This window comes from Cryptomeria japonica, chromosome 6 (assembly GCF_030272615.1).
Source record: "Cryptomeria japonica chromosome 6, Sugi_1.0, whole genome shotgun sequence".
NCBI lineage: Eukaryota > Viridiplantae > Streptophyta > Pinopsida > Cupressales > Cupressaceae > Cryptomeria > Cryptomeria japonica.
In genome coordinates, this window is record NC_081410.1 from 336,924,546 (window position 1) to 337,212,903 (window position 288,358).

Here is a 288,358-nt window from a genome sequence, read left to right on the forward strand (position 1 = left end):
GTGGATACATTACCATGATGTGGTTTTTAGACTTATATGACATTATTTCATGCTTTATCTGGATATGAGATGCATAACTTATTTGCAGTATTTCTGTACTTGTAATGTATGGCATTTTTATGGATTATTGCTATGTACTGACACTTTACTTTATCTATGCAATGTGTAATTATATGTTGTGTGTCTGCGAGTGTATTGAATGCAAGGGGACGATTTTCCTTCACTCATTTCGATGAGACAGGGAACATCATGACTCTCCTTCATCGGTGTGTATACCATGTTTTCTATATTGTATATATGCATGTGTGGTTCAGTGATGCAGGATATTGCAGGTACAAGTACCGGGTAGGTACAGGGTATCATCTCCACCTAGCTTCATAGGTCTGAGCGTGCTTTATATTTTTCGATGGAAGTGGAGGAGATAGTAGTTGACCCTATTTTTACTCAGTTACACTCGTGTGAGTGTCGTCAGTTGGTCGTCCAGTCAGTTTGTTCGACTTTCGTATTTTGTCGTTTGATATTTTTATGAGTATTTGCTTAAGATTTGTTCTGTTGTGTGTGTTTTAGTGGATCTAATTAATTAATTAATTAAGTTTATGGAATTATCTCATTGTTGAATTGATTATGCATTGAGATTATAAATTTAGTTAATTAAAAGAAATTATTAAATTAAGTTTCAAGCTACATGATATTAGAAATATATTTTTATTTAAATTTTTGTGGAAAAATAAATTAAATTAATTGTATTTATTATTTCCTAGAATTTTAAATAAATAAAAGAATAAATATAATAAATAAATAAATGAATAAAATAATTAATTAGAATTATAGTATTGCTTTAATTTTTTTATTTAGAAAATTAATTGAATGAGAAAATAAAAGAAAGAAAAATGATTTTTAATTATTGCATGTTAACTTATCCTTTGTTAGGAAATTAGAAAAGAAAAGAAAATTGCTTTTATTTCTAAATTTAGGTTTTTGACAAAAAGCTATTGAACCTAGAATTTTAGTTTAAATAGGGGAATAGGTCTTTATTTTAGATACATGAAAATAGGTATGGGATTTAGGTGAAGAGAAATTTATTTGGAAGCTTGTTGAAGGATTGGTTCTCTTCTACAAATTTTCTTCCAGGAAAGCTATACCAGGTTGGGTGGCTTCTTTTGATTGTTTGTTTTAAAGAAAATATTTTATTTCTTTTATCTTTCTGAATGATGTGTGTGTTAAGATGCTTGACAAATTTAAAATCCTGTCTGATTATTTCTTGTTCTTGGCTAAAGTCCATTCCTGAAGTTAATTTCTAGTTTATGGAAATAAGTTATTTCCTGGGTGTTTGTAGATTAAATTTTAAGAAAATTGGAAAAAGTTATAACAACAAATTTTGCCAAGATTTTTATTGTGCATGGAAATTGCAAGATTTGGGAGGAATGGAATTTACCAGAGAAACCATTCCCTCTTGTTTGATTTTTGTTTCGATATTTGGCTATGGCAGTCCTTTTTAATATTTGTGTATCTCTGTGATATAATTAGTTATTATAGAAATAAATTTAATCATTAATTAAATTTATTGTAAGTTAAGGGAAATTATTTTATTATATTATTTTGGAGAAATTGTGTAATAAATAATTTCCTTGGAAATAAATTGGTTTGGAAATTAACTATGTTTATAAAAAATTAAATTAAATTAAATTAAATAAAAAAAATTAATTAAAAATAAAAAATTAATTAATTAAAAAAAAAATTATAAATATGTATATATTATTTTAGGTGGTTTTAATTATGTTATTTTGGAAATGAGAGATATTTCAAATTAAATCATCTTTTTATCATATAATTTAATGTGATATAATTATATAATATTATATTCGTAGAATATATATATTTATGTAATTATATTATATTATTATATATAATTTTTAATTTGGATTTTAATTTAGATTATTGATACAATCTAATCGGGTTTATTTGTAAAGTAATCATGAACATATAATTAGGGGGTTAATTTTTATGTGATTGATTTAACCTTATTGGACAAATGACAAAATTGATTTCTTTGTATTAATATAGTTGTATTTTCTTATTGTTTGGAAAATCTTTAATTGCAAGTTATTTGTGCTTTTGGTTGTTTTAAGAAAAGATTGCCTGTGTTAGGATCTTGTGTAAATGGTGTTTGCAGTCAAGCTTAATTTCATTGCAATTTTGGTTAAGTTGTCATTGTGTCCTATGTTATTATATCTCCTTGGTCAGGTGTTGTTGTATAACCTTATTGATGTGAGTCATTGTGTGTTTTGTCCAAATGGTCAATCTTGGGTTAGTGATTGTGTATCCTTCACTTGTGGTTTGTCAGGATTAGTTATGGTTGTTTGTTTCGCCATAGAGTTCTCGTAGAGAGCTCTTTCCTGTTAGTGTCCTATGAAAGAGAGTGGCTTTCGAGCGGGGGTCATGCCCGAAGTGGATGACAGATAACTCGTCGAAAGTCAGTTAAAAAGTGATAACCTAATAACTGATTAGGGGGTGGGTAGAATAAATATTAATTAAGATAATGTACCTCGTGCATAGGTGTAGTGCTTGTACAGGGCTCATAATGTTACGAGAAGGCCTGGAATGGCAAACTTACCACCTTGTCTTCACGAAAGGATTGGTAGGGTCCGCATGAGACTTAGTTGGAACCGGAGGCTCGGGAGAGGTTACTAGGAGAAACCCAAGATGGGGGCCGGGACCTATGGAGGCTGTACCATGGTAACCATCAAGCTATGCGATGACACTCTCTCCTTAGAGTCACTAGTGTTTTGTGAGTTGAGTTACATGGATGTTTGTGGAGTCTTGTAGTCCTTTCATACTTGTCTTACTTTGCTTGCTTGAGGGTTTTCTACTATCTCCTAGCACGGTTGGGTGGTTCCGTTTCGGGATCACATGGTCGGGTGGTAGTGCCACTTCCCATCGGATGTTCTGGATTGTATCTTCAGGCGAGGAAAGGCTTCACTGGTGTTTCTTGGTTCATGGTTCATGTACTAGCTCTTGTTCAAGATCATTGTTCAGTTGAAACCCTGTGGTTATTGTATCAGACTTTTATGTAACCTTGATAGTGTAACTTTGTAATCTGTGGCATCATTGGAAGCCATGTAGTTATGGATATTGTAATATTATGTCAGTGGAATGTATGTTGATTCAGTTGCTTTGATCTTATGTATAAATGAAATATGGATAAATAAATGCATTGTAATACTTTGATTTCTTTCATTATGAAGATTTAGATGTATGTGTAGTTTTGAACTTAAGCATTTAATTTATCTAAGTAAATGGACAATTGGATTAACTGTGGTGTTAATGTAATCTACGAATTAATCTTTGTTGGTAAACCTTAGGAAATCATGTGTTAGTCTTCCGTTGTGTTATTAGACGTGTAATGGTTATAATTAATGCACTTAATCTTTAAAAAAAAATTATTTCACCCTTTAGTTGCCTAGTTGTGTTGTTTTCCTTTAGGGTTCTTGGTGGGGCATTACAAGAACAAATATGACGAAAAATATCATAGTGCATGGAAAATTCAATATGCATCCTACAACAACATGTGGTGCATACATGATTAATCTTAATATAAAAAGGTTTTGCCATTTCAAAAAATCTTTGACAAATTCTTATTTGAGGAATTTTTCATAAAATTTTGTTTGAGTCATATCCAAATAGTGTTTGGCATGTGGCTCATGATTTGTAGACCCGATTCACCTTCTAACAACATCTCTTTGGTTGGGTGAAACTCTTGTGTTATCATGCCAAAATTTTTCACTTAATGTTCTTAATGCATCAACAACAACCTTGTCTTTGCGTGGCAGTCTACCCGAGAATGCCCAAAGAGAATTATTGTTATGTTCCTCTATTTTTTCTCGCCTCTGTAATGCTTTACTTAATGTTGTTCTACTAACATTTAATGACTTACCTATTTTGCTTATCAAACGATCTTTTTTTTTGGTTGCTCATTATGGTTGATGTAATGACACATCAAGTAACATTAGAATCTTTAGTATGTGATTTTGAACCAATAGCTTGATATGCATCAAATAGATTTCTCACAATAGTTATTTTGTTGTTACTTTCAGATGATCTTAGGCCTAGAATTTTCATTGTCTCTCTAAAATTCAAATTTTTAATCATTTGAATAATTAATTGACATCTTGCGGTTTGATTTAAGTTTTCAAAATAGTTTTGCCATATTCGTTTAACAATTCTCCTACAAGTTCATTCATTCATTCTATCGGGCATTGGCTTCAATATATTCTCATCAATGTCAATTAGATACTTTGGTTTCCTATGAATGATTCTAGGAGGTGTTAACATCGATGCATTACGTGCATTGGGTACATTCAATTCGTCAAATAGAGCAGGTGTGTGTTCATCATTTAATTGATTATTCAATGTGGTCTCTTCTTCAATTGCATTAGGTTCATACAGTAAATCAAATGTCTCTTCTTCAATTGCATTAGGTGCATTATGTTCGTTTGGTAAATCAAATTGAGATGTTGAGGATGACATACCTTCTTGTCTCATTGTTCTTATGTCATGTAATTTCTTCATACGTTGCATTTGTCTTTCCTTTTCAACCTCTCATTGTTCCATCGTTCCTCGCTTGTTCTTTCCCATGGTTGATATCGATTGTCCTAAATAGAATCATATTTCATATATATGTAAACAAAAGTTCATAAACAATCAAATAACCATAAATTTGAGAATTATCATTGCTTTTTTGAATCAAAACTATTAAACAATCACAATAACATTGACAAAACTAATAAGAACAACAATTCAATCATTTGAAATCATGCAAAAACAAAAAAATCACTTACTTCTATGTATAAAACAGTCATAAAAGTGCAGACACAGTTGCAATGGGGCCTTCAACGACCTCAAAAACTTCTTTTGAGGCCATTGAGGCGGTTGGGCAACTAAAAGTATATGTCCCTGCATCACATACGCGGTCTTTTTAGTAACCCCTGCACGCATTGTTAGGGCCTAAAAATGTTTGCAGACCAACGTTAATATTCCTAGTACCCCGTACATGCTGTTAGGCCTAAAATATGTTTAGTAGTCCCAGTACCCTGTATGTGCTTTTTGTAGTAAAGAAAATGTGAAGAAAAGGGAGGGAGGGAGAGGGAGAGGGAGAGGGGCAGGGAGAGGGAGAGGGGGAGGGAGCGGGAGGGAGAAGGGCAGAGGGAGAGAAAGGGAGAGGGAGGGAGAGAGAGAATGGAAAAGGGAGAGAGAGGGTGGAAAAGGGGGGGAGGGAGAGGGGGATAAAGGGAGAGGGAGAGAGAGAGAGAGAGAGAGAGAGAGAGAGAGAGAGAGAGAGAGGGAGAGGGCAAGAGGGAGAGAGAATGGAAAAGGGAGAGAGAGAGAGAGAGAGAGAGAGAGAGAGAGAGAGAGAGAGAGAGAGAGAGAGAGGATGGAAAAAATGTGCATTACCAAAGATTGCCCAAATCCCAACAACAGGAGTGTGGTTGAGGGATGATGCACAATGGGTTTTTTACACTGATTCAAATGCTAAGAATATCAAGGAAATCATAGCCTCTATTGCTCAAACTATGGACCTTGGGATTAGTAGGTCTACTGTTCATCCAAATGGTGACCACTACATGGCAGACCTAATTGCAATACAACAATATAAAGTAAGGGAGATAAAGGGGGTAGGGAGAGATAAAGAGTGGGGAGGGACGAAGAGAGAGAGGGATGGGGTATGGAGAAAGGGAGAGAAGTGGAGTATGTCGGTTTGTTATTCTTTTAAGCAGTATTGGTACTGCTTTTTATATTGTAATAATGGTTCATCTTGCCACCTTAAGATACCATATGACCCCTTAGGATGTCATATGCTCCTAAAGGGTCATGTGGTGTTATGTGGGGTCATACAATGTCCTATGATCCCTTAGGACACCATATGACCCCTTATGTGTCGTTATGGGTCATGTAATGTGCCCTTAGGGGTCATATTGTGTGCTACCACCCTTTAAGACACCATATGACCCCTTAAGACACCATATGGTGTCGTTATGGGTCGTATGGTGTTCTAAGGGGTCATATGGTGTCCTATGACCCCTTAAGACACTGTATGACCCCTTAGTTGTCGAATTTTGTAAGCAGTATTGACACTGCTTTTTTATATTGTAATAATGGTTCATCTTGCCATCTCGGGACACCATATGACCCCTTAGGACATCATATGCTCCTAAAGGATCATGTTGTGTTATGTGGGGTCTGGAGAGAGAGAGAGAGAGAGAGAGAGAGAGAGAGAGAGAGAGAGAGAGAGAGAGAGAGAGAGAGAGAGAGAGAGAGAGAGAGAGGGAGGGAGGGAGAGAGAGGGAAAGAAAAGGGAGGGAGGGAGATGGGGGGAGAGGAAGACATGTCACATGATGTCATTAGGGGTCACGTGGGGTCCTAATTGAGCCACACATGTGTTACACCACTAAATGACCCCTTAAGACACCATTTGACCCCTTGAGATATCATACATGGTCCGAAGAGGTCATTATGTGTTATGTGGGGTCTTGAGAGAGAGAGAGAGAGAGGAATACAATACAATACAATAAGATATCAAAAAATAATATATATCAATATACGTACATATACATATACATATAATACACAAAATATAAAAAGACAATACACATACATAATATATTATATATATTATATACATATATATAATATATATTATATATATATACACATTATATATATATATACATGAAATATCATATTATACATATACATATATGTATGCACACACCCACATTTTTAACACAGGTAGAAGCGCGTACGCGTTGTTTTAGCTTTAACACCGCGTACATGCTGCTTATTGTAAAGACACCCCTGTACGCAGTTTTGTTTTAAAAATACCTCGTACGTGCTGTTTATAGTACAGGGAGCCCATACACGCTTTTGACTGTTTAGGCTTGTGAATAGGTTTGGATGACAAAGCTGTGGGTTGGAAGTTTGATTTCCCTCCATTTCCCTCTTTTTTGACGCGTTTTGTTTTATCAACTTGGTTTCTCGACTTTGTCATCATCAGGTTTACACTTTATCAAGTGGGTATTTCTAAAATTGTCGCCATATTTTCACACATCTTCTGAGTTTTCTAGCCATATAATTTTTTAAAAATTTGAATAACAATAACATATTATTATTGAATTTCTTTTACCAGTGTCTCCATAGTTCTCAGAGACATACGTGTACCATTTTTTTAATAACTTTTGATCTACTAATCCAAATTTAAAAAACTTTATATATTATTATAGTGCACTTGATTCTTTACAATTTAAAAAAAATAATTATATTTTTCGATTGTTTTGGTGCAAGTTATGCTTCGTGCATGAACAAGTACCTGATTTTCAGAATGTGCTCGATTGGAAAAATCATAAAAAAAAAATACTCAACAAAAAATTACAAAAAAAATACACAAATTCTAGTGCTCACTCTTAATTATCTTTCAGCGAAAGGATTTATCAAAATACTAAATCTTACTATGACTTTTTTGATGCGCATGTCAGACATTGTTATATTTTTCAAAAAAAATCAAGGTCTGTTTTTCGTGCGTGAAGGATTTGACCCTCTTAATCTTATCCAATTTTGAAAAAGTTTAGTAGTTTGGAAACAAGATTCAAAGTACTATAATATTTGTTCTTTGATTATCTTCATATCTTGAGTGGATGACTTTCAACTTTCGCCTCCAAGTTCAGGTTCACTTGATTTTAGAAAAAAGATATCCACTTATACCCCCTTTTTGCACACCATCTTTGTGCACTTACCCATACCTCAACTAGATACACAACTCCCTCGCTCTGTGATTCAACCAGGGACATTCAACCAAAACTATCTAGATTTTATCGAATTATTTCGACTCTCTCTTGCCCATGCAACTCTCGTACGAAATTTTTTGAAAAAAAATATCAAGCTACTAAGTTATTTGTTTTGCCTGAAATTTCAAAATTTTTTGGGGCTTTTTTAAACACGTGTAGCCGTGCCCGTGATTGTGAGAGCGACTGACAAAATGTTAACTACATGCAAGATTTCTGTCAACCACAAACGACAACATGCCTCCACGTCATCAAACGACAACATGCCTCCACATCATCGATGGGTCCTAGAATGTGGCTCCCATTGCAACATGACATCACATATGATATCATGGAGAGGCATACAGATTTGGAGTCAGAATAACTACAACCCTTTATCTCCCTCCCTCTCCCTATTTGTCTATGTCTCTCTATCTTTTCCTCTCTATTTACCTATCTCTCTCTATCTTCCTCTCTCCCCTTTGTCTCTAAACATGTCTGCGCCTTCTCTCTCTATCTTCCTCTCTCCCCTTTGTCTCTAAACATGTCTGCGCCTTCTCTCTCTTGCTCTTCCTTCCTAGACCTCTATATCTATAATTATTTGCCTCTCTATCTCTATATTTCCATATTTCTTCTTCCTCCTTTTTTACTTTCTACTCTAAACTAACTACACTATTGATAGGAACTTGACACATTGTGTCTCTTGTTGAATATAGAATTATTTTTAATTTTTTTTTGGAATTTAAAAAAACTTAGACATCCAAATTCATATTAATTTAATTGAAATTCTCTATCTTTATATATTTATTGAATTAAAAAAATAAAATAATAATAGAACTAAAATTAATAATAATAATAATAATAATAAGACCACCAACTTTATAAATTTTAGAAATTAAACTATACTACCAAATTCTGCAACAAAATACTCGTGAAAAATCTCAACATCACCTGCTGAAATTAATGTATCTAATTATAGCCGACAATGGTGAATGGTGGACAAGTTCGACGTCCTTAACTTCAGCGAGGAGAAAAGGTTAAGAGGCTTTGTTGTGGTAGCTTATACGGTGGCATATGTTGCTTATGACAGGGAAATGGCAGGAGCTCAGTGCTATGAGAATCCTCCCGTATTGGATGTGCCACTCACAGGCTTGAGTGGGTACGTAGAGACCTTAGCAGACCTCAAAGTTTATGTTTCCGGATCTCCCCACACCCACACCGCTATCATCTTAGCCTCTGATGTTTATGGTATTTCTACTCTCCTTTCTTCCATTCATCTAAATTAGTGAATTTGTTTTTCTAACAGTTTCATTTATAACATAAGTATTCTTCAAACACAAAATGACCAATTGAAGTATAGTCCAATAAATTAGGCCTAGCCAACTCCCACTATTCAAACTGAACTCATTCTCGCAAGACCAATTTTTAAATTCTAATGGGGCATGCAAAACAAATGCAAGAAGAGCTGGATAAGGAGAAACGCTGAATCATGACGAGGATGCTTTTCCATATGAAGTAGGCTAAGGAAAGCTGCCAACAGTACCCCAGGGAATTCAAGGCCATCATCAAAGATCTGAAGTTTACCCATAACTATAAATAAGGTGATTCTTACTATCTTATAGATTCAGAAGGTAGTGAAGTGATTCCCACCTAAAAGTTGGGGATATCTCTAATCAGACCATTCCCAGGGAACTAAACAAAATTCGAGTCAAGTTACCGAATGTGGGGGTATCCATCCAATGAAATAAAGGGACAGATGAAGAAGAACGAAATAATATAGAGGTGGGGGATGGTGTCCACTCTCCACATTAGGGCAAAATTTCACTTCTCTAATGGTTAGGCCCACTTTCTACATTCGGGGCAAATTTTCACTTTTCTGTGGTTAGGTCCACTTTCCACATTAGGGCAAAGTTTCACTTTTCTATGGTAAGCTTGTTCTAAATGGTAAGAATACTCACTCCTATCATTTTAGTGTCTTCAGAAGCAAATGAGAGCATGCTCAACGTTACATGGTAATCGCCTTATTACATGTTGCTTGGTTGCCTACGCCAGGGAAAATTCGTAAAATCCAGTTGTTAAAGAAACAAGAGAGTAATTGTAAGAAGAGTTTGGCTTATAAGGTGTTACACACACCGAATGCTTTGCGAATCCAGAAGCATGACGGTGTGTTGCAAGCCAAGGATTGATGTATTGACATCCTTTCCTTTTCAATACTTACATAATTTAGTCGCACGATTATTACCGATGTACAAATTTCATAAAAAAAACTTCTTCTCATGGATTAAATGCATTAGCGAAAGGTCATAGGAGAAATGCCTACCAAATGGAAAATATTCATTGAAGGATGAATTTGACTACTAGATACTCTATATAATGAAAGTTTTTATTAAAAATAAAATGGCCAGCACCCCTAATTCCTTAAAGCTGGCAGAAGCATTCCTCAAATCCTCCTTAGCTTAGCCACACGATTATTACCAATGTACACGAGTGAAATGCCAGAGAGAAAATAACTGCTCATGGAACATAGTTAGTAGCAATATGCGTTAGCGGAAGATCATTGAAGAAAGGCTTACTCAGGGAAAATATTCATTGAGTTATGGATTGACTACTAAATTCTCTATATAATGCAAAATCTCATTAAAAATAAAATGGCCAGAAATTATAATTGCTTAAAACTGGAATTGGACTTCTTCAAATCCTCCATCCTTGCATGCTAGGAGCCTTTGCTAGCTATAGAAGAGAGGAATAGATTAGACGAGTGTTGTTCTCTGAGAAGGAAGCCAATGGTGATTTTCGAATTTGAAATATTAACTACCATTTGGAAGACATGCCTAGACTTGCAAACATCAACCCAGGTCAAGCTTCTCACGAAGGCTCGAGAAGAAGTTGGACAACTGTCAATATTCGAGCAAGTCAAGGAAGAAATCAAAGTTCAAGCTTATGGTGTCATTGGCAATGTAGCTCAACAAAGGGTCACATATGAGATATTCTTCAAGATTTTATTCAAGCCTAGGTAGAAATCAAAGCTCTCAAAGTGTTGGATACTAACTATTTTGATGTGGTTACTAGTGATGCAATAAAATTATGTCAAGTTGCATTTGTGAACATGGGCATTCTTAGGAATGCATGTAAAATTGTGAATACTTGGAAACAGCTTGGAGAAGGCGAAGGATGACTAAAAGAAGTTGGAAAAGGATATGGATAAGATTATAGAAATCAAATTGTGGGATAGTAATAAAATGGGAGGTTACATTGTTTAGAACTATTAAAAACCCTTGCCTCAATTTTTAATTAATGCGAATTTTGTTTCTTAGTTAAAACATATTGGCTTCAATGTTTTACATCAAGTTCAAGTTGTAAGTATTCTTAAATCTGTTCTTACTTGGTATGTTATTTTTGTATTCATTAAGTAGGATAGCCAAGTCAACTAACCTTGTGTAATTAAGATAGTTTTGGTGAATGACTTTTAGTTGAATCATGTTGGCAAGAGACATGCGTAAGGACGATTCTTGTAGAGGGCTTGTGATGAGTAGATATAGTCCTTACTTACATTGCAAAGGATTTGTGGTACCATACAAGAAGAGTTCCACATCCTTCAAAGACATAGAAGAAGATGGCGTAATACCACACACTATATTAGAGGCCTTGTGGTACCACATACAAGCATTAGAGGTTTTATGGTACTACATATGAGCAATAGACATTTAGCAGATGATACAGGTTGTTGTGCAACATTGCACAACATACATGTTAGGTGAAAATTTTGTAAACCGGGGAAGTTCACAAAATTGTGGTTTCAGTCACACTCTGTGAGATTGAATCTCTCCTAATCACAAGGGAATGTTCCCCCTTTGACTTACTACTCTCTCTACTTGAAACACAAATTTAACCATGAATCCTATTTTGAATTTGGGCTGTACATCATCTTATTCTCTCTTTAGAATAGATGTTATTCTTTTCTGTTTTTTCAGAAAATAATTTACAATCTGGAGCAGTAATGAATAATATTACTTCAAAGTTACAAAGAAATAACTTAGAGCATGCGAATGAAAAATACAAATAAAGAAGCAAAGTTTCCGTAAATGCACAAAGTCCTCCGTTGCTTTTTCAGGACGAGAAAAAAGTGTTCAAGCTCAAAGTCTTGTAACCACTATAATCCTATCAACCTTTTACAAATAACTTCTGTAACCCACTGTATCTACTAAGATAACAAAGTAAAGCACCAAGTCTTTATCTTGATATCCTATTACAATTTTGATAATCTTTTCACAAAATAACGAAAAGAAACTCAAAATTTTCAAATCGTTACCTCTTGTACTAATTACTAATTCCATTTAACAAGAGCTGAAATGTAACACAGTTTACAAACCAAAACTTGTTCTACTCTTTAATACTATTTCAACACAAAGCTTTTATTTGATCAAAACATGATTTTATCACAAGAATGACGTAAGAACATTCTCACCATAAACCACAACGTATTCAACACAAAGTCCGAATGCCAAAGATGTCTTCTTATTTGATCAAATTTGCAAAACGACAATATGAACTCAAAGTTTCACTTTGCTCTTCACTTCGGCAGAGTTTCGTTGTATAAGATTAAAGATGAAAATTACAATGAGCAACCTCATATATATAGGGGAGGTGCAATGAGCTAATATATGAAAGCTACAACAAACTATGACTAAGTAAAAAATGAGTCCTAATTGACTTAGAACTTGTGCATATTCTAGATGCTAAACTGTATATACAAAAAAACACTTAAAGTGTCAATTGGAATTACAAAATGACACTAAACTAGAAATGCATAAAAATGACTAAGTGTCTGGATCTCCATCTTGAACATCATCATCTCCATTTTTCTTGAAGAAATCCTCATATTGTTGCAAGGTAGCTTGTATTTCAGAGTTATCTGGTCCCAATGTGCGGAATCTAGGATTTGGAGTGGAGTGCAGTATGGATCTGAAGAATTCCTAGAGTTAGACAAAAAAGACCAAACATCGCAAGTAGAGGTGACTTTGGTGCATTTTGGGTTTATAAACCCGATTTAAACCAAAAAGCGTGACTTTGGTGCATTTCGGGTTTATAAACTCGATTTGCACCAAAAAGGGTGACTTTGATGCAATTCGGGTTTATAAACCTAATTTGCACCAAAAAAAGGTGACTTTGGTGCATTTTGGGTTTATAAACCTGATTTGCACCAAAAAAGGTGACTTTGGTGCATTTTGGGTTTAGATTTGCACCAAAAAATATAAACTAACTCCTAAAAAGACAATTTATCAATCTTTTAGATTGACAAATTGAGACTCAAATTAAGACGATTTCTTGAGAGACTAACTACACAGGAGGGGGTTTGACAAGCACCTCGACATGTGTGCTTAGAGGGTGTGGGCTATGAAACAGACAAATTTCGTAGGGGTTATCCCACAATTTGAGCGAACCAAAATTGAGGATAATAGTTGGTGAATTTGTGGTGCATTTCGGGTTTATAAACCTGATTTGCACAAAAAAAGGTGACTTTGGTGCATTTCGGGTTTATAAACTCGATTTGCACCAAAAAGGGTGACTTTGGTGCATTTTGGGTTTATAAACGTGATTTGCACCAAAAAGGGTGACTTTGGTGCATTTCAGGTTTATAAACCTAATTTGCACCAAAAAAGGTGACTTTGGTGCAATTCGGGTTTATAAACGCGATTTGCACCAAAAAAAGGTGACTTTGGTGCATTTCGGGTTTATAAACCCGATTTACACCAAAAAGGGTGACTTTGGTGCAATTTGGGTTTATAAACCCGATTTGCAACAAAAAAGGTGACTTTGGTGCATTTCGGATAAATCCGATTTGCATCGAAAAATTAAAAACTAACTCCTAAAAAGACATTTTTTCAATCTTTTAGATTGACAAATTGAGACTCAAATTTAGACAATTTCTTGAGAGCCTGCCTAACTACACAGGAGGGGTTTTAACAAGCACCTCGACATGCGTTCTTAGAGGGTGTGGGCTAGGAAACTGAGTATGAATTCATATAAAAAGTCATGGTGGAAGGGATTGCTGCAAGTTGTTCGCACAAGGCATCGCTGATGACTTTTCCCCATGATATATGATGGGACTGCCTTATGAACATGACGAACTGGTACATCCAGCACTCAAAAACATTAGAATGCTCAAGACCCATTACCCTGCTGAGGAGAGTTATGATGTCTCCAATCTCCCATTTGAAGTCACAGCGGTACAACTTAGCCCACCTTGAGAAGGCGGTTCGTGGCTCATGAATCCACCTGTTAATATGACGTTTTCAATCCTTCTCCCTTTTCACATAGTACTCAACTGCACTATCTTTGGAGATTTCCATATAAACAGGTGCAGGAGGTATTCTGAAGACTTTCTCAATCGTGTCTGCATTAAGGCGGATTATTGCTTCGCCATCATTATTTTTAATGGTTCTTGTCTCCTTGTCAAAGTGATGGGCGCAAGCGAGAACAAATTCAGGTTCTAGGGCAGCCACTGGAAAAGAAGATGCGTGATGGATATGGCTGTCCAAGAGCCGTTGCATATTGCTATCTTGCGGATCCTCTACCCTCTTGACAAATTCCGACATGTCCACATGCCCTATCTCTGTATCTTTTATGCGATCCAAAGGAGAAGAGACTTGAGAAGGTGAAACCTCATTGTGGTACTTGTCATATTTATTATTCATCTTTTTTGGAATTGGAGATGATGGCAAATCTGACATTGAAAGATAACTTGGTATACTGCGATGAAGACTTAAAAGTGTTAAGGCAACATCATAATCAGCTGCAACTAACATTTTTCCTTCTTCAAATGGGAAGAATTCCAATCCTTGCACTTCACGATTTTGTGAGAGAAAGAGGGGAAATAAATGGGAAATGCCAGGAATCTTGACTTTGACCAATTTCGGATCTTGGGGAAAATTTTACAAGTATACAAGTTTGGGAAGAATGCACATGCAATCGGATTTTTAAAACTTGAATGCAAGTATACCTGTAAAATGGTAAATGGAGAAATGGGTGAAAAATGGGAAATAGACTTGCGGGAAATGACGTGAACGGAAAGTACAGATATAGGCGTTATGGATGGATAAAAATGGAAAGATTTTGGGGATGACTTTTTCATGAAAATGGGAAGAAATTTGAACATGCAATCCGGTTCTAAAAACCCGATTTTGGAAGGATGGGCATTTTTCATTTTTTGCAACTTGGAATTTCAACAAAAGATGGTTAAAATTTTAACCGTAAGGGAAGAACAATGATTTTCATCCAACTTGTAATTGAGATTTAAAATCTCAAATACAAGTAAAGAGGGAAAATGGGGAAGATCAATGCAATTCAAAAATTGCTTATCAAGGGGGAGAATCTCTCTCACAAAACCGACAAGAACAACATATTTACAAATTACAACTAGAAAGAAAAATAAGAAAACAAGAAAATAAGAAAATGAAACAAGAAAAGAAAAGAAATTATACCTTGTTTCAATCTGAAAATGCCTCTCCAAAAGATGATCGATCTTTGGAAGAAAGAAGAAAAGCTCTTAAATAGAGATAAACCACAATCAAAAACCCTAGCCACGTTTTTACCAAAACGCCATAAGCTGAAAAACGTGGCAGTAAATGCAAGTTTGAAGAGCCAAAATGCCAAAGAGGAATCACGCCTAAGAGTCCCAAAGCAAAACGCCTAAGGGAGAGATGAACACATGACATCAAAACCCTCCAAAACGCAGCCTTTGAAGGATCACGTGGGAAAAACGTGGCATCAAATGCATCTAAAATGGCACAAGAAGTGACTGAAACTTCTCCCAACTTCAACGCCTAGGTATGAAAGGCAAAAACGCCTTAGGAGTTTGCAGATTTGTGGAGTAAAAATTGCCCAAAATGTGGATTCAAGGAACCACGTGTTTGCTGATTTAGCTCAAAAAACCAGTATCAATAAACCCCAAATGGCATGAAATGTGTTTGTAAATGCATGAGAATAGGATGGAATCCTAAACGCCTTGCATCTCCAACAAATCTCCACAAAAATTGCTTTGAAATCTTCAACAATTTTTCTTGGCTGGTCGGATTTTTGAAAAAGATGAACAAGTTCGATTTTGCATGTATTGGAGAAAATCGGGTTTTTTAGATGAAATAGCAAGTTTAAAATTGCACTTTTCCATCAACAAGGCAAAATCGGGTATTTAAAATGCAATTACAAGTTTAAAATCCTCCAAAATGCACTTTATAGAGAAAATCGGGTTTTTTAGGCAAAATAGCAAGTTTTAAATGTCACTTTATTTCATTTCTAGGCAAAATCGGGTTTTGGAGAGAGATGTGCAAGTTACATTTTACTTGTAAAGGGAAAATAAAATCCCTACAACAAGTTTTAATAACTTGCACATATGTAGTAGAGGTTAAAAATCCCTATTACAAGCAAAAGACATTAAAGTAGGGGTTTTTCAAAAGAGTTACAAGTAAACTTGTAACTTATCCAAAAAAATCCCTATTTTAACTTAACTAACCAAAAAGCAACAAGGGGGAAATAAAAAACAAATTACAAGTTTTTATTTTTCAATAAAGTGCACTTGTAATTAGCCTAAAATTTCCCTACAAAGACCAAAACAAAGGAAATCATTAAAACTTGCAATTCAAAGAAAATTTCCCACCTGCAGTCAGGGAGAAAAAACCCGAAATTGAAGGAAAGACATAGCAAACGAACCCAAAATGCGACGAAATTCGAAACGCAGTTCGAGGATGGACTGAGGATTAAGCCAATCCAAGGATTGGGTGAAATTATGCCTCAAGAAGCGTGCCTTAGAGTAAAATTTTCATTTTTTGACAAAAATTCCATGTAATGGTCCCTCACAACACAAAGGATGACAGGTTGATCTTGCCAACCTTCCGCTTGATGTCATTGTTAGTGTCCATAATGGCCCCGACTTCTGCTGCTCGAGTATTTCATCCGGAGCTCCACATAATCCTTGAAGGATATGTCCCCCTCGAGATTTGGATCCCTCCAATCTTGGTTCAACTGTGCTTCCATCTCCTGAAAGGTGGGCTCTTGCTCCCTGCGTGGCGCTTTTGATGTCTGAGGAAAAGTCAGCATCAGCAGACGTGAATGTGAGCGTTGGACGTTTGACCTTCCTGTGACCGAATCATCGCCCTGCTCATTCTGTTCTCCATTTGTTTTTCCCAAGGCCAATTGTTGTAAGGTTTCCTCCATGATTTTTTTTGCGTTTCTCTCCTCTGGTTAGGGTGTCGTTGAGTTGAGCTTGGCTTTTGGTTAGCTCCCTTAATAGTGCCATGACTTCTCTTGCAGGATCTTGTGGTTCCCCCATTCGATCGGCCGAACGGTACCTCCTTCTGGTGTACACTTGCATCCACTACACGACAGGCTGGCAAGATCACAAGCTCTGATACCACTATAATGTTCCCTGACTGTACTGGCGAAGGGGGCAAAGGCGTACGGTGGTGTTGGAGCAGGGCCGTACAGTGTTTGAGCAAGGACCGTACGGTGGATGTGAGACTGGGCGTACGGTTGTCAAGAGGGCGGCCGTACGGTAGTGTCGAGAAGGCCGTACGGTGGTGCCGAGATAGGCCGTACGGTGATGCCAAGATAGACCGTACGGTGAAGGGGGGTACGATGGACTTCAAGCTGTGAAGGGGGGTAGTCTCCCGCGAGCTTATCGAGTGATAAATTTTGAATATTAGGAATCCTTTATGTATGTAAATCAGATTAACAAATATGCAACTGGAGAAGTAACAATGATGAGATTCTAGATTTGCCAGATCCGGAACAAGAACACATGACATAATAGGGTGAGGGGTGAATCTCACCGAAACTGCAAATACCAAATAGGGAGGGTCTTTCACCTTCGAAATGGTGGATACCAGAACTCCAACAGGAATTCGCACAAGAGAGAAAAATATCAAAATTCGCATACCTAAGACAAGGACTAACTCGGCCATATATATGGGCTCCGGGAACTTCCCGAAGGGTTACAAACGGGCCGACACGACCAACGGAGACATGTCTAAACTAATTAAATAAAAGGGCCCGAAAGATTGTTATTAAATTTGGGGCCTTACAATAAAGTAATTAAATTTATTATTTAATTACATCGGGGACATCACATGCAGATGTTGCTGTGGCATGAAATTTCTGAGTATTCCGTGGTAGTATCATTGTGTTGGAACACTGCCGAGTCTCCTTGTTCTGCTCTGTTACTTCAATCACTTCGATTGATGAGACACTGAGAGGGGGTGAAGGAATGATAGGTGGAGGAATGATAGTCTTCTGTTTCTTCTTCACCTCAATCTTTTTCCCTTTGGCCTTGACTTCTCTTGGCGTATTCTTCCTTCTCTTGGGAGCTTGACTCTCTTCGTCTGCATGAATCCTGACATCACTGATGGTCCTCTGATTGTCCTCGAAAGTAGACTCTTCCGGCTTCATCCTTTCATAAGTGAAGGGAACACCCATATCAACTAACTTATTCATCTGTATATCTACCCATTCACGGGAGAAACTCAAGACCTCTCTCATCAATATATTCAGGTCAATCTCTTCTGACTCTGACCAATTAGGCAATAGGATTGCCTTCTTCATTTCACTCTCATACTGTGGGTGCGTATGATCTTTGTTATCTAACACTTGATCAGGAATGAGGAAAAGTCCACACTTCCTTGTGAAATCCACTGACATTCTGGACCACATTCTTCTCTTCACTGCTTGCTCGTCCATTAGGTTGGCCCAATAATCTTCTATGTCAACTTTGTGAATGAACTTCTCTCCCCTGATCCTTCCAACTTTCTTGTCTGGATAGAATCTTTCTCTTTTCTTGTATGTAGCAAATCGATAGAATGCAAGCTCCTCACTCGCAGTATGCAAGCTCCTCACTCGCAGTGCTGGCGACTATGGCAGACTGGCAAACCTCTGATGTCTTCCCAACAGAAATAGGGAATGTCATGCCTGTCCTGTGCTTCTCTCTCTGAATGACATCGAACTCTAGAAGCTGTCTCACCACTTCCAACAAGATCATTCTGTCAGTCGGATACCTAGGAAGTCTGTAGGGTTTAGATTGAAACCCATGAATCCTAAGGTACGTGAAAGTGGGAAACTGAATATACCACAATCCATATTTTTCTATTAACTCTGTTGCCTCCTTGGACAATCTTCTATAGATTCCGCCTTGCAGCATCCGTGTGATGTACATAGTGAATGCATCATTCACTCTCTTATAGTCTTCAATTCTATACATGCTCAACTGGGGGTAGCATTCATGACTCTTGAATTGTCCTTGCCCATTCCCGACTTCACCTTTGCATATTAATCCTCTGTATGAAACAAACCGTGCAAGTAGGTATACCAGGTAAGAAGTCATGGTGAATGACTTGGACCGCTCTACATTCCTCAGCTGAAAGTCAAGATTGTCACTTATAATCTTAGACCAATTTACTAATGTTCCTCTAAGGCAATCCTGGATGAAGTAGAACATCCATCTATCGAATATTGTTCCCTGCGGGATCCCCATCACTTTGTTGAGTAGGAATATTATATCGCTATACTCCTCCTTGAAGTCTACGCACACGAGTGTCTTGGGAGCCTTGGAATGATGAGACCTAGGCTCAATCATCCACCCTTTGTTTATCAAATTCTTGCATACACCGATCTTCTTCGTGTATATTTCTTCATATTCATCCTTGGTCACATTCTTCATTTTCGTTCCGCATGGAATTCCGAACACCTCTGCAATAGCATCCTCAACAAGGTAGGCAATGACAACGCTCTTAGGAGTCTTGATCATTCGCGTGAGCAGATCATAACACCGTGCACACTCCAGGATAAGCTCATTGCACTGTATGGACTGTGGAAATCCAGCAGCATGAAAAATATCACTCTTCATAATGTTCGCATATGCTGGGGAAGGAACTTGATCTCCGACTCCGAACATCTGCTGTTGCATCTAGTCGAAGTCTAGGAAATGCATGTTTGTATCTGTGATCTCCTTCCATCGGGACAAAATCTTGAGCTCTGGATAGAATCCAGTCTCCAACATCTTCAATAGTTCTTTCCTTTCCTTATATCCTGACTTCGACATCGCACCTATACGAAGCTTGAAGTTAGACTTAGGAAAATAAATAATGCTCTTGATAAAATTCCTGACTTTCTAAAGATTTTAGCTAATTAGAGCATAAAGTCAGGAGAATAATCCATACACTTGGTAAATTTTAACAATTAGATTCAAAGTGTGACAACGCTAGGGCATGGAAACCCTCTATAAAAGTCATTAATACTTCCTTATGCTTAGAAAATATGCAAGCTAAAATGCAAAGGAGTATACCGGATCAACGATGACTAAGGAAAGGTGTGAAAGGTTGTGTTTTCACACAAAGTATGTCTGAAGACACCTTCCCCAGTCAACAATTCTAAAGATAACCTGAAAATCAGACTTTTAAAACATGTTGTAATCTTTAAAAAATGTGCATAAACTCGATAAAAATTAGTTTTAATGATGAAAACAATCATATTTAGGAATGTAAGTGTGGCTGGTAAAAAAATAAATTTCTGAGGACAAGTCTGAAAATTGATTACTTCAGACTTACCAGCACCTTGCAAAGTAGTTAAAAATCCCTGAAAATAATAGAAAATAGCTAAGGAATCAGCTCCAAGCAAAATCACCAAAGTGGTTAGGTGGCTGGAAATGAATTTTTTTGAGGACAGCTGCCTAACAATGGAGTTTTCAGACCTGCAACAGCGATAAAATGGTCTGAAAATGCACTAAAAAACTCCATAAAAGACCTCCAAATGCAAATCGCCTAAGTTGGAATTGGCTGGGCAAAGAAGATTGAAGTCTGAAAATTAATGTGCAGCAAACAATGGAGGTCAAATCTGAAGCAAACCTCAGATCTGAAGCGAATCAGCAAGCTGGGAATGATGGCAGCCACCAAGCATGCATGGAAAATCACCAAAATGTGGCACCAAACCTCTTCAAAACCAAAATCAAAACTTCTCCAACTATAGTGCCATTTTCAAAATTCTGAAAATGTCATCAATGGCAGCTCGGATCTGCAACAATGGAGGTTGGAATAGCAAGCAAAAAATGGAGGAGAAAATCGCCAACTTTCCTAACACAAAAATCGCCACCTTTCACCAAAATCGCCAAATTTGGAAAAAATCGCCAAACTTGGAAAATCACTAAAATCTAGAAATGGCCTTCAATGGCAGCAAGGGAATGGAACAACAAGCTGGAAAAAATGGAGGAGAAAAGAATCCTCAACCCAACACTTCACTTCAGCACTTTGCCAAAATTCGCGAATAAGGGAGAAAAATCGCCTTTCATGGAGACACCTGGCAGATTTAATAATAAAATGATGCTGGAAAACTCCTCTCTTATACTTGCTTTTACCTCACACTTTCACCACATAAGCAATGTGGGATAAAACACTTGCTTAAATACTTGTTTGGTAAAAAACTAACTTGCTTCTAGAAGGTTAAAGTATTAAATGCTTATTGCAAGTTAGTTACTTTTTGCTTTTAAAATTTTAAATAATCATTAATCATCATTTAAAAAACAATTAAAAATGGGGCTCACTTATTAAATATTTCGATTTAAGTCCAAATTGAGCCTCCAGGGGAAAATCGACTTAAGTTGGGATTAAAAAATCCCTTTAGAAAATCAATAAAGTGTCAAAAATTTCCCCATAAGGGAAAATCGATCCTAGCTTGGATAAAAATCCACGCTCAAATTTCATCAAAATGCACATAAAACACTCCAGGGGAAAATCGATGGCAGTCTGGACACAAAATCCACACTCCAAAGTCACTTTACTTGTAAAAAATACTCTGTGGTGGAAAATCGACCTCATTCTGGATGAAAATCCGAACTTAAAACTCATCAAAATGCTCTCAGTGGAAAATCGACTTGGGTATGGACTGAGAGTCTGCACAAAAATCCGCACTAACTTGTCATAAAACATCCTGGTGGAAAATCGACCCAGGCATGGAATCATTCTTAACGTTGTCCGCACTCCTGGTGGAAAATCGATGGCAGTCTGAAAAAATCCTGACACTTAGCCAAATTTTAGCACTCCTAGGGGAAAATCGACCCAGGTATGGATAAACAGTGGTGGAAAATCATAGCCAGTATGGATTTCAAGGGAAACCCATGTGTAGTGTGGATTTTGAGTGGGGGAAAATGGTGGGTAATCTAGAATATGAGGGGAAAAGCACCTCTAGCATGGAATTTGACCTTCTAAACCTTGGAATATGGATTTCCCTTAGGAATTTGACATTTTAACCACTCAAAATCACTAAGAAACTTCAAATTTAGATTGGACTTGGGTAAATTTTCCCAAAAGATGAGCAAAATGCTAGGAAAATATTGGGATAAAGTGCGAAATCAATTTAAATAATACCTTAGGAGCGAGAAAACAACTCCAAAAGGTCTGGGAATACCCTGACACTTTAAAATCACCGATGCGTTTGTTTAAAAACACGTTAACGCTCAAAAGGTCAACACTTAGACAAAACTTAGGATCATTAAAATATCAACGTTTGCAACTTGATCCTATAACCTCAAAAACCCTAAACGACACTAGGCATGATCAAAACTCTGAGACTCGGGCACGGGAAACGCAAAATTGCCCACTAAGTAGCTAAAACCCTAACCTAACAACGCAACAAGCTGGAAAAGAGGGGGTCCTCGTTAGCAATGGGGCGATGTGTGAAAAAGTCACAACAGGTTCTCCGTACACATGGGGTTTCTAGAACTGTCCTATTTTTAAGGGTTTTAAGGCTATCCGAGTGACTTGCAAACTTGGCCTTAGAAAGCTTCACCAATCAAAACCTCTGCACAAACTAGTCAGGGATTTTTAAAGGGCATTCAATGGGGTCTCCAAACATGTATCAACTTTTGCTCTACCAATCCATGTGTGCTCTAAAAACGCACATCTTCTGCTGTCCTAGTCTCACCAACTCCTAGCTGTGAGCCTAGGGTATCATTGTAAAACCACCAAAAAGGTCTGCAAAGCCAAAAAAATCTACACTAAATATATTTACAGACCCTAACCTAGCATTCCACTGGATTTCAACCGGTGCCATCAGTGGGTGCTTAGGTTAGAGCCATTTATTGCTTAAACCTTAGCCTACAAGGGTTTTGTACTTAGTTCACAGAGAATGGTTTGAATCTCTGCAACCAGACACAATCAAACCTTGAAATCTACCTTGATGGAAAGTAGATTCACCAGTCCTTCATGCCCTGCAGGTAGGTTCCCCTGACAAGTCCGTACTGGACCGTACAACACAACAAAAACAAGGAAAAACAGTGAAAGCGGTGTAAAAACAAGGTTTTCCTTACAAACAAAACTTGCTCTGCATTCCAAACTCTTCCAACCTGTACAATGATGTTGTCTTTTGGTTTTTAACATGTTTCAGTTGGTTAGAACCAACTTCTTCACTGCCAACAACATAAAGTGCAACTTTTTGCAATGTTGCAAATGTTGCTTAACATTTTACATCTTTTTGATCCTTAGGATGCAACCTTGCACTCAAGTGTACTCCAAGGCTCCAAAGGCCCTCTATGCATTCTAGGAGACCTAAAACAATGCATTACACCCTTATTACATGATGACTCTGTTTTTAGAGTAGTGCACCTGTGAACAACATCAACATTACATCTTTCTAGGATATCAACATCCTGAACACAACAAAAGCTTGGACAACTCAACCATGACTTCATTGAGTCCCAAATGGTTGGTCCACTTATTACAACTTGAAAGACAACATAAAAGACTTAAGAACAAACCAAAATTTGCATGGAGTGATAGGTGCCCTTCACCACCCCCACAATTAATGCCCCCTACGTCCCAACAAGGATCGACGACGTATTGGTGTCAATGGAGAAGCAGGTGAGGGGTCCAAACGGAGATCCCTACAGATCAAAGAACAAAACGAAGAGAGACGTCGGCTGCGAGAGATCGCCGAAGGGCGGGAGAGTTCGGAAAGGCGAAGCAAGAGTCAGAGTGTGAGTCGGAGCCGTAGTCGGGAGAGACAAAAACCGTGTACGTGGAATGTGTTGGTAGGGGTGTCTAGGACCCTGCCACTACCGGATGTAGCGGAGGACGATCTCGCCGACCAGGCCACTCACTCGACATCGAGTGAAGAATTCAGAACTCAGTCCGAGAGCAATTCGTTAGAGAACTCCGACCGCGACGAAAGGGTTGCATGGGCCCTGCAGGGTGACGTCGCTGAACTCTTTGTGAATAACCTGTACCGAAGGTTTGGTAGATGATAAAAGTTTAAAACAGATACCAACAGGACCCCAGGCACGCAACAAATTCAGACAGTTATAATAACGCCCAGGGAACAAAAAGTGACTAAGGGAAAAATCAGCGTGGAGGGCGAGGCAACCATAGCACCACCATGACAGCTACGAAGCCTGGCAGCAACAGCAAGAAGGTGAAGATCAAGCCAAAAATACAGAAGGACCCAGAAGAAATCACTGCAGAAAGTGTGGCTTTTGAAAGTGTGACCGACAGTGAATGCCGTACTTGGTGGGAGGAAAACCCTTCAGACCATGTGATAAAAGATTCTCTCCGGAAAGCACAGGTGGACCACGCCATCCAGATGCCGACGTTTAACATTAAGGATTTTGAACCTGTGCTTCATACTATGGTGTTCGGATACAACCGCCACGAGAGAGCCTCCATTATTCAGTTCCAGGCTGCACAATAAGGATTTCTTTCAAAGTTGAGGACTTCAAGAGGGTATTTGGTATACCCGATAAGGGAGCATCTGCAGCGAAACCGGCCAAGAAGCTCACAAGGGAGAAAAAGAAATGGTTGCTGGAGTTGGTGTGATGGGACAATTTGACGGAAGAACAGTGGAAGAGTGTTTGGTCTGCAAATAATAGTAGAGGACTGAAGCGTGCTTTCATTGCACCTGGGGAGTGGAGGATGTTGATGGATTTGGTGAAAAATAGACTCACATGGGCCAGCCGAGCATCTGACATAGCCATTTGGATGATAGGACTGATGAACGACATCAAGTGTGGTAAGGTCTATAATTGGGCGCAGCTCTTATCGGAGAGGATTCATGATTTCCTCAACCTAGAGCATAAAAAATTCTATATGTGCCACCATGCTATTAGTTTGTTTCTGGATGCAGTATGTACACAAGTACCCTCAGAAATGTGGGGTACTTTTGAGCCACGCAATAGGGTGGAACCCAACAAACCCTCCATGTACTATTATGTTCACCTGGACACCCTTGGAGATGCCATGCAACCAGCGAAGAGGAGGAGGAAGTCGGACGTAGTAGTAGAGGTGGAAGAAGATAGCGGCATGGAAGACTCAGATGAGGAAGCAGAGGACACAGAGGAACAGGAGAGTGGGGATGAGGGATTCCGCATGGCACCGCACAATGCCGGAGGAGAGGAAGAAGAAGAAGAAGAAGCGGAGTCACAACAACAAGAAGGGGAGGAGGAAGGAGAGCAGCCGGAGCATGGAGGGTTGCGAGTACGGTGGAGAAGCACTCGGGTGAAATTTACACCCCCCAAATTGTCTCCTTCCATGCACCTGGTACCCAAGGAAGCACTCACAATGGCTAGCTCGGTAGGCAACGTTAGACCAGTTTGAGTGCTGTTAAGGAAAGTTGATGAAGGGGCGCCTCTAGTACAAAGGTGGGTGTCCCTGCCTTAGATAGACCTGGTCGTACTAGAACCACAAGCCGTACCAGCAGCAGACCGTACTAGTGGACTAACAGACCGTACAAGTGGAGACTTAGGCGACATAGTAGTGGTGGACCGTACGGTGGCAGGGATGGAGGTGCAGCATGCCAGGGAAGCTGACACCGTGTAGAATGATGAGAGCCAGGAGGCAGGTACTAGTACGACATGTACTAGTACGGAGGAGGTGACTGTAGTAGTTGAGGGCAATACGACACCCCCCAGAGGGAATGAGTCAGTGGACGTATTGATGGTAGACACGGAAGGAGGGGATGGCCAAGAGGAGTTGGCGGTGTTGGGTGCACTAGTTGACGATGATATAGATGCATCCTTGGACGGGTGGCTCGAGTAGTTTGCACTTGCACCTCACCTTCCCACTTCGCCTTGACCACACGACATGGCAGTTGGCCAAGGCGAGACACAACACAGGGCTGCTCCTATCATAGATCAGGTTCAGGATGAGATGATGTCCGCAGAGGAGCAGGACATGGAGACTGGGGGAAGTAGACATTACCAGAAAATCATTGATGTAGAGGATAGCGGGTCTGGAGGACCACTTGCAGGTCTACACATCACACTGCTAGACCCTAGAGATCCAGTAGGCTCCCTCCAGCGGTTCCTTGGGGAGTTACAGGGGATATTGGACATAGCCCGAGGTATGGCACAGTTGGCTGGACAGATGGATGCCGGCAACTCAGCTGACGCTGAGAAGCTCTCGCACTTCATGGCTTCGGGGTGTGAGGAGGAGTTTGCATGCCACTTCGAGCAGCAGGGGTGGCCCGACAGTGGTACGCTGAAGATAGCGTAGGAGTGGAAGCACATGCGACTGGTGGAGGGAGTTGGCACCTTGGGAGCTACCTTGCGCAATATGGAGGGGTTGTTCCGAGATGTCTACTTGCAGATGAGACGAAGTAAGATGGAGCAACAGGAACAACAATTGTACGTCGAGAGATTGGAGAAGGAGGTGGAATAGCGTGAGCAGTTGGCCACGGTGAAGAAGAACTTGAGGGTTGAGTTGGAGGAGAAGGTGGCCACTTATGACGCCCGTTGCAGCAGGCAGGAGGTGGAGTCGAAGGCACTTGCAGCAAAGGTGGCTGACTTGACTCTGCAAGTGGAGTAGAAGGACAAGAAATTATTGGAGGCTGCACACATGGTTAAGAAGGCACGCGAGCGACAGCTGACTGCTGAGAAGAACCTCTGGCTCCACACGAGACGACAACCTTCTTCTTCGGCCATGACAGGGACGCCTCCTCCCTCTCATAAGTCTTAGTGTCTTTTGTTTTGTAGTTCCAGCTCCTGTTTGTTCTAGTCATCTGGAAGACGACTACTTTTTGGGGGGGCTGATGGTAGGGGCTAATAACACTTGTTAGTTTATAGTTGCTTGGGGTGTTTATGTTTTGTTATGTATGGGTTGCCGAGAGGTTCCCGTGGGGTAGTTGGTAGTTGATAGGTAGTTGACGGTTGGCAGCCTGGCCAACCGTCGGGTCTATATAGTGTATGGATGGAACCTCGGCAAGATAGCATTGTATTGGCATATTTGGAATGAAATAAAGCCATAATTCTGCCATATTTGTGTTTCCTGTAATTGTTATTTATGCTTTAATATACATGAATGTTCCTGTTACATATGTTGTTGGTACGTGTTGAATACTTCTGTTTATCCGTGAGTTTACCAACCTCACTGTAGGGACTAAACACAAATCGCAAAACAAGACACAAAATCCTCAACATGATCACTGTCCAAGAAAGAGGATTAGGATTCACCTTGGTAAGTAAACTAATGACAAAACGAATCATAACGAAGGGGCACGAATGAGTTACTAATTGCAAAGGGTGCAATGGTGAGATACGACTTCTCATGCCAAGCCTTATCAAGAGATATTTAAAGACCATTGTCAGATCTTCCAAAGGCATCGATTAAGAATTACCATTTTATTTATTTATTCCTAGCAGATTGCTCAGGCAGTCAAAGTGGGTGATTCCACCAATCAACAAGATCTTTCGTGCATGTTAAGAAGGAATCAATAGGCAGAGACAACATCCACACTAGTTGCAAGAACCAATCAAGTAAGATCTGAAACAGCGATAGCCTATTATGGGCAATCATTAGATTATCGCCATTACAAGTCTTGTATCAAACAAGCGATCAGATCAGGTTGGTCAACAATAGTAAAACTTGCATATGCTTTAAAGAATATATTGGGAACATTATATGCTATCAGACAGTAGCAAATACCATGTGCATATACATAAAGTAATATCAGGAACAACAGTTGATATATATATACTTCAGATTAGAATAGTTAAGATTGCGTTCATAATAAGAAGATATCAGAGATAGCAAATTGTGTATATACTTGATCAATATACTTATATCGAATAATCCATTCCCCTGTTCTTACATATTGAAAGACATCTAGATCAATTGAATAAGGTCTCTTATCAGATATTCATATCGATCTTATTGTCCAAGGCATTTGGATATAAGTATAATCATTGCAGACCAAAGATAATTTCCGTCATTTGTTACAATTGCATTAGTAACAAGGAAGTAGATAATTGCAATAAGTGTATTATTATTATCCAAATTCATTTAGAATATAAGTTTTAATAGAAGAAGTGTCTTGCAATTGAAATCATAAGAAATCAATCTTAGATCCTAAAAGATTACATAAGGGGACATTACATTGTTCAATGCCAAAATGGGCTAATGAAATACACTGAGTCTAATAGTCAACCAACCATGACCTATCAGCAGGATATGCATATGAATTGGTGGCAAACCATCCAGCTTTACACAATAAAATGCATACAAATATATTACTCTGGCAGTACTACCATGCAGGGCTTACAAAATGGGCATGGAATGTATTATAATAGGGCTTAAAAATGGAGTATACTGCTGAAACTAAGCTGATTTATTATTCTGATTGGAAGTATGAACTGCTACAAGTACAAGGATCAACTTAGTATACTTAGTTAGCATAGACGACAAGTTGTTCACAAATCATAGACAGAAAACACATTGACATACACATGGCCAAGCTATGTAGGTTGCCCAAGCTTAGATACAGTATGGTAAACTGCCTCTATGATTGATAAACGCTTTAAATCAGGTCCAAGCAGCATATAAACACTCAGAAAACTAGCACAAAGATGCTCAACACTGTTGGTGTTGGAAATAAGCCACATCCGGACTGACGATGGATTGGTCCAAGAGGGGCCAGTAGCTCAGTGGTAGAGCACTCCAGCAGTGTATGGAAGGTCATGTCTCAACATGGTATCAGAGCCAGGTCCAGGCTAGGAGCCCCAAGCACACGAGAGGTGTGGCTTAAGGGGGGGTGTTGGTGTTGGAAATAAGCCACACCCAGACCGATGATGGACTGGTCCAAGAGGGGCCAGTAGCTCAGTGGTAGAGCACTCCAGCAGCGTATGGAAGGTCCTAGGTTCGAGTCCTAGCTGGTCCATGTCTCAACAAACACACACGCCGACAAGTATGAACTGATGTACTTCCCAAAATCATGAATAAACCGGAACCCAACACATGAAACAAATTGATATTAGAATGAAATAGAAATCAGACTGATTGCAGGTCTGAAACAGAGATTAATGTTGCTGGTACAACAGGTACAAATTCCATATAAACTCATCAAAATCACCAATGTTCACCTTTTTATGGATTGGCATCATAAAATAACCCTTAGGCACCACCAAACAAAATAGAACGAGCTCCTAAAATGGAGCACTTCACACCCCATGTTCCCATGCCCTCATCTTCATCGTATGATCCACAAATCTCAAAGATCCTCCAAACATACGGAAAAAACTTAGCTTGCATCACAGATGTGATCTTAGGGTGAAATCACCATTAGCCCTCTTTGAGGATTTTTGTCTTAAAAACTGGTATTCCAAGATGGTTTCCATCCCCAAGAAATATGAAGAACTCATTTTCTTGCTCAGAGCAAATGAAAATGGAAAATAACTGGTAACCCTTCTTCTAAAGACCAAACCTCCTTTTATAATATTTTCCTTGGTTTTTTTGAAAAAGTGTGTTTTTTGCTTTTTTATTGTTTTTTTTGAAAAAGTGCCTTTTTGCTTTTTCCTTAATAAAATAATATAAAGTGTTCTTACGACTACTTTATATCACCTTGAGCCTAGTGACACTTCATCTGCACACTTTCGACACCTTTTTAAATAATTAAATTTAAGTTGTCAATTAAAATATCGAAAAGTAACTTTTTGACTACTTAATTATTTAAATTATTTTCCTTTTCTGAATGCCAATGAGCTTATGTGTAATGTCCCACCTACTTTGCCACTTGAATTTTTTTTAACTTTGTTTCACCCACTCAGCTATATTTGTATTTTGTCAAACAGTTGTCATGCATTCACTGGTGAAGACATTAACCTTGATGCTCCTAAAAACTCTGTTGCCGTTGGTTTAAACGTTTGTTTTTGGACTTGCAATAGTGTTCAGATTTGCAATTTTTTTTGGAATTTAAACTGTGGATAATACATTTAAAGATTCAACAATATTTTAAGCGATCACATTTCAACATAATGCAGATTCAGAATAGAACTTAAACAAATGATCTCTGACCTTGTATTTGTCAAATACAGTCTTAAGATACAAGAAAATTTGATAATGATTTGCAGCAACAGCAATCTTCTATTATTTCAACAGCCTTCGATACACTGCAGATTAGTGCCAAGGGTAGATTTCAAAGCATCCACCAAAGCCAAGAACATAATGCAGCTGCCAAATAAGAAAACTCCAGCCCCTAGTTGGAAGACCTGTGGGACTTGCCACGGACTTGCCAAGACTCGCGAGTCTATTGGTGGGCCGAGTCGACTCGCCAAGGACTTTGAGCCGAGTCCAGATGAGTCCTGGCACAAGACTCACGAGTCTGTGCCAAGCACTCACACGAGTCCTAAGTCGGACTAAGTCAGGACTCGCGAGTTCCGACTTAAAGACTCACAACCCACATAAAGATGCCCAGCCACGTTAAAAAGTGGTTTTTATTTTTATTTTTCACTACTAGCTTAAGGCATAAAAGATTCAGCTATATGAGGAGAGAAAAGAGGAAGATGTAGTCTTCTCTTTAGTTTGTTCATTGTTGTTTTTCACATTTTGACATATCATTATATGTAATTTTGTAAACATTTATAAACTTATGCTGCTATTATACATTTTAAAGTTTGAAACTATGAGTATGAATGATGAAATTTCAAGTATTGAGTGTTTGGAGATCATATGACGTGTAATGTTTCAATTATGGCTCTTATGTTCTCTAAATACATTATTTTCTTTTTGTTTTTTGGTGTAAAACTAAGGTTTTGTTTTGCCGAGTCCTTTCCCGAGTTTTTTCCGTGTCCGAGTCCAAGTCCAATTTTTTGGGCTGCCGAGTCTGACTCTTCCAACTTTGCTCCAGCCAATAAGAGTCCATGTCTAACACAACAACTAGTGCCAAGGATGCTAGTTTTTCATGGCTGGCAAGAGAATGCTTGACACCAAAAACCAAGGATAATGCAGCCTCACACCAAATAAGGAGTTAAACTATGCCATGGGTAAGGGATGATATTCACGCCAAGGGTCTAATTATAGACAACCCTGCCAAGTACCATGCTCCAATAATGAGGAAAGTTCCTTAAATGCTAGGTAAGCGTTAAGTAGCCTCACGCCAGGAATACCAATGGCTTAAGATGGAATAATAACCAACCCCTACAATTCTTGCAACCCCACGCCAAGGCAAGAGAAAATCCCACATCCATAGATAGGAATAATTTCATGCCAAAAACTGATTGTAATCCCACACGAAGCAATGAATAAACCATGCCAAGATGAAAGCGCCAAACCTCCAAGAAAAAACTATGCCAAGTAGATGAAGCATGACTGCACACCAAAGTGAAAGATATTAATTGAAGCTGCTCCAAATACTCTTTGAAAACCCATGCCTAGAAGGATAGTGATTTTCCATGCCAAGAAACATCTCCAAGCCTCATGCCATTAATAAATTCCAAACAAACACCATATCTCATGCATGGGAATAGAGATTAATCCATGCCAACCAATTAAATAAAACCCTTGCCAGGAAATGATATTAAACCCACTCCAAAAAATGGATATCAGTGATGCCTCAGGAAACCTCCAAAAACTCCACACTAGAATCTCTCTTGCAATCTTGACAATGAAAGAAACCACACAAGAAATCTCAAATCTTAATTGTATTGTGAAATGCTTGCAAGATATCTCCAAGACACCAGCCATAGTAGATCTCTCACTACTGTAGCCAGTCTTCTTCAAGAGGGATTTTGTTCTTAGGAAGGCTAAGTTGAATCAACTCCAGAAACTATGCAAGGCTTTCTTCTTATAAAAAAAATATCAGAAATAATTATCTTCACCGTAACCAAAATAATTCTATAAGGTTGAGTTATGTTCTTCAGTTAAGTTTTTTATTCTATGATGCTTGCTGTAGCTTTCCAGTTGAATGGTACAGCTGATTTGAGTTGTTTCTCATTGTAACACTGTCATCTAGCTGTTTTTTTGTTGCCAGCTGTTCTTCAGTTAAGTTTTTTATTCTATGATGCTTGCTGTAGCTTTCCAGTTGAATGGTACAGCTGATTTGAGTTGTTTCTCATTGTAACACTGTCATCCAGCTGTTTTTTTGTTGCCAGCTGAAGTCCTTCAGCTGGTTATTGTTTTGCTAGATACACTGAAATGTTCTGCTAGTTGTAATATTCTAGAGGAAAGCTACAGCTGATTGTAGCTGGTCTTGTTTCTAACTATGAACTCTCATGTATTTTTATCTCTTCTTCTTCCAATAAAAAAAGAAAATCTTTGCACTTTTTAAAATTTCACTTATCAAATAATAATAAAACGTTATTTTCCCTCCACTTTATTTCACTTAAATGTTGAAGTCACTTTATAAAGTCTTTAAGTGAAATAATAGAATAATATTTCCCAGCCTTAGGAAGTTCACCCAGTCCTAAAACTGAAGACTCTGAACTATGAAGCTGAGGAAAGGTTGAGATTGAGACCAGTTACCTAAAATAACATTTACTAAAAATAGTAGTATGCTAATTATAGCCAAAACTATCCAAACCTTGAAACTGAAGATATTGCATGTTGAAGCTTAGAAGAAATCGAATCTATGACCAGCTGCCAAAAATACCAGCTACTATAAATAGTAACTGCTAAAAATAGTAAGTTAGTGCAAACTCCCAACTAACCAATCAACATCTAAATTGACACTTACTAAAAATAGTAAGTCCCAGACAAGTTATCTAAAATCACTCCAGGAAGTGTTGTTCATCTACATTAATCTGTTTGAACACACTGACAACATTAAACTACTCTTCTGATCTTGTTGACACCAACCCAAAAAGCCAACACCGGTTGCACTATAAGAGAACTTGAAAATGGGGACATTAGAGTCTGCCCTTTCCAAAGATTCCTTGTCCTCAAGCAATGCCAAAGCAACCCTGCGATCATCAGACTGATCCAAACTATAACCAAGAATGATCCTAGGGTCCCAAGTCATCCTAGGAGATTTGTAATACCATCTATTGAAAACACTATCTTGCAAGGCACCAAAACGAGTGACCTCCTGAAAACCTCTTGTAAGAAGAGCAATCGCATATTGCACCAACTCTGTCAACTCCTTAGGAAACTACTCTCTGAAAGAACTAAATTGGAACACTATACGAGTAAACTCTAGTAAGCCAACATTGGCTTCTTCATCCTCAACTGCTGAACTGGAAACCCAAGTGATCCGATGGCTCCAAATCATTCTCAGAAAGGAACCAACATGAAACATCTCCTATTGTGGCATCCTAGTAAAATTCATAACTGCAATCCCAATAACTAAGATGATCTTGGGCAACTGAAAGAAATATCCACTTAACCCAAAACCATATTCTGGAGTATATCTCCTGATGAGGTCCCAAACAAGAAACGGATCTATCACTATCAAGGGATTAGTAAGGAAGATGTTAGCATAACCAACCCTAAAATCAGCTAACCAAGTAGTGCCTCTGTGGTGAACAACTGGAATCATATCAACGACACTTAATCTCCAAGTGTCAAGGGAAGAAAATCGAGTATGCCAAGAAACCCAACTCGTTGCAATCAACCAATCATCATCTAGAAGCATGCATACTAACACTATGAAGTGACTGCAGTGACCCAAACTCTCCCAAGTGGAAGTGGAGAATAAGTAAACTATACCTAGAGGATCTCCCACAACTGGCTGCTTGAAGTATGCAAGTGCTCAAAATCAAATTGCCCCCAAAGATTGAGGTCAACAAAAACAATGTGAATAAGCTAGGACAGTAGTAAACAATTTGAAATCTCATTGGATACATAAGAGTCATGAATAAGGAAGTAGCTGAAAAGTCATCCCCTATGATCAAATTATCTCTACCAATCAGCTTCGACCATAAAGTACTCAGCTACTGGTTTGAAGAATACATCCAACACATCTGTCTGCCAAGAACTGAATGATGAACCAAAGCATGTGGAAGCTCTTTGTCCTGAGCCAACACTAAAAGTAGAACCAAAACTCAAGACGAAAACGCATGCAAGAATGAAGCAACTCAAAGTGAATACCAACAAGGAAATATTTCTCAGTCGAAATCATTATTTTGCATACCCAAGTTACCTTTCAATTCCTTTTGTAATTAGGAATGATGATGCCTCCTAGTGTCATCTCACTCCAAATACAATCTGCATCCATCTCTTCCTTTTCACATTTCATTTCCGGTGGTCTCCCAGGAGGGTAACTAATCACCCTATAAGGTGAACATAGATCAACAATAGTTTCAAAATTATACTCCAACGTAAATCTTGAATCTTCTCCTGGATCCCACACCTTGCTATTTTCACCAAGTGCAGTGCTAGAACTAAGTGATGTTCTATCATCCAACTCAAAAAGTGGATTGTCATATGTCTCCTCAACACCCATCTCAAACAATGGGTTATCAACGTAGACCACAAATTGATTATGCAAAGAAAGTGAACTGTTGCTATGAAAATACCAAAATCAGAACTATCATACCTATCATCAATGACTCCATAGCTGTCACAAATCTCCTATGCATCTCCAGTATCATTTCTAGTAGTAAACTATGGATCCAAATCATCAAAGTCACTAAACTTCTGCTCAAAGTCAGCCCCATGCAAAGATAAATCAGATTTTGTTTCAAAATCTTCATCAGAAGGAAATTCATCCCATGAAGAATCCTTATCATACTTGGATCCAAGTGTCAAAGAGCCGATCACTCTATTCAGAAGAAATGTACTCCCCAAGTTCCTCATGAGTCAAGACAGTATCTCCATCCAAATGATTTGTTATGAACTTCTCTTCATTCTCCTGCTCCATGATTTGTTTGGACTCCTCTTTTTTCTTCAACAATGACTTCATTTTTTTTTGTCCACAAATAGGAATAATTTCACGCCAAGAATTTAGTATAATCCCACACCAAGTAGTGAATAAACTATGCTAAGATGAAAGCGCCAAACCTCCAAGAAACAAACTACGCCAAGCAAATGACGTATGACTCCATGCCAAAGCTAAAGATATTGATTGAAGCTGCTCCAAATACTCTCTGAAACTCATGCCTAGAAGGATAATGATTTTTCATGCCAAGAAACATCTCCAAGCCTCACACCATTAATAAAATCAGAACAAACACCACATCTCACATCTGGGAATAGAGATTAATCCATGCCAAACAATTTAATAAAACCCTTGCTAAGAAATGATATTAAACCCATGCTAGAAAATGAGTATCAATGATGCCTCAAGAAACCTCCAAAAACTACACACCAAAATCTCTCTTGTAATCTTGACACTGAAAGGAATCACACAAGAAATCTCAAATCTTAATTGCACTGTGAAATACTCATAAGATATCTCCATGGCACTAGCCAAAGTAGATTGTTGGTGGCAGTTTTGTTGATAAGAATAAATAATGTTTTGTTTAATAAATGGCAATGTAATGGTTTGTAGAAGGTCGAATACCTGTACAAACATCTGTTTCATGACAGTTTTCTTTGATTCCGACCATAGTGGAGTATTGGTGGCCTTATTCAAAACCCTTCTCTCCTTTGCTATCGCTTGTTCAACATCAGCCTTAGCTTCCCGAAGTCTTTCCTTCTCCATATGAGGGTCGAGATTACTGTCTTCTTAGTTTGGAGTCTGGCAATCGCCAGTACTTCCTCGTCTAGCTCCTTTACGTCCAGCCTATTCACCCCTTTCTGTTTCAGGTAATTGGCGTCTTCATGGAATTTGTGTCCACACCATTTACATAGCAACCCCACATTTTTACCTTGGCCACTCTGGCAATACCGCATGAAGTGACCCCATTCATTGCAACTCCGACACTGGATCATGGGTCTACCTAATCCTTGAGAGTTGGTCTGCTGTGATGTGGCTCTTTCTAGGCGGTACCATGATGGTGAAGGTGAACTCCTATAGCAGGAGTAAATAGCTACTCACCCTCCTTTGGATGATTGGTTTGTTCACTAGGCACATTAGCGCCTTGTGGTCTACGTAGAAGGTGAACGGTGTCGCCAGTAGGTAGTGCTGAAACTTCTGCTCAGAGTAAACCGTGTCCAATGCCTCCCTCTCCGTTGTGCTATAGTTTCGTTTGGCCTTAGGGAGTAGGCGGCTGGCAAAAAATATGGGGTGATCTAGCCCTTTCGCGCTTGCTTGTGCCAGTGTGGCATTGATGGTGTAGTTAGAAGCATCTACATGTATGTGAAACTCCTTGTCCTAGTCGAGGTACGCCAAGATAGGTGCACTTACCAACCTGGACTTAAGTTCCCTGAATGCCTCCTCTTGCTCTTCTCCCCACATGAACAGTTCACCCTTCCTTGTCAATGTGTCCAATGGATATGAAATCTGGGCGAAGCTCTTAATGAACCTTTGGTAATAGCCCATGTGTTCGAGGAAGGATTTCACTCCTGTCACATCCTCTGAACTCTCCATCTTAATGATGACCCTTACCTTGTTAGGGTCTTTTTGATGTGTTTTTTATGACATCATACAACACAGAATAAAATACTAAGTATTCAATCCTCTTTTGAACAAAGACCTCTTAGATGTTAAACAATGTGATCAAATGAGACGACTCCAAGGTTTCGATAGTCAAGTCTTGACCTTGTACATGGATAGACTCAGGGATTGTGATGTGATTTGCTGGAATCACAAGGGGGACTTATGTTGAACTTGAATGTTTGAATGCTACTAGAATATGGAAATTTACTTGACTTTAAAACAGAAGGCAAAAGAGATAGGGTGTAGGGAGTCTAATCTAATTCCTAGAATGTAAGAGACTATGAATGTGTTGGTAAACAGATTTGCCCCTTTTTGAAATCTTAACAATTATCTTCCTTAAGCAAAATATGACTCTGTTTCACCCTTTTAAAAGGAAACAAACTACCAAGAGTTGGATGAATTAATAAAAATTCAACCTCTGCATTAGAGGGCAGCTCCTCGTATGATTTGCAATGAATTTATTATACAAATGATATGCTAATACTTTTTACCAGAAAGCATTGAAAGGCTTCAACATTCATTCATCAACACAAATAAACGCCTTCAAAACTGTAAACATACGAAATTTTCTGAAAGAATATTCAAAGGGAGTTCACAGACTCTGATTTACAAACATACTCGCTGAATAAATTCAAAACAAAACAGAGGCTCAACAAATACTGATGGCTGACCGATACTCTCTCATGCCTCACAGGGCAAGGGGGATCAAGCAAATCAATACAATGCGAGTCTTCCAATAACTAATAATAACCATGAACTGAGGAAAAATACGGAGATAATTGATCACAAAATTACAATCATGACCATAACAACTTTCTCAAGAAAGAGTACGAATCTCTAAACACACAGATTCAAAGATTGCGTAATACAATATTTCATTGATAATTAGTCATTGTATTTTCCAAACAATTCATATGAGAAATCAAAATATTATCCGCTGCTCCCAAAAATCACAGTTTTCGGAACCCCTACAAAGACAATCTTTTCAGCTTAAATAGCCACCAGGCCCATGGTTTTTACATAATCAAATTACATTTACTTTCATCCAAGTGAAAGAAACCGTTTGAAAAAAAATAAAAGAAAACTAAATTAACAGCCACTAGGAGGCTGACATTTCATCTTCGGATCAGCTAGGCTTCCATCGTGGCAGAGGAGGTTACAGATTTGTCCTGCTTTGCTGCAGAACCACGCCACTCCAGGTGTACTGTCGAGAAGTTCAGGATAACTTGGAAATAAGGCAGACCAATGTGTAGGATTCTTTGCTTCCACACTTCTTTTTCCATGTTTACCTGTGCAACTTTCGCCTTATGAACCTCTAAATGGTCTGAGTAGACAATGAGCATCGATTCAATCCTTGCCACCTTTGAAAAGTCATCCGTGGTCAAGGATTTTGTCGTCTGAATGAACTGGATCCTCTCTTGAAAAATCTTGGTCATGTCTGCAGCCTCTTCAATTGTCTTGGCACCCTCCTTCATGAGCTGAATATCGATACACTTGAGGTCTTTCTGCATCGTATCGATCAAGTCGATCAATCCTTTGAGCAACTTAGTGGATTCTTCATGACCTTGCTTGATGATCGAATTGCGCCATTCCACATTTTTCTTTGACACGTATAACACATTATCATCCAAGTTCTCCATTGGTTTTTCAGCCAGGAATTTCATCGCTCCATATTTCTGAACATCGTTCATCTGTGCAAGGAATGCTACCCACTTAATCCTTTCTTTCTCCCAGGCGACCGTTTCCAATTCTAGCTCCTTGCTCACGGTTTCAGCATCTTTATAAACTTTTACCAGATTAATAATATAATTTGATCCCTGTTGTATAATAAGGTCCAACCATTTATTGAACATCTCTGTCACTACCCTGTTCCTTTGAACCGAACCTAGCATTTTTTGGTTGGCTAGAGATTTAGGGTCGAATGACACCAGTATTTGTGACAATGGTTGGGGGTCTGGATTGTGGATGGCATTGATGTATTTAGCCATTTGGGTAACAACTTGCTTCAGTTCTCTTTTGTCCTTCTCATCTTTCCACGTTCTTGAATTATCCTCTTCGTGGAGGATTATAAATGCCTAACATCTACAGCCCTTGAAGCAACCCCCAAATCTATCTTTTCCATAGTAAAATCCTCCTCCGTAGCCTTGTCTGCATCTCTTCCTGGAATTGGTTTGGCCACTTCGGCCGTCCAGTGACCTGTTGTTTCATCTACATCAAGCATTGCTTGTGTTTTGAGTTTCTTTGGCTTCGACGCCTTCCCCAAACATCTGCTAACCATGTCCTCCATTGGGATTGTAACTGGCACTACACTCCGTTTTTTCCCAATAGCAGCTTCCAACCATCTTGGTGTGTTTGCAAGTTCCTTAGGTGGTGGAGTTGTCTGTGCGTCTGGTGAAGTGACAATTACCAAGGTGTTCATGGGATCTTGTCGAATTTCCTCTTCCTTATTTGTGTCCATTTCCTGCATCTGGGGCTCATCTTGATCCTGTGAATCCATTGTTTGTTCAAGCTCTTCACTGGGTCCAAGTCTACGACAACTCGTTTTAGGATGGGCTTCCTACTCTTCTTTTTACTCTTGGACCGAGTTACTCGAGCAACTGTGAGACCAGCTGGCGACCTCTTTGACCTCCTAGGTTGAATTTTCTCTACAACGGGCCTTGAAACACCTGCAACATCAGCAATTTCGTTAGTGGAAGAAATAGGAGATTGAATCACAATGTGTGAATCAATTCTTGGTTCATGTGAGGACATGTGAAGTCCCTCCTTAAACTTCTGGTTCCTCAACCATCTCTCTGTTCTCCTCACAACATTGAATGTTCTAGTTTGGATACTATCATCTTCCTTTTTGTTCCAGTCAATTTCTGGAATCGGTTTTCCTTTAACCTCGGTATCAAACTCAGGATCCAAAACATCCCCCTCTATATCTTCTGATACGCCGGATATATTAATTGGAAGCCTCATGGTAGTTATCTGCTGGAAAGTGAATTTGGACCACAGTCTCTTTCTTACTTCATACTCATCACTGCAGTTCTCCCAATAATCCTCTATCTGAGTTTCATGACAAAAATGACTATCTACATTTAGGTTCTCCATTGCATAACCCTTGCTATCAAACTTTCGCCTTGCCACATATGGCTGTAGGTTCATCTTTTTGAACTCTAGTTCCAGGTTCAAAGCGTCCGATACAGACTTACAACTATAATATTCGAGTTCAACTGGGAATACAACTCCAGACTCGCCCTTCGCTCCTAATCTTTTATCAATGTGGGCCAACTGCCTGCTCACCTCTATAAGCACGTAGCTGTCAAAAGCGTACCTGAGCAGCTTGAATGGTTGGCCCTCAAAGCCACCTACCCGTATGTAAGTAAACCGGGAAAATTGAATAAAGAAACTTCCATATATACTCACAAATTCCATAGCTTCAACAGACATCCTCCTGTTTGCATCACCCTGGAGCTCAAAGGCAAGTCTTCCTGCGAAGACTCCATTCCACCTGTCAATCTGCTCGACATGTCTCTGTTGTTGTAACAGGGGGTAATAATTGTATACCCTCATTCCATCAATCCAAGGTTCATTAGGCAGTCCAGGCCAATCCCTTGTGCAAGCTAAAATGTAGAAAAGATAGGAATACATAAAACCCTAACATCTCCACAAAATTGCTCAATCCTTCGTGAAGTCTCTCTGCGATTACTTGAGACCAATCTAGATATCTGTCATCGGATAGAACCACTTGGATGAAAAAGTACATCCAATCCTCCCAGTAGAAGGAATGTGAGTTCCCCTTTACTCTGTTCAAAAGAATAACAATATCCCGCACCTCTGTGATGAAGTGCTCTCTGGTCAAGGGCTTGGGTAACCGTGATCCTCCTTTATGAATCCTCAAGAGCCAATTCCTAGCAATTACGCTCCTGTACTTGCTCTTCTTTTTTGAGAAATAGGCATATGAATTCCCAATACTCCAGTCCTCATATTCATCTTTGTGCGGAATACCCATTGCCGCCATTACCGTTTCTCTATTCATACTGACTAGCACCTCACCATCGCTAGTTCTGATACATCTGTTCTCAGAGTCATATCTATTCATGCAAGCCATCACTAAATCCGAACACGGTGCAACAAGCGGGAACGCAGCAGCTTCCACAAGACCACTTTTAACTATTTTCTCCATTAATGAACCGGTCTGAGGGTTCTTAGTTCTTTCTAGGAAATCCCCTAAATCTACATGAACCAAGGAGGTGTCTTCTACTTCTGGCAAAATACTCACTAGACACGAGGTCCGGCCAAGCTTTGGGAGCATTGGTCTCATACTGCCTATCTATACTTTTAACCAAGAAATTCTAAAAACAAGGCAGTATCCTACCCCAACAATTTAGAGATTTTCCCTTTTCTATACTGATAAATCGTCAGAACTTAAGGAAACACAACTTAGGAGGAATCAACTGAACTTACCCGTTACCATCATGAAAATTGGAAATTCCTCAGGAGAACAGAGCTGGTTTTACCTTCGGCGCCTCCAATTTGCTCAAGTATGGCAGCTGCAACCTTCTCAAATATGGAAATAAATTCCACACATTTCCTTCAATCAGACGGGAAAATATCTATAAAGCCACACACACGTTTCATCATGATTTACCCAAGCGTGCGAAGCAACGGTGAAATGACAAATCTGACACCTTCTTAATTATCTTTCACTTCCGCACAAGTAGCTTGATGCACTCATGATTACTTTCCATATCTAGAATTTTAAACTGCTGAAAAGGGAATATTCCTTCTTGTCGCGCCGCTTTCATTTTCATCCAAAAAGCCTTATTAGTTTTGAAATGAACCCATGAACCTTGAACCAGCTGAACCTTTTGACAAAAAGTTCAACGGTTCAATTTCATTTAAGAGATATAACAGTGAGCGAGTGGCACACAACAACACCGGGAACGAGCAACAATAAGGACTATTAAACATGAACCTTGAACCTTTTGAACTGCTTGAGATTTGGTTCAAGGTTCAAGGCCGCATATCAACTTAAAACATATGGACCCACGCTCGTTAAATAACGATACATTGTCGCGACTCACAAAAGGCATTTTGAACCTTGAACCTTATGAACCACTTGAAATTTGGTTCAACGGGTTCAAAACTTCAAAGACCACAAACAAAAGCGCACTTGTTCACATGACAACAAAGACCACAAATGACTTTTTTTTTATTTTAAAATCGTGCTTTGAACCTTGAACCATTTGAACTTTTTAGAAAGAGTTCAACGGTTCAAGTACGAGGGAAAACAAATGACCCGACGAAAGTAAAGGCACAAAAGGCAAACCGCGAGTATGAATACTTAAAAGAGAAAAATTGCGGGGGGACTAACAGAATGATTTAGTGAAACTCTACTAGACTTTGCTTTGCCATGCAAAGAACAACTTCACAAAGCTAGTGCGATCGTCTAAGGTAATCTTATGATGTTCAAATCACCACCAACAACAAAGACACCATCAAGAGCATGCATATCAGTGGGTAAGTAGCAATTGAAGTTGAGTTTGTATAAAGAGTTCATTTGACCATGCAAAGTATTTAACAATCAGCAAAATACAAATAGTATGAACATGCAAATTTCACCAATAATCATCCACAATAGCTTCCATCCATCTAATCAACATCATCTAACATCATGATACAACGAGAAACCATGCAATATGTAGAAGAAACAACACATTCCACCATAAATTCAATGAAAGGATGTTTATTTACAAGCTTGGCAACAATTTTTGCCTTCTCCTACTCTACTCCTAACTGCTAACTGCTTGCTACTTACTATTCTCTACTAACTATTAACCTTTACAAATGAGGAGAGCAAGTCTTAGATAGTGCTCTCAATACAATTGAATGGCCAGGATCAAATCCACATCAATGGCCAAGATTGAAAGATAGAAGCCCTAATTAGGGTTTTTTACACCCATTACATAGCATTTAATGCTTGACCAATGATAAAATTATAATTTATAGGACATGTCCTTCTTTGAATGCTGACTGATGCATGATGAGGTTAGGTACATCGAACTTTGTGCCTCCGCATGTGGTAGTTATCTTCCTTGTTGGATGAGTCAAGTGCATTGAACTTGGACGCCTTGACTTGGAATGATGTGATTGGGCTGGAGATGACTAGGCACCACCTCAGCTAGATCTTCTTGTAACTCATCACAAGTTGGAGGTGATTGAGGCATATCACTTGATGCTCAACATTTCCAAGCTCAATGATAAATGAGTTAAAGGTAGGAGATATTCCCAAATTGCCTCATCTTCTAGCTTTGATTAACTATTTTGGAACTAACTTTTGCCTTGATTGCATTTGCATTCTCTTTCTCGTGTGTGGAAACTCCTTCCCTATGATGTCTAGAACTTTTTCTTGCTAATATTGCTCTCTATTTTGAATTTTCTATCTTAGTCATGATTGCTTATCGTGACAAGTATTCTTGTATTTCCAAAGGAAATTCAAGAGAGTCATTAGTTCCTTCCTTGATGTTGATCTCCATGCTTACCCTATTGGAGCGTTTCTTGTCTCCTCTCATGTCATGAAGTTCCTTGCTTGAAGTGCTGCAGAGCTTGTCATTCTTAATGCTGATCCTTCCGTTGCATTGATAAGCTCTATGTGTTTGATTCCTTGAGCCTTGAATGTCTTGATCCCTCCTTGTTGTAATGTTTTCTCTCCATCATTCCACGTGCTTGCTTCTTGCATCATACCTTGATGTGCTCACAGCCAGCTCCTTCTCTTGATCACCTGCAACAACAAACAAGATAGCATCAAACACAACAACTTTCACACATTTTCCTAGCTTTCTAATCGGATATGCCTTCTTAATGGAGTGAAATGATTTTCTGATTCCCGATCTTATCTCTGATTTGGTAATGCCTAAAGGTCTGATCTGATTTGTGTTTCTGATTGTTTACAGGTTTGAGAGGGTTTGTGAGATACTTCAGGACTGACTTTCCTTATGTTTTAGGTCTGATCTCTGATTTGCCAGGGAAGTCCTCTTCATGATGGCCGGGCTTTTTGGGAGGTCAGGCATGTGGTCAGGAATTTAGGATGATGAGGAATGTGCCGAGCTTTTAAGGCGTGACGAATGTTGTCAAGGAATGGTCAGAGATCTTAGGGAGCAAGGAAAGTGCTGTGAATTAGAAAGGGTAAGGAATGTGGCAGGTCAATTCATTAAGGCAAATTCATCCTTGTTGGGGCATTAAGATAGCATCATTTTCATTCATAGTGCACCTGCTAAGCCAGGGATTTTAGGGAGCAAGGAATGTCTTGAAGATATGGTCGTGGATTTTGAGAGATGAGGAACATGCCTAAGGAATGATCAGGGATTTGAGCATGCCAAGAAGGTTGGACCTTTTGGTGGATGAGTAAGGTGATTGGGTATTTAGAGGTGTAAGGCATGCACATCTTTCATTGTAAGGCATGTGCATCTTTCATTGTTTCTCTCCTTCAACATGGGGAGGTCCTCACCCAGCTTTCCTCAAAAACATTTCATTTTGATTCACCAAGGCAATCACATCTTAGTTTTAAAAAATTTCAGGTCACCTAAACCCTAATTAGGGTTTGACACAAATGAAACCCTATCTAGATAGACATCATCATGGAAACAACCAATGAGAAAATAGCATGTGTCGATACGAAAATCGAGGAAGCATCGTCCAATGAGAAACTGAACTGCCGAGCAGGATCATAACAAACTGCCTTCTAGAATCTTGTTTCCTTTCTCACGTTCCCTTCTGGCATATTCAATGAATCTGGTCACTATACCATCTATCTTTGTCATCAGGATCTCAAGCAGAGACTTCAGCTGTTCCTCCATGTGCATGACCTATTCGAAAGCTTTGACGATGGCATTATCCCATTCAAGTTTGAGTTCTTGAGTTTTGCTTGCTAAAACCACGAACTCAAGCATATCATTCAATTGTTCCCTGGTGATCATTCCACCAGTCCCATGGAAGATGACTCTTATTCTTTCTTTCAACTCTCTAGCTTCTATGATCATTCTTGGATCAATCTTTCTCTCTAAAAAAATCTGTGCTACTTCCACTATCTTATCATGAATTCGATGCATATCATCTTGAACTTGACTACATCCATTTCCAATCTCCTCAAAAATGTTTCTCTTTGTTCGAAGTAGACTGTTCCATTGTAGAAAGCTAGGTGTAGATCCCTCTCTTGCTATCTTCTCTCTTGACAAAACTTCTCGGGATGTTTTCCTTATTACTTGAAGCACTGGAATGATGACATCTCTAGCATGAGCAAATGCTTCAAAGGCTTCTATGAGGACATGAGTTCTCACAAGGACCCTTATGATTGTATCGAGTGTTTTCATTATGCCCTTCGTGAACTTGGTAACTCTAGTATATGAATCCTCTATCCATGTGTCCATCAACTGTGCCGAATTCCTCATCTTCTCCATGTGATCAACTGACTCCGTTGGAAGCAAGGGTGGCGGTGTAGGTGCTGGGCTTTGATGTCTCAATGGTTGCTGAAATTGCTGGACATAATTTCTCCATGCACTTATCTCCTTTTCTAATTTTCTATTCTTTTCTATTTTGGCTCTCAACATATCATTAATTGCCTTCAATGAATCAGTTGCATCACCTATAGCTTGCTTGGAGGTGAGTGGACCCAAATCAATAGTCTCCATATCATACTCATTTGCTGTGATCTCTCCTTCATACTTCTCAACCCTTGGTGTGGCTATTTGCAACTTCTTTGATCCCGAATCATCTCTAATCAGCTTGGACATTTTCGTAGCTTTCCTCTTCTCGGTGACCTCTTGAGTTTGTCTTAGAAGATTTGCTATATCATATGTTTGCTCTTCCTCAACTACTATCACTTCTTGAGCTAGTCTTTCTTTTAGCCATTCCGGAATAGAAGATCTTCCTTCTTGAATTTGTGCTTCTTCATGCATTTGTTGATCTCTAGGTGGTGAGGTAGTCTCATCATTAGCCTCTTCTTCGCCTCCTTCGATTTCTTGAATGAGATGGGTGAGATCTTCTTGTCCTTGAGACGATTTCTCCTTGCCTTTATCGCTGTGAACTGTAGATTTTGCTGATTCATTAGCTCCTTGACTCAACTCTCTATCTATCCTTTGTTCATTGTGCCTTTCATCCAGGTTTGGTTCTTCTTCAGGCTTGGAGGAAGGATGACTTGTATTTGATTTATGCTTCTTCCTTGAGGGCTCCTTTTCTCCACGATCTTCCTTTCTCTTAGATCATCTTGAGTGAGATGGTTGAGGAGCACTCCCACTTGCGCTTGCTTCATTTTCTTCATCCACTCTTTCTTCTGAGTGGAATGTCAGTGCTATATTCTATTCTTTCAACTTCTGGTTCTGTATGTCTATCCATATGCGGGTGTATTTTAAAACTGGCTTCATCAATTCTTTCAAGTCATCAACCTCTATATCGACCCACTTGATTTTAATCTCTGTCTTCTTTGGCGTAGGCTGCTTGGAGATATTTGCCACTATCTTGAACTTTGTAATAACCCACCATAATTGATTCAACAAAAATTGAGTATTCTTTTTTTTTTTGTGTTTAATTCAATCATTATGTTTTATTCAATTGCATACTTTGGGCATCCATCCATTAGGATTAGGCATTCATCCATCCGGGATGAGCATCTAACCATACGGGTTAGGCAATTGTTCATACGGGACATAAGGTTCCATCTATCCAATACGGGATAGGCATCTACCCATACGGGGTAGGCATCTATCCAAATGGGATAGGCATCTACCCATACGGGGTAGGCATCTATCCAAACGGGATAGGAGATGCTCTGGCCAGAGACTTAGACTCATCGGGACCATTCGGGTTCTGAGCCACTCACTAAGTACTACACTCTTCTAACAGAAGTGCACCGAGATCGCCGTCCTTAGGAGTAATTAAATAATACAAGCTTGATTTCTGCCTCAGAATTTGGCTTAAAGCCTCGGGAAGTCAAGCGAATCCATACGGGATTCCTTCCGAGTATGCATTGAATTTCTTTTCCAATTTAATTATCTTATCTTTCAAATAGGATTCTTACTCAACCAAGCCTAGACCCCACCCACGAACGCTTGAGTACGAGGGACAACTCCGTCCCAAGACTGCCTACATACCCGCTTCGGCATGGGATCAAGGCGTAAAGTATGTAGTTCTATTTTCTATTCTATGGTTTGATGTAAATTGATTTGTGGGTATGCAACCTTTTATAGGGTCAATGTCCCAGACAGTTTCTTTGCGGTTGCTACCCACGATGGTAGCGCTTAAGCGAAGGCTCAAGATGGCCTATTGCTTGTGGCCTAAAATAACTAGATCCTAATTCTTATCATGAGCGTCACCCTTGACCAAATTGCAAATCACCAATATCTCTCCAAAGGAATCAATTTCATAAAATCATTTAACTTAACCATCCCTAAAAGGGGTTTACTATGGTTTATCTCAACGGATGTGAAAATCATTTAAAAGTTATCTTATTAGATTATCGATCCAAGGGGGATTACCCGCCCCTTGGATTTTAACTTCCAAGTGTCCCTTATTACTCCCCGACGATTTATAGGGACGATGCCACAGACGTCGTTGATGTAGCTTTATTAGGCGTTAAGTGCAGTAGTTCAACACGACGGCATTACCCGTAAGCGTGACCCAGAGGCACTGTATATACCGAACGCTACTTGGTTTTGGTTTTCCAACTTCCTTTATTTAGTTTTCTAACTATGAAACATCATGCTTGAAAATAATCATGAAATGAAAGCGTAAAATTTAATTAATTGAAATAACTACTTGGAGTATAAATTGCATAATAATGACCATCATGAAACTTGCATAATAGTAATTACATGTGTACTTGCATGAAAGACGCTTTTAAATGTAATTAATCCATAAGTAATTTGCATGCTATGAACCGTCAATAAATGTAATTAATCCATGAGTAATTTGCATGCTATAAGAATAGTGCATCTTGTATGATTTAGCAAATCCAGAAATAGCGATTAAATTTAAGCATTTGATTCAATCATATTAATGTAAATTAATCGCTAAAGGCCAGTTAAATGCTCCAATGGGTCTTTGAATGAATTGAATAACTCCTATTAAGAGAATATAATCTACAATTATAAAATTTACTAAGGATAAATTAATTATGAACTTGCTACACATTAATCCCCAAATTTTTCCTAAGTCGAAATTCAATATCTTAAAATTTACACTAAGGGAAAAATCAATATTTCCTAAATGTCATTATTAACAAAACTTAATTTTAAACTAAGTAATTAATAGTAATTAACTTAGATCTTTAACCCAAATTAAAAACTTCAAATTGCTTAATAAATAAAACTAACTATAACTAAATGGGCGATTTTTTTTTGAAAAAGTTAATAGGGCGTGGCGTGGGGACCACGGGTCCCATCACCCCTGCGGTCCTGCATGCGCAGGCCCGCAGGGTTGAGGGGACACCGCGGGCCCCTCCATTCCCCCTGCGGTTACAATAACGGTTGCCTTGCGTGCCATTTACCAGCCGTCCGAAATAATTTTTGGATGCCGCGCATTGCAATGTTTAGTAAATTTTGAAGTTTGAAATAAATTTTATGTTTTATATATATATATATATATGTGCATTTTTATATGCAAGAGGATTGCATTTTCCAGATTATTAAAATTACATAGAGAAGAGTAGATAACAGGTATGTGGAAAAAAAAGAATATTAATGTTAGAAAGAATACAAATTAAGTTCCAGGGACGAAAATACAATAGAGAAATAACCAGAGAAGGATTATTTATTCCTTTTGTTCTCTACACAGGGAGATTTATTCACAGAGAAGGGAGATTAATTTATCCATACACACAGAGAGATTTATTCACAGATAAGAAATATTAAATTTTTTTTTTTACAGAGAATTTAGATAACCAGAAAATGAGAAAATCACAGAGGAAATAATCACAGCGAAATCTCTTTAAAGGATGAGTTTCAGATTTCTAATCGATAACCAGAGAGATGAATCTAGAGAAAGGAAATAAAGATGGTTCTAATCTAGTTCTTCAGCAAGAATCGATCTAAATCTTAATAAGAAATTTTAACAATTTGATCTAATTCCTATCAAGAATTTGAAATATATGGATCTAACTTCTTAAACAAATGAATCTAATTCTTATAAAAAATTTGAAACTAATGGAGATCTAATTCTTATCAAGAATTTGAAACAAATGAATCTAATTCTTATCAAAAATTTGAAACTAATGGATCTAATTTCTTAAACCAATTAATCTACTTCTTATCAAAAATTTGAAACTAATGGATCTAATTTCTTAAACAAATTAATCTAATCTAATTTGCAGCAAGGATAAGATGCATGAAAAGCTAAATTGAAAGAACCTGGATGCTTGAAAATGGTGTAGAATCCCCTATGAATCTCCCTTGATCCTTCAACTTGAAAGAAGTCCTCCAAAGCAAAAATCTTAGCTATTCTCCAAAAATGAAATATGACTACAAAAGAAAAATTTACTTGAAGAATTTCTTTATGGAATAACCAACTCCCTTTTTTGAAAACTTGTATATCTTTTATAAGAAAAATCCCCAAATTCCACTACTTAAATTTTTAATTTAAAAAAAAAGAGATTCTCTCCCAATTTGGCCTTCATGCAAATTGATTAGACTTAGTGGGAGGAGTTACATGCAAGGTGGTGGAGAAGCCTCTAGAAGCTTCTTATTCTTCCTACAACATGTGCCATAATTTGGGTGAGGAAAATTAAATAAACAATTAAGAAAAAAAAGTATATTTTCCATGTGTGTGTGTGTTTTATTTATTTTTTATCCCTTTATAATATTCATTCAATAGTTTATCCAAAAGAAACATAATAGAGTTTGTATTTTAAATCCAAAGGTGATAAAGGAGGGTTGTGACAAACTTGATTGGCATCATGAAATAACTTGCATTTCTTGATGAAATCGAGAGATAGCCTAGAATACATCTTCTTCTTCACTTCCACATCATTTTGAACGTTCATCCAATAGTCTTCTAACTGCCACTGGTGTCCATATATCTTTCCCAGAACTGCCTTTACATTATCATATGGGTTGAAACAATCTCTAGGCGTGAATCACTTGAGTGAATGGAATGTTTCCATTTGTGCACCATGAGTAGGCATAGCAAACACAAAAGTTTGAGTTTGAGGATCTCTTTGAGGTGAGGTGTTAAGCAACACAAAGTAGAGATTGTGTATCACTTAACAAACTAAAAGATATTTATAGGAGCGTTTTAACCCCTATATATACAAGAAAGTGAGGCCTTAGGATCACGCTACCTACAATGATCTAGACTGTAGAAGAAATGCAACATATGAAACAAGAGAGAGAGAGAAATGTTGAATTGCGAGAAGCATCTGTTTGATGATTAGATGGAGATGCCTAGAGGAGCATTGAGGTACTTGATAGGGATGGTCAAGCACCTTCCACCTTCGCTAGTAAGGAAAATCAATGAGTTGGAGGTTATTTGTTAACTGCTGTGATGCACCTAAAAAATCGAGGAAATGATGGCCTTTAAATAATTGAATCGAGGGCCATACTAGGTGATAATTCTTGTGAGGTGAGACTCTTGTTGACTTCACTTGTCAAGCCATTGAGATCTTCAATGGGTGGCAGAAAATGACATTTGTTTAGAAGAGAATAAATCTCACACACATAGATGGTGGGAAAGAATAGAGTGGAAATATGGAGGCTATAGACCTAGGGTTCCTTTATGAGTTTTTGTGATGTCCCCTCCTTGATCATTATATATATATCCTAAATGAAGTAATTATTATTATTAATTAATATAATAATAACAACAAATTACTATTTGAATTTTATTTATTTATTGAATGTATTATTTAATTAATATCTATTAATATTTATTACTAATAATATTTCGGAAATATTCAAATAAAAATAAATTAATATTATATTATAAACATAATTTATATATTATAAATTATAATCATAATTTATTCTTAACCACAAACAAGTGCGACGTCCCTATCTAGATGCTAGAACTCTAGAGCCGAACAACTAAAGGAAAACTCCTTTATATATAATGTAAGGCATCAAGGAACTCATACAAAGACATATGAAGAACGAAACAATTACGATAGTCTAATTAAAGATGACTCTGTGGTTAATAAAGATTATAGATAGGAAGACACAAGTAAATATGGACAACAATACATGTTTATAGCCAATCCATGAGAATAGACGTACAAGTTTAATATTGACCAAATAGGCAAATAAGATATCACAATCATTCTCTTATATGCATCCTTCCAAAGGCTATCTATATCAATTTAATAGTCAACCAATTATTACGATACTAATATGTAGCATTGCTGAGACATGGAGCCTTGTATTATCAAGGAGGATGGAAGATACACCGTAAAGAATAAATAAACCAATTGAAGAACATTAATCGAGGAATGATAGTACGGAAGAAAGACCAAGGTCAATATCTTCAAAAGAAATAGAGAAAATAGAATCACATACGATGACATAGTTCCACGTAATCCCATCAGCAGGGTTGGACCAAAGACTATCGTGAATCGTGGTCATTAATAAGAATTTCTACTGGCAGATTAAAATATTAATTTAATAATTAATTACAGACTATGAATCGTGGGCATACAAACATGATTTGTCAAACCAATAAAAAAAGGCAAATACGACTTTTTGAAAAGTCATGATCCTTCACAAAAGATGCGATATATATATTTAAGTGGGTGGAGTATGAGGAAAGAAAGGGGGAAAGAGGTGCTTAATACGTATGCTTGATATATGATATTATGCAGAATTTAATAATAATATTTATGGGGGAAAGAGGTGCTTAATACGTATGCTTGATATATGATATTATGCAGAATTTAATAATAATATTTATGTAGACTGCAATACGTATGACAGTCATTTAATTTCCTTATTGTGGCAGACCAGATCTGACACATGTCAGGTCTGTCTGCTCTTACAGCCAGAATTATAATAACTAATGTTTTTAGGCAGTGGTGGTGTTAATAATTTATATAATAATTTATATATATATATATTCAAATCAGAATAAGGAGTAATATAAGTATTGTAAATATGGATATTGATAATAATAAATATTAATATCATAATTACTATTAATACAATACTTTTAGAGATTAGTAATAATTCATATAACTAGTAATTAATAAATACGTAAATGATGTATAAATGAATCAAAACAAGATTAATTGTTTAGTATGGTAGGTAATGTCACAGAGTGTATATATGTGTGTGGACATGTGTGCCACACACACATATATAAGTAATGAATATTTTAATATATATGTTAATGAATGGTTTTTATATGTTAATGAATACGTGTAAATATGTTAATAAATATGTGTGAATATATTAATGAATGTGTAAACATATGTTGATAAATATGTGTAAATATATGTTAATGAATACATATTAATGAATAGTTCGGAATATATGTTAATGAATAACTGTGAATATATGATAATGGATATTTTCGAATATATGTTGATGAATATTCCTGAAAACATGTTAATGAATAGTTTTCTGAATATATGTTATGGAATACATGTTAAGTTAGGAATGGAATGGAAAATGATAATGAATTGTAAAATGTAATGCAAAAGTGTGATTATATGATGGAGGCTTTAGGGAGGAAATTCCCTTAGCCTAATGGAGAGATTATGATAATCCCTGGTAGGCAGTATATACTGAATATCTATATGCATATATATGGCTTGGTTGACTAAGTTCATCCAAGAAGAGACGGATCTGGCCGGTCCCCTCTAATGGACTTGGATGATGAGATACATCATCCAAGGCAAGGAATTGACATATGGTCTTCCTTGGATGGCTTGGGTGTAAGAAATTACACCCAAGACAGGAATCAAATTAACCCTCGATTTCCTGGATGCCTTGGGTGTAAGAAGTTACATCCAAGACAGGAATCGAATTCACCTTCGATTTCCTGGATGGTTTGGGTGTAAGAAATTACATCCAAGACAGGAATCGAATTCACCTTCGATTTCCTGTATGGCTTGGAACCAAGATGGGTTCCAAGAAGGCGAGCTTCACAGCTGCCTAAGGACATATCTCCGTATGGCATTCGTATCCTTTTTATTAGATAAGAATTGTGATTAGTGTTAATTAAGCCTTTTAATGTTAAATTGCAAGTTAGATTAGTTATATATATATTTGTTGTATTCTAACAATCTGTTTTGCAGGACAGTGATCTCTAACTAGTAGGGACATTACAGTTTTCTGCTCATGTGTGCAAATTGGAGGAATGCTATGTCAGATGTACTCTAGTAGTGGGTCTATGAGATGGTAGGCCTACTAATGTGGCTAATTTGTGTCATCCAATATGAGATCAACAATAGGTGGGCTTTTGGTTTCAATGAGGCGCAAAATTTGTAAAAAGTTTGCACTTTTCGAGCCTTGTCGTTAGGGTCATACACTTTTGTGGATTGACAAAAGGCTAGATAGATTCTTAGATCTACTACTTTTGTAGTTGACCATGCAAAACTTGGAGTTTAAAGAGGGGAGATTTGCTGTGGATTTTTGTGGCAAATTTTGTGTGTTGAAAGCATAATAGCAATCCATTGCCAAAATGAAACTAAACTTTCATGAGTCCATACAAACTACAAACAATATTCACACTTTTAGACTTATGCAAACTATTTGATGAATTACTCATTAAGGAGAGTTGCAAATTATTAGTGGGAAAGGTTGCAAAACTTTTTCTCTCAACTAGGGTGGCCTCATACAAATGAAGTACAATAGGCTAAAGAAAACTTCAATCCCTTTATTTGGAGATTTTGGTGACTCTTTTGACTCCTTGAAAGCTGTGTAGAATTTTCCAAAGGCTTTGAGCCTTCTAACACAAATTTCACCCTTCCAATGATAATTAGTTGTAGTACAACTTTTTTAGATCGTGTACCTGGGATAGGATATTAGCATGAATTAACATTTGATCTTTGAACCAATTTATTTTTGTAATTCTTGAATCTTTCACCTCTTATATATCAAAATGATAAATTTATTATTTGCCTACAAATATTCATAAAATTGTACCTAGAATTTTGAAGCCGACAATGGTAAAAAATCCTTGTCTCAATCAGCACTCTGTGAACCCTGTATGAATTTGCCAAGGATTGATTAAGTGGGTTTTCATCCACAAAACCATTGTTCGCCTTAGGATTTTCGTCCTAGGTAGAATGGTTGAATAATAGCTCAGACTCCCACACAAGGCTTCTCCAAAATGAACAATCTAGAAGATGAAATGAGTTTGTACAATCCTCCTTTTAAAGATCTATTGGAACTGTACAAAAATTTAATTATTAAATCACTTTTAAAATAATAATTTCTTTTTTGTTCATAAAGTGACTTTATAATTTTTTATTTTATTTTATTTTTGGCCCCAAGTAAGTCATTTTATTAAAATAAAATATTCAACTTATAAATATAATTAATCAAATACAAGTTGCTTGAAAACATTAATTTAGACAACTTAATTTAATTAATCAAATTATTCTCTTTGAATGCCTAGACCAAAAATGGGGACATTACAGAATACTATGTCACTTTCTTTGATGGTTTTTCTTGAATTCTATGAGATTTTTGCATCAAGCAAAAGGATGAAGTCTTTTCCCCAAGTTTAAGGAACTCAAAGGAGACATTAAGAACCAATTTGATTGATGAATGTTTTTGTTCAAATTAAGTAGGCAAATATTTTAGCAAGAATTTGAAAAGTTTCTAATAGATTGTGTCATGTTCAAGTGAGTCTCCTTTAACAAGGGATGTTCAACAAGAGTCGTGATCTAGCTCCCTAGTCAAGCTAAAGGGGCAATGTTGGAGTTTGTAAACCTGTCTAAGGATGTTCTAATGAATTTTAGGTGAAATGCCTTATTTGGATTTGGCCTTGTTAGATATGTGCTAGGTTGACCTTTTTTGATATGTATATTGGATATGTATATGTACCATAGCTACAAGACTCATACTCTTCTTAGATTTGGTTAGTTGACTTTTGAATTTGTTAAAGACCATTTTACATGTTTTAGGTTTTAGTGTTTTGATTTCTTTCAATTTTTTTCTCATTTTCCACTTTATTGATTGTCATGGTTGAGTTTTGCATATGAGACTGCATGAGTTTGCCAGACTTGATGGGTTTGACTAGATTCGTTGAGTCCCCAGTTCTTGAGTCTCTGGGCCTTATTTCCACTAGTTCACCTTGGGATTATTGAGTTTGGGTGAGTCTTATAACTATGACTATATACACATCCGAACACATTGTTTTTGCACCAGGTTTTAATGAGTATTTGGTCTCATCGTTCCTAAGGGTGCATACTTAGTAATTTCTACCTACCATTCTCCAAGGATAAATAGGCAAGAAGAGGAGGTTCGAGAAGTGAAATAACTATTGCATACATTGCCACAAGATTGGGCATTGGCATGCTAATTGCTGGACATTTTATTCAGAACTTCACCCAAGGGATAAGAGCAAGTGACTATTGCATTCATTGCCACAAGAGTGGCCATTGGCATGGTAAGTGCTAGAGACTTCATCCACAACGTAAACTTCTGAAATAAAAATGATAGCTCAAGTTTGATTTCAAGTTACTTGTTTTAATGCAAAATCCCAAAGGATAAATTGTATAGTGTGCATACGTAGCAAGTTTGTTTGTTGTTTTAGCTTCCTTTGCAAATATGAAGAAAGGATTTCCTCATGCAGTGTTCCAGTTTGAGTTGTCTTGAAAAAGACAAATTAAAACGCTAATAAGAGATAATGTGAGAATGGTTTATGTATCTAAAGCCTTAAGGTCCTCTTAACTCCACTTATGTCTTTGAAATCCTTTAACACATTATGATTTCCTCTCTTTCATTGACAGGACATGCCTTACCAATCAGCACTTTCTTTGGTTCTCCAGGGTCACCAAGGTTATGCAGGTCAAATAGATGCCCATGGGACTTAGTTAAATCTGGCTTAGCTCCATGAACATCTATATCAAATATATGCAATAGAGAAATCATTCCTTTTGGAATGCTGTTAGTATGCAAATTAATTACATTGTCATCATCCAATTTATCTTCTTGTCTTCCTCAATTCTTTGCAACTCAAACACACAATAGTATAAAGAAGTTTGCATTTTCTTCTTTTTTGACCATACCTCAATGTCTAACAATGTAGGTTTTTGTTTTGAACCTTGTTTGATGTCCATGAAGTTTATATTTAATGAACTGTAATATTATTATGTCCATGGATTTTTATATTGAATTAACCGTAATGTAATTACAAACCTACTAACACCTCCATATTGCATATTTATAATAGTGGTCTAATAATTGATCACTGCAGTCTGTTTCATACTTGTATCATCTTTTTCTTGAAACTAAATAGTGGAAGGCTTGTTTGAAATTTGTGGCATAATTGTACTACTAAAACATATTTTTACTGAGGAAAAATATAGAGAACTGAAAAAGAAATGTCTATCCAATTTCTTATTAAACACCTACATTGACTATTATACTTTGTGTTTTGTTGTTTTCTGTTGCGACAGGTTTTGAGGCTCCAAATCTGAGGTAACAGCATGACCCTTGCTAGCTTTGAAATTACATTTGCCTGAAATTTTTAGTTGTCCGACTCTAGAATGGGATTCTATGCTTGACTAGCTTAGTGAAATCTCTGCTCTTTGACTTAGCTTGACCTCGGGACCTGAGAGGTTGTGTAAAAAAATGTAAGCACACATGGCTTGTTTAGATACTGCATTAAGGTTTATCATTCCAAGACAATACAGTGATGTCTCATTCAAGGCCTAATGAACTATTATTTTGTATTCACTTCTCTAAAACAGCTTCATTATAGACTACATCACTGTCTAGAGGGTTGCATTTACCATATTACCACAGCAACTTAAGTGCTTACCTTTTAATAAAGGAAATGGTCTAACAGATTAAACATTCGTAGATAGTTTATCTCAAGATTTTAAAATGCCATTGACATCATGAGATTGAGAATCAAACTACACACAATGATCTTTCTTTATTGGACTTTCACTTAATGCCTAAAATATGGACTCAAATGATATATTAAGATATTTTTATTCATAATTCAACCAATTGCCAAGATAATATATGAAGCATATTGCTTTTGGAGAGGAAGCATGTCATCCTTTCCTTAATATATTCATGCTTTTCGTGTAGCCCCTTTTGCCAATGTTAGAAGTCATCAAACACCTTTCCTCCAAGTCCACTATTTGCACCAATTGCAACCTTGGTGCATTTCTTTGTATATCAATATTTGAATAGGTGGCTTGGAAAACAATATTATTGTATAATCATAATTGGTGTGCACTTTTAACGAACAATTTTAGTGAAATTTATGTATCTTGTATGGCATCAAATACCTCAATGAACTCGTTTGTATTAATCAACTTTCTAAAATAATTCATTGATAAATTAAATCACTGTCAAGAGGCTTGCATTTACCATAACACCATGGCAATCTTAGCTACGTTACCGATAAATGAAATGATCTAAAAGATCAAACAATCCTAAAATAGCTTAATCCGAGATTTTAAAAGGCTACCAATCTTACGAGAATCGATGTACATATAGATGAATGCTCTCTGTGATATATATTACTTCATGTTTGTAATTAAGGCAAGTGATCTATTGAGATTTTATTCTTGATTGAAAGAGCATACATGAAACACATTGCTTTTGAAGAGGACTCACCTCATGCTTTCCTTTATATTCCCATTCTTTTTCTGTGGTTTCTTGTGCTCAAATCAGCAGTTAGTAAACTTTGTCTTCTTCCTAGATGATTTCTGCTTGAGAAATGCACTTGTTCCACTATTTCAAACCTTGGCACTTCTTTTTCTATAAGAAATTAGCATTATTGTGTAATTATTATCAAGCATGCACTTTCAATGAACTAGTCAAGACATGCATTTATCTTCGATAGGGTAAAAATTCATGGAGAACATTCGTGTGTGTGCTTTTAGAATAAATCCCAAAATACTAATTTATTCAACAATTCTATACCTTGCATTCTTATGCATTCATAGGGAGATTGAGCTATCACAAGTAGATGGATTTGTATCCTTCCTATGGCCAATGCAAAAAGCATATGGTGGAATTTAAGTCCATCTTGATAATTTTGAAATAGCTAGTTAAATAAACAAATCAAGATGAAGTTGTAAATAGACTTGCATATGATATTTCCTAAAAAATAGTCAAGAGGAAGTTAAAGATGGTGAATGGTAGCTCATGGAATTGAAAATAATAAGATAGTCTTCCTTGATTACTTGGAGTGGTTGTTAGTTTCACTAAAATTTAAATTAGTGTCTATGGATTGGATATTGTAGCTAAAGCCTTAGATAGTATTTCGCATCTTTTCTAGATAAATGAGTATGTTGTATAGGAGGCCTTGTTGGACATCTATATTGTTATTATCACTTTCTTCCCTTTTCTAGTTCACTTGTGTAGACTTAAGGATTTCCCTCATTTAAATTTTGAATTCCAATCGAGTCCCTTATCCAACATATGAACAATGTGCAAGTCATATCAGGTTCTTGCCATCAAACCATCATTTTTTATTCAAATTGAGAAGGAATAAGCAATCTATTATGAGTGGAGGCAAAAATATATTAATGAGAATGGTTGGTAAATAACCAACTAGGCTAGGGATACACAACCAACTAATTGTAAGATTCTATGATTGTTATTATTTATGTTAATACTTTTTGAAATATTTTTAACATATTACAATAATTTATTAGTATTATAGTAGATTTATGATGTAATATTATATGATTATAATATTTCAACAATCCCCACTCATTACATCATATGTTCTAGAGAACAAATCTAGAAAGTTTGAAAAGCACAAAACTTCATTTAGATATTTGTTAAAGATGTTAGCATATTGCTCTTGAGGGGAACAAAGGTGGAGTTAAATATTATATTGTTGGACATGTTCATCGATATAATGGCACTAGACCTCAATGCATTTTGTTTGCTCATGGAAATAGGATTGTGAACAAGTTTCAACACACTCTGATCATCGCAAAACAAAGTTATAGGACATGTCTTAGGAACAATTGCCTATCAAATTGCGATATAACTATATCGCCTCATAAATAGTTCCAACTAAGATGCAATATTATGACTTTCTGGAAGAGTGAGCAATATTGGTTTTCTTTTTGGTCCCCCATGATATTAGAACGAATCCTAAAAAGTAGCCAAAGCTTGAAATAGGCTTCTATGATGTCCCCTTATGTATATTCTAAGGAATAATGTAATGTCCCTAGTGGGAAGTTGTCTATTCGAAGCTTAAGACCTGCAAACAAACGTTAGTGCTCCAACAAATATGAAAGATAAGTAAACATGTGTATTTAAATATGCTATTTATACTAGTAGTAAAGACATGTTATTCTATATGTTCAATAATTAAATGCTCATTGATTGAATGCTAACTACGAAAAATGGAAACATTCCTTAGGTTGATTTTTCCTTGATTGACCCAACCCTCTATTGAGAACTCTTTCTCAGTTAGGACAATCCAGGTAATATCCGCCTAAGGTCTCTATGGGATCTCTATTAATGAGTGAACTCATTAATGCTCTCAAAACTTGGCAGAGATCCCACCCCTGTCCAAGCTTCCCTATCTCTGACATATGCACAGGGTTAACCTCTACAATATAAATATTGCCTCTAAGAGATTCATTACGAATCTCTCTCTGGATCCCTGAATTGGAACCATGACATTCAAGGAATGCCCTTTAGCCTCTTTGAATTCTCTTAAGAGAACTCGATATTCCCGTTATATGTCTCTGCCGAGATCCTCCTTGGTCTCTCGGTACTCTATGGTATACTATTTCTGTAATAATTCCTTATTCTAAACTACCCCCCTGAAATTATCCTTTATTATTCTTAGAATGATTATATCTGCTTAATGCTATATGCAACTATAAGAACGTATGAGTAACAGTGATTCTGGAGATTGCGTACCCCTTGTTATACTCTGGCGTTTACACCCGGCGTGTCTTCTTCTGCAGTTTATGGGAGACGCAAGGCATAGGCGTGACCACACACTCCTTGCTTGTCCACTTGTATGCAGGCTGCGCGGTTTACATGGAGTTTCTTCTCCCGATACCCCTGGCTAACGGTGATGACCTCCTCTGCTATGTGCGCTTCTCCACATTCCTTTCTCCTGCATGCAGCAACGACGACGTTACTGGTCTGCCTGTGTGCGAAGATACACGCAAACTCTGAGCTGTGCGTGATTGCGTCGCCGGTGGTATTCCCTGGTTTCTCCAACTCGCTTTCCCGCACTTCCCTCCTTCTCCCCCTCGTCCGTGTTTGCTCGACGCTTATATGTTTGCATTATTGGTCGTGACTTTTGAAAGTCACGTTTGGGATTTTTTAATTGTTATATTAAGCCATATTTACTTAAATCATACATTTGGATCATTTAATGTCTTTGCTATTTTATTAGTTAATCTTTTTCATTTTATTATTGGGTATGCTTAATTAAGAGAATCATGATTTTTAATAATAATTATTATTTACCCATATTTTATGATTAATGATCTATTATTTATTATCCACTTGATGTATAAGAATGATTATTATTTATCAAGCAATTTATGATTAATATATAATATTCATTATTTACTAGATTGTATAAAAATGATTTTATTATTTATCATTTATTATTTTACACATATTAATTAATATATAACATTTATTACTTGATTTATAATAATAATACTTTATTATCTATCATTTATTAATATTTAATAATAATTCATGATTAATGATTTATTATTTTATTTGTCAATGAACAATGTGTCTTTGATAATTTAAGTTCCCGGGTATATTTATTAATCGGGGGTTATTGCAAATAAGGGAACAATTAACTAAAAAATCAATTGCAAGAGACTTTTTCCTTATCAAAACACAAAATCCTTATGAATCTTATAATGTTGACAATAAATATCACTTAATAGAATGACAATTTATAATATGCTATAAATATATATCGCTTCTGAAACATACAATCAATATATGATAATTCAAGTATTATAAAATCTGCAAATTGTAACTCTAACTGATTGGATGAAGTATTTGTGCTGTCTCTAATATAGCTTTGGAAATTATGCAATGGCAAACTGATCCAATCGGCAAATATGGAGTGATCTTTGTGCTTCCTAATATTTCGATATAAGATATGCTATGAACCTCCTTATTGATGATAGCAATGATGCAAAATTGTTGTGTTTGATTTGGTCTTTTAGAAATATGCAAGATACTGGTGTTGTTCTTGATTTCTCCCTTGAATATATGCAACTTGGTTTGATGCCAAAAGGTTGATGCTCAATTGAGCAGATCCAATAATGGATATAAATAGAAATAAAAGACAAAATTCGATGATCATTGGAATGGTATTGTTATTTCTTTAATATGCATCAAGGGAATGTGAAGGCGAATGGTTGCAACTTTTTGTCATCCTTAACAAATCACACCCATTGACAAATGATTATTTAGCCTTTGCTGATCACACCTTTCCTTCTTAACTAATCGCTCCATTAGTTAAGCTTTATTTATAATTTAGTCATCATTTCCTTGAGTGGCGATACGTTGAGTTTGCTTGTCGAGTGTTATTTTATGCTTCTTGACCAACTTCCATGGACATACTACTAATGACATGCGTTGGTCTCAACCTTCGATATAAAGGGCTTGTTGATAAACCCACAAGATGGAAGCACCGATATAATATTTGATCCTTCTTATCAGCGATATGAATCCTCGATTTTATATATTACTCTTTGGAAGCATTGATAAGGATCTATGCTTGCTCGATCGAATCTGGAATTACGTAACATGATATTTGATGTTGTTACTTGATACATCGTTTTATAGAACTTAATAGATGAGGATTTTTGCTTGTTAATATCAATAAGGATTTGTCTTCATAAATAGTCAATGGATATATGCTATGATATAAGTTCCCATGTGACAATCATGTCTTCCTTATGCATCATACTTCATATTATCTGGATGATAAAGGATGTCACTTTATGGACATGCTTGATATCATGTGAGCTCAATGTCTATATCATCATTTGGTGTTATGTTGATGAAGATAATCGATAGCTGTCACCCTTGGTCATGTCACTTGATCTTGATCCATCTTGACCCATCTTAATATTGCTTCCTTTGGTGTGCTACCTGATGCTAGATAGGAAAATTGTGAAGTCTTATTAATAAGACAATTTTTCTCCATAAGGTCTTCCTGCTTCAGTCTTTATTGGTGTAATATGCAAAGCTACCTACTTGAACTTCTTAAATACTATGTAGAAATTGTTATTTTCTAACAACTAACTAGTTGAAGGTGCTTCAAGGCTTATTATTATTAGGTTAGAGATGGGGATATCAGAGTCTCCCCTTCTTGGAGATGCTTGCTCACAAGCATTTTAAAATCGTGATTCCTAGATCCCAAACTTGGTAGCACCATCTATGCAAAACATAGTCTTGATGAATAGTCTTCTGAAAATTGTAAAGGGGTGGAATATTCCCATGCTGCACACGCTCTTTAGAAGTTTGTCTTCCCAAAGCCTCAAGTCTTAACACTATAAGAGCAATTTTACTATACTTTTCATAGGTCATCTTGATTCCAGGATTCCTAGTTTTGTGTTCATCGTTAATTTTATATGAATCAAACATAGCTTCTTCATTCCATTCAGAAAGTGGGTTATCATAAGTTTTATCCATTTCAACTTTAAACAAGGGATTATTAGCATGCCAAAACTTATCCTTGTTCACTATCTTTGGTATCTCATCTCTCAAAACCTTCAATGTCACATTTCTTTGCTCATCTTCCTCAAGGTGATTAGATTGGACACACAATGTAACTTCTGATTCAGTGTTATTAGAAATGTTATCCTTCTCATCCTCGATCATTGGTTTGTTAGGGACTTCCATGTGCTCTTCAAGAGGTGAAAGGGAATCTTGGGTGACATCCTCATTGCTAAGTAGTCCCACAAAGTCTGAATTATGATCCTTAGATTCTATTACTTCCATGTCATCCTCAATGCATGATCCTTGAGATGGTGTAAGACTAATCTCACAATCCTTATGAATGCATGTGCTTCCTTTAGTTGTGATAGAAGAGAAACATGAAGAATCAATTGCAAACTATTTCTTCCTTTTGTATGCTTGCTTCTTGTACTGTTTGATGAGTTTTTATTGCATTCATCTTTTTTAATGCTTCATAGTTGGTAGTTGTCAAACCCTTTACACTTTCTTCCTTAGGTGCAACAACCTTCAAGGCTTCTAATGACATTTGTTGTGAGGAGTGTATGTGTGAAACTCTTGATGCAATGTTTGAATCACAAACATTCATCCTTTGCTCATTTAAGTGTTCATGCTTTCCACTTCTTCTCCTTGGGTCAAGGTGATGAGCTCTATCTCTTTTAGGCAATTACTTCATGCTTAGATCTATGTAGTCGCTTAGAGGCATATCATTTTGTAATCCTTTATTAATCTAATCTTGTCAAAATTGATCTTGTAGATCAATCGTGGGTTTATGACATTCTCAATGTTCTTCTTTAGATGGGGATGTTGGTATTATTGACCTCGGACTTGTTGTAGACATATGTCTAGTTGGATTTCGATTGTTGATGTATTGATCTCCATTTCCTATATTGCCTCCTTTCTTGCCATTACGGTTGTTATTATTGTTTACTTGTGTTAGCATGTCCAACAATTTAGCCAGTCTCTCTTGAGTGTTTCCTTGTTCTGCCATGAGTTGATTTATTTTATCTTTGAGTTTGTACCAAATTTTAAATTGTCCTCATTTTCTTCTCATCTAAAATGTTTACCCACAATCTAGCAGGTTCATTAACTTTGATACCACTTGTAATGCCCCTTATGTATATTCTAAGGATTAAGGGAACAGTTAACTTAAAATCAATTGTAAGAGATTTCTTCCTTATCAAAACACAAAATCCTTATGAATCTTATAATGCTGATAAGAAATATCACTTAATAGAATGACAATTTATGATCTGCTATAAAAATATATCAATTCTGAAACATACAATCAATATATGATAATTCAAGTATTATAAAATTTGCAAATTTTGACTCTAACTGATTGGATGAAGTATTTGTGTTGTCTCTGATATAGCTTTGGAAATTATGCAATGGCAAACTGACCCAATCTGCAATTATGGAGTGATCTCTGCTCTTCTTGATATATCGATATAAGATATGCTATAAACCTCCTCCTTATCGATGATAGCAATGATGCTATATTGTTGTGTCTGATTTGGTCTTTAGAGATATGCAAGATAGTGGTGTTGTTCCTGATTTCTCTATTGAATATATGCAACCTGGTTTGATGCCAAAAGGCTAATGCTCAATCGAGCAGATCGATGATCATTGGAATGGTATTGTTGTTTCTTTAATATGCTTCAAGGGGATATGAAGGCGAATGCTTGCAACTTTTCATCATCCTTAGCAAATCGCACCCATTTACAAATGATTATTTATCCTTTGTTGATCGCACATTTCCTTCTTAACTAATCGCTGCATTAATTAATCTTTATTTATAATTTAATCATCATTTCCTTGCGTGGCAATACTTTGACTTTGCTTGCTGAGTGTTATTACATGTTTGTTGGCCGACATCCATAAACAGACTACTGATGACGTGTTGGGTGATCCTACAATACAAGGTTACACTTTTTGGTACATCCTGATTTTGACTGAAATCATACATTTTTTAGAAAATATAATGATTTAAGCCTTGAGAGGTCCCATTTGAAGTAACTAATTTAAGAGAGTTAGATCAAAGCCTCTTAGATCAAAAACCCTTGGATAGAACCTCTCTACTCTTAAATCATACCTGCAGTGTAGTTTCCTTCGTACCTATCAAAATGCTAATAAAAAACCACTTTTACAATAGCTTTTTAAGGTTCAAATGAATTCATTTAAAAGTTTTTCTTTTTGAAGTATGTAAGTCCTTATTATAAGCTTGCCAAATAGTATAACTTTTAATATATTTAATTTCATTAATATATTTATGTTTTATTTCTTATGAATATAGGTTTTTCATCAAACATTAAGGATTGTGTTTCACACATGGTAAATTTAAAAAATAGAGAATACGAATTGTAAAAAATATCTTTTCCCTAGGTATTGATATCTTCATTTCAACACAAAGAAGTTAATTCAAATGCCTACAAAAAAAGTTATGCATTACAGAATACACCTCTGTCCAAATTATAATATGAATATTAACATGGCATATATCTAACTCTAACATCATAACAGAGTCCCATAAAGATAATCCATCATAAAATGTAGCATCATCAAAACCACATAAAACCAAGAAGTCACCATTAGTCCATCCGAACATAATAACTGTCTAGACATGGAAAGGGTACCACTTATAAACCTAACTTCAACAATTGTTCCAAAACATAGAATCGGCATCATCAAAGTAATCATAATGAATCTACCAATATCAAAGAGAATATCAATATAAAGAATAAAACAGGATGCAAGAAATATCAAGAGCACAAACAAACCCATAAATATCTAACACATTCCATCACAAAGGATGGATTAGGGAGGGGCACTACGCAGTGTAGCGAAGCAAGTCCATAATGGGCTTGGTGAAGCGAAGGAGATACTCCACATTTTCCCACCATGACTCATTCAATATCCTTACCCTAATTCTTGCTGCCCTCTCATTGTTTTGATTAAGTAAAAGCAGGTATTTGAAAGGTACTCGAACCTTGTACAAGCCAGGAGAACAGAACTGCTAGAAAAAAGTGCTTGATCACTTCAAAAAGACAAAATGATCCCACCGAAAGGGATCAACTAACATAACATATCATTAAAAACCCGGAATAGACACCGAAAGGAAAGCACAGAGACAACAAAAAGATAGAACCTAGGACACCAACAAAGACCTAAATACTATTCATAATTTCCTCAGCATGAACAACCATTTGTTTCATGTTGTTTGCTGAGGTCTTCAGTTCCTCCAGCTCACGACCTTTGATGTCGCCCTTGATCTTTGTGTTAGCTCTGGTCCTCCTTTCATGACCCTTCTTGTCCAGCTGCTCTTTATCACCATCCTTCTCAACATTGTTCTCAAACCTGTTGATAAGGATGTTCATGTTGTTCACCGACGATTTGAGGATTTGGCAATTTTGGTCTGCAATCTTCTTGATGTTGAGTTCCAACCTGTCAATTTTGCTGCCGAAGTCATTCATTTTATTTTCCATTTCCTTTCTATCTCTCATCTCATTGACCTTTTTTTCCGTAGCTATGATTTTTCCAACCATACACTCAATAGCTTCCGCATTATGCAGAACAGCAACCAATTCTTTGACATGTTCAGCCAGGGGCTTATCACCAACCGTAACTCTTGCGATAGCCTGCGTATCTGTTTTCAAACTGTTGATATCCTTCACCATGGTAGCGATGGTCTCACAGAAGGCTTTAACAGTATCATTGTCACCACTGCCACTTTTATCCCCTTTATCCTCCTTTTGTAGACTTGTGGTATTCACGACCTCAATATTGCCTATCACCGGGTTACCCTCCCCTTTTTTATCCTGACCCTCAACCAAAGTTCCCAGACTCGGACTCGGCTCTGACTCGGCAAGGCTGACTCGACTCGTGACTCGGCTCGGACTCGGCAATGACTCGGCAACGACTCGGCAAAATAAGAAAACCCTTGAAATTTAGAGATTTTTAACGATTTAAAACTTGTTTCATACACCCATTATTGAATTAAGCTTAAAGACACTATAACATCATCAAATAGAAGCTAATTTGATCACATACATAAACATACATCCATCACATGCGTAGAAATGTAAATTGTAGCTGAAGGAATTAGAAAACATAGATATATAGAGTTATAAATGTTGTCCAATGTATATAAAATCCATGACTTCAAATGTTCCCAAACATATATGTAACTGTAAAGTGTAAACAAAAACAAGTCTATGGCTCAGGCTCAGGCTCAGCCTCGTCTATCTGCCTCCTAGAAAGGCGTCTAAGGTAGGTCCCGGATGACTGAGTAGCCATAGTCTCTGCCTGTGATGTGCCAGTCTAAGTAGCCATAGGTGTTGGGGACGAGGGGACGTGTTTCCGGGACGGGGGGACCAAGGGCCTAAGTTTGGGGACAGCAGGGGGACGGCGATAGGGGGGTGGCGGGGTGGTGGTGCTGATATAGCTATACATATACATATAGTACTTGAAAAACTAGTTTTGAAAAGATGTATGACAGTATTACAGTATAAGAATTACATTTTCAACTGAGACTATAGGAAATTTGAAATACTAAATCTAAATACCAATTACCAAGATTTCTAAGTTGTGTTGTTATATGCAGCCTAATCAGAGTCAGAGATTAGATTTTCCCTACTTCTATCGGTGCGGTTTCCCCCTATATTTTTCAACGGGGGTTTGGGGGCAGCACCCCCAATTTGGGGTCAAGGGGCATCGCCCCTTGCGGGGTCAAAGGGGCAGCGCCCCTTGCGCGTTCCCTGTCGCGATACAGGGCGGGGTCGAGGGGCAGCGCCCCGCGAGGCCAAAAATACTTTTATTATTTTCTAAAGGCGTCAGGTGTTATAAGAAAGGGAAATGGCAAAAAAAGTCATTAAAAAATGTTATGTTTGTTTGTTTTTTTTTTACTGCACTTTATTAAGTGACTCCAGCCGGGTCATGACCCTCGGACTCGGCGAGTCAGGGAATGACTCGCATGACTCGGCGAGTCAGGCGAGTCACGCCCTCTGACCCGTCCAAGCCCGGGTCAGGGTCACCGTGACCCGGCAGGGGTCACCCGGCCCGCTGACTCGCGTGACTCGCGTGACTCGCCGCGAGTCACGGAACTCTGCCCTCAACCTTCTTGTTTTCTTCAGCCTCCTCCTCAGAATCAACCAGAATGTGGTTGGTGTCTGAATTGTTACCCTTTTTAGTATTCTTCCTTTGAGTCTGCTTTCCAGTAGCTTTCCCTTTCTTTTTTTTAACAAATTTTTTCTCAAAGGATTCGGTTTCAGAATCCGACATTTCTGATTCCACAATAATCCTTCTCTTCTTGGCCCTATTCTTCCCTTTTTTGCTAGTTTCTTCCAATTCTCCCTCGGTCTCCGATTCAAAGTTAAATCCGCTAGCTTCACTCTCCGTTGTCTCATCTCTTGCATTTTTGCTTTTAATAGGCTTTTCAATGCACTTCCCCTTAAGCATTTTATAAACCAGGACCATAAGCCCCTGGTGGAGGGCATGGTCGCCTTTAGGGTCCTTCTGAACCTCCTTTATAGTATGATCCATTGAGCATGCTAGGTAATAGGGTAGGCTCACCTTTTCCCCATGACGGAAATGGTTGAGCAAAACAAAGCGATGCCCGTAGGCTCTGGTAAACCTACCATCTAAGGTAATGTAAGCAATAGAAGTGAATAAAACAAACCTCCATGGCCTGCAAATTCTCTTCAGAGCATGGTAGGAGTTGTCGATTTTAATCATCTTTCTCCTCTCTTCGTTCATGGTAGGAAACTTATCTGCTGCTTTATCTGATATGCCTCGGTCCCTATAAAATTTCATTCCCTCAGTAGTCGTCCCCGTGGCCTTGGCAATGACCTCTTCATCAACATTCATCATCTGGGATTCGATAAGGATTTTGCCATTTTTCCAGTTCTTGATGAAATAGCTAGTGATTGTGGGGTCTTTCCCACTTAGTTGCTCCATGAAAACATTCAGACCCCCCTATTGAATGATATCCTTGACTTCTTTGTTCTTTCTCCAGTCAGAGCAGGAAGTAGGTTCGAATCTTTTCTTGTTACCTCCCATTTTTCCAGCACCTTCCTTGCAATTCCTTCTCTCAGCTTGATAACCTCTCCTCTGGTTTTTGTGGGTACTCTGTAAGAACGCCTAGAATCCGTGCCGGATAATAATGATAAGACACCTATATAAATGCTCATTATCTTCGATAAAACCTTGCATCGAAAAAGGCGGAAGGGGCATTAGAAACAATGATTAAAAGTACCACGTTGCCTTGTTTGGCTCCGATCTTGATTAAGCAGGGATTTCATATCACTTGCAATCTCCATTTCACCATAATTAGTAATGATGTCTCCCGATTGGCAAGCCAGGTTGGCTGCCCAATCAGCGCAGGAGTTGGCCTCCCTATACACGTGTAAAAACACACATTTCAAATTCTTCGCTGATTTTCCTAGTTGCTTTAATAGCATTACTAATTGACCAAGAAGGCGGGAATTTCATATTTAAACAATTGATTATGTTTAAAGAGTCTCCTTCACACCAAACTTTAGTGCATTTAGCTTCCTTGGCAAGGATCATCCCATGGTAAGCCGCCATGGCTTCGGCAACATGATTAGTTTGATTTCCTATGGGAATACATTTTATGATTTTGCATATTCCCCATTCATCCCTTAGGACCACTCCACATCTTGCAACACCCGAGTTACCCTTTGAGGCCCCATCAAAATTGATTTTCATCCATCCCTTGGGCAGACTGATCCATATCACACCCTCTCTAGGGTTGATCTGAAAGCACTCTTGACCCTTTAATCTCCACTTATTGTGGTGCTGCCCTCTCATTGTTGCTTTGCTTCCATATAGTCAAATTATTGTTGATCACCATATTGCAAAGTGACCCTTTCACTTTTACAAGTCATCTCAAGACGATTAAATTAGATGCAAAACGGGTTTCAGCAACCTGTAAATAGAAATTAAAGCAAAAAAATACAATTAAATAGAGACAAACATGTAAAAAGAATACACGTTACACAATCAAGTTATGAAAATCATAAAATTTAAAATACTAATTTTAATTTTTTTTAATTAAATTACCACTTCAAGTTCAAGTTCATTTACCTTCAATAGCTCCAAATTTGAGAATAATTTGAAAATTCCTTGAGACATGGTGGCTCGTGATGAACATCTGGATGTCCTCAGCCTTTGCATAAACATATTTGATCCAATCAATTTTATTCCCAACATTTTGTAGCATAAGATTGAGCGAGTGGACCGCACAAGGTGTCCAAAAGATATGCTGATATCGCTCTTCAACCAACAAACCAGCAGCTCTACAATTTTTTGTGTTGTCCGTTATGACTTGAACAACGTTTCTAGGTCCCACTGATTCAATGGCAGCGATGAGAATATCAACAATAAATTGCCCATCTTTTACTTGCCCTTCACAATCAACGGATTTCAAAAACATTGTCCCTTTAGGGGAACCGCAATGACATTGATCAAGGGACAGTTTCTTGAATCTTTCCACCCATCTCAAGCAATGGATACTCTTGTCTCAATCCATGAATCCCTTATGGGCTTCAATACATCCTCAACCCCTTTGACCTCTCTTCCAACAAGGTGTTGCGTATCTTCTCATAATCAGGGCCCTTATACCCTTTTGGAGCTTCATTGACACTTTTCAGCATCTTCTTCCAGTATGGGGAGCAAACAACACAGAAAGGCAACCTATTTGCATATATACATCTTGCTACATCTTGGTCAGCAATGTCTGGACTCTCATTTTGAAATGAAGTTTTCAAAGGTCCCTTTGTTTTGCATGGAATGGGTGCTTGAGTTTCAGTGTCAGGCTCAACTGCGGTAGTAAAATAGGGGCGGTCTTCTATCACAATATTTGAAGATGGGGGCAGCATTCCCTTTGATTTTTTTTAATGGGCATGTTTTGTCTACGTGCTTCTCTCTCTTTTGCCTCTTCATGCTCCGTGATATATTTTAATATTGTCTCATTTGGTATAGGAGCATTTTTTTTCCAGGGCATTTCTCAACTCCTTGACCAGGTATTCCACATAAATGGCCTACCACCCCAAAATATGAACTATTCCTTTCTTTATCACAACCCCGACATTTCCAACGGAATCCCCCACCTCTTGGAAGGGGTCTTATGATATCAACATACTTCCACAAAGGATAATTAGAATCGGTTGTTGTTCATTATTGGCATTGCCTATGGAGGAAGAGGTAGATGCCATTGTATTCCTATGGGAAGAAATTTTATGCACATTCAATATAAAAACAAGAGAATGGAAAGAAAAATAGGTAGATCTTTTAGTTTTGGACAATTATGAATCAAAGAGAAATGAAAAAAATTAAAGAAATTAAGCAAAAACAAAATAAAATGAAAAAATGTCATGTCCCCTTTCTAGAGTGGACATCAGAGACGGAGGAGTTGGCCTATCATTGGAGTCTCGTAGGCTAGCAGAGGTTGATTGGGACTCATTCAGTGCATATAGTGACTGGATTTTGGCTTTACAGGCAGTTTGGAGCCAGTTTGGAGCAGTTCCTAGATTTTAGGGGATATCCCTAAATTTTAGGAGGTCGTGATAGTTGCCAGTCATGAGGTTATTCATGACCTTTCAGATGGTTTCAGTTTTAGGAGATTTGGGTGTGTTTCCTAGTTTCTAGGAGCATCCCTAGATTTTAGGGATGAGACTGCCAGTTGATCCATGATTTCCGACATCAGTCACAGACAGGTGACAGGTTCAGTTTCAGGCTTTTGGTGTGTTTCGAGCTTTCTGTAGCTATTTGGGTTATATTTTTAATATATTTAAATATTTTCTAAGTTAGCGTTTTAATATTTTAAATAAGGCTGTCTATAGCCATTTCGGAGTAATAAGGGGTTTTTGGCTTCATCTGGATTCATATGCCCATGTGTTATAGCTCGTTGGAAAGGTCTTGAACTTTTCTAAATGATTTTCACTTGCCAGGGTCCTTTTGGCGCTTGGAGTTATTTATATTGAAAAAGTGGTGTTTTTTCTATACTTGGGCACCCAATATTGGGAAATATGACTTTATATTAAAGTGCACTTTTCATATATCTTTAGGGTTCGATTTGGAAGGAAAGAGATATAAGGAGAAGGAAACCTAATTTCTCATTATCTTTTACATATTGAAAACTTGTTTGGTGCGATATTGCTCTGGTAGAGTAATTCTTCAATCTGGGATGCAAACCCCATGATTGGTACTGGTTGGGACGTAGCCCTCAGCTATTGATTGGCAGTGGATTCTTTTGGCATTGGGATTATTGGTTAGAGTGTATGCGCTATTCCTTGTGGAGATTCAGATTGCTTGGTGAGGGTTTCAGCAGGGTGGTTGAATTTCCCAGCTGGGGCGTGATTGTTTCAGCTTGATGCCACCATTACAGCAGGTACACTTTACGTTGGAAGTGGTGAAGACTTTCATTCAGCCATAGCTGGTGTTCTTGGTTTGTGTTCATCATCTACCCTTCAGTTGGTGCCATTATTGGATGTAAGCACATCCCCAGTGCGTAGGGAATAATCTGGATATTGTAAATCAGAAATCTGCCTGGTACGATTTGGATCAATTCTAATTTAATTGAACGTTCTTACTTGTTTCAGCTTCCTTCCTTATTTGCTGTTCTTTATTCATTACTTGCTTATATATTCAAAAAAATACAAAAAGAAACCAAACATTCTGCAACTTCTCTCTATTCTGTAAGACCATCAGCAAAATCATAGGAAAATATAGTTTATTATTTTAAAAATTACAGCAGATCAGCACGGGGATCCATTAGGGATCTTTCAAAAAACACTTACCTCTTTCGCCCAATAGAAGCTTGCAAAGGTGTAGGAATGAAGCACAAATACTTGATCAAGCTTCACAATCGATCTTCCAACTTTCTCTTGCTGAACCAAACTTTTGTTCAATCACCTATTTGTTCCAGCTCAAGAGAAACCAATCTATTTGCACACCAAATGAGACATAAAACCCAACACAAGTTATTGTAAAAGCACTTTCTAGGGTTGTAGATGTCAAAAAACTATTAAATTTGCCAAAAAAATGCTTTTTTGGCGTACTTTTCTGCTTGGTTAGCCCATGGTCCGCCGAAATTCGTCTTGGTCTGCCCGGGTTTGAACCTGGGCCGACCAGTTCGAACCAGGCCTTGTGGTCACGGACCCTATCCGGACCCATAGGCGAACCAACCTTGGACTAGGACCGAGGTCGAACTGGACCGGAACTAGGGGCTAGAGGCAGCGAACCAGAAAAGATTTGATGGGTTTTTACTGTATTTAGATTGAGCAACAACAAATGTAAAATTTTCTTAGAAATTGCTATTTTGCAAGGTAGGAAATTCATTAGTTCTAATGTTGTCATTTTAGAAGAAGTTAATGATACATTTAGATTCTATAGCATGGGTCAAATAGTTCAACTGAAATGAGAATGGCAAACTAATGTTTATTAATAATTGATTATGCTCTCCTTAATTTATGACCTGAATTTCTTATACATGTTTTGACCATTGTTTTGAAAGGTTTTTTTGTACAGCATTTTATTCCTTTTGTATGCTGTAATATTTATATGCTATAGAATTCTCTATGTATAATGGTCATATATTGAAAAAGATATTGTTGACATTTGTCTCTGTTATGGTAAGGGTTGCAAGGTTATGATCATCTTTTCATTGTAACTTATCTAATATGCTTTTAATTCTGGATATATAGAAAGCTTGCTGACAAGGTAGCAGCTTGTGGATATTATGTTGTGGTCCCTGACTATTTTCGTGGAGATCCATATGTACGAGCCACTACTGGAGATCCTGTTGCTAATCAGCCAGAGTGGCTTAGTAGGCATCGGCCGGTGATGCTTTGTGACATTCATTTTTATCAGAATTATTTTATTTTATTTTCCTAGAAAAAAATAACATTCTTGCATACTTTGTACTCTGTCATTCTCCACTACCTTTATTTTAGGAATCTAATCTTATGCTAGATGTGATGACTGCTGCGCCAAGGTCTAATTCTAGCAGTACTACTTGGTTCTGCTTCTAGTTGTTTTTCTTAAAATTTTCCAGTTACATTCACTATTTTGTGAATCACATACCATATTCTTTCTTCTATGAGCTTCTGTATCATTTCTATGCCAAGGAAGTAGATTTGAAACATTAACTGTTATTCTGCATCTCCATAGGCACAAGGCTTTGAGGACTCTAAAAAACTTATTGGTGTTCTGTATTCTAGAGGTATAGCAGCAATTGGTGCAAGTGGATTTTGCTGGGGAGGTTAGAATTTTTTTCTACTCCCTTCTTTTCTTAGTGGAGATAACTTGGAGATCAAGTTAGAATATTTGAAAGATAGCACATTTCATGTCAAATCATGGTTGAATATAGATCATAGATTCATATGTAAAAATTTCAAATTATGCTTCAGAAACATATATGAACTTTATAAAACTATTTAAACCTTTTAGGGTCATTCAACTACATCTCAATATGGTCTATACATAATACACTATAATCTTGGAATTTCTTCGCAGCAAAGGTGGTCGTGGAGCTGGCTAAAGGGGATTATATAAAAGCAGGGGTTTTATTGCATCCTTCTCTTATTCCTGTGGATGATTTTAAAGGTGAAAACATGTTATTTTCAAATATTTTGTGGATATCAACGCTGGCTTAAAATATTTACTAAATATACTGTGATTTTGTCTGACTCTATCATGAGATTTTAATCTTTCCTATGTAGAGGTGTCATATTTCTGGTTTATTTTAAAATAATTTGAACTAAATTCATAAATGGAATATGCCATTGATCAGTTACTAAAGCACCTATAGCAATATTGGGAGCTGAGTTCGATCATATTACCCCCCCAGAAATTATAGAGCAGTATGAAGCAATTTTGTCAGCAAGACCTGAGGTACATATGTTGCTCACTAGTCCATGCAATGTTTGAGGAATCACTTAAATTTATCTGTCTGGCATAGCAAATGAAAGGCTTTGCTTGAATTTAGGTGTCTTACACAGCAAGATGATACTGACAAACAGGTTCTTTAAAAAACATACAAAATTTGCTCGTAGACTGATACTACATTAAAAAATGTCATATCAGATTTTCCACCCAAAATATACTTTTATTTTGAAGGATCAACTGATTTAAACAAGTAAATATCGATAATTATTTTCTTGCTTGTTTCAATCAATATTGATGTGCTAGCTTTCCTTCTATGCATACCACACATCAGTTTTCTTTCAACGTAAAAATCAGTAATATAGGCAATAACAGGTATCCCTAGAATGAGATTTGGTGAGTCTTGGGAAAGAAGGTGATTGTCATTATGATTTGTGTATTTGAACCAGTTTTGCTGGGCACCATTATTGTAATGGGGGTACTGGGAGTTGAGTCCAAACAGTTTGATGGTTCTCTTGTTATTTTTTTATTGCATTTTCATTTTTGAGAGTAATTTTTAACTATTGCAATGTAGTTATTGCCTTTGATAAGAGGTTGAGGTATTAGTTTTGCTGTTTGAATTTTTCCTGCAATACCTATCTTTTATAGGCTACCATTTGTCTCGCTGTGTTGCTGAAGCTCCTAGTTTATGGTCATTATGAACTCTTTTTATTCTCTTAAAATGTTAGAGGATTTGATGTTTGTTAGTTTAGCTGAGTGTGATAACCCCTACTGTATCACCTGATGTAAATTTATTAAATAATGTTAATATACTAAAAGAGGAAATAAATCATTAAATATTGTTAATTTATTAAATAAAGGTTAATATAAATAAATGATTAAAATGTCAATGTATTTAATATATAAAATAATAAAGAAAAGTATTATTAAATAAAAATGTTAATAGAAATAAAACGTTATATAAACTAAAAGTTAATTATGAACTGCGACATAATATAAGGGAAGCACATCACGGTTAGCCCCCCCCGCCGCGCGCGAAGTGGTGGGATGGTAGTCGCAGCCTGGGCTGTGACCACCGTCACACCCCTTACCGCGGAAGGGACCCGTGGAGGGACACAACCCTTCCCCTCCACGGGGTATACGGAAGGAACCACAGCGCAAAGGGAGACACAGGACGGAGAGGAAGGAAAGGGAACTGCAGCTGCGTCAGCAGAGCCGGTAGTAAGAGGTTGGCATTAATGCTACAGGTACGTATATGCGTGTGGACGTGCGTGCGACACACACACATGTATATACTCGTATTCTTTTGGTAGATCTGTCATACAGATTATGTCTCCAATCTCGTTTTACAAAATATTATTATTATAATGTTGTATATTACAGAATTATAGCATGATTATAATGTTGTATGTATGTAGAATATTTATATGTATGTAGGATTAATAATGGGAATTAAGGAATATTTAAATGTAGGCTTAATTTATGGATTAAAAAATGATAATGAATTGTAGAATGTTATATGAATAATGTGGCTATATGATGGAGGCTATTGGGAGGAAATTCCCTTAGCCTAATTCAGGGATTATGATAATCCCTGGTAGGCAGTATATATTGAGTATCTATATGCATATATGTTATGGCTTGGGTGACAAAGGCTCATCCAAGAAGAGACGGATCTGGCCGGTCCTCTCTGGTAGACTTGTATGATGAGATGCATCATCCAAGGCAAGGAATTGATCATATATGATGGTCTTCCTTGGTAGGCTTGGATGTAAGATGTTACATCCAAGATAGGAATCAAATTATCCATCGATTTCCTGGTATGGCTTGGAACCAAGATGGGTTCCAAGAAGGCGAGCATTACAACCTCCTAAGGACATGTCCCAGTGCTGCACTCGTATCCTTTTATTAAATAAGAATTGAGATTAGTGTTAATTAAGTAATTGAAGTTTAATTGCAAATTAGATTAGTTTGCAGGACAGTGATCTCTAACTAGTAGGGACATTACATTGAGTGTTAATAGTCTTTCTTAGTATTTCTTTCAATCTTGAGGCTATAATGATCCAGTTCTAATTTCTTCCAAGCTATTTGGCATATGTTAGTATCAAACTATTCAAGCTTTGATTGAAATTTTATACTATTCATTCTAGGTAATTTATTTCTGAAAATTGTAAACTTGGAAGGCACTCTTTGTTGGCTTGGGATGTTGAAATTGAAAAGCACACAGAAAATATTGAGAGGGGGGCGGGGGGTGAATCAATATTTTAACAATTTAGAACTTGATAAACATTGGAGAATAAGCATGAACATATGAGCACAGGATTTCACGTGGAAAACCCTTTCGGGTAAAAAACCACGGTTGAACTATAGCTTTCAAAAATCAAAATGGGCACCAAACTAGCTTACAAAAGTGAGCTCCAACTCACAGAGAGCACGAACCCTCTTAAAGCACCAACATCGAACATCTGAGGCACCAACCTCAATTTGAGCACCAACTTAGAAGTACACCTTTTCTCAGAGTGACATATACAACATAACAAACACAATCAAATCTGCTCCATCTGAAAAAAAGCTTTGAAGATTACCCAACAAAAATATATAAAAAATTTCCCTTGCAAAAAACTGTCTACTGATTCTCAAAGTCTTCTTTTGTACCACTCAGAAAACATTTTTCTCATACATCCTTATACAAGACTGTTGGCCTTAAATATTGTACCTCTCACAAACAAAGAATAAATCTACATAAAAACAGCTGTGAACATCATTCAAAATAATAGCATCGAAAAATAAGTAGCACTGAATTCAGTTTTTTTCAGCATCCACACTATCTTTGACGCACCAAAATCTTTTTCCACTCCAACAACCTCCAGCAGCTCAAGATGTACGTAACAGTCTCTTCCTTCTATATGGTCAAAACAGTTTTTCAAAAAGAACCAAATCGTATTTTAAATACGATGTTCAGCATGTAATCCACACTCACAAAAGAAAACTATGCACCCCCTTCCATTTTCATTGTTCTCTACAATATAGATAATATACAACTACATTCATACACAAATCATTTTCTGCCATTTCTTAGTTTATTCCTACAACCTGGAGTACTTCAGATACATCCACCATTCACAGAGATGTGTACATCTCTTACTTCCATCACTTTTTTTCAGCAAAAAAGTATGCTTTTTTAACCATTCGATCCTCCTAGAAACAACAGACTTGGTGATAAAATAAGTTCTAAAAAAATGCACACATCTGACTTCGAACCAAGCCACAGGTCCTTTCCGTATATCACTTAAACATATTACCAGTGATAAAAATATAACTTCCATCGAACATACCTTAAAAAAAAATGGCTTCTCAGCAAGAAATTCGAACTGTAAAAAACCACCTGGCACGTATACAGAAGACAGTTATTGTTTTTGGCCATGATTCACTACGTAATACAAATGGCATCCTCTTTTCTGAATATTCTTCACCGCATAACAGATGTGTTACACAAAACCTGCCAAACAAAGAGCAATACGCGGAGTAAATGTAGAAACTAATTCTTATAAAAACATCGACTTATAAGAGCCGATATTTGTATGTCGGGCACTGAATATTGGTGTTTGTCTTTATGCGTTATGTCGGATTATAGACAATTTGACTCCATGATAGTAAGACATAAATGCCTAAGCACAAATTCTGACTTGGCAAAAGTAAACATGATGTGGACTCAAAGGTAGCTTAAGCTGACAGCAAAATAGCTCAAACCAACATTTAGGCAGCTTAACCAAACACTCAAGCAGCTGAAGTAGACCAACAACTAGTTGGAGTAGACAACCAAGTATGTCAAGTAGACAAGCAACCAATAGAACCAAGCAAGTATGAAGCTTAAGCTAGCAGACAACTAGCTCAACCAAAATGCCAAATCAAACTCTTCTGTAAAACTCATCTACTGACATTTGACATCAATGACAAAATTTTCAACAATCTCCCCCTTTGTCATTGATGGCATCCCAACTTGAAACAAAAAAAAATCTGAAATAATCTGAACAAATGATGCTCCCCCTGTCTTACTACTCCCCCTTTGACATCAACGACAAAAATATATCTGCAAAACTGAAATGGAGCTCATAGAATATAACAATGAAAAGCTCCTCCTGAGTCCAATCTACAAATCAGTGATTGAGTGAAAACACTCCCAACTTTTCCCTCAAGAATATAAACTTATCCTTTGGTAGAGGCTTTGTAAACAAATAAGCAATCTGTTCTTTAGTAGAAACATATTCCAGCTTAATTTGATGATTAGTAACTTGTTCTCTCAAAAAATGATACTTAATAGGAATATGCTTGGTTCTAGAATGCATCACAGGATTTTTAGAAATATTAATGGTACTTGTGTTATCACATAAGATAGAAATAGGATGATTGAATTCTACCTTAATGTCTTTCAATGTCTACTTCATCCAAAGAACTTGTGTACAACATGACACTGTTGCAATAAACTTCTCTTCAGCTGTAGATAATGAAATAGAAGGCTGTTTTTTACTTAACCATGAAAAAATACAGCCACCTAGAAAGAAAGCACCACCACTTGTGCTCTTTCTATCATCAACTGAACCAACCCAATCTGCATCAGTATAAGCTGTAAGTGTGAAATCATTACCTTTAAGATACCATAAACCATAATCCATAGTACCCTTAAGTTTCTTGAAGATCCTCTTAACTGCCTGAATATGAGTATCCTTAGGAGTGGCTTGAAATCTAGCAACATAACTGACAACTTGCATAATGTCAGGTCTAGTAACTGTAACGTATAACAAACTTCCTACCATAAACGTGTAATAATAGAGATTTTAGACAGAATAGAAGCAAAAATCAAACATATGAGAATACTGTGCTTCAATCTCCCATTCGTTCGATGTATTACATACTTATAGGAGTTTGGGTCCCCATATTATAGGAACAACTCACTAATTATTAGAGTTGTTTTAAAACAAACATACACTCGTACAACAAATAATTCTACATATGATTAACAAGTCTAACAGGTAATTTAATATTACTAACAAACATAACTACTACGTGAGTTATTACTTTATCTCACACACTATCCCATGTGAACACTAACTTGAACTCCTAACATCCCCCCTTAGTGTGAACATGGGGAGAAAGAACATCACACAAGTTGGAAACAGAATCGTATGCCCATGCATACTTTTAGGTCTGCATACTGTTATCTAGGACTTGCTGCACATGATCACCTACATATGAGAACTTATCCCGCTTTCACTTCTAATGAACTTATCACCAACCAACCATACTTCCAAGAAGTCCGACAGTCAAAGGATCTTTATAGTCAGTTGCTCTCCTATTTAATCGTTTACAATATCGATGATGTCCATATTCTCCACCTTAGCACTTCCAACTACAGTAAGCCAACTCGTTTGGATAATGATCTTGATTTGAACGAAAGGCACATTTCATCAACCTTTCATGGTTTTCACACAGGTTTATCACAAACCTAGCCATGAACAAGAACACACTCATCTGTTCACCTCATATGGTTTTGTGGATCAGCACTAACCTTTTCAAGATCCATGAACTGCATTACTCTAGTGCTTTTGTTCATTACAATGTTTTACTTTAGGAGAGTACATAAAGAAATCACACACAAGAATATAAATACCCATTGTTGTTGATCGTGCTGTTGGATCTCAAATAACATAGAAAACTTATCACTGCCACACACTAGAAAATAAAATGCTACCAAAGTTGATGAGTGACGCTGTTGTTGATGATTGACAAGAGGATGCTGAGTGTCCTCCTTTCTCCATTGCCTCCTACCTCCAATGATTTGCTACTTAGCAAATTTGACTTTGAAGCTCAAATTTATAAAGCCCCCCCTCAAGTTGGATGTCGCGTACAAGCAATAATGCAACCAGTTACAACTGAGGCACTTATTATTTTTCATAATTTTTGACACTTTTACATTGAGACATACTACAATCAAAACTAATGAAAATAGACCCTACTCGGACTAATACCCCATGAATAAACTATAATTTGGGACACCAAATAGATAACAAATTAACTTCAATCTTAAAGCTATCATTAAACACTCAATCTATAGACATAGACTATACCAACCATGAAATTACTATTTTAAATGACTCCACTCACATTAGATTGTGTAGGTGACTATAACATGTCCTCACTTCTCCCAAAGTGAACGGCGAGACTTCTATGATGGTATAGCCAAAATTAGCTACAATAAAGTGCCATTATCTGTTTACAACTTCCACAAATTTTTCCATAAATGGGATTAGTCTTCACAAGAGCTCTGTGACATTTAAGTTTCGCAAGGATTACTCTTCTCTTTATTGTTGGCACCAAAATTGCTTCCCTTCTCTGTGCCATCGGTTTTGATTTTTGATCATGCACTGCTAGTGCTAAGAACATAACCTTTTCATATTGCATACACGTCCCAAATTTTGGCCACCAATTTTTGAGCCCGTGTCATGTCCCCAATTTTTGCCCTTCCTTAGTGACAACATTTTTAGCAGGGTTGGTCTATTATTTGGTTCCCGTAGGCCAACAGAGCGTGGAGGAAACCAACTCAGGGGCTCAGAGAGTCATGCATGAGCTTTCAGACAGTTTGGAGCAGTTGACAGTAATTTCCTAAAATTTACAAGGGATCCCTATTTTTTAGGGATTGATTGAGAGTGGTCTTGGGGGCATCCAGAGACCTCTGGGAATGTTTTGGAGACTTTGAGTGCATCTCCTATTTTTTTAGTAGGAACTCCCAGTTCATTGACAGACCTTCCAGAGGTACATACAACAGAGGAGGACCATTGGGGTTCAGTTTTAGGTTGACAGGGTCAATCTCCTACTTTTTAGGAGCATCCATAGATTTTAGGGGAGAACTACCTTTTGGCCTATGAGGTTCAGGCATCCTTCACAGTCAGGTGGCTACAAACAGTTTTCAGTTTTGAGCTCATTCGAGCATTTTATGTATAAATTGGGAAATATTTAAATATTTCCTAAGTTGGGTTAAATAAATAATTATAAAGTGAATTATTATAATCACTTTATATTACAATAAAGTATAATAAAGTACCCATGGGGCACATTTACCTAGAAGTTATAACTTAAAATGGGGCCATTTTATATTATGATAAAATAGACCCTTGGTTTAATTGGAACCAAGAGAAGGCATTATAATATGAAATAAAACATTGTTAATACATGAAATGAGAACCCTAATTTGAAATTAGGGTTAGGGCTGGGAAAAAAGTGAATAAAAGAAGGAAAATATAGCCATTTGAGATATATTCAGGTGTATTTTTGACATCAGCAACAGGTGGGAGCTCTGGAAAGGAGTATTTTACAGTAGATTGGCTTCCAAGAACAAAAACTCTTGGCAGATAAGGTAGCTGGACAAAAACCCAACTTACTAGGTTATAATTGTGATTCACAATTCAGAAAAATCATTTCAAAAGAGGGTTGAATTCTGTGCTCATTGACTTGTTTCAGTTTGGAAAGGAGTATATTCATTGTGCAGATTACAAATCCAGACCTTGGGCGGCAGATAACACTCAATTCAGACCTCCAGCTTCAGCTGTACAGCCTATAGCAGGAAATACACCCTCCTACGGTCAGGCACTAGGATTTGGAGCCAAATCAGACCTTAGATCAGAGAAATTAAGTCTGATATCTCAAATCAGACCCAAGGAGAGCCCTTACTTGTTAGTGGAATTTGCCCAGGTGGCTGGAAATTGCGGATCAGACCTATTACAGTCATTTGATGCTGACCCAGAACTCAGATCTGACCTGGAAATTCATATCAGACTGATATCAGACCTGTCTACCTCAGTCTGGAAGCTCATACCATCTCCAAATAAGGCTCAACATCATTTACAATGAAGAGGAATCATTCCGGGTATGTGTGCATGGTCTGTGAACCCAAATCTTTAATTTGGATTAAGTTTGTAACTGCTGTAACAGTCTGAAACTTTCATATCAGATCTGTTATAAGTTGTAATCAGACCTGATTTATATCAATTAAAGGCAAATTTGGCTGTGGTATACTTGATATGTGCTTATGCAATCACTTGTTTATCATTTTTTTGCATTAGTTTACATATTGGCATTGAGGAACTTTCAAACAAACATCAGATAATATTCATACACACAAAAATCAAAACTGAAACACTCTTCATGCCAAATGTTTGACAAAATGTCAAGCAATCAAATCTGAAAATTTTGGGTCAAATTAGATTGGGGATCTTTCAGCCTGGGTCACGGGCTTGCAATACAAAATTGGAGCTTACAAAACTGTTCAATTGGCCTCCAATGGTGTTAGCATTCAAGGAATAATTCTGTGAAGAACGTGGTATATATTTGTGAAGGAATGTGATGCTGTTCATAACTCCTTTGTTGGGGCTGCTGGAGACTATACCATATTTGGCACTTCAATGCCAATTCAACTGCCACGATTAGTAGTGCATGCAATAATGCAATGCAAAATCCAATCGACTTCAACAACTGAGGCCTTTGATGTTCAGAACTCCTATGTCATTGACAAATCGCTTGGTGATATCTCAAGTTTCTCGCTAATATTGATCTATTAAGATCTCTGAATTTCCTTCAGATCGTTAATAATCGCTGAAGATTATGAGATCATTGGGATCACGTGCAACCTTATGAATAGCAGAATTTTATGTCATTATTTCCTAGCTCTGATACCATAATAGAGATTTTAGATAGAATAGAAGCAAAAATTAAACATATGAGAATACTGTGCTTCAATCTCCCATTCGTTCAATGGATTGCATACTTATAGGAGTTTGGGTTCCTACATTATAGGAACAACTCACTAATTATTAGAGTTGTTTTTAACAACTCAAACAAACATAAACCCGTACAACGATAAAATTCTACATATGATTAACAAGCCTAACATATAATTTAATATTACTAATAAACATAATTACTACATGAGTTATTACTTTACCTCAAACACTCTATCCCATGTGAACACTAGTGTGAATTCCTAACATGTAAAACGTTTGATTAACATTTACAGACTCATCATCTTTACTAAGTTTGCATCCTGTTATCATAGGAGTACTTATAGGATAACAATCCCCCATTCTAAACCTTTTCAACATCTCTCTAATGTACTTTGTTTGAGAGATAAAAATACCTTTATCAGATTGATGAATTTGTAATCCAAGGAAGAAGGACAACTCACCCAACTTGGACATTTCAAATTCCTTCTTTATATTGGTAGCAAAAAGTTTACACATTTCTACACAATCACTACCAAAAATCAGATCATCAACATAAACTACTACAATCAACATGCAATTACCTTATTCTTTGACATATAGATTGTTGTCTGCTATCCCTCTTCTGATTCCTTGTTGCTGTAGGTAACTATCAAATCTATCATACCAAGCACGTGGGGCTTTCTTAAGGCCATAAAGAGCCTTTTTCAGCCTACAAACATAGTTTAATTTTCTGATAACACAAATCCATTAGGTTGTTCTATATACACTTCTTCATTCAAGCTACCATTGAGAAAAACAATTTTACATCCATTTGAAAAATCTTAAAGCCTTTAAAAGAAGCAAAAGCTAAGAACATTCTAATTGCTTCTAAACGTGCAACAAGAGCAAAGGTTTCATCAAAGTCAATACCTTCTACCTGAGTATAACCCTTGCATACAAGTCTTGCCTTGTTTCTCACAACTTAACCATTTTCATTCAATTTGTTTCTATAGACCCATTTTGTGCCTATTACATTTTTGTCTTTAAGTCTATGAACAAGTTCCCATGTTCCACTTTTCTGAATTTGATCAAGCTCTTATTTCATAGGTGCCACCTGTTGACGTGTCTAAAATCGCGGAACTACGACTTCATCTGGCCAACGTAGAATAGAATACTAAGAATCCTATCCTCTCTTGAGATAAGAAAATCCCTAATGCTGTGTGAATTTGATCAATGGGGATGACCTCAATGTTTCGGTTGATAGGTCTTGATTGCAGGATAGCTTAGTAGTTGATGTGTTTTGCTGGAAACACAAAGGGGACTTACGGTTAGACGGAATAGGTTTCGTATAGGTTCCCTAAAGTTTTACAGTCCTATATCAGCTGATTTGCTTCTAATTGATGTTATTTCAACTTGACTGGAGGGTTTCTTTAATAAAAAAAGGAAAAAGGGGGGATAGGGATAAAGAGTGAATGAGAGCAGCTAACTAGTTTAACTAAGACATCATATTTTAACACAGACGAAAGTCTCAAAATAACTAGGGATTACTTTGCCAGCTAATTAGCACAACTAGGTAAAAACCAGCGCAATCATCTAAGGATTTTGAATTTTCAAGCTATTAGATATGAATGATAGACTCTTACACCCATTAATCCAAATCTAATAACCGAACTTAGCACAAAAGGGGCTCAAACTAACCATGCAGAGGAAACAATAATCAACTATTTCCTAATGGTATGAACCAAAATTTTCCATCAAATACATGCATAAATAACTGTCTGAAAGTAAATACAGTTGCAAAAATATGAAATAAATGGAGAAGAGGACCATGCACTCATAGTAAAACAAACACAACTTTAACATCCATTAAATCTTGTATATATTTCGCCAGAGTTTTTGCAACAATCTTTGTTTTTCTGCCTACAAAAAAGGAGGAACTAACTCCTTTATATAGAATTCCCCAAAAATGGATGAATGGCCACGATTTAAACTTAAACAAGTGGGCCAGATTCATCCTTTATCAAAACTGCCCATACCCATAAATGGGAGGCAAAATATCAGCAACAACAAAAGGAGAAACAATAACTACCAAAAAGGTAATCAATAACTACCCAAAAAGCTGCTCCAAAAAGTGCACATGCACGGAGCTCAAGATTTATAACTGTTTTGGTAGTTAGGAATAAACTTTATGTCTGGAAAGTGCTTTTTAAGATTTAAAAAAAAACTCGCACTTTTAGGAAAGCACTTTCTCCTTTCCTGCTGTGGACTCCTTTTCAATAAATTCGACCTTGTCGCGCAAGTACTCTCCCTAGATATCCCGATCGGCCGCATGCTCTACCCGAACGTAGTCCTAGAATCTTAGGCACAACTTGAACAGTTCGGTTGTAGGAGGCATAGGAGGATTAAATATTTTATAATGAATACCCTCTAGGAGGCTATCTACATTCTCCAGCTCTTCTCTTCAGTATGATCTATGATTTTCAAAGCACAATATATCTTCCTGTAGCCCACTAGCAAAATCTAGGTCCTCCATGAAGTAGGTGACCCTGGTTTTAAGCCTGTCCTCCCATTGTGGTTGTGCCTCATTATCTATCATACTACTTTTCCAACCAGGAACCATTGATCTAAGGATCTTTTCACCAAGATCCTTCACATTTGACAAAGCGTCATCACACTTATCTTGCATTTTATTGATATTATCCTTCATGTCGTTCTTCATGTTGAGAATCCAATACCATTCCTTGAAGGTATTGACATTATAAGGATCCAGGATAATATCAATTGTGGGGATTTGAGAGCAGGTCCAAAATAGAGCCCTTATGAGAGGTAATGCCTTGGCAATCACCTCATGAGTGTTATAACATTCTTTCCTTAGCTTACACATTTTGATAAGAGTGGATTCCCTATGGAGAGCCATTTTTCGCAGATCTTTGAAGATTTGCTCTCCCTTTTCCTTAATGCCTTGAATCCATTCCCTGACGGCTTTGGCGGTATCACGCACTTCGTCAAATTCAGCTGTGGTTCTTTGTGTTAATGCTAATGGGGGATCATGGGACTCAGTGGCATGTTGCAGCGGCCTCAACAGGCGATCAATATACCCCTTAGCCTGCTCAGCACGAGCTCGGTACATGTCTCTCTCAGTGGTCATTTCGTCGAGCTGTCTGAGCATATTCTGCACAGAATCCTTGAATTCTTCCCTTTCTTGCTCTTTGGTGGCTCGCCCGATTGGGATGGTTGTAATATTATAATCGGTCAATGCAATCTGATCGGCTAGCTTATCTGTAGGCGGGGTAGCGATATGAATGGTGCGGTTCCTCAACTCATCTTTAGTGATCCGGGAGTAGGTCTTGGGCTTTTTCTTACCTTTGGATTTTATCTCTCCTATGTGAGAGAAGATATCCTCCAAGTTGATAGGTGGCTTGACAGTTGCTTTCCGCTGTGCACGAGCAATTAACCAGTCTTGAGGGATGGTTTGTCCGGATGTTATTGCCAAATTCCCACTCTGTTCTTTGGAGGTTTCAGCTGGCTTGCTATCTACCTACAATTGATCTATCATAGAAGGAACGGATGCAGTATCCAATCCCTTACTCATAGCTGAGTTCTCCCCTACCTCGCTGAACAACTGCTGGGTATCCTCTTGCGATGGTTGCTCTGCAGTTTTGTTGGGCTCCTGGGCTTCATCCTCTTTTTGTTCTCCCTCAACGGTGGTGTCATCTTTGCCGGCACTATTCAATTGTAATTCATGCCGACTCCTCTGTGTGAGGTCATGCTTACCAGCCTCTTGATTAGGTGGAATTTCTCCCTCAACTTGATTTTCAGGTTCATCGGGGCCAACGATCTCTACCTCTGCATCTGGCTCACCTTGTGCCGGAGGATTATTAGCTTCGAACGCACCAACATCACTCTGGGAAGGCGAAGCAGGTATATAGTCAAGTTCAACTACATCATCCTCTGAACTGGGGTCCCTGGATGACGAACTAACTTTCGGCCTCCTGATAGGGATCTTTTCTCTTCTGATTCTTTTTGATGTCCGAGTCCCTCTATTGGCTCTCGCTTTCTTCCTCTTCTTTTCAAGTTTCTCAACCTCTTCTTTTGGTGCGCTTGAGGTTCCTTCATCCTCCGAAGACTGGGAATCGAGACTGCCCATCAGATTGTATGTAAATTGAATCCCTTCATGGGTCAGTTTCTCAATTTGCTGGGATAACCAGTGATCGGTATACCTTCTTGGAGCCTCCATGACTGCCTCAAAATCAGTAATTGGATCCTGAGACCAATCAATGCCTGGCAAGAGGTATTTAACTGCCTCAAATTCTTGGACTTGCAAGCAATTGCCATAATCTGTTACCTTATCTGGGACTTGACGGTACTCATAAAGCCGCATTTGCTGCACACTTAGCCTAGAATACTCACACCGTCGGACCTCATAGTCATCGGAACAGTTGTTCCAATAATCCTCAATTGATGCCTTCACTCTGTAGCGCCTGCCACAAGCTCTCTTTGCCAAATTGTCATGATCGAAACGCTTCCTTGGGAAATGTTCCTGTAGGCCATCAGATGCTAATTCAGCAAATGACTCATCAGCTTGCATGGAATTCTTGAAATGCACATCGAGGTCACCCAAGATCATGGGGAAGGTGAATCCGGACTATTTCTTATCTCTGAGTAGGTTGCCTGCTGGGTGTGCCTGTCTTGCGACTTCCATAAGGACTATTTTGTCTGTCGGATAACGTGGAAGTCGGAATGGTGCTCCCTCAAAGCCTGCTATCCTGAGGTAAGTGAACCTAGGGAATTGGATACACCACGTGCCATACTTCTGTATCAAAATGGTAGCCTGCTTTGAAAGCCTTATGTGCAATCCTCCTTGCATCGGCTTGACTAGGCGCATTGTAAAGGCGTCATTGACACGCTCATACTGATCAATTGCGTAAGCAATGTTGTTCTTTTCTCTTTGAGCTATGCCATTGTAATGCAGTTGAGCGTAGCATTCATACACCTTTACCTGATTCGGTCCGTTCCCGATCTCACCTTTCTTGATTAACCTTGTCAGTGGCTGGTGTCGGGCAAACATGTAAATCGGGTAGGAAGTCATGGCGAAGTACTTCTTTTCTTCAAGCTCGACCAGCTGTGTATGAATATTATCGCTGATGATCTGAGCCCAGTCGAACTTGGACTTCTCGGCAAAGACCTGTTCAGTAAAATAGAACATCCATTCCTCAAAACAATTGGATTGAGGGAGTCCCATAACCCGGCTGAGTAAGGTGACCATGTCGCCATACTCATTATAAAAATCACTTTTGGGGGTCTTTTTATTGATCCTAATGCTTGGGGGCCTCCTTTCCTTGTACCATTCTTCGTTTATCAACGTCTTGCATTTAGCAGGATTCATGTTGTAAGCAACCTGCACCTCATCAATAGTTGTAGCAACAGGATTATTGGGAAACGGGATATCAAATGCTTCCCCAATGGCCTCAAGTGTTAAATAAGCTAGCACCATATTTTCTAAGACCACTAATCTGGTCTCTGGCTGATAATGTCTGGCAGCTTCAACTACTAGTTCATAATTTTGCACGGATGGAGGGAAACCTGTTGCCTAAGCAATACCACTCTCCATCATTCGCCTGGGCTTACCATATGTGTTTGGAGAGTATACCCTGTTCCTGAAATCCTGAATGTCTAGGTGGCCCAAATCAGTATCACCTATCTTCTCCCATATGCTCTGGACTTTCGACTCCCTAACTCCTCCTTTTTGGTATTGGTACTTCATTTTCTCGCCTCTGCGGGGAATGTCAGACTTGGAAACCCAAGATGTTCCGGTTGCACCATATGTCTTCGAGGATTCTACTGCCGATTTAGGCATTTATCCTGCACAACCGGACATGGATTACGAGACGAGATGAAGGAAGCGAACGGGTTAGTCAAAACAGAGGATGATGTTAGCACATTGTAAAACCAATGATCAAATCGAATTCGAAAAAGCGTGACGCTTCAATTAAAGAGCTTGATTAACTGAAAATGAAACGCTACTTGAAACAGGAAATTAAGCTGGTTCCGTTTAAAATTTGCCACTTGGAGCGGGCTCCAAAAAGTGCCACTTCCGACTAATTACGACGGTACGGGCAAACGTTCAATTTTGCAGCTGAGGGCTTGGGTGTTTAATGATTGCCAATTTTCGCACTTGGAGAAGAGTTTTGCCTAAGTTTAGTTTTTTGAGATATTCAAAATTTCCCCAAGTCTGAATTTTAGTTCAACGGTCAATTTTTTTGGCAGAATTTGCCCTTGCGCTATGTTTAAGGCTTTGTAAAATCACAACCTACGAAACTTCATTCTCCAATCCACTGTTTAAACATTACAACCAATTTTGCACAAATTAAAGACTTAAAGGAGAGAATCGAATCATACCTGGCGAATTGCCCAGTCGATGAACGAACTTCGGCTGAAAATGACCCTCTACAAATTGCAATTCTTGAAATTTCGGAGACTTGGGCAATTTTGCAAAGTGTTGCGCCTTTCTACTTTTCTCTCCTGCGCAATATTGGACTGCCAAGTTTTGCAAGCTGTTGAGGTAAGATGCCGCCTCCCTATTCTTCCTAACTCGCGTTTTCAGCTTGAGAGGGGTTTGTGCAAACCTTAAATTAACGCCTTACCTCTTCCACGATTTTCAGGTTGAAGCCATTCTGAAAAAATTACCAAGTTAAAACGCTTTCCCCCCCTTAACTCACACTCTTTCCGGCCAGGAAGGGAGTTTTCGCCAACTATTGGAAAGTTAAAACGCCTTACCTCTTCGATGTATTGGCATTTTTGGGCTGGACAACATTTTGAAAATGCTTTAAACTTAAACTTTCACATTATTCTAGCGATTTTCGGGTAAAGGGACCACTTTGCAAAGTCAAAACGCCTTTTACTTATTCGCGATTTTTGGCCAAAATGGGTGTTCTGAAAAGTTTTTTAAAGTTCCGCGATTTAACCCTTCCTGGCGATTTTCGGGATGAAAGGGTAAAATTCAAACTTTACAAACGCCTTTTATTATTTTCGTGATCTAACCCTTCTTGGGGGATTTTCGGGATGAAAGGGTAAAATGCAAACTTTTAAGTTATCTCTTAACGCCTCTCTAATGACTTTCGGGGTAGAGGAGTGTTTTGCAAAAGTGTTTTAAAATTTCGCGATAATGCTTGCCCAATTTCGGGCTAAAACGACCTTTTGCAAGCATTGTGAGTTAAACACTTTACCTTTTTCGAGGTAAAAACCCCCTTTGCAAACTTCGCACCTTACTTTACTTTTGGTAGGGGAGGCATTTTGCAGAATGTTTAAGTTATCTGGTTTCACTTAACTCGCGATTTTCGGCTAGAATCACCTTTTGAAAATTTGCTTTATATAAAAAAACGGCTTCCTCAATTTCGGGCTGATAATGCCTTTTGAAAAGTTTTGTAACTTAACGTTTTTCATGATGCATTTGCATTTTTGGGGTAAAAGGCATTTTTGAAAAGTTTTGAAGTTCAATGCTTTACCCCATTTGTAATTTCGGGCTAAAGGGCCCTTTTGAAAAGCTTTCAAACTATGCGCTTTACTCCTCATTTTCACCTAACTTGCCCAATTTCAGGCTGGGAGGATAAAATGAAAAGTTTGACGTTAAAAGCCAATTTCGGCCCTGAAAGCGATTTTGCAAATCCAGGGACAACTGACACTCTTGCCTATTTAGCCGATTTTCAGGCTTATGCTAAAACTTAGTCTCCCTTGGAAGAAATCTTGAATATTTCAGGTGGCGAGACGCTTTGCAAATTGACCCCCTTGCCATGCGACTTAAAACTAACAGATGTCCCATCTCCCAATGGCTACATAGCTCATTGCTTCACTACTACTTGCTGAATCTCAAATGGTGGACAAAAATCAAAATCCTACACCAAGCGAGACGAAGACTGGAAAAGAAACGAGGGGGACCCTGTGGGTGACAGGGAGTGTGTGCAACGCACAACACCACCGAGTGTTTGTTTTTAGCTGCCTCTTCAAAATTCTTAGGCTCAATCATGGACAACAAAGTGATGTCTTCCTCATAATAATTTACATTTCTTCTTGTCGCTCTAGGTTTGTCCTCTTGCAAAATCTGATCAATAGGATGATTCTTTTGAACAAATTTGGAAGGTGTCTTCAAAGATGTTCTGATTGTGGTTTTGTTTTGATCATGAGAAGGTGCGTATCCAGTTGATATATCTGCTGTACCAAACTGATTATTTGCTGCTTTACTATTAGGATGTGTATCAACTGCTTCATTTTGACCATTTTTTGTAGTATTTCTATTATTATTACTTGCTGTCCCAGCTTGTATATCAGCAGAAGGTTGCTGATCAGCTCTTCTAGCTTCATCGTTCTGTAAACTATCATGACAAACTTGCAACTTTTCACAAGTGTTAGAAATCTCATGAACTTTAACATTAGTTCTTTCAACAATCTTATGCAATCTTTTGTTAAAACATTTATGAGCTTTGCTTTTGGAAAAATATCCTAAAAAGATACCTTCATCAACTCTAGGGTCAAACTTACCAAGATTGTTTTCATCCCTCTTAATGTAACAAGGGCTGCCAAAAACTTTGAAATACTTAACCGAAGCTGCCTTACCATTCCATAGTTCATACGGTGTCTTGCTATGTTTAACTCTAATCAGCCCTCTCTTTTGAATGTAGACAGCAGTATGGACTACCTCTTTCGAAAAGGGATCACTCACGTTGGACTCATAGATCATGCTACGATCCATTTTTTGGACTGATCTATTCTTCCTCTCAACAACACCATTTTGTTGAGGTGTTCTAGAAGTTGAATATTGTCTCCTTATTCCATGTTTTTCACAAAAGCTTATGAAATCATTGGATGTAAACTCTTTTCCATTGTCTGAATGTAGACATTTGATTTTCAAATCCTTCTCATTTTCAACTAAGGCTTTGAAAGCCTTGAACCTTTCAAGAACCTCTGACTTCTCCTTTAAAAATGTAGCCCAAGTCATACGTGAATAATCATCAATCAAGAGCATAATTTCCTTGCATACTAGTAGCTCTTGTAGGACCACACAAATCAGTGTGTATCAACTCAAGAGGCATAGTGCTGGAATACTCCTTTGATTTGAAGCACCTTCTTGTTTGTTTGCCAAGTTGACACTCTTTACAAATAGTGTGTAAAGGCAGAATAAGCTATGGCATATCTCTAACAATATATAACCTAAATGAGACTGTCAAAAATTCATGTGTCCCTGTCATGTCCCCTCCTTGATCGTTATATATAACCTAAACAAAGCAATTATTGTTATTAATTAATATAATAATTACCAACGAATGATTATTTGAAACTTATCTATTTATTAAGTATTATTATTTAATTAATATTTATTACTAATAATATTCTGGAAATATTCAAATAAAAATAAATTAATAAATTATAAACATAATTTACATCTTCATCGTCCTCATCCACGTTGCAGACTTGATCGTTGCTACCATGGACTAATACAATTAAAAAGATTACAGACCTGATGTTACTGTTATAGATCTAAGAGCATCAATGGCATCGAATATGCTTTTGGTTAGCGTCAAAATTGTTAGTATTATCTAAATAAGTCTAACAGCATATCAAAGACTCTAAATAATGAAACGGTTGAAGACTCTAATAGTGAAACGGTTTAAATAGAATGGTAACAAAGCATTAGTTAATATGCAGCGATAACATTATTTAAGTGTTCAATAACTATCTTGAAGATCGATTCTTATTACTAATTGATGGCCGATCGATTTATCCAAGCAAGGTGTCTTTTATGTTTCATTTGGGTGTGTATCTTCATGAAGAGACAAGTATATATATATATATATATATATATAATTATATATATAGACTTATTTAAGGAAGGAACGGGGAGAAGAAGACTAATTAAGAACTGTCATAAAGATTACAGACAACAACATCCTTGTTATTGGTGGTAGGCATGGGATGTTTTTAATAAGTATGTTTAATAGATGAAGCCCGATAACGTGTTTATGCAGAATTTAATAGTAATATTAATAAAGTCTGCAATAGGTATGATGGTCATGTTTAATATCTAGTGGCAGACCAGATCTGACACATGTCAGATCTGTCTGCCTTTTCAGCCACCATTATACTAACAGTTTATGTTTTTAGGCAGTAGTACTATTAGTGATTTATACAAAAGGTAATTAGCAAATGTATTAATAATTGGTAAATTAATAAATAGGTAACTAATAAAACAAAAATATATATTTATATATAATTTATAATATAATATAATGTATTTATTTGTATATAATAATATATGTTCAAATCAGACTAAGGAATAATATTAGGGTTATAAATATAGGTATTGATATAATAATAGATATTAATATAATAATTATAATTAATATAATATCTTTAGAAACTGTTCTGCAGTAATGCATAATAACTCATACAACTAGTAATTAATAAATAAATAAATGATCTATAAATGAATCAGAATACGATTAATTATTAGTATAGTAAATTGACAATTACTTGATAGACTAAAGAAAGATAGAATATCACAGATTTGATTCACGTTAAGATAGACTTGACTCTTAATCAAGTTAGTTTAAGTCATGAGTACTTTGAAATAGATTAATTATGGTTAAAATAGATCAAACCCTAGTAGGGGACATTACAGTGTCCCAATCTCCTGTGTGATAACCAAGTTTCATCAAACTTACTTAAACAACATGTTTCACATTTAACATTGTTAAAAATATACAAATTGGTAGCTACCTTTTGTGACCATTTCACACATCGCCCCATTAAAATGGGGACCCCCTCTTTTTGCTCGGTTTTGCCTGTTTCTCTCTCTGCTTTAGGGTTTTGAGTAGGTGAGTCAGTCGTCTGGACTAGGGTTAAGTCTTAGGGTTTCCGTTTCAATGATTTTAAGCCGGAGTCCAGCCCATTTTTGAAGATTGTTGAGCTTCCTCTCGTAAGATGCAATTTTGAAGTAAGGTAAGTTGTCAAGGGGTCAAGTAAGTCTGTCTAGGTTCAGTCGGAATTTTGAATGCAAGTCTGATTTTTTTTTGCCTAAGTGTTGATGATGGAATTTTGAAATTTTGTTTGAGTGATTTTGGCCAAATTTTGGAAATTTTGATAATTGATCCCAGGCATTGGAAATAACCTAATTTTGCCTTGTGAAGTGACTGGGGTCCTAAAAACTTGATATTTTGGCCTGAGGAAGAAAGTTCGCTCCTGTCCCTCAGTCAGGGACCAGGGCGAAAATGATATTTTATGCATCCTGGTTATTAATTTGTTTCATTTGTCTTGTGCAGGGTCGCCAGGGGATGCAGTCGAACGTAAATGGAAAGCTTTGAGGATTTTGAGATTCGAAAATGGCAAATTTTTGGAGTTTTAGGCCAAATCGCTCCTATCCTTCAGTCAAGGACCAGGGCGAAATGACTCACTTGGACCATTTTGACCTCATTTTAATCAAATTGAAACGTCAAGGACGCAATGGAAGGTGAAATCAACACGATAGAGCGCCAGGATTTAGCCGTTTGCAATGAAAAGTTGAACTTTTGCCCTCAAGGACAAAAATCGCTCCTGTCCCTCACTGAAGGACCGGAGCTTGTTTCTCAAAATTCAACTGTCCTTGCAGGATCAAGACGATTTTTGGATTGGAAGATATAAAGAAGGGCATGTTCTGTCCATTGAATATAATTTGAAGAAATTTGCAAACAAGGAAATGTGCCAGGGACAAAAATCGCTCCTGTCCCTCACTGAAGGATCGGAGCTTGAAATCCAAAATTGCCTTGTTCTTGAAAGATTTGAATGATTTCGCAATTTGAGAAGAACAAAGGAAGTACATCTTATCAGTTGAATATAACTTGAAAGCACCATAATGAGGAAAATTGGCCCTAGAAGCAAAATCGCTCCTGTCCCTCTGCCAGGGACCAGGGCGAATTTTAGTGATAGCTCCTGTCCCTCTCCCAGGGACTAGAGCGATTTTTCTTATAAAACAAGTTTTGGGCAAAGATCAAGTAAGTGTTAAGTTTGAGGCAAGCAAAGGAGGCGTAACGAACTCGTTGAAGATAATTTGAAGATTGTAAAACGCCAAGCGAAGCCCATATTGTCCTAGGCGCTCCTGTCCCTCTCCAAGGGACCGGAGCGATTTCTTCCTTAGACAAATTTCTTGCCAAGTTGAAACGAATTCCATGTCAAAGGTGAACGAAGGGGAGCATGGCGGATCCGTTGAAGATAGTTTTAAGTATTGGCAAAGAATGATTGAGCCTACAAATGCAAGTTCGCTCCTGTCCTTCAGTCAAGGACCAGGGCGAAATCTTAGTTATCTTGCCTTCCCTTCCGATTTTTGATGAATCCAGACCAAGGTACAAGGGAGCAATGATGTTTGGAACGCCTTGAGGAGAAAGTAAAGTGTCAAAGACCGCAAAAGTGATAGAAACGCCCAAGTTCGCTCCTGTCCCTCTCCAAGGGACTAGAGCGATTTCTTCCTTATGCAAATTTCCCACGAAGTTAAAGTGAGTTTCATGTCGAAGATGAATGGAGGGGAGCATAATGAGTCCGTTGAAAACAAGTTTGAAGGTTGGCAAAGCACGAACAAGCCTACAAGTGAAAGTTCGCTCCTGTCCCTCACTAAGGGACCAGAGCGAAATAGTCAAATGTGCTCAAATGTTGAATGTCACTCCCATTTCATACGTTCAAGAAGGAATAAAGGACATCATTTTACGCCTTGAAGACAATTTGATATCAATATGATGAAGGATTTGCACCCTAGAGGCAAGTTCGCTCCTGTCCTTCAGTCAAGGACCAGGGCGATATTCATAAAACCAATCATTTTCTTCCAAAGACCACGTCAAAGCAAGGTTACACAAGATCCGAAATGTCATTTGAAAGGTGATGAACAAAGAGTTAAGGTTAAAAGATGACAAATTTGAGCTAGAATTCAAAGATCGCTCCTGTCCCTCACCAAGGGACCAGGGCGATATTCACTTGAATATCAAATTTACCTTGTAAAAGACAAGTAAAGTACGCGTGGAATGAAAGGATAAAATAGTTACTTGCCTTGTGATGCAAAGTGGTGATTAAAGAAGCGAAGACCAAGGAGTAAATGCAAGATTGCTTCTGTCCCTCAGTCAGGGACCAGGGCGATAATGATCTTAAGAGGCATTCATCTACAACATCGAATCGATCAAGCTCGAGATTCCCAGTATAAATGCTAGTTTCAACGTGGAGGAAGTGATTTTTGAACGTAAAAGGCGAGAAATTCAAGAGCAAAATGCTAGATCGCTCCTGTCCCTCTCCCAAGGACCAGAGCGATATAGTTTGTACCCCTTACATCTCCCATGTTTTGGCGCTAACATCATTTTCAAATTATTTCAAATGCTAAATTTCGATAAAATGGGCATTTAATATATGCGCACAAGACATTTAATTAATTAATTTTGCCTTTAAAAATCGAAACTATTAAATACGAAGGCATTAAATTAATTAATTATTATTTTAAATAAATAAATTGAGGCGCTTGGGTTCTATTTTCCATATTCCAAAAAGGTCGGCCTTGATTTTTATTTAAAATTTGTTTTTATTTTGCCTTATTTCCAAAAGTCGGCCTAGGGGTAATTGAGGAGGTAAGCGCTTATATAAAGGGGGTGTGATATGGCATTTTAAAACATCATTCAATCATCCTTTGCATGCGATTTGGAGAAGACAATTACAGGGTGCGAATTTCATCAAGGAGAGGTGCGAAATTTCCATTCAAAGGGGAGTGCGAACTTGGTTTGTGTTCAAGTGGAGCGAATTTGCCATCAAGACGTTGAAGACCCCACAAGTTGGCAAAGTTAACAAGGAAGGCGCCTTTGCTAGAGGAGGATTGCATTGATACTTCAAATTTCGATTTTTGCCTAGGCGATTTCCTTATTTTGCATTTTTTAGAGTTAGCTCTCGAGTGAGGTATGGCGAAGTCTTCCCTTGTCTTGAATTTTGAATATTGATCTTAAATTTTGAATTTTGAAATTTTGAAATTTCCAGTAGCTCAATCGTATTTAGGAAATGATAACTCAAAGACTTATCATGAAGTTTCCTAAATTCAATCTTTAATCTAATCTATATTTTTACATTGCAAAATCTATTTCTCATTATGAAATGTTGTGTAGGTGTTACGATGGCGACCCTGAAGGCGGGAGCATCCACCAGTCGTCCAGCTCTCATGAAGGAAGATCAGAAGAACGAAGAGTTGGAGACCAAGATCGTGTCGAAGTGGAGCAACATTGGAGATACCAACCTGGGAAACTTCAGTACGAAGAAGTTTCGAGAGGTCCCGTACATTGGCAAGCCGTCACCTGTCGCAAGGAGAATAATTGAAAGTGGTATCATTAAGGCGGCCGGCTTCCCTCCAGCAATCCAGTGCCATGAGTTGATGATCGAGTGTGCTCACCATTATGATCCACAGTCCAGATCGATAGTGTCCAAGGAAGGCGACACTTTTGCTTATCTTTCAGAGGAAGCTATCAGTGAAGCTCTTCACTTGCCAGAACATAAAGATATGATTTATAAAAGCTTAGAAGGAGCCAGGTCCATGTACGAAGATGATCCAGACACTTGCCTAAGCATCATCAATAAGAACTGGTTACTCAAGAGTCGTCCTTGCTTGAGCAAGATCCCGAACACACCACATAGGATCGACTTCCAGGAGGAGTACAAAGATTTGATAACATTACTCAACCGAGTTACAGGGGCTCCTCAAGCCTTCTATTTTGAGAAGTGGATGTTCTACTTCATCCAAGTGATAGTTCAGGGAAAAGGAACAATCCATTGGGCTAGAATGATTAGCCATTGCTTGGACGTACAGTTAAGGAGATTGAAGGCTACCAAGTCTTTCCACATGAGTTCATACATCATATATGCCTTGATCAGGAGCTTTGAGTATGTAGGACTGCCTCACAGGGGAGTGATTGGAAGAGGGCCCGGGGAAGTCAGAGTTTGTGATTCCTATGTTCACTTGCATCATCCGCCAGGAAGTAACTACAAGTTAGTCAATGATACATTCACGATGAACATCACCAGGATATTGCAAGGCGGGATTCACAATCGGCTATCTCAGGATGCACAAGAGCTTGTAAAGAGGTACGGTGCTTGGTTCATCCAATTTCAGAAGTTTACATATATTAGAGTTCATGGATGTCCTTCACCTCCCTATATGTTGCTGAGATATCCGACAGACAGAATTGTGTTACTTGAGGTAACAAGACAGTTGGGCGCTTATGTGAAAGCATTCAGACACAGACATGGAAATGGAGTTCCTGTGCCTATCATATTGGGGAATTCAGTTGAGGTATGTCCTAATGCTCTAGCCATGGATGATGCAGAGAAAGAGTTAGCTTTATATTCATTTTCATTCTTTGCCTTGAGGGAGAACTTTGATCCATATGGGTATATAGAGGAGACAGTCGGAAGAAAATATAAGCATGAGTTTCAGATAGAGGACTTTGTGATGAATCTCTTGGATGACCTTGAAGTGAAAAGAAAGATGCATTCTAGATTGCCTTTAGACTTTATCAGAAAATGCAAAATTTACAGAGTGGCCGACCAAGCTCAGGACAGTGGCAGACATCTCCAATCATCTTATGATCGAGAAAGCAAATCAGTAAGGCTAGATTGGAATGAACCCGAGGTTGTGGATCTAGATGCTTTGATGGCTCCAGTCTTGTCTTGTACTCGCAAATGGGTTGATGTGCAGCATCAGAAGTTGAGAGAGCAAGGCATATCTATGACTTTCACTTTGGAAGAGAGACTAGTTGAAGGAGGAGCAAGTGTAAGTGAGGGTAACCCTAATCCCAGAAATGCAAGCGAAGGCAACCTTCGGAGTGTAAGTGAGGGCAATCCCCATTCAAGAGGCTCGAAGAGGAAGGAGAGACCTGAGAAAAGAGAATCTTCCAAGAAGAAGCTAGAGGCCAATCGAGATCGTTCATCCGGCACATCTTCTCGGCCTGAGAAGAGGACACTTGAGATAGAGGAGTCTATGGAATCAATGGTACAGAATGATAAAGAAGGACAGGCACCTCGAAGGTCACCAAGTGGGTCTCTCCAAGCTAATGAGCTACATGAAGATAAGGAAGAAAACGAAGTAACATCTCCTCTCAGAGAAGAAGAAACATTGCCTAATGAGATACAGGTTAGAGAAACAAGATCTGCCATTCCAGATTGGTTAAAGGAGAGACTAACAAGGGTGATTGTGATCGAGGACGAAGATAATGTGATTGATTTAGAGAGCCTTGTTGGAAATTCTCAGGGAGTGACAGAAAAGAAGAAAGCCACTAAGATGTCCAAGATGATCAGAGATGAGACAGGATCCAGGAAATTACAGATAGCTACACCCGCAGTGGACAAGTATGAAGGTGAGATCCTCGCAGAGGAATTTGATGTAGAGACATTTGAGCTTGGTCCACTCACAGCCGAGCAGACGTTGGATGATGCCACTGATTCATTTGAGGCACTTAAGGACAAGCTTAGAGAAGAAATGGAAAAGAATAGGAAGCTTGAGCGAGAGGTCAGTGCTTGGAGAGGCTACTTTAGCCATCTCAATCAGCCTTTGAGGCGTCAGGATCCAGCAGTATCTCCTGCGCAGGCACTTCCCCTCGAATCAGTTGGCGAGGCAGAGAGAGTCAGGAGTTTGGTTCAGCTTATGAGCTCATGGATTGACAAATCCCATGTAGTTGCTATTGAATTTGCAACAAGGATGATGCAGACCATTCATCGAGCTATTCAAGTTCTTGAGGTCATCCACAACTTGATGATAACGGTAGCTGCCTTTGCTCATACTAAAGATGTTATCATTCCTGTTCTGCAAGTAATCAGACAAACATCAAGGAAGGTCCTAGTGCAAGAAAAGATAATGGATGGAGGACCTCATGGTTTACTTCAGTGGTCGACTTTACTCCAGATGAAGGAAGTTCTCTTCGAGGACATCAGTACTAGATGCAATCATGTTGATGAGGTTATCCACTCGATCTAGGACAGAGTGTTTGAGGTACTACGTACTATTCTTGGCAGGAGGATCGAAGTTGAGACAGATGTGGATTTGCAAGAATTAGAAGATAGAGTCAAGGTCATCCTTTGCAAAGATGAGAATATTATTACAGATGAGCAACGGGACCAGATGTTTGCTACCATGCTCCTGATTGAGAAGACAAAGGAACTTGAACCTGAATGGGACGCTGCTCTTCTCAGGGCTTTCGATCAGGTCATCCACTTAGAAGAACGAATGAAGAATCTTCTCGAGATTCCAATTGCTGAGATCGAAGGAATCGTGTCTAGATTCATTGCATATGCTAAAAAAGAGCATTGGAAAGGAAATAAGATTCTAGATGAGAGGTTGTTATAGATGATGTGGCACCTTAATTGTCATTGGTCTATGTCTCCTAGATTTTCGTGCCAAATTTAATATTTGGCTATGCATTTAATATTGTTTAGTAAAAAGGGAGCTATTTGTAATAAACCCTAATTAGGGTTTAGGTGTCATAATCTTGGCCATTGATCTTATTTTGATTTGGACCGTTCATTGTAATTGAGGATGCTATATATACCCTCATTTCTTTTCATTTTGTAACTAAAACTAGAGATTAGATGTCAGCATTAGTGATTAGAGATTAGCAATTTGATAGAAGCAAGTATTTTGTAGCAAGATTGAGCTTTGAAGAAGGAATTTCAAACAATTGTTGTTCATGATGGCTTTGAGATCAATAAAATATTGAAGTTATGGTGTTTTATTGCAATTCTTGTGGTTATCTTCATGGTTGTTCGTTTTCTTGAATCATTCTCAATCAAAATAACAAAGTGTTGGACTTGATCGTCGATGAGGTTCACTTTCCAAACCACTAGCTTCTTGCTGATTGTAGGAACGCCTTGCGTGGTCAACTGGATCAACTTGAAGTACTTAAACTTTCAATCATTGTTGTATCTTGGACATGTGCCTTCGTGGCAGTGTTTATGATCCTTGATGAATTGAAAAATCATTTGTTACCATAGAAGATCGCATCAATTTCAATTGAGTTGTTACTTTATGGCAATATTGAGGTTGGTAGAATCTTACCAAGTCTCGTCCACATTAAGTCATTCTTAGGATTAGATTAGACTTTATCTCTTGCAAGCCCTACTCTTTTGATCTTTTTTGAGAGCTTGTTAGTATTAGGAAACCCTGTTCCTGCAGTTCGGATTTGGCGTAAGACCCCTTGACGAAACAACAATCACAACGACCACTGGTGCTTATCCACACGTAGAGACCCTACATAAAAGAACATTGGAGTCACCCTGATTGATCCTTTTTTGCGACACCTTCAGCAATCAGAGACTTTACTCAAGAGAGGATAAGGTACCTTTAGGTATTTTATTCTGTGTTTGATAGTGTACAAAATACACGTCAACACTACCCTACTAGCATCAACAATGTGTACATCATCTTTAGATTTTACAACAATCTGAACTGAAAACTAAGCTATGTCCCTGATCACATAACTGACTTACACTTAGCAAATCGTGTTTCAGTCCTTCTACAAACAAGACATTTTCAACTTGTCTTACCATCATTTAACATTAGTTTTCCTTTACCTGCCACCTTCGTTGATGAATTACCTCCAGACCTTTGCTTCCATTAGACTTTTTGAGATTCAAGAACTTACTCTCATCTCTAGTCATATGTCTGGAGCAGTCACTATCAACATACCAAATGTCTTTCTCATTTTGTGGAAGAAGGGCTGTTTGCACAATTAAAGATTCTTCTAGGACTTGTATCTCCTTTTTCCTCCATACTTTGGTACTCTCCTTTGCTTTGCCCTTTGTATCAACTTTCTTAGAGAAATCTGCCATACCACTCATACAAACTCTTACAGTATGTCCAAAATTATTACACTTGTAACATATAACATTGTAATTTCTCAAAGGAGCAAAAAAAAATTCCTATTCATGAGTCTGAAATCTCTTCTAGCAAACACTCTACAATTGATTGCCTTGTGCACAAAATAATTAACTTGATATTGATGTCCCATCCCGAAGGAATTGATGGAAGTCTTTGCGCTTTCTAGAAACTTCATTTCCTTTCTCTCATTTCATTTTGAAAGTGGTTACTGCTGTTTATATCAAATCGCTATCCTTTTCTGTGAAGAGAAAAAGATATTGTCTTTCTTGAAAGAAGAAGAAAGATTGCTGTCCCATCCTATTTTATTTTCAAAGTTGTAGTTAGATAGGGGGAGCCTTCCCTTAATTAGGAGAGTTTTACTCACACGTTGTGGTTGAAACCACAATTTTGTATATTTCCCCAAGTGTACGAAATTTTCAGCCAACAGGATGATGTAGTTAGAGTCGTGTATTTGGACACATAAAATAGTTTCAATTGTGTATTTGTAATTTTGTTTTGACAAATTACATGTAAAAACAAAAATTGTAATTGCAAGTGTCACTTTTACTTGCATTGTTGTAAAATGTAATTACATGTAAAGTTGGAATAAGTCACGGTTGTTGAGAGAATTTCTCAAGTTAGTTAGGATCTTCCCACCTTTTTCTCAAATCTCCTCTCCTATAAATACTTAAGGGGGTCTATTGTAATTGATATCTTTTGGCAATGCAACAAAACTCCACCAGTTTGTATGTGCACTCTAGGACTTTGAGCATAGATGTAAATCAAATTGCTTACAATAAGAGGGGCAAGTTGTGTTGAGACTTTGTGCCAATTCAAGTTGTTATGTAACGACAGTTTCAGGAGTTGATTGTGAGCTTTGTTCTATTGTTCAAGAGGGATTTAAATTCAGTCTTGTAGACTTTGAGCTACTAATTGTATTTAGAGTTATATGTTTGGTTTTCAGACTTGGTCTTCCAAACTTTGAGTTGCTTATCATATTTGAAGCTTGTGTGGATAGCTCAAGTGGGGAGATAGCTTGCTGACTTTGTGCTGCTTCTATTTTTAAGACTTGTGCATGTAAGGTGAAGAGCATCATAGAGATAGACTTTGAGCCGTTGTGTGTTGTACACTGTTATCATTATGAGAAGGTTGATAGGATAGTAGAAGTGCTGAAGACTTTGTGCTTTCATTTCTATTTTCCCGTCCCTGGGAAGTGACAGAGGTCTTTGTGCTTTCATGGAAACTTTGCTTCTCTTATGTCCGAAAAATCCTATGAAAAAGTCTCATTTTTGTATTTGCTGTTATTTATTTCCAATTGCTATTACTTTTCTGTGAAGAGAAAAGAGTATAGTTTTTCTTGAAAGAAGAAGAAAGACTACTGTTTCACCCATATTAGATTAGTTTAGTTTGTAGATAGGGGGAGCCTTTCCTAAATTAGGAGAGTATCATACTCACACACTGTGGTTGAAATTACAATTTTGCACATCCCCCAGGTGTACAAAATTTTCAACCAAGAATTTTTGGCTACTCTGTTGGGGACACGAATGCATTCAAGAGCCTTATGCTTTTGTTTGAAGTCTAGTGTCTTGTTGTTTTCAGAATAACTTTTCTTGGGTTTCTGCTAAACAAGAGGTTTGAAATATTTTGTTTATTCTATCTTAGAATCTCTGATATAAATTTGTTGAATCATTACATAACAGATTGGCCCGTCCAACTCACCAACAGTTTTTGGCGACTCTACTAGGGATTTGATACACATCCAAAAGCCTGACATGTTTGTTTGAAGTATACCAGTATCCTATTCATTGTAATTTCTTTTCTTGTAATTTCTCAAGCTTTCACCAAGGACATGTAAGATGGCTGCTCAAGGTCCTTGGGGGAATGCTTTTGGTCCGTTGAATCTAACTCTTCCATTACATGCTTTTCTTGATGGTTTGAGGAAGAACTTTCCTTGGAGATGGAAGACAACATCCAGATGAGCACATTGCTGCCTTCTATATTTCATGTGGTGTGGAACATGAGGATGTTTTAGTGAGACTTTTCATTGAGACACTCCAATGTGTAGTTGCAGACTGGTTTTACTACCTCGCGCCACAGACCATCACAAACTAGGCTACACTCAGAACAAAGTTTGAAGAAAGGTTCAAGCTTGCAGAGGACGTGCATGCATTGTTAGCTCAACTAACTCAAATGAAAAAAGAGTCACATGAACCCATGCAGGAGTTTGTGGCTAAATTCAACAAGTTGTCTAACAGAATTCCAACTGTTGCTCAGGCTACCGCTGAAAATTTGAAGTGCTTCTTCATCAATGCTCAAGTGCCTAAGGTAAGTTTTCTGTTGAGAAGGGTTGTTCCAAGAGACCTTGTAGCAGCACAAGCCTTAGCAATTGATGTTGAAGATGATCTTATCCGTGTTGGTAAGATAAAGATAGAGCCAAATGGGTCCAAAGAAATCTCTTCATTGGAATCATGGGCTACCAAGAGAACAGATCCCATGGTGCAAAAGTTGGCTAATGAGTTGCTTGCTCTCAAAAGGCAAGTAGCTCAAGGTATATTCTCTTCCCCTTATGAAGAAGACATTCCAATGAGGTCATTTCCAAATATTGCTCCTAGCTATGTAACTAGAAATCAAGACAAGCTTCCTTCATCACTAGAAGGGCTTGCTCTTGAGGCACCACCAACAAATGCAACAGTGGAGAATTTTGAATCTGAACAAAGTGATCTTGCTGGTCTCTTCCAAGAAGAGGAGGAAACAAACATAGCTGGCAACTCTCAAATCTGGTTTATGCAATTCCAGAAAGCTGATGAACAAAAAGAAAAGACCATATCGGATACCATGAGGAATACACAAGAAGAAGTTGAAGGCCACCTTTGCAAGGTGCTGATGAAGGAGGACAATCATGTCATGGGATATGAAACAATGGTTTATGAAGATAAAAATGAGGTTTGTGTAGTTTGGTTTGATGAATTGCCCTATTTTGTGGAGAAAGATGAAGAAAACTTACTCAAATCAACATCAACAACAGTTTTAGAACATAAAGATAATTCTATTTTGGAGTTTGGAGAGTTTGATGAGAGTTGTCATGAAGCAAAGTTCAGCTCTCCTAATCAAAAGAGCAAAGAAGATATTGAAGAGGATACGTTTTGGTATGCGATGGAACATTTTTGTTCAAGCTTTAATGCCAAACCAGTATCCCATAAGTTAGAAGATCATGAGTAGCTTGAGAAAGATGAAAATCAAGAGTCTATTTTCCAGGGTGGAGGTTTTGATAGTTTTTCAGGTCCTCAAGAAAGTTCTTCTAGGGCTGAAATAGAATATGTTATGCATAAGAGATCTACCCCAGAACTTGATGAAGATCATTTCATGAGTACTATAGAGTAATTTTGTTCAAGTCTTGTTGACGATTCTCTCCAATCAAAAGTTTGTGAACATCATACTGAGGAATGCAATGTAGTCATGTTTTCATTTGACTCACATGAAGGAGATCTCTCCATTCAGTATGAGGTTGTCATGGTTGAAAAACTAGTTGTTCAAGTTGCAACTAGTAAGAAAGATTCAATCTTTGTACGATCAAGAGGATGTCCAATCAGACATCTTGCTTGGTTGGAAGCCAATGGGAGGACAGAGGTTTCACTTGTTCCTGAACATGAAGATACAGTTGAGAGTAAGGCCAAACATGCATTTTCAGCTAAGCAAGAGTAGTTTGGCTTCAAAAATCTACTTTGGAGCAGTAGTACATATGATTTATTTCAAGAGGAAGGTGAATTTGTTCATCTTTTTCAAGGAGTAGTTCATTGAACTATGGTACAATTGTTCATTCTTCTATTTGTTGTGCCTGCTCATGATCATGCGAGGTACTGCAAGTTGTTAAAAAGAGGCAACTATTTTGTTGAGCCAGTGAATGGTTTCATTCGAAAGGTTTTCATTGTGGTTAGTTTAGGATAGGTAGGTTTCCATTTCCAATAAGTGCAGTTGCACAAGTCTGCGTCTTGTTTTCAGTCATATCATCCTTCTTGTCGTCTATGTCTTTGTTGTTTGACTTTGTAACCCAATGGATACTAAGGCATTTAGAGTTCTAGATTCTACTCCCTTCAATCATTCCAACAATCAAAGGAAGCTCCCCAGTTAGAGTCAATTGTTGTTCTCATTTTTTAATTTTCAAAAATGTGACAACCCCTACAAATTTTTTCTTTAAATGCGTCATTTTTGTCTCCAAGGCACGTTTTACGAGTTGCAAAACTCACATTTGTTAGTGTCAAATCATTAGGGGGTGTCTTTACCACCATTGTCCAAGCTTTGATAAGTTTTGGCCTTCATTTTCCTAGCTTTTTGAGGAATTTCGGGTTTCAGAGTAGTCACTGCAAGTTGGAGATTTTACTCTTAAGACACGCTTCCCGAGGCAAAATTCTTCCTCCTTTCTAAATTGGACTAATCTTTGGTTCATCCTTGATCCATGTTTCAAATTTCATCACATTCCGAGTTCATTTGCTATGTCTTTCCTTCAAATTCGAGTATTTTCCTCCTGACTACAAGTGGGAAATTTTCCTTCTTTTGCAAGTAAGGAATTTTCTTTTGTTTTTGTGTTGTAGGGTTTTTTTCAAGCAATTACAAGTGAACTTTATAAAAGACTTGTAACTTGTAACTTGCTTTTTATTTCCCATTTCCCGTTTTTGTCTTTTAAGTTTGTAAGAACTTTTTGGACAAATTGCAAGTTAATTTAAAAATACAAGTTTAATGAGAACTTGTACATTATCATAAAAGTTCCTACTTTGTGCTTTTAAGTTGTAATAGGGATTTTATTTTCCTATTACAAGTGTTTTTATGTTTTTATGTCTTTTAGTTATAATAGGGATTTTAGTTCCCTATTACATGTTTTTATGTTTTCCTACCACAATTTTACATATCCCCCAGGTGTACAAAAGTTTCAACCAACATAATGTATCTTTCTGCGATGGGTATGGGAAATAGTCATATGGACTCTTTGATGAAAGAATACAGGAAAATGGGAGATAAAGCATACAGTGTCAAGGGGATCGTTAGCTCAAATAACTGCTAGAAATGAAATCTCAAATACAATACTAGGCGGCAAGCCAACCCCTTCCGCTTATCCAACAGGTGTAAGAACTTCTACAACACTATGGCGATGCAACTAGCCAATTACAAGATTAAAAGATTGAAAGAACAACAATCACTCGACCGCTTATGCAGCGGGAGGACTAGAAATGAATAGCAATCAACTCAACCACTTATTCAGCGGGAGGACAGTGTTACAATAGATAAGAAGGCGGCAAGCCAACCTCTTCCACTTATGCAGTGGGACAAAGAGCAACAGTCCAAGTATATAGCTGTTAGTACTACGAATCAGCCTTACATTACAAACATGGATTACAAAATAACTAGAATCACTGTCCAAACTAGACGGCAAGGCCAACCTCTTCCACTTATGCAGTGGGACTAAGAGAGTTCAAATAAATTGTTGTTAGTACTACAAACCAGCATTACAATATGATTCATCATGGATTTTCAAATGCCAAAACCCAAACTAACAGCTGCAACTTATTCCAAGATTCTTCACACCACACCAATAGACTCACACACCTGAAAACCAGCTTCAACCCCAAAAAGACTAAATCTGATATGAATGAACAGTAGGCTGGAAATACAGACCAGCAACACTAAAATCCTCACAAAGACTTATAAACCACTCCCCACACACTCAAATTATCTCTAAACACACTCCAAAGGCCATAGGCTTAAAGCGACTAAGGCTACACTGAGAAAATGGCACCAACAAACCAAAATCAGCATAACACAACCCCAAACACCTCCTAGCAAAGATGCCTACAACTGAAAGGTTCGACTTGCTATATAAAATCCAATATTCTAAGATATTCAATAAAAACTTACAGGATGAATCGCCCAAGGCATAGGAAATGAATGAGCAAGTGCCCAGAATGATCTGACACACAAACTGAGAGTTATGAACTAAAACATGCTATAGTCACACCAAAACCAGCAAACTGAAAATCCACACACAACACTCCAGAATCAGAAAACTAATACATAAATCTGCAACATTACCTTCAATCCACTCCTCTGAATGAAGAGCAGTCTCTAGCTCGACTAGTTGCTGTATTGCAAGCAAGAAATCAAGCTATGGCTAGGAGGTAAGTGTTACCCGAAGCTTTCACTCTGCATTTCGGCAACATTTCATTATAAAAAATTCTTGGATAGTCCCAAATGAAGGCCAAGGCACCTATTTATAACTTGCTCCTCAAGTCAAACTTCTTTTCCCTCGAATATGGGATTAAACAACCACATTCCAATTTCCTTAATTTGCATTTCATTTTATTTCTCCAAAATCGCCGATTACTTGGTGGCAAATACACTTTATAAAAAATACATTGATAAAGTGTATTATGGCGTTTAAAGAATAAAGTGAATTATATCATAAAATTGTCTTATTTTTTCTCCTAAGGTGTCCATCTCGCCTTTACAATAATTCACTTATAAAATATTTTCCTCAACCAAAAATCGCCACATATAATTAAGGAAATGACTTAGATATCAATATAACTTAAGCAATCCCTTTTAAATAAACCATCCAACCTTTGCCTTAAGTTATAATTTATTTTAAAACACCATTTTTTCATCAAATATTGAACCTGCCAAAACAAGCTCCAAGGATATGGGGAAACAAGCTTAAGAGAATTGACCTACCAGAAATAGTCACTGAACTGAGCTGAAGAACCCTTGCCAAGAATAACACCAAAATGTTGGAAGACCAACTGCTCAAACTGACCTGCCGGAAATAGCCATTTGAACGGGCTTGTTGACATCCTTCTAAAAATAGAACTACTAAAAATAATACTTACTAAAAATAGCATACTGCTAAAAATAGTAAGTGTTTACAAAGTGATTTTAAGCACATTCTGAGCAACCGTCGCACTTACTAAAAATAGTAAGTCCGAAAAAAGTCTTTGGATTTAGTTGCATGTCACACCATCGCGAAGCTCTCTGAAAACCCAGAAGGAATCCGGAATCAGAACTATAAAATTCCAACATGCAAGCCACCAAAACTGCCAAAGCATCCTCCTAGAAAATAGGAAACCCTAATTCTCTCTCTGACTGATCAACGGGTCTCAGGATTAGCCAACAGACCCCAAAACAAACTAGAGCAGAAAATAGGACATTACAGTTACGACAAGTAATAAGGGAGCGATTTCATACAAAAACAAATAAATGAAACAAATAAAGTAATATGATTGATGAGACCATTATTCAAGACAACAATTATAGGTGTGATTCACATCCTTAAACAAACACTTCACAAAAGCTCCGATCAATATGAGAAATGCTGCGATGAATTAGCACTAACAAGAACAAACCATTGGTATTAAGGAAAAGACACAATCTTTGTATGAAAGGTTATAAGAAGGATATATAATATGTCAACTCTCACATTCCCAAAGGCATGGATCAGTAGGATATATTTATCCTTTGTTTCCAGATTTGAAAGATTTCATGAGAGCAGACCGAAGGTCATTAATCGTGTAAGACATCTGAAATCGCACTGTACATAGTGATTATCACCTGCAAAAATCAGACACAGCACCTCCCTAACACTTGCGGGATTCCAACTCCATATTCGATATAGCTACCCTAACATATATCAGCTATTGCAAATGTGTATCAAGCATATTGGGAACAACATTCTGACTACTGTAAGCAGATTTGTATCTCATATATTAATGATAAATTTGGGAATAGCACACCCATCAAGTTCGTAGTGCATTATTTATTGATACATCACAAGGGACTTCTATATTCTTTATCCTTTATTATTCAATTGTCTCCAACTATATATGGTTCATCGCAAAATAAGACACTGTGAGTTAAGAAGTATAAGCAATTGTCCTCTAATGTAATAGGAAGCCCAATCTGCAATAGTTTTTTCCTAGCAACCTTGCTATTGGAATTTCTTCAAACAGTTTGCAAGCATCTAGAGATGGTCTGTTATTTTTCCTGTACCGTGGTTAAGTTTTTCCCTGGTGTTTGGTTTTTACATAAAGACGGTAACATAACATTCCAATGCATATAGAACATTAACCAGCAACACTCGCTTTGACACAATACATGTGATTAATGGAAAAGAAATCTACTCTTTTCAGACCAAATTACATTCTTCAGCAATACAGTGCTTCTTGACACTACACAATGTAAGAGTAAATTCCAATGCGTTCAGGAGATCTGTACAGACAATAATGAATGTTTTTAGAAGAACCTAGAAGTAACGCTATTCCTTGAGTGGTGGCTAACATACGCGTTCCCAGCAACTACAGACTCGAGCTACAGATCAGTTTCCACGACCAGGCTTCCATAGTTACGCCCAAACATTTGAAATACGCCCAACTGCAGGTATGTCATCCAGCCAAAGTGCTTCGTCCAGTTTTCAAAGGTAATCACCCTGTCAAAGCTCTGTGCCAAGTTGCAATGTGACACCCAGCCAATATTTTTGTCTTGAACTGATTAACAGTAATATAGGTAGCTGTAGAATGTTATAATAATTTTCCACGACCAACATCCACGATTCTACCAAAGTTTGGACGCCACAGGAGTTGCAGTTTTTCACGGCTGACACTAGGGGTTAACACGTCAATTTCCAGATGTGTGGCGATTCACAGGAAAATGTCACGATTTGCACAGCTTGTCAATCAATTTGCTACTGCCAACAGCCCACGATGTTCTCAGGCCACCTCACTGTCAAAACGTTGAGACCAAGTACTCATGTCTAGCAATCTAGAACTCTCTCCAAACTTCTACTGAAGACATCCCAAGTTATCATTTACCAGCTCAAATCGATGGAACTATTTGCTACTGCCGGTAGAAATATTGACTGCTGCTGTAAATAATATAAATTCCTTCCAGAATTAAACCCTTACCAGAAATGCTGTCAAACCTCTAGTTTGCAACAACTTAACTCCATGATTCACCAGATTCAACTTTTTTTGAAGAATCTCCCAGATTTGGTCTTTCACAAACGTGGGAAATATTGCTAATGAGGGTATTCGTCCCCACAAGCCCAAACTCCATAATTTCTCCAGAATTTCCAGTTCACAATTTCCAAGAACACAAAGTCCAAAGATAGCATTTTCCAGCATTCAATGCACACATTTATTACTTCATTTTGGCTCCAATCCAAATGCATCACGAATGTGGGATAAATGTAAAATAGAATAAAATATTATTATCCCCTTATGTCTCCAAAAGAAGGGGTACTTTTAATATTTTCTTTTTTAACATTAGCTTAAGCATTAAATAATCCCTTAAGTTAAATATATTTAACTTTAGAAACTTTTGATTTTTGCTTGAATAATTAATTCCTCCATGAAAAATGCAATCCAGGTGAATGAATAAATGCACCGAAATGATGTTAACCAAAATCGCACCAAAATTTACCCGACACTGTGCCCAAATTGACTTACTATAAATAGTAAGTTCTTGGTAACCCTGTCAAATCAACTCCGTTTGGCTCGAAACTGAATTTGCCCAGGCCAAATCCATTGCAGATCCCTGCAAAGTCCTGTTTAGCCCTCGGGACCATGACAAAAAGGGCTAACGACAAATTGCCAGATAACTGCTAAAAGGGGATATTACATCTAATTCCTAAGCTATTCAATAAGGGACATTACATTACTATGTTGAGTCTAGATGAATGTCTTAAGTGCAAAGGCTTTAGAGGACATAGACAATGTTTCATATGAAAGTTTGGTAGGCAAATTTATGTATGTATTGGTTTTTACAAGGCGAAGCATTGCCTAAGTAGTGACAGTTGTAAGTAGGTTCATTGCAAAGCTTGGCAAAAAACATTGGGCACAAATTAAAAGAATGTTCAGATATTTGAAAGGAACTGTGGATTACTGTTTGTGTTATCATTTTACTAGTGATGTTGGCAAGGTGTTAACAAATAGTGGCTTGTTAACTTTGATTAGGTTGAAGATCTAGATAATCAAAGATCAACAAGTGAACGTCTCAACTTTGTTTGGAGTAGCAATAAGTTGGATGAGTAAATGGCAATATGTCATGTCCCCTTTTTAATTAATTATTCTGGAGGAGATATTATCCAATTCTAAAAATTCTCTTTCGATTAAGGCGGCAATCAATTATTACCAGAATTTTCGGCAGTTTTCATGACAACTTGCATGTGAGGAGTTATTGTTTAATTTTGGTAAAGAATCTTGCAACATATGAAATGATGGGCTTCTTTGGAGGGAAATTAATGGAAATTATATTATTTCACTTTTTTTTTTTGCAGAGGGAGTTTGGATTTGCTCTTATATATATTTGCAGACAAATTTGGATTCCAAACATCTCCTTTCATCTTGTTAAAACTCAACCGAAATTTGTTTGGACACTTGTGTTCAAAAAGTAAATTATTGTGGATGAAAACCCATTGGAAATAAGTGATCAGCGGATGAAAACCCATTGGTTGCAGGTAGCAGAGGATGAAACTCCTTTGGTACATGAGGGTGATCTCTTTGGAGGTTGCATTGGAGCTTCAAGATTTGGCTGTTTCATTTGTTTCTAGTTTTGTGTTTTGTGTAGGTTTTGGGTTGCAATTTGAGTGCAATGTTTGGTTTTAATATTGCTGTAGGTTTTGTTGCTTATTTAGAGTGATTTTTTAATTTGATTTTTTCTGTCCATATCCCATCCCAAGAGTTGGAGGTGTCATCTTTCCAGTTTGGTAGTGCTGTGAATGTAGGGTTTTAGAGTGTGTTGTGTGAGTATATTTCAGTGTGGTGTTTTCAGATTGGTTTGAGTTGTTTCTTGTTGTTGTTGTGACTGTACATCAGTCCCATTTTCTGTACTCAATCAGATAATTAATGTAAGATGGAGTTCATATTTACACCATTTCCGTGTTTATCAATGAAATCGCATGCAGTGAAATTGATAGTTTTGTTTACAGATTTGTGTTGCCAGTTTGGTGCAGGTTTTGCTGCTTCTTATGCTGGACTATTTTTCTGTTGTAACATGTTTTTCATGTAATATATCTGATTGTATCAATAGATGAAGACCCAGAAGTTTTTTTGCAAAATTGTTAAAATTGGGTGCATAGTTTAGTGAAGAATTTGTTAAAATATATGCAGAGTATTAGTTGTATTTCCAAATTTTGTTTGAAAAGGGTTTGAAGTTCTATATTTATCTCAGATTTGTTGTGTGTTCTTGTTATTAAAAAAATTGGAAAGAATATCTTAATTTGGGATACTACACAATAGATAGTTGCTTTGTCCACAACTGAAGCAAAGTACATGGCAACAACACATGCTTGCAAATAGATCACGAGGTTACAAAGACTAGGTAATAACATTGGGTTTCAAATTCATATAGCATTGAAATGTGATTCTCAAAGTGCAATTCATCTAGTTTAGAATTTTGTTTCCATGCTCAAACTAAACATATAGATGTGCAATGTTATTTTCTTAGGGAGATCGTTGAAACTTGAGACAAGGTTCAAATGGAGAAAATTGACATAAGTAGATACTATTGATTCTTTGACAAAACTTGTGAGTACTACTAAGTTTTTGTGGTGTAGGGATGAGATGAGTTCATCCTAGTCTCATACATGAGGTTAACTTGTTGGGATACTCTAGATTCGTTTGTACTTAATATCAAATGGGGGAATGTTGAAACTTTGGTGTTCCATTCACCTCTAGAGAATTCCTAGGAAGGTTTCTAGTAGAAGTTGGGGTGAGTTTCAAGAGTTACTATCTAACATGGAGGCTTGTCTAAGTTTGGTGTCACTGTGTTCCCAATTGCAAGTCATTTGGAAGAGAACTCACAACTGTATAATTGTATATGTCATTGGAGTCTATACAATAGTATAAGTGCATTTGTAATGCTGTTGAAGTAAATTGGTGACGACTAGGGGCATGGTGATGTTCTAGGGGATGCTTAGAGGTAATGCAAGTAGCTAGAAGCAATCATGAGTTTGCCATAGCTATTGCAAGCCATGAATAGTGTTTGGTTATAGTGCATGAAAGACATGCACAATTTAGGTGAAGTTCAACAACTGTTCACTAAGTGTGAGCAGCACCAACTTGTTATGTGCAGTGATCATCCATATGGGAAGGTCATGTTTCATGTATTCTATAGTATTGCCGATGTCACGATATGGTCATTAGATGTTTGTGTGAGTGTTGGTATTCCATGTGAGTAGATGGATAATTAGATGGTTGGAATTCGTTGTCAATGATTATATGACTATATTTAATTACTTGGAATTCGTTGTCAATGATTTTATGACTATATTTATCTACTTGTATAGATGGAACAAAGTTGGATTGGTTAGAAGTTGGTTTGATGTGTTGTATCTTGAAGGTGTGAAGTCCTAGTTGGAGGTTGTACGCAAATTGGATGTAAATTTTCTTGAGTAATACAAATGGGAATGTTCATTTGCTAGTGGGAGTTTTCTAGTAAGGTTTTCTCTTGTAAATTTATCTAATGTGTATCTTTAACTTGTGTAATACTTTCTTGTGCTTCCTTAAATGTTGTTTAATTGAATTGGATAACAAACATAATTGTATTTGATCACATAATCTTAAGGTGTTGTAATACTCCCCACTTTATTGGGCTATATTAGGGATTAAATTCCCAACATTATTTCATCTAAAGTATCTTCAAGCATTAAATTGGTTTTAAATTGGAACAAGGTTGTGAGGACCTTTAATTGTGGCTAACTTGACAAGTTTAATCTTGGTGTTGATTCTTGGATACACTTAGGATAGAAGATTTGAGAAAAATAAGGAAAATGACTAATAAGACCTAGAAATTTAACTGGTTTGTAAAAGAGCATCCTATTCAAACCCTGTATTGGGACACCCATTCCTCCAATATCTCATTCTTGGACAACATAACTAGTGGATCCAATGAGAGGTTCCGACTGAGTTCAATCTAGTCAGATCTAGAATCATTAAATTGTTGAGATGTTGACTAAGTAGTGAGTTAACCAGATTTTATAGGTTAGTTGGTATCATGAATTTCCTATTGCCTTCAATAGCTAAATTGGAATTGATAATTCACATTATTTACTTAGAATAACTTGGGGTTTTCTAGTGATAGGGAACTTGAGTTAGGATAATGGATTAAGGCCTCAATTCTAGCCATTGAAGTCCTAGAAGTGATAATAATTGTGTTTAAATTTTGGTTGGGTTGTGTTGTGACCATTTCACACATCGCCCCTCTTTTTGCTTTTGTTTTGCCTGTTCTTCTCTCTGCTTTTAGGATTTTAAGTGAGTGAGTGAGTTGTCTAGGCTAGGGTTAAGCCTTAGGGGTTTCTTTTGGATATTTTCAAGCCGAGTCCAGTCAAATTTTGAAGGTTATTACGCATCCTCCCGAAGATTGTGATTTTTTGAAGTAGGGTAAGCCTGTCAGGAAGGTCAGGTATGTCTCAGGTTAGGTCTAGTCAGGGTTCTTGAGGGAAAATTCAAATTTTGTCTAAGTGTTAGCATTTTGAAGATGGAATTGTATATTCTTGCCTAGGTAAGTTTTGATCAAATTTTGGAGGCGAGATGATGCCTGAAACAAAGAAATCGCTCCTGTCCTTCACTGGAGGCTCAGGGCGAATTTCATTCTAAGTGCAATTTCTTGTTTGCGAAGGCTTGCTAACTGGTTCCCGGCCTTAAAGATGACCTAATTATGCCTTGTGAAATGATTGAAGATCTAAATTGTGGATATTTTAGCTTAGAAAGGTGAAATCGCTCCAGTCCCTCTCCCAGGGACCAAGGCAAAAATGTTTTTTAGTGCATTTTGGTCTTTGACTTTTTAATTTGTTTTGTGCAGGGTCTCCAGGGGAGCTAATTGGACGTGACTTGACGATTTTAAGGATTTTCAAGGTTTAAAAATGATGAAATTTGGAGGTTTAGGAGGAATTCGCCCCTGTCCTTCCCTGAAGGACTAGGGCGATTTTCTTTACACATACCTTTTTGGACCTTTTTCGGACTTGAACTCTTGTTCATAGCTTGTAACAGGATGATATCTTCCCGAGCAAAGAGATTTCGAGATAAAAAGCGAAAAGATTTGGCCTAGAGGGCAAAATTTGCTCCTATCCCTCACTGAAGGACCGGAGCTTGAGTTTCAAATTTGCATTTTCCTTGCAAGATTAAAGTGATTTTACGATTTGAAGAGGCCAAGGGAAGTGTGTCCTGTCCGTTGAATATAATTTGAGTGGGCCACAAAGGAGGGAATCAACCCAAAAGACAACAATCGCTACTGTACCTCACCAATGGACCAGAGCGATTTTCTAACAAGGCAAATCTCTTGAAAAGGTAAGGCAAGTTTCGTATTTGAAATGAATGAAAGAGGGCGTAATTGGTCCATTGAAAATAATTTCAAAGGATAGCAAAGCACAGATAAGTTCATAATTGCAAAATCGCTCTTGTCCCTCTCCAGGGGACCAGGGCGAAAGATCTAAAAGACTACCTCTTCTCTCCAAATTGGGACGAACCTCGGCCAAGGCACAAGTTTGGAATGATACTTGAAGTGCTTCGGGGTGAAATGGAGTTGCAAGGACCACAAACTTCGATGACAGTTGGCCAAGGCGCTCCTGTCCCTCACCAAGGAACCAGGGCGAAAACCCCACATATGCCTATTTGCCTTACATTTTGAAATGCTTTTTTTTGTTTTCAAGACTCAAGAGCGAGTGGGGAATGATGTTTTATGCTTTGAAGGCAATTGGAGGTTGATGTGATTAAGAGTTTGTACCATGAACTAGAAGGGGCCCTCCTGTCCCTCTCCAAGGGACCAGGGCGATTCTTATAAAATCAACAAATTTTCCTCCAGAATCACGCCAAGGCAAGGTGGTGCAAGATGAGATATACCTTTTTAAAAATGGTGAACAAGGAATTGCTTCCAAAATTGACAATCCTAGGCTCAAATGCAAAAATCGCTCCTGTCCTTCACTGGAGGACCAGGGTGAAAATCTCTAGAACATCAATTTTGCCTTGCAAAAAACGAGTTGAACATGCACTGAAGGGACGAATGGAGATCATTGCTTACCCCCCAACTTGAATTGGCAATTTAAAAGATAAAGATCAAGGACAAAAGTGAGAAATCGCTCCTGTCCTTCACCAAGGGACCAGGGCGAAACTATCCTAAGGCATGTTCCTTCTAAAAGCCAAGTGAATTAAACTCGAGACTCCTATAAAAAATGCCATTTTGGACACCTAGGATGAAGTTTTGAACGTGGAAGCAAAAGATGCAAGCCTTAAAATACAAAGAGCGCTCCTGTCCCTCTCCAAGGGACCAGAGCGAAGTTATCAAAATTCATTATTTTTTGCCTTATTTTAGCAAATCGCACTAGATGCCAAGTTCGCTAAAAAACTTCGAAATATTTTAAAAATTTTAATTAAATTGGCATTTAATGAAAAGCGCATAGCATTTAATAATTAATTTGAAGTCTTGGAAAATCGTTTTTTTATTAATTGAGGCATTTGAAATTAATTATTATTAAATTATTATTAAAAGATAGAGCGCTTGAGGTATCATTTTAATATTTGGTTAAGTCGGCCTTCTTTTATTAATTTTTTGTTTATTTTGGCCTATTTTCACCAAGTCGGCCTATGGGAAAATGAAGTGGTGAGCGCCTATATAATGGGGTGTGTTGAGCGATTTTAATCAATCATTCATTCATTGTATCAAGTGCGATTTGGAGAAGCAAGGAAGGAGTGCGAAATCTGGTCTAGCTGGAGCGAACTTTGTTGGAGGCTAGTGGTGGTGGAATTGATGCTTGTGAAGACTAAAGGAGGCGCATTTTGCTAAAGGGAGTCTTGATCTACATTTTGCCTAGCAAATTCACCTTATTTTTGCATCATTTTTTAGAATTAATTCAAAGTGGAGGTATGGCGTGATCATCTTTGTCCCAATGTTGAAATTTTGAATTTTGAACTTCAAGTTTTTTGAAATTGCGTAGTTAATTAGGAAATGATAACTCAAAGATTTATCATGAAGTTTCCTAATTAAAAGCTTAAATCTTCCTTTCTAATCTATATTTCTACGTTGAAAAATATATTGCTCATTATGAAATGTTGTGTAGGTGTCAAGATGGCGACCCCAAAGGCAGGAGCATCCACTAGTCGTCCAGCTCTCATGAAGGAAGATCAGAGGAATGAAGAATTGGAGACCAAGATCGTGTCAAAGTGGAGCAACATTGGAGATACCAACTTGGGAAACTTCAATGTGAAGAAGTTTCGAGAGGTCCCTTACATTGGAAAACCATCACCTGTCGCAAAGAGAATAATTGAAAGTGGCATCATCAAGGCGACCGGTTTCCCTTCAATAGTCCAGTGCCATGAGCTGATGATCGAGTGTGCCCGCCATTACGACCCACAATCAAGATCAATCGTGTCCAAGGAAGGGAACACTTTGGCTTACCTTTCAGAAGAGGCTATAAGTGAGGCTCTCCATCTTCCAGAACATAAAGGTATGATTTACAAAAGCTTAGAAGGAGCTAGGTCCATGTATGAAGATGATCCAGACACTTGCTTGAGCATCATCAATAAGAATTGGTTACTCAAAAGTCGTCCTCGCCTGAGCAAGATTCCCAACACACCACATAGGATCGACTTCCAGGAGGAGTACAGAGATTTGATAACTTTGCTCAATCGAGTTACAGGGGCTCCTCAAGCCTTCTATTTTGAGAAGTGGATGTTCTACTTCATCCAAGTGATAGTTCAAGGAAAAGGAACAATTCATTGGGCTAGAATTATTAGCCATTGCTTGGACGTGCAGTTGAGAAGACTAAAGGCTACCAAGTCATTCCACATGAGCTCGTACATCATATATGCCTTGATTAGGAGTTTCGAATATGCAGGACTACCTCACAGAGGAGTGATCGGAAGAGGGCCCGGGGAAGTCAGAGTTTGTGAATCTTATGTTCATTTGCATCACCCACCAGGAAGTGACTACAAGATAGTCAATGATACCTTCACAATGAACGTCACTAGGATATTGCAGGGCGGGATTCACAATCGGTTATCTCAAGATGCACAAGAGCTTGTAAAGAGGTATGGTGCTTGGTTCATCCAATTCCAAAAGTTTACATATATTAGAGTTCATGGGTGTCCTTCACCTCCCTATATGTTGCCAAGATATCCGACAGACAGGATAATGCTACTTGAGGTGACTAGGCAGTTGGCGGCTTATGCGAAGGCAATCCTCATCCTAGAGGCGCAAAGAGGAAAGAAAGACCTGAGAAAAGGGAACCCTCCAAGAGGAAGCATTAGGCCAATCGAGATCGCTCATCCAATACATCTTCCCGACATGAAAAAAGGACAAGTCAGGATGTAGGACAAGAGAAGAGGGTACCTGAAGTTGAGGAATCTATGGAATCGATGGTACAGAATGATAAACACGAAGAAGGACAGGCATCTCAACGTTCATCAAGTCAATCCCCTCAAGTTAATGAGCTACATGAAGACAGGAATAATGATGAAGTGACATCTCCTCTCCGAGAAGAAGAACCATTGCCTAAAGAGATACAAGTTAGAGAGACAAGATCCGCCATCCCAGATTGGTTGAAGGAGAGGCTAACAAGGGTGATTGTGATCGAAGATGAAGATAATGTAATAGACTTAGAGAGCCTTGTAGGAAATTCTCAGGGAGTGATAGAGAGGAGGAAGGCCACCAAGATGTCAAAGATGATCAGAGATGAGACGGGGTCCAGGAAGTTGCAGATAGCTACACCAGCAGTGGACAAATATGAAGGTGAAATCCTTGCAGAGGAGCATGATGTAGAAACATTTGAACTGGGTCCACTCACCGCTGAGCAGACACTGGATGAGGCAACCGATTCATTTGAGGCACTTAAAGACAAGCTTAAAGAAGAAATGGAAAAGAATAGAAAGCTTGAGCGAGAGGTCGGTGCTTGGAGAGGCTACTTTAGCCATCTCAATTAGCCTTTGGGACGTCAAGATCCAGCAATGTCTCCCGTGCAAGCACTTCCCCTTGAATCAGTTGGCGAGGCAGAAAGAGTTAAAAGCTTGGTTTAGCTTATGAGCTCTTGGATTGACAAATCCCATACCGTAGCCGTTGAATTCGCAACAAGAATGATGCAGACCACCCATCGAGCTATCCAGGTCCTTGAGATCATCCACAACCTAATGATAACAGTAGCCGCCTTTGCTCACACTAGAGATGTTATTATTCCTGTTCTACAAGTAATCAGGCAAACACCAAGGAAGATCCTAGCACAAGAAAAGATAATGGATGGAGGAGCTCATAATCTACTCCAGTGGTCAACTTTACTCGAGATGAAGGAAGTTCTTTTCGAAGACATCAGCACCAAATGCAATCAAGTTGAAGAGGTCATCCATCCAATTCAGGACAAGATATTTGGGGTGTTATGTTCTATTCTTGGCAGAAGGATTGAAGATGAGACAGATGTGAATCTTCAAGAATTGGAAGAGAAGGTCAAGGTCATCTTTTGCAAAGACGAGAATGTTATCACAGATGAGCAAAGGGATCAAATGTTCACTACTATGCTCCTGATTGAGAAAATCAAGGAACTCGAACCTGGATGGGATGCAGCTCTTCTCAAGGCCTTCGATCAAGTTATCCACTTGGAGGAACGAATGAGGAATCTTCCCGAGATCCCTATTGCTGAGATTGAAGGAATTGTGTCCAGATTCATTACATATGCTAAGAAAGAGCATTGGAAAGGGAACAAGGTTCTAGAAGAGAGGTTGTTGTAGATGATGTGGCACCTTAATTATCATTGGTCTATGTTTCCTAGGATTTTGTGCCAAATTAAATATTTGGCTATGCATTTAATATTGTTCAATAAAAGGGGAACTTTTTGTAATAAACCCTAATTAGGGTTTAGGTGTCAGAATCTCAGCTGTTGATCTTCTTTTGATCTGGGCCGTTCATTGTAATTGAGGATGCTATATATACCCTCACTCATTTTCATTTTGTAATTAGAGATTAAGAGGAAAAATAGATATTAGAGTCAGATAGTTAGAAGTTATTTTGTAGCAAGATTGAGCATTGAAGAGACAATTTCAAGCAATTGTTGTCTATTTTGGGTTTGAGATCAATAAAATATTGAAGTTATGGTGTTTTATTGCAATTCTTGTGGCTACTTTCATGGTTGCTTACTTTCTTGAATCATTCTTGGTTGAAGTAGTATTTAAATTTGAAGGACTAAGTGTTGAGCTTGATCTTTGGTGAGATTCACGTTCCAAACCACTAGCTTCTTGCTGATTGTAAGGACGCCTTGTGTGGTCAACTGGAGATATTTGGATTGCTTAAACCTTCAATCATTATTGAACTATTGATATGTACCCTCATGGTAGTGTCTATGATTCTTGATGAATTGAAAAATCATTAGTCACCTTAGAAGATCGCATCAATTTCAGTAGAGTTGTTATTCCTTGGCAATACTGAAATTGGTAGAATCTTACCAAGTCTAGCCTACATTGAATCATTCTTAGGATTAGATTAGAATTCATCTCTTGCAAACCCTACCTTTTGATCCTTTTGAGAACTTGTTAGTTTTAGGAAATTCTGTTCCTACAATTCGGAAACGTAAGGCCCCTTGATGAAACAGCATTCACAACGACCACTGGTGCTTATCCACACGTAGAGACCCTACATCAAAGAACCTTGGAGTCATCCTGATTGATCCTTTTTGCGACATCTTCAGCAATCAGAGGCTTTATTCAAGAGAGGATAAGGTACCCTTGGGTATTTTATTCTGTGTTTGATTGTGTACAAAATACACGTCAACAGGTTGGCAACCCAATCTCAATACCCTTGGTGATTAGAAAAACTAAAATGAATCAAACATCAATGGAATGATTGAAGTTTGGTTACTTTGGATAAAGTTACCTAGAGCTTTGATAACTAGAGTACTCATTGAGACATTGGTATCAAAGTCATCAACTTTGCATTGAAGTTTAGTAGTCCTTCAACCATGAAAAGTGAGATTAAACATGGGTCTAGCAATTGATTTTCCTATGTATTATCAAATAAAATAAGACCTCACGTAAACTTACGGCAGCCAATGAGTTATAGGAACTATGGGTGTTGTAGATTGCCTTTTTAACTCAGGGTTCCCTCTTGTCCAATGTAACCTGGCTAACTTGATCTTAGTAAAGACTTAGTGTAAATCATGGATTTTGTAAGAAGAGAAATGGTGGAGGAATTTAAGAAAGAGAAATAAAAAAACTATTATTAGATGTTACTAGTTAACATGTATTAAAAAATAGTTTAAGGGCATATTTTTAGTGGCACAAAGAGGGATGTTACACCAACAATGGGCATAGTAGTAAGATTATAGAATATAAAAAAATTTCGAGGGCCATTTTTGAGGATGGGGACAGGGGACGATAGGAGATGTGTTTCAAGGATGGCAATTTGAGGGCCATTTTTTGGGTACAGCAGGGGGGCGATTGTATACATGACAAGTCAATGGACAACAATGGTAGTATAACATGACAATGTTAAAATGATGTTGGATGATGTTTGTAGGAGCTTGCATGCCAACCACATTTCAAAAAGAAATTATTTGTTTGTACTTTTGCCACAATACCACATTTTACTAGACTATGACAAAAACACCTTTGATACCATATCAAGAATTTTTTAAGTTTGCAACTTTTTGAACAATGAAATCAGAAATCCAAATTATACTATTATTGTTAACTATTATATAACTTATATCATCAACTATGGATTTGAATCATGATATATTTATTGTTGTTATACTATAGTCGTCGTTATCATTGTTGTTGATTAATTTAATGGCTGTTATAATGCTTGCATGATATATTTATTGTTGTTGTTATAAATGCTAGCATGTTATAATGCTATCATGATAGATTTAAGTCTTTTTTAATTGTTATGAACTAATTTTTTAAAGATTATAATAAAATTCTTTTTTGTAGGGATAACTAGTCGTCTCGAGGTTGGTCAGGGGATGTTTGAGACGTCCATGATCGCCTTGGGGAGTGCTAGGCATCCCCTACATGTTTCCTACCATCCCCAATTTTTTGGACACGTTTTGGGATGTTTCTAGATTTTCTCATATTGGGGGTGATGGCTAGGGGATGTTCCCTAATGTCCCCCATCCCCGAAATGCCTTAGGGGACGGGGATGGGGGTTTGAGTGGTGTGGATGTGTCCCTATGTAATGTTGAGTATTAAGTATAGCCATGCCTAATTTAGGCCATTAATATCAAAATTGGCCTTTGATTTTAAGCTTTGTAACCAGGAGACGCATCTCCAGTCCCTTGAGATGCATCTCGAAGACGGAGATGTGTCTTGGATTCTTTCCCCACACCTAGAGACTTTGTTTCGGGCCGGAAACCTCACTTCTACATCTCCATCTCCCGCCATCTCCCTGTCTCCCGCCAGGTTTTTAGCTGTCTCCTCTAGGAAAATGCAAGTTAAAGCATTAAAAACAAAACAAAAAAATTGTTTTCCATCATTTATCCACTATTGGAAGCATTGAAGCCACCTTAGAAGAGTGATGAAATGCTCCTATAAGACTGCAAAAGTTGCCCAATGTTGGGTTTGCAAATCATGGCAATCATTGTTTACATCTGTTTTCAGAATTTTAAACTCTACAAACATGGCATATAATGAGAGCACTTTACATGCATTGTGAATGCTTCCATATTTTGCATACATGTCATAATATTTGTTAGATATTATTAAATTATATTGAAAAATAAAATTGGTGTCTTCAAGTACCCCGTCTCCTATTTTTGAAAATTAGCCGTACCGGTACCAGCACTAGTCTCCAAAGTCTCCAAGTACCCCCATCTCCTAGTGACCTTGATTTTAAGTCACTTTCTATATTAAGTTGTGACTCTTCTAATGACCCCAACCAATACCTATTGCACGAAATGTATAAAATTGAATAGAGAACATAGTTAATAATTCATAACACAATGCTAATTTTAAAATCACAAATGTTAAATAAGAATGGTTTAAATCATAGTTGCCGCACTTGGAATGGGGATTGACTTGACAAACCAAATGTATATACGGAATTCAATTTCTTGGAATTTAATTAAGAAAAGCTTTGGATAAAACTGTTTTCCCATCTGGCACAACCCAAAACATTTTTTTATTTTATGCTTTCTAAAACTAGAGCAGAGATTTAGGGGTAGCATCCCTGGCAAGGTCTATGGGAAATGCCTTAGATGCATTCCTTCTTGTGATACAAGGTGGGTTGAGTGGTGGAGCCCCTATCACCAGGCCTAAGTTAAGGCCTTGAAAGCCACATGGAACTTCATGGTGCATGTGATTTTTCATAATTTTATCGCCTTTAACCAAACTCAAAATTTGTCTGAAAATCATTAATGCTTCAACTAGGGTTTCATAAGAGGTGTGAGAGGGCTTGTGGACCCCACACTCTTTTTCAATGATTTTTGTTTTGAAAAAGACTGTTTTTAAATTAAAGATTTGGGAACATTTGGCTGCCTCCATGATGTCAAGCCACAGTTTCCCCGTGGACAGGGGACAGCCAAGGGCTGCCCTTTGCTGTCCTAGAGAACATGGTTCAAAGGGGTGAGGACACGTTCCCAGGTAGTGCAAGTTTATAAGGGTTTCTTGCATTTGTATAATCTTGGGCCCTTTTCAGAGCAGGTCGAGGTATTGTACTTGTAGCATGACATGCGACTCTTAGAGTTCATGCTGCTCCCTTCTTTTCAACAATTTGAATATCTTGTATGCCATGTCTGTACGTGTTAACAAAATACTAGTTGATTAGGCTGTATGCTAGAATTGACTGTTTTTGTCTAGCTATTTTTTTTGGTATCTTGTTTCAGTAAGTATATTTTACAAAGCAAACCTTTGGCTTGTTATGTCTTTACAGTTGATGTTTTTCCCCCTATAATATCCCATCAGTTTCTGCAAGATTTTTCTTGTTTGTGTTGCAAGGTTGATCAGTTCTAGCATAGTGAAGTGATAAGACCCTGTTGTTTTGAAATCGCTCGTCTTCACGCATTATAATCTTTTTTGGTGTTTTACTCAACTTTTCTGTATATTTATTATCTTTTCATTGATGTCATTATATTAATTCTCTTAATAACATTAGTACAGTCTATCTTTTGGATATATTTTATTTCACTGCACTTGCTTATCTTCATTTCTGACCAATATAGGGAGCACCCCTTTTAATTTTACAGGCATTTCCTTTGACTCCTACTGGATTTTCTTTCACTAACAAATCTTAATGACAGATATCTAGCAATAGCAGTAAAAACCTAGAACATGGTGAGATTGGCCAAAGCACATTCATGGCCACCATAACATGTTCACTAGAGCTTAAGAGTTTTCATGAATAATTTGCACACCAACTATAGAATTAACAATAACACATAAAATTCCTACCATAACTTGTTAACCTTCTCATAGGCAAATAAGCCTATCGCTCCTATCATAACTTGTTAACCTTCCCATAGACAAATAAACCTATAGTCCAATGAAAGAATTAACAATTACATAAAGAAAACTTCCCACTCTCATTCGCTAACTTAGAAAAAAAAAAAAAAAAACGTAAATAATGCTTGCATATACGATCATATATGCACCAATACAATTAGGATTTGGTCATATGAGGAAGTTGAAGTTTGCTGTATGCTAAATTTCTTTATCTCATTTCAAGTTGTTTTATAAATTGTTAATGTTATTGCTGTTTTCTCTTCAAGCATAGTTTGGAATGTATTCATAATTGTTAACAAGTAATTAGGAGAATGATCCAGTAGTTGAACATCTTCCAATAGTTTTCATAGTATTTGTTGATATAATGTCCAATATTTTTTAACAATATTGCACCAATAGTTATGACTTTAAAGTTGTTAGTGTTGATGAGAACTACCTATAATTGAATGAAATATATTCCTTAGATCTAAAGAGCAACAAATCATTTGATGCCACATCAGCATACCGATAAAACATAATTTGGTGTACAAGTATCATTCTCACTTTATTTTGGGCCTTTTTGGACACCTTGGCAAAAAGCATGCTAATATGGCATCATATTTGATGATATGGCCCTAAAACTTTAGTTATAAGCAGGAGACTTGCCAAGTAAGCTGTTGTTAAAAAATGAGTGTGATTTAAAATTTTCACATTTGAGTTTGATAAGTGCAAAATTAAGGTGCTCAACTACTGGGTCCTCTCCCCTATTCCCCATGACATTAGTAACTGTACATAATCTATTGTCTTCATTTTCCAGTTGTATGAAACAATTCACCTCATTTTGTTGTATCTTCCCGGTGTTGTTTGAACTTTGCACGTATGACTTGATCTTGTGTGTTTTGCTGGTATCATTTTAATCATAAATTTTTACTTTCTATGGACTTTTCTTTTTGTTGTTTTCCTTTGTTGACATGCTTCATTTCTCTTGTTACTGCATTCTTTCGGTTGTTCTCGAGTCCTATTGATCTATTATAATTTTTTATTTTTGCTGCAGGTAGATAGTTTTGTTAAGATTTACCCTGCAGTTACTCATGGGTGGGCTATAAGATACAATAATGATGAAGTTGCTGTGAAGAATGCAGATTTGGCTCACGCAAAGATGTTGGAATGGTTTGATAAATACCTGAAGTAACAGAGAGTAGACTTGTTTGCCGACTTAATAATAAGCAAAAGCTACTTCTCTATTATATGGTTCGGTGGCTGCCGGAAGTTCATAACAACTTACACTGTGATGTTGTTTTGGGAATTTCCTGAGGATACTTTGGCAAGATGTTGCAAGAAAACTGGAAATAATTTGTAGGGAGTGAACTTCTAATTTTTCCAAATAGTGTTGGAGCAATTAATAGTCCTTAGAGAGTAATAAAAAAAATTCACAAACATTTTTTATCATGCATGAGCTTAGTTGCGTTGTACCCAATATTCTTGAAAATATCTTGTATTCTTCTAAGTTGAAGCGTACACCTAAGGTCAATAATTGGTCTCATGTCTAGTCTTTTGAGGAAATATTTAGTTAATTTTATAACTCCTAGTGCTTAGTCACTATTACAGAATTATCCATATATGACACTATATTGGAAATCTGTAACGTTATCTAGAGCAAGGAAATAATATTTAGGTATTGGTAGTGGTGCATTATTTTTTATAAAATTGGATATGTATATATATATGTGTGTGGATGTAAATATTATAAATTAGTAAAAAAATAAAAAATAAAAACAGATGATAGAAAATAAGTATTAATTATATTAATATTTGATAATCATCCTCACGATAAAAGAAAAATATTTTTAGCCTATGCTCCTTTATGTTCCTAGGGTGGGCATGGGGAACATTTTTTTTAGAATGGGTGTTTTAAAAGGCCATTTTTGAATGAATGACATGGGATGGCTATTTATAGAAAGGGAATGTTTTAAAATACGATTTTTTTAATATTTATATGATAACATTGATAGGGCATTCGTTAGACATTATAGAACTTTACTACATAATATTAGATTTGAATTGATAAAAACTATTTGTTTTTTTATTGATTGCTCACAAATATTTTGTTCATATGTGCATCAACTCGAGACCAATACAAACTCTTACAAGCACAATTATGAGAATAATATCAACCTTAATATATAACATTAGACTTGAATTTATAAAATTTAATTGCTTTTATATTTATTTTATTGTCAATCATTTATAATCTTTTTCTTACAAGCATCAACATGAGACCAATATAAGATTTTCAAGCACATCCATGAGACTAATATCATCTTCTTTCGAGCAACAACGTTAAAAATCACCTATAGAATACTAAGAGTCACAACTTAGAAAGTCATTATTTAGAAATCACTTCCACATTAGAAGCCAACTATGGAAGACCAAGAATCACAACGTAGAATTCTATATTAGATGTCCATTTGTTATTTGAACTTGGGTCTCCACTTTGAGAATTCAATGCCTTGGCCAATTAAGCTTAATTCGTTGAACATCAATTGCTTTTATTGCCAATGATAGTCTATAATATTAAAAACTACAAGATGTGTGAAGCTACAAGTTTCAACTACACAATGATAAAAACCTAACGAATACACATTTGTCATTGATCAACATTTGGTAATATTGCATTAAATAATGTAGTATTTCAAGTTTGCTAGTTGTTGTTATCTTGCTAGGATATTGATTGCTTAGGTGCGCAATCTTGCATGTGATCTCTTGCCATGATTCTAGATAGCATCTACTATTCTAGGTGATAGTGTACTTTGCTATATATTTGTACATCTTATAGCTAATTAATCAATCTAGTTATCCTTCAACATTCAATTATGTGCAATTGTATGTAATTTGCATTTTGACCAGTATTCCTAGTTCTCACATGGTATTAAAGCAAATTTTGGCTTGTTTGAAATTGGTATGGTAATTATTACAAGTTAGTCTATTAAAACATTTTATGCAATATATTTTAGACGTAGCTTCTTTTTGTCTTTGCATGTGCCATAGCCTATCTTTAGCCTAGATCTCCAATCAAATTTATACCATGAATATCCCATAAAAGGAGGTTGTGTTTTGTGTTTGTTGGTTAACAGATTTGTCCTTTGATAAAACTACCATAACACCACTCTATTGCCCTTTGAAGAACAAAACATTAACCAAACAGTTGGGTAAACTTATGAAAGTTTCCCTTTGAATTTCTTTTTGAGGTACAACTCCCTCTTTGGATATTCAATGAATAAAGGCAAGAAGATGAACTACGCATATACTTTTAACTAGAAAGTATGAAAGACATTTTTCACATCTACACATAACTATGTTGTAAATGCAATTTTTAATATATATATTTGTTGAAATGACAAAGCTCACTGACTTTGTTATATTTCGCACTTTTCCTTCAAAGTAACTTTCAGACTAATTTGCTCCTTAAGTGCATAACGTTCCATAAAGAAACAAATATTATTTTGACGGAAATGAACTCCCACAGAAATTCAATTTCATACACCACACACAAATTTGAGGCCTCAAAATAATCCTTTCATTCATTCATAGATAAATGAGTATTTCCTTTGAAACATTATGTAACTGCAAAACAAAATATACCAAGTTTGAATGCTCACCAAAACTTGGACCTTCACATAGTCTTTTAAAAACATATAAATAGCCACATATCGGCTAACTAAAATTTAGGGAAACATAGAGCTACATAACTTTGCCCCTAAGTCAAGATTCAGTTCTAAAAAGCATAACCAGAAAAACTAACTTTTGAAACTGTCATATCATTTATCACTAAACAATTTCCAAAGGGCCTACACGGTCGAGATAATAGCTACGAAACAGGATCTTTGGGCTAGTTCTGTGCTATGTTGGTGACATGTTTCCCCTCTAAATGGGTTGTTGAGAAATCTGTATAATTGCAAAGTGTGGAAGTCCAATGTGAGCAATCCTTTGACGCCACATCTCTTTGTCTCGCCTGACCTAGGTCACAATGTCCGCATGACTTCCCAAGTGTTCTATGCACAGGAAAAGGAGGGATTCGATCTTTGCCATGGTTGAGAAGTCATTTGTTGTTAGAGCCTTTGATTCCCTGACATAATTAATTTTCCCCTCAAAAGATTGAGTAATGACTTCTAAACACTATGGTTTTCCCATCCTCTTTCAAGCATTTAATCCCTATGCACTTCAAATCATTCTGCATAGATAGAATGAGTTTAACTAACTCGTCTCGCAGTTTAGCAGATTCTTCACATCCCTATTCAACTACAAAATTTCGCCACTCAATGTTTTTTCTATAGACATAAAGGATATTATCATCCAGGCCCTATACTGATTTCTCCAACAGAAACTTCATGATGCCATACTTCTGTACATCAACCATTTGAGCTACCACGACTTTCCATTTGGTTTCTTCTTTCTTCCAATTGGCAATTTCTGTTTCTCGCTCCATCACAGTTATGGCATTTTCGTACACCTTGCTCAGATGTTTGAAGTATTTTGTGCCGGATTGAGTGATCCACTGCAACCCTTCTAGAAAAATCTTGGTCACCATCTTACTCTTGTGAATTTGGCCTAGAAGTTTTTGATTAACAGACGACTTAGGATCGAATGACATTGGCAGCTGTGAAATCGGCTGAGCATTAGGATTATGAATAGCATCTATGTACATCTACTACATGTGTTCCAACACCCAAATTAACTCTTTCAACACTGATATCTTTTGCTAATGGATTTTCTACTTCCTTATCCGAAACAGGGCGAGTTATCTCTGCAGTCCAATTACCTGTATCCTGATCAAAATCTATTTTCGAAACTATCTTCAACCTTTTAGACTTAGGGGTTTTACCTAGGCATTTACTAACCATATCTTCAATAGGCACCGAGACAGGAACTACATTTCTCTTTTTACTACTAAGGGCGGTGTCTAACCAATGGGGGGGTACTGGAACCTGCATCTTTCTTTGCTTGGGAATGCTCAATACTTACATTGGCCAAGATCAATGAACCTTTAGTGCCTCCTTTTTTAGGCTCTTCAATATCTGGAAATTCCAAGGTGGGTATCTCGAAGTTTTGTTCAACCATTCCGCTCTCAGCTTCAGGTGATCCTTCCAAATCAACCACCACTATACTCTCTGGCAACTTTTTGCCTTTGTTCTTGGTTCTTGACTTGATAACACGAGATGGAAGCTGGCTAACAAGAGACTTCTTTGAAACAATATCTGCCTCAAACTTAACCTTGGCACCACCTGCAACACAAGTTTTAATAGATTTATTAGACAAAACTTTTTGAACAGGAATATTCTCGATTACTAGTTTTCCCAGTCTTTGTTTTGGTAGCCACTGCTTAGTTCTACGGATAATAGGGAATGTCCTCATTTGACTCTGATCTTCCTCTTTCTTATTCCATTCTATCTTAGGGATTGGGGAACCCTGTACTTTTTCTGCATATTGTGGGTCAATCAAATCTTCACCATTATCCACAATTCCCATTATATTCATTCTGAGTTGAAAGGAAATAATTTGGTCCACTGTAAACCTGGAGAATGTTCTCCTTCTCACTTCAAATTCATCTCCGTAGTCCTCCCAGAAATCTTCAAGTTGTGAAGCATGAGAGAAGTCCTCTTTAAGGGCTAAATGCACCCGAGCATAACCTTTGCTATCAAAATTTGGTTGAGCCGCATAATGTTGAAGGTTAAGCTTTCTAAAATCAACTTCCAGGTTCAAAGCATCAAAACAAAGTGGGAAATATAATAATGTTAGACACAATGCACCATTGAGAGTGGGAGGGGGTGAATCAGTGGTTCTCAAATCTTTTTCCTTTAGCAATCCTATGTGAGCATACCGGTTATTAGATCTAACTATAAACAAACTTACCGGTTAGAGAGGAGACTAACTCAAATGCAAACACTCACAAGGGGAGATCACATAACACCAGCATATACGGGGAAAACCCAAGATGAGAAAAACCTCGGTGAGCAATGCTGCTGGAGTCTATTGCTCCAATCCAGCCTCACAATGAAAAACACAAATACAAAGTTTAGGGCACCAACCCAAGGAGCACCAACCACTGACTTTAGGGCACCAACCCAAGGAGCTACAACCCCTACCTGATTTATGGGCTACAACCCAAAGGAGCACCAACCCCTGTCTTTAGAGCACCAACCCAAGGAGCTACAACCCCTTACTTTAGGGCACCAACCCAAGGAGCACCAACCCTTGCATTGAGCTACAACTCAGTGTTCACAATATAAACATCAAATAAAAAAAGTAGTTATCTTGTTACAAGTGAATCTTGCAACCATTTCACATATCTTTCTCTGCGGTTGAGATACCTTCTCCACTACACCGACTCACTCTTCTGTTGCTTAACTATCAGTAAACTCTACTGGTACACTTCTCCTCTTCTTCTTCTTTGCTTGATCTCCACCTTACTCTCTTCTCTTCACCGGTATAACACTTTGTCAGTTCTCTGTTGACCTTCTCTGCAGCCTCCTTCACTTCTGCTCTACCGGTATGAACACTACCAGTTCTTCTCTCCTATCGGTTGAACACTTCAACCGGGTTCTCTCTCACTCTCACTCACTTTTCAGATGCTCGTTAAGCACTTGGCTGATTTTCTCTTACATGCAGAAGTATCACACTTCACAGTAGCACTATATTCTTCAATACAATAGTAGCAAAGAATCTGTTTGGCCTTCATACTTATAGCCAGGTTTTCCCGCCAACGCTCAATTCAAAATCCAAGCGGTTAGGGTTTCCTCACCATCCTCGAGGCAAACCAAATCCAATCAGATCTTGCTCGATCTTATCACTTTGACATCCATCTGCACAACTCCGCCATTAACACGCCTTCTAAAACACGCCTTCCTTCTTCAACAACCTGCAAACGATCTGTCGGCATACTTCTTGGTCAATCGCCATTAATGGCATGATGGGTTGCTTCAACTACTTCGATCTGCTCGATCAGTCTATCCTCGATCCTCTCTTGTCCGTTTAATCTCAAGCCACGCACTTCTGCCACTTCACCTCGAGCTTCACAATCTCCTTTAAAGTCGACCAACTCTACACCTACCGCGTTAGTGTACATTCCATCTTTATCTGATGCAGATTCGCCACCTTGACTCCATGTGGCATCCAAGTCGACCAGCTCTGCCACCTTGACTCTTCATGTCGGTCCACATAGGATCACCGACCAAACATTCTACCGGTTCCTCCTTTCTTCCTGTTTATTAACCCTGTCGGTATCTCACATTCTACCAGTTCACTCATCATGTCTGCACTTGTTGAACTGTCGGTGCAATACTTAATCCGGTTTCCAGACATGTCTATCCAAAGCATTCTCATTCCCACGAGGTGGGAAGACTTCTGCATCTGCTCACCCTTGCCTTCTCCTTAATCAACTTGGACCATAACTCAGCTGGTTTGTCAAAGTGACAGACACATCACACTTCATCTAAACTGGCATCTCATCATGCCTTCTTTGTCGGTCCAGTGCACAACCCTGTTCTCATGTATTTGAGGCATTCCTTTTGTTTTACCAATGAATATGGTGTGAGCCTTCTAACACTTGCCTTTACCTCTTCCTCCTTATCTCACCGAACTATGATGCACACAGTGCATAATAGGAGATAAGCTCCACTTATTGGTGGAGTGACACCTTGTCTACTGCATCCTACAATGTACTCATGTGGCTTCCCTGTTTGTACAACATCTCTTCAAACAGGCACATGGGATCTAATGTGGGCACACTCACTGTCAGTCATTGCTTCTCATGATGACTGCATCTTCATCAGGTGGGAATCTTGCTGTTCATTCTTCTCTTCCGGTGTTGATGTGATTCAGATAACATTCTGCCTCTTCATCACAAACAACCGCTCAAACACCTCTCTATCTCATCACAGAAGTAAGGCACTAACTTGTGTACAGGGGACTCTTGAGATCATCTTCCTTACCTTACCAGTGTTCTACAACACAAGGTGATATCCAAGATATCACATCCTGTACTCCTCCATAGCAGTGTTGCACATACATCTCTTCTACCGGTAGTCATCCCATACTGGTTGACATCAATGACTACACAATACCAACAATCTCCCCCTTTGGCATTGATGTCAACTCATGTAGTATTCGACATACTACATAGTCTTTCTCCCCCTTACTATGATCCATGGATTCACACCCATGTAGTATGCGGTATACTACAAAATCCTTCTCCCCCTTTGACAACAATGACAAAGGGTACTGTCAGGATATCATTCCTCCCTGTATTTACTAGTCACTCACAAAATTCTTTCTCCCCCTTTGTCTTTATTGGATGTAACACTTCCTTTGATACCACTTGTTATCTTGTCACTAGTTGTTACATCTTCTCAAGTCACAACACTTGAGAGGGGGAACTTAACCATCAACTGACACCAATTGAGCATGCAAGTCTGATGCTATTTGTTGATGTGTCAGTGAATACTACTCACTTGCCGGTCAACCTGCAACACCTCTGCAATTTCCATCTCCTGCAGTTTGGGCAGTCAGTATCCTTGCAAGTTCAAGCAAACTAGCTCTGCATCACGAGCATGTGAACTCCCCCTGAGTCATACATCTCAGGTCCTCAACTCCGGTCAGGTGCAATATCGGGACTCCAATCTTCACCATATACCGGTTTAGCTGTGCATATGAGATCATCTGATGATCTTTCAACTCCAAATTTCACCACAACCTATGACATGATCCTGGATCTACACAATGCCAGACAATGTTATCATCATGCCAAGAATCAAAACCGGTTAGCCCAAAAATATGCATGCCTGCATGATCAACCACGAGGCCAACATATGTCATTCAAGTCTTTTCCAATACCACCTGAGACATAACTTCACATTCCATGCTACCAGGGCTAATGCAATGATCTCCAACCTCATTGTCTTACATAACCTGCAAGTACCTGTTAGCATTCATGATGGTAAAATCCTGCACATACCGGTTAACATCTGATGCCAATTGTTAACCTCCACTTCTTGACACATGCAATAGTGATCCAACACTGATCTGTAGGTGTGTAGTTAAAGCAGCCTCTACACACACTTATCATTTTATTTCCATCCTTCATACCGACAACAACATGTTCTTCCATGTTGCCTTCTTCACTTGGGGGGTGAATGATAAATTCAATGTGCTACTCCCCCTAAGATCCTGCATCTCCTTTAGGCCTTAGGAGATATCACCTGTGTAATGGGTGCACAGTGCTGGTCTATGGTCTTCCTCCTCCATACCCGCTTGGCCTCATTCATCTTCCCATTTTCAAACTTGGGAGCAGGTCTTTCCTTTTTCTGCTGATGGGTTCTTCCATTTTTTGATCCTCCATCACACACAGAAGCAGTGCTATAGTAGCACACAACATCCATCCCAACTTCATGATTGGGGAATCTCTTAACATATTGGTTTGACCATCTTCCTTTGGTCATTTTGTTGTGACTGACAATCGAAACTGGTGGACCTCTTGCTCTTGCAAGGACATTTCTCCTTTGGTTCCATGTAGGTCTCTGATTTTTATATGCTCTGTATTTACCTTTCTATAGAGCATAGCCATTGTACCGGCCTCCATGTGACTGCAGATTCCTCTTCCTGCATTCAAACATTCTATGGCCAAGACCATTGCAGTTATGACAAACAACATTTGCATAACTGGGAGAGGGGACATGCATGTATCTTTTCTTGGATACATTTTTCTCATATGCATATTGTCTATGAGATCCTAGATTATTCCTTCTAGATCTCTTTCTACATTCTTCTGCCCTATGGCCATAGGCATTACATGCAAAACAGTAACCGGTAAAAGATGGGATATGACTTACAAATTTAATTTGCCATGCATGGGGATATCTTACCAGTTTTGCATCTCCATTTCTTCTTCTTTGAGAATGGGTCCTTGGTTGTCCATTTTGTGCAACACTTTCATCTGGTCTCTTCTTCTCCCACACTTTCTTTGTCCTGTGGGTGGTAGCATTTCTTTGTCCTCTACTGGTAGGAGGTCTTCTTTGTTGCTTCCTCATTTTCTTGCTTCTGGTGAAGTTGTCTTCTCCCATCTTCCCTTTACCTTTGGGATCGATATTGTTCCTTCTTCTTGCAGCACCGGTCTCCCTTTTTGTCTACAAGTCTTCACCGGTTGTTCTTAAGTCAACCTTCTTTCGGGGAGCATTTCTCACTGTGAAGGTCTATCCCTTGTTTTCTCGATTTGAGGAGACAAACAAAATGTCATTGTGGGGGGAATTCTTACTGGTGGAACATTCATCGACACCACTTCCTAATCCTTCAGTGTCCTTGGCATGCTTTTGCTTCTTCAACATCTTGTCCAAGGCATCATTGCTGCCATCAAACTTGATTCTCACCTTGAGCTCATCCTAACACTTCTCAAGGTCATTTTGGAGAACCTCCATTTCTCTAGGTAGCTTCAGATATTCTTCATTCTTTATTTCTATCCTAGATGCTAGATCTTCACACCGACACTCCTTGGTGTCTTCTGCCTGAGACTTCATTTCTAAGATGCTTTTCTCAGATTTTTCAAGGCTTTTGTCAGCCGGTTCTTCTCAACTATAGTAGTGTTCTTCAATAGATTGTATTCCTTTCTTACTCTATTGAGTTCTTCAAGGGCATTTACAAGCTCTGCTTCAAGATCAACTTCTGCTTCATCCTCTTCTTCTCCTTCACTATAAAATAGATCTTGATGACTAGATCTATCTGCCTTGTCTTCTTCTTCTTCATCATCACTGCCAAACACATCATATCGGTGAGATCCCTTTGTCTTATCACCATCAGATGTGTGTACCTCATCTTAAGAAACCTGTGCCATGAAGAGATGAGTTTCTTCTTCATCATTATTGCTACTACAACAGTGTGATCTGCCTTTGTCATCTGTGCATGTATCTGCTGCACAGTTCCTCTCACTTACACCGACTGAATCGGTGGTGCAGGGTTCATTTCCATACATCTTCTTCAGTCTATCCCATAGACTCTTTGTTGTCTTGCATCTGTCCACCTGTGAGGAGGCATCACTAGAGAGTCCACTGAAAACAACCTTCATGGCTTCTTCATTACACATGCATCTTCTTGCATCTTCAGAGTCGGTGGGAGGACAGACATTTCTAAGAAGACCACTTACCACTGCCATCCAGACATCATAACCTAGGGAGCTCAGGAAGACTTCCATTCTGCAACTCCAAATAGAATAGTTTGCACCATCAAACACGAGATTAGGGATTGACACTAAACAAACCATGGTGTCCTTTGGCCGAAATCTACCCAAGCTGGAGAAAGCTCGTCTAGCTGGGAACCTAGGCTCTGATACCAATTGTTAGACACAATGCACCACTGAGAGGGGGAGGGGTGAATCAGTGGTTCTCAAATCTTTTCCCTTTAGCAATCCTCTGTGAGCATACCGATTATTAGATCTAACTATGAAAAGACTTACCAGTTAGAAAGGAGACTAACTCAAATGCAAACACTCACAAGGGGACATCACATAACACCAACATATACGAGAAAAACCAAAGATGAGAAAAACCTCGGTGAGTAATGTTGCTGGAGTCTACTGCTTCAATCCAGTCTCACAATGAAAAACACAATTACAAAGTTTAGGGCACCAACCCAAGGAGCTGCAACCCCTACCTGATTTATGGGATACAACCCAAAGGAGCACCAACCCCTGTCTTTAGGGCACCAACCCAAGGAGCTACAACCCCTTACTTTAGGGCACCAACCCAAGGAGCACCAACCCCTGCACCAAGCTACAACTCAGTGTTCACAATATAAACATCAAATACAAAAAGTAGTTATCTTGTTACAAGTGAATCTTGCAACCATTTCACATATCTTTCTCTGTCGTTGAGATACCTTCTCTGCTACGCCAACTCACTCTTCTGCTGCTTAACTATCGGTAAACTCTGTTGGTACACTTATCCTCTTCTTCTTCTTTGCTGGATCTCCACCTTACTCTATGCTCTTCACCAGTATAACACTTTGCCGGTTCTTTGTTGACCTTCTCTGCAACCTCCACTTCTACTCTGCCGGTATGAACACTATCGGTTCTTCTCTCCTACTGGTTGAACACTTCAACTAGGTTCTCCTTCACTCTCACTCACTTCTCAGATGCTCATTAAGCACTTGGCTGATTTTCTCTTACATGTAGAAGTATCACACTTCGCAGTAGCACTATATTCTTCTATACAACAGCAACAAACAATCTCTTTGGCCTTCATACTTATAGCCAGGTTTTCCTACCAATGCTCAATTCAAAATCCAAGCGGTCAGGGTTTCCTCATCATCTTCAAGGCAAACCAAATCTAATCAGATCTTGCTCGATCTGATCACTTTGGCATCCATTTGCACAACTCCGCCATTAATGCGCCTTCTAAAACACGCCTTCCTTCTTCAATAACTTGCAAACGATCTGTGGACATACTTCTTGGTCAATCGCCATTAATGGCATGATGGGTTGCTTCAACTACTCCGATATGCTCGATCAGTCTATCCTCGATCCTCTCTTGTCTATTTAATCTCAAGCCGCACACTTTTTCCACTTCACCTCGAGCTTCGCAGTCTCCTTTAAAGTGGACCAACTCTACACCTACCTCGTCAGTGTACATTCCATCTTTATCTAATGCAGGTTCGCCACCTTGATTCCATGTGGCATCCAAGTCGACTAGCTCTGCCACCTTGACTCTTCATGTCAGTCCACATAGGATCACCGACCAAACATTCTACCGGTTCCTTCTTTTTGCCGGTTTATTAACCTTGCCGGTATCTCACATTCTACTGGTTTACTCATCATGTCTGCACTTGTTGAACTATCGATGGAATACTTAAACCAGTCTCCAAACATGTCTATCCAAAGCATGCTATTCCCATGAGGTGGTAAGACATCTACATCTGCTCAGCCTTGCTTTCTCCTTGATCAGCTTGGACCATAACTCAACTGGTTTGTTTAAGTGATAGACACATCACACTTCATCTGTACTGGCATCTCAACATGCCTTCTCTGTCGGTCCAGTGCACAACCCTGTTTTCATGTACTTGAGGCATTCCTTTTGTTTTACCAGTGAATCCGGTGTGAGCCTTCTAACACTTGCCTTTACCTCTTCCTCCTTATCTCACCGAACTATGATGCACACAATGCATAATAGGAGATAAGCTCCACTTACCAGTGGAGTGACACCTTGTCTACTGCATTCTGCAATGTACTCATGTGGCTTCCCTATTTGTGCAACATCTCTTCAAACAGGCACATGAGATCTGATGTGGGCACACTCACTATCAGTCATTGCTTCTCATGACGACTGCATCTTCATTAGGTGGGAGTCCTACTATTCATTCTCCTCTTCCGGTGTTGATGTGATTCAAATAACATTCTGCCTCTTCATCACAAACAACCGCTCAAACACCTCTCTATGTCATCACACAAGGCACTAACTTGTGTATAGGTGACTTTTGAGATCATCTTCCTTACCTTACCGGTGTTCTGCAACACAAGGTGATATCCAAAATATTAGATCCTGTACTCCTCCATAACAGTGTTGCACATACATCTCTTCTACCGGTAGTCATCCCATACCCGTTGACATCAATGACAACACAATGCCAACAAATAACCCAACTCAACTGGGAAAGAAACGCCTGAATCTTGTTTGGCCAGAGTCTTCTTGTCAATATGAGCAAGCTGCCTACACAGTTCAATTAGCACAAAGCAATCAAGGGCAAACCTCTGTAGTTTAAATGGTTCTCCTTCGAACCCTTCAACCCTAATATAGGTGAATTGAGGATAGTGAAGTGAGGATACTGAATGAAATAACTTGCATATGTACTCACTAGCTGCATTGCCTCATTAGATAATTTTTTTTTCACATTTCCTTGCAGCTCATAAATCAATCTTTCTGCAAACAGATCATGAACTCTTCTGAAATCTTCATGATATTTCTGTAGATGAAGTTGTAGATGGTAATATAAATTTTCATTCCATCAATCCATTTGGCATGATGCAGATCTGGCCAAGGTCTGACACATGCCAAACAATAAAACAAGTATGAGGACATAAAAAAATTCTTATTTCCGAGGCAATTACTTAGCCCTTCATGTAATCTCTCAGCAATTAATTCTGCCCAATCTTTATATCTCTTCTCATCTAATATGACCTAGATGAAAAAGTACATCTAGTCTTCCCAATAAAATGCCTATTGGCTTCCTTTTACCTTATGCAACAAAATGATAATGTCCCTCACTTCTTTAATCAAATTTTCTCTACTTAAGGACTTGGGCAGTCTAGAACCGCCCTTCTGAAATGTCAGGAGTCAATTTTTGGCTATAACACTTCTGTACTGGGTTTTCTTTTCTAAAAAGAACCCATATGAGCTGGTGATTTTCCAATCTTCATATGACTCTTTAGCAAGAATTTCAAGGACAACCATAATAGTTTCCCTATTCACATTCAACAAGACACCCCCATTTGCATTTCTGATACATATATGTTCAGGGTCATACTTGTTCATACATTCGAGTACTAAATCAGGGCACTGTATTGCAGAAGGAAAAACTGAAGCTTGTATTAACCCACAATCTACAATTCTTCCCATTATGGGTGAACTAGAGGAATTCTTAGCTCTTTCTAGAAATTCGTCTAAATTAGCATGAGGTAGGGATGTATCCCCAAATTCTGGAAGGGAGAAACTAAGACCTGATTCTGGCACTGGTTTTGGTGGAATGAGTCTCATTTTCAAAACCAAAATAGGCTGCACCCAATACGACTACTACAACCAAAATTAACAATTTCTTCCTTGAAGCACGATAATGATAGAGATGGCAAAGATTTTCAACTCACCTTTCATGCAACTTTGTCTGCTAATTCTGAGAAAATTACCTCTAGTGCCGAACCCCATGTTTCTTAATTTAGCTTTTTCATGAAGATACAAATCTTTTTTGTACAAAACCGATATAAGTGACTAAAAGTTTGGTTTTAGGATTACCACAACTCATTCACTCATGTAGAGTGACGACAAAGATGACACTTTTGACACCCACTTTTATTACATAACACTTCGCACAATCTCTTATCAGAAAAATGATTGCCACCTTAAGTGGAAAATCTTTTCAAATAAATCACCAAGATGTCCTGAATATTCCCCTCTAGGCCAATCACTTTCTTCCATCAGCCTCCGCTTTAACAAGGCTTCCATTTTGAAAGTGGAGTCGCTGTACCATTGAACTCGTGAACTCTTGAACCAATTAAGGTTCAAAAGTTCAAGTTCGTTACTCACACAAGCCTTATGCACAAGTTAGTCTTGCCGCAACTAGGACATTATATACAAATACTCAATGAACCGATGAACTATTGAACTAAATCCTGGGTTCAAACAAAAGGTTTAAAGACACGAACACTTCAATCATAGAGACACATAGGTCAAGACAAACTCACTATGCTAAAGTTGACGCGCATTGTCTCAGCATAAATATTTCAATATAGCAAAAAATATATGAAAGCAAAAATAAGGGGGTAACAATTGGCTCTGATTGGGGACCATGATTGTAAAGGACTTGGAAATGAACCTAGAATCTTTGGTTTTGCATTAACTTGCATACATGAAGAGAAGGACCGAGACAAACCTGTTGGCCATATGATGAAATTGATTATGTGTTGCATTGATGTTTTGTCATTGATGTCAACACTGATTGTTATGGTTGTTTATCAGCTTCCGGTAAAAGGATTGGATTGCGAAGATTATCAATTGATTCTCACCGATATGATTTGGATGATGGAATAAGTTTGTAAGGATGGTTCATATGCTTCTGAAGTATGTTTCAATCAGTTGGTATTGACTTAATGATCGGATGCTATCTTATGTTCTAGTAAGCCTTCTTTATTGGTCCGGTAAGGGTTTCACCAGCAAAGTTTTATTGAAGATATTTGATGTAATGCATAAGTGGTATTGGTGCAGCTTCTAGAAGGGATTCAGCATGCCGATGGTAATTGTGTTCGTGCCTCGACTGATTGGTGTCATCGCTTTGGCGTGTGTGGATCTAATTTAGGTCTGGTGCTATCTAGGTTATGGACTGGTTTTCACGTAACGTGTTGGTGGATCCTCAGATGCGCTTCCGAGATGTTTTATTGATTGGATGATGTCTGTTTGGCCTTAGGCCGACATGTGTTATGATTTTATTTCAAGATCATGTAATGTATCTATTGAATTATCATTTGGGTGGCCAACCTAATTGATTAGGTCCCGGGTTGGTATAAATATATTTAAGATCCCATTGTAGATCATGGATGTATGGGCAAGGAGCGAATAATGTAATAATCATTTGTACAGAGGATCTGGTCGATCATAGGTGATCGAGTTGGGTTTATCTAAGAGGTTTTAGACCTCTGGTATTGAGATTAACCGGAACTATAATTTGGCATGTTTGATGCTATCACCAACAATTCTTCTTTCTGGATTGTTGTCCAAATATTTTGAGGTGGTTGACATCTCTGTAGTTAGTGAGACTCCATTGTGATGAGTAGTGTGCCTTCCTGCATGTGCATGCCCCTATTGTAATTATATACTTGCTACAGAAGTATCATCTAACTGTGGGTAGGGTTTCCCACCGCGGTTTTTCCCTTTCTGGGTTTTCCACGTACAAATCATGGTGTTATGTGTTATGGTTGCATGGTATTGATTCCCTAGTTTTCATTTATGCTTTAATGCTTAATCAGTTATTCCGATATAAGGTTTTAAGTGCTTTAATTCACATAATCTGTTAACAACTGATTCACCCCCCCCTCTCAGTTGTTCATCGATTATCCTAACAATTGGTATCAGAGCCTGGTCCTCTTTTCACAGAAGCTTAACCGCTTGAGGAAGATCCTATGGCATCTAATAGTTCGAATACTATTTTTCGGAAGGACAACCCTAGGCTTGATGGAACAAACTATGGAGTATGGAAGATTCAGATGGAGACTCATTTAAGATGCATTGGAAAAGAAATTTGGGAAATAACTCAGAATGGTTACACTCATGATCCGTCATCTAGCATTCTTGCATCGATGGACTTGGATAAGAACATTGAGAATGACTGTAGAGCTAGAGAAGCCCTCTTAAGCACCTTATCAGATCAACAATTCATGGTACTATCAGATAAATCATCGGCAAAAGCTATATGGGACAAGTTGGAAACTTTGAATGAAGGTGATCCTACTGTTAAAATTGCAAAACTTGAATATTACCGGGTAAGATATGAAAGCTTGAAGATGGAGGAAGATGAAATAATTTCTGCATTCATGGAAAGGGTAAATGAAATTGTATTGGGAATTCAGTGTTGTGGTGGATCTCTGAGCGAGGAAGAGATTGTTTCAAAAGTATTAAGGGTTTTTCCACTAGCATATAAGATGAAGATAACTGCAATTTATGAGCTAAGAACAATGCCTAATTCTTCTGTCAATAGAGATACTCTTGTTGGGAAGATATTTGCTTTTGAGCTTGAAGAATTTGGTTCTCTAGGAGCTACAAAGATTGATACTGCATTTAAGGCATCCACATCATCAACCGACAAGCAAGATTGGAAAGTTTTGTATGCATGCTAAGGAATTGGAAGAGATTAGGAAAGAAGATGAAGAAATTGAGCAACTTGAAGCCCTATTTGCTAGAAGGATACCTAAAGGTCTGTCAGGAAGTAAGTATGAAGTAAATCTCCTTTCAAATGTTTTGCATGTAATAAGATAGGTCATTTTGCATCTAGATGTCCTAAAAGGAATTCAAAATTGGAAGAAAGAGCAAGAAGATCTTTTAAGCCTAACCCTGAATATTAGATCAAGCATAAGTACAGGAGAAACAAAAAAAATCATGCTACTATGTTGATGAGGAAGGAGTAACTGATGAATCAGAAGGAAAACCGACAAGAGATTCTGCTAGTGGATCTGACAATGGAAAAGACTGGGTATTTTATGCTATTAAGGAAGATGATTCGAAACCAGTTATAATAAATGAGGAAAAGGCCCTTGCATCCAAAGTTGAAGACAAAAGTGAATGGGTAATAGACAGTGGATGTTATCATCATATGACAGGAGACAAAAGAAAGTTTCTAACCCTGCAAGAATTTGATGGTGGTCAAGTCATATTTGATAATAACAAAGCATGCATGATCAAAGGAAGATCAACCATTTCATTGGATGGTAAGCATAACACTGATAATGTCTATTATGTTGAAGGTCTGAAGCACAATATTTTGAGTGTAGGACAGTTGGTAGACAAAGGATTTCAATTACAATTCAAGGATGGAAAGTGCAAAATCATTAGCAAATCAGGATTGGAGATTGCAACCAGTACACAGACAAAAGGTAATATCTTTCATTTAAACTCCGGTGAAAAAACATGTTTGATTGCACATATTGATGAAAGTTGGCTATGGCCAAAGAGGTTGTGTCATGTAAAATTTGATTGCATTGTAAATATCAGTTGAACTAAGGCGGTTAGAGATTTACCTAAGATTGTGAAGCCTCATAATCTGGTATGTAAGGAATGTCAAATGGGTGAACAAATCAAAACTTCTTTTAAGAGAATACAAGATAAATCTAATGATATTCTTGATTTGATTCACACTGGCCTATGTGGTCCCGCTAATACAAGAAGATTTCAAGGAGATAGATATTTCATGTTAGTCGTTGATGACTATTCTAGAATGATGTGGGTTGCTTTTCTAAGGGATAAATCTGAAGCCTTTGAGAAATTCAAGATCTTTAAAGCTATGGTTGAGACAAAGACACGAATGAAAATCAAGTGTCTGAGATCAGATCAAGGTGGTGAATTCACATCCAGTGAATTCAACAGTTATTGTGAGAAAAATGGCATTAGGAGATAGTTATCTGCACCCTGGACACCTCAGCAAAATGACATTGTGGAAAGAAAGAATATAACCATTTTGGATGCAACCAGAAGCATGATGATGGAAGCTAATTTGCCTCATATCTACTGGAGAGAAGCAATAGGTACAATGGTTTATACATTCAATAGAGTTCATATCAAAGGAGATATTGGTAAGACACCTTATGAATTATGTTTTGGTCATTCTCCTACTCTTAAGTATTTTAGTATCTTTCGAAGTAAGTGTTATATCAAAAGAGATGATTCCATTGGAAAGTTTGAACCTAGATGTGATGAAGGAATATTTCTTGGTTATTCAACTAAAACAAAAGTATATAGATGTTATAAAAAAATATTGCAGAGAATTGTGGAGAGCACTAATGTGAAAGTGGATGAGCAGTAAAAAGACCAAGCTAAATTTATGACAATGAACCGACAGTGGAAATGATCATAACTGATCTTGTAGTGCCTGTACCGGAACATAAAACTAAACCAATTACCCCGACATCATCAGAAAAGTCAACTATAACTGAAGAGCAGCAGAGAGAACCTGAAAAATCAGAAAACACCAAGGTATGTAAGGCTAAATCATTCTAAAAATTAGATCATTGGAGACAAAAACAAGGGAGTTATGACAAGGGGAAGATTGACAAATCAAGAGGTATGGTTCATTTCTCAGATTGAACCGACATCAGTAATTGAAGCTTGTAAAGATGAATGTTGGATGAAAGCTATGGAAGATGAATTAGATCAGATAGAAAAGAACAATACTTGGACTTTGGTTCCTCGACCTAAAAATAAGAATGTTATTGGAACTAAATGGGTTTTTATGAGGATGGACAAGTTGTAAGAAACAAGGCTAGATTGGTCTGCAAAGGATATTCTCAGAAGGAAAGAATTGATTATGGTGAAACTTTTGCACTAGTAGCTAGAATTGAAGTTGTTAGACTATTTCTTGCTTATGCAACCTATAAGAACTACAAGGTCTATTAAATGGATGTTAAGTGTGCATTTATGAATGAAAAAATTGAAGAGGAAGTCTTTAATGAGCAACCTGATGGATTTTTACTGACAGATGACAAAATTATGGTTTGTAGATTAAGGACAACCATATATGGACTAAAATAGGCTCCTAGAGCTTGGTATGCAAGGTTGGATAAGTATCTTTTGAAGCTTGATTTTATAAAAGGTAATGCTGACAGTAACCTATATTATAAGATCACTAATGATGATTTTCTGATTATTGAGTATTTGTTGATGATATCAATTTTGGAGGTGAAGAAAAATTATGTATGGAATTTTTTGATAATATGCAGAGTGAATTTGAAATGTCTATGACTATTGAAATAAGATTTTTTCCAAGTTTGCAGATTACTCAGACTGACAAAGGCATATTTATCTGTCAAACTAAGTTAAGGGAATTGTTGAAGAAATTTTGTATGGAAAATTCTAAACCGGTTAGTACTCCTATGGTTACAAGTGAAAAATTGTCAATTAAGGATGTATCCCCTCTAGTAAATTATACAAGATATAAATCCATGATTGGTGGTTTGCTATATTTAACTCAGAATAGACCGAATATAATGAATGCAATTAGTATTGTATCAAAATTTCAAAGTAATCCAAGAGAAAATCATGAAAGTGTAATAAAAAGGATATTTTGGTATTTGCAAGGAACAACTGAATATGGTTTATGGTACCCTAAAGATGATGACTTTACTTTATGTGCATATACAAATGCAGATTGGGCAGGTGATGTTGATGACCAGAAGAGCACATTCGGTGGAGCATTCTTCCTTGGGAAGAAGTTGGTTTCATGGATCAGCAAGAAGCATTCATGCATTTCTTTACCTATTGCTGAAGTTGAATATGTTGCAGCCGCAACCAATTGTACTCAAGTTCTATGGATGAAGCAGATGTTGAAGGATATACAAGTGAGTTGTAATGATCCGGTTGTTATCCATTGTGATAACTCTATAGCTATTGACATATCCAAGAATCCGGTAATTTCACTCCAAGACTAAGCACATATCAATCAAGTATAACAATTTGAAGGAAAAGGTGCAAGCAAAAGAAGTCAGATTGGTTTATGTGAACACTAAAGAGCAGATAGCAAACATCTTCACTAATCCTTTGTCCCGGGAATCATTTGAGCATTTGAGAGACAGATTGGGGGTTTCTACCCCTCCGATAGAGACTGAATTGATGCAGATGTGCATTAGTCTGGTATGCATTATCAGAGCTATATTTTGCTCCGGATTGATGAAATAATCTACTACTCAGGGGGAGTAGTCAGCCTTGAGATTTAGAGTTTTTTATTCTGTTTAATTCTTTGGCATTGCTGTCAAAGGGGGTGGAATATATGTGAAAAACCATTGCTATTTATTTTTCAGATTCGTTGCACTCCTTAGGGGGAGTTTGGCGGTATTTGGTCTTTTGTTTCAGATTTGGTTTAGATCTTCATTGCTATATCATTCTATTGGAGATTGTTGGTGGTCTTCCATTGTGGGAGACTTGTTTGACACTTCTTGGCACTTGGATGTTTTTCACATCTAGTGTTGCCATCAATGCCAAAGGGGGAGATTGTTGGTCATATGATGGAATTGATTATGTGTTGCATTGATGTTTTGTCATTGATGTCAACACTGTCAGTTATGGTTGTTTACTGACTTCCGGTAGAAAGATTGGATTGGGAATATTATTAGTTGATTGTCACCAGTATGATCTAGATGATGGAATAAGTTTGTATGGATTGTTCATATGCTTCTGAAGTATGTTTCAGTTAGTTGGTATTGACCTAATGATCAGATGCTATCTTATGTTCTAGTAAACCTGCTTTATTGGTCCGGCAAGGGTTTCACCGACAAATCTTTATTGAAGATCTTTGATGTGACCCATAAGTCATGTTTGTGTAGCTTCTAGAAGGGATTCAGGATGCTGATGGTGATTATGTTCATGCCTCAATTGATTGGTGTCATTGCTTTGGCATGTGTGGACCTAATTTAGGTCTGATGCTATCTAGGTTATGGATCAGTTTTCATGTAACGTGTTGGTGGATCCTCAGATGCGCTTCCAAGATGTTTTATTGATTGGATGATGTGTTTTGACCTGAGGCCGACATGTGTTATGATTTTATTTTAGGATTATGTAATGGATCTATTGAATTATCATTTGGGTGGCCGACCTAATTGGTTAGGTCCCAGGTTGGTATAAATATATGTAAGATCTCATTGGAGACCATGGATGCATGGGCAAGGAGAGAATAATGTAATAATCATTTGTGCAAAGGATTTGGTCGATCATATGTGATTGAGTTGGGTTTATGTAAGAGGTTTTAGACCTCTAGCATTGAGCTTAAATGGAACTGTAATCTGGCATGTTTGATGCTATCATCGACAGTTCTTCTTTCTTGATTGTTCTCCAAATATTTTGAGGTGGTTGACATCTCTGTAGTCAGTGAGCCTCCATTGTGATGAGCAGTGTGCTCTAGGCAGTGTGCCTTCCTACATGTGCAGGCCCCTATTGTAATCATATACTTGTTGCATAAGTATCATTTGACTATGGGTCGGGTTTCCCACTGTAGTTTTTACCTTTATGGGTTTTCCATGTACAAATCATGGTGTTATGTGTTATGGTTGCATGGTATTGATTCTCTGGTTTTCATTTATGCTTTAATGCTTAATCAGTTATTCTAGTATAAGGTTTTAAGTGCTTTAATTCACATAATTTGTTAACAAATGATTCATCCCCCCTCTTAGTTGTTCACCAGTTATCCTAACAAAATAAAAAATCACATGACCAAAACACCAGAACAAAGCAACTAAACTAAGACTATGTATAAAACAGGGGATTTTGGTTTTATAATTAATAAAGTTTTAGATCCTACCCATAATAGGATAGAAGCAAGATCGTTCTATCTGGATATTCTAACCTGAAAGAGTTAGGGCTCAATACCCGATGAATTATTAATGGTCCTTTCTAGAGAGAATCAAATTTTTCATGAGCTCCTTTAGGTTCTCGTCTTTTATCCCACAACAATTCTTGGTCTCCCTGCATGAATTTCTTGGGTTTGGTTTTTCGATCAAATATCTTCTTAACTCGAGCCTGATGATTTGTAATATGATCAACAAACTCATTCCTTTCCTCCTCTATTTTGGTCAGGTACATTACTCTTTTCTCAAGAGAACTCTGAAAATATTGATCTTCAATCACTGTTTGCAATTTAGCTGTTGCTAGCTCCAATGGAAGTGATAACTGAGCTCCCATTCCATATACTAACTCTAAAGGTGCCATCTCTATTGCCCTCTTGGGTGATGTTTGGTCAGCCCACAATGCTTCATACAAATTTTTATGCCAATCTCTGGGGTTGTCACTCACCAGCTTTCTCATAATGGCTATCAAATTTTTGTTGTTGGACTCTGCCTATCCATTTCCCTACAGGTAATAATCTGATGAATGATAAAGTGAGACATTGTGATCATAGCAGGTTGAGGAAAAATTAGGAGCGTTCTTCTGGGGATATAAGAATGAATAATAAAACCATCACAAATCGACCAATTGCCTTCTAAAATATGCGACTATAGACTTGCTCTCAGATTTGTATAAGTAATACCAGTGACTAGACTACACCAAGACGAAGGATTTAATCTATATGAGCATGATATTAAGCTAAATGGATGCAAGATTATGCTAGATGGATGAATAGTAAGCTAAATGAATTCAAACAATCATAATTGAACTAATTATGCAAAAAACTAAAATAAGATGCAATAATCTAAAAAAAGCACAATATCTTCAATGACTCCAGAGCAAAAACTGTATAATAACAATAAATCTCTAGGGTGTTTTGAATGAGAGATGAAGGCTAAATTTATAGAGAATCACAAGAGAGACCAATGGTCAAGATCAATTAGCAACGAGTGGTTGAGATTATTCAAGAAAAAAACACAATTTAGGATAATTGAAATAATTGAGAGATCAGATTCAGTTAACCTTGAGATAGATTCCAATTATAGTTTGATTGAAATGCATTCAGATTATAAGTTTGAGTTTGCATTGGAGATAAAATTCAATTAATTCCATGCACTGGAGATAAAAATAGGTGATTCCATGCATATTCTTTGATTTATTCAAGAAAAAAGTCTTTTCAATGCAACTGAACTTCTTTTCTCAAAAGCTTTGAGTTCCAATTTTAGAGAATGATTAATAATTCAATTAATTGCTTTTCTGATTTCAAGTTATCTCAATTTAGAAGAAGAAATAATACCTCAAGTTTGATTTCTCTCTCAATTCAATTTGTTTTTTCAATTTAACTCTTGCTTTGCATATTGATTCCTCTTTTGTAATAAATTAATTCCTTTTTTATGATTAAATGGAAAATTTATTAATTAATTAAATATGCTAAGATATTTAATAAATTAAACATGATAATTGATCAAAATGATTTACTTGAAATGATTTAATTAATTAAATAAATATTTAATTAATATAAAATAATTCACTTGCCATGTGATATTTAATGAAGATCTCAAGAAATATTTTACTTTTGTATCATTTCAGTAGATCCCCAGATCAACAAATAGAGCAGCAAATGCTATGGCCACCTTGACATCTATACCAGAGTTGCAAGAATCTAATTTTCACTTTGAATTCCTGGTGGAAGAGTTACGTTACCCTGCCTATGATTCTCCTTAGTCACAGATGGTCTATTCTATTATTGGACATGACTCATCTCACTACAGCCACATTTACTCTTATCTACGAGACCAAATTATCCCAAAATATCTTACCTGCAATGAGAAAAGGAACCTAACCCGAAATGCTTCATGGTATGTCATCATCGCTAACGATCTATTTAGGCAAGGTTTGGATAGTACTTTGCTTAGGTGTCTAGAAACTGAAGAGACCCAATGCACATTATCTGAAGTCCATGAAGGTATTTTTGGATCTCATTCAAATGGTCTAACTTTAGCTTAGAAACTACTAAGGGCTGGCTACTACTGGCCAGACATGGAGAAAGACACTATAAAGTTTTCTAAAACTTGTGAGAAGTGTCAACTACATGGGAATCTCATACATGCTCCACCTAGGGATCTCATACCCTTCATTACACACTGGCCTTTTCTACAATGGGTGTTTGATCTTATTGGCAAAATATATCCTGCATCATCTAACGGACATAAGTTTATCATAACTGCCACTGAGTACTTCACTAAGTGGGTATAAGTGGTTCCAGTAAACAAGTAGCTATGTTCATCCTTAACTATATGATCTACAGGTATGGGATACCTTCATCCATTGTGACTGACAATGGAGGGCAGTTCAAGAACAAAGATTTAGACGAGCTCTGTGAAAAATTCAAAATCAAACAGTACTGGTCATCCATATATTACCCTAAAGGTAATGGACAAGCTGAAGCATCTAACAAAAATTTGCTGACTATTTTACACAAAACAGTAAATAAATTTGGAAGGGATTGACATTTGCAGCTCAGTCCTGCATTATGGGCTTATAGAAGAAGTATCAGAATACCTATTGGGGCTACACATTTTTCTTTGGTGTATGGATCCGAAGCAGTCTTACTTATTGAGGTGGAAATACCATCTTTAAGAGTTTCTTTGCAAGGTCTCGTTACTAATGAAGATTACAGAATATCTAGATTGTAAGAACTTGAGTTATTAGATGAATGTTGACAGGTGGTGTTTGATCATATGAGAGTGTATCAAAAGAGAATGTCTAAAGGATATAAAAAGAAGGTTCGACAACGAGAATTTTAGGTTGGTGACCTTGTTCTGAGAGAAAATCCTAAAAATCAATAGTTTCGAGACAACAAAGGGAAGTTTGAACCCAACTGGCTGGGTCCCTACATCATTACTACAGTCTTTGGCTCTGGTGCCTATCAGCTCTCAACATCAGAAGGAGAATAGCTTTGTGAACCGATCAACACCATCCACTTGAAAAAATTATTCACTTAGTATTTTCTGCTCCAGCAACCTGTATAGCTGAAAAAGTCTTGGAAAAAATCCTAAAAACCATAAAATGTCCTGAAAAAAAGAAAAAAAAGAAAAAAAAGGATCTTTGCCAAGCAGGTGAAAACCTGGCAAATAGGCGCCTCTTGTACTCAAGCGCTCCATCTATCAATGCAACGTTGGCATTTCCCGCTTTCTTGCATCTATGCTTTCGCTTGTACATATCTTTTAGTCTCTTTTGTGACATCCTGGTTCTTTTGGAAAACTCATGGCTTGAAACTAATCAATGTCCTAGTCTTAGGGTAATCAACTGAGCATTTTACGTGTCCTAAGCAGTATCAACCAAGTCATCATACTGTAAGTGATACCCAGTCATCCACTCCGAGTCAGTCAACGGTGTCCAAACTATTAAAGAGTTTTGTCACTGAGTACACAGACTAAACAACATTATTGCAAACAATCACTAAACAGTTTGAGATATGCATGAAATTTTATTTGTGTGCTATCTTTTATATTGGTTTTCAATTATTATTCCCTTTGAGTAACTTGAGGAAGTCTATCATGACTAAGAGGAGCAATGATTGGGGGCACAATATTTTCTTTGTTTTATGCTTGTAGGAATGATTCCGATGATCTGGAAACATCTAATCAGCTGGGTGTCTGTGATAAGTTCCTTCACATCAAGGTGAAATCTCCACACATACCTCAACTCCACTTATTTGTATGCTATAGGGAGGTTGACATCATTTGTTTGTCTATTTTGAGGGAATTTCTTTAAATGTGCAATCTGGATGCATGTGTAATCTGTCCAAGGATATGAACAAAAAAAGGGTCATTGTAGACAAGATAATCAATATTGCACATGAAAAGAAAGGAACTCTATTCTACCTGCTATGTTTGTAAACGCTCAGTGATGAAAATTAAGCATTCCAAATCGAGTGACTAGGTTTAGTTTGCATTCATTCTACATTTTGTGCATTTTGAGTGATTTTTGCATGATAACAATGATCTCTTTATCTTCTGAATGAGAGTTTGAAGTATCATTATTTCTCAGCTAAGTGGTCTTTTTTTCATCATTTCTCCGATCGTGTACTTGTGTATTGAGATGTTAGCTGCATACATAAGCATCTTATATAGATCCATACATTTCATTATATACATGTTTGCATTCATATTATTGCATGAAGAAAACTAAAATTTTGCATTACTAGTTACTCATTTTCATCATTTATTTGCATGAAAAAGAAACAAAAATAAACATCCATATTACATTCATTGCATACATCCATACTGAAAAAATAAAATAAATATGCATACATACAGAATAAAGCATATAGAAAAACATCTCATAATCAATCAACACAAGTACGATGAAATCAAATCAAGATCTTGTATATATCATCATAAATATCTCAGACTACAAATGATATCAATTGTCATATACAATGTCTCATTGGAGCAAGAATCGTATGGGCTACAAAAAAATTGGGTATATAAAAAAATATAAGAGCTATAAAAATCTCTCTCTGCCTCTCCCTCATCGCCAGGTGTTGGAGGAGGTGGAGATTGCTGACCAACATCCTGCCTAGGTGCCTGAGCTCCCTCAGATTGCGCCATTTACTGAGAATATGGGACAACCTATTGCGCTACAAAAATTGCTACACTATAAGCTGCCACATAATATGCTACCCGACTCGTCTGGTGCAAAACCTCTCAGTGGAGAGTATCTCGCTCAGCTCTGACCTCCACCAGCTATCGGTCCCACTCTGAAAGCTGTGTTTGAGCCACTGTCAACTGTGACTGTAGACCTGCTAATCTCGCTCTCATGGGCTATACTGGATCTGCTACCCCCTGCTCCCTCACAAGCTCTCCGCCTCCATCTCCACCTCTATCTCTGCCTCCCTCTACACCCTTCTCATCCCTCCGCTGTCATACCTGTCTAGGAGTTGCTCGAACCTCCTCGCCTCCACCCTCTGCTGCCCTATCACCACTAGTCCCAACACCAACAGTTCCTAGGGATCCACCCTCCCCTCTTTGTCTTTGTCTCCCCCCAGTTGGTACTTTGCTGCGGCTAGCACCAAGATCACCACCTTCCCACCTAGAACCCACCACTCTCCATCCCTGTGCTTGTCCCTGTACTTGTACCTGTACATGGGCCTCATCCTCATCCTACTCTATGAGAGGTGCATGCTCAGCCGGATCCATAAATCTAGGAAAGGGATGACTCTGAAAAAAATCTCTGTACTGGGGAAATACCCTCGCATATGCAATATCCTCTAGATAGTCCCATCAAAGTTGCTGCAATTTGGCAAGTGCCTGCATGCTCGATGTGTATGACAACCTAGGAACCCATCCTCGTCTATCCTTGTCCCCATAATGAGCATAGGCAGTGAACTCTTGTAAAATCTCCTGAGGCTTGCCATATTGCCTCATAACCCGAAATACAACAAATCACTCAATAATGGTAACAGATCTGCTAATAAGAGGATGGGTCATGAACATATCTCTCCACTTCGCTCTCCAGTCGTCTCACAGCTCTAGACCCCTGTACGGTCTCCATACAACAACGATCAGATCATCAAGCTATCATTGCCAATACTCTGTCTTGCCTAGATGGGCCTGAGTAACGTATCCATAATATCTATAAACGATCGGCTGGTGTGGATCTCGGGCATCATCAACAATAGGTCTACAAACTGGGATATGCTCCCAGGCCCAAATCTGCAGAACCAACACTCCTGCTGCCATGCTCTTCCCGTCCCTATATGCAATCTTATGCATCTCACGATACATGTGGGCTAACAAATAAGATCCCCACCCTAATCTCTCAGGATGAGTAAGTAGTCTCTTGAGCATCCTAGCCCAACCACATAAGAAGCCCTGCTATCCCCTGTTCTATATAACAAAACAACCAATGAACCCTGCTAATACACATGCCAGTGGAAACTGCTCACTGTATCTAGCCATCATATCATCCCAATTGATAGCCCGCTCAAGAATGTCCTCATCATGAAATATGCGTCTCAATGCCAAGACACCTGGACGCTGAGCAAAATCATAGTCAACCTTATCCCCAGCAAACGGAATCCTCAAAATCCTATAAACATCCTCTAGAGTAATAGTCATCTCTCCCACTGGTAGATGAAAGGTGTTATGCTTAGAATGGAACCTCTCCAAAAGTGCAGTAAGCATCCCGTGATTCACATAGATATCAGACATCTATAAAAGGTGAGTAAAGCTGCACAAATCAATATGTGCTCTATCTATATCTGATAGCTCATGATCTAGCCTCATCATAGGAGGATAGACACACTAAAACAAGATATGTGGTAGTCGAACCTGCAAGAATCAAACAACAAAGCATCAACAAGTCATTCAAATTACGCAATACAACATGTTAAACATCACGCAAATCCAAATACACCAAATACCAAATAAAAATCATGTTTTGACCCTTAAAAATGCTCACTATTTTTCATATGACATTTCACAGTGTAAGCAGAAACTCGTACGATTCAGGAATTCATGTAGCATGATAAAAGACTCCCATATGACATAAGACATGTATTTGCATGATAAAATGGGCTCTCAAGCAAACTCTCATGCGATACATGGGATAAACCCAAACGATAAAACATATAGCCTAATATGATAAACCACACAAGGACAGTTTGTCGTACGAGAGACAGTATCGTCTCGCATGACAAAACGACAATGACCGATTTTGAACAACATTAAAAAGCAAAAAATTCAACCAAAATTCAAAATTGATGAAATGTGAAGGCATAAGATTAGTCACTTACCGCCGGCTCATAGTTTCATGGTCGATTATGACGTTTCTAGCACTCGAATCGATGCTCCTGGATCAGAATGACCATTTTTCTTCACAAAAGGCTTTTCAAATTTCAAACTTGGAGAGGTTAAAATGAATTGAAAATGACACTTGGACCCCTTATATAGCCAAAACCCTAATTTTTCAACTTGCTCCAATGGACATGAAAATTGTACCCTTAGCTAATTTGCCTGTCCTGATTCCATTTTTGGGATCGAAATCGAATTACGAGATCATTCTTCTAGTGAATTTTGCACAACTTAGACCACTTAGCACTTTCAACATTCTCATTCTTTTCTTCAATTTGCGCTTAATTTCTTATTACTCAACGCTAAATCTTCAATGATCCTCTGGCTCAATCTTTGTGCTCAAATAATTATCATCACCAACAATTGCCTAAAATCATGTACCCTCGCTATCTTTTGATTTCGATCCCGAGGGGGCATACTCATGACCTCACATCTTCAATGTCGAGAAAATTTTCAAATCTTCATCAAAAGTTGAGAAAAAATCTTTTCAACTAAAGAAAATTAAACAAGACCTTATCGCTAAGGGCATCTCAGCTTTATCGCTTCATATCAAGTTGAGATTTCTTGATCATTTGAATCAAATCAATCTCTAGGGGCATATCAGTTTCATCGCTTTTCATCAAGCTGATTATTGGTTTAAACTCAATCAAAAGTTTAAAGATTATCTTTGATCACACACTCAATCTAAGCAGGTGTTCAGTTTCATTGCTTCAAATTAAGCTGGACAGTTTATCTTCACTCATCGAGTCTTGATCCATCAAGTTCAAGATCGATTTTATCTTCGCTCACTGTGTCTAGTTCAATCAAGTTCTAGATCAATAAGATCCGCTTCTTGATCAATCAAGTTTAAATTCAGTATCTTTGCTCTTCATCGGTCCTAGTTCAATCAAGTTTGGGATCGATACCACTTTAATCAACTCTGTTCAGTTTCATCGCTTCAAAATAAGCTAAACACCTCGCTCTTTATCTGGTTCGTGATCAATCAAGTTCACAATTGGTATCTCCTAGACATCAACTATTCTTTGAACCAACGCGCTACTCGCACATTAATTCAAAGAGGGACAAATGTAATACCCTAAAAATGGTCACTTGAACCATGGGCCCCTAATCTCGACAACATCTCCAAGTTCCTAACCAAAGGCAATTAAATCAACTTTGAGCACACAATTAATTAATTCTTCAATCATTAAATGTCACATGGCAAGTGAATTATTCTATATTAATGATATATTTATTTAATTAATTAAATCATTCCAAGAAAATTATTTTGATCAATTATCTTGTTTAATTTATTAAATATCCTAGCATATTTAATTAATTAATAAATTTGCCATTAATCATAAAAAATGAATTAATTTATTACAAAAAGGAATCAATATCAAAGCAAGAGTTAAATTGAAAATAAAATAAAAGAATTGAATTGAGAGAGAAATCAAACTTGAGATATTATTTCTTCTTCTAAATTGAGATAACTTGAAATCAGAAAAGTAATTAAATGAATTATTAATCATTCTCTAAAATTAGAACTCAAAGCTTTTGAGAAAAGAAATTCAGTTGAATTGTAAAGACTCTTTTCTTGAATAAATCAAAGAAATATGCATGGAATCACCTATTTTTATCTCAAGTGCATGGAATTAATTGAATTTTATCTCCAATGCAAACCCAAACTTATAATCTGAATGCATTTCAATCAAACTATAATTGGAATCTATCTCAAGGTTAACTGAATCAGATCGCTCAATTATTTCAATATTCCTAAATTGTGTTTTTTCTTGAATAATCTCAACTGCTCATTGCTAATTGATCTTGACCGATGGTTTCTCTTGTGATTCTCTATAAATTCAGCCTTCATCTCTCATTCAAAACACCTTGGAGGTTTTTTTTTATTATACGGCTTTTTCTTTGGAGTCATTGAAGATATTGTGCTTTCTTTTTTGAGATTATTGCATCTTATTTTAGCTTTTTGCATATTTAGTTCAATTATGATTGCTTGAATTCATTTAGCTTACTATTCATTCATTTAGCTTACTATTCATCCATCTAGCATAATCTTGCATCCATTTAGCTTAATATCATGCTTATATAGATTAAATCCTTCATCTTGGTGTAGTCTAGTACTGGTATTTCTTATATAAATTTGAGAGCAAGTCTATACTCGCATCTTTTAGAAGGAAATTGGTTAGTTTGTTATGGTTTTATTATTCATGCTTATATTTGTCTAACCATACATGTAATGACTTAATTGAAGTGTTGTGTCTTACAACTTGCAGATACTTATTCCACTTTTCACACACACACATCTGTTAATTTTGAGAAAATTACCTCCAGCGCTGAACCCCGCCTTTTAAATTTAGCTTTTTCCTGAAGATACAAATCTTTTTTTGTACAAAAATGATATAATGGCTAAAAATCCAGTTTCATGATTACCACAACTCATTCACTCGTGTAGAGTGACGACGGAGATCACTGTAATAACCCACCATATTTAACCCAACAAAATTTGACCATTCTTTTATTTTTGTTTAATTTAATCATTTGTTTTTGATTCAATCGCATACTCTAGGCATCCATCCATTAGGATTAGGAATTCATCCATCTAGGATGAGCATCTAACCATACGGGTTTGGCATCTGTCCATACGGGACATAAGATTTCATCTATCCAATACGAGATAGGCATCTATCCAATCAGGATAGGAGGTGCTTTGGCCAGAGACTTAGACTCATCGGGACCATTCGGGTCCCGAGCCACTCACTAAGTACTACACTCTTCTAACAGAAGTGCACCGAGGTCGCCATCCTTAGGAGTAATTAAATAACATAATTCAAGCTTGAATTCCACCTTGAAATTTGGCTTAAAGCCTTAGGAAGTCAAGCGAATCCATATGGGATTCCTTCCGAGTATGCATTGAATTACTTTTTCCATTTTATTATACTTATCTTTTAAATTAGGATTCTTACTCAATCCTTCTTTTTACCAAGCCTAGACCCCACCCACGAACGCCTGAGTATGAGGGACAACTCCATCCCAAGACTGCCTACATACCCGCTTCGGCACAGGATCAAGGTGTAAAGTATGTAGTTCTATTTTCTACTCTATGGTTTGATGTAAATTGATTAGTGGGTACACAACCCTTTCTAGGGTTAATGTCCCAGACAGTTTCTCTGCGATTGCTACCCACGATGGTAGCACTTAAGAAAAGGCTCAAGATGGACTATTGCTTGTGGCCTAAAACAACTAGATAATAATTCTTATCATAAGCATCACCCTTGACCAATTGCCAATCGACAACAATTATTCGAGATTAAATAAATTCCATAAAAGCATTTCACTCAAAAACCTTAAGGGGGTTTACTATGGTTTAACTCAGCGAATGTAAAATCATTTAAGGATTATCTTATTAGATTATTGATCCAAGGGGGATTACCCGCCCCTTGGATTTTAACTTCCAAGTGTCCCTTATTACTCCCCGACGATTTATAGGGACGATGCCACAGACGTCGTTGATGCAGCTTTATTAGGCGTTAAGTGCAGTAGTTCAACACGACAACATTACCCGTAAGCGTGACCTAGAGGCACTGTATATACCGAACGCTGCTAGGTTTTAGTTTCCATCTTCCTTTATTTAGTTTCCTAACTAAGAAGCTATGAAAACATCATTCTTGAAAGCAATTATGAATTGAACATGCATAATTAGACATTGCAAAGTTTAATTAATTGAAACAACTACCTGCTGAACTACGTGAAAATAAACCATATCTAAATTATTTAATATTCAAAACTTACATAATAATGATAATTATGAAACTCGCATATCAACAATTAAATGCGTAACTTACATGGAGGTGATGAAGGCGTCAATAAATGCAATTAATATCAAAGTAATTTGCATGATGCAAAAATGGAGCCACCGGTTCCAAAATAGCAATTAGTTTAGACATAGACAAATTTTGGATCAAACCACCATAATAATATAACTTAATTGTTTTAAAAGAACCTAAAATTACCGATCGAGTAACCCAATAAATCTCAAATGGGTTGAGAGATTCCAATTAAATTTACAAATTTATTACACAATAATCCTAATTATTTATAAATTTTCCTAATTTTAATTTACTAACTTAAAATATAAACTAAAGCAATTATTAACAATTAAATTTAAAATTTAAACTAAAGTAGTTATTAACAATTCCAATTTGCAATTTAAAATATATATATATATATATATATATATATATATATATATATAAAAACCAAATACATAAAAAAATTAATAATGAAGTTGTTTTAATAATTAATGGGAAATTAAATGGGGAGGGGTGGGGACCACGGGTCCCATCACCCCTACGGTCCTGCGGGTGTAGGCTTGCAGGGATGAGGGGACACCGCGGGCCCCTCCACCCCCTACGGCCACTGTCGTAACAGTGACCGCAGGGGAGGTGGAAGGTACCGCTTCCCCGGCGGTTACAATAACCGCCTCCTGCATGCCGCCCGATATGTCTCGAAATAAATTTTTGAAGACCACTTTATAATTCCCTTGCAATATTTTATAATTTCACTATCGTTTTAAATAAAATTAATATATATATATATATATATATATATATATATATATATATATATATATATATATATATATATATATATATATATATATGATTTTCATTCCCAGATTATTTAATGATATTAAAGAAGTTATAATAATAATAAGAACAAGAATTTATTCACAGGATTGACATGAAAATAGAGAGATTTGTTCCAACAAATAAAACAGATAATTGGATTATCACAGAGGTAGGAAAATACTTTGAATTGATTTCGCATAATCAAGAATTAATATTCACAGAGAGATTTATACAACTAGATATATGAAATAAAAATAATATTAATGTAAACAAATGAGAATAAGGATTTATTCCCAAGAATGAATAACACAGAGGATTATTCACAGAGAGATTTATACTCCTTTTTATAGAGAGATTTATACAACCAGATATATGAAATAAAAATAATAATAATGTAAACAAATGAGAATAAGGATTTATTCCCAGGAATGAATAACACAGAGGATTATTCACAGAGAGATTTATACTCCATTTTGCACAGAGAGATTTATATAACCGGATATATGAAACAAAATAATATTAATGTAAACAAATGAGAGTAAAGATTTATTCCCAGGAATGAATAACACAGAGGATTATTCACAGAGAGATTTATTTCTTCATTCACAGGGAGAGAGATTTATTTATTTATTATATTCAATATCATCTCTAGTTTTCAAGAGAAAACAGAAAAGCAAAAATATGATTTTCTACCCTTTAAATAGATTAAATAAAATATGGAAGAGAAATCTGCATTTATATTTAAAAAGAGAAAGAATTATATCACTGCATTTCTTTAAAGAAAAAAAAAAAGATTTTCTTCCCATCTAGCAATTAAGAAATGGTTTCTTTCAAAAAACTATATTCAACTAAAGAATCTAGAAACTATATATATATATATATATATATTTTGATAATACAAATTCTTCATATGACAAAAGGAGAGAACCTGGTTTACTGAAGCCCGAAGTTGAATCCTTTAGCTATCCTTTTTAGGCCCTTCCTTACAACTTGAGAGAAATCTTCAGGAACAACGTAATAATCCTGCAATGAAAATGAGTCTACCAAGAAGATCCTACTACTAAAACTTGAGAAATTTTCCTCCAAAACATAATCAACTCCCTTTTTGAAACTTGCATACAATTTTATAAGAAAAATCCCCCCCTTCCACTATCTAGAAAATTTAATTAAAAAGGAGATTCTTTTCCAATATTGGACTCATGCAAATTGATTAAACTTAGTGGGGGAGTTACATGCAAGGTGGTGGAGATTCCTCTAGAAGCTTCTTATTCTTCCTACAACATGTGCCATAATTGGGAGTGGAAAATAAATAAATAAAAATAATGCCTTTTGAATTATATTCTCCAAGTGTGTGTGTGTTCATTTTTATTCTTTTATAACATTTATTCAATTGTTTAAATAGCTTAACCAAAATATAATAGAATTATACTTAAATCAAAAAGTGATAAAGGAGGGTTGTGACAATCACACTTCTAACACTCGCTTCTATTACATAAAACTTCATGCAATCTCTTATCAAAAAAATGATTGCCACCTTAAGTGGAAAATCTTTTCAAATAAATCACCGAGATGTCCGGAATATTCCCCTCTAGGCCAATCACTTTCTTCCATCAACCTTCGCTTTAATAAGTCTTCCATTTTGAAAGTGGAGTCGCTGAACTATTGAACTCGTGAACTCTTGAACCAATGAAGGTTCCACGGTTCAGGTTCATTCCCTGAATGAGCCTTCTGCACAAGTGAGTCTTGCTACAAATAGGACATAAAATACAAAGACCCGATGAACTATTGAACTAAATCATGGGTTCAAATAAAAGGTTCAAAGACACGAACACTTCAGCCATAGAGACACATAGGTCGAGACAAACTGACTATGCTAAAGTTGACGCGCATTGTCTCAGCATAAATATTTAAATAGAAAGAAAAATATATGAATGCAAAAATAAGGGGGTAACAATGTTGCATAAGCCACTTTCTATGGTACAAATGTTGCTTTTGAATGCAAAGAGGCGATTTTCTTGAAGCAGGTTACAAGGCATGATTTTTTGCATCTTTGTTTGTCTTTGAAAATTGAAATTGCTATTTTGAAAAGTAGTGTTTGTAAGTTGTGCATTTTTTATTTCATTGGGCACAATTTGTCCAACTACATGTTAAGTTGCTTGTGAAGGAGATTGACTAGTCAATAAAGGTACAAGGAATGAACATTGGTTGTACATTGATCTTCTTGCTCAACAACTTTTAGAAGCCATGATTAGCTTGTTGGCTCCACTTTTCTCTATTCAAGCTTCATGTGGCTATCTTGATGCATGAAAATTTTACCTTTGATCTAGTTTGTGTAGAAGTTAAGTAGATGCGAAACTAGCTCCTACTTAATTTTAACTAGAATTTTCCCTTTCTAATTTTCTACTTCTTTGTCTTTTTCTTTCGTTTTTATCTCTTTTTGTTTTAATTTTAAATTCATTATGGAGCTTTGACACCCCCTTTACCTAAAGATTGATCCAAAGGAGTAAGGGGCTAGACATAACCAAATATGTAAAACTAGCTCCAAAACCTAGTTAATAAAGGTGTATTTGCTTTGTTCCTAATATTAAATATATAAAGAATGCATTTTCTAGACTATGAAACATAAAATTTCAATTTATGAGTTATAGATTTTGTTTTGTGAAAAAATAAAAGTTGTCTTATTTGATATCACTTCTAGAGATGTATGTTCCCATTTCTCATTTATACAATTTAATTAAAACAAGAGTTCCCAATAGCCTCCAAAATTTATGGACTTGAGAACTTGGGTCTGCTACATTAGAAATAAAAAATATGGACATGCAAATTTATTAGAGGGAATAACACTTAGTGACCAACCTATGGCACATGTTACAACACATCACAAGGTACATTTGAATGGATATAAGAAAGCCAAAATTGAAAACCTGAATTTGTGAGTGTATTATGATGTACCTTGTACTCAGGTATCAAAGAGTGAATCACAACTCTAAATATAATTAGTATTACTCCTAAATAATAATAGAATAAAGTTAATATCAATTGAATTAAAATGAAACTAATTAAAATTTCCCTTAATTGAAACAACAAGGCTTCCATTTCTCTTCTTCATTGTTGTTGATGTAGGTGGCTCTCAGGTATTGCAATTGATTTCCTGCATAAGATAGACAACAATATTGAAGACTATGATTCTAGACTGAATTGAGAAAAGAAGTTGAATTTATAGAATTTTAACACAAAGGGGGTGAGAAATAGAACTCAAGTGTTAATTGATAGATAACTGATTTAGATTGATCAGTGAACTCAATTGATTGATTTGTGAACTCATTTGATTGAGTAGTCAACTAGATTGATTGAAGAGTGATCTGAATAGATGGATTAGTCAACTCACTTGATTGATTAGTGAACTGAATAGACTAGGGAGATGACTGAATTGATGGATTAGAAGACTGAATTGATGGATTAGTCATAAAAAGTTGATTTTGAGTTAAAAAAGATGATTGATGAGATGAGTTAACTGATTAGACAACTGATTTGATCAATCAATTTTGATTTTAGCATGTGTTGTAGGAATTTGAAATTGAATTTGATTTTTCATTTTCAATTTGTATTTGAATTTGGTCATTCGAATGCTGAAATGCACATGAAATTAACTAAAATTCAGATGTGGGGAAAATGTGAATTTGATGATATGAAATTAGATGAAATTATGTGAAATTCAAATTTGGGAGAAATGAGATGAAATTAATTGGAATTATAATTTGGGGAATTGGAAGAATAAGTTAATTAATTTAATTAATTTAAATGAAATTATTTAAACTTAAGAAATAGAATTAATTAAATAATAAATATAATTTAACTAAGAAAAATGTTGTAATTAATTAAATAATTGAGATATGTTTAATTGATTAGAATGATTTGAGATTAAAAATAGAATAATCAAAAGTATTGAAGGGTGATGATTAGAAGAAATAGTTAGTTTAATCAAATAATTAAAGAATTACTTGATTGAATAGACGAATAATTAGTGTAGAATTAATGAGACATTTTTAGGTGTCTACATTTGCCCCTCTTTGAGAGAATGTCAGAACGATGTCATTTCAAAGAAAATGAAAAGAAAAAACTGCCCCACTATGCCCCGGTGACACTAGGGTATAATGCCCCCTCAGAAAAAGTGGTCGGAAAAATTGTGAAACAAAGACCAGTTTTTTCGAAGATATGCTAGATAGTGATTGTATGAAGTTTGAAAGGGTTTCGATTTTGTTTGCTATATCTAAAACTGTGTGGAAGCTGGAGGGGTCCATGGGTGTTTATGTTAAAAAACCCTAATTTTGAGCTTATAAAATAAAGGTTGATATTAGATTTGAGCTCATTTGCATTGTTTTGTTTTGAAAGAATTGCTTAGAGATATTTGTGCTTTTGATGTCCTTGGAGCGAAATGGTAGGTCATAGAGAGAGATTGCATTTATCCGAACGAGTGCGGTCATATCAGAGACCTCCCGACACTAGTGGCATGGTGAGTTGCCTGATCTTTTGCCAATTTATGTCTATATTTTGCAAAAAATTTAACCATTTTTTGGTGTGCCATCTTTCATGAATGTCGCAATTAAGTATCGATATTGCCGTAATTGATTTAATCATCTCGCAATTGAGTTTAACGCTTCACAATTGATATTTTATGCCCCATTTGATAACGTTGTGTTGCATATGTTAAAATTGAATTGCAATTGAATGTTTTGAATCACATTTGATAATATCGTGTTGCATATGATGAAATTGAATAGCAATTGGCATAAGTATGTCACATTTTCTTATTTTACTTCGGAGTTGGTAATATTGAATTGCAATTGATAACAAAGGCCCCTTTTTTTTTCTTCTTATTTATGCGTCTTGATAGTTTTGATGATGTAGTTGACTCATTTTTATATTTTCCAAATGTAGGCAGATTATCCAGTACTTCTTGCTAGGCAAACACGACCAGATAGTCTTGATCGATGTCATGAGTTGGATGCAGAGGATACCGCTTTGTTACAACAAGTTGGATTGTATTATATAGCGCATTTTCCTAAGATTACAACCAACAGGGCCATGATTACTACTTTGATTGAGCGGTGGCATTCAGAGACATGCTCTTTTCATCTACTGATTGGTGAGGCATCTATCACACTTAAGGATGTGTGGTGTATTTTACACATTATGATATCTGGTAGGCGAGTTAATTTTGATCATCATGATGGTATTATTGCTCTGTGTACATTGTTCAAGTGTGAGGAGAAGGATCTACATATCCGTGGTCATTACAAGATTCATTGGGATGATTTTGATTATGATGATCTCACCGTTGTGCTTGCTTGTACTATTGCTGGATTATTGATTCCTAATAGGCACGCCCTTGGTTTTCTTGTTGGATGGGGACGTATTATACATGATATGATTATTGATAGACATGTGTTTGCTTGGGGTCCTTATCTTCTTTCCACTTTGTATCATTAGATGCATGGGATTGTTTACTTGAAGCAGAAATCAGTTGGATGTGGTATTACTTTGCTCCAGACATGGGCTTGAGAGAACATAGCTATCTTCTGTCCTATGTTACATATGGATTTAGAGCCAGAGAAGCCATATGCTTATGGGTATACTGTTGGTGTGAGGCATCGGGCAACATATTGTATTGAAATCATCAGATTGATATCCTATAGTATTTCTCATGGAGACCTTATCTTACTTGTCCTGGGTGGACTGATGATGCTCAACATCTTCCTTTTTGTTGAAAAAAAAGATATCTTATTGGTCTAGATGTGGGTAGCCATAGGGTTATTGATATGCATCTTCCTAGCCGTGCGCTCAGACAGTTCGGGGAAGTACAAGGTATTCTAGACGTGACAACTTATTTTGCTTGTACTACTCGAGAGGTTGGTGATTGGGGTGCTTGCATGCAACCTTGTTGCTATTGTTGAGATTGATGCTCTTGCTCCTATTTTGTGGGGATGGTTGCTTGGTGTAGCGGATCCAGGGTCTACAACGCAGTATAGTGTATGGTGGATACAACATAGGCCTATACCTTTGACAAATCTGATAATTCTGATTGGTGCTCAAAAGATTAGACATGGCAGGGGTCCTAGAGGGAGAGGTGGAGAGGATAGGGGTGGAGGAGGTAGGGATGGAGGAGGTAGAGGTGGAGGAGGTAGAGATGGAGGAGGTATAAATATGATAACTGTTGTTGTAGGGAAGGTGGATAGTGATAGGGAGGATGTGGATATTGGTGGAGAGACTGCATCCATGAGCAGTTCTGATGAGAGTGATGAATCAGGATAAGGGTCATCGAGTAGTGATGGAGATGAGGGTGGGGATGATGGTTATGATGTTGAGATGCCCCAGGCTTTGGAGTCTGCAGGTGTGGAGAGAGGAGATGAGGAAGGATTGAGAGATCAAGTTAGGCATTTAGAGGACTTGGTCGCTACTTTGCGGCAGCGGTGGATGGAGGATAGGGATCAGTATCGACATGCAATGGAGGAGTTGACTACAGAGAAGGATCGAATATCTACTGAGAGAGATTGATTACAAAGGGAGAGAGATGAGACAGTTAGGAGGATGCAAATCACTATGGATGCATATGATTAGTTATTTGGGCCAATGATGGAGGCTCATAGCTAGGAAGATAGAAATTTTGCTGCTGCACAGGAGGCATTATTGGCAGGCTTATGAGAGAGCTATTTTTGAGGGTCATAGGGAACCTAGTTTTAGTTCTTTCATGGGAAGAAGATCGAGTCGATCTACTTCTTGATAGACTAGTAGTGGAGGAGTGATGGGTCCACCTAGAGCGCCATCAGGACAGGTTGGAGTTAGTCAAGATGCACCTACTGATAGAGGCAGTATAGGTTGAGAGATTGGATATTGATTTTGATGTTGTAGATACGATGTATTTTGACACATTTATATATGATATATATGATATGCTTTCTTGATGAACTTTTGATGGTGAACCTCATGGTATAATGTTTCTTTATTGTGATCATGAATTCTTTATGAATGTGATATCATGTAGTGATTTGATGTAGCTCTATGTTGTGATGCTTAATGGTTGCTGAGAACTTTATTATAATTATTAACATGTGATGTGATGATGTTTATTTTTGTGTGTCAAAATATGTGTTGAAGACCTTGAAATAATTGTTAGTTGTTAGACGTAGGATGGTCAATCAACTAAATCAATCTTTGTTTATTCTGGATTTTGATGTGATAATGGATGATATGATAGAAATTTTGATGAGAAAGTCTTCAATGCTTTATTCGTAGTGCAATACATTATCATCATTGAGCCTTATTATATAACAATGGAGCTTATTACACCAGGGTATGAGGAACCAAGATGTATAGATATCTCATTGCAAAGAAACAAGCACGTAACAGACAAGGAATGAACTCTCCATTTTGGGAATTACACTAGGGGTCGAGGTATGTGTGGCATTCACAAACTGAATTCTCCTATCATAGACACCCACTAGAAAAATTTCCCCAAAACTTCATTGGTTCAAACCACAAACAATAAACAAAGAAAAGGATCATGCCCATCATGGCTTCTCTAGTCACTTTTGGACATCCTTGAGTAGCTAAAAGCAACGATCTTTCCTAATTTGATAAAACAAAGAACCAAAAATAGACAAAACTCAATAGTTAGATTGACTGCACCTTTTCTTTGATATGTTTGATGTGATTTTGATAATGTCTGGTTTCAGAAGTTTTGGATCTTGTTTAAGACTGACCTGTTTGGTTTCGAGTGTATCGATTTTGTTTAAGATAAAATGTTGATCACATTGATAGTTTGATAGATCGATAGATTAGACCGTTGATCAGTTTGATTGCAAACATTTTGAAAAGATAGTTGTATCTTTTGTTTAACTTTGTGTGAAGTATTTGTTGGACATCTATTGGGGTGTTTGATTCTTGTGAGACAATTTATTGTAAGTTTTTTTTTTTTGATATTTGAATGTTTTTGGATTTTATGGATTGATATTGGATTGTTTTTTTTGGATTGGATTTTGGACTTTTTCTATACGTTTAGGATTTTTTCAGGACTTTATTTGAATGTTTTTGATTGATTTTTTCAAGACTTTATCTGAATGTTTTTGGTACTTTTTTAGGACTTTATCTGAATGTTTTTGGTACTTTTTTAGGACTTTATCTGAATGTTTTTGGTATTTTTTGAGGACTTTATCTAAATGTTTTTGGTATTTTATTTTTTCAGTTATGCCCCCAAGTCTGTAGACCTATGATGATAACATGATGAGGGGACAATGAATTTTCAATATGAATTATGCTAATGCAGAATGCATGACAAAAATGCAGTTCCTATTCAAACAAGGATGAGTGTGTGTGTCTTTCATTCTGTAATGCAGTAATAGGATTAAAGGTGCGAAACATTTTAGAGATAGGAGTTCAATCCATTCTCAAAAGACTTAGATCATCCAACCTAACACACTATGTAACCAAGATTTATGAATGGAGGCGCGGAAAACTTTTCCATCAATTCTTGAAACTTTGATCTTTCTTTTGCCCGTGTGTGTACAATTGAGTTCATTCTGACTCATAACCATCAAAGACCCTTGGAATCCTATGTGGCTAGCTATGTGAGTTATTCTGACTTCAAAAGCAACCTAGATAGAGCCTCCTTGCTAGCAAGCTTTTAGGGCTCCGATGAGGTTATGCACTGTAATCTCTCAAATATTGCTCCATTGCCAGTAGGCGTCCATAGCCCTAATGGAGTTATTTACATGTTCCCATAGTCAAGATTTTATTGTCACACTTGTATGCATGATATTTTAGTAATATATCATTCTTTTTTTGTTTTTCTTTGACTTGTAAGTAATGAAACCTACTTTGGTATGACAATTACAGTGGCACTGAAGCAAAATATTGAATTTTTCAATAGCCACATGATCAACTAGGTATCTTGTAATGACTTAGAGCTTGTGATTAATGTGTGAGATATAGCAATTGATAGATTTTGGGTAACACGACTTGATAAGGAAACCTCTACCCAACCAAGGATAAAGTGTAATCAAAATGTGACGTTGAAGATGAATGACTAAAGACCTCCTAAAGACTTCATGAACAAGTATCTAGGAAATGAGACAACCTTCGTTCCTTTCAGTGCATACAGGTGAATACATCAGATAATCACCTTGTTTTATTGATGCAACTATATGAGAAAGGGATAATGCTATGCGGCAAAGAAATATGCAAATGTAGTACTGGAATTTGAAATGAACCCACCCTTAGATGTAATATCTTTTTAGGTGCATACTATTGATAGGATTAGGGAATGAATCTCCCTCCATTTTTTGCAAATGATAAGCGCCATTCCCAATTACTTCTGTTATGACAAACGGACCCAACCAGTTAGGTTCAAACTGTCCTAGTTTTTCACGTTCAACAAGGTTTCTTTGATTTTATTTAAGAATGATATCTCTTATTTCAAAGCAACGTGGGTTGACTCATTTGTTGTAGCTTCTTCTCATTCTATTTTGGTAGCCTTGTAAATGGTTTAGAGTGCTTTGTCATTTTTCATCTAGGAATTCTAATTCTTGCAAATGTGCTACTCTATAGTTTTCTTTTGAGATTATGTTTTTTAGAGAGACTCTTAGGGATGGCAATTCTACTTCAATAGGTAAAATGGCTTTTGCACCATAAACTAGAGAGAATGGTGTTGTACCGGTTGTTGTACAAATACTAGTTTGATAAGCCCATAGAGTTGGATTTAGTTGGAGATGCCAATCTTGTCCACTGTCATTGACAACTTTCTTTAAAATTTTCAAAATAGTTTTGTTTGTTGCCTCAGCTTGACCATTGCTTTGGGGATAGTAGGGTGTTGTAAAACGTTTCTCAATTTTAAATTGTTCACAAAGTTCACTCACTTCTTGATTTTTAAAGGGTCGGCCATTATTAGTCATGATGCACATGGGTACCCCATACCTGCAAATGATATAATTTAGGATGAATTTTTCTATTTGTTTTCTTGTTGTGAAAATCATCGGGATTGCTTCAACCCATTTTTTGAAATATTTTGTAGCCATGAGAATAAACTTATGTCTGTTGGAAGAGATAGGATTTATTTTCCCTACAAGATCTAATCCCCATTGTGAAAATGGCCATGGTGATGTTATTGGCTGAAGATCTTGAGCAGGTGCATGAATGAGATTCCCATGTATTTGGCATTGCTTGCATCTTTGGACATACTTTTAAGCGTATTTTTCCATTGTAGGCCAATAGTAACCTGTTCGTAACAATGTTTTTGCTAGAGAAGGTCCAGAAGAATGTGCGCCACATATTCCATCATTAACTTCTTTTAAGGCGATTTGTGTCTCCTCCATATTAAGGCATCTGAGTAAGGTGTCATATATACTTTTAATGTATAAAGTATCAACAATGATTGCATGTTTTGACGATTGTCGTATGAGTGCCTTTCTTTGATTCCATGAAAGATCGAGGGGTATATATTGATCATACAGGTATGCATATATATATCTCTGTACCATGGAGACTTGGGTCATACTATCATACATACATATTCAATGGATAGTATTTCATAAGCTGGGAAAATGAGTTGTTCCACTTGAAATTCAAAGTGAGTTCCATCATTTGACATATCCAAGAGAGATCCTAATATTACCATTGCATCTACTGCCCTGTTTTGCACTCTCGAAATCTGTTCAAATGTGACCTTGGTGAAGTGTTTCTTGTATTCTTCTACCAATTGTTTGTATAGTTGTAACTTATCATATTTTGTATTGTAATCATCATTGAATTGATTAATGATGAGTTGTGAGTCTCCAAAGACCCGTAGATCTTTGATGTTCCACTATAGTGCAGTGCGTAGTCCTACCATCAGGGCTTCATATTCAACAATGTTATTGGTACAAGGAAAGCTAATCCTGAATGATTTGGGAATTGAACCTCCTCAAGGAGTTATGAACATAATTCCCGCTCTTGTTCCATGATTTGTATGTGAACCATCAAAGAATAATTTCCATTGTCTGTGTTGATAGTGTAAATATAGATTCATCTGGAAAATCTATTACCATCGGGTGATTGTCTTGTAAAGGTGCTTCTACAAGTTGGTTTTCTATGATTTGTCCTTTTATAGCCTTTCTACTGATGTATTCAATGTTGAATTCACTAAGTATCATTACCCATTTTGCAAGTCTTCCGGTTAGTGTTGCTCTATTTAGGTATTTGAGTGGATCAAACTATGCAACCAGCTGTATTTTATGACTCAACATATACTGTCTCAGCTTTTGTGATGCAAAGACTACTGCAAGACATGCTCTTTCTATCTATATATATTTGAGTTCACACCCAATGAGTGTTCTACTAATGTAGTAGACGATTCTCTCTTTTCCTTGTTCATCTTGTTGTGCTAAGAGAGCAGCTAAGGAAGAATTTTTGGCAGCTATGTATAGGAGTAATGGTTTCCTATGTACTGGTGGAACCAATATTGGAGTGGACAATAGATATTATTTTAGTTTTACAAATTCCTTCTGACATTGCTGTGTCCATTTAAATCTAACACCTTTCTTTAGAAGATGTTGAAATGGTTGGCACTATTCTGCCAATTGGGCTACGAAGTACCTTATGGATTGTAATCTCCCTTGTAGACTTCTGAGTTGTTTGAGTGTAGCAGGTGATGACATGTCTAAAATAGCTTTTACTTTCTCTGGATCTATCTTAATTCCACAATTGGATACAATGAAGCCCAAGAGTTTACTAGAGGTTACCCCGAAAACACATTTTTTTGGATTTAGTCTTACATTGTATTGCTCAAGTCTATCAAAGATCTTAGCCAATATGTTTAAGTGACTATCCCTTGTTTTGGATTTTTCTAGCAAGTCATCTACATAGTCTTCCATGATTGTGTGTATCATATCACAAAACAAGGTGGTCATTGCTCTTTGATAGGTGACACCTACATTCTTAAGGCCGAATGGCATCACATTCCAGCAATAGGTTCCCCATGGACAAATGAATGCTATCTTCAGTTGATCATTTGGCACAATTTTCATTTTATTATAACCGGAAAACCCATCCATGAGTGATAGAATTTTATTTCCAGCTGTTAAGTCTACTATGATGTCTATATTAAGGAGTGCAAAGTCATCTTTGGGACAAGCCTTGTTAAGATCTCTGAAGTTGGTGCAGATCCTGATACCTCTAGTACGCTTGGATACCAGGACTAGATTTGAAATCCATTCAACATAGTCTATAAGTTTGATGAAACCCACATCTAATAATTTTTATAACTCAATTTTGACTAACAAGGCTATGTGAGGGTGCATTTTCCTGAGTTTTTGTTTGTATGGTTTTACCCCTGGAAGTAAAGGTAGATGATGCAAGCATAATTTTGGGTCTAATCCAGACATATTTGCATAAGACCATGCAAAATTGATGGGTCTTTGCTTAAAGAATTTGATAAATTTCTCTTTTTCCATGGGATCAAGGGATTTTGCCAGGTGAATGTTACAAACCTTCTCAGCATCACCGATGTTGATTTCCTCAGTTTCTTCTACCCATAATGTTGATCATTCTTTACCAATAAGTAGGACATCTATTATGTGTTCAACTTTATCATCACTGTCGTGATTAAGAGAAGAGCTTGCTTCTCCAAAATATGCAGTTTTGTCTAGATCTACAGCATAACCAACTTTGTGATCATTATAAGGGAATCCATCCCTTACACCCAAGAATTTTTCTACAGCTTCGTCATTTTGGAACCAATCTAATTGTGGCTCTCCTTCTTGCCCCCAGTCAATCATAAATGGATGCATGAGGAGCAAGTCTTTGTCTCTTGTCATTTTAGAGGATCCAGATATCATGCATACTTGATTATGATCTATTGTTTCTGTTATGTCCAACTAAGAAAGCTAATGTACTGAGAGGGGAGGGGTGAATCAGTACTTCAAAACTTTTCTCCAAAAACAATCTTACTGATAAACATAAATTGTAAACTACTGATTTCATAATATAAAGCTAACACATAATTATAGAAATGACATTCATACACATTTCACTACATAACACAAATATTTTGGTTACACAGAAACTCTTTGTTAGAGAGAAAAATTGCGGTGGGGATGGCACCCACAACTTCAGTACTGCAATAATAAAGGTTGCTCAGTTAGAGCTACAAGTTTAGCTATTTCTGATAGCTTACCCTATCAGGAGTATCAAGATCTTTAGATCTACCTTGCTAAAGGATTTTACAACTCTTATACAAAATGCTGCACCTGATTAAACGCTTTACAATTTATAGACTTTGTTAGAGTCTTTTACCTTATTAAAGGTTTCTATTACAACTCAAATGATTTAATAAAATCTTTACAAATATCTGCAACTTTACATCTGAAATGTTATAGCAGATTCTATGTGCTCAATATGAAATTACCTCGCTCATAGCATAACTTGGTAATTGATAAATCAACTCGGTAAACCCTTCTATTTACTCTATCCCTTAAACTATTCTTTGAAGACTTTCTCAGTGACCTCTGAATATCTCTGTCAGTCGTAGCAGTCACAACTCAATTGATGTGTCCTCTTATGATTTTCCTTTTAACTCTTCTATCACACATGTCTCACATTTTTGATTCTCAAATCACTCTGTATAAATAGATCTCTGGGATGGTGATCTATTCATGCTTCAATCTTACAAACAAGATTCATCGAATGAATAAACATAGAAATTATTTCATTGGATAAACTTCCTCAAAATCATACAAAATCTTGAAGTGCAATTTCCTATGTGATAACGGTTCCCTGTTCCTCAATTCTTGTAACACGTTTCCACATATGTGTCCAAGTTCATTGAATCTGGTAACACGTTCCTACTTGGTTCAGATTACTCGGTATACCTTCTTTGCTACTCGGTAGACATAGAACGTTACTCGGTAGACAGCTCGGTGTATACTTAACTCTATGACTCCTTTCTTCTGTAACCAACTGCTTTAGTGCTTACCGATTGAATATTTTGGTAGTATTAACCAACTAGAGTATATAGGATGAATTTGGACATAAAACTAATGGCAACTTATTAAATAATAAAAATCTCCCCTTTTGACATTAGTTTGGTATGTTTGACAAAACTCCTTTCAAAGTCATAACTCAAAATCTATATACTTACAAAATTTGACTAAAATGACAGTATATACAATTGTCAATAAATAGTAACATACTCAAATATATAGTCCCCTTATCAATATACTGTACATAACTTAATTTGCATGCTCCTGTGATTAATGCTCAGTGTTCACTGCTCTGTGTTCTATGCTCCCCCTATCAAATTCAACTGTACATTAGGATACTTTGTTCTGCTTGGTACACTCCCTCTTATACTCGATACACTCCCCCGTTTTGACAAACATCAAAACTAGTTACCATTAGGTGGAGGCAACTGGTCAAAAATAGATTTATAATTTGTACTAGCGTCAGTGAGAGCAGTGGAGAGTGCATCCTTGACACTGTCCATTAGGGAATTCTGAGCTGTAATATTAGCTAACAATGAAATCAAACCATCTAAAGTGCTTCCCTCTGGTTGAGTAGATAAGTGGGTAGCTCAGTTGATCTGCTCTTGGACTGATGATAAGTGGGGAATAAATAAGGTCTGAAGAGTCATGATATCCATCCTTATTTTGTGCTCTTCATTCCAAAGTTCTAACTGGTTGAGCCATAAGAGTTTGCAGCTTGGTATAGAAATTCCAAACAGAATTTGGCTCAGTGGTCAATTTATTGGAGAGATCGGTAATCTCTTGTTCAATGACTTCGGTCTTAGGCTTGATATCCTTAATAAATAATGAAAATGTACAGAGCTTCTGAAATAAATAAAGAATATGTTTGAGTTGAGGGGACAACTCAACAATGAGTCCAACAAGCTTGACTTTACCTATGGCAATTGCTTTCTATACTTCTTTAATCATTTTGGCAGTTAGGTCTTTGTCCTTCAACTTGCTAAGGTAGTCTGATGCATCTACTCCTGATGCTTCTAATTTAGTGAGTAGTTCATCCAGTTGCATATGGATGGCAACATCTTTATTCATAGTAGCTTCAGGTAGCATGTCTGTCAATAATTCTTTAACCTTCTGAAGTACTTGGTTCTTCTTCTGAATAGCCATTTGTCTTTCTTGTTCTGCTTTGGCTTTACATAGTTCTCCGAATTCAATAAGTGCTTACCCTTTTAGTTTTGAAATGTCAACATTTGGAAACACAATAGGCTTTGACAGATCTACCTTGAAACTATGCTTCTTCACTTTCTTTCCTTTGGATGATGAGGCTTTCACCAGTTGAACGAGTACAATGGCTTTGGAGGCTTGTTCTCCCTCGGTAGGTTTCTTGGTAGAGGCAACACTTTTGTCTATTCCCTTAGCCTCTGATGTGTCCTTCAATGATTCCTTGCTTGGGGTCTCAGTGGCAACAATTTCAGTGCATGCAGGTGCTTGAGAAGTCTGTTCCCCGGTGGCCTGAGAAGTAGATTCTCCTTTTGTAGACTGTTGACCCTCTTTGCCTTGATCAGTGTCCTAAGGTTTCTCGATTGAAAATTGCTGAGTTATCGGAGGATAGGACTTGACTTGTTCCAAAACTGATTCACTTGATGCTAGTTTGGCATAGGCATTTCCTTCTATCATCTCTTGTTCCTATGCCTCAACGTCCATGACATTCTCATCAAGTTGAATAGTTGAAGCATGATCTTGCTCGGCAATGTCAACTATTTCAACTTCACCTTGATGTTCAGTATTCTTGATTCAGAATATTTCTTGCCATTTGACTTTGGTTTCATTCTCAACTTCAAGATAAAGTCCATTCATCATTTTCAAGGCTCTATGCTTCACTTGAAAATTTGTCTGGTAGTTTTTCAAATGATTTCTAATATCATCTACCGACATGTCTAGAAAGAGATGTACTAAAACTCTTTCTCTGACCTGTTTCTCTGAGTCCATTGCATATTGCCACCTAGTGTCAATGTGTGAATACAATGTTTTAGGAAGAAATTCAGTTACTTCCAGTGTAACTACTCAGAATTTGAGAAGTGTACATACAACTAACTCTTCTATTTGTCTCTTTTCTTCTTCTGTTCGGGAGTCATATTTAACATACCTGAATGACCCAAATCCACCATATTGTTTCAGATTTGTGCAAAAATTGTCCACAATGTGTACATCTTCCTTGGTGCTTTTAACAATCTGAAATTTGCTTACATCTTCAAATTCTGTGTCACTTGACTCTTTATTCAAAATGAGTCTCCTAGTTGACTTCTTATAGGTTCTTGTTACCTTAGGTATTTCAACATTTTTTTGCCTCTTATCGGGTGACACTGTAGATGATCTAGTGTTGGGGTGCTTCACTGGAGGAGTCGGTGATACCTTTGTTGTATCCTATTTCTTACTTTTCAAAATTTTGCCTTTTGGCAACTCGGTGCTCAGAGTAATTGCTTCTTCTTGAGCCTCATATTCTTCCTCAATTGCAAGTTGATCACTCTTGATAGGAGTGGAGGTAGAACCTTCTCCAAATTTCTCAGTTAGCACTTTGATCATTTTAGTGGCTTTTCTTGTAGCCTTCGGTACTACTATGCTCATTTTTACTTTTTCTTTGACCTCTTCATAGGTACCATACCTGATCTCGGTAGCATACCTTGGAAGTGTCAAAAAGGCATCTATCTGTTGTTGAGAAATATCAAGATCCATCTCATAACCCATGGACGGTAGAGATTGAGTTCTAGGATCTACTATATTTACATAACAGTAGTCGGTGTCCACTTCAAAACATATATCATCCTTATATTTTTCCACTAACTGAGGTGGGATTCTGTACCTGTTATGCATCTTTTCTTGAAATTTGCTGAAGTAATCATCCATTATCTCATTGAAATTATCACCTAACTTATTGATAAAGTCATTTATTTGATGGGTGATTGGTCGATGTAACTCCCAAAATATGTTACCGACTGATGGGAAGAATTTCTAAAAATAGAAAAACATGCACACTAAGAGTGACCCAAACTTTAGTGTGTTTGTTGAGTTATTCTTCTTAGGTTTCCTTATAGCGTTGAGATTTTCAAATAGGTTTTTCAACAACACTTCACATAGATCAATCTTCATACCCTTTTTCACAATCTTGTAGGCCAAATCTACAATTGCACATGGTACACTATTTTCTCTTGCCGATTGAAAGAAACAATAACTGATGACTCTAATTGCAAACTTTAGCTTTGCATCTGTAACATTATTCAATTTGAGACCTCTACAATCAAACTCAACTCCAGTTAAAGTTATCAATTCCTTCTGTGAAATCATTTTCTGTGCTTGGGCATGGTCGTATATAGGGTATCCGGTTATTATGTGAATGACCTCTTTGGTGATTTTGAACGGTTGCTCCTCTAACCACATAAAGTCATCATGAACTCTACTCAAAACAAATTTAACCCATTGGGGTTTGAAAACTCAAGGGTAGGTTAGGGCTTTGGTCAATCCTTGGACTTTGATATGCTCATACTTTCTATCTAGGATTCCATCGGTGCATAACTCATCATACATGTCCTTGATCTCGGTATGACCTAGCTGTTCAACATAACACTTAGTGTAGAATCTGACATCTTCAACCAATAGAACCCTATCCGGAATAAGAGAAAATGCAGTTTTCTCATCGGGTTCAAATGAAACTTTGGGAGGTAAGGAATACTTCAGTGAGGGCTTCTCAATAGTCTCAACTACAACAGGTTTCTGCAACTTAGGAGCCATTTCAAACTTGGATTTCTACTAACAAAAGAGCTTAGGATTTTAACTAACTAGAAAATGCTTTCGACTTAGTAAATATAATGCAGATGTTCACAACTGATATTGACTGGTTACTGGCTTGAAAATGCGTTTGAGATTGCTGTATAAATACATTGAAATTTGCTCAAGAGATGTTTGATCGCCTTTGAATTGCTTAGCTCTGCTCTTTGATAATTGGTAAGTGTAATATGACTGCGCGAAGAACTTTAAGTACACATTTTACCTTATTGGGCTTTGTGCAGTTAGGTAAGAAAACATTAAATTCACTCGGTTCCACTAAACCGATTAACTTCCTTTTACGCTTTTACCGACTAGACAGGCTTCTTGCACTTAGTGACTTCTTTGGTACTCCAAAAGACTAGATAGAATTTCAAACTTGCTATTGCATCTTAGCTATGCACATTTTGAAATTAAGTACATGATAAAATAGGAACTATTAAGATCTAACCTTGGGAGAATGCAGTCCCTTCATACCTTTACTGATTAATTTGAAGTAGATGCACCTAACTCGGTAGGTAAGGTGCTTTCTTCATTTTTTGACTCAATTTCCTTCTTTTTCCATATTTTCTGTAGTTTGATTTTTATCTCTTCAGTATCTCCTCTAGGTTGATCTCTGCAATCTTTAGCCAAATGTCCAACTTTATGACAATGAAAGCATGCCATTCCAGAATTTCTCCATGATCTTCAGTTGTTCAATCCAAACCTTATCATGCAGTTGGCACTTATATATCCATATCTTCCACAATATTCACACCATATCCTTGTATTGTAATACCTGGTACTGCAGTATACTGTCAGTTAAGATCTGTGTGAGTTCGGTAGCTTCTAGTATTTGCTCACTGTGAAGACCTCATATAGTTTTTCTGCTTAAACCAACACTTCTCAGTACTGTGTCCATATCTATTGTAGTTTTTGTAAAACCCCTTGAATTTTGCCTTCTAAAAATTGCTAGCAAACTTTGTCCTACATTGTTTAGATGTGTGACCATACTTATTGCAATTGTAACAATAACCATCAGACCTAGTGACATTCGGTTGCTTACCTTTTCTGATTTGGCACATGTTGGCAGTATGTCCTTGTTTTCTACAGTAGTTGCAAATAGGCTTCTTTCCTTTGATGTTCTCCTTGTTTCTAGTTTACTTTGATGATTCCCCTCTCTTAGTGGTGATGATCCCTTGGTAGAGTTTTTTTCTTTGTAACTGAGTCCTGCATCTTTGTTGGGTCTTCTTATATTTAGTTTCTCATTCAACATCCTTGATGCCTCATAACTTTTCTTCAATGTTTCTTTTGATTTCTTCTGCTTCAAGTTCATTGGTCAATCTTAATAATTCAAGTTTCAATGCTTGATTCTCATTTTCTTTTAGATTTTCTTCATGATGTGCTTAACCCAATTGATCAAAAAGATTATGTTGAATTCCAGTCATTCTTGTGATTTCATCATTCTTTTCAGACACTAATGCTTCTAGCTGTTGTTTTTCCCTTTCCATGTCTCTTATGTTATCCTCATTTGTTCTTAATGCATCAAGATTTTCAGTCATCTATGTGCTGAAATGCTCATGTTCTCTTTTCATTGCTTTCAGCTGTTCAATCAGTGCTTTGTTCTTTTCTTTCAGTTCTCCAATCATTTCTTCAGTCTCTTCTGATATATTGTTCTCAGATGATGTCTCAATTTGTTCCACCAACTCTTGTGAGTCTTGTAAATCACCAGACAACCTTCTTCTGACTTTCAATGATCTTTGCATTTGTCTCTGCATATCTACAATCACTTGATTAGCATGATCTTGTAATAACCCACCATAAATTAACTCAACAAAATTGACCATTCTTTTTTTTGTTTTTGTTTAATTTAATCATTGTGTTTGATTCAATTGCATACTCTGGGCATCCATCCATTTGGATTAGGCATTCATCCATCCGAGATGAGCATCTAACCATATGGGTTAGGCATCGGTTCATACGGGATATAAGATTTCATCTATTCAATATGGGATAGGCATCTACCCATACCGGGTAGGCATCTATCCAATTGGGATAGGAGGTGCTCTGGCCAGAGACTTAGACTCATGGGGACCATTCGGGTCCTGAGCCACTCACTAAGTACTACACTCTTCTAACAGAAGTGCTCCGAGGTCGCCATCCTTAGGAGTAATTAAATAACATAATTCAATCTTGAATTCCACCTCGAAATTTGGCTTAAAGCCTCGGGAAGTCAAGTGAATCCATACGGGATTCCTTCCGAGTATGCATTGAATTACTTTTTCCATTTTATTATACTTATCTTTCAAATTAGGATTCTTACTCAATCCTTCTTTTTGCCAAGCCTAGACCCCACCCATGAACGCCTGAGTACTAGGGACAACTCCATCCCAAGACTGCCTACATACCCGTTTCGGCATGGGATCAAGGCGTAGAATATGTAGTTCTATTTTTTACTCTAAGGTTTGATGTAAACTGATTAGTGGGTATGCAACCCTTTCTAGGGTCAATGTCCTAGACAGTTTCTCTGCAGTTGCTACCCACGATGGTAGCGCTTAAGCAAAGGCTCAAGATGGCCTATTGCTTGTGACCTAAAACAACTAGATCCTAATTCTTATCATAAGCATCACCCTTGACCAATTGTCAATCGACAACAATTCTTCAAGATTAAATCAATTTTATAAAAGCATTCCATTCAATCAACCCTAACAAGGGTTTACTATGGTTAACTTAGCGGATGAAAGATCATTTCAGAATTATCTTATTAAATTATCGATCCAAGGGGGATTACCCACCCTTACTTTTTCCATTTTATTATACTTATCTTTCAAATTAGGATTCTTACTCAATCCTTCTTTTTGCCAAGCCTAGACCCCACCCATGAACGCCTGAGTACTAGGGACAACTCCGTCCCAAGACTGCCTACATACCCGTTTCGGCATGGGATCAAGGTGTAGAATATGTAGTTCTATTTTTTACTCTAAGGTTTGATGTAAACTGATTAGTGGGTACGCAACCCTTTCTAGGGTCAATGTCCCAGACAGTTTCTCTGCAGTTGCTACCCACGATGGTAGCGCTTAAGCAAAGGCTCAAGATGGCCTATTGCTTGTGACCTAAAACAACTAGATCCTAATTCTTATCATAAGCATCACCCTTGACCAATTGTCAATCGACAACAATTCTTCAAGATTAAATCAATTTTATAAAAGCATTCCATTCAATCAACCCTAACAAGGGTTTACTATGGTTAACTTAGCGGATGAAAGATCATTTCAGAATTATCTTATTAAATTATCGATCCAAGGGGGATTACCCACCCCTTGGATTTTAACTTCCAAGTGTCCCTTATTACTCCCTAACGATTTATAGGGACGATGCCACAGACATGGTTGTTGCAGCTTTATTAGGCGTTAAGTGCAATAGTTCAACACGATGACATTACCTGTAAGCATGACCCAGAGGCACTGTATATACCGAACGCTGCTAGGTTTTGGTTTTCCGACATCTTTTATTTAATTTTCTAAGTTATGATGAACATCATACTTGGAAATAATTATGAGTTGAACGCATATAACTAGACATTGCAAAGCTCAATTAATTGAATTAACTACTTGATGAGTTACATGGAATAAAAACCATAACTAAAATTATTTATTATTCAAAACTTGAATTATAACTTGCATAATAATAACAATTAGGAAACTTGCATAATAATAATTAAACGTGCAACTTGCATGGAGATGGAAACGCCAATAAATGTAATCAATGTAAGGAATTTGCATGAGGCGAAGGTAGTGTAAGCTACATGCAAGAATATCGCCTATAAAGTCACTAGTCCCAAAAATAGAATTTAGCTTCAAATCATATTGACATGGATAAATTGCTAAGTGGATCTTAAGAAGGTATAATTTAATTTACAATTTATAAATTTGCTAAAACTAATTATAAATCTAAAAATTTACCTAAGTTTAAATTTTTTATTAAACTAAAATTTATATATAAAAAAAAATTAACATTATACAAAATGCCACGAATTTAATTGAAATGACATTTAAGAAAAAAAAAAGATGAAAGGGAGGAAGTGGGAGTGGGATCCATGGGTCCCATCACCATTGCGAGTACTACAGAAGTAGGCCCATAGTGGTGAGGGGGCCCCGTGGTCCCCTCCACTACCCTGCGGCCACTACCGTGATAGTGACCATAGGGAAGTGGAGGGTACCACTTCCCCGACGGTTACTAAACCGCCTCCACTAGCTTGCACGCCGCCCGATACTCATAAATTCTGAATGACGTGATTTCAAAATTAAAATTTCTTGGAATGTTTAATATGTTCATTTTCGTTTGATATAAATTTAATAATATATATATACATACATACATACATATATATATATATATGTATGTATATATATATATATGTATATATATATATATGTATGTATATATATATATGTATATATATATAAAATTAAATGTGGTTATATATTTCTGTTTTATTTCCAGTCTATTTACAATATAAGAGAGATATAAATATAACAAAAGGAATATTTTATGTGGATATGAATTTGATCACAGAGATGAAACAACCCAGGGAGATTAATTCATTCCTAGCAATGTACAGATTATTGAAAAATAGATGATTATGCTGAGTTAAACAAATCTTTCAGAGGAAGGATTTCAGGAGCTAATATTTACAGAGAGGGATTTATTTCCTTATTCACAGAGAGATTTATTTCTACATATAAAAATAATCATGAAATCAAATGAGAGTAAAGATTCATTCACAAGGATGAATAACACAGAGGTTTATTCACAGGGAGATATATTCTTCAATTTCAATTGATATGCACAGAGAGATTTTCTTTTAGATTTCTATTCGAAGAGTCAGAGAAATGAATTTGAGGGAAGAAATAAGGATTAAGATTCAAATCACACAGGGAAGAGTTTTAATCTCAGAAAAGAGATTTAAAAATAAAGGAAATATGATTTTTGCACAGATCTACAATCTTTGGAAAAACAAAAAGCAAGATTATGTGCATATTTCCTAAATAAAATAAATAATAGAGCTGCCTTTTATTCCTAAATAAGAAGAAGAGATTCATTTATTCATTCACAGAGAGAGATTTATTTATTTTTATATTCAATATCATCTCTAGTTTTCAAGAGAAAATAGAAAAGCAGAAATATGATTTTCTACCTTTTAAATAGATTAAATAAAATATGCAAGAGAAGTCTGCATTTGTATTAAAAAAGAGAAAGAATTATATCACTGCAATTCTTTAAAGAAAATAAATAGATTTTCTTCCTATCTAGCAAATAAAAAAATGATTTCTTTCAGAAAACTATATTCAACTAAAGAATCTAGAAACTATATATATATTTTGATAAATACAAATTCCTCATATGACAAAAGGAGAGAACCTGGTTTACTGAAGCTTGATGTTGAATCTTCTAGCTATCCTTTGATCCTTCCTTGCAACTTGAGAGAGATCCTTCAAACAACAACTTAAAAATCCTGCAACAAAAATGAGACTACCAAAGAAAAACTTGGGAAATTTCCTTCAAAACATAATCAACTCCCTTCTTTGAAACTTGCATATCATTTTATAAGAAAAATCCCTCCTTTCCACTATCTAGAAAATTTTAATTAAAAAGGAGATTCTTTTCCAATATTGGACTCATGCAAATTGATTAAACTTAGTGGGGGAGTTACATGCAAAGTGGTGGAGATTCCTCTAGAAGCTTCTTATTCTTCCTACAACATGTGCCATAATTGGGATTGGAAAATAAATAAATAAATAAAAATAATTATATTCTCCAAGTGTAAGTGTGTGTGTGTGTGTGTGTGTTCATTTTATTCTTTTATAACATTCATTCAATCATTTTAAGTAATTTAACCAAAAACATAATAGAATTGTATTTAAATCAAAAAGTGATAGAGGGTGGTTGTGACAGATCCAATTCTTCTTGAAGATTCACAATTCTTTGAGATTGTTTGTAGCCTTCCATTGATAAGATCTTTCTCTTTAGGCTGTTAAACCCTTTTCCAAGATCTAAGCTCTGATACCAATTGTTAGGTCCAACTAGGAAAGCTAATGTATTGAGAGGGCAGGGGTGAATCGATACTTCAAGACTTTTCTCCAAAAACAATCTTACTGATAAACATAAATTGTAAACTGCTGATCTCATAATATAAAGCTAACACATAATTATAGAAATGACATTCATACACATTTCACTACATAACACAAATATTTTGGTTATGCAGAAACTCTTTGTTAGAGAGAAAAACTATGGTGGGGATGACATCCACAACTTCACTACTGCAATAATAAAGGTTGCTCGGTTAGAGCTACATGTTTAGCTATTTCTGATAGCTTACCCTGTTAGGAGTATCAAGATCTTTAGATCTACCTTGCTAAAGGATTTTACAACACTTATACAAAATGCTGCACTTGGTTAAAGGCTTTAGAATTTATAGACTTTGTTAGAGTTTTTTACCCTGTTAAAGGTTTCTATTACAACTCAAATAATTTAATAAAATCTTTACAAATATCTGCAACTTTACATCTAAAATGTTATAGAATATTCTATGTGCTCAATATGAAAATACCTTGCTCATAGCATACCTTGGTAATTGATAAATCAACTTGGTAAACCCTTCTGTTTACTCTATCCCTTAAACTGTTCTCTGAAGACTTTCTCGGTGACCTCTGAATATCTCTGTCAGTCGTAGCTGTCACAACTCAATGTGTCCTCTTATGATTTTCCTTTTAACTCTTCTATCACACATGTCTCACATTTTTTATTCTCAAATCACTTTGTATAAATAGATCTCTGGGATGATGATTTGTTCATGCTTTGATCTTACAAACAAGATTCATCAAATGAGTAAACATAGAAATTATTTCATTGGATAAACTTCCTCAAAATCATACAAAATCTTGAAGTGCTATTTCCTATGTGATAATGGTTCCTTGTTCCTTGATTCTTGTAACACATTTCCACATATGTGTCTAGGTTCATTGAATCTAGTAACATGTTTCTACTCGGTTCAGATTACTCGGTATACCTTCTTTGCTGCTTGAAAGACATAGAACGTTACTTAGTAGACAGCTCGGTGTATACTTAACTCTGTGACTCCTTTCTTTTGTAACAAACTACTTTAGTGCTTACCAACTGGATTTTTTTGGTAGTATTAACCAACTAGAGTATATAGGATGACTTTGGACATAAAACTAATGACAAGTTAGTAAATAATAATAGTTTCTTTATCATAAATTGGTGACAAGTTGTCTTCATTGTTAGATGGAAATTCATAGTCATGAAAATCTGTGATGCTTTCTATGTATGTTTCACCTTATGATTCTATGTCACTTATCTGCTCTTGTTCTGGTACCTAAATTTGAGTGGATCTCCTTTGTGTTGTGGATACCCTTCTTAAGCTTGGTATTAGTCTTTGCAATCTTGCTTCATCTGATTCAAATGGAGGTGCTAAAGTTGTTTCTTTTGGCAAAAGTATTGACAATAACTAAGGATTTGGTTCATCTGCTAGTTCTAAGCCTGTATCTGTTGCTATGTTTACTTGTGCAGATGATTTAGGTACTGTACTTCTGGATGTTCATGTGGTAGGTTCTTGAAGGAGTTGTTTCATGTCTTCACTATATGATTCTATGATAGGAGATGTTGGTAGTCTCTTTCTTTTTTGAGGTGGAAAGAAATTCATCTTTGATGATGACTGGTTTATAGGTATGAAATCTGAGGGTACCCTTGGCTTGTTCAATATATCCAATGTTCATTGTCTAGCTTCTGTTATTGGTGGCACATATTTATATCCCAAGCCTTGATTCTTTGGGTTTTCATGTGGTAAAACAAGTTCTAATATTCCTTGTTTTTGTAGTCCTAATCCTGTTGTGCCATCATATCCATGTTTTTGTAACATCTTTAAGCCATTTCCATATTGATGTAGATGTATCTTGGGTACTACCATGTCATCCTCCTCTCTGTATATCCAGTGATTAATATCTTCATTTAGAGATTCTTCATGTAGATCTCCCCATCTAATGAAAGAAGAAGAATCTGAATATTTTACTATTTCTTTTCCTTTATCTTGCTTCATTGTTGTGTTTTGAGGCTTCCCAAAGGACTTGGGAGAAAATGATGACTGTTTGGCATCTGATGTGATTGAAATGGAATATTCTCCACAAAAAACTTCTTTAATATGCAAAGAAGATGTGGATGGTGTATTTTTCTCTGTTTCTTTAATTGATAATGATTCCATTTATAGGTGAATAGGAGCTTCCTGATTGTTTGGTACTTGATTGTCTGAGCTTTCCCTTAAATGATTATATTGTTGGAAAGGGTTCGGGTCACCATGCACAATGATCTCTATACCATTGTATGGGAAATTTACACTTTGGTGAAAAGTTGATGGTACTGCTTGCATTGTATGTATCCATGGGTGACCTAACAACATATTGTACCCCAATTCTCTATCTAGGACTTGAAAGGTGATATTTGTTGTAGCCGGTCCCACTTGTACTGGTAAAGTCACCATACCTTTGGAAGGGCATTCCTCATCATCATAGGCTTTTATATTGATTCTCTTAGTAGAGTCAATATAATATTCAAAATATCCCAAAGCTTTGGTCAAATGTAGAGTGCATATGTTGAGGCCCACGCCACCATCTATAAGTACTCTTTGAACCTTTTTTTGGTCAATGAAAGCTTCTAAGTGCAATAGATCATTATGCATGAGTTGGTTTGAAGGAACATCATGTTCAGTGAATGTGACCTTTGAAGCTGACAAGTTTTCCACCATTGATTGAAATGTGTTCTCATCAATATCCCTAGCAACAACCAAATCTTGTAAGGCTTTATCCAAGAAAGCTTTATGGGCTAGTGATATGCGCAATAACTCAAATAGTGAAATTTGGGCTGGAGTTCTCTTTAACTGATCCACCATATTATAGTTGCTAGTTATTGAAGGCTGGTTCGAAGGTACTCCTTGTAATGTGACTTTTGATCTTCTTGTAATGACGACACAATCTTTTCTTTTATGATTCACTATGATTGTAGCTACCATTTCATGTCCTTCACTTAGTGTGTTAATGGCATAGTCAAATGCTACATTGGTATAATTAGCAGTATTGTCTTGTGCATTAGAACTGGAAGCCTTTCATTTGTCATGTTTGACAAAAGGATATTTGAAAATGGTATTATTTATATTTGGTGCTTTATTATCCACTATAATGTCACCTTGATCTATGAGGTCTTGGATGAGGTTATTCAATTTGTAGAAACTTGCTGTTTTGTGACCTTTATTATGGTGATATTCGCAGAAATCATTGTCATTCCACCAAGAAGGCTTAAATGGACCTGGTTCATATGGCCTAGCTTCCAGTAAAGTTATGGCATTTCTCTATATCAACTTCTTCAGTGTTGATTCAATAGGTTCTCCGAGGGGTGTGAAGTTCCTTCTAGGTGCGCCTATCCTTGGAGGCCTTGGATTATTTGACTGTAGTACATTGGTGTCATTTGTCTGAGACCAGTTCTTATCAGTTGTTCCTTGTAAAGATATTTTTGGTTAAGCTCTGTTCACAATACGTGCATCAACAACTCCATCATTTGTGACATTTTTATTTCTAGACCAAAATTTTGATCTTTCATTGTTTGTGCTGGTGGTTGGTCCACTATCCTTTTGGTGTTTCAATATCCCTTGTTCTAATAGGCCTTTCTCACATTTGATGCCTTTTTCTGTTATGTCTTTGAAATTATTCAGGAATTGCATTGTAATGGATATTTAATCAGAGGCACAAGATTTTCATTAAAGATGTCTACTTGCTCTGCTTTAGGGATGTGACTAAGACATCTACGATATAGGCCTCTCCATATTTGTAAGAATGTGGCAAAAGTCTCACCTTCTTTTTGTTTCTTTGCACACAAATCTATTAATGTGATTGGATTATCTATATTGAAGGCAAAATTGGATATAAATAACTCAACTAATTCTCCCCATGAAGTAATTTTTGGTGGAAGGTGTGAAAACCATTATAATGATGTCCCTCCCAGGCTATTTGAAAATAATATCATCAAGTATGTATCATTGTGAGCTACTTCAATGCATTTCATGAAGAATTCTCTTATATGATCTTGAGGATCTCCTTTCCCTCTATATTTGTCAAATATTGGTATTTCAAAATGTGGGGGAAAAGGTGGCATGCATAGTTTTCTATCAAAAGGATACAAACATAGATCTTTCATGGTATATCTCTTTTTATCATTCCGCACTTGTATATTGGCCATTTTCTTTTGAAGGTTCTCCATTTGTTGAGTCAAAAGTTCTGTTTGGGTTATTGGTGTGTTGACCTGATGAATGTTCCCTACAAAAGGAATAGTATTTGAGTACCTTTGAGCTTGTTGAAATATAGTCAGACAAGGTAACTGTGTCCCATAAGTCCCAATAGGTGGTGTGAAGTATACAAATTGTGGAGTAGCATTTGGCTGAGCCAAGATCGTTGTCCCTGGATTCATATTCTGACTATTGTAGTTGGAACCAACCGAGATTGTTTGTTGAGTTATATTTTCCAAGGTAGTGGTGTGAGATAATGGAGCTTGCAACATCATATTTGGCGTTGTCCATATTGTAAGATTGGCACTTGGTGGTGTCACTGTCAACTGTATTGAGGTTGTAGCCATATTTTCATTTTGAGATATACCTTGCGTTGTTGTAGAAATTGTTGCTTGTGTCTGCATTGTAATGGGTATTTGAGGAATATTCTAGTTTAATGTCACACCTTGTGGCAGTATTGTTGAAATATCTACCCCTGGCGGTAGATTGACCCCATTTTGTAGTAAGAGAGGGAGATATCTATCTCTGTCATTATTAATAAGAGCATTGAGAATCATTAATGTTGCGAGATCTTGTTGTGCTTCTTTGAGCTCTTCCTTTGTCAAATTATGTCGTATTTCATCAATAGAAGGCATCTTGTTCAGGTTTGTTGACATTGTTGCGGGTGTGTAACCTTCTGTTTGTTGTTGTGTGGATAGATCCATATTCCATGTTGGGCTGACCAATGGGTTGTTGTTAGGATCCATTTGATTTTTTGCCTTTTGAGCACACGTTAATGGCATGAATATTGCTTTGAAGTGATCTTGAATCTCTAAGATGTGTATGCAAGACTCTGTTAAATGCAACTAAATATGCTTCAATGACTTCCTAAAATGCAGACAATGTGATCTATGAATGATGACTTGCTATCTAGGATTTCATAATTCAGACACGAGATTTTCAGCGTATTGCTAGAAAGCTTCAAACTCAGCCTTTTTTTTAATTCGGTTTTCGAGGTCAATGTCTATCTGTACTGATTTTCGAACTTCTTTATCTATGACAGCCTAGACTATGTCGTATTGGTTTAGATCAATTATTAGTTCCTCAACAAGGGTATTTAAACTGTTAATTATTTCTAATTGAATGTTGTTTGCCCCAAGATTTGGTTGTTCAAATGGGAATTGAGCATTTCCTTTTAGACCCATGCATTGAAGATTACTATCCAGATAATACAGACTCTAAGAATGAATGAATGATACCTAAAATGATGGACACTTTTTCTTTTTCTAACATGGTTTGAGGAATGTTTCTATGGTCTTTTCTACCAATTGCCTAATGGCTTCTTTTTGAGCCGCACTTTGTATCTTTTTCCTTAGTTTCTCATGAAGGCGAACAAACTTTTGGATTTCATCATCTATGACAACCTCAACTGTATCATATTGGGCACGATTGACTCTTACTTCCCAAGCGAGGGTATCTAAACCATCAATTATTTTTAGTTGGTTAGTGTTTGGTCCATAATTTGGTTGTTCAAATGGGAATTCTCCATCTCCTCTAATACCCATGGACTTAGGTATGATTCCTACAATCTGACATGACACTAATCTTAATGTACTTTGGTGAAATGACTTGTGTGAGGACTTTGTTAGGTCCTGGAGACAACTGAGAGGGGGGGTGAATCAGTTGTCTAATAAATTAAAACCAAAAACAACTTAACCAAACTTTGTGCTTAATACCGGTAAACCAAACTTTATGCCAGTAGACATTTTATTAGTTAATTATAGTACTAATAAAGATTAATGCATGAAATAGAAAGACAATAACATCCACAACACATAACACCAATATTTGTACGTGGAAACCCTGTAAGGGGAAAAACCATGGTGGGAAACCTTACCCACAATCAGATGATACTACTATAGATAGTATGTGTATACAAATGGGGTCTGCACATGCAGAAAGGCCAAGTGCCTAGAGCTCACTGCTCAAACACAAATAGGAGTCACACTGACTACAATTGGATGGTTAAATCCAATAAGAATGTACTGCTCAAAATAGCATCTTCATATGCTAGATTCAGTACTAGTGTAGTTCTGATTGTATTTACAAATACCTTGCTCCACCTTCAAATGATGTCTACATGTATAGCTCTACTTATTCTTGCATATACCTTCTTACAATTCCTTATCCCTATTGCATATTGATCTTACAAATAAGATCTTACATATATACCATAACCTAAGACCAATTTTAGTAGGTCGACTCAAAAGATATTACAATAAAACAATTACAAGTAAATCAATAGCCATTGCAATATCTGATTAAACATGTCAACTTAATGCATTTACAATAACAACAAAATAATCTCCAAAGCATGCCGTGTTGATCTGGAGTAGATAAGCCTACCAGTGCATAACCTGGACCTAATTGCTGGTAATAACAAATATGCAAATACGAATATGCCAATGAACAAATCTCCAAGACAAAGTGTCCAAATGATGTCTTCGACATAACCAGGTGTTTTCCATATCATTCCAAGTGCTGGTGAACATTATATCTTGTCGGTGTACCAGATATTGGTGACTGTGCATAAGTCACTTGCTTGGCGGTGAACATTGCCGATTCTTCAAAGTGCTAGAGTTGATAAGTGTTAGTAGGTGTTGACATCAATGACATAACCAAAACCAAAATACCAACAATCTCTCCCTTTGGCATTGATGGCAACACAAGATGGAAAAACCATCAAAGTGCCAAAACAGAAATGCCAAATACCAAAAACCAATAATCTCTTAAAATCAAAATTCAGTTACATAGAGTAATCAATATCAAAGTAACAATCTCTCCCCTAATGAATAATCTCTCACCAAAAGATAATGTGTTTTTCCATAGATATCTCTCCCCCTTTGACATCAAATGACAAAGCTAAAACAAAACCAGGTTCAAATACAAAATGCCAACCAATTCAGTATACCAACTACTCCCCCTGAGAAGTAGCTCTCCTCATCAAAGCCGGAGTAAAAGATTTCTCTGTTAATTCTGTCGGTTGATGAAAAACATCAACTGTCTAAGTCTCTATTAGTGGGGGTGTGACCCCAAGCTGATCTCTAAGATATTCAAAGGTCTCTTTAGGCAGAGTTTTAGTGAAAATATCTGCAATCTGCTCTTTAGTATTCACATAAACCAGTTTTACTTCTTTTGCTTCAACATTCTCTTTTAGAAAATTCAGTTTGATAGAAACATGTTTGGTTTTAGAATGTAATACCAGATTCTTAGATATATCAATTGTTGCAGTGTTATCACAATAGATAGTAATAGGTTCCTTTCATTTTACCTTTATGTCCTTCAACATTTTCATAAGCCATAATACCTGTGTATAGTTAGTTGCTGCTGCAACATATTCTGATTCTACTGTTGATAAAGATGTGCAACTTTGTTTCTTACTCAATGAAGAAATTAATTTGCTTCCAAGAAAAAATGCTCTGTCGCTAGTGCTTTTTCTGTCATCCACATCTCTTGCCCAATTTGCATCTGTGTATGCACATAATTCAAATTTTTCATCTCTAAGATACCATAAACCAAGATTTGTAGTGCCTTGTAAGTACCAGGAAATCCTTTTTACTGTTGATTCATGATTTTCTCTAGGATTACTCTGAAATATAGAAACAATACATACTGCATTCATAATATCAGGTCTTGTTTGTGTCAAATACAGTAGGCCTCCTATCATAGATTTTTACCTAGTCAGATTAACAGGTTTAGATTCATCCCTTAGTGATAATTTGCCATTTGTAGTCATAGGTGTGCTTACCGGTTTCGAGTTCTCCATCCCAAATTTCTTTAGTAACTCTTTCAAGTATTTGGATTGACCCAAAAATATACCTTTATCAGTCTATGGAATATGCAATCCTAAAAAGAATTTTATCTCTCCAATCATAGACATTTCAAATTCTTGCTACATTTCAATAGAAACGTCTTTACACAATCCATCTTCTCCTCCAAAGATTATATCATCAACAAAAACTTCTATAACCAAGATGTCATTAATTGTCACTTTGTAGTATACGTTGTTGTCAGTATTACCTTTAGAAAATCCAATCTTCAAAAGATACTTATCCAATCTAGTATACCAAGCTCATGGAGGTTGCTTCAACCCATACAAAGATTTTCTTAACCTGCAAGCCATATCTTTGTTATTTGTCAAAGAAAATCCATCAGGTTGCTCAATGTAAACTTCTTCTTCAAGATCTCCATTCAAAAATGCACATTTAATATCCATTTGATATACTTTGTAGTTCTTGTGTGCTGCAAAAGCCAAGAATAATCTGACTGCCTCAATTCTAGCTACCGGTGCAAAGGTTTCATTATAATTAATTCTTTCTTTCTGAGAGTATCCCTTACACACTAGTCTTGTTTTATTCCTGATTACCTTACCATCTTCATTGAGTTTGTTTCTGAATACCCATTTTGTTCCAATCACATTTTTGTCTTTAGGCCGGGGAACTAATGTCCATGTGTTATTTTTTTCAATTTGTTCTAGTTCCTCTTCCATAGCTTTAATCCAGTGTTTATCTTCACATACCTCATTAATTGATGATGGTTCAATTTGAGAAATAAGACATACCTCTTCATTTTCCAGTCTTCCTCTTGTCATTACTTCTTGATATTTGTTCCCAATTATCTGATTTTCAGAGTGATTCAGTCTTACATACTGGGGTGTCTTTGTTTGCTGTTGTTCCTTAGTCACAATGGAATTTTCAGATGATACCGGTGTAACTGGATCTTAATTCTATAGTAGTGGATTCAATGTAGGTTCATTTGTCAGTATCTTTGTTGCCGGTTCAGAGTCTATATACCTTGAAGTTCCTCTAAATTGTTCATCAATCTTCACATTTGTACTCTCAACAATTTTCTGCAATCTCTTGTTAAAACATCTATATGCCTTGATTTTAGATGAATAACTAAGAAATATTCCTTCATCACTTCTAGGATCAAATTTGCCAATATACTCATCTCTTCTAATATAGCATTTACTTCCAAATATTCTAAAATATTTAAGAGTAGGAGTAATACCAAACCATAGTTCATGAGGGGTCTTACCAGTTTCTCCTTTGATGTGAACTTTGTTGAATGTGTAGACCATTGTGCTTACTGCCTCTCTCCAATATACATGTGGTAGATTTGCTTCAAATAACATACTTCTAGTTGCATCCAAGATAGTTTTGTTTTTCCTTTCTACAACTCCATTCTGCTGTGGTGTCCGGGGTGCTGATAACTGTCTTCTGATTCCATTCACTTCACAAAATGTATTAAATTCCTTAGATGTGAATTCTCCTGCTTGATCTGATCTCAGACATTTGCTTTTCTTACCAGTTTCATTCTCTACCATTGCTTTGAATAGTTTGAGCTTTCCAAGTGCTTCTGATTTTTCTCTGAGAAAAGTAACCCAACACATTCTAGAATAGTCATCAATGATTAGCATGAAATATCTATCACCTTGTAAGCTTTTAGTTCTAGCTAGACCACATAGATCAGTGTGAATTAAGTCAAGAGCATTATTTGATATTTCTGGAATACTTTTAAAAGATGCTCTAACTTGTTTTCCAGATTGACATTCCTTACATACCGGATTGTGAGGTTTGACAATCTTAGGTAAATCTCTAACTACCTTAGTAGTACTGATTTTTACCATGCAATCAAAATTTACATGAAAGAGTCTCTTATGCCATAGCCAACTTTCATGAATATGTGCAATCAAGCATGTCTTTTCACTATTATTCAAATGAAAGATATTACCTCTAGTTTGATTACTGATTGCAATTTCCAAACCAGTTTGGTTCATAATTTTTCATTTACCATTCTTGAATTGTAAATGAAATCCATTTTCAACTAATTGACCAACACTCAAAAGATTATGCTTTAAACCTTCTACATAGTAAACATTGTCAGTATTATGCTTTCCATCAAGAGATATTGTACCTTTTCCTTTGATTAAACAAGCTTTGTCATCTCCAAATCTTACCAGACCTCCATTATATTCCTGAAAGTTCAAGAATTTACCTTTATCACCAGTCATGTGATGTGAACATCTTGAATCAATGATCCATTCATCCTTAACTTCAACTTTAGCTGCCAGGGCTTGCTCTACCGGTTGAACAGTAGGTGCTAGTTGATCTTCTATTATAGAAACAAAAACCCATCCATTGTCTGCCGGATCTTCATCAGAATCATCAGTGACTCCTTCATCAACGAGATAACAAGATTTATCTTTATTCTTCTTAAATCCGTATCTTTGATATTCAGGGTTAGGCTTGTATGTTCTTCTAGACCAATCTTATTACAGTTAAAGCATTTAAAGGGTGCTTTACCTTCATACTTACTTCCAACTGGACCTTTAGGAATTTTCCTTGCAAATAGTGCTTCAAGTTCTTCATTTTCTCTCCTTCTTTCCTCAAGTTCTCTTGCATAAAAGGCTTTCCGATCAGACTTGTCAAATGATGGTGCAAATGATGTTGATGCCTTAAAGGCTAAATCTGTCTTTATAGTAGCAGTTGGACCAAATTCCTCAATTTCAAAACCTGAAAGTTTTCCAATCAATGTATCCCTAGTTACTGATGTATTAGGCATTGTTCTTAACTCATTTATAGCAGTAACTTTCATTTTATATACCGGTGGGAATTCTCTTAAAATTTTTGAAACAATTTCATCTTCACTTAAGGTTCCTCCACAACATTTAATACCCAAAACAATTTCATTTACTCTTTCCATAAAAGCAGAAATCCTTTCATCTTCTTCCATTTTTAGATTTTCATACTTGACCCGAAAGCTTTCAAGTTTTGCAATTTTGACTATGGAATCTCCTTCATTCAATGTTTCTAAATGATCCCAAATAGCTTTGGTAGTAGACCTATATGATAATCCCATGATTTGCTGATCTGTTAATGCGCTAAAAAGTGCTTCTCTTGCTTTGCAATCATTTTCCTCATCTTTAGCCAAGTTTGGTGGATTAGGCTGACTGGTTGTAGGAGTTGTATAGCCAATCTTTGTAACATCCCAGATATCCTTTCCAATGCAATTTAGATGTGTTTGCATTCTGATCTTCCATATTCCATAGTTGGTTCCATCAAGTTTAGGACTGTCCTTCCTGAAATAGTTAGTAGACATTGGATCTCCTCAAGCTATTAAACTTCTGCAAAAAGAGGACTAGGCTCTGATACTGATTGTTAGGTCCCATAGACAACTAAGAGGGGGGGGGGTGAATCAGTTGTCTAATAAATTCAAACCAAAAACAACTTAACCAACCTTTGTGCTTAATACCGGTAAACCAAACTTTATGTCGGTAGATAGTTTATCAGTTAATTATAGTACCGGTAAAGATTAATGCATGAAACAGAAAGACAATAACATCCACAACACATAGCACCAATATTTGTATGTGGAAACCTTGTAAGAGGAAAAACCATGGTGGGAAACCGTACCCACAATCAGATGATACTACTGCAGATAGTATGTGTATACAAATGGGGTTTGCACATGCAGAAAGGCCAAGCACCTAGAGCTCACTGCTCAAACACAAATAGGAGTCACACTGACTACAATTGGATGGTTAAATCCAATAAGAATGTACTGCTCAAAATAGCATCTTCATATGCTGGATTCAGTACTAGTGTAGTTTTGATTGTCTTTACAAATACCTTGCTCCACCTTCAAATGATGTCTGTGTGGATAGCTCTTCTTATTCTTGCAAATACCTTCTTACAATTCCTTATCCCTATTGCATATCGATCTTACAAATAAGATCTTACATATATACCATAACCTAAGACCAATTTTAGTAGGTCAGCTCTAAAAGATATTACAATAAAACAATTACAAGTAAATCAATAGTTGATGCAATATCCAATTCAACATGTCAGCTTAATGCATTTACAATAACAACAAAATCATCTCCAAAGCGTGCCGTGTTGATCTGGAGTAGATAACCCTACCGGTGCATAACCTGGACCTATTTGCCGGTAACAACAAATATGCAAATACAAATATTCCAATGAATAAATCTCCAAGACAAAGTGTCCAAACGATGTCTTTGACATAACCAGGTGTTTTCCATATCAATCCAAGTGCTAGTGAACATTATATCCTGTCGGTGTATCGGATACCAGTGACTATGCATAAGTCACTTGCTTGCCGGTGAACATTGCCGATTCTTCAAAGTGCTAGAGTTGATAAGTGTTAGTAGGTGTTGACATCAATGACAAAACCATACCAAAATACCAATAGACTTTGTGTGATGATTCTAATGGAACTTCTACATGAATTGAATACCTAGGACCTATGATCACTTGAAAGTAACATTTTCATCAATTTTGAATTTGTCCAAAAGGTTTGGTTCTAACATTGGTTTTGTTGTTGATTTGTTTTTCTTGTTGAAGTGTTGATCTTGTTGAACACTGAAACTTTTGACTTTGTTTTGATTTGTATCTTCCAATGTTTTGAATTTGTTGAAGTATAACAAAGGATACAACAGTCACATCAAAAAGAATAAAACCATGAATATATCAATTGTTTAGGAAAGTTTTTCAGATTTCCATGAATGTTGGAATCTTTTTCAAGACCCCATTTTGTTTTCATTGTATTTGGGAAATTTGATATAACATCAGATAGACTCTCTTAATGTCAAAAGGTCACAAGTACCATCACAACCCACATCTTGATACTCCGTCATCTCAAACAACCATGTCACACCCTAGGGTGCGCCCATTTTTTTGCCTTTTTCCAAAAATTAGATCAAAGAAGATTGCTCCTCAATTGGTCTGTTATCCTGGGAGATTTATGGTGAGTGTCTTGGGGACAGATTCTTCCCCACCCTTGCACTATGATAAACAAGTGTCTGGTTACTGACTCGGCTTGGCTTCTAATTTCTATGGTGTTTAGACAGGGTTCCGTTCGAGTGGTCACAATCTGCAACATTTTACACTCCTTTGAGGGAGGTCTCCAAGTCTGTAGAGGTTACACTTTATAGATTTTAACGCACCTTATAGTCACTGAGGGAGGCATAATGCCATTTTGACAGCATGTAATACTTGTCGCATATGATTTTCATCACATACACATTTGATTATAGTGGCTTGGATTACTTGGCTTTAGTTGTTGGCCACTTAGGTCATTCCCCTCTCACCGACCTTAATGGCACCCTAAGGGAAACTCGAGAGGGCAGGCCTTCTAAAGGATTTAATTGCAAAAATTAAAGGAAAGAATGAAGGAAGAGAGTCTAGTTTTTGGATCACCCATTGAAGGGGAGAGAATAATACCTATCTCCTCGAAGACACAAAAAACAAAGTTCTTTTTATCCCTTCATTGCAATGATTTTCTATTCTAAGTGGAGATGTTGCTCCAGACATACATGGTGTTCATTTTAACTAGCATAGCAATGATGAAATTTGTTTTGTTCTTTTATTAAAGCACCAAAAAGAAGTGTTTCTAGGATACCCCTACAGGAAAATAATAATGTTAGTCAACACACGGTGGGCTGTCCAACCTAATTTTCAAATTGCAGAGTTCTGTCTTTTGATAGACATAAAGGTATTCTGGTAAAAACTAGAACTATAACAAAATAGAAAATGAAAAACTAAATATATTAAATGCGACTAAACTACTAATCAAATGCGACATGATTAACCATCAATTGCAAATTACTGTGTAATCAATTGTGACATGATGACTAATCAATTGCGATACTCTCTCAGGGCAGTTGCAACTTTTTTTTTTTTTTTTGGATTTACATTTTTTTTAATTTTAATTTTTTGATTTTTTGAACTTTTAACAGAAAAATAGAAGAAAAAGACAGAAGATAGAAGGGTTATTCTGCAATGATATTGTTCCACACTACGCAAGCCAACACATCGATTTCGTCAAAGAATTTGTATTTGGTTAAAAAGTGATGGATGGTTCTATGATACTGAGCGATCTCTTCTTTTTCTTCGATCTCATGGAGCTCCCTTTAAGCCTTTAGAAGCCTTTGATAAGCCTTTTGTTGTCTCCTATTCTTCTTTGCCTTCCTTGCACCTGAAATTTAGAATCTAACCTTTCTTTCCATTGGATTAGATACATTTTATATGTAGAAATCAACTTTTCCAGAATTTGACAAAATTTCAGGGTTAGATGTGCAAGACAAAATCATGCAAAAATAACACAAAAATGACACAAAAATTTCTTAATTGGCAATATTTTAGAGCGATTGTGATCTATTTAAGCAATTACAATATCCTATCTAATTAATTGCGATATGATGTCAGGGCAATTACAAATTTCTGCGTATTCAATTGCGATGTCCAATTTCCTGTGCAAATACGAATCTGTAAAACCTGTAAAAAAAAAGAAGAAGGTCAGAGTGTATTCACGTCGGGTTCACCAAATGTACTTAGGCAGTAAATAGGCATAAATTGCATAATCTAATTATCAAAGAGTGCATCCCAACTGTAAATCTAATTAGTATTACTCCTAAATAACAATATAATAAAGCTAATATCAATTGAATTGAAATGAATCTAATTAAAAGCTCCCTCAATTGAAACAACAAGGCTTCCATTGCTCTTCTCCATTGTTGTTGATGTAGGTGGCTCTCAGGTATTGCACTTGATTTTCTGCATAAGATAGACAACAATATTGAACATTGTGATTCTAGACTGAATTGAGAAAATAAGTTGAATTTATAGATTTTCAACACAAAGGGGGTGAGAAATAGAACTCATGTGTCGATTGATAGATAACTAATTTAGATTGATCAGTGAACTCAATTGATTGATGTGTTAACTCATTTGATTGAGTAGTCAACTAGATTGATTGAAGAGTGAACTGAATAGATGGATTAGTCAACTCACTTGATTGCTTAGTGAACTGAATAGACTAGGGAGATGACTGAATTGATGGATTGGTCATAAAAAGTTGATTTTGAGTTCAAAAAGATGATTGATGAGTTAACTGATTTGATCAATCAGTTCTGATTTTAGCATGTGTTGTAGGAATTTGAAATTGAATTTGAATTTGGTCATTTGAATGCTAAAATGCACATTATATTAACTGAAATTCAAATTTGGGAAAAATGTGAATTTGATAATATGAAATTAGATGAAATTATGTGAAATTCAAATTTGGGAGAAATGAGATGAAATTAGATGAAATTAATTGGAATTATAGTTTGGGGAATTGGAAGAATAAGTTAATTAATTTAAATGAAATTATTTAAACTTAGGAAATAGAATTAAATTAAATAATAAAGATTATTTAACTAAGGAAAAAGTTGTAATTAATTAAATAATTGATATTTAATTAATAATTGAGATATGGTTATCTGATTAAAATGGTTTGAGAATAAAAATATAATAATTAGAAGTGTTGAACAATGATGATTAGAAGAAATAGTTAGTTTAATCAAATAATTAAAGAATTACTTGATTAAATAGATGAATAATTAGTGTAGAATTAATGAGACATTTTTAGGTATCTACACACCCGTGATAGGTGAAAAATAAGTTATTTTTACTTCTGAACTCATCTTGGGGTTTATTTGTTGGTTTTGTAACTAGGTATCTAGGTGTTCATATCCTAACCAAGTATTTGGGTACCACATTATTGGATAGTTTTATCATATGGTTTCGTAATTTACATTTGATGAGTTCATTTACTACTTATGCTATTAATATAGTACTTGAGATGGATGTATTGATAGTGAGTTTGTATGTACTATTGTGTTGCCAGAATTACTTGGGATATTTGGTTGGGGGTTATCCTATAAAATATTGCTTTGAAAGTATACTATAACTTTGTTTAGATTACTGAATAATAAATTTGGATAACTTTGGAGTGTGGGCTTTTTCTCGCAAAAAGGTTTTCCCCATATACTTGTTTTTTGACCTATGGATTTTTTTGTTTTGTTTCTCCCCTCTTTAATTGTAAAGATATAAAATCCATATAGTATTGTCCTCCAAGATTAGTTTAGAAAGTGTTTCAATGTACCTTGATGTTTGTTAAGAATCATCCCCTTACTAAAGATAAATAGGGCTCAGACTTATTTTTTAGCTTCTATTAGGTCCCATGGGTTTTAAATCTTTCTTCTTTGAACTTGATCAAATGATATCTAAGACTAAGTCTAGTTTAAAGCTTTAAGTTGATTAAATTATTAACTTTTTTTTTCAGAATCTAATGGATGAATAATAAAGGTGGTTAGTGGAATTTATGGTGTAATAGAGTTAACCTATGCCAGAAACTTAAATAGACTTCTTGGTAGGATGAAAATCAAACAAGAGTGGAGCACTAACAAATGCAATTGTGGAGTAAAAATAATGCATGACATGTTTGTTTTAACTTTTGAAATGTATGCTTTCTAATATTTTTCTATTTTTAATGTTTTAAAACACATATTTTCTTAAGATGGAAGGTGCTAACTATTTTGTCAAATTATTCACCTTTCATAGTGCACAAGAGGTAGATGTTGTTTTTGATGTCTTCCTTTACTTAGTATTGACCACTATAGTACTCTTGGACTATCCTCTTATTTTATGCCTTTTTTTTTATGCTTCTTCATTTGAATATAATTTTTATTATCTTGAATGGGCTAGGTAGGACTTCTTCTCTAATCCCAATTAAAATTAAAATTTATTTAATGGATTGAGGCCTTATGAGTCACATGAAGGCTTGAAAATCCTATTTGAGATGAGGTCTAATATACCATCCCTTTTATAGATATAAGTTTAAAAGAAAAATTGAATGCACTTTGCATACAATTTTAAACTTCTTTGCATTCTTGAATTATCTAAAAAATGGAGTAAGTCAAAAGGAGTTTTGGTATCTATCGTAGCTCCTACAATGGTCAAATGAAGAAGGGTGGAGAACTATGGGAAGAAATGCAGAAGGGTGATGGTAGTCTTGTAACATTAGAGGATTTGGGAATCAAAAGAATCATTTGGGGAAGTTAGAAAGGACAAACTCAAAAAATCATAGTCAACAAAGGTCCAAGCTCCTTCCCAAATAGCATCCCCATTTTTCCTCTAGGGTTCTCTGGAAAGCCTATTAACCCTCCTCTACCAAAGAAGGCTTGGTCCCATAAGCATTGACAAACTTTGAGAACCAGAGATGAGATTCTTGATACCCAAAGGTCTTTTGGAAGGAGGTTTCCCCTCTCCCTTGTCAAGCCCTTCTCTCATTCATATAAGGGTTTGCTGAGTAGGAATTCTCATTCCCGATGCTTCTATCCTTCTTTCCCAAATAATATCACTATATCTCATTAGAGATCCTATTTAATCCCCTTGCATGGGGGAATTCCAGATTAGGGAAGTCATTCTATCAAATAGGAATAAATGGGCAGGTTTCAAGGATCAAATTTTGGCAACAATCAACATTGGAAGAATTAACATCTTCAGAAGATAGATAATCAGTCTAATAGGCAAACAAAACCCTTTCTTCCCTTGGATAAAGGGAAAGCAAAAGTATATTAGATTGGTCAAGAACAAAACTCAAATTTTGTTGAGGATATGGGACTTTCTTCAATAGTCTAAGAAGAAGGGGTTCTCAGAAATGAAGAATTTGGCAGAAGTCCGAAAGAAAAAGGTCATGAGGCCTCATCTTCATAAACCTACACAAATGATATGGAAAGGGATAAATAAATGAATACTTATCAGTAGAGAAAAGTTAAAGATTCGAAGGTAAATGTCACCTTTTCAGAGTCTTCTCTTTCTCCCTAGATTGCATAATTTTATCAAAAAGCAATAATCTGTAAGTTCTGGAATAGATCAATAAAGAAAAAACATCTATTCAAATGGGTTTTTGATAACTAGGAGGGAGTAAATGAATTTATTTTGATAGACAATGGTAATGGTTTTTTAATCTCTCTGTTTGATTCAAAAGAAGATAGAGATAAAGTTTTCAAGATTAAATCATGGTGTTTTAAATCCTCTCATTTATTTATGCAAACATGGTTCCCTAATTTCAATCCCTTCTCAAAATCTATTAAATTTGTTCCTTTTTGGATTCACCTCCAACATTTGCCTCTAGAATACAAAGATCTAGAGTTTTTGGAGATTTTAGGAAATTTGCTGGAAATATTTTTAAAAATAGATTCAGACTTCTTTGAAAATCCCAATCTCCCAGTCAAGATGTGTCTACTTATGGATACAACAAAATGCCTTCCCTCTTTACTAAATATCACTTCAAGAAATGGATGTTGGTCACAAAAATTGTTTTATAAAGAACTTGACTTGGTTTGTGAGAACTATCATCTTATAGGCCATAACTTTTCAACTTGCCCATAATTTGGGTCTTCATCTATTTTTGATCTTCTCCCTTCCTGTTTTCATGGTTGTTGTTTAACCTTCCATTCCACCTCTCCTATTTTTAGGCTTCAGTCTTCTGACCTTTTTTCAGAGATCTCATTTGCTTAGCCTCAGTCAGACTTCATGGTTTTAGTGAAAAGTAATAGTTTACATGGAAGGGAAGCTTCATAATAGGAGCTAGAAGCTCACCTTCAATCTTGGATTGAGGATAACCAAGTAAAAATTACTGAGGAAATAGTAGATCGAGTTCTAGGGAAGACTCAGGTAATAAAAAAGGAAAGCAACAAAGTGTCTTAGAGTTCTCCATTTTAGATTGAGTTCAATGAATTAGTACTCATTCATAAAGGATCTTAGATCCAATTGAAGAGTAAGAACAAGACTGTTGACTACCTATGTTTTCTCATTAATAATAGCCTTCTTTAACCCTTCATTCCCATCACTCCATCTCTCAAGAGTTGGTGGTTAAAAATGACAAAGAAGATGATTGAATTTCTTAAGGAACTAAGTAAAAGACAATTTTGGGAGCCTATCAAAAAATACTTTCTTCATAGGTTCAGATTAAAAAACTCTCATGATTCTCCCCATGCTAACATTGAAGAAGTTAGCAATATATCAGTTAAGGAAGTGATCCCTCTGACATCAATCTTACATCTGTCTAAGAAAGGCAAAGATACATTACTTAAAATTAACAAGGAAAAGGAAACCAAACAAATTCTATATTGGTTCTGGCAATTTATGTCTTTCAACAGATCTCTTCCTCAGTTAAGGATAAAACCATACAAAGTAAGTTCAAAGGTCCTTATATCCTACCCCTCAATCTCTTATGATCTAGAAATCAATATTCAATAGGGGGGCTCATAAATTCTTATCCCTCTCAAACCAAAAAGAGGGAGACCTCCGGGCAACTCTAAGAAAATAAGGGAATTAAAAAAAGAAGCTTAAGAAATCTCAACTGGAGGTCTCAAGTTTACAAATGGTAAAAATAAGATCTCAAATAATCTTAGGGAAAAATAACTTGAAAGGTTCCTATTAAATGCCCTCAAAAATGTTTTCTTCTAAACATCCAATTCCTTTCAAGGTTTCGGAGAGTCAATCCATTTCCTTCCCATATATATTCAACTCCCAAGAAAATCTTTTCTCCTTGTTGAGCTCGCCTCCTGTCCTAATTTATGAAAAGGAGGATCATGAAATTTCTTCTCCTCTAATAGGAGAATTGGCAGTAGTCTATGATTTCCTAGATATCTCATCGCCTAAGTTTGGGAAATCAGAGAACTCATGGTCATACAAACAAGATTTAATCAAGAAATTACTAAATATGGAGGAGACAACAAAGACAAAGAATGAATCTAATTTATTTAATTCAGATTCAAAGGAGGACAACTCAGGTCATAGGGCTAAGGAATCATTTAGTATCTTAGAGCAACAATCCATAAAACCCAAACCAGAGTGTGGCCAAACCCCATAGGGTAGAAGAGGCAAGAAGAATTTGGGAGCTTTAAGATCATTGGAAGGGGAAGATTGGAATTAGCTGAATAATAGATCTTTGGAGAAAAGGCAAAGGGAATTCCCTTTACTCTTAGAAATAAAAATAATATCATGGAATATTAGTGGAATGAATGCCCTACAAAACAACGCCTAGTAAGGTGATGTATAAAAATTCATAAGCCAGAGGTGGTCATGCTATAGGAAACTAAATATCAGATTACCTCTTTCATAAAAAAACTGGACTATTGGGAAGTGGAATCGATATATGCAATAGGAGTAGCAGGTGGATTGGCACTATTGTGGAATTCAAGGAAAATATCTTTCTCACATCTTTCGTTAGATAAAAATTGGATAACTGGTATACTTAACCTCTAGGAAGATATCAAGATTAATATCTTTAATATCTATGGTCCAATTCAAAATAATATGAAGTTGGCCTTATGGAAAGATTTAGAAATGATAATGCAAAATATTCCTCAGCATAATGTGGTGTTAGGAGGTGATTTTAATGCGGTTCTTCACCTTTCAGAGAAGTTTGGAGGCATCCAGAAGGAGTCTCAATCACAAACTGATTTTAGAGATTGGGCAGTCTAGAAAAACCTTTTGGATATAGAAATTGAAAAATGGAGTTTACTCTTGGAATAACAAAAGATTGGGCTTTAGCTACATTGCAGAAAAATTAGAAATATTTTTTTTTCAAAGGGGATCTTACCAATGCATCTTTCACATTAAAATCAACAATTATGCCCATTTCAAGTTCAGATCACTACTTGATTTAATTATTCATGTCAGGAGATAAGAGACCCATCAATTGCCCTTGTAAATTTGAAAAAATATGGATGAGGGATCAGGCCTTTGATTCACTGATAGAAAAATGGTGGAACATAGAGGGATTTGAAGGTTCTAGGATATTTTGTTTTGTATCAAAATTGAAGAAGATCAAACAAAATCTTCTTATCTGGAATAGGGAAAAGTTTCTAAATATTTTTCAAGAAAAACTTAGAGTTGAAAAAGAAACAGAGCAATTGAATATAGAGGTTCTAGTTTTTGGCATGGACCAAAATAGGTTTCAAATTTGAGAAGGAACTACTACAGTTACATGAAGAGATCTTAGCAAAAGAAGAAATTTTCTGGAGGCAAAAATCAAGAGATGTCTGGCTATTTGAAGGAGATAGAAATCCCAAATTCTTTCACAATAGCACTAAACATAGAAGGGCATTTAACAAAATTTTGACAATCAAAGATGACAAATGCATCATGATTGAGGATTTGGAGGAAATTAAAAAAAAAATATCCTCGACAATTGAGAGGGATCAAAATTTGTTCTCTGAAATGAGATTTTGAGTAATATTCAAAAAATCCTAACAGGAGAAGACAACCCAAGGTTAAACCAAAAAATATCATCTCAGGAAGTAGAAAAATCCCTTAAACAACTTCATCTAGATAATCTCTTGGGCCAAATGGGTTTCTAGCTTGTTTTTTTTCAAAAATGTTAGCAGATCCTAGCTAATGAGCTAACTGAAGCTTTAGAGCTAGCAAGAAATTCAGGTAGATTTTTGGAAGAAATCAACAACACCTTCATTATGTTGATTCCTAAAAAGGACAAGGCTCTAAAATTTAAAGTTTTAGACCCATCTCCCTATGTAACTCTCTATATAAGATCTCAAAAATTCTAGCAAATAGATTGAAGCAAATACTACCTTATATTATTTCAAAATAACTAACTGGTTTTGTCTCGGGGAGATCCATCTTGGATGGAGTCATTATAGCCCAAGGAGCAATTCACTCCTTACAAATTAACAAACATCCAAGTATGCTGATCAAATTGGACATCAGTAAGGCATATGACAAAGTAGATTGGAGATTCTTATGCAAATGCTTGGAGGCCTTTGGTTTCTCAAATAATTGGATCAATCTAATCTTTTATTGTATGTCAACTCCCCAGTTATCAGTCTTAGTTAATAGATCACCGCATGGATTCTTTGATTCTTCTAGAGGGATTTGGTAGGGAGATCCTATTTCCCCATTCCTTTTCATCATCCTAGCTGAATCTTTGGGCAGAGCCTTTCATAGATACCAACAAGATGGAAGAATCAAAGGCATAAGGATTACAAATACAATACAAGCAGTCACCCATCAACAATTTGCAAACAATACAATGTTATTTGGAAAAGCAAAAAAAAGAGAAGCCATCAATTTTAAGGAAATTATGAGGATATGCGCTTCAGCTTTAGGTCTGTTAATTAACAAAGAGAAATTAGAAATATTTTTTTCCAATGTTAAAAAGAAAACCGAAGCCTAGATTTTCGCTCAACTCAATTTTGAAGAAGGGAAACTTCCTTGTATTTATCTTGTCCTACCTATAAACAAAGGTATTAGATCCTCAAAAGTATGGGATCCATTGGGACAAAGGATGGACAAGAAAATGGAGTCATGGAAATCGAAATGGTTCTCATGGGTAGAAAAACTCATAATGTTGAAGGCTATCCTTTCGTCTATTCCTATTTATATCATGTCTTGTTTATCCCTTTCAATAGGAGCAAATGACAAACTTGTTAAAAAATGAGATCCTTTTTCTGGCAAGGTATGGTAGGAAAAAAGAAAATGGGCTTTGATAGGATGGGATAAATTCTGTTGACCCAAAAGCTTAGGAGGAGTTGGATTAAGGAATCAACTATGGTAGAATAAAGCTCCAGGAGAAAAAATAACATGGAAAACTTATAGTGATCCAAGTTGGAAATGGGTAAGAATTATGAAAGGGAAATACTTAGATGACATGAGTTTAGAAGGCATATTTTGAACTCACAATCCTCCAAAATGTTCAAGAGTATGGAATTTTCATTATGAGTTGTAGAAATATGATCTTAGAAATATTTCATGGAATGTTAAAGATGGGAGCAAAGCAATGTTTTGGTCAAATTCTTGGGGTGGTTACCCGTCTATTGACTTAGAATTGGGTCCATTCACCCTTAAAGCTATTGCATAAAATAGTTGGGGTTTATATCTAAAAGATTATTTTGTCAAGGATGAGGAGAATCAATCATTAGGCTAGAAATGGAAGGATTTTGAAGAACTTCAAGCTGTCAGGGAAGAAATAAGTGCTCTTAAGAAAATTTTGAAACAAAGAAATCTATCAATCAAAGATGGCTCAGATTCAATCATTTGGCTAGGGGAAAATTCAGGGAGCTATAATTCTAAGGATGGGTACAAGGTCATTGTTCAAAATCAGAATTTAGGAAAAATTGAGATACTTGTTTCCTTATGTTGGGACAAAAGATGTCTTCCCAAAGTTGGATATTTTACTTGGGCAACACTTCAAGGAAGAATTATAACAACATAATGGTTCAGAAAGATTGGGTTTTCAAGGCCTTCAAAATGTGTCCTATGTGAGATGGAAGAAGAATCCATCAACCATATTCTCCTCTCATGTCCCTTTGCCTCTAAGTGTTGGCAATGACTTTGTGCCAAATTAGGATGGTTTACAACCCTGCCCAATGATATATTGAGTGTTTTTTAAAGTTAGCCTAATCTTTATTCTTCAAGTCTTTTTCACTCTCTATGGATTTATTCTCCTTCAATAACTATATGGGAAATCTAGAAGGAAATGAACATAAGAGTTTTTTAGAGGGGATAAATTGCCATGAGAAAGCATTATTAAAAAACTAGAAGCCGCTATAGTGGAATTAGTAAATAGTGGTCTATCTAGTCATCAGTAAAAAAAACTCATTTTTCTAGTTGGGACAACAAGATGAGAGCAAAATGGTATGGGCTTAAGTCCCCCCCCCTTTGTTGGGAAGGGGGTGATATGGAAAGAGGAAAGCTAACCAATAGTCAAAGATAAATTTTGCAGACAAAATACCAATGATCTCTACAAAACAAAATTGACAATAATCTTTACAAAACAAATTGACAATAATCTCTGCAAAATAATACACTATAACACTTGCATTCCAATATCTCCTACATGAGGAGAAAATACAATTATATAGGCATATAATATGCCATGTTAGGGTGAGTTGGAATATCTTCCAAATCTTACGTGAATAACAAAACAAAAACTAATTAACAAATAAAATAACAAAATACTTGTTACTACTTACTAAGTTGCCATTAGTTTTATATCCAAAGTCATTCTATATACTCTAGTCAGTTACTACTACCAAAATATTCAGTCGGTAAGCACAGAGCAGTTAGTTATAGAAGAAAGTAGTCACAGAGCCTAGTATACATCAAGCTATCTACCGAGTTACACTCTATGTCTACCGAGCAGCAAAAATGATATACCGAGTGAACACACACCAAGTGAAACGTTTTACCAGATTCAATGAACCTAGACACATGTGTGGAAACATGTTACAAGATCGAGGAACAAAGAACCATTATCTCATTGGAAATTGCACTTAAAGTTTTTGTATGATTTTGAGGTCATCTATCCAATGAAATATTTTGTATGGTTATTCATTCAATAAATTATGTTTGTAAGATCAAAGCAATGAACCAAATCACCGACATAAGAGATCTATTTATACAACATGGATTAAGGATAAAAATAGAAAGAAATGAGGTGTATGAAGCAAGACATGTGCAATAGATAAGCAAGCACTGAGTATTGTGATTGTCAGAGACACAGAGGTCACTGAGAAGGATTTCAGAGAACAGTCAAGGAACAGAGTAAATAGAAACGTTTACTGAGTTACTTTATGGGTTACCAAGGTATGCTATAAGCAAGGTAATCTCATTTTGAGCACATAGAATTTTCTATAACATTCCAGATGTAAAGTTGCAGATATTTGTAAAATTTTATTGTAATATTTTGAGTTGTAAGAAAAACCTTTAATAGGGTAAAAGACTCTAACAAAGTCTATAAATTGTAAAGCCTTTAACTAGGTGTAGCATTTAGAATAAGTGTTATAAAATCCTTTAGCAAGGTAGATATAACGATCTTGATACTCCTAACAGGGTAAGCTATCAGAAATAGCTAAACATGTAGCTCTAACCAAGCAACCTTTATTATTGCAATAGTGAAGTTGTGGGTGCCATCCCCACCGTAATTTTTCTCTCTAACCAAGAGTTTCTACGTAACCAAAATATATGTGTTATGGAGTGAATCATGTATGATTGTTATTTATTTGTTTTAGCTTTATGTTATGTTACAACAGTTTTTGGTTTATGCATAACAATAAAGTTATTGTTAAAGAAAGGATTTGAAGTACTGATTCACCCCTCCCCTCTCAGTACATTAGCTTTCCATATTGGGCCTAACAATTGGTATTAGAGCTTGAATCTTGGAAAAGGGTTTAACAACCTAAAGAAAAAGATCTTATCAATGGAAGGCTATAAACAATATTAGAGAATTGTGTATCTGCAAGAAGAGTTGGATCATGCTAATCAAGTGATTGCAGACATGCAAAGACAAATGCAAAAATCATTGAAAGTTAGAAGAAGATTGTCTGATGATTTGCAGGACTCTCAAGAGTTAGTGGAACAAATTGAGACATCATCTAAGAATAGTATATCTGAAGAGACTGAAGAAATGATTAGAGAACTGAAAGAAAAGAACAAAGCACTGACTAATCAGCTAAAAGAAATGAAAAGAGGACATGAACATTTCAACACACAGATGACTGAAAATCTTGATGCATTGAGGACAGTTGAGGATAAAGTAAGAGATCTAGAAAGAGAAAAACAATAGCTTGAAGCATTAGTATCTTAAAAGAATGATGAAATCATTAGGATGACTGGAATTCAAAGTAATCTGTCAGATCAATTGGGTTATGCACATCATGAAGCAAATCTGAAAGATGATGAGAATCAAGCATTGAAACTTGAACTATCAAGGTTGATCGATGAGCTTGAAACAAAGAAGAAATCCAAAGAAACACTGAAGAAGAGTTATGAAGCATCAAAGATATTGGATGAGCAACTGAATACAAAAATACCCAACAAAGTTACAAGACTTGGTTACAAAGGAAAAGACTCTACCGAGAAGGGAATCCACACTACCAAGAGAGGAGAATCATCAAAGCAAGCTAGAAACAAGAAGAACATCAAAGGAAATAAGCCTATTTGCAACTACTATGGAAAACAAGGACATACTGCTAATATGTGCCAAATCAGAAAAGGTAAGCAACTGAATGTCACTAGGTCTAATGGTTATTGTCACAATTGCAATAAATATGGTCACACATCTAACCAATGTAGGACAAATTCTGCTAGCAATTATCAGAAGGCAAAATTCAAAAGATTTTGTAAAAACTGCAATAGATATGGACATAGTACCGAGAACTGTTGGTTTAAGCAAAATAACTATATGTGGTCTACACACCGAGCAAATACTAGAGGCTACCGAACTCAGACAAATTCTAACCGACAATATTCTATAGTACCATGGGACTACAATACAAGGATATGGTGTGAATGTTGTGGAAGATATGGACACATAAGTGCCAACTGCTTTATAAGGTTTGGAATGAACAGCCGAAGATCATGGAGAAATCCTGGTATGACATGTTTTCATTGTCACAAAGTTGGACACTTGGCTACAGATTGTAGAGATCAACCTAGAGGAGACACCGAGGAAATAAAAGGCAACTTACAAATGATTTGGAAAAAGAAGGAAATTGTGTCAAATGAAGAAAGCACCTTACCTACCGAGTTAAGTGCACCTATTCCAAATTAATCGGTAAAGGTATGAAGGGACTGCATTCTTACAAAGGTTAAATCTTAACAGTTCCTATTTTATTATGTACTTAATTCAAAATCTGCATAGCTAAGATGCATTAGCAAGTTTGAAATAAAGGAAGCCTATCTAGTCGGTAAATACAGGAAGTCTGGCTATTCGGTAAAAGCATAAAAAGGAAGTGGTACCGAGTGCATTTAATGTTTTTGACCTAACTGCATAGAGCCCGATAAGGTATATTGTGTACTTAAAGCTTTTGCGTGGTCATTTTACACTTACCAAGTTTTCAAGAGAGCAGAACAAAGCGATTCAAAGGCGATCAAACCTCCTACGAAGCGTAATTCAAGGTATTTACACATCGATCTCAAGCATTTTTAAGAGCTAGCTACTAGGAAATACCAGTGTGATTATCTGTTTTAGATTTGTTAAGAGAAAGCATTTGTTGTTTAAAAGTCTTCAAACCCTAAGAATCTTTTGTTAAGTGATTATCCAAAATTTGCAATGGCACCTAAGATCCAGAAGCCCGTTGTTGTGGAGAACATTGAAAAGCCCTCACTGAAATACTCTCTAACTCCCAAAGTAGCATCTGAACCGGATGATAAAACTATTTTTTCACTCATTCCGGATAGAGTTTTATTAGTTGAGGATGTTAGATTCTTCACTAAGTGTCGTGTTGAGGAACTAGGTCATGTTGAGATCAAGGACACATATGATGAATTGTGTACCGATGGGAAATTGGATAGCAAGTATGAACACATCAAAATCAAGGGATTCACCAAAGCCCTAACCTATCCCCGTGTCTTCAAACCCCAATGGGTCAAGTTTGTTCTGAGTAGAGTTCATGATGATTTCATGTGGTTAGCGGAACAACCATTCAAAACCACCAAGGGAATCATTCATTTGATCATCGGTTACCCTATTTTTGATCATGCCCGAGCTCAGAAAATGATATCACAGAAGGAATTGATCACTCTAACTGGAGTTGAATCTGAATACAGAGTACTAAAATTGAACAATGTGACAGATACAGAGCTGAAGTTTGCCATTAGAGTCATAGGTTATTGTTTCTTCCAATCGGAAAGGGAAAACAATGTACCGTGTGCAACAGTCAATTTAGCATATAAAATTGTGAAGAAGGGAATGAAAATTGATCTTTGTGAAGTATTGTTGAAAAACCTATTTGAGAATCTAAACACCATAAGGAAGTCAAAGAAGAACAACTCGGCTAATACACTGAAGTTTGGATCACTTTTGGTATGCATATTTTTCTATTTTGAGAAATTCTTTCCATCAGTCGGTAATGTAGTTTGGGAGCTACATTGACCAATCACCCATCAAATCAATGACTTCATCAAACAACTAGGTGATAACTTTAATCATATTATGGATGATTACTTTAGCAAGTTTCCGGAAAAGATGCATAACAGGTATAGAATTCCACCCAAGTTAGTAGAGAAATACAAGATGACATATGCTTTGAAGTAGACACCGACTACAGCTATGTTAATGCTGTGGAATTGAGAACTCAATATTTGCCATCTATGGGTTATGAGATTGATTTTGACATAACACAACAACAGATAGATGCTTTTATTACATTACCAAGGCATGCTACCGAGTTGAGGTATGGAACCTATGAAGAAGTTAAAGAGAAAGTAAAGATGAGTATTGTAGTACCCAAGGCTACAAGGAAAGCAACAAAAATGATCAAGGCATTAACGGAGAAATTTGGAGAAGGTTCGTCCTCCACACTTGTCAAAGGCACTCCAGTAATCACCGAGGAGGAATCTGAAGCCCAAGAGGCAGCTATTACTTTGAGCACCGAGTTGCCTAAAGGGAAAGTTTTGAAAAGGAAGAAACATGATACATCAAAGGTATCACTGACTCCTTCAGTAAAGTGCCCAAACACAAGATCATCTGTAGTGTCACCGAGTAAGAAACCAAAGAATGTTGCTATTCCAAAGGTAACAAAAACTTACAAGAAATTTACTTGGAGACTCATTTTGACTAAAGAGTCCAGTGACACCGAATCTGAAGACAAAAACAAATTTCAGATTGTCAAGAGTAAAAAGGTAGATGTACATAGTGTTGATAATTTTTGTGCTAATCTGAAGCAATATGGTGGATTTGGAGCATTCAAATATGTTAATTATGAATCCAGATCTGATGATGAAAAGAGACAAATTGAAGAAGCCGTAATCTGCACACTTCTGAAATTCTGATTGGTCCCATTGGAAGTATCTAAATCTCTTCCAAATGAATTATATTTGCATATTGATAACAGGTGGAAGTATGCCATGGACTTAGAGAAACAAATGAGAGAAAGAAGTCTGGTACATCTCTTTCTACACATGTCGGTAGATGAGATCAAAGAACATCTAAAAAACTGCCACACAAACTTCCTAGTCAAGCAAAGAGCCTTGAAATTGATGAATGGCCTTTACTTGGATGTAGAGAATGAGACAAAGGAAAAATGGCAGGAAATCTTTCGAATCAAGAATGCTAGTGAACAAGTTGAAGTTGAAATAGTTGATGTCACCGAGCAAGATCCTGATATCACCGAGCAAGACCATGCTGGCACTATATAAATTGATGAGGATATCATGGACACCGAGGCACAAGAATAGGAAATGATAGAAGGGAATGCCTATGCCAAACTAGTATCCAATGAGTCTGTGTTGGAACAAGTTTAGCCCTATCCTCTTGTCACTCAGCCTACTTCAACCGAGGCCCCTTAGGATACTAAACAAGGAACAGAGGATCATAAGTTTGCAGAAGGAGACACTACTTCTGAGGCCACCGGGGAACAGATCTCTCAAGCTCTTTCTAGCACTAAAAATGTTACAACCGAGACCCCAAGCACAAAAGCACCGAAGGACACAACAAAGGCTACATCAGAGGTTCAAGAAATTCAACAAAAGTGTTGCCTCTACCAAGCAACCTACCGAGGGTCAACAAGCCTCCCAAGCCATTATGTTAGTTCAACTGGTGAAAGGTAAAGAAAAGAAAATGAAAAAGCATAGTTTCAAATTAGATTTGTCAAAACCAATAGTGTTGCCAAATGTTGACATTTCTAAACTAAAAGGGCAAGCACTCATTGAATTCGGTGAACTATGCAAAGCCAAAGCAGAATAGGAAAAACACATGGCTATTCAAAAGAAAAACAAAGTACTTTAGAAGGTGAAAGCACTATTAATAGATATGCTACCTGAAGGTATAGTGACAAAAGATTTAGCCATCCATATTCAACTAGATGAACTCCTAACTAAAATAGAGACATCTGGAGTAGATGCATCTGAATATTTGAGCAAATTGAAGGACAAAGAGCTCACTGCTAAAATGATTGAAGAGGTACAGAAAGCTATTGCTATTGGCAAAGTAAAACTTGTCAAATTTATTGCTGAGTTGTCCCCTCAGCTCAAGCACATTCTTTATTTATTTCAGAAACTCTGTACATTTTCTTTATTCATTAAAGATAACAAAAATAAAACATAAGTGATTGAGAAAGAGATCACCCATCTCTCAAATAAGTTGACCACTAAGCCAAATTCTATTCAAAATTTCTATACAAAGTTACAAAAGCTCATGGCTCAACAATTGGAACTTAGGAATGAAGAGCACAAGATCAAGATGGATATAATGACTCTTCAGACATTATTCATTCCTCATCTTTCCTCCATCCAAGAATAGATCAACAAAGCTACCTCCCTATCCACTCAACAAGAGGGAAGCACCTTAGATGGACTAATTTCACTATTAGCTGACATTACAGCTTAGAATTCACTCATGGATAGTGTCAAGGATGCCCTCTTTGCCGCACTCACTGATGCAAGGACAAAGTACAAATCCATTTTTGACCAGTTGCCACCATCGAATGGTAACTAAGTTTGGATGTTTGTCAAAAAGGGGGAGTGAGTATAGTATCAAAGTATCAAAGGGGGAGTGTAGTATATAGGGGGAGTATATCGAACAGAGTATCAAATGCACAATTAATTTTGACAGTGAACCGACAGTGAACAGAGCAGTGAAAACTGAGCAGTTAATACAGGAGATTGATCACCGAGCATGCAAAATCAGAGTTATGTATAGTATATTGATAAGGGGAGTATATCTAAATATACTATTTTATTGACAATTGTATATACTGTCAGTTTAGTCAAATTTTGTATATAGATTTTTGAGTGATGACTTTGAAAGTAGTTTTGTCAAACATCTCAACTAATGTCAAATGGGGAGATTGTTACTACTTACTAAGTTGCCATTAGTTTTATATCCAAAGTCATTCTATATACTCTAGTCGGTTACTACTACCGAAATATTCAGTTGGTAAGCACAGAGCAGTCAGTTATAGAAGAAAGTAGTCACAGAGCCTAGTATACACCGAGCTGTCTACCGAGTTACACTCTATGTCTACGGAGTAGAAAAAATGATATACCGAGTGAACACACACCGAGTGAAATGTTTTATCAGATTCATTGAACCTAGACACATGTGTGGAAACGTGTTACAAGATCGAGGAACAAAGAACCGCTATCTCATTGGAAATTGCACTTAAATATTTTGTATGATTTTGAGGTCATCTATCCAATGAAATATTTTGTATGGTTATTCATTCGATAAATTATGTTTGTAAGATCAAAGCAATGAACCAGATCACCGACATAAGATATCTATTTATACAACATGGATTAAGGATAAAAATAGAAAGAAATGAGGTGTATGAAGCAAGACATGTGCAATAGATAAGCAAGCACAGAGTATTGTGATTGTCAAAGACACAGAGGTCACCGAGAAGGATTTCAGAGAATAGTCAAGGAACAAAGTAAACAGAAAGGTTTACCAAGTTACTTTATGGGCTACCAAGGTATGCTATAAGCAAGGTAATCTCATTTTGAGCACATAGAATCTGTTATAACATTCCAGATGTAAAGTTGTAGATATTTGTAAAGATTTTATTGTAATATTTTGAGTTGTAAGAAAAACCTTTAACAGGGTAAAAGACTCTAACAAAGTCTATAAATTGTAAAGCCTTTAATCAGGTGCAACATTTAGAATAAGTGTTGTAAAATCCTTTAGCAAGGTAGATCTAACGATCTTGGTACTCCTAACAAGGTAAGCTATCAGAAATAGCTAAATATGTAGCTCTAACCGAGCAACCTTTATTATTGCAGTAGTGAAGTTGTGGGTGCCATCCCCACCGTAGTTTTTCTCTCTAACTAAGAGAGTCTGCGTAACCAAAATATATGTGTTATGGAGTGAATCATGTATGATTGTTATTTTTTTTTTTTAGTTTTATGTTATGTTACAACAGTTTTTGGTTTATGCATAATAGTAAAGTTATTGTTAAAGAAAGGATTTGAAGTACTGATTCACCCCTCCCCTCTCAGTACATTAGCTTTCCATATTGGGCCTAACAATACTAACTTATGCTAACCTCCTAACAACTAGGACCTAACATATTACTTTTTACTTTTTACTTTTTCTTTTTCAGATTTACATAGGATAAAACTAATAAAAATAATACCATGCTAATAACTTATATATATCATATGCATACCCTATGAATCTTCATCATTCCTCTCAACAATATTGGCATTGGACTCCAATGCTTGCAAAAGAGAAGGAAACTCCTGAGATAGCTAAAGATTAGAGATCCAACAAGCCTGATGTGGAAGATGAGCTTGCTTGGAAACAAGGTAGGAAGTGGTGGAACCATGTCATGTCTGACAAATCTTTGTATAAAAAACTCTATCAGAATCAAGTGGAAGCTGAAAATCAGGAACAACATCTGCAGGATGGTTGACATCAGGCTCAGTTTCTAGTGTTGACTCATGGTAATTCTTGAGAAGATCAACATTAACAACATCATGAATGCCCAATTGAGTTGGAAGATCAAGTTGAAAATAATTCTTAGACACCTTCTGAAGAATAGTGTAAGGCCCATAACAGAGTGACTTGACCTTGCTATGTGCTTTCTCTTGGAAATGATGTTTGTCTAGGTATAGCTAAACTTTATCACCAACTTGAAAAGTATGAGGGATACGATGACAATCCATAAATTGTTTTTGATTTTCTTGAGTCTTTAGAAGAATTTGAACTACTTTGGACTGAAGATTCTGCAAATTTTGAATGGAGGCATGGGCCTTATCTTCCTCTTTCTGAATATGCATAGTCACTGCAGATGGCAAGAATAAGGGAAACTCATATGGAGCCAAAGGCTAAAAACCAAGACATACCTCAAAAGGTGAGTGACTTATAGATGAGTGAATTGCTCGATTGTATGCATCCTCAATGTGGGTTAGGCTCAAATCCCACTTGACGGGAGAGTTATGGTGATAAATCCTCAAACTCTGTATAAGAGTTTGATTCACAACTTCAGTCTGATGTAAAGATGTAAATTATTCTATATTCAAATAATATATAATCTACTCTTTATTCTTAAATAAACTCATAAATCAGTTAATAAGTCTATTTTATACATCTATTTATCCCAAAATTGTTAAATCAAAATAACAATAATAGATTTCAATAGGAGATAAAGAAATTTTCATAAACAATAAAATGTATAAATATCTCATTACATATCTTTATACCATGCTTAGGCTTTCTATTGCCATAAGTATAAATCAAACATAAAAGAAAGAGTGATGCGTCCATTGATCTCCAATCTGAGTTGCTTCAATTCAGTCCTTCGAATAAAGACGAGAACAAGAATCAAGTGCTTTTTCTGCCCAACCTTGAAGCTTACGCTTCCACGAAATTCTTAGTCAATCAAGAATACCTGACCCTGTATGAATTGCTTAGCAAAAAGAATTCGAAAGACAAGATGGAATTCGGTACATGCTTAGATGATACATGCATTTTTATTTTTCTAATTCTATTAAGAAACACTCAAGATCAATCAAGGATATGGCAGAGAGCATAAATAAAAGAATTCCATCTATTTCAATGGTTTATTCAATTGAATTACTCGGTCAAGTATAAGGCCCCGCATAGCCAAAAAAGATAGTTTGGAAAAGAAAACTATTCACTCTAGGATTTCCATATTCAACACCCATCCCAGAAGGTAACTTTCCCCATACACAAGCCTATCTAGCTTGGTTCATATAAATCAAAAATACAATTTCAAAAAGAAGACAATCTTTATTTTCTAGAATTAACAACATTCTTATTACTTTCGATCATAGATCAAACACTCTTTCATAGAAGTACATTCACACATATTTGATAACAATCTTTCATTGATTAAATTTCATGCAAATTTGATAAACAAACATTCTTTCATTTCTAAACTAAAAACTAAATCAAACTAAGTTTAAGAATGAAGGTGTAGGGCATGTATGCATCTTTACATATAAATGAGTTATAATGAGTATACATTCTTTAAAGATTAACTAAAGCAACCTAATATGCACTTCCTACCATTATTTAGCATCTACCATGCATGTTTATAGTTATTTTATCAAATATACCTCATAATGCATTTTCCTATATGACTATTCAAAAGAAAATTCAAGCAATTTTATTCTAATAATGGATTGTCTTAATCAAATTCCATTCTAGTAAATATTGTACTATTTTACGACTTACTCACTATCCTTTCAAAATGCATATTGACCAAAGAATTGAAGTAGATCCTACCTCCTTATGCTCTTGTTATGGGCTTGAGGTGATGGACTTGCTTCCCTCCTCAAATCTGTCTACTCCTCTCTTCAAGATGGTTCAAAAGCTCTACGTCACTCTCCAACTGTTGATTTTTCTACTATTTCTCTCTTCTATATCCTCCCTCTCCTTCTTTTCTATTTCTTTTCTAAACTTTCCTCTCTAATCTCTCTATTCTCTCCTGTCGATCTTCTCTCATTCTTACTATGTTCTACTTCTCTGTTCTTCTTCCTATCTTCCTATATTTTTCCCTCAAGCCTTTTTATTATTTATACTGCTCTCCATCTAAATTAGTTGCAAAAAATTTGACTTTAACTTAGCCATGACACCGACACCTCTGCTAAACATTCAAGGTTCCCTTAGTTCTAAGGACTTAGAACTCTACTTGTTTGCATACTTGTTGACTAGACTAGATTCTATGGTTGACAGATCTCTAACACCTCTGCTCCACGTCTAATCCTTGCCTCAACTTAGCTAGAGTTTTGTTTAACCAGCTAAGCATGATGATAGTTGTAGATCTTCCTACCTCTTAGGTTATCTTCCCTTATCGACACATCTACTGGTCTAATGGCCAACGTCTGCTTGTTCTTTGCAGTCGTGGAGGGCTTAAGTCAGCCACCTCCTACCGTGGATCATGGAGGAGTTTAAGTCGACTACCGACTTCATTGCTAATTCACCATGGATTGGGGGGTATATGCCAAGTCAACTATTTATAGCAGCTCGACTATCGACTTTAATTACTAACTGCCGCTACCTTTAAAACCTGCCACCTTTTTACTATCTGATGCATAAACATGTTTAATAAAAACAATTAATACACGACTTTGTAATATATGCTATATTAAAGAGAAAACCTAGTAAAACAATAGGATATATATAATAATTTAATTTTATATATATTAAACGTTCGATTTATTATATCCAATGTCAAAAGTATATTAAATATGATATATATAATTCTAAATTATATACATACATATTCAAAAACATAATATTTCGAATTAAAAAGATTATCTTAATCACTTAAAAATAAAATACTTGTTGACTAGACTAGATTCTATGGTTGACAGATCTCTAACACCTCTGCTCCACGTCTAATCCTTGCCTCAACTTAGCTAGAGTTTTGTTTAACCAGCTAAGCATGATGATAGTCGTAGATCTTCTTACCTCTTAGGTTATCTTCCCTTATCGACACATCTACTGGTCTAATGGCCAACGTCTGCTTGTTCTTTGCAGTCGTGGAGGGCTTAAGTCAGCCACCTCCTACCGTGGATCATGGAGGAGTTTAAGTCGACTACCGACTTCATTGCTAATTCACCATGGATTGGGGGGTATATGCCAAGTCAACTATTTATAGCAGCTTGACTATCGACTTTAATTACTAACTGCCGCTACCTTTAAAACCTGCCACCTTTTTACTATCTGATGCATAAACATGTTTAATAAAAACAATTAATACACGACTTTGTAATATATGCTATATTAAAGAGAAAACCTAGTAAAACAATAGGATATATATAATAATTTAATTTTATATATATTAAACGTTCGATTTATTATATCCAATGTCAAAAGTATATTAAATATGATATATATAATTCTAAATTATATACATACATATTCAAAAACATAATATTTCGAATTAAAAAGATTATCTTAATCACTTGAAAATAAGACATAAATTATAAAACAATTATCAAAAATTACATGCATACGAATTCCATATAATCGTAAACACGTCAATCATAAATAAAAATTATATTTGCATTCTCTTATGCTAGAAACACTAAATCATATTTATAAAGAACGTTAAGTCGATAAATTTCGTAACTCTAAATATCAAACTAATTTTCACTTTTATAGATGAAATAAATGTAACGATTACCATTTACTCGCATCATTTCATTTCTAATTCAAAATCATGCATTGATGAAGTCACAAATGCACAAACAAACTTTTCTACTATGGTGTGTGAGATTCCTCTAATCTATCGAAGTCCATGAGCTAAGACAACTCTACCTGAACCCTGTTCTCGCCTTCATTTACATTCACCTATCCCTGCATCACTTGCACTCAATAGCTCATCAGTAATGATGATCCCCAATAAAATAACACTAACCATGTAATTGCATTCGCATGAGAAAAGTAACATAAATCTTTTCATAACATTTGCATACAAACTTCATTATCATCGCAATAAAAGTTCATATTCATTACAATTTCATTTCATAACATAAAGGCATACATTATTTTCGTAATCACATAATTATTGAAAATATAGTTTGTGACATCTGACCATTTGACTAAGGATGAAAAGAAGTGGAAAAGTTAGGGGAAACTCCCAAAATCTTCCACAAAGATCGCTAGAAATGGCCCACAAACGTGAGTTACAATTAGAAACAATGCTAGTTGGTAAACACAAAGATCTCCAAACAGAGTCATAAAAGAGTTGGGCTAAGTCATATGCAAAACTTATCTTGCAACATGAGATGAATTTAGCCTTCTTTATAAATCGATCGACAACCATAAAAAAACAATCATGATGACGAATAGTCAATGAAAAGCCACTAACCAAATCCATGGAAATGCTCTCCCAGGGATGAGAAGGAATAGGCAAAGGAATATTCAAGCCCATCTTTCTATTGGTTGGTTTGGAGCAACAACAAACAACACATCTCGTGAGGAAATAAAAAACATCTCATTGCATATGAGGCCAATAGAAGAATTGCTACAAATGATGAAGTCTTTTTTGTTTGCCAAAATGACAACCATAAAGAGTAGAATATGCCTCCTTAAGAAGTGAAGCTTGATGATCTCGAGGAACACAAAGTTTATCCAACTTTTAGAGTAACCCTTCCTTGATATGGAAATATTGAAAAGGTGTTAAATTGGAAGCTGAAGGATTCTAAAGACTTGCGTATGTCATGCTAAAATCAAGATCTTGAGCATACTGAGAAGACCATGTTTGAAATCCCAAATGAGAAGTGGTCACTATAGTTAAAGAATGTGTTGTAGGAGGCCGACTCAAACAATAGGTAGCATTGTTGGTGCTTCCCTTCTTATACTTGATGAGCAAGTGAAACAATTCTAAATAAGAAGCCCACTTCATATGCCTTGCTTCTTCAATTTTATTATGAGATTGAAGAAATTGTAGAGGCAAGTGGTCAATGTGAACAACAATTTCTTTCCCCAAAAGATAATGCCTCTAATACTTGATGGCTTGGACCAATGCATATAATTCCTTATCATATGTAGAGTATTTCCTTTTATTAGCATAAATTTTTTTTGAATGATAGGCCACAGGATGACCATTTTGCTTCAAAACAGCTCCAAGTGCATACTATGAAGCATCTATCTCAATCTCAAAAGGTTGTGATAGATCTGGTAGAACAAGAACAAGCACTGAACATAATTTTTCTTTCATTGTGTTGAAAGCATAATAATGAATTTCTATCCACTTGAATGCAACACTGGTATTTGTCAATTGGTGCAAAGGTGTGGCAATGTCTGAGTAATGTAGAATAAACTTGCATTAGAAGTTGGCAAGACCAAAAAACTCCTTAGTTTAGTGATATTTGAATGAGTAGGCCACTTGAGAAGAACTTCCACTTTTACAAGATCCAATTGAAGACCACGTGCATCAATGATGTTCCCAAGATAGGAGATGGTGGAGATGGATATCTGACCAAAAGAACACTTGGAAAAGTTGGCATACAAAGTGTTTTGTTGAAGAGTGTGAAGAACATGTTCCAAATGTTGAAGATGCACTTTCCAAGTCTTAGAAAATATGAGAATATCATCTAAATAGATGATAACAATTTTTTCCAAACAATCACGAAACACCGCATGCTTCAATTGCATGAAAGTGGCAAGAGAATTGGTGAGACAAAATGGAATCACAAGCTACTCAAAAAGTCCCATTTTGGTTTTGAAAGTCGTCTTCCATGTTTCCTCTTCTTGAACTCGAGCTTGGTGATACCCACTTTTCAAACCAATCTTAGAGAATAATTTTGCACCTTGAAATTGATCCAAAAGGTCATCAATGCATGATAGTGGATATCAATTTTTGATGGTGGTTTTATTTAATGCCCAAAAATCAATACAAAGATGCCACATTCCATCTTTCTTGAGCACCAATGAAATTGGTGAAGCACAAGGGGATGTACTTGGTTTAATGAAACCTTTAGACAACAAAATCTTGAATTTGTCTTTTTATCTCACCACTTTGAATAATTGATTGTCGATACATTGGGTCGTTAGGAAGAGTTGCAGCAGAGACAAGATCAATAGAGTGATTGATCTCTCATTTTGGGGGAAGTTTTTTAGGTTCTTCAAATACATGCGAATATTCTTGCAACAATTTTTCTCATGTAGCATGTGGCTTAGACATAATGATTTTTACTTCAGAATTTTCAGATTGTGGCCTTATAAAAATTAATGCAATCTCTTGCGCCCGATTTATATCTTTTCTTGCCTATCTACAACTAAGTACTAGATTTTTAGTGCTCTTAATGCATTTTATTAGGTATGTTTTATTATCTTGTTGTAGTGTATAGGTGTTATTAAAGGCATCATAGTGAGCTTTCCTATCATACTAATAGGGTTTTCCAAGCAACAAACCACAACAATCCATGATGGTCACATCACAGGTGACCTTATAAATAAAATTGGGACCAAATGCAAAAGAGATAGTGAAAGTGTGTGTGATATGTGAGGATGAATCATAATCCTTCCATCCAAGTGAATATGGATGGGCATGTGGATCCATCAACAAATTAATTTTGTCGACTATGGAATTTGTAATCAAATTTTTCTGCGAGCCATTATCGATGATACAATCCACAAAAAAGTTATGTGTTAAATGTGCATGAGTGACATATAAATTGTCACATCCCCCTAAAGTAGAATAATGGTTCATTAAGGTGTCCTTGTTGACTCTGCCTTTCAACTCATCATAATTCTTATCATCACCAAAAGTCTCAATGGGAATATTTTTTCTTTCCTCATCATGAGACTGCACAATTAGATTCTTCTTCTTAAACTTAAAGTATTTAGACTTTTCATGTCCCTTGTTTTTACAATAATTGCAAAGCTTAGATTTATTAGTATAAAAGGAGGAGACTAAAGATAAGAGGAAGGAGAAGAAGTTTTATCTTTGGAAATTTTTTGTTGTGGTCAAGAACTCGAAGCTTTTGTAGGACTTGCAAAAAATGAAGGTCGAGAGGCACGAGATTGGGCAGCTAGCTTTTCCCCTGACAATTGTGCTTGGTTGAATGCAGCCTCCAGAGATTCTAGGGTAGTATATTTCAACTCCCTAAACAAATGTTCATGTAAGATGCTCTTGAACTTTAGGATTAGAGCAACAACTATTTCTTTCACACGAAGTAGCATTCTTAGTCAATTGAACTGATAGATATAATCTTGCACTGATATTTGTCATCCTTGTCATAGGCGAAGCCATTTGATGTGCAATTATTGCTTATAGTTTGAAGGATAGAATGTATCCTTGAAGGCTATAACAAGTTGATTCAATTTGGTGATAGGGAGCTTCAATATGGAAAAATGAACCTTATCAACATCGATAGTCTCATTATAGGTGAACCATGTCTCCATGTGAAGGATCCAAGTTTGGAGCACATCAAGATCTTGATGTTACTATAGGTTTTTATTTCTCTTATGTTAGGAAATAATTAATTTTCCTACAAATTATTAAGCTTGCTTAGTTTATAATATAATGGTTAGAATGAGGACATGTGGCATAATTTTATATTCACATGTGTCATTCACACCCACATTTGGGTGGTTGAATGTCACACCCTCTTTTGGATTTATTAGCCACCTGCCCATTACCATTTCTTGTCTTTACCTGAGTTGGCATAACCATGTACTTGGCATTTACCAAGTAGGTGAAAATCCCTCCTATTTTGGGCTATAAGGGGTTATTATTCCTCTTGGTTTTATATGCCCATATTTACCTACATAAACAAGCCCTCACCTTTCCCTATGCTAAGTACTGAGATGAGAAAACTAGCTTAGATTGTGAGTCTAGTTCAGTGCTAGGAGAGTGCTGAGTTTTTGTTCATATCTGGGTTCTTGTCTTGCTTTCCTTTAGTCACATTGATCTTGTGTGGCTTCATAGCTATATTTAACATGGTATTAGAGAAAGTTGTGAGTTGTGCCCAATAACATTCCTTTATAATCTAGAGTTATTTCATTCTTGAAAGCATAGTATGATTTCTGTTGCATCCAATGATCTCTTGAAGAGTCTGAAAAGTTTTAAGGAATTATAGTTTCTAGGGGTTTCTATTTCTTTCTTATTAGTACAGGTGTTTTGGAGCTTCTTGGAGCAAATATGAGCTCACCATTAAGTACAGAGCAGTCGAGAAAGTCAGATTTCCTTTTGTTTCATCTAGATCAGACACTAGATACAAATTTGGTGAAGGTATGAAGCAAAGCTTTCATTAGCTGATCTAGAGGGTAGCTGATTTTTGGCACATTTTCATGTCAAACGAACTTCGCCATAGCATCCAGAAGGTCCAAAAATTCTAAAATTGACTATCAATTTGTCAATATTCGACAAAGTCAAATTTGAAGAAATTTTTTTAGCAGATGAGCCCTATGGCCCACCTGCCCAATATGGTATGAAAATTTAAAAAAACAAATATTTGATTTATACCATTATAAAAAGAGGGGCTTTATTTTTATACACAATTTTAAAAGTTTATATTTATTATAAACTTTTTGGAAAAAAATTATTGAAAAATGAAAAATAAAATATCGAAAAAGTTTTTTAAGTCTTTTGAGAAGCAAAAAAAATATTAAAAAGTTTTTAAAGGTATTGCAGGAAAACAACCTGCAGCCCTTAGGCCCACCCACTGTACCAAGGTAGGTACAGAGGGTACCTGCACAATGTGCAGGCCCCATGCCCCCCCATACCTTGGACGTTGTGTCCTACATTGGGAGGAACCCCCATGTGAACCCTTTGGGAGGTGCCTTCCTTGCTTTGGCTATAGCTATTCTGGCTCCAAAACTGCATGCTATCTTATGAGAGCACATGAATCTATGAGTCCGACATTTTGGGACCCACCGGTGATGTGAATGCATCTTGCCATTTGATGATGTGAAGGCATGTTGCCTAGATGTTATGCCGGTGATAGAAAAGCTTGCACATGGCTAACATTTTGCCTACCGCTATCATGGTTATGGGCATGATTATATGTCTTTAAAAAGCCCAATTTTTTTTTGAAATTTTGGGCACAACAAATAAAAAGGATCAATAACCGGTCAGTTTAAAATTTTTTTGGGTCCTGTCATACAGGAGCTCCATAGGAGAGGGAGAGTTGAAATAATTTGACAAGAGGTGAAGTAATTCGAGAAAATCTCGATTGTTCTTGTTGAATGTCCTTAATTGAATCATAGAGAGAGGGAGTTGCGCATCCAGTCGAGGTATATACATTGTAGGACTATGGATATATGCATTTTTTAAAAATCTCGCTCGTTATGTATGATTTTTAAAAAATCTTGTCAGGATTTTTGTGAGCTATGTCTATAGTTTTGTGTGTCCATTGTATCTCCTAATTTGTGGGAGGTGTGAAAATTGGACATAAGGTTTGTGGTTGGGTTTGTGGCTGCAAAGGTTGTTGGCATTATTGTCATTGATGTAAACAATTGAGAAGATGCAGTGGAGAGATTAGACAAGAAGCAGTGGAGAGTTTAGATTGATAGGCTGGCAAAAGTGTTGTTGCAGCATCACATAACACACTGTGTTATATGCATAAGGAGTTACAAGAGGATTTCATGAAGCATGTCATTGGGGAATGAAAATGGACAAGGAGGACATGGGCAATTGTATTGAAAATGTATTGTGAAATCTAGTCTGACTCATAAAAAGTTAGCTACAGTTGTCAATAACACGCAGGTTATCCCATGCAGTTATAGGGAGTATCAGTCATAGTTTTCAATAACACGAAGGTTATCTCTATCTACAAAGCTACAAAATGTGACTGTAGATGTGAATAATACGATGGGCTAGTTGTGTTGGTCTATCGAGATGTCAATAACATGCAGGTTATGCTGCTCAGCTTATCCCGCAGCATGTTATTTGCATGTAAGAAATCATGTGAGATAATGATAGTCAAAGGAGGTCAAAGTGGAGAGATGCTCTCTCTTATCCCACGGTGTCAAAAGTGACTAACAAAAGTCATATAGGATAAGAAACTAAAGGGAAAATTGTAGATTCCCTTATCCCACACAAAGAAAGAGGCTACACAAGGTTCGTGTGGGATAAAAAAGTAAAGTGAAGGATACAAAGGAAATCCTTATCTCACGAGGTTTCACAACATAAAGAAGAGTGCTACAGGATAAGAGTATAAAGGAAAAGAAAATATTTCCTTATCCCATGCGTCTCCATGAGGATAAGGAAAGGGCCACGGGACAAGAAGATGCTCGTTAAGGCAAAAGAAAATGCTTATCCCGCGTGACCAAGCAAGGAGGTGAAGAAGCCCGTTGAATAAGAAAAAGAAAAGACAACAGAGGAAAATCTTATCCTATGTGGATTTAGACATACACAAAATGTTGCGCGGGCTAACAAATAGGAGGAAGGCTTCATAGGCTTAACCTTCATGGGCAGAATAGGCAGGCATACATGTGAGGTGCATAACACACAATGTTTGCAATCTGCATAACATGTCTGTATTGCTTGTGTGTCTACATAAGCTTTGACCAAGTTTGACTCGACGACATGGCGTGTACGGAGAGAATTAGAGAACACCTACCGAAGTGATGACTAGTTATTTTATTGACAGAATTGAAGATTGTGATCAACTTTGTGGCCATGAATACAAGCTGATAGTCTCAGAGGTCCACATGGTGGTTGACTAGGATTGACCAAGTGACTTGGATGATGAATAAGAAGATGTGTGCATGACAATAGGCAAAATTATTTACATGGCTACTAACCAACCTTGACTATCTAACTTGGAAGAAGAATATGAAGACATGTGGCTCCTTGGTGGACATAACAAATCAGATTTTCAGAGTTAGTACATTTGATGGAGGTTGTTGTCCATGTTTTCTGGGTAGGTCGATAGAGGATGGTGAATGGATTAATGGCGGACTAGGTGGATATTTTTGTAAGGCTCAAGGTGATCGACAATGGCAGAATCAAATCTGTGAGGTAGATTTAGATTGCTAAAAATAGCAACCTAGTATAGAGAATGTCCAGGAAACTAGAGAACTAGGGGTTGGTGCTCCTTGAGTTGGTGCTCAGAATTTTAGGGGTTGGTGCGCTAAAAAATATTATAATTTGTTATTCATTGTGAGGCTGGATTGGAGCAGTAGACTCCAACAACTATTCTCATCGAGGTTTTTACCATATTGCGTTTTCCTTGTATCTTTGGTGTTATGTGATGTGCTCTTGTGTGTGTGTGTTTATGTTTGCAATGCATCTTTAAATTTGCACATTGAACTTAAATTTTTTGAAATACATTGATTCACTACCCCTCTTAGTGTCCATTTGTGTCCTTCAATTGGTATCATAGCCTAGGTTCCCCTGCAGTAAAATATTTCTCTAGCTTGGGTAGATTCTGTTTAAGTGGACACAATGGCTAGAAATGAATCCTTATCCTCTAAAGCGCCTATGTTTGATGGCACCAACTATTCTTTCTGGAGTAGAAGAATGGAAACATACTTGTCTTCCCTAGGGTTTGATGTCTGGATGTCAGTAAAAAATGGTTATACAGTCCCTCAAGATCCTTCTACCGACCCTGATGCTAAAAGAGAATATGGGAACAATGCTAAAGCTAAGAATACAATATTAAGCGGTCCATCTGATATAGAGTTCATCAAACTCATGCACTACACATCAGCAAAAGAAACTTGGGACAAGCTGCATAAGATATATGAAGGAGATACCAAAGTGAAACAAGCCAAACTGCAAAATCTAAGAGCTTAGTTTGAAAACTTGAGAATGAAAGAAGAGGAGAAGGTAGTCGACTATCTACATAGAGTGGATGAGATTGTGAGTGCTATGAGAGGTCTTGGAGACAATGTCAAAGATGAAGTTATTGTCAAGAAGGTTCTGAGACCATTAACCTCAAAGTATGACACAAAGGTCTTTGTTATTGAAGAAGCTAAAGACTTAAAAGACATTCTCTCTGGATGAATTGTCTGGCTCCTTATCAGCTTATGAGATGAGAACATTAGGAGGAGGAATATCAAAGAGAGAGGCTTCTTTTAATACTACCAAAAAGGGTAAGGAAGAAGTTGCTCATCAAGAAGTTGAAGAAGACTCAGACACTATTGTAGCCAACTTTGTGAGAAAACTCAAAAAGGGATCAGACAAGTAAAAAGGTAAGCTACCTTTCAAGTGCTTTAACTATGGTAAAATAGGACATTTTGCTTCCAAGTGTCCCTATGGTGAGAAAGATGCAGATGACAAACACAACAATAGACCTTTTGACAAAGAAAAGATGAAGAAATCCAACAAACCAAGGAGAAATTTTTTTAGGAAAAAGAACAGTCTTTATACCTTTGAAGATGATGCCACAAATGAAGAGAGTGTCTCTCATGATGATTGTAGTGAAGAAGAAAGAGAGATTAATCTCTTTATGGCACAACGAGTACTAAATGATGTTTAAGCTATTAGTGATGAAGAGGAAGAAGTTGAATTTGTAATTGACCTAGAAGGTGAACTTATAAGTGCTCTGGAAGAACTAAGAAAAGTAAGAAAATATCTCAAGAAGTTCAAGTATGTTGCTGCCGAAGAACAAGAGATATTAAACAAGTCTCTTGAGGAGTCAAAGACAATAATTTTGGATTTGAGAATCCGGTTGGAAGAGTCAAAAAGAATGTGTGAAGTGACAAAATCAGATCTAGAAGCCAAGGAGAAAGAGCATCAAAAGTTGGAAGGAGACATTGTGAGTCTTAGAAAAGAACTTGAAAAGTGCAAGGATGAACTCAAAGTGAGAATAAAATATGAGGGTAACACAAATGCACTGGACAAAATGTTGAACAAGCAAAAGCACTCAAAGGATACAAAAGGTGTTGGATTTGATATTGGTCAATGCTCTTCTAGGTAAAGATTCATCAAATAATGAAATACATTTTGTCTCTTCAAGTAAGAATGGAGGTCTGCTAAAAGAAATTAATTAGGGAACTTGCATGTTGATCCTAAAGGAAAAAATAAGATTGAGGATTGAGGCTTCACCAAGGTTAAGGACACAAGAAGAAAGAACTCAAGAAGACCAAACTATGTTTCTCCAAGGAGAAAAATGAGAAACAACTTCAACAGTGAGTGTTATGTACCTCAGTTCCATGGCTACTACTATAAATGTAATACTTATGGTCATAGAATTGCCGATTGGAAGCTTGTGCATAGGTCTTTTCTAGTTTTGAAACTAGAAATCAATTTGCTGCTCTTAGGAATATGAATGTTATTTGTTATCATTGTAATGAGTATGGCCATAGGGGTTATGAATGTAGGAGAAACATATCTCAGCCCTGCAATAGTATTTCAAATTCACCATTCAATGTGAATGTAAAATGATATCTATCTCAAAACATGGGCCACATTGCAAAACATTGTAAGCTTAGAGCTGCCAAAGAAAAGAACAAAAGGTCACCTTTGGAACAAAAGACAAAATCAAATCAGAATGTGACAGTAAAGAAGAAGAAATAATAAGAACAAACATGGGTAGAAAAGGAAAAGGACAAAACTGAGTCAAGTTTGATTGTTCAAACTCCCCAGTATGCTGAAAGGAAAAACTTATGGGTAGTACATAGTGGATGTTCTAATCACATGACTAGAGATAAGAAGAAATTCATTAAATTAGAAGATTGGAATGGTGGCTCAGTCAGATTTGGAGACAACTCATCAATCAAAATTAAAGGAAAAGGTACTCTTAGTATAGATGGAAAATTAAAAGCTCATGATGTATACTATGTGGAAGGTCTGAAACATAATTTGTTGAATGTAACTCGAATGTGTGACAAAGGATATAGATTTACCTTTGACTCCAAAGGATGTGAAATTATAATGGAAAGCAATGGACAACTTGTTTCTGAAGGAAAAAGGACATATGGCAATGCATATAATCTTAAGGAATTCTTTGAGTCTCAACGTATCATGGAACAAGTTGATGAGAGTTGTTTATGGCATAGAAGACTAGGCCATATTAATTTTGATAACCTTGTTAGGGTAAGCAAGAAAGGGTATGTAAGACACATACCTCAAATTATTAAGCCAACAAGCACCTTTTGTGATGAATGTCAAAGAGGAAAACAAACCAAGGTCAACTTCAAAACAAAAGAATATTCTACTACAAGGCCTTTAGAACTTGTGCATATAGATTTGTGTGGGCTCACAATAAAAAGAGCTCTAAATGGAGAAAGATACTTCATGCTCCTCATAGATGATTTTTCAAGAATGACATGGGTCACCTTCCTGCAAGACAAATCACAAGCTTTTGAAAGATTCAAAGTCTTTAGAAAGATGGTTGAGAAAGAAAGTGGATATAAGATGAAGTGTTTAAGATCAGACCATGGAGATGAATTCACATCAAATGAATTTGGAGACTTCTGTGAAAGGAATGGAATCAGAAGACAATTCTCAGCTCCTAGGACACCACAAAAAAATGGTGTTGTGGAGAGGAAGATAAGAATAGTCAAAGAGATGGCAAGGACAATGCTGAACAAAGCCAATCTACCTGATGTTTATTGGAAAGAGGTAGTTCACATTGTTGTATATACACTAAACAAAGTGCAATTAAGGGGGAACAACAATATGACACCTTATAAACAGTGGTATGATAGGAGACCTTCTATCAAGTATTTCAAGGTGTTTGGTATCAAATGCTTCATCAAAAGAGAAGAAGATGGATTAGGAAGCTTTGGTTTAAGAAGTGATGAAGGTATCTTCTTGGGCTACTCAACTCACAACAAGGCCTATAAATGATTCAACAAGAGGCTAAAGAAGGTGATTGAGAGTGTACATGTAAGAGTGGACAAAGCATAATAAATCAGATTGAAGAATCACATATTGAAGATGAAGAGTAATCTGAAAGTGAATAAGAAGAGGTGTCCAACAAGACTCCAAATAGATATGTGCAAAAGAATCACCCTGAAGAGCATATCATAGGCAATAAAAATGAGGGTGTACAAACTAGAAGAATACTTGCAAGAAATAATGAACAAGTAAACTTTTGCCTTATGATAGAGATGGAACCCAAAAGATTTGGTGAAGCTAGCAAAAGTGAAGAGTGGATGAAGGCAATGGAAGAGGAGTTGTTGTAGATTGAAAAGAACAAAACATGGGAATTGGTTCCTAGACCAACTGACAAAAATATCATTGGGACTAAATGGGTCTATAGGAACAAGATGAATGAATAAGGAAAGGTAACAAGGAACAAGGCAAGACTAGTATGTGAGGGATGTGCTCAAGTAAAGGGCATAGATTTTGAAGAAACATTTGCACCACTTGCAAGACTTGAAGCTATAAGGATGTTCTTGGCATTTTCATCATATAAAGGATACAAAATATATCAAATGGATGTCAAATATGAATTCTTGAATGGGAATCTTGAAGAAGAGGTTTATATTGATCAACCTAAAGGTTTTTAGCTACATGAAGATGAGAACTTTGTTTGCAGATTGAAAAAACCATTATATGGTCTAAATCAGGCACCTAAAGCATGGTATTCTAGGTTGGATAAGTATCTTCATCAGTAAGGTTTTAGAAAATGAAATGCTGACAACAATTTATATATCAAGGTAGATGGAGACAACGTGATCATAGTAGTGGTATATGTAGATGACATCATGTTTAGAGGTAACAAAGATGTTCTATGCAAAGGATTTGCTGATCAGATGCATTCAGAGTTTGAAATGTCCATTCTTGGAGAGTTGTCATATTTTCTTGGTTTGCAAATATCACAATAGAAGAAGGGTATATTCATCTCTCAAACCAAGTATGTCAAGGATATGTTAAAGAAGTTTCAAATGGAGGATAGTAAACTGATTATTACCCCCATGGTGATAGGATGCAAGTTGAGCAAAGATGACGAGTCACCTAGTGTTGATCAGACCTTGTATAGATCCATGATTGGAAGTTTGATGTATCTTACAACATCAAGGCTTGATATAGTTCAAGTTGTATGCATGGTTGCAAGATTTAAAGAAACCCCTATGAAATCTCATGTTAATGTAGTGAGAAGAATATTCAAGTATCTGCAAGGCACACTTACTTATGACTTATGGTATCTAAAGAAAGGAGATTTCAGTTTGCAAGCCTATACTGATACAGATTGGACAAAATGTGTAGATGATAGGAAGAGTACCAGTGGTGGAACTTTCTTCCTTGGAGATGGATTAGTTTCATGGCATAGCAAAAAGCAATATTATATTTCATTATCAACTGCGGAAGTAGAGTATATTGTTGCTGCCACATGTTGCTCATAGGTTTTGTGGATGAAAAAAACTCTCAAGGACATTCAGGTAGAGTTTTTGAATCCTATTCCCATCATGTGTGACAAATCAAGTGCAATAAATATATTAAAGAACCCTGTCATGCACTCAAGGACAAATCACATTGCAATCAAATATCATTTTCTTAGAGAGAAGGCTACATAGGAGGTAAAGGTTGAATATGTTCCCACAAGTGAGCAGGTTGCAGATATTTTTTTAAGCCTCTTCCAAAGGACACATTTGAGTATATAAGATACAAATTGGGTCTTGTCTCACCCTCCTTATACACTTAGACATATTGCTGAGGAATGTGGTTTAGGGGAAGCATATTGTTTTCCTATTCTTTCATCCTTGAACCTCATGTACAGTCTCAGGGGGAGATCTGAATTTTGTAAGAAGAATTGGCACTTCTTTTTATATTGTAATAATGGTTCATCTAGCTACAGGAAACAAAGTTCAAGAAATTGTAAAAGAAATTTATAATGTATTGCAGATGTGTCATGATGATTGCACAATTGACAGTTGGTTGCAACACCCTTAGTCATTGTTGTCAAAGGGGGAGAAATGGTCGGAGAAATGGCCTATGAATTATTCTGCAAATGTGTTGACATAAATGCCAAAGGGGTATATTGTTGCCATTATTGTCATTGATGTCAACAATTGAGAAGATGTATTGGAGAGATCATACAAGATGTTGTAGCATTGTAAAATTGCAACCCTTGCAATTTTGACCGTGTTTAAGGTCCTCACTCTAGAGACTGCATCTCCCTACTCAATTGGGATCCCTCTTTGCATTATTATTCCAAATATCTTCTTGTTGCAGCCCTTGTGTCACCTCATGACCTTGTCCAAGCCCCAAAATAGGGCAAGACAGGGATGTGGTGCCCCTGTCCTCCCTCTTTGCTTGGCCCCAAAATGGGTCGATCTGACCCTTGGACCTAATTTGCTTTTTAGGATTTAATTTCTCCTATTTAGGCCTTTGGTGAGATAAATATTAACCCTCCTAGGAAAGTATAAAATGAGACTTAATTCCCTCATTTGGAAGAGGGAGGAAATAAAAGAAAGAGGGAGAAGAATAAGTGAAATTCATGAGGAGGCCTTGATTATCATCATCAAGCCTTCAAGCATTCATCAAGTCTTCTTCTTCTTCATGTGTCTTCTTCACTCATCCATTGGAGTAAAATTACAACATTCATTTGCAAGCATGTGTGTGTGTGTTAGGGTTTTGTCATGTTACATGCCATTTCATGCAACACTTGTGATTACATTCAAGAAGTAAAGCAACCATCATCAACAAATTGCAGATCTACAAGGTATACATTTCCATTATTCACATTTAAGTATTTGCAATTAATTTCTTTCAAGGTTGATTCCTCAACCAAGGTTTGACTAAGGCAAACCTCTATCCACAACCCTTCTTCCCTTCTTTTCTGTGTGCAGGTTGCAGGTGTACGACTGTAATTGTAGATTTAGGATTCATTTGTAGAGACGAAAAAACCCTTTTCGACTCAAAGATTTTTCAGAGTTTGGCAAATTTTATCTAGATTTGTAGGGAAGATCTATATTAGTCTAAGTATCTCAGATCTGAAGTTATAGCATGATCCTGAATCGATAGCTCCTTATTTCATCCATTTTGTCTTCCTTTTCTGCATAGTTAACAAGTCAACATATCTATTTACAAAAGAGGGAAAAATCATTCCAACAACTTGCAATCCATTTAGCATTCACATCCTCATTTCCCTTGTATTTTGATCTACTAGATTCAATCCCTCTTTTGAATGTAAAGTACATTTTTGCATCAAGTGAAAATCATCCTAGTGGTTTCCTTTCTCTCTCCTAGGTGGGAAACTACTAGGGTCCAATTTTCCACTTTATAGATGCAGTGGAGAGTTCAGATTGATAGGTTGGAAAAGTGTTGTTGCAACATCATATAACACACCGTGTTATATGCACAAGGAGTTATAGGAGGATTGCATGAAGCTTATCATTGGGGAATGAAAATGGACAAGGAGGACACAGACAATTGTGTTGAAAATGCATTGTAAAATCTGGTCTGACTCAGTAAAAGTTAGCTGCAACTATCAATAACATGCAGGTTATTGCATGTAGTTAAAAGGAGTATTAGTCATAGTTGTCAATAAAATGAAGGTTATCGCTATCTACAAAGCCGCAAAATGTGACTACAAATGTCAATAATATGATGAATTAGTCATGTTGGTCTATGAAGATGTCAATAACACGTAGGCTATGTTGCTCGGCTTATCCTGCAATGTGTTATTTGCATGTAAGAAACCTTGCGGGATAATGATAGTAAAATGAGGTAAAAGGAGAGAGATTCTCTCTCTTATCTCGCGGTGTCAAAAGTGACTAACAAAAGTCATGCGGGATAAGAAACTAAAGGGAAAATTGCAGATTTCCTTATCCTGCACAAAGAAAGAGGCTACACGTGGTTCACATGGGATAACAAAGTAAAGAAAAGGATACAAAAGAAATCCTTATCCCGTGAGGCTTCACAACAGAAAGAAGAGTGCTACGGGATAAGAGTATAATGGAGAATCAAAGGTTTCCTTATCTCACGTGTCGTGCCCAACTTTTGGGCACAAAAACGGAACAACAAATTTTTTTTTTTTGACAACATGAACTCGCAATATATCCTGAATAATAATAACTTTATTAGAGTTTTGTCTTATCTAGGATGTAAATAAATTTGTTTACTAAGGTTGGGTTAATTAACCAACTTGAACGAGCGACTTTATTTGGTGGAGATTAGATAGTATCATGGATTAGTTAGCTAGCTCAATTTCCTATATCAAGTCGTCGCTAATTAAAACAAGGGTTAATTGGTTATCTTAATGTATTAAATCATTCCCGATCATATAATGATAATACTACTACTTAATTGATGCACACACAAATTTATTATTTAAATCCAACCAATATGGTTTAAATTTTTATAACACCATTTGCCCACTAAATCTGATATTAGGCTAAAACCAATTCTAATTTTCCCTAACCTCTTAATTTTGATGATTTAATTAATTCGGCCCAAACCGGTCACAAAGGCTTATAGTTCATAAAATTAATTTACAATTTCTCTTTTTTGAATTTTCCCCATTTACAAAATAACCCAATGTCCACAATTAAATTGAGGATAATCTATTGACTAATTAAATAAATTAATTTGATTTAGGGTATAGTTTATCCAACAATATTAACTCTCCCTTTTAAATCCCTCTGGATTAACTATAATTTAATTTTAATTCTCTATAGAATATGAGCATGTATTAATTCAATTTTTTTTTTTAAATAACCCTAATTATTAATTAAAATTAAAATTTTAAAACTCCCATTTGAATCTCCCATCTCTAATTTTAAATTTCTTTAAATAAAGAAATCCTTATTTCATAAAATGCTAACCCTAACCCGAAATTGGGTTAGGGTTGCATTTCTATTTATTCCCATTTTGTTTTATTTTCTTATTAATTTATACCCTAACCCGAAATGGGTTAGGGTTTATTATACTACTTTTTTTTTTTGTGATTTGGGGTGAGTGTGTGTGTGTGATTTGCAGGTACGGGCGGATTAGGGCACGACGGAGGGTTCGAAGATGGAAGAGCGGAGGGTTAGGTGCGGGGTTCTCCCGGACACTGCTGTGCGTACACACAGTGGCGGTAGCGCTGCCCACTGTGTGCACACACAGTGGCGGACGGTATAACCGCCGCCCACTCTGTATACACACAGTGGCGGGTGCTGCTCACTATGTATACACACAGTGGCAGGCGCTGCTCACTGTGTGTAGCAGAGTGGCGGACGCGTCTGCCCCACTGTGTTTACACACAGTGGCTCGGCTCGGCACTCCCAATTTCCAATATTTTTTTTTATATTTTGCTTTTTTTTTAATATAAAAGTATATATATATATGTGTATATTTTTATATATATATATAAATATATTTCTATATGTATATATATATATATATATTTATATTCACTGCCATGACTAGAATACATACATATACCCTTTTAAAAAAAAAAAAGGGTATCTAGTGAGTATGATTCAGATGCAGGGGTATATATATATATATATATATATATACCTGATAGGGTTAGGAAGCTTGTTTTGAATTATTTTTAACACAACAGCATGCAATCCTTTATTATGTTTTTTTTTTGTAACAAGGATACACAAGTCTAAAATATGTTCTCTTTTTTTTTGTTGATGCAAGGATATACACATATAGAAATTTATATATATTTATATATGTATAAGTATATATTTTTCAATATATATATATACTTATATATTTATAGATATATATAATTAAATGTTAAGACAATAGGGCTGGAAACCCTTATTTCGTTTGGAAGTTCTAACACCTAAGCATATAGACCTTTGTCTTTTAACAGCAATATGAATAAATCTTATTTTATTTTTATTTTTTTAGTCATACATCATGCTTTCTACGGCAATGTAAAAATACTAGTTCCTTTTCAACTATGTCTAAACAGAGTTCACAACAATAAAATAGCAGTAATTAAACTATGCAAGTAAGCAATGAAACCTAATGCATTCCTTTCTTTTTCTTTAAATTGCAGAAAATGAACAAGATAATAGACTTTTTTCTGAGACAAGATTTAGATGTAATCTACAGCAACATAATAGGCATCAAAATTTAAGTAAAAATTACATTGCTTACAGAATAATAAATTACAATAGCCCATATATAAAATGGGTGAATAATCTAACCAGTCTTCTCATTCTTAATCTTTGTACAAAGAATAAAAGAAAACAACCTAAAACTCTTTATTTACATATATATATATATTTTTTGCTACAATTCATAAAATTACATTTTCTTTTTTGCTTTTTTACATTTAAATAGGAAATTTGTATCTGAATAAAAATCTGCAACTCCTAGATCTTTTCGCGGCTACCTGCATATAAAATTTTAGGACTGTGACCATGGGATGCTCACCTCCCAGCCTAGGCTTACCAGAAGCCACCCCCAAGCTTGGAGAATCAAGACCTAGACGGGGTTACAACCAAGCATTATAACAAGCGAAGGGGAAAAGAAATCAACACAACAGTCACATCCCTTCTCAAGCTGAAACTCCATCACAAAATGTGATGCCTTACTAGGGTGGAAGTGGACCAAGTACCCTAGGGGAGAAATCTGCTAGATAGAACTCACAGCCAACTCATGGCACGCATGAAAGCATAACCAAAATTCATCCTTAATCCCTACACCCTTATGACCCCCAAAAAGGCAAGCATGCCATATTTGCTCCCCCTTATGACCCCCAAGTGAAATAACACTAAAGAAAGCAGCAAGGGTCTTATGGACAGACCCTTGAGATCACTCTCAAACTGAGAGCCTCTCACCCTAAGGGCTGTCAAGCTCCTTCCACCCCCAAGGCCAATCTTTCCTCCCAAGGAAAGAATGGTCTTGAACACTTCCCAACACAACAATGCATAAAACAAAAATAAACAAGAAAACACATTGATTTTTACAAATACAACACAAATATAGAGTTACAGCAATTTCCATTCAAACATTCTATAACATTTTTACGTTTACATTAGAGGGGAAAAATAACACCAACCTTGACCTGCCAAGGGAAATCTAAGGGAAAGCTTGATGAAGAGCTGTCCAATCCTCTAATCTTTTTCTCCAATTCCTTAGCCCCCAAATCTGCTATCCTAAAACAGATTTTTCTCCCAAAATTTCTCCAAAAATCTCCAAGGATGGAGAGTAAGTGATTAGCTCACTAAGCTTTCATTCTTAGCCTAAGAAGGCCTCTCTCACTCCTTCCAACCTCTTGGATAGAGTGAGGGATCCCCCATTGGGTTGGTCTTCCCTAGGTCTTACACACTCCCTAACCTAGGTATCTAGAGAAGGGAAATGGAATGGGGAAGAGGGATTACTCCCTTCAAGAAGGTTATCCTACCAAGGAGGGCACTCCTATAGATGGAATTCGTCCATCTTGGGAAAACCACTTTTTTGGGTGGTTAAACAAGTCCTAAGGGAAAGACACATGGCCAATTTTGGTCTTCACCCATAGGTACCCCATGAGGCCTAATAGAAATGCTCTAAAATTGACTCTAGGAGTTGATTTGACCCGCAGAAAGTCCACTTGAAGTTAACCTACGGGTTAGCTCTGAGCTGACCCTTCTTGTGGCTCACTAACCTAGATTTCTTGCTTCCTTCAAGGATAAATAGGAGATATAACAATTAACAAAAAATAAAACTCTCCAAAAAGGTGACATGACAAATTGCCAACACAACATACTACATAGGTGTCAAGTGACACTACAAAATAATTCCACATCACAATAAACATGTGGCAATTGTCCCTTAAATTATTTATACAATTCTAATAAATACAATTTACACTCATGCAACATTTTACATTTACGAATAAAGTACAATACATACGGGGTGTTGCCTCTCCAAATAGACAACCCCTGGTTTTACTAACGCACATAGGCCTAGGCTCGATTCTCCATAATATTTCCATGGTCACATGGCTAATCTCCTGCACATCTCAATTTAAACATTAGTACTTCCCAATAGCCTCATATAATATAAAACACATAATCACAATACAATACATTCATTCTGCAAAGACTTGTCATTATAAAATACGATTTGTCACAAATCAAAGCAATTCATCATAATCCTCAAAATTTGATCCATCTACAAGATATGCAAATATATTTCTAACATTATAACAAATCCTAAAATTCAGATAATAACATACATCATCACAATATTACCCTAATCTAGAATCATATAATATTCTATAATCCACAAGGCATAGATATGGAGCATCAAATATATATCAATATTACCAAAAATCATGGGATCATAAAAAGTTCTATATCCATAGTGCATCGAAACTAGCATCCATAATAGTTCCAATATGAAAATAACTAAAGAGATAGGATGGGTCGGGGTAGGGCCTCACACCCTCCCTCTCTAGGCTTGAACGTCCTCCTGGAGTTCATCAAAAAGATGAGGGTACTGTGATCTCATACATGCTGCATCCTCCCATGAAGCTGTAACCTCATCATAGCAATCCCACTAGACGCTAACCTGGTCCAACTCTCGACCTCGAAGGGCCAACGTCAGGCGAGCCAAAATGCAAATGGGCTCCAAAGCTAGCTGCCCGTCCGACTCCACCTGCAAGGCATCCCAATCTAAAATATGAGACTCATCATAGATATACTTTCTCAAAACTAACACATGAAACACATCATGGATGCATGACAGGCTAGGTGGAAAAGCTAGGTGATAAGCAACTGCTCCTATCCTCTCAAGGATCTCAAAAGGTCCGACAAAGCGAGGTACGAGCTTAGAACCCTTTCCATAGCAGATTTGACTCTTATGCGGTCGCACTCTCAGAAAAACTCTGTCCCCAACCATGTAACTCTGGTCTATCCTCTTTGCATCTGCATATTTCTTCTGCCTATCCTGTGCCTCTCTAAGGCACTGTCTAATCAAAATTACCTGCTGCTCCATATCACGGACCATCTCAGGGCCTATGACCACTCTATCCTCAATACGGTCCCAACTCAAAGGTGTCCTGCATGGTCTGCTGTACAAAGCCTGAGAAGGTGGCATCCCCAAAGAAGTGTGATGCCCATTATTATAGGCAAATTGTACTAAATGCAGGTACTCCTCCCATCAGGTCTGATGATCCATGACATACATGCAGAGCATATCCTCTAACACCTGGTTAACCTGCTCTGTCTGTCAATCTGTCTCTGGATGATAGGCTGTGCTGAAATTGAGCTTGGTGCCCAACGCTGCCTGTAATGCCTTCCAAAAGGAAGAAGTAAGGAGGGAATGCCTATCAGAAATAATCTTGCGTGGAACACCATGAAGCCTGACAATGTCTCGCAAGAACACCTGTGCCACTGCTGGAGCTGTGAAGGTAGTCCGGACTGGTGAGAAGTGGTTCACTTTGGTCAATTTGTCAACTGTCACCAAGATAGCATCATGGAAATGAGATGACATAGGAAGACCAATGATGAAGTCCATGGATATAGTATCCCACTTCCACTTTGGTATAGCATGGAACTGGAGTAAGCCACCTGGATGGCGGTGCTCCGCCTTGACTCTCTGACACTCAAGGCATCGAGCTACTAACTCGGCGATAAGCTGCCGTGTTCCTGGCCAATGATATAACTACCTCAAGTCAGCATGCATCTTCTTAACCCCAGGGTGCGTGGCATAAGGAGCTCTATGAGCCTCCATGATAATGAAATCTTGCAAACCCCCAGGAGAGGGTATGTAGATGCACCCTCTATGGCGTAATAAACCATCAGACTCTAAAGAGTAGTCCACAAACTTCCCCTCCAGGGCCTCCTGAGTTCGGATCCTCTGACAAACCTCTAGATACCAACCATCCTCTGGCAGTTGCTACAAAATACAGTCTCTCAAATCTGTGCTCATGGATATGGTGTAAACCTCATGTCGTCTCCTACTTAGGGCATCTGCGACCACATTCTCCTTTATGTAGTGAACATCAAAATCATACTCACAAAGGAACTCCGTCTATCTCCTCTGACATGCATTAAGGTTAGGCTGGGTGAAGATGTATTGCAAACTCTAATGGTTTGAATGAAGCTCAAAGTGATGACCTAAAAGGAAGTGTCTCCACCTCACAAGTGCATGTACAACCGCTGCAAGCTCTAGGTCATGCGTAGGGTAGTTAAGCTCATGAGTCTTAATATTCCTAGACTCGTATGCTATAACCCTACCCTCCTGCATAAGAACTGCTCCCAATCCATCTAAGGAAGCATTTGTGCATACCATGAAGTCGGCCATGGGGTCTGGCACAATAAGAATAGGTGCACTAGTAAGTGCCCTTTTTAGATCCTGAAAATCCCTCTCACACTTCTTTGTCCATTCAAATTTCTTCCCTTTTCGCTGGAGGGATGTGATGGGGTGTGCAACTCTAGAAAATCCCTCAACAAAGCGTCTGTAGTATCTTGCTAAGCCCATGAAGCTCCTGACCTCGGTCACACTGGTAGGTGCCGGCCAATCCATAATGGCTCTGATCTTTGATGGGTCAACTGAGATCCCATCGCCGGATATAACATGCCCTAGGTACTTGACCTCTAATCTAAAGAAAGCACACTTTGACAAACTGCCAAACAACTGGTTGTCCCTCAAACACTGCAAAACCTAACTCAAATGCTCCTCATGCTCCTTCTCATTTCGGGAATAGATCAATATGTCATCGAGGAACACAATCACAAATCCATCGAGGAAGGTGCAGAATACCCCATTGATGAGACTCATGAATACAACTGGAGCATTCGTAAGACCGAATGGGACCACAGTGAACTCGTAGTGGCCATATCTGGTGCGAAACACGGTCTTGTGGATATCACTTTCCACAATCCTCAACTGATGATATCTTGACTTCAGGTCTATTTTGGAAAACACTTTAGCACCCTGAAGCTGGTCAAACAAGTCATCGATCCTCGGCAAGGGATAGCGGTTATTGATGGTTACTTTATTCAGTTGCCTGTAATCCATGCACAACCGAAGGGATCCGTCCTTCTTCTTCACGAAGATGACTGGTGCACACCAAGGGGAGACGCTAGGATGAATGTGACCCTTCTCTAAGAGTTCCTCTAGCTGCATCTTGAGCTCATTAAGCTCATGAGTGGTCATCCTATAAGGTGCTCTCGAAACTGGCTTGGCTCCCGATACCAAATGTATGTGGAAGTCAATCTCTCTGCTAGGTGGCACACCGGGTAGCTCCGCTGGAAACACATCTGCAAATGCCTCAAGGATGGGATGATCATCTATGGAAGGCTCCTTCTCATTTTCTTCCTCTTTGTCACTGATCATGATAGCAAACAACTGGCATCCCTTCCACATGCTCCGCTTATGCTGCATAGCGGATATCATACAAAGAGACACGGGTCTCTGAATCCCAGTGATTACTATGGGAGCACCATGATCATCCTCACACTCAACCTTTTTCAAGCGACAATCCATCTTGGCTCTATGGGCGTAAAGCTAATCCATGCCAAGTACGATGCCATAAGATCCGAGTGGCATAACTCTAAGGTCTACTAAGGTGGTGGTATTACCAATCTGGAGCGGACATCCCCTAACCTCTGAATCAATTGACACTCTAGCCCCTGAAGCTAACTCCACTTCCCAGCTGACACTTTGCCTTACTGCCACTAGCCCGCAACGCTTCACAACCAATGGAGATATAAAGGAGTCAGTCGCTCCTAAGTCAAATAATATAGAAATACTGCTACCTCTGATCTTACCTGCAGCGTCAATGACTGTGGCCTAGTGCTCTGCCTGGCGGTTGTCAACCACTGCGAAGACTCTATGGGACTTGCCCATATCCCCAACTGTAGGCTTTGATGTTGCCATCCTCTGATTTCCTGTCATCTTACCCTGTGGACACTCTCTCACCATGTGCCCCATGGCTCCACACATGAAGCAAGCACCATGTGCCTGGAACTGTGCGCCCTGAGGCGTGGAAAAAGGATGCCCACCTGTCTAGCTAGAACCACTGTACCCACCCCTGGAGGACTGCTGAGCTCATGCTGGGGGTGTGTATTAACCCTGTTCTCTCTGGTCATGCCTAGGACCTTGTGACTGCCACTGCTTGGGCCTGGAGCCCTGCTGTCCCTGAGGGGGCCTTTGTCTCTGACTCTGCTGTGATTGCTGTGGAGGATGGGGTTTATAGGACCCTGAAACATTTCTGTGGTTGCCTTTCCAATGGGGTTTCTGAAACCCGAAAGACTGGGGAGCCAGGTTTTGGTTCTGGAACCGATCCCTCATGTCCTGTGGCCTGATCTGAATCTCCTCGGCTATAAGGGCCTTCTCTACGGCAACTCGAAGGCTTCTGGGAGCGGCCATCTTCACTGGTCCTGCTATCCCAGCATTAAGTCCCCTGACAAATTGATTGATGAGCAACTTCTCATCCTTCAGGTAATCTACATAAGTTATGAGCTCAATAAACTTACTCTCATACTGGGTCACTGAGAGACCCTTCTGCTGAAGGTCATGGAACTCATCGATCCGATGTTGCCTGAAGTGCTTTGACAGGTACCTCTCTCTGAACCTCTCTGTGAAGATTTCCCATGTGATGGTATCTACAGTGAGTCCACACTTGAATTCCTCCTGCTTCCACCATGTGGAGGTTGTCGATCTCAGAAGGTGGGCTACAACCCGTGCCTTCAGATTGCTTTCATAAGATCACAATGCGAAGCACCGATCTAGGCTCAAAAGCCATGCCTCAGCCTCTACTCTGTCAGTAGTCCCTCCAAAAGATGGTGGCTGGAGGCACAAAACCTCTTTAATCAGGTCTCCTGGTTCTTGACGTGCTCTCTCAAAGTACATAGGTGCCGCTAGTGGAGGTGGTTCGGGCAGGTGAACAGACTCCATCTCATGCTCTGCCTTGCCCTCTATGGAATTAGGAGGTGGACTCCTACTCTGTTCCCTCTCTACTGACCTATGACTCCCTGAGATCTGATTGTCTGCATGACGATCCACTGCTGGAAGCCTATCTTGCACGATCCCAATCAAGTTCTGAAGAGCTAGCAAGATGTCCCGGTTAGGGTCAACCAGTGGTTCGGGAGGCACTTCCAGGTTCCCTTATGGAACTGGTTCCTCTCTATCAACATCCTCGCGTGCCATACGTGTACGCTTAGGACCCCTTCCGTGCTTGCAAACTTGTCGCGTAGTCAGAGGCATCCTAATGAGAAAATAAAAATAAAAATAAAATAAATAAACAATAATTTAATTTTTATATATTTATATTTTTTTTGAGAAAATATTTGATTAATTTAGATAATTAAAGTGAAACGTAATGGTGAAAGGTTCCTAGTGTCGGAAACCTTGCTCTGATACCAAAATGTCGTGCCCAAGTTTTGGGCACAAAAACGGAACAACAAATTTTTTTTTTTGACAACATGAACTCGCAATATATCCTACATAATAATAACTTTATTAGAGTTTTGTCTTATCTAGGATGTAAATAAATTTGTTTACTAAGGTTGGGTTAATTAACCAACTCGAACGAGCAACTTTATTTGGTGGAGATTAGATAGTATCACGGATTAGTTAGCTAGCTCAATTTCCTAAATCAAGTTGTCGCTAATTAAAACAAGGGTTAATTGGTTATCTTAATGTATTAAATCATTCTCGATCATATAATGATAATACTACTACTTAATTGATGCACACGCAAATTTATTATTTAAATCCAACCGATATGGTTTAAAATTTTGTAACACCATTTGCCCACTAAATCTGATATTAGGCTAAAACCAATTCTAATTTTCCCTAACCTCTTAATTTTGACGATTTAATTAATTTGGCCCAAACCAGTCACAAAGGCTTATGGTTCATAAAATTAATTCACAATTTCTCTTTTTTGAATTTTCCCCATTTACAAAATAAACCAATGTCCACAATTAAATTGAGGATAATCTATTGACTAATTAAATAAATTAATTTGATTTAGGGTATAGTTTATCCAACTATATTAACTCTCTCTTTTAAATCCCTCTGGATTAACTATAATTTAATTTTAATTCTCTATAGAATATGAGCATATATTAATTCAATTTTTTTTTTTAAATAACCCTAACTATTAATTAAAATTAAATTTTTAAAACTCCCATTTGAATCTCCCATCTCTAATTTTAAATTTCTTTAAATAAAGAAATCCTTATTTCATAAAATGCTAACCCTAACCCGAAATTGGGTTACGGTTGCATTTCTATTTATTCCCATTTTGTTTTATTTTCTTATTAATTTATACCCTAACCCGAAATGGGTTAGGGTTTATTATACTACTTTTTTTTTTGTGATTTGGGGTGAGTGTGTGTGTGTGTGATTTGCAGGTACGGGCGGATTAGGGCACGACGAAGGGTTCGAAGAGGGAAGAGTGGAGGGTTAGGCGCGGGGTTCTCCCGGACGCCGTTGTGCATACACACAGTGGCGGCAGTGCCGCCCACTGTGTGCAGACACAGTGGCGGACGGTATAACCACCGCGCACTGTGTATACACACAATGGTGGGCGCCGCTCACTATGTGTAGCACAGTGGTAGACGCGTCCGCTCCACTATGTTTACACACAGTGTGGTGCCCTTCAGTGTCGCCCACTGTGTGTGAACACAGTGGCTTGGCCGTGAGCCGTCCACTGTGTTAACACACAGTGGCTCGGCTTGGCACTCCCGATTTCCAATATTTTTTTTTATATTTCACTTTTTTTTTAATATAAAAGTATATTTATATATATATATATATGTATATTTTTATATATATATATAAATATATTTCTATATGTATATATTTATATATATATATGTATATTCACTTCCATGACCAGAATACATACATATACCCTTTTTTTTTTTTAAAAGGGTATCTAGTGAGTATGATTCAGATGCAGGGGTATATATATATATATATATATATATATATATATATATATATATATATATATATATATATATATATATATATATATATATATACTTGATAGGGTTACTAAGCTTGTTTTGAATTATTTTTAACACAGCAGCATGCAATCCTTTATATTTTTTTTTTTTGTAACAGGAATACACAAGTCTAAAATATGTTCTCTTTTTTTTTGTTGATGCAGGGATATACACATATAGAAATTTATATGTATTTATATATGTATAAGTATATATTTTTCAATATATATATATACTTATATATTTATAGATATATATAATTAAATGTTAAGACAATAGGGCTGGAAACCCTTATTTCGTTTTGAAGTTCTAACACCTAACCATACAGACCTTTTTCTTTTAACAACAATATGAATAAATCTTTTTTTATTTTTAGCTTTTTAGTCATACATCATGCTTTCTATGGCAATGTAAAAATACTAGTTCCTTTCCAACTATGTCTAAACAGAGTTCACAGCAATAAAATAGCAGTAATTAAACTATGCAAGTAAGCAATGAAACCTAATGCATTCCTTTCTTTTTCTTTAAATTGCAGAAAATGAACAAGATAACAGACTTTTTTCTGAGACAAGATTTAGATGTAGTCTACAACAACATAATAGGCATCAAAATTTAAGTAAAAATTACATTGCTTACAGAATAATAAATTACAATAGCCCATATATAAAATGGGTGAATAATCTAACTAGTCTTCTCATTCTTAATCTTTGTATAGAGAATAAAAGAAAACAACCTAAAACTCTTTATTTACATATATATATTTTTTTTGCTACAATTCATAAAATTACATTTTCTTTTTTGCTTTTTTGCATTTAAATAGGAAATCTGTATCTGAATAAAAATCTGCAATTCCTAGATCTTTTCGCAGCTACCTGCATATAAAATTTTAGGACTGTGACCATGGGATGCTCACCTCCCAGCTTAGGCTTACCAGAAGCCACCCCCGAGCTTGGAGAATCAAGACCTAGACGGGTTTATAACCAAGCATTATAACAAGCAAAGGGGAAAAGAAATCAACACAACAGTCACATCCCTTCCCAAGCTAAAACTCCATCACAAAATGTGATGCCTTACTAGGGTGGAAGTGGACCAAGTACCCTGGGGAGAAATCTGCTAGATAGAACTGACAGCCAACTCATGGCACCCATGAAAGCATAACCAAAATTCATCCTTAATCCCTACACCCTTATGACCCCCAAAAAGGCAAGCATGCCATATTTGCTCCCCCTTATGACCCCCAAGTGAAATAACACTAAAGAAAGTAGCAAGGGTCTCATGGACAGACCCTTGAGATCACTCTCAAAATGAGAGCCTCTCACCCTAAGGGCTGTCAAGCTCCTTCCACCCCCAAGGCCAATCTTTCCTCCCAAGGAAAGAATGGTCTTGAACACTTCCCAACACAGCAATGCATAAAACAGAAATAAACAAGAAAACACATTGATTTTTACAAATACAACACAAATAAAGAGTTACAGCAATTTCCATTCAAACATTCTATAACATTTTTACATTTACATAAGAGGGGAAAAATAACACCAACCTTGACCTGCCAAGGGAAATCTAAGCGAATTCTTGATGAAGAGCTGCCCAATCCTCTAATCTTTTTCTGCAATTCCTTAGCCCCCAAATCTGCTATCCTAAAACTGATTTTCCTCCCAAAATTTCTCCAAAAATCTCCAAGGATGGAGAGTGGGTGATTAGCTCACTAAGCTTTCATTCTTAGCCTAAGAAGGCCTCTCTCACTCCTTGCAACCTCTTGGATAGAGTGAGGGATCCCCCATTGGGTTGGTCTTCCCTAGGTCTTACACACTCCCTAACCTAGGTATCTAGAGAAGGGAAATGGAATGGGGAAGAGGGATTACTCCCTTCAATAAGGTTATCCTACCAAGGAGGGCACTCCTATAGATGGAATTCATCCATCTTGGGAAAACCACTTTTTTTGGGTGGTTAAACAAGTCCTAAGGGAAAGACACATGGCCAATTTTGGCCTTCACCCATAGGTACCCCATGAGGCCTAATAGAAATGCTCTAAAATTGACTCTAGGAGTTGATTTGACCCGCAGAAAGTCCACTTGAAGTTAACCTACGGGTTAGCTCTGAGCTGACCCTTCTTGTGGCTCACTAACCTAGATTTCTTGCTTCCTTCAAGGATAAATAGGAGATATAACAATTAACAAAAAATAAAACTCTCCAAAAAGGTGACATGACAAATTGCCAACACAACATACTACATAGGTGTCAAGTGACACTACAAAATAATTCCACATCACAATAAACATGTGGCAATTGTCCCTTAAATTATTTATACAATTCTAATAAATACAATTTACACTCATGCAACATTTTACATTTACGAATAAAGTACAATACATACGGGGTGTTGCCTCTCCAAATAGACAACCCCTGGTTTTACTAACGCACATAGGCCTAGGCTCGATTCTCCATAATATTTCCATGGTCACATGGCTAATCTCCTGCACATCTCAATTTAAACATTAGTACTTCCCAATAGCCTCATATAATATAAAACACATAATCACAATACAATACATTCATTCTGCAAAGACTTGTCATTATAAAATACGATTTGTCACAAATCAAAGCAATTCATCATAATCCTCAAAATTTGATCCATCTACAAGATATGCAAACATATTTCTAACATTATAACAAATCCTAAAATTCAGATAATAACATACATCATCACAATATTACCATAATCTAGAATTATATAATATTCTATAATCCACAAGGCATAGAAATGGAGCATCAAATATATATCAATATTACCAAAAATCGTGGGATCATAAAAAGTTCTATATCCATAGTGCGTCGAAACTAGCATCCATAATAGTTCCAATATGAAAATAACTAAAGAGATAGGATGGGTCGGGGTAGGGCCTCACACCCTCCCCCTATAGGCATGAACGTCCTCCTGGAGTTCATCAAAAAGATGAGGGTACTGTGATCTCATACATGCTGCATCCTCCCATGAAGCTGTAACCTCAGCATAGCAATCCCACTCGACCCTAACCTGGTCCATCTCTCGACCTCGAAGGGCCAACGTCCGGCAAGCCAAAATGCGAATGGGCTCCAAAGCTAGCTGCCCGTCCGACTCCACCTGCAAGGCATCCCAATCTAAAATATGAGACTCATCATAGATATACTTTCTCAAAACTAACACATGAAACACATCGTGGATGCGTGACAGGCTAAGTGGCAAAGCTAGGTGATAAGCAACTGGTCCTATCCTCTCAAGGATATCAAAAGGTCCGACAAAGCGAGGTGCGAGCTTAGAACCCTTTCCATAGCGGATTGGACTCTTATACGGTCGTACTCTCAGAAAAACTCTGTCCCCAACCATGTAACTCCGGTCTATCCTCTTTGCATCTGCATATTTCTTCTGCCTATCCTGTGCCTCTCTAAGGCGCTGTCTAATCAAAATTACCTGCTGCTCCATATCACAGACCATCTCAGGGCCTATGGCCACTCTATCATCAATACGGTCCCAACTCAAAGGTGTCCTGCATGGTCTGCCATACAAAGCCTGAAAAGGTGGCATCTCCAAAGAAGTGTGATGCCAATTATTATAGGCAAATTCTACTAAATGCAGGTACTCCTCCCATCGGGTCTAATGATCCATGACGTACATACGGAGCATATCCTCTAACACCTGGTTAACCCGCTCTGTCTGTCCATCTGTCTCTGGATGATAGGCTGTGCTGAAATTGAGCTTGGTGCCCAACGCTGCCTGTAATGCCTTCCAAAAGGAAGAAGTAAGGAGGGAATCCCTATCATAAATAATCTTGCGTGGAACACCATGAAGCCTGACAATGTCTCGCAAGAACACCTATGCCACTGCTGGAGCTGTGAAGGTAGTCCGGACTGGTGAGAAGTGGGCCACTTTGGTCAATTTGTCAACTATCACCAAGATAGCATCATGGCGATGAGATGACATAGGAAGACCAATGATGAAGTCCATGGATATAGTATCCCACTTCCACTTTGGTATAGCATGGAACTGGAGTAAGCCACCTGGATGGTGGTGCTCCACCTTGACTCTCTGACACTCAAGGCATCGGGCTACTAACTCGGCGATAAGCTGCCGCATTCCTGGCCAATGATATAACTACCTCAAGTCAACATGCATCTTCTTAACCCCAGGGTGCGCAGCATAAGGAGCTCTATGAGCCTCCATGATCATGAAATCTCGCAAACCCCCAGGAGAGGGTATGTAGATGCACCCTCTATGGTGTAATAAACCATCAGACTCTAAAGAGTAGTCCACAAAGTTCCCCTCCAGGGCCTCCTGAGTTTGGATCCTCTGACAAACCTCTAGATACCAACCATCCTCTGGCAGTTGCTGCAAAATACAGTCTCTCAAATCTGTGCTCATGGATATGGTGTAAACCTCATGTCGTCTCCTACTTAGGGCATCTGCGACCACATTCTCATTTCCTTTGATGTAGTGAACATCAAAATCATACTCACAAAGGAACTCCATCCATCTCCTCTGACATGCATTAAGGTTAGGCTGGGTGAAGATGTATTGCAGACTCTAATGGTCTGAATGAAGCTCAAAGTGATGACCTAAAAGGAAGTGTCTCCACCTCACAAGTGCATGTACAACCGCTGCAAGCTCTAGGTCATGCGTAGGGTAGTTAAGCTCATGAGTCTTAATATTCCTAGACTCGTATGCTATAACCCTACCCTCCTGCATAAGAACTACTCCCAATCCATCTAAGGAAGCATCTGTGCATACCATGAAGTCGGCCGTGGGGTCTGGCACAATAAGAATAGGTGCACTAGTAAGTGCCCTTTTTAGATCCTGAAAATCCCTCTCACACTTCTTTGTCCATTCGAATTTCTTCCCTTTTCACTGGAGGGATGTGATGGGGTGTGCAACTCTAGAAAATCCCTCAACAAAGCGTGTGTAGTATCCTGCTAAGCCCATGAAGCTCCTGACCTCTGTCACACTGGTAGGTGCTGGCCAATCCATAATGGCTCTGATCTTTGATGGGTCAACTGAGATCCCATCGCCGGATATAACATGCCCTAGGTACTTGACCTCTGATCTAAAGAAAGCACACTTTGACAAACTGCCAAACAACTGGTTGTCCCTCAAACACTGCAAAACCTAACTCAAATGCTCCTCATGCTCCTTCTCATTCTGGGAATAGATCAATATGTCATCGAGGAACACAATCACAAATCCATCAAGGAAGGTGCGGAATACCCCATTGATGAGACTCATGAATATAGCTGGAGCATTCGTAAGACTGAATGGGACCACAGTGAACTCGTAGTGGCCATATCTGGTGCGAAACACGGTCTTGTGGATATCACTTTCCACAATCCTCAACTAATGATATCTTGACTTCAGGTCTATTTTGGAAAACACTTTAGCACCCTAAAGCTGGTCAAACAAGTCATCGATCCTCGACAAGGGATAGTGGTTCTTGATGGTTACTTTATTCAGTTGCCTGTAATCCATGCACAACCGAAGGGATCCATCCTTCTTCTTCACGAAGATGACTGGTGCACCCCAAGGGGAGATGCTAGGACAAATGTGACCTTTCTCTAAGAGTTCCTCTAGCTGCATCTTGAGCTCATTAAGCTCATGAGTGGTCATCCTATAAGGTGCTCTTGAAATTGGCTCGGCTCCCGGTACCAAATCTATGTGGAAGTCAATCTCTCTGCTAGGCGGCATACCGGGTAGCTCCGTTGGAAACACATCTGCAAATGCCTCAAGGATGGGATGATAATCTATGGAAGGTTCCTTCTCATTTTCTTCCTCTCTATCACTGATCATGATAGCAAACAACTGGCATCCCTTCCACATGCTCTGCTTAAGCTGCATAGCGGATATCATACGAAGAGACACGGGTCTCTGAATCCTAGTGATTACTATGGGAGCACCATGATCATCCTCACACTCAACCTTTTTCAAGCGACAATCCATCTTGGCTCTATAGGCATAAAGCTAATCCATGCCAAGTATGATGCCATAAGATCCGAGTGGCGTAACTCTAAGGTCTACTAAGGTGGTGGTATTACCAATCTGGAGCGGACATCCCCTAACCTCTGAATCAACTGACACTCTAGCCCCTGAAGCTAACTCCACTTCCCAGCTGACACTTTGCCTTACTGCCACTAGCCCGCAACGCTCCACAACCAATGGAGATATAAAGGAGTCAGTTGCTCCTAAGTCAAATAATATAGAAATACTACTACCTCTGAGCTTACCTGCAGCCTCGATGACTGTGGCCTGGTGCTCTGCCTGGCGGTTGTCAACAACTGCGAAGACTCTATGGGACTTGCCCATATCCCCAACTGTAGGCTCTGATGTTGCCATCCTCTGATTTCCTGTCATCTAACCCTATGGACACTCTCTTGCCATGTGCCCCATGGCTCCACATGTGAAGCAAGCACCATGTGCCAAGGGAAATCTAAGGGAAAGCTTGATGAAGAGCTGCCCAATCCTCTAATCTTTTTCTACAATTCCTTAGCCCCCAAATCTGCTATCCTAAAACTGATTTGCCTCCCAAAATTTCTCCAAAAATCTCCAAGGATGGAGAGTGGGTGATTAGCTCACTAAGCTTTCATTCTTAGCCTAAGAAGGCCTCTCTCACTACTTCCAACCTCTTGGATAGAGTGAGGGATTCCCCCATTGGGTTGGTCTTCCCTAGGTCTTACACACTCCCTAACCTAGGTATCTAGAGAAGGGAAATGGAATGGGGAAGAGGGATTACTCCCTTCAAGAAGGTTATCCTACCAAGGAGGGCACTCCTATAGATGGAATTCATCCATATTGGGAAAACCACTTTTTTTGGGTGGTTAAACAAGTCCTAAGGGAAAGACACATGGCCAATTTTGGCCTTCACCCATATGTACCCCATGAGGCCTAATAGAAATGCTCTAAAATTGACTCTAGGAGTTGATTTGACCCTCAGAAAGTCCACCTGAAGTTAACCTATGGGTAAACTCTGAGTTGACCCTCCTTGTGGCTCACTAACCTATATTTCTTGCTTCCTTCAAGGATAAATAGGAGATATAACAATTAACAAAAAATAAAACTCTCCAAAAAGGTGACATGACAAATTGCCAACACAACATACTACATAGGTGTCAAGTGACACTACAAAATAATTCCGCATCACAATACACGCGTGGCAATTGTCCCTTAAATGATTTATACAATTCTAATAAATATATTTTACACTCATGCAACATTTTACATTTATGAATAAAGTACAATACATATGGGGTGTTGCCTCTCCAAATAGACAACCCCTGGTTTTACTAACGCACATAGGCCTAGGCTCGATTCTCCATAATATTTCCATGGTCACATCGATAATCTCCTGCACATCTCAATTTAAACATTAGTACTTCCCAATAGCCTCATATAATATAAAACACATAATCACAATACAATACATTCATTCTGCAAAGACTTGTCATTATAAAATATGATTTGTCACAAATCAAAGCAATTCATCATAATCCTCAAAATTTGATCCATCTACAAGATATGCAAACATATTTATAACATTATAACAAATCCTGAAATTTAGATAATAACATACATCATCACAATATTACCCTAATCTAGAATCATATAATATTCTATAATCCAGAAGGCATAGAAATGGAGCATCAAATATATATCAATATTACCAAAAATCATGGGATCATAAAAAGTTCTATATCCATTGTGCGTCAAAACTAGCATCCATAATAGTTCCAATATGAAAATAACTGAAGAGATAGGATGGGTCAGGGTAGGGCCTCACATCACGCGTCTCCACAAGGATAAGGAAAGGGTTGCGGGACAAGAAGATGCTTGTTAATTGAAAGACAATGCTTATCCCATGTGATCAAGAAAGGAGGTGAAGAAGCCCACATGATAAAGAAAAGAAAAGACAATAGAGGAAAACCTTATCCCGCATGGATTAAGAAGCACACAAAATGTTGTGTGGGCTAACAAATAGGAGGAAGGATTCTTTAGAATAATAAAGGCTTATCTCGCATAGGCTTATCCTGCATGGGCAGAATAGTTAGGCATACATGTGAGGCACATAACACACAATGTTATGCAATCTACAAAACACGTATGTGTATCTTGTGTGTCCACATAATCTTTGACCAAGTTTGACCCGATGCCATGGCATGTATGGAGTGAATCAGAGATCACCTGTCAAAGTGATGAACGAGTATTTTATCAATAGAATTGAAGATTGTGATCAACTTTGTGGCCATGACTACAAGCTGATAGTTTTAGAGATCCACATGGTGGTTGACCAGGATTGACCAAGTGACTTGGATGATGAATAAGAAGATGTGTGCATGACGATAGGAAAAATAATTTATGTGGTTGCTGACCAACCTTGACTATCTGATCTAGAAGAAGAATATGAAGATATGTGGCTCCTTGGTGGACAAAACAAATCAGATTTGTAGAGTTAGTACATTTGATGGAGGTTGTTGTCCATATTTTTTGGGTAGGTTGACAAAGGATGGAAAATGGATTAAAGGCAGACCATTGGAGATTTTTGTAGGGATCGAGTTGATAGACAATGGAAAAATTAAATCTGTGAGGTATATTTAGATTGCTAAAAATAGCAACCCAGTACAAAGAATGCCCATGAAACCAGGGAAGAGTCATTTAATGCAGATGGTCGATTCAGGAGAGCAAATCCAATCTGCTACTGATCAGATCCTTAGACAGTTGATGAATCAGTTTTAAAATGCTAATTTGGAGGAAAAAACTTTCTCAAATGAAGAACTGATAGAGCAGAGTAGTAAATGCGATTGGACTGAGGTAGTTTTCTTTGCAAAGACAAAGATAGACATGAAGTACTGAAGTGAGGTGTATTGTTGCATGATGTTGTTGTTGATTAAAAAAAAGGAGGTGTTGCCACCAAGAAAAGTGTAGAAACATAGAGAATGATGAAGTGTGTTGTAGTAGTAAAGAAGAGATAGAGAACAAAGATAGAGAATCGTGAGCAGTTGCAGAACTAGAAAGAGAGTGTAGAGAGATGAGATAGTTAGAGGCAAAAAGTTGCTAAGTAGAGGCAGAGAGAGCAGTAAAAGGAGAGAAGAGTTGAACAAGGTGCAATGAGAAGAAAGAAAAGAAAAGGGGGATGATCAGTAAGGTAATATAATTTGCAGGAAGGTGTCTAACTTGTAATTGAATCCATATTCATTGTAATCTCTAAGTGGGTGCTTAGAGCAGAGGTAGGTGCTCCTTGCATTGGTTCCCTAAAACTTATTGTAATTTGTTATTCATTATGAGGTGGGATTGGAGTAGTAGACTCTGGTAGCTATTCTCACCGAGGTTTTTCCCACATTGGGTTTTCATCATATATCTAGTGTTATGTGATGTGCTCTTGTGTGTGTGTGTGTTTATGTTTGTATTACATCTTTAAAATTTGCACACTGAACTGAAATGTTTTGAAATACAGTGATTCACCCCCCCTCAGTGTCCATTTATGTCCTTCAAATGTGAGGTCAAATCCATAGGCATAATTTGAGCTATTATGACCTACTAACATGTGTGTTTTTTATGTCCAGGGAGGAGGGATTGTAGCATAGAGGTGGGTATGAGGTGTTAAGAGGACTAAGATTTGTGTGGAGGGTTTGGTAGAATGGTAATTGTGAATTTTAATTCATGTTACATCCACACAGTTTTCCATTTTTTTCTTTTTGGTCCTAAGTATGTTTTCTCCTTGCTTCGGGAGTTCCAAACTACAGTTCATGTGTGCTTGCCACGTGTTGGCACAGTGCACCTTTTTGATGGATTCTTTTTCCTTTGGCCACAAAGCCCTTCCTAAGTGCCATGTGGCATCAACTCTTTTCTCCCACAAAGAAGTGCTCACTTTTAAGTGGGGCGCATATTGATAGACACCTGGCAGTTTCATGAGACTTTTTGGGTCGTAGTTTCATTGAAAGGTGAGAGTCCATGTGCCCATCTAGAGTAGTATCTGGAAAGCTCCGCACATGTTCGTTCTTTCAAAGGCAAGGCATTTCTCATGAGGCAAATGATTAAATGATTAACTGTGAACCAATTTTGGGGCTTTGTCCCAGATAACTCCATGGAGTTTGTTGCAAGAGAATGGAGAGGATGTTTTTTCTTATGCAATGAGAAAATATGTGTGCCTGTCTAGGTAAAAGGCCAAAGAAGTCATCACTTTCATGGTATTTGATGAATGCGTAAGATGAGGATAGAATGCCAGTTTGTCTATTGTCATGATTTGTTCTTATTTATGGTAGTGGGTGGTTAGGCTTTCCTCTTTAAATAGAGGATTTTCTGTATAATCATGGGGTCTCAAACTTTTATTTTCTTCAAGAAATACATAAAGTTTCTTGGGTAGGAATTATAGCCTCAAATTTATTTTTGTGCTCCTGAATTAAAGCAATCGATTTGTGCCTCAGGCCTTTGTGACTATTTCATTCAGCGTGCATAAATACTTTTCTGTTCATTTTTGAATTTCAATCTTGACTCTAGTAATGTATGCTTGAACTCTATTAGTTGAATCATGTTATAGAATCTTTCTTTTGGTAGATGTTCTTATATGTGCATTGCTTCATGTTAAATAATCTTTAAATGTATCTTGAGGTGTGTTCAGGTATGTCGATTGTTGAATGGGCCTTGGAATTACATGTATATCAAGTTCTTTGTGTCATTTATTTAACAAAATTATTATTTCAGGCTCTCGCCTTAGATTAGATTTGTTTTTTATGTTCCTTCTTCCCTCTTTCCCTTTAAATAAATGAAGAGCTGACTTCTAAAATCCTAGAGGTCAGTAAATGAAAAGGAGCAGGTTCCCCATCGTCGAGTTTCCCATAAGGCTATATTTCTAGAAGTAATTTTAGAGATCAATAGTTCTTTTTCTTGCACAGCCAGTGGGACCAAAATTCTCTTAGTTTAAGTGGGTGTATGAGCCATAGACCTATTACTAGATACCAATCTTCTTTAAATCCAAATCTGCTAGTTCCACCTTTGGTAGCAGTTCAAGAAGAGGTTCACAAGCCCAGATTCAAGTCCAAATCGAAGCTCCTATGCAAATCATTGTGATTCCCCTTCAAAATTTTGTTGCATGGAATAGTAAGAGTCCCCTTATTCAACCTGCTCCTCATTAGTGGGATGTTATTCCTACCTTTGCACTAAAATCTCTACTAATATTTTCTGGAGAAGATTCTAAGACACCCAAGGAACATCTATATTATGTAGTTGATGTATGTATCATGCACAATGTGACACAAAAAAATGTGGCATTGAGGCTACTTGCAACCTCTTTCAAAGAAAAAGCTCAAGATTGGTATCGGTATCTTTGACCAAATTCAATAGCTGACTGGGATCAACTAGGAGATTTGTTTTTTGCACATTTCACAAAAAAGGGAGATAGAACCTCCTTGTTACAATAGTTGATAACTATAAAATAAGCTCCCCAAGAAGCTATAACTGACTTCAATACCAAGTTCCAAAAGACCTGGCAGAGGATACCCTTGGCAACTCATCCCCCTACAGATATGGCTTTTGTTCTTCTACCTTATGTTGGAATCCAATAACACTAAGAGGAGGGGGGGGGGGGGTGAATCAGTATTATACTATAATGTTCAATTTTATCCTTATGAAAATATCCATACACCAATCGGTATACCGATACATACAAAATTGAAAGAAGTAAAATAAACAATAAGCCAATCACATAAATGAGAACCATAACACATAGAATTATATGTGGAAAACCTCAAAGAGGAAAAACCATGGTGGGATTTGTGACCCACAATATCAATCCATTGGCCATATGAAGAGATATTACAAATTATGAGGGGCTTGCACTTGCAGGAAGGCTTACAACCTAGAGGACACTGCTCAATCACAAAAGGAGCCTCACTGACTACATAAAAATCCAGATTACAATCTGGAGAAGTGTTGAACTCTTAAGATAGAATCTTTTATACCTAAATACAGTTCTGATTTAAGCTCTATTTGTTCCGGTCTGAAACCCTAAACCCTTTATCGAAATAACCCTTACATGAATTTCCTTACATACATAATCTCTCTGCTATATTTCACATCATATTACATTCACATATCCATAGTCTCCTATGTCATGTCTATATCAAAATGATCTAATCCAACATACCTATATACCCTATACAATGTATCATACATTATGTCAGCTTATAGAGATATACATAATATCAAATTACATGTCAGTCAGATAACATAAATGCATAAATATTAAAACCAATTGCTGATGTCGGATCCAAGAGATGTCGGCCTCCAATACTGATAACCTTTTACTAAACCATGTTGGCTTGCATTGCCGGTTACCAAAGAAATCCTTTTGTCATGTCGATGCCGGTGCCAATGTAGTATCTGTGAAGTGACTACCGATACACAATTGAACCAACACATGAAGCCAGAACACAATATCATGTTGCCATCAATGACAACATAGTGAAACCAACTAATTGAGTGTTAATTGCCAACACCTTAAAGCGTTCAACTCTGATATATCTATCATGATCCAGTCCTTAGGTTGAAATACCCTCCCTGATGCTTATGAACTTGCAGCTCAAGTAGAGAATAATCTTATCGATGTAGGAAATATTCCTCTGAGGCCACCTATGCCAATTTTTCCTGAGTTGTCAAGCCAAATGATTGAGAAAAATTCCCCAAGTACATTTGTGCCACAATCCATGTATGTTTACCAGAATTCCCAACAAACTAGCACTTCTACTTCTTCGTCCTTGGCTACTAGAGTAAGAGACATGAAAATATTGCTAAGGACCTTTTCTAGTGAAATATTCAACCTCAATAAAAGCAACAAGCTACTCCAACTAGGCCCCCTTTTTCAGAATTATCAAGGAGGAAGACCCTCATACCAACAAAATCAATTCCAAGGTGGTATGAAGGCAGCTTAGACGTATCTGTAGACACCTAAAAATGGTCAACGCTTGCGGAATCGTACTCTAACATTGGCGCATTGCCTTATTTTAGGTTTTTGCGTCGCATTAACATTTCTCCTATGTCACGCACTTGGTCTTTATCATTTGTGAGCATCGAGTCCTTCTTCTGCATTCTTCAGTTTGTCTTGGTTTCGAATTAGGTCTTGTTGATAACCAATTTTCAGTCATGATTTTGGTCGATCGTTGTCCTTCTCAATCATATCAATTTGGATCAATTAGTCATTGTTCCTCATCAATTGGTGCATTTATCAATCAAATCATTTATCACATTGGTCCTTTGTTAATCCGAATCATGATCGAGTCAGTTATCTTTCATCAAGACCTAATTGTCGTTCTTGCATTGTTAATTCATCTTCTAGGGTTTCGTGATTTAATCATTTAACCTTGTTTGTCATTTCTCCCTTTAGGATTAATAAATTATTTATTTATCCTAAGTCTTCTCATCACAATTAAATGTTCATTTAATTGGCTAATTATTTCTCTTTTTGTGAATTAATTAATAAATGACAAATTATTAATTAATTCACCTAATTTTCCTATTTCCTCTTTTTCTAATTTTCTATTTTCTAAATTCCTAATTTCAATTCTCTCCTATTTTTCTCCTAATTTCATGGGAATGACATAGAAGTTTGTCATAATTTGTCATAATTGACAATCAATCAATTCTTGACATAGAAATTTGTCATAAATTGTCATAAATCCTTGCATAGCAATTTGTCGTACACATGTCATAATTTTTCTATTCTTGATTTGAATTTCCATTCGAATCATTTTCATGCTAATCTTGTCTTTTCTCCAATTTATCTATAAATTGGATGATTTTCTTCAATCAAGATCCCCAATTGATCACATTTTGAATCCCTAATCAGATTATCGAATTTCTAATCACTTTGTCAAATCACACTTCGAGTACTCTTGCACCAATATCTTATTTACTTGCTTTCATATCATGATCATGCACTAGTAGGTGAGATCCACAACAAAACTATTTGGAGAAGAAAGAAGGACAATGGAGCCACATGAAGGAGACATTCAAATCTGCATCTGGTTTGCTTAGTTTTTAGTTTTGAATGTTTTGCTTTCATGTCTTTATTGAGTGTGTTTAGGATTGATCATGGCAATTTAATTTTGTGATTGAGCTAATGATTAATGTTTATATTGCTTTGATGATTTCCACTTTCCTAGATACATTAATTGGTTAACCCAATGTGAACACTAACCATCTAACCCCTTAACTGTGTTTTTGAGTGCTTTTGAGTTGATTTGCAGGTCAAAAAAGCCAAAAATAGCGTAGTGTAGGGTTTTCTGGGGACTTCTGCGCCTGTGTAAGACAACTTGCGCCTGTGTTAAGCATTCTACGCTTGTGTTAAAGACATTCTGCACCTATGTCATGGCTTCTGCACCTGTGTCATGACTTCTGCGCCTGTGTAAAGTCCAGAAACAGAGGTAAAAATGCAGTGTTTTACTTGAAAATTGTTTGTTTTTGCATTCCGTTTTCTGCTTTTTGGTTTTTGGTACTAATTCTTTGTGCAGAACCTTGGCATACGCATGGAAAAGACAAACAAATGAAACTACTAACACATTTTGTGCAGGTTCGATAGTCAAAGACTAAACATTTCAAACTTCTGACTTGGGTTTTGCAGGTTGCCTTGGACTACAACTAAACCTTGTGTTTGCAATTAATTTTTAGGCATCTAGTGATTTCTAAATAGGATGGAATGAATTTATATTTTCTTTGATTGTTGAGGTTGACATTGGAGTAGGAGAGTATGCTCTCATCCTTCTTAGGGTGATCAGAAATCCAGATCTTCGATACCATGCTCATGTCTTTGATTGTTTGTCACCTTTAGAGGGCCTGCCTTCCCGACCATTTGCTTTTGCAAGCAAGTGATAATCGTGAGAAGGGAATGACCCAAAGTGAGTACGGCTAGAATACCTTGGCATTCTAACTCACTATAAAAAAATACCCGATGGGTGAAAGCTTTGAAGGAAGGGTTACGTGGGAATTGCAGTTACTTGGGAAGTGATTACCCTTGGACTCTTTCTCATATCAACATCTAAGTAGGACCTCACGGTCTAAATCGTGCTTGCGCGACTACATTTTTTTGGTATCTTGATGGGCTTAATGTCTCAATCACGCTTGCGTGACATCAAGGAGTAACGCTTAACAGAAATCCTTACTAAACACCTTGTTTTTAGAAGCCAAAAACCCTTCTAGTTGCTTGAGAAGGACAAGTTCAGATACTTGGAAGAGATACTAAGTTCGCCATGGGGAGATTTCCATGGGGATTGATGCTTGGCTGCCCTGAGAAGTGAGTGCCGTGGAGGGGAGCCCGTGGGGTCAAGCATCTATGTATTCTCCTTGAATCCCATAACAAGTCTACCTCTCAAGTACCTAATGTCCTTGCCTACCATAAGAAATGTGGGAATGAGCATGATTGTCTTGAGTCTATGTTAAAATATCTTGTCTTCTTTACTTGTCAAAAGTTGAATTGCATCTCATTTCAAAAACAAGACAAATTGACTCAAAACAAGGTTAAACACAAGAACATTCATCCAACAAAATTCAAAAACACCTTCAAACATGGTTGTCAAACATTGTTCAAAATATTGTCTCAACATTCATGTCACTTAGATTTAGGTTCATCTTAGGTTTGCATTTTGCAAAGTCATTTGTCAAGTACCAAGGTTAGGTTCCACCTAGGTCATACTCCTTTGCATATCAATAAGAGTCATCCATTTTTGTGTGTCCTCTTGCATTAGAGTAATACCATTGTCATACATTCATATTTGCATACCCTAGGTCTCTTCATTAAGCTTAGGTCATTATCATATCATATTAGGGTCATTTGCATAGTAATTGTCCCTTAGCATATAGTGTCAAAACTAGGTTTTGTCATACTTGAGTAATCCAAATCTTTGATAAACCCTAAGTCATTGTTAGGAGGTCTAGACCTTATCAAACCTTTTCTCTTTATGTCATTATTGTCATTTGGTCAAACCTAGCTTAGTATCCAAGAATATAGGGGAGACATTGTCATTTTGTCCTTTTGTCACTTGGTCCTTTTGTCCTTTAAGGTCTAGACATCATTTCAATTTCCTAAGGGTCTCTTTTTAGATTTGCATTTCAAAAGTTTGTCAAAATCTTCAAAAACAACCAAAAACATAGGTTGCACTCTTGCCATAGATTGCATTCTCATTCATTTAGTTTGTATTTAGTTGCATATCATACATTATCCTTGAAAAAATCCAAAAATATTGCATTTGCATAGTGACATGTCTATTGAAACAAGGTTCCAAGCACCAATGATGCAACAAAGTTTGATGTATCAACTGACAATACAATCGAATTTTAATCCAAGGCAATCACAATTATATCCAACCCAACAACAAAGCAACATTGATCAAACTTTTTATGATGAAACAAATCTCCAAATACAAAAACTAGAGGAGAAACTAGCTCAAGAAAATGAGATTTTGGAACAAAGAGTGAAAAACATTAAGAAGAATAGATCACAAATGTCCAAAATGTTTCGAAAATTTCCAGGTCGAAATCCAAAGATTGAGCCAATTGATGTAAGATCTCTTCTTGAACGATCAGACATACCAGCTCTCCTCTCACAAATAGAGATGATGAAACAATTTCAAGAAAAGAGACAACATCAATTTCAACATTATGTACCTTCACATCAAGAACAAGAAGGTGTTTACTATCAATCAGATTTTCAACCATCACAACCAATTGTTCAATAGCTCCAACATTTCCAACAGACACAACCAATGGTCCAACATATACAACCAACACAACCAATGGTCCAATTTCAACAATATGTCCAACCAACTATACAATGTCCACAAATAGTTCAACCAATGGTGGAATATCAACAAGTTCAATCAACATATCAATATCAAAAACCACAACCAAACATTCAAAAGCAAAGGTTGCAGCCCACAAAAAGCCAAGTTTCAAACATGTCAGAACAATTGAACCAAGTCCAATATCAAAACATGAAATCAAACCAAATTCTTGCCAAACAAGTTCAAAATCCAAATACAACTATGTCAAAACCTCAAAAGAAAGGTGGCTTTATTGCAATGCTCTTCAAGAAATTACCAAGTGAGTTCTTTGAGGAAGATCAAGATAATACAATTATGTCTAGCAATGCCTCATCCCCTCGCAAACAAATTGACTCTCTAGTGGCATCTATCCCTACACCTTTCAAAGTTTCACAAGAACCTTCCATATTGTCCTCATCAAATAATACACCCAAGGACGCAATTACCCAAGGGCTATCCATAATTGATTGCCAAGATAATCCAATTCATGATGCACATCCTTGTCATGTTTCAGAAATACAAGACCCAATGCCACCATGCACTTTATTGCCATTACCTATTTTAGAGGACCCCATTCAAAGTCCCTCTTCCTCATGTTCAAGCATTGATTCCTTGCTAGAATCCATCAAAAATGTTCAAAGTGCATTTCCTTCATGCCAAAGCTTTGATTCCTTGTCAGAATCCTCCATGCATATCCAAAGTCCAACCCCATGTCAAGAGGATAATTTAGAGCATGCAGAAACATGTCTTGAAATAGATCAAGATCAAGATCTTGAAACCTTATCATCCCATCCAATTGTTGACCAGGACCCCATGTTCCTAGATGCTCACGATGATTCCCCTATTCTTGTCCATCCTATCCAAAGTCCTATTAACACTCCATTCCCTGGGCAAGATCAAGATATCCCAGTTCATCCAATCCCAAACAATCTCCTTCCATTCCAAGAACACAATATCCTTTCAAATCCCATTGACATTCCACTTCCTAAACAAGATCAAGATATCCCTTCCATCCTTTCCGATGATCCCATTAAAAGTCAAGAGCAAAGCACCTTTAAAGAGGATTCCAATGATCTTCCTCCTTGTCAAGATCAAATTATTCCTTTAAATCCTCCACAAGATCCTTTTGTTCCTCCATCTCCTTGTCTTAATGCTCCATATACACTCCAAGATCGCATTTCTTTTGATGATCCCATTATTTCTCCCATTCCATCTCTTGAAGAGCTTGTCATTGATCCATATCAACCACACGATCCTAGTTTCCCTCATAATCCTACTCCCCCTCATGATCCTAATCCCCCTCATGATTCTAACATGTCAGTGCAAGATGTTTATGAACCCTCGACATGCACAATGGGTTCTTCCACTTTGGTGCAATCCGATCCACTTCAAGATCTCATTATTTCTCTCATATCATATCCACCTCATAATGGACTCACGTCTTCTTCCCAAAGAAAAGAGTATCCTACAAGTCAAGATATTCATAAAGGCAAAGGAGTAGACCTGCATGAGAAAGAACCCCTTCATGTTAAAGAAAATATTAAGGGTCATGGCCTCAGTGAAATTCCTCAAGACGTGGGTACCCCTACTAAATCCAACATCCCTTCAAAATCCAAACATACACCTTCCCCTTCATACCTTCCATCCATCTTAGGTCCTTATATCCCTTTGTCCTCTATGAAAGGTGAGCAAAGACACACATCCTTGAGTAAATTTTATCCATCCAAAAGAGCTCCATTTCATTCATATCCATCCATGCATTCCTTTCCTCCTCCAAGCAATTTGGATGCCAAGTATAAACGCCATAAGTCTAGCAATCCACATGTATTCAAGGATCAACATGTCCAATATAATCGACATGTCAAAACAAAGAACAATATGATCTATAAAGAAAAAAATATATCCAAAAGGCCACAAAGGCCCACTGAGCAAAATAAAGCAAAGTCAAAATATATATGGGTTCCTAAATCCCTTGTGCAAGCAATGCACTCCAAGGAACCACAAAATCATGAAAAATCAAAAACCATGTGGATCCCTAAGCGGCTCCTTGAAGCACAAAAACCTAAAGAAACATCCAACTTGGCATCCAAAGTTGCTATTCCTCCATCTAAACTTTCCAGCCCTCTCAAATTTGTTCCTCCATCACCTTCTTTATCCATTTTGGGCCCTTATGTCCCAAAATCCATATCCTTTCCTCCATCCAAATCTCAATATCCAAAATACATTTTTCCTCCATCAGTCCATCACCCCTCAAGGTGTGTGCCAATGTCGATCTTGCCAACATTTCCATCCACTCAAGCCCAATTCTTCCAATACCCTATCCATTATCCAATGCATTTTTGTCAAGGCTACTATCCCAAAAAAAAAGACGCTTGAGTCCTTCTTCCATCCCCTATCATGTGTCCATCTTCCATTGAAAAAGTCCAAATGCAAAAAAAAAAAAGTAAAGCAAAAAAAAAAAAAGTGAAAAAAAAGACAAAAAAAAAAAAGTAAAGCAAAAATAATTCGTCCACTGGTGAAAACCTGGCAAACAGGCACTTTGGGCAAGTACCATGATGAAAACCTAGCAAACAGGCATCATGTGTAATCCATGAACTTCTTGTACACCACACTTGGGGGCAGGTTTCCTCCTTCATATCCTATTGCCCTTCACTATCCTATCGAACCCCTGTCATTACCCTTCATATCCTATTGTCCCTTATGTCCAGTTTCCCTTTCCTCCTTTGATCTTGACAAGGATGAGGATCTTCATGAGAATCATGCATCTTGTTTGCAGCTTTTAGTCCATCATAGCTTTTGGTCTTTATCCATTTGCTTATTACGACCTTTCATCCATATTCCCTAGCTTATTGCAACTTTCTGCCACTATCCCTTAGCCTATCCTGACCTTCAGTCCATGTCCCTTTTCCATTCTTGGTATTGCTTATCCTATCCATATCTTATCACTATCCATACACTCTTTTTCATTCCTTGATCTTGATCTGACATAAGGACGCAAAATTTAAACATAGTTTCAAAAACCTCTTGACATGTCCCTCATGCCATGTCATTGCTTTACATTGTCATATCCAGTCTCTTATCCCATCATGCAATAGCCCTTGAAAATTGCATCCGTATTGTCTCCATAATAAAAGGCCTTTGTCTTCCCTCTATCCACCAACATTTTAGCAAGCCTATTTATTCACTTGTCATATTCCTTGCCTTGCTAGACATTGGGGGCAAAATCATAAAAATTCATATAATGTCCTGAAATAAAATCATAAAAATCAAATAATGTCCTGCAATAGTCCAAAAAAATTGAAAAATGTCCTGAAATAATAATCTAAAAAATTGCAAAATGTCTTGAAAAAAAAAAAAAAAATTAAAAACAAAATGTCCTGAAAAAAAAAATCATAAAAATTGAAAAATGTCCTGAAAAATCTCTAAAAAGTCAAATAAAGTCCTGAAAAAAATGACACAAAAAAATTGTAAAAACTCAAAAAACAAGCAAAAAAAAAAAAATGATCCCTTTTGTGCATAAGACAAATCACTGAGCATCCCTCCAATGACACTCACAATCATACACTGTGCTTTAATGAAATCATGCATAAACAGATGAACTTTTCAATCAGACTAGACATTCAAACTGATCAAAATTGTCATATCAATCAACCTCAAAATCATTTGTCCTTGTCACTAATATCATGGGTCTTATACAGGGTGTGGTGTACTCGAAACCAGACTGTGTCCTATCTTAGACGGGGTACTGCATTCCCTAAAACCAAACAACATGATCGTCCTATCAGCACTTTCAACTTTTGACAATGAAGATCAAGATGTTTGTTTGACTTGTTGAAATTAGCGAGTCTTATCATTTATTGATCTATCTTCGATCATGTTCCTATGTTGCTCGATGATGTCACTAAGTGATTTAGAGTGACTGAGATGGTTCATGGTCCCTTTCTTTTTTGTTGTGATTGCTGTTTGTCTGCGATGTGTCTGTCTTTTGCAAAAAGGGTTGCATTTCAGCTTTGGCCTTCAATGCCATGATGCTACGCATCCATTTTGCTACATTAAAATAAAGGTTCTCACCTACAATGTGCATTACTAAAGAAAGTTTTTCTTCGTCTCTAACTGTTCTCTATCTAATTTCTACTTACTAACATTTCTTCCGTCAGTCTTGGCAGTCCGTTTGATCCTATCATTTTCTATCATTCTTATCGATGAATTGGCCTCTTTTTTTGGATATTTCCGGCCACTTCCTCGAGGGGGCATGCATATGTCATTGTTATTGTCTGGGGCATTTTCATTATTGTTCTTTGAAACAATGCTTAAAATCGCATTGTCTCAAAGAGGGGCAAAATCTAGACACCTAAAAATGGTCAACGCTTGCGAAATCGTACTCTAACATTGGCGCATTGCCTTATTTTAGGTTTTTGTGTCGCATTAACATTTCTCCTATGTCACACACTTGGTCTTTATCATTTACGAGCATCAATTCCTTCTTCTGCATTCTTCAGTTTGTCTCGGTTTTGAATTAGGTCTTGTTGATAACCAATTTTCAGTCATGATTTTGGTCGATCCTTATCAACTTGTCAATCTTGTCATTTTGCGATCGATTTGTCATCGATCATTGTCCTTCTCAATCATATCAATTTGGATCAATTAGTCATTGTTCCTCATCAATTAGTGCATTTATCAATCAAATCATTTATCACATTGGTCCTTTGTTAATCCGAATCATGATCGAGTCAATTATCTTTCATCAAGACCTAATTGTCGTTCTTGCATTGTTAATTCATCTTCTAGGGTTTCATGATTTAATCACTTAACCTTGTTTGTCATTTCTCCCTTTAGGATTAATAAATTATTTATTTATCCTAAGTCTTCTCATCACAATTAAATGTTCATTTAATTGGCTAATTATTTCTCTTTTTGTGAATTAATTAATAAATGACAAATTATTAATTAATTCACCTAATTTTCCTATTTCCTCTTTTTCTAATTTTCTATTTTCTAAATTCCTAATTTCAATTCTCTCCTATTTTTCTCCTAATTTCATGGGAATGACATAGAAGTTTGTCATAATTTGTCATAATTGACAATCAATCAATTCTTGACATAGAAATTTGTCATAAATTGTCATAAATTGTCATAAATCCTTGCATAGCAATTTGTCATACACATGTCATAATTTTGCTATTCTTGATTTGAATTTCCATTCGAATCATTTTCATGCTAATCTTGTCTTTTCTCCAATTTATCTATAAATTGGATGATTTTCTTCAATCAAGATCCCCAATTGATTGCATTTTGAATCCCTAATCAGATTATCGAATTTCTAATCACTTTGTCAAATCACACTTTGAGTACTCTTGCGCCAATATCTTATTTACTTGCTTTCATATCATGATCATGCACTAGTAGGTGAGATCCACAACAAAATTATTTGGAGAAGAAAGAAGGACAATGGAGCCACATGAAGGAGACATTCGAATCTGCATCTGGTTTGCTTAGTTTTTAGTTTTGAATGTTTTGCTTTCATGTCTTTATTGAGTGTGTTTAGGATTGATCATGGCAATTTGCTTTTGTGATTGAGCTAATGATTAATGTTTATATTGCTTTGATGATTTCCAATTTCCTAGCTGCAGTATCCTAACAGCCAAATTGTACCCGTTCCAACCCGTTTACAAGCCATACCATCTAACCAAAATAGGGAGCTAGTGGATGATACTAACTCTTGGTGTTTTCCCTACATTGATGCACATATGCCACAAAATTGCCTGCAGGGAAACTTACAGCAGAAGGTTGCAAAATAGAGAAATCAAGGAGTGAATCTTGATGTTGGAGAATACACTTCTTTGGGGATGTAGGACACTATGCTTACTACCCAAATGCAAAGTATGTCCTTTGAGCAAGAGGTAGAGATAGCTCTGGACCATGTCTTTTTCTCATGGATGGAGGGTGAAGAGGTAGTGTTTACAAACGACGCTTCCATGTTGTCCTCAAAGATGCCCCAAGTAGAATATGATTATAATCTTTTCTCTAAGTGTTGATTTATAAGAGAACTTGTTGCACAATAGCTGAAAGTGAGCTCAGATAAGAAACAAGAGCAACATGTCAAAGCTCTTGCTATTACAAAACCTAAAGAATTCATAACATACAAGTCTAAGGACACAAAAACTTCTATTCCTATGGTTCTTGACGTGGTGGAACAACTAAAAAAAGCTCTAATAAATGTGTCTTTATGGGACATCCTCGCTATCCCTGAGCAAAAGACCCTCTTGAAGGAAGCACTGGGTGAAATAGATAAGCCTTCTATGATACCTGTTGCTAGTTCACCAAACATGAAGGCCAATGATCTTGAACCTAGGAAGGAGTCACAAACATCTGTGACACTCATTAATGAAGGAGAATCCTCTGACCATGGCAAGGTAGGTAAACCAAAATCAACTCCTTTCTATTTGTCTCTCACCATAGGGGATAAACTACTTCATTATTCTATGATAGATTCAAGGGTTAGTACCACAATGATGCCTAAATAGATAGTCAAAGTTTTAAAATTAGAATATGAGCCCTTAAATAGAGGAGCTATGAAACATGAAGGATATAAAGTCCAGGCTATAGGTTTGATTAGGAACCTCCCACTGACCTTAGTTTCCTGCCCAAGCATCACAGTCTTTCAGGAAGTAGTGGTAATTGACATTCTCCCTATTTTTGGCTTATGTTTATCTATAGATTTTACTGCCAAAATAGGCAGATACCTTTCCCTTGACTGGTCTCACCTAATTCTTAGAACCAAACATAGAGCTAAATTGAAAATACTATCCAAACCTCTACATACTGAGCATGTAGTTGATGAATCTATGATCAATTTTGAGGCAACTCATACTTCTATTATTGGAAATGAGATGAACTATGTCGAATTGCTTGAAGATGAAGAAGTAACTAGTAATCTCACTTTGGACCAGGAGGTTTTTCTCAATGAGTTTATAGATGCTGATCCCTATGGGAATTATCATGCCATTGGCCTTGGGACATATGTAATATTTGATGAAGATTAGATAATTACCAAAGTGTTGAAAGACACACAAGATAAAGAAAAAGAAGAAAAAGATCGAGTCTCAAAGCTTTGAACCTTGCATTTTGACAAAGCAAGATGCAAAATTAGATCCAGAGCAGGTGTTTGTCTAACATCTCCCTATAGAGAACAAACTCTTAGGTCTTACCATTTCCATTTTTCTTGCTTGAATAATGAAGCAGAGTATGAGGGGCTGATCCATGGGCTAAGCCTGGCAGAACACTTAGGTGTTAAACAACTAAGAGTCTTGGGATATTTTGAGTTAGTGGTGCAGAAAATATTGGGTATTTCTACTGCAAAACATTTTCCACATGTGCTCCTACCATCATTGGTTTTGGGATTTTATTGAGTTATGAATCCTTTAGTATCCAGAGGGTTCCCTGAAAACAAAATGAAGTTACAGATTGTATGGATTCAATTGGATCTCAGTTTGACCCTATTTGAGAATTGTCAGAAAACAAACACTCAGCCAGAGTAGTTGCTAGACTAGCTATACTAGACAATGATTTACACTGGAAAGTTTTTTTAAATGATGAGAAGATAGCAATGTTCATACACTAGTCATGTGAATTTGTCAAGAAGTTACAACCTAAAGTTGTTGATGCATATGGTGACCAAGTGATCCAACTAAAATCAAACAAGCTTCTAAGATGCTTAATTACATTAGAAAATATTTTTGATTGTGATGATGTACGAAATGATAAAAGAAAATTCACAGCTAATAAAGGAGATTACACTGATCTTTAGGTTGCAAGAGGTAAGAAGCTTAAGGTTGGAAAAAATATTCCTCAACGGGACAAAGATAGACTTATTCATTTTTGTGAAAAGTATAAGGAAGTAATTGCGTGGTCTTATGATGAGCTTAAAGGTTATAATCCTAATATTATTTGGCACACCATTGAGCTTGCTGAAGGGGCAAAACCAATCCGATAAAAGCAGTGGCCAGTGAATCCTGAAATTGAGTCCCTGATGTCTCAGGAACTCCAGAAGATTGATTGATTCTCAGATCATTTATCTGATCAAGCATAGTGCATGGGTTTCCAAGTTGGTACTTGTTCGTAAGAAGAATGAAGATATCTACCTTTGTGTAGATTAATGAGATTTCAACAAGCATCTTTAAAAGATCATTATCCTCTCCCCTCTATGTAGAAAGTTTTACACACAATAGTTGGTTCTGAAATGTTTTCCATGCTTCACGGTTTCTTTGAGTACAATCAGGTGCTAGTTAAGTAGGAAGACCAACACAAAACAACATTCACCACAAAGTGGGGAACCTTTGCCTATGCTAAAATGCCTTTCGGCCTTTCAAATGCTAGAGCCACTTTCCAAAGGGTAATGGATGTTGCTTTTAAAGAGGCCATACAAAAAATAATCCTTATCTACTTAGATGACCTAATTGTGTTTTCAAAGAATAAGGAGGATCATTTTGATCTTTTGGAGCTCATTTTTCATAAATCCTTGGAATTTGGGGTGTCTCTTAACTCGAAGAAGTGTATCTTTGGAGTTTCGCAAGGAAAACTACTTGGACATGTAGTATCCAAAGATGGGGTATCCATTGGTCCAAAATATGTAAAGGCTATTAAAGAGCTTCCTTTGCTTGTAAACAAAAAAGGCATTTAATTTTTTCTTGGAAAAATTAATTTTGTTAGCAGATTCATATCTGACTTTTCCATAATGGTCAAACCAATCACTCTAATGCTGGAGAATATTTGCACTTTAAGTGGAACTAGGAGGCTAAAGAGGCATTCGAGAGGATCAAAGAGGCTATTTCATCCAACCTTGTTTTGGCTAACCCTAACTTGTCTAAAGAATTCCATACATATGTTTATGCCAACAACTTCAACATTGCTATAGTGCTGACACAAAAAGATGATGAAGGGAAAGGAGAGAACCTGATTGCTTTCCATTCAAAAACCCCAAAGGACTATGAAGTCAAATACAATTTCATGGAGAAGCAAGAGTTTACAATTGTTAAAGGAATGAAGAAGTTCAAAAATTTTATTGCTTGTAATAAAACTATGATGTATGTAGCTCATCCTAGTGTCTGGGAATATATAATGGAAGGGGAAATCACTAAAAGAGAGATAATTGGATTACAAAGATCCTAGAGTATGACATTGACGTAAGACTAACAAAATTAGTCTGAGGAAAAGGCCTTTGTGAGTATTTAGCCCAAGAAGAAGAGTTTCTTGGAGAGGAGAAAAATGAAACAATTATTTTAAATGAGTCTGTAGATGAAGCTAGCTAGATAACAGATAGGGTGGAGTTCATGCAGACCAGGAAATATCCCCTTGGTTTCCCCAACCATAAGCAAAGATTCTATAGGAATTTTGTCGGGGTGCTTCTTTGATGTGTGGACAAGTGATAGGTAGAGAAACTTTTGTATGAATTTCATGATGGCTCTGTAGGAGACCATTTTTCAGCCCAAACAACAGCCATCAAGATCACCCGCACAAGGTATTATTGGCCCTCCCTTTTTAACAATGCACATGCATTATTCTGCGTATCCAAGGAATGTTAATTCTATGTTGGTAAGTGCAAAAATGCAACTATGCCATTAAGACCTATCATGGTAGACAAACCCTTTTCTCAGTGGGGTTCAGATTTCATAGGGATGATCAATCCATTATCGACTGCTGGCCACAAATGGATCCTAGCGGCGACATATTATTTCACTAGGTGGACAAAGGCGGTCCCTCTAAAGAATGCAACAGAAATAGAGATCCAAAGTTTCTTAGAGGAACACATTTCCAGATTTGGCCCACCAAAGACCATCATTTTAGATAATGCTATGGAATTCCTAGGTTCTCAAGTTACGCAGTTTTCCCTTGATCATGGTATATACCTGAAGAAATCTTCTAACTATTATCCACAAGAAAATGGTTTAGCAAAATCAACAAATAAGAACCTAATTTGACTCATTAGGAGGATAGGAGAATAGCACAAAAGGGAACAACATAAACATTTGCAAAGTGTACTCTGGGCAGACCACATAATGCCCAAGCAGATACAAAAGACTTCACCATATGAGATAGTTTACGGAAAATAGGCTCAATTTTTGATTTCCATAGAAATCCCAGCCCTACAATTACTCAAGTTGTTGGAATTGGAAGAGAATGAGCCTATGGAGGTCTGTCTGGCATAACTCCAAGAGTTACAAGGAGAAAGGGATAAAGCCTTTAATTCTTTAAATAACAGACAAGAGATTGTCAAGAAATGGTTTGACAAGAAGATCTCAGACCTCAGTTTCAAGTGTGAGGATCTTGTTCTAAAGTATAACGAATGAGGTGCTAAGCTAGGCTAGCATGTCAAATTTGATAGTCTATGGGAAGGTCATTTCTGCATTTATAAGTGTAAGGAATTTAATGCTTAAGAACTAGAAAACATGTAGGGTGAAGCGCAAGGGATTCCTATCAATGAAATCCATCTTAAGCATTTCAATTGATTCCCTTTTAGTTTTACAATGTAAATATTGTAAAGAGTGTGTGATTTTTGCTTTCCTTGAGGCCATGTTTTTTTGTTCTAGCCTAGAATTCAAAATTTTGAAATCCTTAAGCCTTTTAAAACATTTGAATGATAAAATAAAAGGCAAAGATAAAATTCATACATTCCAAGAGAAAAGAGAGCCATGCGACACAAATTGTAACTCAACTATTATATTTTATTATGTACTAATGTTTGTCTTTACATATTACATAGCAAAATTGGCTCTTAGGCCTTGTAGCTTGCGAGAAAAAGGAGTAAAATATTAGCTAAGAGGGGGCCTAGTCTTCTTCATCTTCATCATCATTTTCATCTTCATAATCTTCTTCCTCCACATAGTTGGAGTTGGAGTTGGAGAAGAGCATGATCACCTAAAGAACTGGAGGTTCCTCATGGGTCAAAATCCTTGGGAAGATAAAATCTTGAAAGTTGAAGTACCAAGCAACTCCATCTGAGTCTATTAGGCAGTGCAACTACAACAGAAGATCTAAGGCACACCACACCCGATCCCGGTGTTATGCCTAGTTTTGAAGTCGAAAACAAAGTGAAGCCATCTAACTACTTCCCCGTGGTCAATAAAGTGCCTCAATTCTGACACTATGGGAATTCCCACATAAGGAACTGTGAATTTCACCACCTCCTCCAATCCACCTAGATACTTCTCAAGGAAAAGTACTTCAGTGAGATGAATAGTGAGGTGCCCTGAAAAATTAATGTCAAGTAGTGAGGCGACAAAGAGAGAACAAATATCAATGTTCACATGGTATCTATCATCTGAACTCACAAAGTCCTAGCCCAGTACCCACTTAATTGCAGTAGTAAGCACCTGGTTCCTCCGACCTGTCACTCTTTGCAAGCAATGGTCAGAGATATTACCTAAGAAAGATATCTGAGTCCTAGTGCTTACTAACCTAATGGGGGTATCCATAACCTCTATACTTAGCAGCTAAAACCAAAATCCCAGTGTGAATGTAATCATTCTTTGAAGGGTATTTATAGAAATAAAGTGCTGAAAGCATGATTAACAACTCATAAATCAATGCAAGTTGATACTTCATGCTGATTCATTTCATGGCAAGCGAGAGGAATTGAAAAAGATTATAATCTGGTTGTACAAAGGCTTGGAGAGTGTGTTATGCACAAGTTTAAGCCACACGTCCCTCCATAACATTTCCTTATTGGGGTAGATCTTAAGTATCCCGTCACTCATATTTATTTGATAGGTTGTCATAAATATGCAATAGGTGAGAGAATGTGCTATTCCCAAGAAAGGTGTCTGGACTTTTAAATGATAGTGGCAAAATGTGTAATAGATTTTCAGTTCAATGAGGTGGCATCTGTGCAGACGTCATGCAGATTAACTTCATATGAATGTGTTTGGTGGTGCATGCATTGAGTGGAACACATAATTAATGCACCGTTCAATGCACAAATAAAGGCTTGCAGCTTTTTGAGGAAGATTAGCAATGTGTAAGAGTGTATGCAAAGATAATGTTCTATTATAAGAACTTTAATTCACACCGAGGTGGAATTTTAAAAGAAAAGGAATAGAGGAATGGGTTCAAAAGTAGGCATTTCAGATGATGTTGTAGGTTCCTCCATAGTTAATTCATCTATTAACATTTTTGGAGACATATCCTATGCCTCCCAAGTCATTTCCACAAAGCTTATTCATCTGAAGACAATCACAAAGAGGAAAGGCATGACCAAAAACCCTTCAGTGGTTGGGGGTAAATTTGAAGAGGTTTATGACCCAAAGCTACATGGGCAGCCAAAGAGTCTCTGAGAAGGCACTTGCCAAAGGATGTTGAATAAAAAGGGTAATCCAAAAGCACCCGTTGTCAATATTTGGAATTCTAGCCTTCCACAATACATGGTCCCAATAGTTCCCTATTGCCTTGAATTTATTGATGCATGTGTCACAAATTTCAAGACGAACCCTCCAATAATTCAAGGGAACTCATTGAGAGTAGTGATAAGCATAGATGATATCAAGGATATGTTGTGCATTCCCCTACTGGATGATACCACATAAATTTTCCGCAGAGAAGTATTAGATGGATATTGGCGAGGCAGGAGGGATGCTGTAAGTTTTTGTAATGATGCAATTGACCAAGATAAAAGTATTGAAGAACTTCCATAGTTTCCATTATCATACAATGATCTAAAGAAAAAGGATCTAAAGGATGTTGCTTCCATGCTAGCATATATTTTTGGTTTTGATAATGACAAAAATATCTATCTTTTCCAGATGGGTTTCCTATTCTAATTCCAGAAGCAGAAAGAGATTTTATGGTATGACTTTGCAGACATCCTTGTTCAAGGGATTGTAGAAGAGTTGACAAATTTTCCCAAGAAATATAGGTTGAGGTACACTTTTTTTCTAGTCCATTTCTTTCTACATCAAAACATAGATTTCTTTAGTAATTATATGGACCTACCAATTTTTTATAAGCAAAATAAGAAGAAGCCTGTGAGTACCCACATTTTGTTTGCCATAGATGATGCATATGCGTTCTCTGATGCTTTCTTGGTTCTCACCATGCAATATTTAAATAAGCAAGACCCAAACTCTATTGTTCACTTTTCTAAGGACCAAATTAGTTGGAAGTTGGCATGCCAACCCCCTTGTGACTGGTTCTTAGGTCAAGATTTTTCTTTCATCAAAATCCTTGGTTTCATGGAAGAACCTTTCCATCTTCCCCAATCTATCACTAATCATTCTTTAGCCCTAGAAATGTTTAGGTAGTTGGCTATGATCAAGAGCTTTATAGGCACATGGAGACATGAAACTACCATAAATCAAGATCATAAGATCATAAGGCCCATTATTGTTGACAAAAGGCTCCAAGTAGAGGGTGTTCTCACTTCGAAGTTAGTTCAGCTAGGCCTGGTAGTTATTGATGAAAAATGGAGTTATGACCCAGATGACTGCCTCTCATAAAGGAAAACACCCATAGTGCACATACCACGCAGTCCTACCTAGGAGTCTTGGAGAAATCCACGAGAAGATGACCCAAAGCGGTATATGAATCTAGCCCTCATTCCTAAAGAGGATCAACTACCATGGTTTAAGTTCTATCAACCAATGGGGAAAGTTGATCATGTGAAGAAGGTGTCAGCTATTCTATAGAGGAAAATGGATGATGATGCTTGGCCTGAAGATAAGAAGCAAGCCTTTTGGATATACAAGCAGGAAATTCAATATTCTCAAGTGGGGTTGGGAAACCTCCCTACAGATGAGGTTTTTGAACAAGAATGATAAAAATATAAATGATATTGAAGAAGACTATGATCCTTCCCCAAGCAGAAATGATGAAATAGCCATTATCCAAGAAATTGTAGCACAAGGGGAAAAAGGGAAGCATGTTGAGATAAGAACACCTTCACAAGACCCTGGACCTTTGGCCAAATATAAATCTATAAAGAATCCCATTAGTAGGCCTTGTTGACAAGTCTCAAGGAATCGACCCAACAATACATCTCATTTGCAGAGTCCTCCAAGCGCTAGCATGGCCCCCAAGAAGAAGAAGAACATAGCTAATGTTCCTAGAAGCACTCAAACACAAGTACCTATAGCAACTCAAGTTTCAGCCAGACCAGTAACATCTTTAGCTCAGGTACACTTTCCCCCCTCTTCTCTCTTCTTAATCTCTGGTCTCACCCATGGCCTCATCTTCGCATGCTTCCATTATTGTATATAGTTCCTCAACCATGGTAACATCCATTGCAACAAGTGTGCAATCCCAATCAGTTTCTATATCCGCCAACCTTCTCACATCTTCCTCTCTTAGTGTCACATCATTTGGCATAGGAGTAAATGCTCCTCACTCTGGTCAAACCCCAAGTCAATCAACAACTGCCTCTTTAGTATCATGAGCTTTAGGGTTTGCAAATTATACGCTCCCGATGTCATCAAGAGTTGACCCGCTGTTTTCCTCCCCTACTGGCATTTTGCAAGGAATCCCTCCTTTCTCCCTAATTTCTCTCACTTTGCCTACACAAACATAGTTACAAGCCCCTGTAGCTTCCATTCCATTCACTTTCCCTCCTAGGGCCCCTTTCACAAGGCAAATGGTTCCTTTTCCATTAGAGTTCCTAGAACATGCAGATTCCACCAGGCTCGATCGAGCTCAGAGGGCTCAGAAAAGATAAATAAAAGAGTTTTAGAAGCCTACCGAGTCTTGCATATAGACACTTTATAGTGAAGACCACCATAAACTATTGTTCGTAGCTATGATGCTTAACATCATTAAGCCAACAGGTCAAATATAGCTATAAGACTATGTAGTGCATGCTGTCACCATCGATTTGAAGAAGGTGCGACTACAGGATAAAGTGGAACTCATGGAAGAGACTCAAAGAATGGTGTTGTCTGATTATTTGAAGTGTACTCGACACCTGGATAAAATCACAGTTGAGTTGGATGTAGTTAAAGACACAATCGAACGATTGTAGAAAGAGGGAAGAGCTAGAGAAGCAGAAATCACTCACCTTCAGTCAACAGTGCAACACGAAAAGGCAGCAAAAGATAGGATCCAAAGCACGCTGAATAATGTAGCGACTTTGTTGCAAGTAGAGTAGGCCATGAAAAATAAGATAACCAAAGAGTTCTATGATAAAGAAAAAAAGCTTCTGCAGGTCCTACAAGTTCCTCAGATGTAACGCAGATCCAAGCTCAATTGCAAACCTCTATTAAAGAAAAGGATTAATATTATTAGGAGGTTACTAACGCACAAGCCATCCTCATGGAGGAGAGAAAGGTAAAATATTAGGCCCTATAGGAATTGGAAGAAAAACAAGCTTAGTTTGAGAGAGAGCTTCAAGATGCAAGGTTGGATTTGGAAAATAAGTGGGCAAGCAATGATCATCTAGAGAGAGAAGTGTAGGATAAGAGCACCAGGGTGATAGTTTTACAACATCAAGTATCCAATTCGACCGATAAAATAAAATTGTTGCACAAGAGGATAGAGTCCAAAGAGGCCAAAGTTGAACTCCTCTCTAAACCCTTTGTGCCTCCTCCTGTTCCTCTTCTGGATTTCACTCCCATAGTTCAAGAACTTTACGTTTCTTATTGGGAGAAAATAAATTTTTTTTTTCCCTATTTGCAACCCACCTTTAAGTTCTTAGTGTATTCCTACTTCCTATGCACTGACGTGAGCACCACCATTGAGTAGGTAGTGCGGTCCATTACACCTAAGATCCCTGATGGTCAAAAGCTAGTAAACTAGTTGTATATTGCTTCTAAGCATGAATTAGCCACTATGGGTATTGCAGATCACAAAGAAGTGACCAGGAGGGCTAATGAGTTTTTAACCTGCAACAAGGTAGTAGCACATGCTGCATCAAGTCTATCAACTTTGAGATCCTCAACTGCATTCATAAAGGAATGTTTTGAATGTTTCACAAATCTTGGCCTACCTTTTCTTTTCCTCTCTAATGGTTTAGTCATGAGTGTTGAGTAGGTTGTGAACCTAATGGTGCACCAACAGAAAGATCAATCACTCCTCCAATTTAAGAGAAACCCTCCCAAGATAGGCAAAGTAGGGAATTTGATCCATCCCTTGGCTCAGCTCCTCACTTTATTTGAATTAACTTATAAGGAACTAAATGATTAACCTTTCAAGGAAATAATTGAATTGGATCAAATTTTTCAAGCCCTCAAATCTCAAGCTATGCCCTGATCATAAGATGGTTGGCTTCCCTTGTAGTAGGTCTTCAACAAATTTTTCAAGGTAGAGGCATAAATCTAGTTTGCAGAACCAAAAATTTTGGGTATCGGCTTCCTGTAGGTAGGTTTTCCCCAAAAATCACCAAGAACTGTGAATTTTAATTCATGTTACATCCCTAGAGTTTTCCCTTTTTTCTTTTTTGGTCCTAAGTGTGTTTTATCCTTGCTCGGGGTGTTCCAAACTATAGCTCACACACACTTACCACATGTTGGCATGATGTGCCTTTTTTATGGCTTCTTTTTCCTTTGGTCGCCAAGCCCCACCCGAATATCACGTGGCATTAGCTCTTTTTCTCTCACAAATACTTGCTCACCTTTAAGCAGGGCACATATTGATAGACACGTGGTAGCTTCACGAGAGTTTTTAGGTCATAGATTTGTTGAAAGGTGAGACTCCCCATCCTGCTACCACGCACAGATCTAGAGAAATCTCTAGAAATCTTCATGCATGTTTTTTCCTTCAAAGGTAAGACATTTCTCATGAGGCAGATGATTAAATGATTAACTGTGAACCAATTTTGGGGTTTCATCCCAGATAACTCCATGGAGTTCATTGCAAGAGAATGGTGAGGATGCTTTTTCTTATCCAATGAACAAAGATGTGTGCCTGTCTATGAAAAAGGCCAAAACAATCATCACTTTCATAGTATTTTATGAATGTGCAAGATGATGACAGAATGCCAATTGGTCTATTGTCATAATTTGTTCTTGTTTCTGGTAGTGGGTGGTTAGGATTTCCTCTTTAAATAGAGGATTTTCTATATAATGATGGGGTCCTAAACTTTTATTTTCTTCAAGAAATGCATAAAGATTTCTTGGGCAGGAATTCTAGCCTCAAAGTTATTTTTGTGCCCCTAAATTAAAGCAATCAGATTGTGCCTTAGGCCTTTGTGACTATTTCATTTAGCGTACATAGATAGTTTTCTGTGCATTTTTTAATTTCAATCTTGACTCTAGTAATGTATGCTTGAACTCTACTAGTTGAATCATGTTATAGACTATTTCTTTTAGTAGATGCTCTTATATGTACATTTCTTCATGTTAAATAATCTTTAAATGTATCTTGAGGTATGTGCAGGCATGTAGATTGTTGAATGGGCCTTGGAATTACATGTATATGAAGTTCTCTGTGCCATTTATTTGATAGAATTATCCTTTCAAGATCTCGCCTTAGACTAGATTTATTTTTATGTTCTTTCTTCCCTTTTTCCATCCCAATTAATGAAGAGATGACTTCTAAAATCCCAGAGGTTAATCAGTGAAAATGCTTAGGTTTCCCATCACTGAGTTTCCCATAAGGTTGTTTTTCTAGAAGCAATTATAGAGATCAATAGTAAGTTCAAACCCTAACACATAACACAATATTTTTGTTGTCTAACATTCATTGTTTTGACTGTGAATTTTATTTTTCATTTGCAGCATTCAAGTGGTCATGTCAGGAAACCATGATTCATTGTTTCTATGCTGGCTGGGTGAAGAAGAGTATAAAGGTATGTATGTTTTTCTAATATCATATGTACAAGTTTTCCATAGTGAATAGAGCTGTGAAAGATGAAATCCCAATTTTCTTCATTTTTTGTATGTAAAAATTGAAATGGTATGAAAGCATCCATTGTTTTTACGGCCCAACGAAACACAATTCTATTGTTGTATTTGTTGAAGGTTGCGTGTTAGGGCCCAATGTGTGTTTTGTTAAAAAATACAATGGGTTTCTTTCTTTCTTTAACTTTTCAATTTTTGCAATGCGTCACATTTTTTAGTGTTTCATTTTTGTAGTTAGTGAATTATGCATATGTCTGTGTGTATACATGTGTGTGTTTGTCATTCTTTCTCTCTATATATCATGCACACACACACATAAACATACATTTATACATAGCTAATTAAATCTGGCATAACCAATTATGTTGCATAATTGGCTAAAGCTTGAATAGCTACAACCATGAATGTATTCCCATGTATTCCATGCATGTCATCGATATGGAATTACCGTTTTGGAGCCAAAATAGTTGTGTGCCAACCAATTATGCATATGTTGGTGTGTATATGTGTGTGTGTTTGTCATTCTCTCTTTATATATATATCATGCACACACACACATAAATATACATATATACACATAAATGTGAAAATTGTTAGACAGTTCAAATAACCAGAAGACAACTCAGAGGGGGTGGTGAATTGGTTGTCACAGATTACCAGAACATTAAGCAATTAAAAATTTAATACCAAAACCCAAAAAATTAATACTGGAATGCTTAAACCAAATACCAAAATAGAAGTTAAACCAATTAAGAATAAACAAAAATCATAGGATAAATACCATCCACATGGCACCAAGATTTATACGTGGAAAACCCGGTAAAGGGAAAAACCATGGTGGGAAGCCTACCCACAGTCAAATAATACTTTTGTAGTAAGTAGGTGAATTATAATTGAGGGGCCTGCACTTGTAGGAAGGCCAACATCCTAGAGCTCACTACTCATCACAAAAGGAGTCTCACTGGTTACATAGAAATCCAGACTACAATCCAGAAGAAGTGTATGAACTGCAAAGATAGCATCTTCTATGCCTGAGTACAATTCCAGTTAAGCTCAATATCAGAGGACTAAATCCTCTTACATAAAACCTATTCTATCTCCAGTGATCAACCAAATCCTTTGCTTGAATGATATTACATTATTCGAACATTACATATCCTCACATATTTCCAGACCTTATACCTATCATGATCTGTAATGAGATCTTACATCATATATATACAAACCCTCAACCATAAACAATTGGGTCGGCCACCAGACAATAAACCAATTACATAATTACAAAATATGTCAGCCTTAGACCAAACAAATAATATCCAAAATATAAGACATCCCAAAAACACATCGAGAGGACCAATCCACACATTACATTAAGTTGGTCCATAACCTAGATCAACCGGGACCCAATTTAGGTCCACACTCTAAAGAAATGATCTCCATCCACTAAGTATCGAACATGATCATCAACAACATCCTGAATCTCCACCAGAAACTGCACCAACACCACTTATGCATATCATCAAAGATCTTCATCAAAATATCTATCGGTGAAACCCTGACCGAAACCACAAGCCAAGCTTCGAAGCAAACAAGATAGCATTCAATCACCAGACCAAAACCAACTTACTGAATATGAACATGAGTATCATGAATAAGCCAATTCCATAAGAAAATCATACCGAAGCCTACCGGATCATGCTAGATCCAAACCTACCAGAAACCACTCAACCTACCGGGACTAGAAGGGTGTCGGTAAAGCATCCAAACAACTAGTGTTGACATCAATGACAAAAAATCAATACAATACATAATCAATTCACACAAATGGTCAACAATCTCCCCCTTTGGCATTGATGGCAACACTAGATGTGAAAAACATCTAAGTACCAATAAATGCCAAACAAGTCTCCCCCAATGGATGACAACCAACAATTTCCCCCTCAAAGATATAGCAATGAAGTTTTGAAATAAATACCAAACTCCCCCTGTGAATGATATCTCTGTAAAGCTCTGAATTATACATATATCTCCCCCCCTAATGTATACAACTCCTTAAGTTTTTATTTTTCACATCAATATCTCCCCCCCTTTGACATCAATGCAAGAAATCTGACAAAAATATTAAAGCAAAAATATAAACCATTGAATAAAAAAGCTAACTACTCCCCCTGAGTAGTAGCATCCCCATATTAGTGCCGAAATGAAAAATATCTCTGCAAATGCATACCAGACTGATGCCAAACCACATCAATCAAGTCTCTACTGGAGGGGCAGAAACCCCTAATCTATCTCTAAAGTATTGAAATGATTATTTGGGAAAAGGTTTAGTGCAAATATCTACAATCTACTCTTTAGTGTTCACATAAACCAGTCTAACTTCATTTGCTTCCACCTTTTCCTTCAAAGACTTTTACCTGATAGATATGTGTTGTGTCTTAGAATGAAATACCAGATTCTTTGATATATCAATAGCAGTAGAGTTATCACATTGAATAACTATCAGTCCATCACAATCCTCCTTTATATCATTCAACATTTTCTTCATCCATAAAACTTGTGTATAGTTAGATGCAGTAGCAACATATTCGGCTTTAGTAGTAGATAAAGAAGTACATGATTGCTTCTTATTGAACCATGAAACCAACTTCTTTCCAAGAAAGAAAGCTCCACCGAAAGTACTTTTCTGGTCATCAACATCTCCAGCCCAATTTGCATTTGTATATTACATAATATAAAGTCATTATCCTTAGGGTACCACAAACCATATTCTGATGTACCTTGTAAGTATGTAAAAATCCTTTTCACCGCACTCTCATGATTTTCTCTAGGATCACTCTGAATCTTGATACAATACAAACATCATTCATTATGTCAGGCCAAGTCTAAGTCAAATAAAGCAGACCTCCAATAATAGATTTGTATTTTGTAGGATTTACTGGTGCAAAAACATCTTTTTTTATCAATTTCTCGCTTGTAACCATAGGAGTACTTATCGGTTTAGAATCTCTCATACCAAATTTCTTCAACAATTCCCTAGCATACATATTTTGATAGATGAAAATACCTTTATCAGTTTGAGTAATCTACAACCTAAAAAAAATGCATTTCCCCAATCATAGACATCTCAAATTCTTTCTCCATATTCTTAGAAAATTCCATGCATAACTTACCTTCACCTCCAAAAATAATATCATCAACAAATACTTCAATAATTAGTATCTCATCATCAGTGACCTTATAATATAAACTACTGTCAGCATTACCCTTAGTAAAACCAAGCTTCAAATGATATTTATCCAACCTTGCATACCAAGCTCTAGGTGCTTGTTTCAATCCATATAAAATTTTCCTTAACCTACAAACCATGTTTGTATCATCTGATAGTGAAAAACCATCAGGTTTCTCAATATAAACTTCCTCATTAAGATCCCCATTCAAAAATGCACACTTAAAATCCATCTAATAAACCTTGTAATTCTTATGAGCAACATAAGAAATAAATAATCTCACGGCTTCAATCCTAGCTACAGGTGCAAAAGTCTCTCCATAATCAATTTCTTCCTTCTGAGAATATCCTTTACAAACCAATCTATCCTTATTCCTTACAACTTGACCATCCCCATTCAATTTATTCCTAAAAACCCATTTAGTTCCAACAACATTCTTATTTTTAGGCCAAGGAACCAAAGTCCATGTGTTATTTTTCTCAATCTGATCTAATTCATCTTTCATAGCTTTCAACCAATATTCATCTTTACATGCCTCAATTACTGATACCGGTTCGACTTGAGAAATTAAACATACCTCCTTAGTTGTTAGTCTTCTTCTTGTCATTACTCCATTGTTTTTATCCCCAATGATCTGATCTTCTGAATGATTTAATCTCAAATACCCAAGAGTCTTCTGACTCTCTGTTCCTCTTCCCAGTTCTTCAGTTACTGTAGAATTTTTTGATACTGCCGGAGTAACTGGTTCAACACTCTATTCTGGTAAAGGTGCTACTAGTTAAGATATAATCATTTCCACCACTGGTTCCTTCTCATAAACTTTGATTTGACCTCTATTCAGCTCATCCACTTTGAAATTAGCACTTTCCACAATTCTCTGCAATCTCTTGTTATAACATCTATATGCCTTGCTTTCATTAGAATAACCAAGAAATATCCCTTCATCACATCTAGGATTAAATTTTCTAATGATATCATCTCTCCTAATATAACATTTACTACCAAAGATTTTGAAATACTTAATTGTAGGTGTATTGCCAAACCATAATTCAAAAGGTGTCTTACCAGTTTCTCCTTTGATATGTACTTTGTTGAATGTATAAACCATTGTGCTTACTGCTTCTCTCCAGTAGATATAAGGTAGACTAGCTTCCATCATCATTTTTCTAGCAACATCCAAGATAGTTCTGTTCTTCCTTTCCACAACTCCATTCTGCTGAGGTGTGTGAGGAGCATAAAATTGTCTTCTTATACCATGATTCTCAAAAAAGTTATTAAACTCACCAAATGTGAATTCTCCACCATGATCTGACCTCAAACATTTAATCTTCAATCCTATCTCAGTTTCCACTTTTGCCTTAAAGATCTTAAACTTTTCAAATGCTTTAGATTTTTCCTTTAGAAAAGTAACCCACATCATTCTATAATAATCATCAATGATTACAATGAAATATCTATCACCTTGAAAACTTTTAACTCTAGCAAGGCCACACAAATTAGTATAAATAAGATCAAGAACATCATCAGATTTATCTTGTATACTCCTAAAAGAGGCTCTGACCTATTTCCCCATTTGACATTCTTTACATACCGGATTATAGGGCTTCATAATCTTAGGTATATCTCTAACTATCTTAGTTGAACTAATCTTCACAATGCAATCAAAATTCACATGACACAACCTTTTATGCCATAGCCAACTTTCATCAATTTGTGTAATCAAACATGTCTTCTCACCGGACTTCAAATGAAATATATTACCTTTTTTCTGTGTATCAATTGCAATCTCCTAACCAGATTTGTTAATGATTTTGCATTTTCCATCTTTGAGCTGTAATTGAAATCCCTTATCCACCAATTGTCCTACACTCAAAATATTATGCCTTAAACCTTCAACATAATAAACATTGTCAATATTGTTCTTACCATCCAATGATATAGGTCCTTTTCCTTTGATTATACATGCTTTGTCATCTCCAAATCTAACCAGACCACCATCAAATTCTTGCAAAGATAGAAACTTCTCTTTGTCTCCATACATATGATGTGAACAACCACTGTCAATTACCCATTCATCCTTGTCTTCAATTTTAGCAGCAAGTGCCTTCTCTTCAGGTACATTCTCTTCTAGTGCTGGGACATCTTCCTTGATAGCCAAGAACACCCATTCCTTCCCATTGCTGTAACCACTAGCAAAGTCTTTTGCCAGTTCATCATCAGAATCAATAATGCCTTCCTCATCTGCTATGTAGCATGATTTGTCTATGTTTTTATGTACTTATACTTGTTCTGATATCTAGGGTTAGGCTTAAAAGATGTTCTAACTTGTTCTTCAAATCTTGAATTTCTTTTAGGACATCTAGATGCAAAATGACCAATATTATTACATGCAAAACATTTAAAAGGTGCTTTTCCTTCATACTTACTTCTTACTAGTCCTTTAGGTACTCTTCTAACAAATAGTTCTTCAAGTTACTCAAACTCATCATCTTCTCTCTTCATATCATCCAATTCCTTTTTATATAAAGCTTTCCAATCTTACTTACTGGCTGCTGATGCAGATGCATGAAAAGTAGGTTCAGTCTTCATAGCTCTAGAAGGTCCAAATTCTTCAAGCTCAAAAGAAAATAATTTCCCAACCAAAGTATCTCTGTTGACAAATGTATTAGCCATTATTCTCAACTCATTAATAGCATTAGCCTTCATCTTGTAAGCCAGTGGTAGGGCTCTCAAAACTTTAGAAACAATTTCATCTTCACTCAGAGTTCCACCACAACATTGAATTCCCATAATAATCTCATTTACTCTTTCCATGAATGCAGTAATCCTTTCATCTTCTTCCATCTTCAAGTTTTCATATCTCACCTGGTAACCATCAAGTTTAGCAATCTTCACTATAGGGTCACCTTCATTAAGAGTCTCCAACTTATCCCATATAGCCTTTCTAGATGATTTGTCAGTCAATCAGGTTAGCCACCAGACAATAAACCAATTACATAATTACAAAATATGTTGACCTTACATCAAACAAATAATACCCAACACATAAAACATCCCAGAAACACATCAAGAGGACCAATCCACACGTTAAATTAATACGGTCCATAACCTAGATCAACCGAGACCCAATATAGGTCCACACGCTAAATCAATGATCTCCATCCGCCAAGTCTTGAACATGATCATCAACAGCATCCTTAATCTCCACCAGAAACTACACCAATACCATTTATGCATATCATCAAATATTTTCATCAAAATATTTACTGGTGGAACCCTCGCCGAAACCACAAGCCAAGCTTCCAAGCAAACATTATAGCATCTGATCAAGAGCTTCTTTAGGAATTCCAAGAAAGTGCTTCATTCCAAAAGCTTGTAGAAAGGCTCATGGAAAATGACAAGGAAAAATACTTACTCATGCTCACAAGCAAAGGAGTCAAACTCCCTGAAGACCTTGACACAGATGTGTTTAGAATGAGACCTCAACATTACAAATATCAAGAGTGACAATGGGAAGGAGAAGCACGCAACCCTGAACAAGATATCCCTGAGAAAAACATACCAGAACAACATACACCAAGACAAAACATCCCTAAGAAAAACATACCGTTCCATACACCATTTCAACCCAGGATCAATACGAGGGAAGAACTCTTCCCTCGGCAAAACAATACACCTTTGGTTGCCCTTACTCAACAAATGCAAGACATGCAACAAGGGACGACGGTGCAGTACTCATTAAATGAAATCTGTCCTTATCCTTTTGACAGAAGATTGCACATGATTCCTTTTCCTCCAAACTCTGACATACCTAAATTTGACAAATACAATGGAAAAAGTGAACCCCGTGATCATGTCAGAGAATTTTGTACCATGAGTCTTGAATTTTCTCATGATGACACCTATCTGATGAGGTTATTCCCAAGAAGCTTGGGAGGACAAACAATGGAATGGTTATCCAACATTACACCGCCTGCCAGATCATTTGATGAATTGGTTAACAAATTCATAACATAATATTCCTATAACATTCAACATGCTATAACCATGCTAGACATCTGCAACACCAAACAGAAAAACAATGAAACATTCATGATATTTCTTCAACACTGGCGACGTATGGTTTCACGATATCCTCAAGACATTTCTGAAAAGGAGAAAATGGAAATCTTTATCGACAACTTGAATGGTGAAATGAGTTATAGACTCAAACTCCAATGCATACCATCTTTTGCTAAACTAATCGAAAACAACATTCAAGTAGAAGAAGCATGTGTCAAAAAGGGAACGCTCAAATTCTTCAAAGAAGGAACAAATTCATCAAACTACAATAACCAAAACAATAGCAACTTAGACAAGTCTCGATTCTGGACTCGAAACAAAAACAAAGGCAACAATGAATCACATGATCCAAAATCTAAGCAACCAGTGCTCTCATTATCAGGAAATTCTCAAGCTACAAAGAATCCTAAAGGTGCTAACCCAGATGCTAACACATAC

At 36.9% G+C, this 288,358-nt stretch overlaps 1 protein-coding gene across 1 annotated transcript; it reads left to right on the forward strand.

Annotated features, from left to right (window-relative positions):
* The first annotated feature begins 8,751 nt into the window (after window positions 1-8,751).
* LOC131044268 (endo-1,3;1,4-beta-D-glucanase) lies at window positions 8,752-127,115 on the forward strand. The gene is made up of 7 exons (XM_057977561.2): window positions 8,752-9,062; window positions 56,176-56,197; window positions 73,162-73,297; window positions 73,628-73,718; window positions 73,973-74,062; window positions 74,250-74,350; window positions 126,464-127,115. Exons 1-7 carry the CDS (start codon window positions 8,807-8,809, stop codon window positions 126,599-126,601), a joined length of 834 nt encoding a protein of 277 aa, XP_057833544.1. The 5' UTR covers window positions 8,752-8,806; the 3' UTR covers window positions 126,602-127,115.
* The last annotated feature ends 161,243 nt before the right edge of the window (window positions 127,116-288,358 follow it).

Coding starts and splice junctions, on each gene's coding strand:
- LOC131044268 (XM_057977561.2), top strand. CDS start 8,807: ATGGTGGACAAGTTCGACGTCCTTAACTTCAGCGAGGAGAAAAGGTTA. Junction 9,063..56,175: donor CTTAGCCTCTGATGTTTATG/GTATTTCTACTC, acceptor CTGTTGCGACAG/GTTTTGAGGCTCCAAATCTG. Junction 73,719..73,972: donor AAGTGGATTTTGCTGGGGAG/GTTAGAATTTTT, acceptor ATTTCTTCGCAG/CAAAGGTGGTCGTGGAGCTG.